Here is a 258,692-nt window from a genome sequence, read left to right on the forward strand (position 1 = left end):
TTTCTCTTGAGATTTCTTCTTTGACCCATGTGTTATTTAGAAGTATGGTGTTTAATCTCCACATGCTTTTAGATTTTTCAGCCATCTTTCTGTTATTGATTTTTCATTTAATTCCACTGAGGTCTGAAAGCAAACGTTGTATCATGTCTATTCTTTTAAATGTGCTAAAGTGTCATTTATTTATTTAATTGAGGTGCCTTCTTTAATTAATTTATTTTTTATTGTGGTAACATTGGTTTATAACATAAATTTCAGGTGGACATCATTATATTTCAATTTCTGTGTAGATTACATCATGTGTACCACCCAAACACTAATTACAATCCATCACCAAACACAAGTGTCTAATTACCTCTTTCGCTCTCCACACTTCCCCTCTGGTAACCACGAATCCAATCTCTGTCTCTATGTGATTGTTGTTATTTTTAACTTCTATTTATGAGCGAGATCAGATAGTATTTGACTTTCTCCTTCTAAATCCTTTCACTTAGCATAATACCCTCAAGGTCCATCCGTGTTTTCACAAGTGGCCAGATTTCATCATTTCTTATGGTTGAGTATTATTGCATTGTGTGTATATACCACATCTTCTTTATCCATTCGCCCCTTGATGGGTACCTAGGTTGCTTTCAAGCCTTGGCTATTGTGAATAATGCTGTGATGAACATAGGGGTGCATGTATCTTGATGCATTCATGTTTTCATGTTCTTTGGATAAATACCCATCAGTGGAATAACTGGATCATATGGTAGTTCTATTCTTAATTTTTTGAGGAATTTCCATACCATTTTCCATAGTGACTGTACCAGTTTGCACTCCCACCAGCAGTGTATGAGAGTTCCCTTCTCTCCACATCCTGTCCAACACTTGTTGTTCCCTGTCTTGTTAATTATAGCCATTCTGATGGGAGTGAGGTGATATCTCATTATAGTTTTGATTTGCATTTCCCTGATAGTTAATGATTTTGAACATCTTTTCATGTGCCAGTTGGCCATCTGTAATCTTCTTTGCAGAAATTTCTTTTCAGATATTTGGCCCATTTTTTAGTTGGGTTTTTCAGTTTTTTGTTGTTGAGATGTATGTGTTTTTTGTATATTTTGGATATTAACCCCTTATCAGATATACAGTTTGCAAATATCTTCTCCCAATTGTTAGACTGTCTTTTCGTTTTGTTGATAGTTTCCTTTGCTGCGCAAAAGCCTTTTAGCTTCATGTAGTCCCATTTGTTTATTTTTTCTACTGTATCCCTTGCCTGGTCAGACATGGTAATTGAAAGTATGCTGCTAAGACTGACGACAAAGAGCATACTGCCTAAGTTTTCTTCTAAAAATTTCACGCTTTCAGGTCTTACATTCAACTCTTTAATCCACTTTGAGTTAATTTTTGTGAATGGTGTAAGATAATGGTGTACTTTCATACTTTTGCATATGGCTGCCCAGTTTTCCCAATACCACTTATTGAAGAGATTTTCCTTTCTCCATTGTATGTTCTTGGTTCTCTTGTTGAAAATTAGCTGTTGATAGATGTATGGGTTTATTTCTGGGCTCTTGATTCTGTTCCATTGATCTGTGTTTCTGTTTTTGTGCCAGTACCATGCTGTTTTGGTTACTATAGCTTTGTAGTATAGTTTGAAATCAGGTAGTGTGATACCTCCAGCTTTGTCTTTTTCCTCAGGATTGCTTTGGCTATGTGGGGTCTTTTGATATTGTATATAGATTTTAGGATTCTTTGTTCTATTTATGTGAAAAATGTTGTTGGAACTTTGTTAGGGATTGCAATGAATCTGTAGATTCCTTTAGGAAGTATGGATATTTTAACTATGTTAATTCTTCTGATCAAAGAGCACAGAATATCTTTCCATTGCTTTGTGTCTTCTTCAATTTCTTTCAACAATGTTTTATACTTTTCAGTGTACACATGTTTCACCTCTTTGGTTAGGTTTATTCCTAGATATTTTATTTTTTTGGTTGCATTTGTAAAAGGGATTCTAATCTTAATTTCTCTTTCTGCTAATTTCTTGTTAGTGTATAGAAACACAACTGATTTTTGCATGTTAATTTTGTATCCTGCAACTTTACCGTATTCATTTATTATTTCTGAAAGTTTTTTAGTGGATTCTTTAGGGTTTTCTATACATAAAATCATGCCATCTGCAAATAGTGACAATTTCACTTCTTCCTTTCCAATTTGGATCCCTTTTATTTCTTTTTCTTGCCTGATTGCTCTGGCTAGGACTTCCAATACTATGTTAAATAAGAGTCGTGAACATGGGCATCCTTGTCTTGTTCCTGTTCTTAGAGGGATCGTTTTCAGTATTTCTCCATGGAGAAAAATATTAGCTGTGAGTTTGTCATATATGACCTTTATTATGTTGAGGTGCTTTCCTTCTGTACCCATTTTATTCAGAGTTTTTATCATAAATGGACGCTGTATCTTGTCCAATGCTTTCTCTGCATCTATTGAGATGATTGCGTGATTTTCATTCTTCATTTTGTTAATGTGGTGTATCACGTTGATTGATTTGTGGATGTTGAACCATCCCTGCATCCCTGGAATAAATCCCACTTGATCATGGTGTATGGTCTTTTTAATGTATTGTTGTATTCGACTCGCTGGTATTTTGTTGAGGATTTTTGCTTCAACGTTCATTAGTGATATTGGCCTGTAATTTTCTTTTTCTGTGTTGTCCTTGTCTGGTTTTGGTATCATGGTAATGTTGGCTTCATAGAATGAGTTAGGAAGCTTCCTTTTCTCTTCAATTTTTTAGAAGAGTTTGAGAAGGATAGGTATTAAGTCTTCTTTGAACGGTTGGGAGAATTCACCAGGGAAGCCATCTGGTCCTGGACTTTTATTTTTCTGAGGTTTTTGATTGCTGTTTTGATCACCTTACTGGTGATTGGTCTATTCAAATTCTCTATTCTTGATTCAGCTTTGGAATGTTGTATGATTCTAAGAATTTATACATTTCTACTAGATTATCCAATTTGTTGGTGTATAGCTTTTCTTAGTATTCTCTTATAATCTTTTATATTTCTGAGGTGTCTGCTGTAATTTCTCCTGTTTCATTTCTGATTTTATTTATTTGAGCCTTCTCTCTTTTTTTCTTGGTGAATCTAGCTAAAGGTTTGTCAATTTGGTTTATCTTTTCAAAGAACCAGCTCTTGGTTTCATTGATTTTTTCTATTTTTTAGCCTCTATTTCATTTATTTCTGCTTTTATTTTTATTATTTCCTTCCTTTTACAGATTTCAGGCTTTGTTTGTTCTTTTTCCAGGTCATTAGGTGCACTGTTAGATTGTTTATTTTATATTTTTCTTGTTTGTTGAGCTAGGCCTGTATTGCTATAAACTTCCCTCCTAGGACTGCTTTTGCTGTATCCCATTGATTTTGGCGTGTTGTATTTTCATTCTCATTTGTGTCCAGGTATTTTTCTACTTCTCTTTTGATTTCCTCATTGACCCAATTGTTGTTCATTAGAATTTTGTTTAATCTCCACATATTTGTGTCTTTTCTGATTTTCTTCCTGTAGTTGATTTCTAGTTTCATAACTTTGTGGTCAGAAAATATAATTGGTATTATTTCAACCTTCTTAAATTTATTGAGACCTGTTTTGTGGCCTAATATGTGATTAATTCAGGAGAATTTTCCATGTGCATTTGAAAAGAATATGTATTCTGTGGTTTTTGGATAGAACGTTCTGCATGTATCTACTAAGTCCATCTGGTCCAATGTGTCATTTAAGGCCAATGTTTCCTTATTGACCTTCTGTTTGAATCATCTATCCATTGGTGTACATGGAGTGTCAAAGTCCCCTACTATTATTGTGTTGCTGTTTATTTCTCCTTTTATGTCTGTTAATAATTGCTTTATATATTTAGGTGCTCCTCTGTTGGGTGCATAGATATTTACAAGTGTTATCTCCTCTTGCTGGATTGTTCCCTTTATCATTATGTAGTATCCTTCTTTGTCTCTTGTTACAGTTTTTGTTTTAAAGTCTATTTTGTCTGATAAAAGTAATGCTATCTCAGCTTTCTTTTCTTTGACATTTGCATGGAATATCTTTTTCCATCCCTTCACTTTCAGTTTGTGAGTGCCTTTAGGTCTGATGTGGGTCTCTTGTATGTAGCATATTTATGGGTCTTTTATTATCCAATCAGCCACCCTATGCCTTTTGATTGGAGCATTTAGTCCATTGACATTTAAAGTACATTTTGGTAAGTACGTACTTTTTGCCATTTGGTTACTTTTTTTCTGGGTGTTTTAGCAGTTCTTCTCTCTTCCTTTTTTCTTTTATTGCTCTCTTCCTTCATGGTTTGATGGCTTTAGTATTATGCTTGCCTTCCTTTCTCTTAATTATTTGTGTATTTATTATAGGTTTCTGGTTTATGATTACCATGTAGTTTATATATTATAACCTATGTATACAACAATCTATATTGAGTTGATGGTCTCTTTCACTTGCCTCTTTCTAAAAGCTGTACTCTTTTACTCCCCTCCTCCCAAATTTTATGTTTTTGATATAATATCTAACCTCTCTTTGTGTGTGTGTGTGTGTATCCACTACCCTCTTTTGGAAATGGGTAATTTTAGTACTTTTGTGTTTTGACCTTCATATTATCTTCATAGGTGGTTGATCTGCTGTCTTTACTGTATTTTTGCCTTTACCAGTGATTTTATTGGAGTGTTTTTTGGATACTTCTGTTATTCCTATTTGTGGTCTTCTCTTTCCCACTTAAATAAGTCCCTTTAGTATTTCTTGTAGAACTGGTTTCTTGGTGATAAACTCCTTTAGTTTTTGCTTATCTGGGAAATTCTTTATCTCTCCTTTCATTCTGAATGATAACCTTGTAGCTGTGTAGAATATTCTTGGCTGTAGGTTTTTCCCTTTCAACACTTTAAATATATCATGCCACTCCCTTCTAGACTCTAAGGTTTCTGCTGAGAAGTCAGCTGAGAGCCATATGGGGTTTCCTTTGTATATAACTTGTTGCTTTTCTCTTGTAGCTCTTAGGATTCTTTATCTTTAATTCTTGACATTTTAATCATAATCTATCTTGGTATGGGCTTTTTTGCGTTTTCTTGTTTGGCGCTCTCTGTGCTTCCTGTACGTGGAGGTCTGTTTCCTTCCTTAGATTATGAATGTTTTCAGCTATTATTTCTTCAAATAGATTCTCTGCCCCTTTGTCTCTCCCTTCTTCTTCTGGGACACCTACAATACAATTGTTAGTGTGCTTAATGTTGTCCCAGAGTTCCCTTTAGACTGTTCTTGTTATTTTTGATTCTTTTTACTTTCATCTGTTCAGCTTGGGTAATTTCCTCTAGTCTTTTGCTGATCCATTCTTCTGTATCATCTACTCTGCTACTGAATCCCTCTAGTGAATTTTTTATTTCCAGTATTGTATTCTTCATTTCTGATTGGTTCTTTTTTATATTCTCCAATTCTTTGTTGAAGTTCTCACTGAGTTCATCCATTCTTCTCCCATGACGAGTGAGCATCATTATGACTTTTTCTTTGAAATCCAGTAGATTGTTTATTTCTGTTTCATTTAGTTATTTTTTCTGGTGTTTTGTCTTGTTCCCTTTCTTGGAACATATTTCTTTGCCTCCTCATTTTGCCTTTCTCTGTGCTTATATTTATGTATTAGGTGGGTCAGCTACATCTCCTGATCATGGAGAGATGACGTTATGCAAGAGATCCTTTATGGGGCCCAGGAGTGTACTTCCCTCTCATCACCAGTTCCAAATGTTCCAGGGCTGTCCTCGGTATGGGCTATGTGTGTCTTTCTGTTGTGGCAAGGTTGCTCTTGCTCTAGGTGTTCAGGGAGGCTAGTCTATCCCCCTGGCTGGCTGGTTGTAATGCTCAGCTGCATGTAGCTGCTATGGACCCTTCAGTCACCTTTTTGGGCATGGGGAGCCCCAGCACAGTTGGCTGCAAGGTTTAATAGCACATTCCTGTTGCAGTTTTTCTGTTAAGTGAATAGGTCCCCAGTGTGGCTGGCTGCTAGGCTCAGGGGGTTACAATTGCCATAGACCTCTAGCCTGCAAGGCTGTTTTTAGCTGTCCTAGGATTGCAGCTGAGTGGGGCTGGCCCCAGGCATGGGATCACTCAATTGTTTCAGGTTTTGGAAGGTGGGGCCGATCCCCTATCTGGCTGTTTGAGAAACACAAGTCTTCTGCCACTGACTAGCCCCACCACTCACAAGGCCATGCACACGATCAACACCATCCTGCTATATGTTTGTGCTGCAACCCCCTGAAGTGGACCAAGTCACCCACTGCAGAGGCCCCACACACTCCACTAATGCTCCACACACTCCACCTGCTCCTCATGAATGCTCTGCCCAGTTAAGGGCAACCCACTGGCCTGGCTGCAGAGGATCCAGGAAGCCAGCCTATGCTGGTCCACAAGTCTCAAAGGGCCTGCTATTCCTTGGGCCAGTCCCTAGCGCAAGCTGCCTGCCCTGACTGAACTGGATTAAATTGGTGTTCCAGTGGGTTGTGTAGACCCTGTGCTAACAGGCCAGGGGAAGAACTCCAATGGTGTCTGCCAGCGTCTGTGTCAGCACACCTGTATTAGGTCACAATAATGGTTGCTGCAAATGTCTCAGTCCCTGGAGAGGTCTCACCTCTCACTGAGATGCACCCAGAGCCTATCAGGTGAGTCTCTTTTCAAGAAAGGACTGTGCACCTTTCTTCCTGCTGATTTTAGGTTGCTTTAAAAAACTGGTGAATTTGTGTGTGGGCCCTTCAAGAGCCATCTTTTTTCCACTTATGCCCCATAGCTTTTCTATGGGTATTCCCTGCAGTAGTTACTAGCCAGCAAAGCTGGATATATTATGACACTTGTCTCAGCAGTACTGAGTCCAAAGGATGCTTATAGCAGCAATGCTCCCCTACTCAGGTCCCCCATTCCTCCAGGGAAGGCTGCATACCTTAGGATTACTCTTGGCCAGCCACGAAGCTCCTTGGCTTGTGAAGGTGGCTTTTTTTCTCTCCAGAAAGAGACCTCTGTCTCTTCCACTTCAGTCAAGACTGTCCCCTGTTGTGGGGGTTCTTTTTATCCAGTTTTCAGTTCCCTCTCAGGGATAATTGTTCCAAGAATCGTTGTACATTGGTTGTACCCATGGGAGGAGGTAAGTTTAGAGTCCACCTACACCACTATCTTGACACCAACACTGAGGTGTCTTTTAAGGCCTCAAATTTGTTCTATCTTGGTGAATGTTCCATGTGAGCCTGATAACAATGTGTATTCTGTTGTTATGGGATGAAGTATTCTATAGATGTCCATTAGATCCATTTGACTGATAATGCCCTTGAGTTCAACTACATCCATACTGTTTTCTGCCTGGTGGATCTGTGCATTATTGTAGAGGGATGTTAATGTCTCCTGCCATAACAATGGATTCATTTATTTTTTTCTTACAGTTCTCTCAGTTTTTACCTATCATATTTTGATGCTCTGTTGGTAGGTGCATACACATTAACCATTGCTATGCCTTCCTAGAGAAGTGACCTCTTTATCATTATATAATACCCCTTTATCCCTGATAAGTTTTCCTTGATGTAAAGTGTGCTGTCTCTGAAATTAATATAGTTACTCCTGCTTTCTTTTGCTTAATATTAGCATGGTATGTCTTTCTTCATCCATTTGCTTTTAATCTATATGTGTCTTTATACTTAAAGTGGGTTTCCTGTAGACAATATATAATTGGGTCTTGTTTTTTGATCCACTCTGACAATCTCTGTCTTTTAATTGGTATATTTTCACCATTGATGTTTAAAGTGATTATTGATATATTTGAATTAATATTTATCATAATTGTTACTGTTTTCTATTTGCCTCTCTTGTTCTTTGTTCCCATTATTGTCTTCCAGTCTTTTTCTGCATTTTTTTCATTTTTAATTGAGCATTTTATATGAACCTACTTTTTATCCTTTCTTAGCATATCAGTTATACTATTTTTTTTTTTTTGCCATTTTTAGTGCTTGCCCTACAGTTTGCAATATACATTTACAACTAATCTAAGTCCCCTTTCAAATAACACTATACTGCTTCATGGGTAGGTTGAGTCCATTATAATAACAAAATAATCCTAATTATTCCCTCTCATCCCATATATCATTGCTGCCATTCATTTCACTTATGTGTAAGCATACATATATATACATAATATATGGTATACATTCCATCATACAGAATACTTTTTTGCTATTATTATTTTCAACAAACTGCTATCTGTTAAACTGATTAAGAATAAGAAAAAATAAAAGTTTTTATTTTACCTTCACTTATTCCTTCTTGATACTCTTCCTTTTCTCAAATTAGAAGAAAAGAGGCAACTGTAAAACAAAATGAGAGCATTTATTTGGGGTCTTAGAATTGAAATTTGGGGAAGACAGGTTCTTGCAGCAGCCAGAATAGTGTCCCCTTGATGAGTAAAAGTCAGGAATTTTTATTAGCAAAAAGGAGATCCCAGACATATTACCTCAATTGTTTGTTGAGATTTATGATTAGAGGGTAAATTTTTGTTACAGTTCATTGGCGTACTCAAGGACATCTTCTTACCAGAAAAAGTATATTTTTGCACAGTCCTTCAGAAAGTTCTTTCTTTGCAAATAACTCCCTTTTGGAAACTCAGCCAGGTAAGCACAGTTTCATATTTTTAACAAGATGGAGTCCAGAGTACAAAATGTAGTCACTGCTGACAACTTGTTTCACACTTTTTTTATGCAGATCTGAATTTCTGACCTATATTATTTTCCTTCTTTCTGAAGAATTTAACATTTTTTTTGCATGGCAGGTCTACTGGCAACAAAGTCCCTCAATTTTGTTTGTTTAAGAAAGTCTTTATTTCTCCTTCACTTTTGAAGGATAATTTCACTGGGTAAAGAATTCTAGATTGGTGGGTTTTTTCTCTCAACACTACTTATTTCACTCCACTCTTCTTGCTTCCATGGTTTCTGAGGAGAAATCAAATGTAATTCTTATCTTTGCTACTCTATAAGTGAGGTGTCTTTTTCCTCTGGCATCATTCAAGATTTTTTTCTTCATATTTGGTTTTCTGCAATTTTAATAAGATATGTCTAGGAGTAATTCTTTTGGCATTTATCCTGCTTGGAGTTCTCTGATCTTCCTAGGTCTGTGGTTTGGTGTCTGATGATAATTTGGGGGAATTCTCAATCAATATGGTTTTAAACCATTCTTCTATTCCTTTCTCTCTTTCTTCTCCTTCTGGTATTCCCATAATGTGCATGTTACACTTTTTGTAGTTGTCCCACAGTTCTTGGATATTCTGTTATCTTTTCCGTACTTTTTTCCAAAGGTCATATTTGTTTATTTTCTTGTATACATTGAAAGTTTATTTTTAGTAGAATAAGAAACCCTCATACACTGCTTGTGGGAATGCAAACTGGTGCAGCCACTATAGAAAACAGTATGGAGATCTCTCCAAAAATTAAAAATAGAAATACCATATGATCCAGCTATTCCACTTTGGGGAATTAATCAAAGAATATGAAAACACTAATTCAAAAAGATATATGAACCCCTATGTTCAGTGCAGCAATATTCATAATAGCCAAGATTTTTCAGTAGTTTTTACTCTTTGCTTTTCAGTTTTGGAAATTTCTTTTAACATATCCTCAAGCTCAGAGATTCTTTCCTCAGCCATATTCAGGCTACTAATAAGCCCATCAAAGGCATTCTTCATTTCTGTTACAGTGTTTTTGATTTCTATCATTTCTTTTTGGTTGTTTCTTAGAATTTCCATTTCTCTGCTTCCATTGTCCATGTTCTTGCATGCTGTCTACTTCATTCATTAGAGCCTTAGCACATTAATCACAGTTGTTTTAAATTTCTAGTCTGGTAATTCCAACATCTCTACCATATTTAAGTCTGGTTCTGACACTTGCTCTGTTTCCCCAAAATATTTTTGCCTTTTAGTATGCCTTGTAATTTTTTCTTGATAGCCAGGCATGATGTAGTGTGTAAAAGAAACTGCTATAAATAGGCCTTTAGTAATGTGGTGTGTGATGTGAGGGGAGGGGAAGCATCTATAGTCCTATGATTAGGTCTCAGTCTTTTAGTGAGCCTGTGCCTCTAGACTGTGAACTTCACAAGTGCTTCTCAGTTCTTCTCCCCTTAGGTGGGACAGGATGGCTAAAGTGGGCTGGAGTTGTGTATTTCTCTTCTTACACATAGAAGGGTAGAGAGGGCTAAAGTTGGGTATTTACTCTCCCTCAGCTCAGTTAGTCTCTGAAAAACTCTTAATAGTTTAGAATCTGGTCAAACACTTTTATTGAAGGCAGACCTTGCTAAGAAAAACAGAATGCTCTGGCATACTTCAAAATAGTTACTTTTTCCCTCCCCCTGCTGGAAGTATGAAGGGATTTTTCTCCAATATTTACTTTGAGGACCTAATATGGCTCTTCGAGGTAAAATTCACAAAAGTGTGGGGACTTCCCCAAGACTGGGTCTCCCTGGAGCTTTCAACTTTCAGACTTGTCCACATGGAGCCTCTAGCAACTCAATAATTACAGTTTAGGTTTTCCTAGCCCAGTACTGTTTCTTGCATAGGTTTCTGCTCTGGTAAGCTGTAATTCTTTGTATTCACCTGTCTGTCTCTCCAATTTGGGAGGCAGTGGTTTGCCTTGTGACTTCACTTCTCTAATCATCTAAGAAGAGCTGTTTGCTCAGCTTTTTACTTGTTGTTAGGATGGAGTGACTACTTCCAAGTTCCTTACGTGCTGGACTGGAAATTGTTAGTCTCCATTTGCTTTGTAATTCTGTCTCTTTGTATTTTAAGTGTTTCTCTAAGTATTATAATACCTAAATTTTCATAGACAAATTAGTTAATATTTAACAACTTCTAGTAAAATGCAGAACACCTGAAACCATATAAGTTTTGACATCTACCTATCACTGACCTTTTTTTTTATAGCTGTCATAAAAAATCCCATATAGTGATGTTATAAGTTTGGCTTTCAACATTCATACAAATTTTTAAAAATATTAAAAGGAAAAGATAATGCTTTTTACTCAGATTTTTCCTTGATGCCTTAAGAACCAAATCCCTTTGATATCATATTCCTTTAACCTGAATATCTTCTATTAGCATTGTTTGTTTTTTTTTACCAGATCTGCTATCAATGATTTCTCTTAGTTATTCCTCCTCTGACAATGTCTTTATTTTACTTTCATTCTGAAGAATATTTTCCCTGGATATAGAATTCTGTATTAACAGTTCTTTTCTTAGAGCACTTTAAAAATGTTGTTCCACTGTCTTGTGGTCTCTATGGTTTTAATGAAAAGCCCAGTTACTCAAATCATTTTCCACTGCAACTGCTCTGTCCTTTTTTTACTAGTTGCTTTCTCGATTTTTTTTTAATATGTGGTTTTCACCAGTTTTATTATGACTTGGACATGTTTTTCTCTGAGTTTATCCTCGTTTGGGGTTTTCTGAGTTCTCTGCTTGCTTACTCCTCACCTCACAGACCCACAGACATGAATATTAGAACTTTTTATGTTGTCTTAAAGATCCCTCTTTTCTTCTAAATTTTCCTCTTTTCTTCAAATTGAATAATTTCTTTTGCTCTAACTTCAAGTTCATTGTCTCTTTTCTCTGTTATTTCCATTATGCTAATGAGTCTATCTAGTGAGTTTTTCAGATATTATATTTTTCAGTTCTATAATTTACATTTGGTTATTACTTTACAGTTTCCATGTCTCTGGTGAACTTCTATCTTTCCATTCACTGAAAGTATTTTTACCTTTATCTCATGGAGTATAGTTAAAATATCTGCTTTAAAGCTTTTGATAATTCCAACGTTTTGATCATCTTAGGATTGGCATTATTGCATTATTTTTTATGTTGAACATTTGTCATGTTTTCCTGGTTCTTTTCGTGTTGCATAATTTTGGATTATATCTTGAATTTTTAATGTTATGTTGTGTAGACTCTGTATTTTGCTTTAATCCTCTGGCGATTGTTATTTTTCTTGCTGTTTTTTTTAAATAGACAATCAATCCAGTTATGTTCAAACCACAAGTTCTGTCTTGCATTCTGTGAGCAGGGATCTAATCTCAGTTCAATTTTTAAGACCATTCTTAAATTACTTTTGTTCTGTCTCATGCATGTATCACTCATGGCTTAGTCTGAGACTTGGATCATGGTTTAAAACTATTCCATTTTTAAGGCTTTTGTTAAGCTGCTTTGAGTCTGTCCCAATTACGTGCAGTTCAGCAGTAAGCCCAAGATTTTATAGGTTTGTATACAGAATTAAAGGATCCTCTTCTCTTGTTTTTCACTTCTCTTAACCCCCCTCCAACTCTTCCTGGGCCACAAGGTCTCTTTTCTCATTTTCTGTGACCCAAAATATGGGCTTTTAATTGGGATTTCAGCCGTCTATGTCACTGCTCTGATGTGCATCTCCTTGACTTTTGTTTACTTTTGTTTTCTTCTCAGAGTCCTTGGGGGTAGTTGGTTTCTGCATTCATACAGAATTTTTAGTTGTAATCAAGTAGAGAAATAGGCTTCAGGTTCTAGCCTGCCATGCTAGATGAAGAAGTCTTGAATGGCCTTTTAAGTCACTTAACTCCTCTTAGACTTGGTTTCTTTATCTGTAGAATGTGAGTAATAATCCTTGTCCTATTAATTTCAAAATTGTTGGAATGGTAAAGTGAGATAATGTATATGAAGGGATTAGTATATATTAACATTTCTCTTGCTGACACAGTTCACACTCAGTATGACTGCTAAGTAATGGAAAAATCTTCTAAAAAAATTAGTAATTTTTAACTTTTTATTTGGAAATAATTTTAGACTTCTAGAAAAGTTGGAAAAATAGTACAGAGAGCTGATATATATCCTTCACCTGGCCCCCCTAATGTTAATAACTTACATAACCAGAACACAGTTATCAAAACCAGGAAGTTAACAGTTAATTTGATGCTATTAACTGAATTACAGATGTTATTTCAATTTCACCAATTTTTCTTTGAATGTCCTTTTTCTGTTCTAGTGTCCAATTCAAGAACCCACATTGGATTTAGTTGCTGATACTTCTTAGTTTACTACAATCTGCAGTGGTTCCTCAATCTTTTGTCTTTCATGATCTTGACATTTTTGATGAGTACTCATCAAATGTTTTATAGAATGTCTCTCAATTTGAGAACATCTGATATTTTCTCTTGATTAGATCAAAGTTATAGATTTTTGGCAAGAACATCACAGAAGTGATGTTGTGCATCACATCCACATGAAGTTGGCACATTTTATTATTGGGAATGTTAAATGTTAACCTTGATCTCTTGGTAAAAAATGTATCTCCAGGGTTTCTTCATTAAAAATTTATGAATTTTTATTGTAGACATAAATATAGGTGTGTGTATATTGTATATATACCTTGAGACTATGCAAATATTCTATTTCTCCTCAACCTTTCACCTGCTGATTTTAGCATGCATCAATGGATCTTGTCTACAGTTACTACTGTGATGTTTGCCTAATTGTGATTTTCTATTTCTCTCATTTCTTCTACATTTATTAATTGGAATTCTTCTGTAAGGAAGAGCTCTCCCTTTCTCCTATTTATTTATCAGTATGGACTTATACATATTTACTTTATTCCATGGATTAGTAACCATACTATCTTTATTTATTTTCTTGCTCAAATTGTTCTGGCTCTGGCCATAAGAACTCCTGCAGGTTGGCTCCTTGTCCTTTCAATATGCCTCCATTCTATTTCAAACATGTCCTTATTTTCTGGTACACAAAGTGTGCTAGGCTTATCTTGTATTCTTCCTGTCTCAGTCCTGGAATCAGCCACTTTTCTAAGGAACCTGGTTCTTTCTTAGTATAATAGTATTTAGAAACCAAGATTTTGGCTCTAAGTGTGCTTGTTGATAATGGAATTCCATTGCTCCTAGGCCCTCTCAGTGGACAGAGCTAGAAAATATATGTATGTATACTAATACACACATCTATATTTCTACATTTAGCTGTCTACTGTCTATCTATCTATCCATCCATCATCTTTAAAACATGAATTCATACTAAGTTCATAAAACATGAGTTCATAACAAATTTACAAAGTAAGTTGTGCCTCATTTGTGTATTTGTGTATAATTCCTTTTATCTTTAGCCTTATAGTATTCAGTGAAAATACTGTTTTCCACAGTTACTTATGTTATTAGTTTCTGAGGGCTGCTGTAACAAAGTACGAAATACTGGGCGGCTTAAAGTAACAGAAGCTTAATGTCTCACAGTTCTGGAAGCTATAAGTCCAAAATCAAGGTGGCAGCAGAGTTGGTTCCTTCTGAGGGCTGTGAAGTAGAATCTATTCCATATCTCTCTCCTAGTTTCTGATGGTTTGCTAGAAATCTTTGTCTTTTGGATGCACCACTCCCATGTCTGCCTTCATCTTCACATGGTGTTCTTCCTCTGTCTCTGTCTCTTCACATCATCTTCCCCCTGTGCATATCTGTCTGTGTCCAAATTTCCCCTTTTTATAATGACACCAGTCGTATTGGATTAGAGCCCAACCTAATGACCTCATGTTAACTTTATTACCTGTGTAAAAACCCTATTTCCAAATACAGTCACATTCTAAAATACTGGGGGTTAGTACTTCAACGTATCTTTTTGGAAAGACATAATTCAACCCATAATATTTGTATTGGTTCTTTTCTTCCCCACCTGCTTCAGTTATATTGTGATCGTGTATCTTTAATTTAGTCGTGTACATTTGTTATTGTTTTTATTCCATGTACTTATTTACTTATGTTGGAGGTATGTGAAACATTACTATGGTACTAAGAGTCAAAGTTATACAAAAAGGCATACTCAGACAAGGGGCACTCCTCCCTCATCCTTACTACCTTGTTACCATTTTCCCATTCTTTCTAACAGACTCTCTATATTGAGTCTCTCCCTTGCTGGCTTTAATGAAGGAAACCACCATATGGACATGTCCATGTGACAAGGAACTGTGGGAAACCTCTAGTTGCTGAGGACGGATTCCAGCTGATAGCTAGCAAATAGCTGAAGCTCTCAGTCTAACAATCCACAAGGAACTGAATTCTGCCAATCACCATATGAGCTTGGAAGTGAATCCTTCCACAGTTGAGCCTCAAATAAGTCCCAGAACTGGCCAACACCATGACTGCATCTTATAAGAGGCTCTGAAGCATAAGACCCAGCTAAGACATGACAGATTGCTGACCCAGAGGAACTTTGAAATAATAAATATGTTTCTTAAGCCACTAAGTTTGTGGTAATTTATTACACAGAAATATATAACTAATACAGTACTTCATTGTTTAGATATAACATAGCTTATTTGACCACTCTCCTATGTGTGAGCATTTAGCTTCTTTACCAATATTTTGCAATTGCAAAAAATGTTGCAATGAACAACCTTGTGCATATGCATTTTCATGTTGTTAAAGTCATAACTTCAGAGTAGATTCCTAAAAGTAGGGTTGCTGAGTCAAAATAAAAGTGCATGTGTGGTTTTGTTAGATATTGTCAGATTTCATTCCAGAAGAGTTGTACCAATTTGAATTCCCACCAGTAATTACTCACAACCTAAAACAGAATGTGTTGTCATACTTTTTAATTTCTGTCAGTCTGAAAGATGAGAAATTATATCTCAGTGTTGTTTTAATTTGACTTTATCTAATTATGAGTGATTTTAATATCTTCCCCTTAGGTTTGAGAGCCATCTTAATTTTTCTTTGGGGATGGATTAATGGCATTTTGGGAACTCAAAGAATGAATCTATTCAATATATCATGATCTCCAGAGCTCAGTTCAGGAATCATATTCAAGGTACCAAGGATTTTGAATAAATCTCATTGAATGAAAGCTCTATGCGAATGCACTAGTTATTTCTTTATTTCTAAAATTTTTACTGAGGACCCTGGCTTTTGTCCACACTGAAATGGTGTGAAAAGAATGTCTTCAGAAAGAATTCTAGCTGGAAGTAGCATAGTAGTGGAGGGATCAAGGGTTTTGGAGTTAATAACATCTGAGTTTGAGTCCTGCATCTGTCCCTTACTAGGAAAATGACTTGGGGAATTTACTGGACCTCTCTGAGGCTTCATCTGTAAAAAATGGAAATAATAATGCCCATTTCTGGTGGTGGTTGTGAAGGTTTAAGTATGATAGTGTATGTATAGATCCTAGCATATAGAAGTTATATTTCTCCTTTCCTTTTCCCTTATTCTTCTCACTAATCAAGGAGGAAAATACCAAAAATGAAAATCACAAAAATAAGTAATAAAACAATGACCCACTTTTTGATCCTTTGGAAACCATCTCAAGAATTTACCCCAAAACTCAAAGTTAAACACAGAAGTGATATTCTTGGTTGGAATACCTTCCTCTTTCCCTCTGCTTCTTCAAATCTTCTTCTATCTGAATTTTTTTTAGCACTTATAACCTATGCCACAAACTCAAGCACCCAATGATTCTTTAACCAATGTGGTCAATAAGAATTTATTGAGCACCTCCTACTTTGCAGTTTCATTACCATTGTTACACCCTATACAATGTGACAGCACGAAAGGACTTTAGATAGGACCTGGACCAAACTCATCCTTTTACAGACTTTGCAGGCTGGCTCCTCTAACCTTGTGTGCTGCCTACACTTGTTTTTCTCATCTCTTATTTTTTTAAGTTCATGCTTAATTACTGTGGGAAAGAATAACTGTAAACAGCTTTAATTAAATCATACTTATAAAAAATTTCTTATACTCCACTTTATACTTTTGGTATTGTTGATCTTTAAAAATTAAATGGTCTTTGATAATGGGTCTATTCTGTATTGCCTTATTAAGACCAATCACTTCTTGTCATCCCATTTTTTATCCTCTTCTTTTATGGAATTATTATCTTTATTTAGAACTGTTTTAAACATTGAAAAAAGATTAAAAATTAGATTATAGATTTTAAAAATGAAAAATATTTTTAAAAAATTATAGATTAGAGGGACTAAGCCCAGTGGAAGGAAGTCACTTACCCAATATTTCATAGCATGTTAGTAGCAGAATCTAGGTTTCCTGACACTCGAGTCAATGTTAATCCCATAATTTGTGGTGGTTTTTCTAATTCTTTTTATACAGTCCATAAGTTAACCCAAGAACCTTTGTGAGAAGAGTGAAACAACCTAAAATTAGTAAGTAGCTAGCAGCAGGCTGGCTGCCCAGGGCAACGTACTGCTGATGGATGGTGAGATTTCGACAGATGGGTTTCTCAATTCCTTTCCAAACTCCAGCTAGTTGATAAATGAATTGTGCCTTTCTCACTACTCTGACAGAATTGCTGCTGTTTTCTCTGGGCTACTCGTGCTCAGGCTAGGCTCATGAGTGGAAAAGAGAAAGAACACTTGGAGATTTGGGCCTGGGACTTGGCTTCTTAATTTGTTTCCAGGTCAGAGGCAAACAGAACACATTCTGGTTAAGAATAGCTCTCTAATATACAGGTTTGCTTATAACCAAACTATATCCTGAGGCCTGAAGTTGTTGTGAGAAGAGGCAAGGAAGGACGAACCCTGGTCAGTCACAGGTCATGGAATTCAATTTAATTCAATTCAAAACAGTATCTTCAATGTTCCAGGCACTGTAATACTTCCAGGGACCCAGCAATCACTACAACGCTGCTTCTGTCTTTGAGGAGCTAACAGTCTAGTAACGTTCGCTGTCATAAACAAAAATTATTATGAGGCAAAGAAGTCTAAAACAGATGCTATAACAGAAACCCAAGTAGTGTTCTATGAGAGTAGAAATGGAGGAACAGTTATTTTCCAATGAGGCACATAGGATAAGCTTCATGAAAAGGGTGATACTTGAGTTAGGCTCTGAAGGTTAGGATTTTAGTGACTAGAGAAGAAGTACAATGGCAGAGGACAAACGTCAGGATGTGTGAAATGTACTGACCAGAACCAGACAGGAATTGTAGGAGTTTAGGATGAACGGAAGGATCTTATAGAAGATGACTCTGACAAGGCCAGATTGTGGAAAACTTGAAAAGCCATGTGAAGTGTTTGGACTTAAATATGTAGGCAGATTTTTGACAAGAAGAATGATGTGATTCAAACTGTTTCATTCTTCTTCTTTTTTTTTTTTTTTTTTTGAGGAAGATTAGCCCTGAGCTAACTGCTGCCAATCCTCCTCTTTTTGCTGAGGAAGACTGGCCCTGAGCTAACATCCGTGCCCATCTTCCTCTACTTTATATGTGGGACACTTACCACAGCATGGCGTGCCAAATGGTGCCATGTCCACACCCGGGATCCGAACCAGCGAACCCCGGGCCATCAAAGTGGAATGTGTGCACTTAACCGCTGTGCCACTGGGCTGGCCCTCAAACTGTTTCAAAAGAATAATTCTGGCAGCAATGTGGAGCTTATAGAAAAATGAAACAATACTAGAAGCAGGAAGAAGTTATTGCAATAGTTCAGTGAGAGATGATGATGGTCGCAGCTAGGACAACGGCAGTGGAGATGGAAGAAAGAAGCTAGATCAAAAAGTTACTCTGGAAACAGAATGGATGGAATAGGCAAATCACTTCAGTGTTGCTGGCGAGGAACCAGAAGGAGCCAAGGAATTTCATCTGTATGACAAGTTGAACCAGGATGATTTAAAGTGGGGAATAAGGAATAGAAACAGGTTTTTGGAGGTGGAGAAATGACAGAAATTTTGAATTTGAGAGGCCTATGGTACATGCAGGTGAAAGTTGTGTGGTTAGCTGATGCATATAGACATGTGGAGCTCAGGAAACAAAACCAGACTGGAAGTCAAGATTTGAGAGTCATTAAAACATGGTAGTTGAAGTCATTGTATGACATCAGCCACAAAGAGAGAATGAACTGAGAAAAGGAAGCCAAGAGTGCAATCTTCAATAATCTCCTAATTTTCCAAAACTGGGATCTGGACTCATCTTTCTATTATATGCAGGAATGTACATAAATTAATGGGGGTGAAAATTGGATTTTTGAATTTTTATTTTTTCCTTTCCACAATTCTTTACTCCCTAAATTTTTGTCACAAGTATTACTCTTGAAAAGGAAAAACAAAAATCAAAGAAAAAAGCATTACTTTAAAGGAATACATTATACAATTTTTGAAAAGAAAAAAATACTTACATCTCCACCAATATAACAAAGCTATATTTTTATTTCTCCATGTTTCTTTCCAGTATCTATTCATATATTTATAAGAATGTGCCTACATTGCTATAATTGGAGCTCATGTACTATTTTTGTCCGTTATTAAAATTTAGTTTTCCATTTTAATTCAGTTTCCATATATATTTTTTTCATGCTGTGTGGAATTTCATCAGGTTCATGTACTGTAAATTACTTAGTTATTTCCCTATTGTGCCAAATACCATTTCAAAAATCATCAATGAGAAGAGCTTGACTGATACTTTCCTTCATTCTCTCGTAAGGATGGTGGTGAGAATGAGGGAGAATGCAGTTCTGAATGACTTAGGTCTACCAGTCTGAAAATCATTTAACAGCAGAAAAATCAAAATAGTCATGATTCTCAAAGAAAACTGTTTCCATTTGATCACTGCCTATACGTTAAAATTCTTCCTTCTGCAAGTTTCCCAGTTCAAGTATGAGACCATGCCTTGAAATTTCTGTAATTTCACAGTTTATTCAGGGCTCATAAACAGCCTCCTACTTATCTCCCTCAGTTTGTTCTGAGACAGGACTTCAGATGAGCCCTTGGTCTATATTACCCTGTCTTAAACCAACTCTGCCTAATTGCCCGTTAGCTTCTGGGGACTGTGCCCCATAAATCTTAGCTCGTCACCTATTTACTCCTTTGGCTTTCAACCCACAGCTCATCCTTCCATTTATGGTTTATCTCTTCACTTCTCTCCCCCTCCCTGTTCGCTCCTGGCTTAGTGTTTCTCAGATTCCCCAGTTTGGAACCTCTGTTTTGGCCACAGTACCTTCAGAAGCAGCAGGCAGCATCAAATTGTTTTTTTACTGCATACTTACTCACTCTAAGGCAAATTAAAACAATCAGCTCCAATTTACCATTAAGTACAAGGCTTCAATCATGCACGCTGTTCTGGACAGTATCTCTGTAATAATCATTGCCTTGTAATTCTGTGTGCATTAAAGCAAACACAAAATTAGGAAGATATGACAGGCAAGATTTACTCTGCTGACATAAGAGTTGTAGTGGGCTTCTGTGTATAAGGCTGAAGGCAGAAGTTGGGCCTCTGGGATTTTTGCCTTCATCAGTGCCTGGTTACAGACAGAATAAAAAGCATATGGTCTCACAACCGAAATGCATGAACTGACCACATAAATCGATCAGTTAAGTACTTATTAAACACCTTATATGTGTTCAGTCTTGTGGTAGGCTCTGTCGGAGATGCAGAAAAAAATGAAATATAATTCCTGTCATAAAATTTTTACATTATTGGACATACAAGTCACATGCATGAAATCAGAGCAAATAACATAAGGTAAAGGATTAAGCTGTGTGATATGGATTATATTGAGCAATACCAGTCCAAAGAACAGCGAGATTGATGAAGTCTTGAACTGGACTGGATAATATCTTAAAGCTAGGTAGAGAATGGAGAACATTCCAGGCAAGGAAAATAGAAATGGGTGGATATAAGAAGGTAAGAATGGATTAATGGGATCGACAGATGCAAAAAGACTGAAAATTAAGTCAAATAGATAATGTAGGGCAAGTGGTTCTTAAAGACTGGTCCCCAGACCAGCAGTGTCAGCATCACCTGGGAACTTGTTATAAATGCATATATTAAGCCCTACTCAGATTTACTGAATCAGAAACTCCAGTGGTGGGGCCCAGAAATCTGTGTATTAACAAGCCCTCGCAAAGATTTTGACGCATCCTCAAATTTGAGAACCACTGATGTAGAGGAATGGAGGGAGAATCATTGATGGAGAGAAATGGAGAGAAATAAGGTTGTAAGGTAGGATGGGCGCCTTGAATCCAGGCAGAGGGTGTTTCACCTGATGTAGTGGGAAATGAGTCACTGGGGGTTCTGAAAAAAAGGAAGCGAGGATGATTATTGAGGCAATGATGCCCCAAAGAGGTGAAAGTCGGAAGGAGGCTGTTGCAGTAATTCAGACAAGATGATTGCAGTCTAGCCTTAGTTAGAGGCATCAGAAATGGAGAGAAATAACAGGAATAATGAAAATAATAACCTTTACTGAGAACGTATGTGCCATGAATTATGCTGAGCCTTTTTATATGTGTTAACTTATTTAAGCCACACAGAAATCTTACGAGATTAGCAATATTATTATTCCTATTTTACACATAAGGAGGCTAGCAAACAGATTCTGGGTCTGAGGGTAAAAAGGCAGTGATTACGTTCTAAGATAAGCCTTGAGGTTTGAGCCTGGGAACTTTTCTGATCTAGTTTTTGTCGTAAACTCTACCACATCCTCCTTTTTTTTTTTTTTTTTTTTGAGGAAGATTAGCCCTGAGCTAACTGCTGCCAATCCTCCTCTTTTTGCTGAGGAAGGCTGGCCCTGAGCTAACATCTGTGCCCATCTTTCTCTACTTTATATGTGGGATGCCTACCACAGCATGGCTTGCCAAGCGGTGCCATGTCCGCCCCCGGGATCCGAACTGGGGAACCCCGGGCGGCCAAAGCGGAACGTGCGAACTTAACCACTGCACCACCGGGCCGGCCCCCCTCCTGTTTTCTTAAATGCACATAACTCTTCTCACCACTACCACCCCAATTTCTGGGCTCTGGGGAAATATAGATGGCTAATAAACATAAGATATTCAACCTTTTTAGGTTATTAACCACAGGTTAATAGATATTCAACCTCTTTAGGTTATTAACCACAGGAATTAACCACAGGTAGGGGAATTTAAAACAAAATATTTTGGAAAGCTCTTAAAAACAGGAGAAATATGACTGAACACTTTCTAATTCAGTTTACTTTTGTTTTATTCAAAATATTAATACAGCATATAATTACCTCTCTGGATACATCTCAACAGTAAATGATTCGGAATTCATATATTTTTAAAATACTAACAAAAACACCAGGGTTTCAAAATATAAAAATAGTATAATGTATGGGGGGGGGTCTGCAAAACCACCCTCAGGTTCAAGTGATTAGCTAGAAGGCCTCAGGACTCAAAATACAGGCATTCTCACAGCTTAGATTTATTACAGCAAAATTATACAAAGCAAAATCAACAAAGGGAAAAAGTATATGGGGTGAAATCTGGAGAAAAATCAGGTACAAGTTTCCAAGAGTCCTCTCCAGGTGGAGTCACACAGGATGTGCTTGATTCCTCCAGCACTGAATTGTGACAACACTTGTGAGGTGTCTAATGGAAGCTCATTAAAGATTCACTTTAAAGATTTAAGTGCCAAAAGTTTCTACTGGGGGCTGGTCATGTAGGCACCCACTGTCCAGCATATCGCAAGATTTCAGACCTCCTGAAGAGAAGCAGGTGTTCAGCCCATTGTTTGTACAATTTAGGCACAGTAAGCCACCCTGCCACCCTTATCAGTTAGGGATTGGTGGGATCCCTCCCAAAATCCAAGTTCCCAGACACAAGCCAAGGCCCAACCTTGCAATTAGGCTTTGCTAAAGATAGCAATCTTATACCTACTACGTTAACTCTTTCCTGCACAGATGGCATGCTGGAATCCCAGAACACCAAAAACTAGTATTGCAATTACTATTTCATATCCAGTTTGTTTGATTCTAAAACCTCATAGACCTGGTTGACTCCAAGGATTTGGTGGATAAGAGAGAATAAGAAGTCAGTGATAACTCCCTGGTGCCATGCAAGTAACTTCATAATTGCCTTCTATTCTGCTTAACAATGTGTCTAGAAACATGCGTTCTTTGATTATGGTCATTCTCTTTCTTTCTGATATTATAAAGAGACTGACTTGCCTGAAATAATTATCCAGATTTGTCCACGTATGATGCCTTGTTAGATTTACAAAACACCATTCCTTTGTAAATTTGATTATGGAATGTGCAATGAAGTTTGGAGGCAAAGGAAAATAATCATTTTAAAGTAACTATTTTAAATTAAATAACACTTTTGTCCCAGTGTGTATGTATTATAGTGACGGATGCTATTGAGGTCTGATAGGTGATACAGGTGTACAAAGTCATCTGTAATAAGTTCCTTTCTGCCTAGCTCACGATATCAATCTTTGTGAGACGTAAATAGTGATAAGATTGCCAGCACTGCCTGCTGTCACCAAAGCCATCTAAGAAAACTCTAAATGCACACTAACATCCATGTTATCTGGTGATTCAAATCAGCATTGTAGCTCATGTTATAGCACATTATCTGACAATATTCATTTAGCGCACCCCCAGTCTATAGCAATCAAAATGAGGCTGTTTACCTGAGGTGTCCTGGACACATTTCCGTTCTTCCGGGCCACTGATTCCAAAGTACAATGCAAACACCGTGGAAACAGAAAAAAGATGTCATGGTAAGTTATAGATTTTTAGGGCTGGAAAATACTTTCAGATCATCTTCTTGGTTTATATATGAGGCAATTGTGCCTCAGAAAAGTGAAGCACTTGGTCCAAGGTTACACAGAACTGAGACTTAAACCCAATTGAGTTTCCTAGTCGGGCATGCAGTCTACTATGCTATGCTGCCATTCACATTAGGCATGTTAAAGGAATTGAGGAGGAAGATACTTGCCAAGAAACAATTTATCATTACTAAATTGGAAAAAGCATCACTTGTTTAATCATCAACATTATCACCTGATGCTTCTTTGATCATTTCTGCTTATATTCTGGGTATGTTATATGTGATGGATTTTGGGTCAGACATCCAAATACATCTATCTCACCTGAAATCACAATATCATATCCTCTCAGTATCAGGGCATGAAAGTTCCTTGTGGACATAAGAATACATTACTGTGAAAACCCTCCTTGTATTAAAACAGTACCAAACACCCCAAAGACACTTTAAAAAATATTTGCAGATAAAATCAAATGACAATTATTCTTACCAAATGATCTAACATGGAGTTTGGTATCTGCGGCAGGAATGAAATAGTGACCAAATAAGTATGTGACTTTTGGCATTTTCCACCTATGGACATTTGGTATGAAACACCTCTATTTCAAACAATTTATTTAAAGCAAAAACGGAAACCCTACTACTTAATATAATTTTTAAACAGAAATAACCATAACATTACTTATTTTTCAAGCTGGTAAATATTTTTTAACTGCACTTATGTTATATACACTTACATTGGTGGCTTAAGCTATTTGACTAAAGCCTCTCAATAAATTATCATTATCAGTTTATTTTTCATATTTACATTTTATTGCTTGCCTGACACACTGCTATTCTTTAAGGTGTCAGACTCTAACTTGCTTGGAATAACCAAAGGTGTCTTAGTAGGCAAAGAGAGATCATTTAAGACTTTGTGGGGTGTGCATCTGCCAATGCAACTGTAAAGGAAGTACATTTTGTGCATCTAAAGAAAGGAAACAATCATGATTGCTAACTCTTATCGAAATTCTGTGACCAGAAATTGTCATACATACTTTAGACAAAGTTGTTTATTTGCTTTTTCATTTGTTAAAAAATTCCATGATTCAATTTTCTTTCAAAGGACCTTTCTATACTTTTACAACACTATAGCTAAAACTAATTAACAGGATTATTTCATTAGACTCTTCTAATTATCTGAAGCATAGAATGAAAGGATGAAAAATTCATTTCAGGACCACTCCATAGGAAAATACTTTCTCCATTTTTGTGCCTGAATTGAACAAGTTTTGAGCACTCAGCAGACAATGCACACAATACTCATGATTCTCTCGTTTTCATTGTAAAGCATGATGTTACAGGTTGGTGCGTTTTCATGATCTTGTTATTTTATGTGTAAAGCTCTGGATTTCAGATTCACATATATTTCAAGTACTTCTCTGCCTCTCCACAAATCTCCTGTGAGCACACAGCTGATGAATTTTTACAAATACGATTTTATTCTATTTATGCTGCTAAGCCATTTCACGTATCTGTTAGCAGAACTGTCTAAAGCATGAGCGTCTCAGTGAGGGCCATGTTGGTAACCTCAGGAAATACAGAGAACTTAGAAATTTAAGAAGGAATGGAAAAGATTTTCTTTATCCTCCAGAAATGTAGTTTTTATTTCCCTTTATTCTAGGATTGAAATACTTAAAAGCAAACCTTAGATAGTGATGAAAAGGTATTTTTCTTTGACCTTTCTTAGGTGGAGTTGTAGAAAATGCACAAAAAGAATGAAAAACATCTTGTGAAATTTTTAATCTCTTACATTCTAGGCAAAAAAGAAACTTTACCAGAAAAATTGTCAGATGTGTTAACAAATTGGAACTCGAGTTTTAAAACTTGTTTGCATTACACATTGAACAGTTACATAAGGGGTTTTAAAATTAAATATATGTAAGCTATAAAGAATCACATACCCCTTAAACACCCTCATTTCCTCTACCCAGTTTAAAATTCATGAGTCCCTGTCAGATTTCATTGCCTCCCCTCCCTCCTCAGAGATGAACAATAGCCTGAATTTTGTGCTTACCATTTCCTTGCTTTTCTTTATGGTTTTTTCCACATATATAATATCTTTAAATCATATATTGTTTGTTTGTGCATGTTTACAAACCTTATATAAACAGAATCATGCTGTAGATATTTTTGCGGACCTGCTTTTTTTGCTCAATATCATGGTCCTAAGATTCGTTTGTATTGTTTCGTGTAACTGTATTCCATTCATTTTCACTGCTGAAAAATATTCCATTCCATGATGATAACAGATTTTTATACTCAGTCCTCTAGTGGACATCTGAGTTTCTTAAAGTTTTAGCTATTACAAATAGTGATGCTCCCGTTCTCTTGATACATAGGTGCAAGAGTCTCTCTAGTCTGACGGTGTGGTGGACAGATTCTAGGGTAGCCCCTGCCCGTGGTCTCCACCTGCTGATTTTCAGACCTTTGTGTAGTCTTCTCCACTTGAGTGTGGGTGGGATCTATGACTTGCTTTTAATCAATAGAATACAGCAAAGGTCATGGGATGTATGCCGTTACCTTCGTAAAAGCATAACACTTATCTTGCTGGAGTCTCTCCTTTATTGGCTTTGAGGAAGCAAGTGGTTATGTTGGTGAATCCCACACAGCAAGGAACTGAGGGTGACCTCTAGGAGCTGAGAGTGGTCTCTGGACTACAGTCAGCAAGAGAAAGAAGCCATTTGTCCTTCAGCAGCAAGAAACTGAATTCTGACTACAACCTGAGTGAGCTTGAAAGCAGATCCTACCCCATGAGACCACAGGCCTAACCAATGCCTTGAGTGCAGCCTTTTGTGATCCTAAGCATTGGACCTAGGTAAGCTATGCCTGGACTTCTGATCCACAGAAACTATAAAGTAATAAATATGTGTTGTTTTAAGACACTAATTTTGTGGTATTTTTTAATATAGGAATAGAAAACTAATACAGACTGCAACTCACAATAGGAAATACGTTTTACATTGTGACCAAATACAAATACACACACATGCATGCATGCACACACAAATATATATATAACTGAATCAAAAGTTTCACTAAACCATATTAATATTGTCTACCTGTGATGCACTCTATTTTTTTCTATACTATTCGCATTCATTTTTAAATGCTGCTTGTGACCCACAAAATTTATTTTGTCAATCATTAATCGTTTGTGATGCAAGATGTGAAAACACTCCTGTATAATTTTATCAAAAGATAAAGTTGCCAGGTAATAGCCTTTGCACATTTTCAACTTTATTGGATAATGTCCAGTTGTTTTCTGAAATGACTGTGCCAATTCACACCCTCTTCAGCAGTGCAAAAGTGTTCCAGTTGTTATACATCCTTATTCCCAACACTTGATATTGTAAGACTTCCTCATCTTTGCCAACCTAGCAACTGTAACATGGTATCCTATTGTATTTTAACTTGAATTTTCCTGATTATTAATGAGGTTGAGCATCTTTTCATACGTTTTTTGGTAGTTCATATTCAGATCTTTTACCAGTTTTTTTACTCAGTTTTTAACGTTGTTCATGTATGTTGGAGACCTTCCTCGTCAGTTCTATGTGTTGCATATATCTTTCTCCAGCTCATAGCTTTTGTTTTTTCTCTTTATGTTTTCTTTTTAACATCTTCATTTTAATGTAACCACATTTTTCATTCTTTTCAATTATGTTTTGTACTTTTGGTGCTCGGTTGACAGATCCTTCCCTACTCCAAGGTCATAAAATTTTTCTCCTATATTATCTTCTAAAACTGTTATAATTTTGCCTTTCATGATTAGGCTTTAAAATGATCTAAATTTAATTTTTGTTTGTGGTATGAGGTAGATCGTCTAATTTCATTTTATTTCATATGGATAACCAGTAGTCTTAGCATCATTTATTGAGAAGTCCATCTTTCACTGACCTACAGTGACAGCTCTATCATAAATTAAGCTTTCATATATATATATGTCTGTTTCTTGACCCACTATTTTGTTTCATGGATAACTTTATGTCTACCCTGGTCAATACTACAATGTATGAATTAATATAGCTTTATAATTCTTAAGATCTGGTAAGAAATGACTCTCCACCTTCTTCTTTACAAGTGTCTTAGCTACTCCTGGTCCTTTGCACTTTCATATAAATTTTAGAAGCAGATTATCACTTTCCGTAAAATGAACCCACCAGGATTTTCATTGAGATTTTAGTGACACTATAGATCAATTTTTGGATAATTGACATCTTTATAATATTGAGTCTTCCAATCCCTGAATAGGACATATCTCATCATTTATTTATATATATTTTAGGGTCTCTCTATAAGATTTTGTAATTTTCTCCATAAAAGTCTTGCACTTCTGCTAAATTTATTCCTGGGTACTTGATGTGTTTTGCTACTATTTGAATATTCCAAACATTTTTCACGGTTTTTTTGCTGGTAAATATGAAACATTATCGATTTTATTGTATATTAGCCTTGTATTTAGCAACATTGCTATATCCTCTAATTAATCACAAATTTTTTTTCTGAAGATAATTTCGTATTTTCTATGTAGTCAATCATATCATTTCAAAATAATGGCAGTTTTGTTTCTTCCTTTCCAGTCTCTATATTTCTTTTCATTATTCTGCCTTATTGCACTAATTAAATCCTCTAGAGCAATGTAGAATAGAAGTGATAGTGAGCACCTTTGTCTATTCCTATATTAAGTGGGATGTTTTTGGTGTTTCACCATTAAGTACAACGCCTATTATAAACTTTTTAGTAGTTACCCTTTGTCAGGTTATGTATTTTCTACTCTACTTTGGTAAGAGTTTTTATCACAATGAAGGTTGAATTTAATCAAACATTTTCTGCATATATTAAGATGAAATGTTTTTTTCCTTTGATTTGTATGTGCAGTGAATTTTACCAGCTGATTTTCTAATATTAAATCAACTTTCCATTACTGGGATAAACACAACTTGGACATGATGTATTACTGTTTAATACATTGCAAGATTCAATTTGCTAATCTTTTTATTTAGAATTTTTGCATCTATGATCATGAGTAAAAGTGACCTATAATTTTCCATTTTTATCCTGTTCTTTTTGGAGTTTAGGTTATTGCTAGCCCTAAGAAAAGAACTGGGGAGTGTTCCTTTTTCTTTTTAAAGATTCCTTATTTTTCTATAGAATAATTAATAGAAGAGTAGAATTAATTGTTCTTTGAATGTTTGGTAGAGCTCATGAGACAAATCATATGGGCCTAAAGTTTTTTCTTCTGTGATTGTTTTAACTATCATTTTAATTTTTATAACGAATTTAGGACTATTTAAATTTTGTCATTTGATCTTGAGTCAGATTTATTAAGTAATATTTCTCTAGGAATTTGTCCATTTTATGTTTTCAAAGTTCTTATATAGAGTTATTCATAATACCCTCTTGTTTTCTTTTTAACGTTTTTAATCCTCTATAGTTATTTGTATTTTCTCTATTTTTATTGACAAGTATCATCAGAAAATTTTCAATGTTATAAGTCTTTTACAAAATAAACTTTTCGCTTTGTTGATCTTCTTAGTTGTTTGTATATTTTCTGTACATTAGCTCCGTTTCTTTTCTTTCTTTATTATTTCCCCCATTCTTCTTTCTGCGGGTTTACTCTGTTGTTATTTATCCACTCACCTACTAAAGGACATCTTCGCTGATTCCAAGTTTTGGCAATTAGGAATAAAGCTGCAATGAACATCCATGTGTAGGTTTCTGTGTTGACATAAGTTTTCAACTCCTTTGGGCAAATACCAAGAAGCCTGATTCTTGCATCCTATGGTAAGAGTATGTTTAGTTTGGTAAGCAACTACCAAACTGCCTTCCAAAGTGACTGTACCATTTTGCATTCACACTAGCAATAAATGAGAGTTCCTGTTGCTCCACATTGTCGTCAGCATTTGGTATTGTCAGTGTTCTGGATTTTGGCATTCTAATTTGTGTGTAGTGGTTTGTCATTGCTTTAGTTTGCATTTCCCTAATGACACATGATATGGAGTATCTTTTCATATGCTTATTTGCCACCCATATATCTTCTTTGGTGAGGTGTCTGTTAAGGCCTTTGGCTCATTTTTTTCATCAGGTTGTTTGTTTTCTTATTTTGAGTTTTAAAAATTCTTTGTATATTTTGGATAACAGTCCTTTATCAGATAGATCTTTTGCAAATATTTCCTCCCACACTGTAGCTTATCTTTTCATTTTCTTAACAGTGTCTTCCACAAAGCCGAAATATTTAATTTTATTGAAGTTCAGCTTATTAATTCTTTCTTTCATGGATCATGCCTTTGGTGTGGTAACTAAAGAGTCATTGCCAAATGCAAAATCATTTGGATTTTCTCCTATGTTTTCTTCTAGGAGTTTTATAGTTCTGCATTTTACATTTGGGTCTATGATCCATTTTGAGTTAATTTTTGTCAAGTACGTAAGATCTGTGTCCAGATTTTTGTTGCATGTGGATGTGCAGTTTTTCCAGCACCATTTATTGAAAGACTATCTTTTCTACATTGTATTGCCTATGCTCCTTTGTCAAAGATCAGTTGACTATATTTCCGTGGGTCTATTTTTGAGCTCTCTATCTCTATTCTGTTTCATTAATCTGTCTACTTGTTCACCACCACCACATTGTCTTGAATACTGCAGCTTTATAGTAAGTCTTGAAGTTGAGTAGTGTCAGTCCTCCAACTTTGTTCTTCTCCAACAAGTGTTGGCTATTCTGAGTCTTTTGCCTCTCCGTATAAACTTTGGAATTACCTTGTCAATATCCACAAAACAATACACTGGAATTTTTATTATGATTGCATTGAATCTATAGATCAAGTTGGGAAGAACTGACATCTTGACAATATTAGGTCTTCCTATCCATGAACATGGACTATTACTCCATTCATTTATTTTGCTTTTATTTCTTTCATCAGAGTTTTGTAGTTTTCCTCATATAGATCTTGAACATATTTTGTTAGATTTATGCCTAAGAAATTCATTTTATGGGTGCTAATGTAAATGAGATTGTGTTTTTAATTTCAAATTCCATTTGTTTATTGCTGGTACATAGGAAAGCTATTGATTTTTGTATATTGACCTTATATCCTGCAAACTTGCTACAATGGCTTACTAGATCCAGGAATTTTTTGTTGGGTCTTTCAGATTTTCTCTAAGGAGGATCATGTCATCTGCAAACAAAAACAGTTTTATATCTTCCTACCCAATCTTTAAATCATTTCTTTCCTTTTCTTGTTTTAATGCATTATCCAGTACATCCAGTATGATGTTGAAAAGCTGTGGTGAGAGCAGACATCTTTGCCTTGTTCCTGATCTTAGTGGAAAAACTTTGAGTTTCTGTAGGTTTTTTTGTAGATATTGCTTATCAAGTTAAGGAAGTTACCCTCTATTCTTAGTTTTCTGAGAGTTTTGATCACAACTTGAAGTTTCATTTTACTAAATGCTTTATCTGCCTCTATTGATATGTTTATGTGATTATTCTTCTTTAGCCTTTTGATGTGATGGATTACATTAATTGAGTTTCACATGTTGAACTAGCCTTGTACATATGGAATAAATCCCACTTGGTCATGGTGCTTAATTCCTTTTATACATTGTTGGATTCAACGTGCTAACAATTTGCTGAGGAATTTTGCATCTATATTCATTGCAGATATTGACCAGAAGTTTTTTTTTCTTGTAAAGTCTTTGTCTGGGTTTGGTATTAGAGTAATGCTGGTTTCTAGAATGAGTTAGCAAGTATTCCCTCTTCTTCAATCATCTGGAAGAGATTATAGAGAATTGGTATAATTTCTTCCTTAAATGTTTTGTAGAAATCACTGGTGAACCCACCCAGGCCTGATGATTTCTGATTTGGAATATCATTAATTATTAATTCAATATCTTTAATAGATATAGGTCTATTCAGATTGTCTATTTCTTCTTGTGTGTTTTTGGCAGATGGTGTCTTTTAAGGAATTGGTCTATTTCATTTAGGTTACCAAATTTGTGGGTGTAGAGTTGTTTGTAGTATTCCTTGATTATCTTTTTAACATTCATGGGATCTGTAATGATGTCCCCTCTTTCATTTTTGATATTAGCAGTTTGTGTCTTCTCTTTCTCTTTCCCTCCCTTCTTTCTCTCCTCCCTCCCTCCTTCCGTACTTCCTTCCTTTTCTTTCTTCCTTTCTTCCTGGCTAGAGGCTTATCAATTTTATGGATAATTTCAAATAACTAGCTTTTGGTATTGTGGATTTCTTGTTTTCAAATAATTGATTTCTGCTCTAATTTTTATTATTTCTTTTCTTCTGCTCATTTCAGATTTAATTTGCTCCTTTTTTCTAGTATCCTAATGTGGAAGCTTAGATAACTGATTTTAGATCTTTCTTTTCTAATGTATGCATTCAATACTGTAAGTTTCCCTCTAAACATTGCTTTTGCTGCATCCCACAAATTTTGATAAATGTATCCTCATTTTTAATTAAAAATATTTTTTTAAGATTTCTTCTTTGACCTATGTGTTATTTAAAAATATGTTGTTTAATCTTGAAGTATTTTGAGATTTTCCAGCTGTCTTTATCTTATTTGATTTCTCATTTAATTCCATTGTGGTCCAAGAGCAGATATTGTATAATTTCTATTCTTTTAAATTTGTTACGGTGTGTTTTATGGTCCAGAATATGGTCTATTGCTGTTGTTGGATGAAGTAGTCTATAGATGTCCATTATCCAATTGATAGATGGTGTTGTTGAGCTCAACTATGTCCTTACTGATTTTCTGCCTAGTGGATCTGTCCATTACTGATAGAAGGGTGGTGAAATCTCCAACTGTAATAGCAGATTCATCTATTTCTTCTTGCAGTCCTCTCAGTTTTTCTTTAAGTAGTTTGAGGCTCTGTTGGTAGGTGCATATACATGAAGACTTTTATGTCTTTTGGGAGAATAACTGACTCTTTTATCATTATGTAATTCCTCCCTTTATTTCTGATAACTTTCCTTGCTCTGAACTCTGCTCTGTCTGAAATCAATATAGCTACTCCTGTTTTCTTTTGATTAGTGTTATCATGCTATATCTTTCTCCATCCATTTACTTTTAATCTCTACATGTCTTTATATTTAAAGTGGGTTTCTTATAGACAACATATAGTTGGGTCTTGTTTTTTAATACACTCTGACAATCTCTGTCTTTTAATTGGTGTATTTACATCAATGATGTTTAAAGTGATTATTGATATAGTTGAATTAATACCTACCATATTTGTTACTGCTTTCATTTGTTTCCCTCGTTCTTTGATATATGATAAAAATCATGTATGATACATATATATATATATATATATATATATATATACAGTCATGCATCACTTAACAATGGGGATACGTTCTGAGAAATGTGTCATTAGACAATCTTTTCACTGTGCAAAATCATAGAGTGTACTTACACAAACCTAGATGATATAGCCTACTACACACCTAGGCTGTACGGCACAAATCTTATGGGACCACTGTCATACATGTGGTCTGTTGTTGACCAAAATGTCATCACGCAGCACATGATTGTACACTCTGTGTTTCTATGAGTTCAACTTTATACACACACACACACACACAAAGATATCTGACATATAAGTGACAGCATACAGTATTTCTCTTTCTCTATCTGATTTATTTCACTTAGATAATGCCCTCCAGATTCATCCATGTTGTCAAAAATGGCAGGATTTCCTTCTTTTTAATGACTGAATAACATTCCATTATATAAATAATTATATATATATATGATGTTTTCTTTATCCATTCAACTACCAATTGACACACGTTATTTTCATATAACATTTGGCATAAATTCATCTTTAAATGTTTTTTGATAGGTGGACATGACGTTCTGAATAAAAGGAACCACTATAAATAGACCTTTAGCAATGTGGTAGTGATATGTATGGGTAAGGAACACATTCTATAGTCCTAGGATTAGGTCTCAGTCTTTCAGTGAGCCTGTGCCCCCAGGCCATGAACTTCACAAATGCTTCTCATTTCCCTGCTCTCCTTAGGTAGGACAGTATGATAGAGTGGCCTGGTATTGAGTATTTCCTTTCCCCCATGTGGAAGGCTAGAGTGAGCTTGTTTGGGGTATTTTCCTTCCCTTAGATCAGTTAGGCTCTGATACAACTCCAGCAGGTCAGGATCTAGTTAAAACGTTCAGACCTTGTTAAGAAGAACAGAATGCTCTGGCATAGTTCAAAATCGTTCCTTTTCCTCTCCCCGTGCTGGAAACAAGAAAGGATTTTTCTCCTATATTCACTGTGAGAACCTGGTAGAGCTCCAGGAGATAAAACTCACAAAAGTAAGAGGGGCCCCTGATGACTGACCTCCCCTGGAGTTTTTAGTTTCTCAAACTTGTCATACCAAGCTTCCAGCAATTCTTCAATTACAATTCAGGTTTCCCTACTCTGGCACTGGTTCTTGCAGAGATTTCTGTTCATGCATGGGTTTCTGCTCTGGTAAGTTGTGATTTGCTGTATTGGTCTGTCAGTCTCTCCAGTTTTGCAGGCCAAAGTTTGCCCTCTGACCTCAGTTCTCCTACAGATCTAAGAAGAGTTGTTGAATTTTCAGTTTGTTCAAGTTTTTACTTGCTAGGATGCAGTGGCAACTTCCAAACTTCTTACATGCTGGACTGTGAAAACTAGAAGTTCTTATATATGCTTTTGAAATATATTTTTTAATTTTAGTATTCTGCTGTCCCACTATTTTATTCACTATTTTATGCCTGGATGTGGATTTCTATCGCCTTCTTTCTTTTCTTGCTTGGGATTCATTTGGATTCTTATCTTTCATCAGGTATGGAAAATTGTCAGCCATTATTTCTGCATATATCACCCCTGCATCATTATTTCTATCATATCTTTCTGGAACTCCAATTGAAAGTATGTGGCATGTTCTCACTCTATACTTTGTTTCTTTTGACATCCTTTTTATTTTTCCATTTGTTATCTCTGTTTTCTGTACTCTCAATCATTTCTTCCAATGTATCTTCTGGTTTACCAACTATTTTGTTCTTTTTTTTTCATTTATTTGTTTATTTTCGGATGTACATCATAATATATTTAGAATTCTGTGTAGATTATATCATGCTCACCACCCAAAAACTAATTATAGTCCAGCCCCTCACATGTAAGCCTAATCATCCCTTTTGCCCTCCCTCCTCCCCCCCTTCCCCTATGGTAACCACCAATCCAATCTCCAATGCTACATGTTTGTCATTGTTTTTATCTTCTACTTATGAGTGAGATCATATGGTATTTGATTTTCTCCCTCTGACTTATTTCACTCAGCATAATACCCTCCAGGTCCATCCATGTTGTCACAAATGGCCGGATTTCATAATTTCTTATGGCTGAGTAGTAGTCCATCGTGTATAAATACCACATCTTCTTTATCCATTCATCCCTTGATGGGCACCTAGGTTGCTTCCAAGTCTTGGCTATTGTGTATAATGCTGCAATGAACATAAGTGTGCAAGTATCTTTATGCCTTTGAGTTTTCAAGTTCTTTGGATAAATACCCAGCAGTAGTTTACCAACTTTTATATCAAAACTGCTGTTACATCAGTTCCAGTGAATTTTTAAAGCTTTTTATTATTGAAAATTTCAAAAGTATACAAAGTAAACAGAATAGTAAAATGGATGTCCATATACCCATCACCTAGTTTCAGTAACTATGAAACTTATGCCATTCTTGTTTTATCTATATCTGCCTGATTCCTTGCTCCACCTCCAACTTTATTATTATTTTTATAGGCATTTTTAAGGTATAATTTACACATATCAAAATGCACTAATCTTAACTGTACAGTATTAGCAAATGGATACACCATGTAACTTGTACCTCTATCAAGCTATTGAACATTTCCATCATCCCAGAAAGCTTCTTCATGCCACTTTCCAGTCTCCCACTGCCAGAGACGACTGTTCTAATTTTTCTTTAATATAGATCAGTTTTGCCTATTCTAGAACTTCATATAAAATGGAATTACACAGTATGTACACTTTTATTTCCACTTTTCTTTTCTTAGCATAATATTTGGGAAATACATTCATATTGTTTCAAGTATCAGTAATGCATCCCCCTTTATAGCTAAGTAGTATTTTATTGTGTGGATATACCACAATTTGTTTATGCATTCTCCCATCGATGGACATTTGACACATTCCCAGTTCTGGCTATTATGAATGAAGCTGCTATAAACAGTCTTCTAAAACTTTTAATTTTTTTCTTTTCTTTTTCTTTATTTTAGTTTGTTACCTGAGCTAACATCTGTTGCCATCTGTTGTTTTTTTTTCTTCTTCTCCCCAAAGCACTCCCAGTATGTAGTTGTATATTCTAGTTGTAGGTACTTCTGGTTCTGCTACGTAGGACGCCACCTCAGCATGGCTTGATGAGTGGTGCCATGTCCACACCCAAGATCTGAACTGGCAAAACCCTGGGCTGCTGAAGCAGAGTGCACAAATTTAACCACTGGGCCATGGGGCCGGCCCCTCTTCTAAAACTTTTAGTGGACAAGTATTTTTGTTTCTCTTGGGTAAATACCTAGAAGTAGAATTGTTGGATTAAAGGTGGATGTATGCTTACCATTGTAAGAAACTGCTAAAACTTGTTCCAAAATTGTTGAACCATTTTACATTCCCGTCAGAAATATATGAGAGTTCTGGTGGTCCTAATCCTTTCCAATATTTGGACTTTTTAGTCATTTACAAGTTTTACCCAGTCTAGTGGATGTGTACTGGTATCTCATTGTGGTTTTTATTTGCTTTTCCCTGAAGACTAATGCTTATTGGGCTTTTATAAAATGATAAGTTTCTTGCCCATTTGTTATTTGGCTTTGGGGTCCATTTATTATTTCGTTTTAGGAGTTTTTATATATCCTGAATACAAGTCCTATGTCAGATAGATGCATTGCACAATCATTTTCTTAATGGTTCACTGGATTTTTTATTTTAATTTCAATTATTACAGTTTTTATTTCTAAAAGTTTTTTTGATTCATTTTCTTATTTTTTATTGCAGTAACATTGGTTTATAACATTATATAAATTTCAGGTGTACTCATTGTATTTCGATTTCTCTATGGGTTACATCAAGTTCACCACCCAAAGACTAATTACAATCCATCACCACACACATGTGTTTAATCACCCCTTTCACTCTACTCCCTCCTCCTTCCCCTCTGGTAACCACCAATTGAATCTCCATCTCTATGTGATTGTTTGTTGTTGGTTTTTTCTTCTACTTATGAGTGAGATTATACAGTATTTGACTTTCTCCCTCTGATGTATTTCACTTAGCATAATACTCTCAAGGTCCATCCGTGTTGTCAAAAATGAACTGATTTCATGGTTTGTTATGGCTGAGTAGCATTCCATTGTGTATTTATACCACATCTTCTTTATCCATTTGTCCCTTGATGAACACCTAGGTTGCTTTGAAGTCGTGGCTATTGTGAATAATTCTGCAATGAACATAGGGGTGCATATATCTTTAGGCATCGTGTTTTCGTGTTCTTTGGATAAATACCAAGCAGTAGAATATCTGGATCATATAGTAGCTCTATCCTTAATGTTTTGAGGAATCTCCATACTGTTTTCCATAGTGGCTGCACCAGTTTGCACTCCCACCAGCAGTGTATAAGAGTTCCCTTCTCCCCCCATCCTCTCCAACACTTGTTTCCTGTCTTGTTAATTAAAGCCATTCTGATGAGAGTGAGGTGATCTCTCACTGTACTTTTGATTTGCATTTTCCTGATAGTTAATGATGTAAAACATCTTTTTATGTGCCTGTTGGCCATCTGTATATCTTCTTTGGAGGAATGTCTGTTTGGAACTTTTGCTCATTTTTTAACTAGGTTGTTAGTTTTTTTGTTGTGTTCTTTGTATATTTTGGATATTAACACCGTGTCAGATATATGGTTTGTAATTCTCCCAATTGTCAGGTTGTCTTTTCATTTTGTTGATGGTTTCCTTTGCTGTGCAAAAGCTTTTTAGTTTTATGTAGTCCCATTTGTTTATTTTTCTACTGTTTCCTTTGCCCAGTCAGACATGGTACTTGAAAATATGCTGCTAAGAACAATGTTGAAGAACATACTGCCCATGTTTTCTTCTAGAAGTTTCATGGTTTCAGTTCTTACTTTCAAGGCTTTACTCCATTTTAAGTTAATTTTTGTATATGGTGTAAGATAATGGTGTACTGTCATTCTTTTGCATGTGGCTGTCCAGTTTTCCCAATACCATTTATTGAAGAGACTTTCCTTTCTCCATTGTATGTTCTTGGCTCCCTTGTCGAAAAGTAGCTGTCCATAGATGTGTGGATTTATTTCTGGGCTCTCAATTCTGTTCCATTGATCTATGTGTCTGTTTTTGTCCCAGAACCATGCTGTTCTGGTTACTATAGCTTTGTAGTATACTTTGAAATCAGGGAGTGTGATACCTCCAGCTTTGTCCTTTTTCCTCAGGATTCTTTTGGCTCTTGTGGGCTATGTATGTCCTATTGTGGCAGGGTTGCTCTTCCTGCAAGTGTCCAGGAGGCTAGGGTGTTCCCCTGGATGGCTAGTTGTAATGCTCAACTGTGTGTGGCTACTATGAACCCTTCAGTCAGTTTATCAGATGTGAGGAGCCCCAACACAGTGGCTGCCAAGTCTAATAGTACATTCCTGTTGCAGTTTTTGTGTTAAGTGAGCAGGCTCCCAGCATGGCTGGTTGCTAGTCTCAGGGGCTTACAATTGCTGTAGGCTGCTGGCCTGCAAGGCTCTTGTCAGCTATCTCAGGGTGCAGCTGAGTGTGGCTGGCCCCAGGCATGGGAGCACCCAATTGTTTCAGGCTTTGGAAGGTGGAGTGGATCCCCTATGTGGCTCTTTGAGAAGCACAGGTCTTCTGCCACTGACAAGCCCTACCACCCACACAGCCACACACACCATCAACACCATCTTGCCACATGTGTGAGCCATGACCCCCTGAAGTAGACTGCATCGTCCCACTGCAGAGGCCCCACACACTCCACCAGTGCTCCACATACTCCACCTTCTCATCGTGCATGCCCTGCCCTGCTGAGGGGTACCCACCTGCCTGGCTGCAGAGGATCTAGGCACCCAGCCTATGCAGTGCCACAAGTCCCTGAAAGCTTGCTATTGCTTGGGGCCAGTCCCTAGGGAAGGCTGCGTGCCCTGGCTGAGCTGTATTAAATTGGCGCTCTAGTCAGTGGGGCATACCCTGGGCTAACAGGCCAAGGGAAGAACTCCAATGGCATCTGCCAGCGTCTGTGTCAGCACGCCTGTACTGGGTCACAATAATGGCTGCCACCAATGTCTCAGTCCCTGGAGACGTCTCACCTCTCACCAAGATATACCCAGAGCCTATCAGCTGTGTCTCTTTTTACCAAAGGATTGTGCACCTCTCTTTCTGGTGATTTTAGGTTGAAACACGTGAATTTGTGGCTTTTTTCCCCTTATATCCAAAAGCTTTTCTGGGGCTATTCCCCGTTGTTCATAGTCAGCAAAGCCAGAGATTATGACACTTCTTTTGGTTGTGCTGAGTCCAAAGGATGCTTATAGCAGTAATGCTTCCCTGCCCAGATCCCCCACTCCTCTAGGGTAGGCTGTCTACCTTAGGATTGCTCTTGGCCGGCCATGAAGTGCCATGGCTTGTGAAGGTGGCTTTTTTCCCTCCAGAAAGGAATTTCTGCCTCTTCCACCTCAGTCAGGACTGTCCTTTGTTCGGGGCTGTTTTGATCGAGTTTTCAGTTCTCTCTCAGGGGTAATTGTCCCAAGAATAGTTGTAAATTTGTTGTCTCCATGGCAGGAGGTGAGTTCAGAGTCTGCCTATGCTGCCATCTTGACTCCAACCTCTGTATTATTTTTCAAAGCAGCTTGAATATTTTTTCTAGTCTCTAGCTCTTGTATTTTGATTTTTTATTTCTTTAAATATTGTAATTAATATTTTATGTCCTGTGTCTGGTAATTCCCATATCCGAATCCCTCATGGCTCTGATTCTGCTGACTATATTTTCTGCTACTTCTCATTCATGTTGCCTTGTGTCTTTAAACGTTTTGTAAGTTTTCTCCCTGAGTTTATTTTTCTTCAAACATTGTCTTGATTCTTTGAGTCATGGGATGAAAGTGAGTTTTTCCAGAGAAATATGTATTTTCTACTGCACACGAAATTTTCTAATTCACTAAGTGGTGTAAATGTGAATCTAGTTACTCGCTTTTGCTTAAGAAGTCTCAGGGAGGATCTTTTTCCTCTCATTCTGTGCTAACATTTGAAATAGGCAAGTTCTCCAGTCCAGTGAGCTTGGAGGGAGACAGGTTTATTTCTAAATCACTGTTCCTTGAAGCTATAGCCGGTGGTATCTCAACTTTACAATGGGTCTTCTTTTCTTTTTCATTTGAGACAAGCTCTTGGCTTTTTCTCTTCTCTCCCCACATCCCACCAGATTGTGAAAACTGAAACTTAATTTAACTGGGGCATGTCCTCATTGTGAAAACTGCATTCAATGTTTCACTTTCCTTTCTTGGTTTTCTACATCACTTTACATCTATCCAATATTTTTAGTTTTCAAAAGGACAGTTGGTCAAGATGCCTAGTCTGCTAAACTACAATACTACTAGAACCAGGGATCCAGCACTTGATCTTTGAATCAGTAATTCCCCTCTGACTTCTCATTGGCAAGCACCAGATAATTAAACTTATGTATTAGAAACCTACCATGCATTGAAAAAATTAAAATTAAATTATATCTAAATTAATTAAAAGACACTCTGTTCATGTATTGGAAGTCTTAATATTATTAAGATGGCAATGATCCACAGATTGATCTACAGACTCAGTGCGATCCTTATCAAAATTCTAACCGCCGTTTTTCAGAAATGGAAAAGCTGATCCTAAAATTCATATGCAATTGCAAGGAACCCAGAATAGTAAAAACAATCCTGAAAAAGGAACAAAAGTTGGAAGACTTATACATCTCAATTTCAAAACTTAATATAAGGCTGTAGTAATAAAGACAGTGAGGTACTGGCATAAGGATAGACATATAGGCAATGGAATAGAGTTGAGAGACCAGAAATAAACCCATTTATGGTTAGTTAATTTTTAACAAGAGTGTCAAAACCATTCAATGGGGAAAAATAGTCTTTTCAACAAATGGTGCTGGAAAACCAGATATCCAGATGAAAAAGAATAAATTTGGACCCTTACCTCATGCCATATGCAGAAATTAACTCAAAATGTATCAAAGATCTAAATGTAACAGCTAAAAGTACAAAACTCTCAAAAGGAAACATAGGTGAAAATCTGCATAAACTTGGATTAGGCAACAGTTTTTAGATATAACATCAAAAACACAAACAATCAAAGAAAAAATAGATAAATTGGTCTTCATCAAAATTAAAAAGTTTTGTGTTTTAAGTAAGACTGTGAAGTAAGTGAAAAGACAACCCACAGAATGGGAGAAAATATTTGCGAATCATACATTTGATAAGGGTCTACTATGCAGAATATATAAAGAATTCCTACAACTCAACAACAAAAAGACAAATAACCCAATTAAAAATGGCCAAAGAATTTGAATAGACACTTCTCCAAAGAAGACATACAAATGGACAGTAAACACATGAATAGATGCTCAACATCAGTAGTCATGAGGGAAATGCAAATCAAAACCACAATTAGATACGAATTCTCACCCACTAAGATGGTATAATAAAAATAGTGGAGTATAACAAGTGTTGGCTAGGATGTGGAGAAATTGGAACCTTCATCTGTTCCTGATGGGAATGTAAAATGGTTCAGCCACTGTTGAAAACAGTTTCTCAAAGAAGTTAAACATAGAATTATCATATAATCAGTAATTCCACTCCTAGGTATATACCCAAGATAAATGAAAACATATATCCACACAAATACTTGTACACAAATATTTATATCAGCATTATTCATAATAGCCAAAAAGTGGAAACAAACCAAATGTCTATCAGTTGATGAAGGTATAAACAAAATGTGGTATCCTACAATGGAATATTATTCAGCAATGAATGAAATGAAGTACTATTACATGCTGCAACATGGATGAACCCTGAAAAGATTATGCTAATGGAAATAAGCCAGACACAAAAAGCCAAAAATTATATGATTCCACTTATATGAAATGTCTAGTTCAGGCAACTACATAGAGACAGGAAGTGGATTAGTGGTTGCCAGAGGATAGGGAGCAGGGGTGTTCGGACTAACTACTAATAGGTGTGGAGTTTCTTCTTGAGATGATGGAAACATTCTGGAATTAGGCAGTGGTGATGGCTGAACAACATAGTAAATATACTAAAAACCACTGCAGTGCATACTTTAAAATGATGAATTCTGTGTTACATGATGTACATCTCAATAAAAAAAAAGTTATAAGAAAAGAAAAACCTAGTACGTGCAAGACTAAGATTTCTTCCCTAGTAGGAGGATTAATTCATAGTGTATAAAGACTTTATTAATTTACTTAGGAAATCTGTTTTATTATATTTTTTCTAGATTCTTTCATTTTTTTCTTGATTATTAAAATTCTCCACAGACTTAATCCACCTATCTCGGTAACAGTAACTTCATTTTCTCAAATTTGTTGTATGTTATTTTATTTAGGTGGTCTGACTTTATGTTTTATTGCAGTAAATACAGACATCTTCAATAGCTATATTTAAGTTTCCTGGACAAGGCATTGCAGTAAAGATTGTGGGGGAAACTTCCTCAAGTGATATTTTGCTATCATAATTATTGAATCTGTTTAAAGAAGAAAAGCTTCTGGAAGAATCCTTGGAAATATTAAAATCCAAACTTATCATTATCAATATCACTGCCAACATTTGAGAAGCTGTATCAGGCACTAGGAATTTTACTGTGAGTTATGTGACACTGAATTAAACCACTTGGACACAACTTGCAACTAATGAATGTTGGGCCCTTTAGACAGTGGCAGTTATGACATAGTAGCTCTTCATGATTTAAAATGTCAAGTAAAATGAATGAGCTGTTACCCTGATTTAAATGGAGAAGGTTATGACTGAAACTCTGCAATCTCATGTATTTGTGGTTAAAGAGTTTTAAAATAGTTGCTTTACTTCAGATGCCAATTTCTGCGTGCTCTTCCAGCACCTCAAATGCAAAATGTTCCAGATCATACGCATTACCTTCCTCCATCCTACTCTTCACCATGTACCCCAAGCCCTATAACTCTGTATTCCCTCTCTTATTTAAATTGACTACCATCTTACCAGTCATCGTGATTAGAAATCCTCTTGCTTTGTTTTACAGTTCCTATCTAAGCAGTCACCAAATGCTGTCCAATCTAATCCTACAATATTAAATCTGTTCCTTCCTACTCATTTCCTCTGCCACTACCTATTTCAGTTCCTCATCATCTTTCAACTAAACTGTTGCTAACTAGTTTCTTTATCTCTAGTCTCTCTCCCTTCCAATCTATCCTGGCCACTGTTGCCAGTTAGCTTCCGAACACAAATTGAATCACATTAACTCCCCTCCTCAAATGGCTTCCCACTGCTTACAAAATAAATTCCAAAATCTTTAAGTTGTAGAGCCTATTGGTTAAAAGCACAGGCTTGTGAATCGAGTAAATTTGGTTTGAATCTTTGCAGACCATTTCCTTGTTGTTAGACCTGAGGCTGTTTACTTAACCTCTCTGAACTTCAGTTTCCTCATCCATGAAATGGGACTAAGAATAGTACCTGTCCCACAGAGTTGATGTGATGGCTGATGAGATCATGCTGTGTGCTTAGTATAACATAGGAGCTCAGTAAATGTTAGCTATTATTAATATTATTATTAGATCTCCATAATCTTACCTGTCCTACTTCTATAGCCTCATCTGCCACTACATTCCTCTGACAATATTGTGATACATAGTATATTCTCTCATTTGTGTTGGTTCATTAATGTGGAATGCTCTCCCCACACTTTTCCTTCTATTGGAATTCTATCCTTCAAACTTCAGTTCAAATGCTTTTTATTATGTGGCATTTTCTCCGGTTCATGGCCTTTCTCCCCAGTCAGAATTATAATTTTCCCTTTCTCACCAATATTATTTTGTTCATCCTTCTATTTGGTAATCCTTTTATTCTGCTTTGCATTAGTTATTTATTTACATTTCTATGTACTTTGCTAGAGTACATAGAGCTCCTTATGAGCTCCTTAAACTAAAGTACAGAGATCCATTATTGTGGCATTTGATTTTTGCACGTATTACAGTGCTTTTATAATGTCACAGTGCTTTGCTATACAAACGTTGAGTGAATTAAAGAAAATATAACGTGCATTAACGAAAAAATAAGTATTTTAGATTTACCTCGTTTTCTCCCTATTTTGAGGTGTGTGGTATCTCTTGTAATATCAGAAAGTTTGAGAACCACACTTCAACAACATCATCAGCCAACCTCCAAGAGGCATGTGTGGCATAATTACTAAACATCCAAGTTACACACAAATAAAAGAGTCTGGTATGGAATTTCAAGGGGAAAAATAAACAAAGAATAATAAGGCAAACTTTGTTGCTGTGTTTGTAAATAGGGAGGAATTAGGGAGAAAATGTATAAAATATAGAGAAGGGAGTTGAAAGACAGAGTTTCTAAAAATCACATTAATTTTAACTATTAATAATTTAACTATTGTACTCATATCATGAGTACAAAAGAGGGAAAAAAAGATAAGAAGCTCATTCTGGACAAAATAATTGTAAGGCTAAACTAGAGTGACCAGCCATCCCACTTGGCCCAGGGATGTCCTGGTTTTAGTACTGAAAGTCTTAAAACTAGGAAACTATTAGTTTTGTTCAACCAGTAGGTTGCTTACCTTAGAACTTCTCTCAATTTAATATCATAGTTACTATATAGATGAACCCTTTATTGATTTGTTAGCTTTATGTAGCTGTTGATGGAAATAACATTTTATTTCAGCTATGGTTTATGTGTTGTTTCTTCTTATTCTTTTAGATAAAGACCCAATCTTTCCAGACTCAGAACCTGAAGGCTTAGACAATTCCTCTTTCAAAGATTGTGGAAATAAAATATTGCATAGCAATGTTTGAAAACTATCTTTGAAATTATAAAATTAAATGTATATGCAAAGTTGAACATAGAATTTAAAAACTATACAGAAATAAATTTGCCATATTCTTCAATTATTTAATTAAAATATTACTCTAACCCCTATTAAGGGTAGAATATGATACTTACTTGCCTAAAGATGATAGATATATATGGTCTAGGCCCATGAGTCAATTAAAGAGCAATACTAAAGTTGTATACTGAAAGCTGTACATACAATTTTAGGAGATTCAGTGTGGGAGATCTTTGTAACACATATAACCAAAAAAACTTAGACTATATAAACATGGTTACAAATTTTTTAAAAAAACATAAAAATGAACAGGAGGCTTGAACAAGCATTTCACAAAACGGGATATCCCAATTGCTGATAAATATAAAAATGTGCTCAACTTCGTTAGTCATAGGGAAAGTGCAAATTAAAAGAAAATCACATAAAGAAAACTACAAATCAAAAGTATAGTGATACCACTGCACATCAACAGAATGTCTAAAATGAAAAACAGGTATTGGTGAGGATGTATGACCAAGCCATTCTGCTCCTCAGTATATTCACAACAGAAATACAAGCAAATGTACAGCAAAGGACATACATAAGAATCTTCATAGCAGCATTATTCATAATGATGACAAACTGGAAATAATCTAAATGTTCATCAACAAGAAAGTATATAAACACATTGTGGCATATTCATACACTAGAATCTTGCACCCTAATAAAAAATAAATTATACAGCCACATGAAATAACATGGATGTATCTCACAAGCAGAATGCAGAATAAAAATACCAGATGCAGGAAATCACTATATGATTCCATTAAACAAAATTGAAAACAAGGCAAGGTTAACTCAAGTAAGGATTTCGTTAGTTTTGTTTTGAGGGAAAGGGAAGGTTTGTGATTGGGGGATTCTAGGAATTTGGGAATGTTCTATTTCTTCATCTGAGTGGTAGCTACTTCAGTATGTTCACTTTTGAAAGAATTCATAGAACTGTTCATTTACTTTTGTACATTTTTATTTAAATTACTGTATTTCACAATAAATATAGAAAAAAGTAGGATTGGAAAGAAGTCTATTTGGTAAGTAGAGAATCTAAGCAGAGGAATTTTAATGGTCTTAGGCATCAAGATATCATAGTCTTCCCAAATAAACAACCTAGCTCTATGCCTTAAGTAACTAGAAAAAGAAGAACAAACTGAGCCCAACGTTAGCAGAAGGAAGGAAATAATAAAGATTACAGAAGAAATAAATGAAGAACAGAAAAACAATAGAAAAGATTAACCAAAGTAAAAGTTGATTCTTTGAAAAGAGAAACAAAATTGGCAAACCCTTAGCTAGACTAACCAAGGAAAAAAGAAAGAGGACCCAAATCAACAAAATTATAAATAAAAAAGGAGACATTAGAACTGATACCACAGAAATAGCCAGCCTTGGTGGTCGAGTGGTTAAGATTTGGTGCTCTCACCACATGGCCCTGGGTTCATTTCCCAGTCTGGGAACTACACCATTCATTCATCTGTTGGTTGTCATATTGTGTTGGCTACATGTTGCTATGATGCTGAAAGCTATGCCACCAGTATTTCATATACCAGCAGGATCACCCATGGTGGACAAGTTTCAGTGGAGCTTCCAGTCTAAGACACACTAGAAAGAAGGACCTGGCCTCTCACTTTTGAAAAAATCAGCTATGAAAACTCTATGAATACCGGCAGAGCATTGTCTAATATTGTGCTGGAAGATGAAAGGATGGCGCAAAAGGACCAGGCAGAGTTCCACTCTGCTATACTTGGGTTCACTAGGAATCAGAATCAACTCAACAGCACTAACAACAACAAACTACAGAAATTCAAAGAATCATAAGAGCCTACTCTGAACAACTATATGCTAAGAAACTGGACAACTTAGAAGAATGAAAAAATTCTTAGAAACATAGAACCTAGCAAGACTGAATCAGGAAGAAATAGAAAATCTGAATAGACTGATTACTAGTAAGGAGATTGAATCAGTAATAAAAAATCTCCCAATGAAGAAAAGCCAAAGACCACTGGTGAATTTTACCAATCATTTACGGAGGGATTAACACCAATCCTCAAACTCTTCCAAAAAATCAAAGAGGAGGGAACACTTTCAAGCTCATTTTCCCAGGCCAGCATTATCCTGATACCAAAGCCAGAGAAGGACACTACTAGAAAAGAAAACTGCAGGCCAATATCTCTGATGAATATAGATGTAAAAATCCCCAGCAAAATACTAACAAACCAAATTCAGCTGCACATTAATAGGATCATTCCCCATGATTAAGTGGGATCCATCCCCGGGATGCAAAGATGGTTCAACATATGCAAATCAATCAATGTGATACATCACATTAATAGAATGAAAGAAAGAATCATATGATCCTCTCAATAGAGGCAGAAAAAGCATTTGACAAAATTCATCATCTGTTCATGAATAAAAACACTTAACAAATTAGGCAGAAAGGGAACATATCTCAACATAGTAAAGGCAATATATGACAAGCCGACAACGAACATCATACTTAACAGTAAAAGATTGAAAGCTTTTCCTCTGAGATCAGGAACAAGTCAAGGGTGCCCACCCTCACCACTCCTATTCAACATAGTACTGGAAGTCCTAGCTAGAGCAATCAGGCAAGAAAAAGAAATAAAAGGCTTCCAAATTGGCAAAGAAGAAGTAAAATGTCTCTGTTTTCAGATGATGTAATTTTATATATAGAAAATCCTAAAGACTCAACTGTTAGATCTAATTAACAAATTCAGTCAGTTGCAGGATACAAAATTAACATACAAAAATTGGTAGCATTTCTATACACTAACAACAAATTTTCTGAAAAAAAATAAAGAAATTGATCCTATTTATAATAGCATCAAAAACAATGAAATACTTAGGAATAAATGTAATCAAGGAGGTGAAAGATCTTTACTCTGAAAACTACAAGAAATAGATGAAACAAATCAAGGAAAACACAAATAAATGGAAATGTATCCCCGTTTATGGATTGGAACAATTAGTATTGTTAAAATGTTAATACTATGAAAAGCCATCTATAGATTCAATGCAATCCCTATCAAGGTTCTGAAGGCAGGTACCTGAGGGTTACTGTAAACATTCAATAAGCACATGATTCCTGCTGACCTTGTTCCCAGCACAGACACAGATGAAAAGAAGTTAATCTTGTTAATTTTCTGTTTTCTTGTTTAACATGAGGGGTGACTCAATTTCACAAGGATTTATGAACTTGTTTTGCAGAAGAAAAACAATGTCTTTAAGGAAGTTATGACCACCAGATAATCAGCCCCCAGCTGTTGTTGACAGCAGAAGTCTGATTCCCCAAGGGCTTATCTGGAGTGAAAGAAACACAGATTTCCCCTTTGTTTCTCTGAAACTTCTCCTCCTAAGCCCCTTAGCTTTATAAAGACCCCCTGCTTTCTTCTTTCTTAAGGTAGACTTGAAAGAACCTACTCTCCTGTCTTCTCATTTTGGCCAATTCAAATAAACCTTTCTCCATCTCCAATCACTAGTGTCTCAGTGATTGGCTTATTGTGCATCAGACACATAAACTTGAGATTAAGAGATTCAGTATCAATTCCAATGGCACTTTTTTATAGAAATAGAAAAAACATTCTTAAAATTTGTATGGAACCACAAAAGACTCTGAATAGCCAAAGAAATCCTGAGAATAAAGAACAAAGCAGGAGGAATCACACTTCCTAATTTAAGCTATACTATAAAGCTATGGTAATTAAAACAGTATGATACTGGCATAAAAACAGATACATAGACCAATGGAACAGAATGAAGAGCCCCCAAATAAACCCAAGCACATATAGTCAAGGAATATTTAACAATGGAGCCAAGAATATTCAATGGAGAAAATACAGTCTCTTCAATAAATGGTGCTGGCAAAATTGGATATTCTCATGTAAAAGAATGAAACGACACCTATTGTACACTACTCACAAAAATTAACTTGAAATGGATTAAAGACTTAAATGTAAGACATGAAGCCATGAAACTCCTACAAGACAACACAGGAAAAAAGCTCCTTAGCATGGGTCTCAGTAACAATTTTTTGGAAATCCCGCCTAAAGCACAAGCAACAAAATAAAAAATAAACAAGTCGAATTACATCAAACTAAAAAGCATCTGCACAGCAAAAGAAACCATCAACAAAGTGAAAAGACAACCTATGGAATGGGAAAAAATACTTGCAAACCATAGATCTGATAATAGGTTAATATCTAAAATATATACATAACTCATACAACTCAATAGCAAAAACAAACAATCCAATTTAAAAATGGGCAAAGGACCTGAATAGACATTTTTCTGAAGAAAATATGTGAATGGCCAACAGGCATGTAACAAGTTGTCAAAATCATTAGTCATTAAGGAAATGCAAATCAAAACCACAATGAGATATCACCTCACATTTGCTAGAATGGCCATCATCAAAAAGGTGAGAGATAACATATGCTGGCATGGATGTGAAGAAAAGGAAACACTTGTGCACTGTCATTGGGATTGTAAATTGGTACAGCCACTATGGAAAACAGTATGTAGGTTCCTCAAAAAATTAAAAATACAACCACCATAGGATCTAGTAATTCCACTTCTGGGAATATATTCAAAGGAAATGAAAATACTAACTCGAAAAGATAGCTGCACCTCCATGTTCATAGCAGCATTATTCACAATAGTCGAGAGATGGAAACAACCTAAATGTCCATCAATGGATGAATGGATAAAAAGTTGTGGTATGTATATCTAACGGAATATTATTCAGCCACAAAAAAACGAGGAAATCCTACCATTTGCAACAACATGGATGGAGCTTGAAGGCATTATGCTGAGTGAAATAAGTCAGACAGGGAAAGACAAATACTGTTTGATCTGACTTATAGGTGGAATCTTAAAAAAAAGACAAATTCATTAAAATAGAGATCATATTTGTGGTTACCAGAGGCAGGGGGTGAAAGGAGGAGGAATTGGAGGAAGGTAGTCAAAAGGTATAAACTTCTAGTTATAAGGTAAATAAGTACCAGGGATGGAATGTACAAAATTATGACAATAGTTAACACTGCTACATGATATATAGGAAAGTTAAGAGAGTAGATCCTAAGATTTATCATCACAGGGAGAATTTCTTTTCTTTTCTTTTTATTGTATCTATTTGAGATGGTGAATGTTAACTAAACTTATTGTGGTGTTCACTTCACAATATATGTAAATTAAACAATCATGCCATACACCTTAAACTTATACAGTAATGTATGTCAATTATTTCTCAATAAAACTGGGGAAAAAAGATATCCTAGTCTTGTGCACCCACCTCCATTATGGAGTTAGTCTCATGGAGCAGACTGTCATACTCTGTCAGGGCTTCCTCTTTTCTAGAAAGTGTTAGACATCCTGCCAAATTCTAGCTCTCCAGCTCTACTCCTACTGAGTGGAAACTGTGACATTTCTATTTTTGTCTGTTATTGCAATGTAATTCTTCTCAAATGCAATTTCTTTTCACAATAGGTTGGTAATTGGTAAATAGGGAAGAGGTAGGGGGAAAATGTCTAAAATATAGAGAAAGGAGTTGAAAGATAAAAGGTTTAAAAAATCACATTAATTTTGATTATTATACATCATGAGTACAAAAGAGAAAAAAATGATAAAAAGTTCATTCTGGACAAAATTATTGTAAGGCTAAACTAGGGTGACAAACCATTCCATCTTGCCAAGGGCTGTTCTAGTTTAATATTGAAAGTCTTGCATATCATGTTTAAATCCTAAATTTAAGATGTCTTTAATTGATTATGTGCTAGGTTGATGATTTTTTTACCTTGATCTTACTAATTATCTGTCTCCAGAATCACACTATAGAATGAAACTCCACGATATGTGGATACTTCATCATTTTGTATATTTATGTTTTATGTATATGTATATGTTATTTATGTTTTTGTATATGTATGTTTTAAAAACAGAAAACAATATTAGAAAACGATTAAACTTTAAAAAATTGACCAATCAGCTGTTTTCACTTTTCAATTTTTCTCCACGTGAAAATACTGTATCTATTTTTTTAATTTAGTCTTTCCCTTTACTATTATATTGCAAGCATTTCAACATGGCATTGACATGCCTGTCAATCTTTTCCTTTGTGATTTCATCTGCTCCTCCAAGCCTTAGAGAATTACAAGCTCTGAAGATTCTTGAATCAAATAAAATGTCTCTTCCAGTCCCGGATTTCTTATCCTTTCCTTGACCTTTGCTTTAAACATTGCTTGTTGTGGATAGACCTCAAGGCAGATCTTACTTTTAACATTGCAGCCCTTGTGTATCTCCTACATATAAAAGGATCAGATGAGGGGTAGCGATATTTTAATTTATGAGGATTTATGAATAAAGATTATAGAAACTTGGCTTGTTTAGCTTTGGAACTGAATTAGCTTATTGGTGTGGGTGAGAAGATTGAGGAATTTTAAGTAAAAGATTTTACATAGATGAAAGGATAGCTAGAGTTGAGCAACTGTTCCCCACTTCTGTTGAGAGTAAAAGGAAATGTACCTACTAGGGCAAGAAGGATATAGGTTTGGAAATATAGAATTGATACTTAGCTATCAGAATTAATATACTGAGTGCTATTATAAAGAGAGACAAAATAATTAAGTTGATCTTGCCTTGATTGCAAAGTTACAGACTACAAAATAATAATTTAAAAAATTTGTATAGCATTTTGCAGTTTACAAAACAATTCTCCATAATTATTTCATTTGACCTTCACAGCAACCTTGTGAAGTAGGTATTATATTCATTTAAGGATGAGGAAACTGAGTCTGAATTACTGAATTTCGAAGAAGTTAGCGAGCAGTACAACTTCATCTTTTATTAACAGCTTTATTGAGATATAACTCACATACCATACAATTCACCTATTTAAGCTGCACACTTCGATGGCTTTTAGTTTATTCACAGAGCTGTACAACTGTCATGATAATCAATTTTAGAAGATTTTATCAACCCAGAAAGAATACCCCATACCCATTAGCAGCCACTCCACAATTTATCCTTAAATCCCCCAGTCTTAAGCAACCACTAATCTACATTTGGTCTTTTGTATGGCCAAATATTTCATTGTTTGGATATACCACATTTTGTTTATTCAGTCACCAGTTGATGGACATTTAGGTTGTTTCCACTTTTTGGCTATTACGAATAATGCTATGAACATTCATGTACACGTTTTTGTGTGAACACATAGTTTCATTTACAAGTTGAACTTGAACCCCAGTTTTCTTATCATAGGCAAAATTCTAAGATGGCCGCCAAGATTCCTGCCCCGCAATGTACATGCCCTGTATAATCGCTTCCCATTAAAGTGTAGGCAGAATTTGTGAATATGATGGGATATCACTCTCCTGATTTGCTTATGTTATGCAGCAAAGGTGAAGGAATTTGCAGATGTAATTAAGTTTCCCAATCAGTTGACTTCAAGTTAATCAAAAGGGAGATTATGCAGAGTGTGCCTCCCATAGTCAGGCAAGCCCTTTAAAAGAGGGTCCAGGCTTTTCCTGAAAGAAATATTCAAAGTAAAAGAGTGGTCAAAGGGTACAAACTTCCAGTTATAAGAAAAATAAATTCTGGGAATGTAATGTACAGCATGGTGAGTGTAGTTAACAATACTGTGTTGTATATTTGAAAGTTACTAAGAGAGTAGATCTTAAAAGTTCTCATCACAAGAAAAAAATTTGTAATTATGTGTGGTAATGGATGTTAACTAAACTTATTGTGTAATCATTTCACAATATATACATATATCGAATCATTATGTTGTATGCCTAAAATAAATACAATGTCATATATCAATTATATCTCAATTAAAAAAAAGTAAAAGAAGTTTTCTTGCTGGCATTGAAGAAGCAACCAACTAAGTTAATTGCCTGTGAAGGGGTCATGTGGCAAGGACATGAGGATGCTTCTGGAAGCTGGGAGCAGTCCCCAGCCAACATCCAGCAAGAAAACAACTATTTCAATCCTACGACTGTAAGGACATGAGTTTTGCCAGCAACCAGTGAGCTGGAAAGAGGGATCTCAAGTCTCAGATGAGATTGTAGCCCTGTCTGACACCTTGATTTTATCTTGGTAAGACCCTGAGCAGAGAGAGGATGAAGCCAATTTGTACCCAGATTCCTTTCCCACAAAAATTGTGAGATAATACATGTATGTTGTTTTAAGCTGCCAAGTTTGTGCTACTTTGTTATGTAACAACAGAAAACGAATATAATGTCCTACTGATCCTTTTTCCATTGCACCATCCTGTACTACCTCCATGTACCTGTGTTCCTTTCCTTCTCCATGATTATTAATAGTGTGTCATAATTATTGCAGTTGTCTGGGTAATAATAGATCTTTTAAAAAAATCTGATTTTGCCAGAAAGCCTCACTCAAATAGAAAGAAAACAATGATTCTGATTAGCAAGAAATCACAGAATCATGGGTTTTTATAGCCAGAGTGATCTTTGAGATGTTACATCAATAGTCTGCCATGAATCTTCATCAGGCTCAGCCTAAAGATTGATGTCATACTCAAGTCTATCAACTTCTTTGTAACCTGCCTCATTAAAATCATTTCACAGATAACCCTCCCTGATTTTTCTGTTCTCATTCTTATTCTCTCATTCCACTTTGCTGGCCTTTAGATCATCTTCTTGAAATCACCACTCTCTTTTATGGGAGAGTTTAAGATGGACACTGACGTGAGCTCTGACAGATTAAAAACATCGTGCTGCATACAGCTTCATCATGGACCTACATGCCACACACATAATAAAACATGCTTTCACAGTTCACTGGCTCCTTCACACCAGAGTAAAACCATGGAGCTATGAAACAGCAAGCTAATTAGATCTCCAAGAAACTTGAAATTAGAGTACACTTAGCAACATTTCTAATGGATCCACTTGATTACTTTCTGGCAAACGGCATGCATAGAGCTCAGAAAGAGAATTATTCCTATTGTGCCATCTGCATTGAGTCCCACAGTCCCATGAAAATTCCCACAAGATCATTGTTTGCCAAGAAAAAGCTTCGTTGGTGCTTTACAATACAAGGGATTGCCCACACTATTAGGGAGTGAAAACAGCTTTGGCATTCTCCCTAAACTCTATGGGCCACGTTGACAAATACATGAGGAGGCAGCACAGTTTAGGCTGACAGCACAGACTTTGGGGTCAGTCTTAGGCTTGAGTTCTGGCTCTTCTGCTTACTAGGTAAGTAATCTTGGGCAAGTTCCTTAACCTCTTCAAGTCTCAGTTTTCCTCAGCAGAAAAAAAGGTGATTATTATATTACCTACCTCATACAACATTTGAGAGGATTATATGAGATCATGTATATAAAGCATCTAGCAAGTCCTTATTACAGATTAAGCACTCAATAATTAATAGGTGTTATTATTATACATGAGAAGGATTAAGAAATGATTATTTTGTATAACGTGCAAATGAACTAGGTCATTTATAAATTTGCAAAAGATTTTTCTCCTGCAGACAAAGCAATAAAATTGACTAAAATGTCTAAACTTTTATTAGGTAAAATTAAAATTTTGCATGGGTTTTTAAGATTTTTTATACAAACAACTATGATTAAAACACCCTATGGCATAGTGATAAGGAGCAGGGGCTTTGGAGTCAGACCCTCTGGATTTGGATATCAGCTCTACCACTTCCAAGCTATGTGTCCTTAGGCAACCCCTAAGCTTCCTTTCTCTCATTCTGAAAGTAGGAGTTATAATAGAACATATTCTATATGGGCTTTTACAAGTTAAAGCGCCCAGTGTGGTACTAGGGACAGAATAAATGTTCAATAAATATTCCCCACAAAAAAGGGGGAAAAATGATAAACATAACTTTAAAACATCAACTATTTATTTTATACTGTGTTCTTTTGAAATCCTAATAGTAATAAATAAAAAATAGTAATAAATGTGGATATGTGTGCACGTGTATATACATACATACATACATGTGTATATATGTGTCTGTGTACACATATGTGTGTATGTATATATATATCTTTGTGTTCTGCTTTACTCAACATCATTTCATATATACTCTTCTGTATACCAACACAAGTCCATATGCTTTTCATGTAATTGTTGGAGAATTTCTTTTCATTTAACTGCTTTTGGAAGATTTGGGATTGTTTTCAAAAGTTGCTATTATGAATAGCACTGATATAAACATCTTTATGCAATTTACCTTATTTTATCTTTTGTGTTAATTTTTGGGTTGTATTTCTTTAAAGTATAAATACTGATTTAAGAGGTATACAATAGAATCAACAGGGTTCACTGACAAGATATGAAAAACACTCCCCTACGTACTCCAAACACATAGACAAGTTGGATCAAAATTACAACAATTCCCCCACCCCCAGTTTTAAAGAATGCATAATTGAGTTTGAAAGCAAACAAAGAAACTCTCTAGGTGTCAGAAACGGAGAGGAAACTCAAAGCCAGAAGAGTAAACAGAATTGAAGCCTCACAGAGGAGTCAAATACAGATGTAAGACAAAGTCTGGAAGTTTTTCTTTTCTTTTTAAAATTAAGGTATAAAGTAAAATCACTCTTTTGGTGTACAGTTCTGCAAGTTTTAACGTATGCATATAGTAACGTAACAACCACTTTCAATCAAGATATGCAAGAGTTCTATCATGCCCCCAAATTCTTCCATGCTCCTTTGTAGTCAAACCCTTCCTCCACCCCCATGTGGCTGGGATTTTAATGCCTGCTGAAATGTGTGGGAAGCCATAGACCCAGTGTGTAGGTAGTGAGCTGAAATTGGGCTTCCTGCAATAAGGGGTACTACTAAAGCGCTGACCCTTGGCTTACAAATGCGGGCTTGTAAGCAGGAAATCCATTCTCAGCTGTGGGCTGTCCATGAAAGATCTGCACTGTGTGTGGGTGTGGGGTCCATATGCATACTACATATATGGTGTGGAAAACAAAAACTAAAAAAATGGAGTAAAAATTGGTCCCAAACTGGTAAATTCTATACAGACATTGCAGAAGCAAACACAAAACTGTCCCATGGTGACACCTCTACAAATCAGTGCATACACAGAACTCTTAGGGAAGACACAGAACTCTTAGGGAAGATCTCTCTAAATCATAACAAAAAATTACAACACATACAAGGAATATTACCACCAAAAAAGAAAACTAGACTATGTAATAATAAGAAAATTTAGACCCAAGAAAATCCAATCAAGTAATCTATCAACTTAAAACTGGATAATCGGTTGAGCTATTATACAAAAGTGAGGATGAAATAACAATACTTTCAGGCACCCAAAGACTCACGTTTACTACATACAGAACTTCAGTAAAAGAACTAACAAAGGATACCTTCTAGCAAAACTGAAATTGAAACCAGAAGAAAGGAGTTTGATGTTAATTGGGCATTGTTGAGCAAAGAAATCAGTAAATTATGTTGAAAAATCCAAATAGGCATTGACTGTAAAATAAATCATGATACTAATTAATTTGAAGAGGTTTATAGAATTAAAATCTAAACTATGACATGGAAGACAGAAGGGGAAAGGTGAGAGTTCTAAGATTCTTGTCTTTTTTGGGAGAAGGCTAGAAATGTTAAGTTTAGACTCTGCTAGAAAAATGTGCAGTAACATATGATCTTTAAAATCATAAGTGTAATCACTGAAAGAAGTAAATGACAAGCATAACTTTTAAACCAGTAGGGGGAAAAACTCAATCAATTCATCCGAAGGCAGAAAAGGGGGGAAAAAGAAGTAAACAAAAAACTATGGCAAAAATAAAGTACAAAATAATATGATAAAAACAAGCCCAAATATGTTTATAATTAATACATAAATGTAAATTAATCATAGGTATCTATTAAAAGACTGAAATTGGCTATAAAAACAAAATCCAGGGGTAACATCAGCATGATGGTGGAGTGAGTTGTTCCCTTTGTCTCTCCCCTCTAAGTTACAACCAGTGGGACATCTACTGACCAACAAAGGATCCCCTGCACAGCACACCAGAACACCTGAGAGATTCACGCATCTATACATCTGGAGGTGGGTGGACTGGACCTCCAGAAGGCAGTGGAACTAGGGGAGTAGCCCCCTCTCCTCTCCTCCCCCTACAACAGCAGCGATCAAAAGAGATGCTCCCAGAAGTGACGGTGCTGCCCGGACCTGAGGTTTCAAAAAGCACACCAGTGTGCACCAGTGACCAGAGGCTGCAGGAGCAGCAATGACACTCACAGCTTAGCCCCTGTACCCCCCAGCGGTGGCAGGTGATGTCCATGACCTGAGGCTCCAGAAACACAGGGGAGTGGATGAACCAGCCCCCTCTCTCTCCGCAGGCAGTGCTGACTCCCTCCAACCCCAGTCTTTCCAGCAGCAAGAGCTACATCCAAAATGTGGATGACAGCAGCAGGGGTGGTGGTGCCCTGACCTGCAGTTGCAAAAAGCACATGGCACATTAGTAACCAAAGTCTGCAAGAGCAGCAATGGCATTTGTGACTTAGTCCGTGCCCTCCTCCAGCAGCGGCATTTGGCACCTGTGACCTGAGGCTTCAGGAGCCAAAACAGAACCTGTGGCCCAGCCCCCAGTGGCAGCACCTCCAACACTAGCTCTACCAGCAGCAGGGGCTGCAAACAAGATCCTGGGCCCCTGGAAGTGACAGTGATACCCGTGGCAGCCAGCACCCCCAGACAACCAGAGAACAGCAGTGGAGGTGGTGCATGGGGAGCAGCCCTGAGCCCATGGAGAGCCAGCGGGGGAACACAAGATCCCAGGTGACTCCATAAGCAGCACAAGTTTTTGTGGCCTGGTGACCTTGGAGGCAACACCTAAGACTGCAGTGACACTGTAAGCAGCAAGGCACTAGCAACCTTGGAGGCACAAGCAGCACAAGGAGGGCACTGACCATGCCCTGGGCAGAGGCAGAGGAGGCTCGAAAGTGCAGGCTCTCAAATACAACCAGAAGCAACTCAGAATCAAAATAACCAAAGCCTTACCCAAATAAGAAAGGCGTTTACTACCAAAAAATGTGCCAGCAGAGGATCATCTCAACAAGCACCATAAAGAACTATAGTAATATGGTAGCAAAGAAAGAAAATGAAGAGAGAATTAGCAAACTCAAAGATAAAAATCTAGAAATGATTCAAGTGGAAGAGGAGAGAGAACTAAGATTTTTTTTAATGAAGAAGTTCTATGAGAAATATCTGACTCAATTATGGAAAGCAACATAAGGATAATGGGTATGCCAGAAGGAGAAGACAGGGAGAAAGGATCAGACAGCTTATTTAAAGAAATAATAGCTGAGAACTTCCCAAACCTGGGGAAGGAACTAGAGATACAAATCCATGAAGCTAATAGAACACTCAATTATCTCAATGTAAAATGACCTTCTTCAAAATGCATGATAACAAAACTGTCAAAAGTCAATGACAAAGAAAGAACATTAACAGTGGCCACAGAGAAGAAAATAACGTACAAAGGAACTACCATCAGGCTATAATGAGCAGAAACTCTCCAGGCTAGGAGAGAGTGGAATGATATATTCAAAATATTGAAAGACAAAAACTATCACCCAAGAATATTCTATCCAGCAAAGTTATCCCTCAGATATGAAGGAGAAATAAAGGTTTTCCTAGACAGACAAAAGCTGAGGGAGTTCATAACCACTAGAACCGCTTGGCAAGAACTACCTGAAACAAAAAGGCAAAGTTTTATGAAGCTTTGAGCAAGGTGATAAACAGACAGAATCAGAAAGTTGCAACTCCATATCAGAATAGGTTAGCAAGCACTTAATTATAACATAAAGGCTAAATGGAAAGAAAGCATAAAAAATAACTATAACCACTTCAATTTGGTCACAAACTTACAGTACAAAAAAGGATAATTTGCGACAACAAAAACATAGCAGGGAAAGAGAAAAATGATGGAACCTGCATAGGCAAATAAAGATAAGAGGCGATCAGCAGAAAAAGGACTATCTCATCTATTTTATACAAAGCTCATGGTAACCACAAAACGAAAATTCAGAGCAGAGTCACAAAATAGAAACAAAGAGGAAATTGAGAAACATATGAAAGAAAACCACCAAAATGAAATGGCACACAGAAATACAAAGAAAAAGAAACAATGGAAATACAGAACAACCAGAAAACAAAAGATAAAATGGCAGTATTAAGCCCTCATATATCCATAATCATCCTAAATGTAAATGGATTGAATTCGCCAATAAAAAGACACGGAGTGGCTGGATGGATTAAAAAAGAAGCCCCAACAATACCGCCTCCAGGAGACCCATCTCAGCTCTAAAGATGAGCATAGGCTCTGAGTGAGGGGATGGTGGATGATATTCTAAACAAATGGCAACCAAAAGAAAGCAGAGTTTGCCATATTTATATCAGACAAAATAGACTTCAAGCCAAAAAAGATAATGAGACAGTTGGATATTATATAATGATAAAAGGGACATTCTACTAAGAAGACATGACCTTTATTAATATATATGCACCTAACGTAGGAGAATCAAAGTATATAAAGCGACTGTTAACAGACCTCAACAAAGAAATTGACAGCAACACAATAATAGTAGAGGACATTAGCACACCACTTACATCAATGGATAGATCATCCAGACAGAAAGGCAACAAGGAACTATTGGCCTTAAATTAAACACTAGACCAGATGAACTTAATACATATTGAACATTCCATCCAAGAACAATAGAATACACATTCTTCTCAAGTGCACATGGAACATCCCCAAAGATAGATCATATGTTGGGAAACAAAACAAGCCTCAACAAATTTAAGAAGATGTAAATCATATCAAGCATTTTTTCTCCCCATGATGAAATGAAACTAGAAATCAACTACAAGAAGAAAGCTGAAATGGTCACAAATATGTGGAGACTAAACAACAAGACCAATTATCAGATCAGTGAAGGAATTGAAAATACCTGGAGACAAACGAAAATGAAAGCACAGCATACCAAAACTTATGGGATTCAGGAAAACTGGTACTAAAAGAGAAGGACATAGCAATACAGGCTTACCTTAAGAAATGAGAAAAATCTCAAATAAACAACCTAACAATACACCTAAAAGAATTAGAAAAAAGCACAAAGCCCAAAGTCAGTAGAAGGAAGAAAATAATAAAAATCAGAACAGAAATAAATGAAATAGAGACTAAAATGACAATAGAAAGGATCAATAAAACTAAGCTGGTTCTTTGAAAAGATAAACAAAATTGACAAACCTTTAGCTAAACTCACTAAGAAAAAAGAGCATGCTTAAATGACTAAAATCAGAAAAGAAAGAGGAGAAATTACAATGGATACCACAGAAATACAAAGGATTATACGAGAATACTATGAAAAGCCATATGCCAGCAAATTGGATAATCTAGAAGAAATCAATAAATTCTTAGAATCATACAGCCTCCCAAAACTTAATCAAGAAGAAATAGAGAATATAAACAGACCAATCACAAATAAAGAGATTGAAACATTAATTAAAAACCTCCCAGGGCCAGCTCCATGGCTGAGTGGTTAAGTTCATACACTCTGCTTCAGTGGCGTGGGGTTTCGCTGGTTTGAATCCTGGGCGTGGACATGGCACCACTCATCAAGCCATGCTGAGGCGGCATCCTACATGCCACAACTAGAAGGACCCACAACTAAAAATACATAACTATGTACTGGGGGTCTTTGGGAGAAAAAGGAAAAATAAAATCTTAAAAAAAAAAAAAAAACCAAAAACAAAAGTCCAGGACCAGATGGCTTCTCTGGTGAATTCTACCACACATTCAAAGAAGATTTAATACCTATCCTTCTCAACCTCTTCCAAAAGATTGGAGAGGATGGGATACTTCTTAACTCATTTTATGAGATCAACATTACCCTGATACCAAAACTGGACAAGAACATCACAGAGAAGAAAAATTACCGGCCAATATTCCTGATAATTCTCAACAAAATATTAGCAAATCAAATACAAAAATACATTAAAAGGATCATACACAATGATCAAGTGGGATTTATTCCCAGATGCAGGGATGGTACAACATCTGCAAATCAATCAATGTGAGACACTACATTAACAAAACAGAAGAATAAAAATCACATGATCGTCTCAATAGACGCAGAGAAAGCATTTGACAAGATTCAATATTCATTTATGATAAAAAACTCTCAACAAAATGAGTATTAGAAGGAAAGTGCCTCAACATAGTAAAGGACATAATACGACAAATGCACAGCCAACATCCTACTCAATAGTGAAAAACTGAAAGCTATTCCTCTAAGAACAGGAACAAGACAAGGATGCACACTCTCACCACTCTTATTTAACATAATATTGGAAGGTCTAGCCACAGCAATTAGGCAAGAAATAGAAATAAAGGGGATACAAATTGGAAATGAAGAAGTAAAACTGTCACTATTTGCAGATGACATGATTCTATATATAAAAACCCCTAAATAGTATATAAAAAACTATTAGAAATAATTAACGAATACAATAAAATTGCAGGTTACAAAATCAACATACAAAAATCAGTTGCATTTCTATATGCAACAATGAACTAGCAGAAAGAGAAATCAAGAATACAATCCCATTTACAATAACAACAAAAAGAATAAAATATCTAGGAATAAATTTAACCAAGGAGGTGCAAGATCTGTACAATGAATACTATAAGACACTTTTGAAAAAAACTGAAGAAGACATAAAGACATGGAAAGATATTCCATGCTCGTGGATGGGAAGAGGTAACATAGTTAAAATGTCCATATTACCTAAAGCAATCTATAGATTCAACACAATCCAAATCAGAATCCCAATGGCATTTTTCACAGAAATAGAACAAAGAATCCTAAAATTTATATGGAACCACAAAAGACCCCAAATGGCCAAAGCAATCTAGAGAAAAAAGAACAAAGCTGGAGGTATCACAATTCAAAATATACTTCAAAGCTACCGTAATCAAAACAGCATGGTACTGGCAGAAAAACGGACACACAGATCAATAGAACAGAATTGAGAGCCAGAAATAAAACCACACATCTATGGACAGCTAATTTTTGATGAAGAAGCCAAGAACATACAATGGAGAAAGGAAAGTCTCTTAAATAAATTGTGCTGGGAAAACTGGACAGTCACATGCAAAAGAATGAAATTAGACCGTTATCTTACATCATACTCAAAAATTAACTCAAAATGGATTAAAAACTTGAATGTAAGACCTGATACTATAAAAGTCCTTGAATAAAACATAGGTGGTACGGTCTTTGACATGGGTCTTAGCAGTATCTTTTTGAATATCATATCTCCTCAGGCAAGGGAACCAAAGGAAAAAATAAATAAATGGGACTACATCAAACTAAAAAGTTTCTGCATGGCAAAGGAAACCATGAACAAAATGAAAAGACAACTCACCAACTGGAAGAAAATATTTGCAAATCATATATCTGATAAGGGCTTAATATCCAAAATATAAAGAACTCATACAACTCAACAACAAAAAACTGACAACCCGATCAAAAAATGGGCAGAGGACTTTTCCAAAGAAGATATACAGATGGCCAACAGGCACATGTGAAGATGTTCAACATCACTAATTATTAGGGAAATGCAAATCAAAACTACAATGAGATATCACCTCACACCCATCAGGATGGCTGTTATTAAAAAGAAAAGAAATAAGTGTTGGAGAGGATGTGAAGAAAAGAGACCCTCATACACTGCTGGTGGGAATGCAAACTGGTGCAGCCACTATGGAAAACAGTATGGAGATTTCCCAAAAATTAAAAACAGAGCTACCATATGATCCAGCTATTCTACTTCTTGGTATTTATCCAAAGAACACAAAACCACTAATTCAAAAAGATATATGCACCCCTATGTTCATTGCAGCATTATTCAGAATAGCCAAGACTTGGAAGCAACCTAACTGTCCATCAACGGATGAATGGATAAAGAAGTTGTGGTATATATACACAATGGAACAGTATTCGGCCATAAAAAGATGAAATTGTGTCATTTGTGACAACATAGATGGACCTTGATGGTGTTATGCTAAGCAAAATATGTCAGACAGAGAAAGACAATCACCATATGATTTCACTCATATGTGGAAGGTGAAAAAACACACATAGATATGGAGAACAGATTGGTGGTTCCCAGAGCGGAAGGGCATGGTGGAAGGGTGAAAGGGATAAAGGAGCCACATATCTATGGTGACAGATGAGAACTAGACTTTTGGTGTTGAACACGATGCAGTCTATACAGAAGATGAAATATAATGATTACCTGAAATTCACATAGTGTTACAAACCAATGTGACCTCAATAAAATGAAAAATAAACAAATTAATAATAAAAATAAAAAGAGAACCCCCCCCCAAAATCCAAGTGTATGTTGCTTAAAAAAGACACACCTAAAACATAATCACACAAAATACTAACAATAAAGGGGTAGGTAATGATATGGCAATATTAGTATCAGACAAAAGAGAATTCATGATGAAAATTATTAATATTAAAAAAGGGAAATGACTTAATAATCTTTTAGCAGCCACCAAGAAGATACAACAATCATGAACCTGTATACACCTCATAATATCATCTTAATATATAAAACAATAGTTGACTTAATTACAAGAAGCAACTGACAAACCCACATTCACAGTGGGACATTTTAACACTGATAGAACAAAGCACACGAATAAGCAGGAAAGGTGTAGAAAATTTGGACAAGTTAAAAAATGTTTATGTCCTCTAAAGGATACTGATTATTTGGGTTGACATTTTACTTAGCAACCTTGTATAACTCTATTATTGTTTTTTTTATTAGTTTCTATCTGTAGATTATCTTTTTTATCTGGAAAATGATATAATCTACAGATTACTACTATTTTCTCTCTTTCAATCCTTATACCTTTTGTTTCTATTTATCTTATTGCATTGACCTCTACTTCCATCCAATACAATGTCAAATAGTAATTGGGTAAGTGGGTATCCTTGCATATTCCCATCCTTAAGGAGAACACTACTAAGGTGTCATCAGTAAGTAAAATGCTTGAAATAGATTTTTTTAATGGTAGGAGGAGAGATACCCTTATCAGTTTAGAGAATATCCTTTCTATTCCTAGTTAACTGAGAGTTTTAAAATATTGAATGAGTGTTGTTTTATTAAATGTCTTTTCTGAATTATAGGTTTTTTTCTATATATCTATTCTTTAAAATTTGTCTATTATACGGACAATTAACAACCTTGATGTAAGGGACATATAGATAAACTACTCCCAACAGCTATAGAATACACGTTAATATATATTCAGCCATCTTTGCATTTTTGGGAAAGACCCTCGTTGGTCTTGATGTATTTTTTTAATACAATGCTGGATTGAGTTCATTATTTTATTTTTCTAGTTTTCATTTGTGTTCATAAGATTGACATATAATTTTCTTGTGCAAGCTTTGTCCATGTTTGGTATTGAGTTTATACTAGCCTCATAAAATATGTAGGACATCCAAATAATCATAGTGGATTAATCAATTTGTCTCCTCTTCTTTTCAAACTCCACCAAAATAACATAAAGGAATGAAATAGGAATAACCTACTAGGACAAAGAGACTAGGATTAGAGAAGGGTAACACAGGGGTCTTCACTAAACTATTCTTTTTAAGAACTAAAGCAAATATAGTAAAATCTTAAAATATGTTAAATAAGTTAAATGTTAAAATATGTTAAATGTTAAATGTTAAAATATGACTAAGCTGGGTTGCAGGTACATGGGTGTCCATTATCTTTTCCTTCATAACTTTCAGTTATGATGAACTACTTCCTAATGTTAAAAATGCACAAAAAATAAAGCTACTTTCAGAAAGTGATAGGTGCTCTAAAAGTGTTTCTCAAATTTGAATGTGCATATGAATAACCTTTGGAATTCTTATTAAAATGCAAATTCTGAATCAATAGGTCCTGAGTGGGGCCTTAGATTCCGCATTTCTTATTAGCTCCCAGGTGATGCCAATGCTGGTGGTCCATGGACCATACTTTGAGTAGCAAGGTTTTAAGGGAAATACAACAAGACAATGTGATAGAGAGTAGCAGGGACAGAGGATGGCTTCTTTAGGTAAGATGCTCTTGAAAAGCTTCTCTAAGCAGGTGATATCTGAGTCGTTAAAAAGTCTCCAGGAAGGAAGGATGTTCCAGGTAGAGGGGAAAGCAAGTGCAAAGGCATTAAGCTGAGAATAAGTTCTGGCATTTTCTAGAAACAGAAAAGACCACTGTGGCCCTCTTGAAGTACTCAAGTGTTTCTTCCACATTTCAGGTACAATTATGTGAAAAGAACACTGTGTTTATGTATTTATGTATAATTATGTGAAAAGAGCACAGAGGGTTGGTCTTCATCCCACAAGCTCTGTGATATCTGTCGTCACAACTTGTCTCAGCCTGTTTCTTCATAAATATGGGAATATTAATAAATAATACCTATTCTCCAGGGTTGATGTGAGGATTAAATAAGGTATGAGAAACGCATTTTTTAAACTGCAAAATACTATACACATATAAATATTGCATAAAGTGCTGTCATGTGATTTGTGTCTGCAACAGCTATTTATAGTAGCTTTTATTGTGCAATCCTCTGTCTCTTTAACTTATTTCAGACACTTATGTGTCAAGTTGCTGCAGGCCAAGTCGGCCTGTCTGTTGTTGCAGTTCTCTAGCAGTGCACAACTCTCACTATGCTTCATGTTCTATTTCTGGGTGCACTGGAAATTTTCTTTGGCTTATTTGGCTCATGTTTGACCCACTTTAGCTTCTCGTAGAGTAACTACTTGGTATTCCAATGTTATTCACATTTCTCAATCAGAGGAGTTGGCTTACAATGAGCACTACTTTAGTAAAAATATGCTGACTCCATTTAAAGACCTCACAACTGTTGTTCCATGCCAATAATGCCTGTAGGTGATTCTCTAACGAAATTTCTCAAAAATCCTGAGAAATCATTTGTACGGTCAGGAGTTTTAGAATTCTGAGGTCTTGCCTAATTTAAAACCTTATGATTCTATATGGCCTCTAGAGAGTTTCAATTAAACCTTGTGTTTGAGTGCAGGCAACATCTTTAGTGTAAAGAACACTGGACTGGTGCCAGAATACCATGATTCTAGTTCTGACTCTATCCCCACGTGGCCCTTGTCTTCTTTATCTACTAGGAAGGAGGAGTACCTCCCAAATCGGTTATTAAAATCCAGTAAGATAATAATATGTACGTTTCTGAAAGTATAAAAATTTAAGATTTTATTTTGTCACATTATATCTGACAATCTCTCACTAAATATATATTGCATAGGTTCCTACATTTTTAAAAAATTAGAGCATTACTGGACAATGCCTTACCTGGATAGAAAGATTCAGTGGCACTATACTGATAGAAATCATGGGTGGAGTGTAGGGTTTCTTTAGTGTAGAATGCTGCTCTCTAACACAGAATAGATGCTGAATAAATATTTACTGCTGATGATATAGGCATTAATAAAAGAGGCCATTACTGATCTGTCAACAAGACAATAAGGCAAAAACATCCAATTAGTCACTAAGTCCTGTCAATTCTTTCTCCATAACATCTCTGTAATTGATTTATTGCCACTGATACTGCTAGGTTCAGGTCTTTATTTTATGACTGAACTATTACATTAACTTCATGACTCCAATTTGAACTCCTTCCAGTCCAACCTTCCCACTTAAGCCAGAGTGGTTTAATGGACATACAAATCTAATCATGTTACTCTCCTGATCAAAACCCTTCACTGGCTACATGATCAAGCATTAGCTTCTTAGAATGAAATACAAGGCCCTTCACCATCAGGCCCCTGCTCACCCAGGCTCATCTCCTATTACTCTGCCACACACTCCCCAGACTCCTGAGCCTGGAAATATTTTCTTATGTCTTCCTGCTTTTAAACATTCTATTTCCTTTACATGGAATTTTCTTCAACCTCTTCAATTGGAAACTTTATTCTTCTTTAAATAACTCAGCTCAAGCATCCTCTTCCTTAGAAACCTGGAGTGTAATATGAATACCAAAACAAAGTAAAGCTAACTGCATGGGCCATGCATATTCTTTGTCTACATCAGACTCATCATTAGTCCGCAGTGCCTCTACATAAGGAGTTCATAATCACCTGCCTGTTTTGTGTGAAAGGTTTGAGAACGCAGCAATAAATATAAAATTGTAACTGCATTGCCGTCTCCAGGGTTTCAGGCAACATTTATACTTGGAAATGCAATCTCTCAGGTAACTGTAAACATATTTCAACATAATTTTGTTTGATGATAGTGTTATTGCACAAAATTGGGGCTCTCTTGCCCAATGCACATGAATAGCCAATTAATGACGGCATTAGCCTTTGGGAAACGAGATGAGCTTTAGTCTGTGAGACTGATCTGCAGGGAGAACAGAGGTGTGTGCCCCCAAATCCATCTCCCCGATTCAGGATTTGGGGTGCAATTTAAGAGGTGAGGGAGAACAGGCTGGCACACACAAATGCTGGTGGGACAGGTTTTGATTCTTGGGCTTCGAACTTTTATGATAAGGTTTTAAACATTTATGACAGGGTTCTCAACATTTTTAATGAGGTGGGGAAGGAATTTTAACACCAGATCTTCCTGAATGAGGGACCCCCTCGCTTCTAACAGTCTTACTTTCAAGTTCTGGCCTGTCCTGGTCCGTGGGAAGGAGGATCCTTGGTTCCCCGATCACTTCAGTTCAAGATTTCTTCTTTTGCGCGTGCTGTGGCTATACGACTTTGCAGATTTTCTGAAAGATAATTCTTAATCACTCTGTTGATAAGAGATGGGGTTAGTTGAACGGGCCCTGGAGGGTCCTGGGTTACAGGAGGTGACAAAAGAATACAAACTTGTCTTTAAACACGGACTTCTCTACATACATTTTCACTGTACCATCCCTCAGCCAATCTAGCTGTTTTGTAATAATTAGGGACTTCGCAGAAACCAAAGGGAAGAGCTGTAAAGAGAAGCAAATTAGTAAAGATGTGTGCGTGTAAAACTGTTCCAAGAGCAACAAACCTAGAAACTGCCCTAAGGTTTGCGCGAAAGAAAACTAGCAGCCAAGTAAAAGCGCTTACAAGAGGAACAGGCAGTGAATCTCACGGACGAAACCTCGTCCCCAGGGAAATTAATATCTGTAGCTTAATCTACCCTAAGCGCTGGTGCACAGGGGAGTGAAGATAAGAATACGCAGAGGGAAAACGGAGAGAGTGGAGCGTGGTACTGAGTTCGAGGTGGTAAGAGAATAGTGGGATGTCGGACCAAACAAGGTTGCCAGATTTAGCAAATGCAATATTTAGGAAATACCTATACTAAAAAGTGATTCCTTGTTTATCTGAAATTCAAATTTAACTGACCATCCCATATATTACCTGGCAAGTCTAGGGAAACAGAGAAAGACAATGTTACTCCGATATTCCCGGTTGTGTAAAAAGAAAAACACGCAAACGCCGGCCCACAAAGAAGAAAAGCGGTCGCGCCAAGGCATCTGACTCTTTAGAGACAAGCTATTTCCGGTCCGGGGCCCTGGGAAAACGAGGGGGAGGGGAGAGAGGATTAAGGTCCGCCAGCGTCCCACAATCCTCTGCTCTCGGTTCCTCTTTCCTCGCTCAAGATGGCGCTGCTCGCGATACATTCTTGGCGGTGGGTCGCCGCGGCGGCTGCTTTCGAAAAGCGCCGGCGCGCCGCGATTCTGATTCGGCCTCTAGTCACTGTCCGCGGTCCAGGTCCACAATGGAGGTCTCGTCAGCTCGGCGCCTCGGGAACCGCTCGAACCTCCCAGGTGAGATGCCGTTCGCATGGAAGAGTAGTAGGGTGAAGGACGAGTGGACCTATAGGGAAAAGGTTGTCCTCGGGTCAGAGACGGCGCCAAGAAGAAAGGCTGTCAGGGCTAACTCGGAGCAACAGTAAGTGAAGGAGGTTAGGGTTAGTAATTTGAGGACGGGGTGAAAAAAACCTTTGGGGTACAGTAAATGGAAACAGGACGGGAGGTTCCGGGCAGAGTGCACCTGGAGCGCTGGTGACTCGCAGGATTTACAGTTTTTTCCTGAGTTTAGGAGATGAGGTAGACACCATTCCCAAACTGCTTACTTTTCTAAATGCAAGGAAAACTGGGCTACTTTCCAAAGTTAGTAATGGAATTTGGGACCAGTTTGCCTGTGGTTCAGATTTTACTCAGTCGGAAGTAGCAATTTGTTAGGATGACAGCAAGCTACCTATGAACAAGTGGCAAATTGAGTTGGCACCAGTTAACTCCCTTGCTGACAGACAGTGCTCCTTGATAGGCCAGAACCATAATTATCTTTCTCTCCAAAACATAGACCGCCCTAAATTCATATGTAAACACGTTTGTCCTTTGATCTGAATATAGTGTTCTTCTGTGTACACAGGTCACTTTGGACGCCATAAGGCTACTTATCTTTAACTAATGAATGTAACTATGGTTATAGTGCTCCTTAATATTTGCATCCATTATTACCTCTCTCTCAGGAACAGTTTTTTTTAAATTATTGATGCTTGCTGTACTTCAGTATATCTTTTTATTTCCTATATAGTGAGAAAAAGTTTAATTGCCACCACTTGTTCATCACTCACTAAAGTATTGTCAGCTTTGTATGAGAAACAACCTCTTAAATTTTGATTCTCTGTCAACAGATATTTAATGTGTAGTAGGTACATAGCACTATGCTGGATAATAGGTTACCAAGAGAAATATACAGTAATGCCTTCAAGATCAGTCGATTTAGTTAAGGAGATTGGAACTGTGCATTACAAGAGTAACTAAAAAGCAAGGTAGTAGGTTAAATATTAGATGAACAGTAAGGGCTGTAGGCATCCGAAAGAAATGGTGATAATTAAGGACCAGACTATAGAGAGGATCTTGTGCTGGTGATAGAACTAGAGAGAACATTCCAAGAAGGGAGACTAGGAAATGACACTAGAAATGTGGGATGCAGGAAGAATTATATACATTTGTTCCTTCAGTAATTATTGAACACCTTTACAGCAGTGAACAGAACAAAATATAGGCCCTGTCCTTAAAGAGTTTAAAATCTAGTAGGGGAAATAGATAACTAAACAGGCAGTTATAATACAGTAGTGCAATGATGGGGAAGGTATAAAGTACTGGAAGAGTACACATGAGGGGCATCAAGTCTAATCTTGAGGTGGGGAAGTTTCCTTGAGTAACTGATATCTAAGCCAAGGCCTGAAAAATTAGAAATTAGCTAGTTAAAGAATGACTAGCATGTGCAAAGGCCCACAGGTAAGAGAGAGCATGGACCTTTTGTAGAACTGCATATAGTTTAGACTAGCAAGGAGTTCAAGGTAGGAAGTGGCAGATGAGGCTAGAGAAGTAAATCCAGGTCATTTTATTAAGGTTTTTAAAGCACTTCGTAGTCGACATTTGTAACGTGATCTCTTGGGAACTATTCTTGTTCTGTGGTCCTGTAATAAGCCAGATGAAGTTAAGATAAATTTTTAGGACTTTATCAAGCTGGGAGAATGAGGTGGTAGGAGAAGTTATTAGGACTTTCAGAGGAGGTGGTGACAATAAAAAATTAGCTTTCTTTTCACGAACCTCATCCCCACAACTTCCTTCCTTCCTCCACTCTCTTCTCTGCATCCTCCCATTTCCTTTGGTTACCATTTCTGAAGTCTGAAAAACAAGGGAAAGATGTTACCTTTGTTTTCTACTTCTTCAAAGTAGAACTCTTGCCATCTTTTTTAAAAATGTGGATTTAGGGGCTGGCCCCGTGGTCGAGTGGTTAAGTTCACGCGCTCTGCTGCAGGCGGCCCAGTGTTTCGTTGGTTCGAATCCTGGGCGCGGACATGGCACTGCTCATCAAACCATGCTGAGGCAGCGTCCCACATGCCACAACTAGAAGGACCCACAGCGAAGAATATACAACTATGTATCGGGGGGCTTTGGGGAGAAAAAGGAAAAAATAAAATCTTTAAACAAACAAACAAAAAAATGTGGATTTAACAGGGAGACGAAAGAATGATTATAAGGCTTTTAAAGTAGAACCTGATATAATCTGAGACACCTTCAAATTAGTGACTTGTGATTAAGATCACAAAATAAGTGTTGAATGCATACTTTTAGGACAATCATTAGTATATAGCATAATATTTTAGAGCTGAAAGGAACCTTAGTGCAGTCATATGAAATCATATTAGTGGATTGGATCAGTGCTTTTTTTAGATGAAATTCAGTAGAATACGAAAGAAAACATCAGTGCTTTATACATATTAAGGGAGGTATTATTTTATGTACTTTTGTTTTTTTATATACACACACACACACACACACACACAGCCACACACATATATGTACACACTCCCACATGTATGGCATTACTGGGATGCATTATAAAATGTGTTTTTCACACAGGATTATGCCCTAGATCTATGCTGTGTGATCTGGTAGTCACTAGCTTCATGTGGCTAATAAAATTAAAATTTAAATAAAAAATTTAATTCCTCATTTGAATTAGCTGCATTTCAAGGGCTGAAAAACCATGCAGATATGGAACATTTCTATCACTGCAGAGAGTTCTACTGAACAGTGCTGATTTTAAGAAAATCATATCCAGCCTTTCTTATTTTGCAGATGAGGAAACTAAGTCCTAGTATAGATAAATGACAGTTTTTAAGGCTATTCATTCATTTATTGCCTTTTGTGTATCAGGTATGTATGTGAGGGTAAATAAGACTCTGGTAGACACTAAGCACACAATAAATATTTGTTGACATTTCTCACTGCCTCCAGGCATTTACCCTTCCAATTCATCCCACACAATACATCCAGATTATTCTTCCTAAAGCACAACTCTGATAAGTGTCACTTCCCTGCTTGTGGACTTCAGTCGTCTCAATATCTTGGCCCTAAAGGATTTCCACCTAACCTGCTTGCTAGCCATATTGTTAACTATTTCTCTGTAAATACTCTCCCCCTCAAACCACCTGGATTGCTGCTCCTTGGACCTTGTGCTGTTTTGTTTTTGTTCCTTCATTTATGCCATACCCTCTGTCTGAAATGCCCTCTCTTTGACTCCTCCCTGTTTTTCAAATATTAGCTCAAGGTCCAGCTTATTCCATAGAACCATTTCTTATAAACTTATAAGACACTGAATTCTTTCTCCTCTGAACTCCTGTAACACGTTTTTCTACAAGTAGTTACCATGTGTGTCTTGTAGAGGAGATAAGATTTTATTCACCTAAAAGGCAGATACATTCCAATCGTCTTTTTTATCTTCCACAGAGCCAGGCATGGTATCTTACATGTAGTAAGCACTTAGAAAATATTTGTGAAATGGATGATTAAGCCCTATAACCAAATTAAAACAAAGTCCAACATAAGAATAAATACTATTTGCTTTGGTGCTGTACATTTGGAATCAAAGGTTCATTTTCTTCATAAAATGTGTATTTCAGCAAAATCATAATCTAATTGTGGAGTTATTTAGCTTGCGGATAACTTCTTAAGTTTGTTCATTGCATTTCTGTCATTAGGTGGTACTGTGGTCAGGTAGCATCACTGAATGTCAGTTTTTAGTTCCATAACTAAAGTACACATGCTTTTTAATCCTAAAATTTTCAAGTTATTTTATTAGTATCTTTTGCTAAGAAAAAAATGACTTACAAGATGTAATTCTTTGAGGACTAAGATGTATAAAATTGTACTCTTTGTAGAAATTTTAACTGCAGGCTGTATTTTGGCTTTGTTCGTTAGTTCTCCAGTTAAGTTTTCTTTACTGCATCCAGAGGGGAAGGGGACATTAGAGTGGAGAAACTGTATCCTAAGAGTGTAGTTTCTCAGAAACTGATGTTTTAGGAAAGTAGGCTTTTAAACTATTTACTTATCATGCTTTTCAAAGCAAACTGGAAAAGAGAAGTTGAGGCTTCTATTTTGATTTACTTATTTAATTATTTTCATTGATCTCAAGTAATTTGTATTATGACTTGTAATATATTTGTATTTTTAAGTGCATGAATATTTGGCCAGGTATGAACTCTTTCTTCAACTACTCTTAATTATGGTGCCTTAACGTGTGTGTGTGTACGTGTGTGTGTATGTATTAGTTTGCTAGGGCTGCCATAACAAAGTACCACAGACTCCGTAGCTTAAAAAGAAATTTATTTTCTCACAGTTCTGGAAGCTAGAAGTCTGAGATTAAGGTGTCAGCAGGGTTGATTTCTTCTGAGACATCCCTCCTTGGCTTGCAGATGGCTCGTTTTTCCTCTGTCCTCACAAGGTCATTCTCTGTGCATGTCAGTGTCCTAATCTCTTCTTGTATGTACACCAGTCATATTAGGTTAGAGCCCATCCTAATGACCTCATTTAACCTTGATTACCTCTTTAAGGGCCCTATCTCCACATACAGACGCATTTGAGGTACTGGGCGTTAGGACTTCAACATGAATTTGAGGGAGACACAGTTTAGTCCATAACTCTGTGTGTGTGTGTGTATGCAAATACATAGAAAACTGAGGGAATATACTCCAAACATATCTCTCGAGAGGGGGTGGGTTGGGAGGCTAGAGGACAGTAAAAAGGAACTTTCACTTGTTATTATAGATACTTTGGCATTGTTTGATATAATTGTTTTTATAATGAGAACAGTCATATTTAAGCTTTTCAATTGGTGATCTGACCTTTTTGAATAGGTTGCATGAATGTGTTCATGTATTGAACTCTAGTTTGTTTTGTCTACAATTAATGCATTTTGACATACTTGTATATGACTTAATGATTATTTTGTGTAATGTAAAAAGATCTTTAACATGTTTAACAAGCTTTCCAGGAAGTAATCTTCAGCTTTTAGAATTAGCCAATTTTTGGTTATCACTTTACAAGAGAATTGGGGGATTCTTTGAAGATTGAGTCCCAGTATTTCCTCTTCATTTCAGTGGTTTTTTCAATTTCTGTATAACATAGGTGTTCTACATATTTGATGCTACCTAATAAAGAGCTATTCTCATGTTTCTTTTTTCAAAATCAAGTTCCTATATTTAAAAAAAAATTACCAAAACAGTACATACCAACTACTGAGAGATTAGAAAATAAAGAAAAGCAAAAAAGAATAGAAGAAAGAAAGAAAAAGGCAACTATAAATACTTGGGTATAATCTATACTTAAAATAATTTTATAGTGTTTATAGTTTACAAAATGCTTTAACATTTCACTTTTCCTGTTCCTATTTATTTATTCATTGGTTTTCACGAGAATCAGAGACAAATAAAGGGTCCCTGTTGCTTAGAGCTACAATGTCCGATACAGTAGACATTAGCCACATGTGGTTTTTTTAAACTTCAATTAAAATTAAGTAAAATTAACTGAAATTAAGAACTTAGTAGCTTAGTCACACTAGACATGTTCCAAGTACTCAATAGCCACGTGTAGCCAAGTGGCTGTTGTGTTTGACCTTACAGATATAGAACATTTTCATCGTCACAGAAAGTTCTACTGGACATGGCTGGTCTAGAATCTAGTTTTAAGTAGGAGATAATACTATCAAATTTATTTTAGGAGTATGATTCTGGCTACAGTTTAAAGGATAGATTGGAGATAGGCCGGGATTGGAGATAGAGATATCAGTTAGGAGGATATTGAAGTAATGTAGAATTGATAAGGGCCTACACTACCTGTCATGATGAAGAATTGTCAGGATTTATCACCAAGCATTCTTGTATCATGAAAAGACTTTGAAAGGTTTTGAAGCAGGAGAGTATTACTTTGTCTTATCTACTTTATCTCATCTCAGTGTTTTTACTCTGTAAAATGGGCATTTTAACAAGACCTTTCTCCCACAGTTCTGGGGAGGATCAAGTGAAATGATTTTTGTGAAAGTAGTTTGTGAATGGTAAGGTGCTTTAAACTTTGCCATTGCAATTTTGGCTTATGGCTCTATAATAAAAGACCATCTTTGGTAATGGATTTTGTGGGGACTGTTATATAGCTCTTGTGGTTAGGCTACCATCGTTGTTTCTGTTTTGAATGCTTCTCAAGCAGTCCAGTTACGTTGTACAGAACTGACACTACAACCCAGGTCTTTTCACTCATCTCTTTCCCCTTCAGCATGCTAGCTCTACTTTTCACAACTCAAACTGATGAATATTACTTCTTATTTAGGACCCTTTGTGCAGCTATAATCTATTGCTTTGATGAATATCCAGAGTAAATATATTTAAATAAACCTATTGTAAAACTATCTTTTAAATGAATTATTATATACTATTAGTTTAGAATATCGTCATATGTACAAAAGTAGCAAAATCATACTATACTCATGTTTCTAGAGTTTACCACCTCCGAACACAGCTCTACATTTACAAAAAGAACTTGCCACCACCATCTTCAGCCAGTCTTTTAACAAACATTTATTGTGTACCTGTTTGGCAGACATGGTACTAGACACTGGGGCTACAACCATGAACAAGGAATAGCCTTTTCCCTCCAGGAATTCACGATTTATAGGAGAACACAGGTAACCAACTATTCAAATAAGGTGTGGTACATGCTTTCATAGAGATATATGCAGGATTTTATGGGAGCCCAGAGGTGGAGAACCACCCTCAGTCTAGAGAGGTCAGGGAAGACTTTCCAAACAAAGAATTTATAGATGAGTATTGAAGGACTTGTAGGTAGATGTTGGCCTGGTGGATGAATGAGGAAAGGGTATTTTAGGGCAAAAGATATTAAATAACATGTCTTCTTTGGAAAAGCTATAGTTTGGAGGCTGGATTGGAAGTGGACAGGATTGGAGGTTGAGAGACTTTTGGTTTGGATGGAATATTAGAGAGTTTAATGGTAATATTGGAAGGAAGGGTTGATGACCTCAAATAAGGCTGTGACAGAGATATTTAGGAGGTAAAGTTGACAGGAGTTAGTGAGTGGTTTGATACAGAGGGTAAAGAAGAAATAAAGAGTAGAGAATAATTCACAGGTGTCTGGCTTAAGCAGCTGGGTGGTTAGTGATGCTATTAACTAAGATGGGGAGGAGCCAATTTGAGGGGTTGGAGAAGATGGAGAAAATGGTGAGTTCAGCTTGGGAAATATGGAGTTTAAGCTAGCTGTGAGATATCATGATGAAAATGTTTAACAAAAAGTTGTATATATGTAGGTACTCACTCAAGAAAGAGATCTGGGTTTGAGGTAGTTTAAGAATCTTCCTGGAGGTAATTTTTTCTTTATAGTCGCCTTGGATAACTTCTAGAGACTATATAGAATGAGAAAAAAATAGAGGGCTAAGGAAGAGACTCCTGCGATCTCCAATATTTAAATGAAAGAGTAATCCAAGAAGGAGAGTACACAGTGGCCAGGGAGGTTAAAGGAATGGAGGTAGATTGGTATTCTATAAGCCAAGGGAGGAAAGAGTTTCGGAAAGGAAGGAATGGTCAATAGTTTTATGCAATGGAGAGGGTACGTAAGATGAATATGCAAAATATTATTTAGCAATTAATAGCTCAATTAGTATTCCTGATAAAAACAGTTTCAGTGGTGATTTGGGGGTAGAACCCATATTATAGTGTCTTAAGCAGTAAGGCATTATGTTGTGTCCTTCTCAGTGTATCATATCCGGGGGTACATGGTGTTGATATGTCTTGTTACTGGTGATGTTAACCTCCATTGCTTGGTTAAGGTGGTGTCTATCGGGTTTCTCCAATGAAAAGTACTATTTTCTCCTTTGTAATTAAAAAACACCTTGAGGAAGATTCTTTGAGAGTAGGCAAATACCATGTTTCTCCCTGAACTTTCACCAGCTAATATTAGCATGGATCAGTGGATCTTGTCTACAATAATTATTACTTTGGTGTTTGCCTAATTATGTTTTTCTGTTTTCCTCATTCCTTCTACGTTTATTAATTGGAATTCTTCTGTAAGGAAGAGCTGTCCCCTTTCCCTCATTTAATTGTTTACTTATTTATATCAGGATGAACTCATAGATTTTAATAAACTATATTCTATGAGTTATAATCCAATACTCTCATTTTTTTTGTTGTTGCTCTAGTTGTCCTAGCTCTGGGCCATTGGAAGCTCCTTTAGATTGGCTCCGCTGTCCTTTGGACATGGCCCCATCCTTTTTCAAGCACTTCCTTACTTTCTGGCACCCCACAATGTTCCAGGTTCATCTTAGATTTTTCTCTGCCCTGGCCCTGAAATCAGCCCTTTCTACAAGGAACCTTGTACCTTTTATTGGAAAACAGTATTTAGAAACCAAGATCTGGATGCTGCAAGACTATACAGTTTTAAAACATGATCAGTTCTTACATTCTGGGGACTGTGAATATCCACAGATAAAACTGGCCTAACACAATTTAATAAACTTTCCATTAGAAATGTTAACAACCAATTTCACATAAGACCTGTGAGACCATTTAATCTAAAGGGCGATGAGAGCATTACCTTTTAAAATAGTCTTCTTGGAAAAAAATTGTGATTATTATTTTATTTGATAAACGCTTTATCTTCAGAAATGTGTCTAACTCTTCATTTGTTACTTCTGATTAAATACCCTTGATATAATTCCGTCATAGATTACTTTTTGCAAAATACTAGTTGACATTTACATAATATAAAATTAACCATTTTTAAGTGAACGATTCAGTGACATGTAGTATATTCAGAGTGTAGTGCAACTACCACCTCTGTCTAATTCCAAAGCATTTATTTCCATCACTCCAAAGTAAAAGCCCTTACCCATTAAAACCTCTTTCTCATTCCTCCCTCCCACCAGCATCCCAGCAACCATCAGTCTGCATCCTATGTCTATGGATTTATCTGTTCTAGATACTTCATATGAATGGGATCATACAATATGTGACCTTTTGTGTCTGGCTTCTTTCACTTAGCATAATCTTTCAGAGGTTCATCCACATTGTAGCATGTATCAATACTTCATCCCGTTTTATGGCTGGATAATATTTCTTTGTGTGTGTATTTGTATACTGCATGTTTTTAATCCATTCATCGGTTGAGGACATTTGGGCTATTTCTACCTATTGGCTATTATTAATAGTGCTGTTATAAATAAGCATGTACATGTACTTGTTTGAGTACCTGTTTTCAATTTTTTTTCGCTTTTTTTCCCCAGTTTTATTGAGATATTCTTGACATATAACATTGTTTAGGTTTAAGGTGTACAACATAATTATTTGATATATGTATATATTGTGAGATGATTACCACAATAAGTTTAGTTAACATCCATCACTTCACAGTTAGTTTTTTTTCTTGTGATGAGAACTTTTAAGATCTACACTATTAGCAACTTTCAAATAGACAATACAGTATTGTTAACTATAGTCATCATGTTGTATTTTCTGTTCCTGATCAGTCTTAGTAGGTTGTATGTTTCTAGGAATTTATCCATTTACTCTAGGTTGTCCACAATTTGTTACTGTATAGTTGTTCGTAGTATCTCTTATGATGCCTTATACTTCTGTGGTATCAGTTGTAATGTCTCCTCTTTCATTTCTGATTTTATTTATTTGAGTCCTATCTCTTTTTCTTGGTTAGTCTAGCTAAAAGTTTGTCAATTTTCTTTATCTTTTCAGAGAACCAACTCTTAGTTTTGTTAATCTTTTCTATTGTCTTCCTGTTCTCTGTTTCATTTATTTCTGCTCTAATCTGTATTATTTCCTTCCTTCTGCTAACTTTGGGCTTAGTTTGTTTTAGTTCCCTGAGGTGTAAAGTTTATTTCAGATCTTTCTTTTTTCTCGATGTATGCATGTATTGCTATAAACGTCACTCTTAGAACTACTTTTGCTGCAGCCCATAAGTTTTAGTATGTGTGTTTCCAGTTTTGTTTGTCTCAAGAGATGTTTTAATTTCCCTTTTGATTTTTTTTGATCCATTGGTTGTTCAGGAATGTCTTGTTTTCTTTCCATGTATTTGGAAATTTTCCTGCTTTCCGTCTGTTATTGATTTTTAGTTTCATACCATTGTGGTTAGAAAAGATACTTGGTATGATTTCAATCTTCTTAAATTTACGAAGAATAGTTTTGTGGTCTAACATATGAACTATCCTAGAAAATGTTCTGTGTGCACTTGAGAAGAATGCTGTTGGATGGAATATTCTGTATATGTCCATTAGGTCCATTTGGTCTATAGTGTTCAAAACTGCTGATTCCTTATTGATTCTCTGTCAGTATTGCTATTTCTGTTTTCAATTCTGTTAGTATTTGTTCTATATATGTAGGTGCTCCTCTTTTCAGTTCTTTTGATTATATACCTAGGAATGGAATTAAGTGGTCATGTGGTAATTTTGTGTTTAACTTTTTGAGGAACTGCAAAACTATTTTCCACAGCAGCTGAACCATTTTGTGTTTTTACCAGCAATGTCCGAAGGTTCCAATTTCTTTTTTTTTTTTTTGGCACCTGAGCTACCATCTGTTCCCAATCTTTTTTTCTTCTTGTTCTTCTCTCCAAAGCCCCCCTCAGTACATAGTTGTTTATTCTAGTTGCAGGTCCTTCTAGTTTTGCTATGTGGGATGCCACCTCAGCATGGCTTGATGAACAGTGCTAGGTCTGCAACCAGGATGTGCATCGGTGAAACCCTGGGCTGCTGAAGCAGAGTGTGTGAACCCAACCACTTGGCCATGGGACCAGCCTCGAGATTGTTTTCTTAATTTCCTATTCAGATCATTGTTTGTGTATAGAAACACAACTGATTTTTGTGTATTGATTTTGTGTCTTGTGACTTTACTGAATTTGTTTATTAGTTCTAACAGTCTTTTTGTTGAATCTTTAGGGTTTTCTACATATGTGATCATGTCATCTGCAGAGATAATTTTATTTCTTCTTTTCTGGCTTGGATGACTAATATTATTTCTTTTTCTTGTCTAATAGCTCTGGCTAGAACTTTCAGTACTATGTTGAGAACAGGTGGCCAGAGTGGGCATTATTCTCTTGTATCAGATCCTAAAGGGGCACTTATAGTTTTTCCCATTGAGTATGATGTTAGCTGTGAGCTTTTCATATATGACCTTTATTTTGTTGAGATAAATTTCTTCTATACTTATTTTGCTGATAAGTTTTAACTGTGAATATGTGTTGAACTTTGTTAAGTACTTTTTCAGCATCTACTGAGATGATCATGTTTTTTTCATTTTGTTATTGTGATGTATCACATTGGTTGAAATGCGTATGCTGAGCCATCCTTGTATCCCAGGGATAAATCCCACTTGGTTATGGTGTATGATCCTTTAATGTGCTGTTGAATTTGGTTTCCTAGGATTTTATTGAGCATTTTTGCATCTATGTTCTTCAGGAGTATTGGCCTGTACTTTTCTTGTAGTGTCTTTGTCTGGTTTTGGTATCAGGGTGATGCTATCCTCATAAAATGGTTTGGAAGTGTTCCTGCATCTAATTTTTGGGAGAGTTTAATGATTGATATGAATTCTTTGAATGTTTGGTAGAATTTACCCTTGTAGCCATCAGGTCCTGGGCTTTTCTTTGTCGAGAGGTTTTTGACTACTGATTCAATCTCCTTATTTGTCACTGGTCTGTTCAGTCTTTCTGTTTCTTTTTGACTCAGCTTTGGTGTTTTGTATGTTTCTAGGAATTTATCCATTCTTCCTAGGTTATCTAGATTCTTGGCGTATAGTTCACTGTAGTCCCTTATGATCCTTTATATTTCTGAGGCGTCTGTTATATTGTCTGTTCTTTCATTTCTCATTTTATTTATTTGGATCTTGCTTTTTTCTCAGTCTTGTAAAAACCTTGTCAATTTTGTTTATTTGTTTAAAAAATCAACTCCTGGTTCATTGATTTTTTTGTATTGTTTTTTAATTTTCTGTTTGATTTATTTCTGCTCTACTCTTTATTATTTCCTTCTTTCCACTATCTTTGGGTTTCTTTGTTCTTCTTTATCTACCTTGAGGTGAAAAATTTGGTTTTTTATTTGAGATTATCTTAGTTCAGACTGCTCTAATAAAATGCCATACACTGGTGGCTTATAAACAGCAGAAATTTATTTTTCACACTTCTGAAAGCTGGGAAGTCCAAGATCAAGGCGCCAGGAGATTCAGTGTCTGGTGAGGGCCCACTTGCTTGTTCGTAGATGGCTGTCTTTTCATCGTATCCTTACATGGTGGAATGGCTGAGACATCTCTCTGGGGTCTCTTTCATAAGGCGCTAATTCCATTAATGAGGCTGTACCTTCACGACCTGGTCACTTTTCAAAGGCACCACCTCCAAATACCCTTGCATTGTGGATTAGGTTTTAATGTGTGAATTTTGGAGGGATGCAAAAATTCAGTCTATTGCAGAGATTTTTCTTCTTTTTTAATGTAGATATGTATCACTATAAACTTCCCTGTCATTACTACTTTTGCTGCATTCCATAAATTTTGGTATGTTATGTTTTTCTGCTTGTCTCGAGATACCTTTTAAATTCCCTTTTTATTTCCATTTGACACAATGGTTGGTCAAGATTTTGTTGTTTAGTTTCCAAGTATTTGTAAATTTTCTTGTTTTGTGGCTATTAATGATTTCTAGTTTCGTTCCATTGTGGTTGGAAAACATACTTGGAATGATTTCCAGCTTCTTAAATTTGTTGACGTGTTTTGTGACCTAACGTATAATCTATCCTGGAGAATGTTCTGTGTGAGCTTGAGAAGAATGTGTATTCTTTTGCCATTGTGTGGAAAATTCTGTATGTCTTTTAGGTCCATTTGGTCTATAGTGTTGTTTGAGTCAGCTGTTTCTTAATTGATTTTCTGTCTTGGTGTGCTATTCCTTATTATACTGCCTTTAGGTCTGTCAATATTTGCTTTGTATATTTAGGTGCTCTGATGTTGGGTGTGTATGTATTTATACTATTATACCTTCCTGCTGAATTAACACTTTTATCATTATATAATGACATTTTTTGTCTCTAGAGACAGTTTTAGACTTAAAATCTGTTTTGTCTGATGTAAATATAACCATCCTTGCTCTCCTTCGGTTACCAATTGCATGAAATATCTTTTTCCATTCCTTCACTTTCAGGTTATGTTTGTCTTTATTTATTTATATTTTTATATTTTGCAGAGTAATCGGTCCTTGGGGACAGGGACCACAGGGCCTGGCACATGCTGAATCCTAGTAGACAGTCTGACTACAACAGCTGGGTGATAAGTGAATGGCTTGAAGCACATGTGTGGGCCCAGGCTCTCTTACTTAAATCTCTCCATAAAGGCCTCTGTCCAAAAACACAAATTGATGACTGCCCCTGAGGCAGCAATGGGTCTGGGGGTTTGAGGAACAGAAAGAAGCTGGTGTGGCTGCAGGAGCCCAGCAAGCAGTGAGCTGAGGCCAGAGACATGGGTGAAGGTGGGTCAACCAAGGCATTGAAAGACATGGTAAGGCATTTGGATTTTGTCCTGAGAGATGAGAAGCCACTGAAGCTTTGACGTAGAGAGTTCCACGTTCCTGGAGCTCCTGTGTCACCATGCTGTGCTGTCTGTCTCCTGCACTGCTAGACTGACAAGAGCCCCATACGTTCTTGGGGTAACTCCTTGGCTCTGGATGACATGCAGAGGCATTTAATTAATTTGTTTTTTTTTAATTAATATTTGCTACTTCGCATCAGTCAATGAAAGAATGAAAGGCAACCCAGAGTGAAAGTAGGACTAAAATTTTACAAATGTCTGTTTTTGCCCCAGTAAACACATTTATCCATGTCTCACTGTCTGGGAATTTATGGCAAATCTAGGTGAGAGCAGGACTGAGGATTACCTTTGTACGATAAAAAAAACTTTTGCTGAGTAAATTACCAGTGCAAACGAGACTGGAGAAAAATACTTAAATGACACGTGCAAACTGCTTAAAATTTTTTAGTAAGGTCAATTTAAATACAAACAAGTGATACTTGAATTGCCTACCATTTGTTTAACATTATTTCTAATTCAGGAAGCTTCCCACCTATACTCACAAAAAATGTTAGTTTGAATTAATAATATTTAAATAGGATGGTTCAAGTTAAATTATCCCACTACTCAGTTTATCAGTTCATAACATTGGTGATTATTATGATTCACCCCAAATAAACCACTGACCCTACACATGCACACTCACACAGAAACATGTCAAAACTTAGCCTGGTTTTTAGTTGACTTGATCTTACATGGCTATATACCTGAGTCTACTTTTGTTTTTGTTTTTATTTTTCAAGTTTTATTGAGATATAATTGACATATAATGTGTTAGTTTAAGGTATACAATAATGATTTTTGATATGTAAATATTGTGAAATGATTACCACAGTAAGTTTAATTAACATCTGTCACCTCGCATGGTTACAGTTTTTTTTCTTATGATGAGATCTTTTGAGATTTGCTCTTAGTAACTTTGAAATATGTAATACAGTATTGTTAACTATGTCACCCTGCCATATATGACATTCCCAGAAGTTATTTATCTTATAACAGGAAGTTTGCACCTTTTGATCACCTTTACCCATTTTCCCCACTTCGCACCACCTGCCTCTGACAACCATCAATGTGTTCTGTTTTTATGAGTTGGGTTTTTTAGATTCTACATATATGTGATAGCAAATAGCATTTGTCTTTCTCTATGTGTGTTATTTCACTTAGCATAGTGTCCTCAAGTTCCATGTTGTTGCAAATGGCAGGATTTCCTTCTTTTTTATGGCTGAATAATATTCTGTTGTATATACATACTGTAACTTCTTTATACACTCACTCATCAGTGGACACTTAGGTTGTTTATATGTCATGGCTGTTGTAAATAATTCTGCAGTGATGTGGTGGTGCAGATGTCTCTTCAAGATAGTGATTTCATTTCCTTCAGATAAATACCCAGAAGTGGAATTGCTGGATCATGTGATAGTTCTATTTTTAATTTTTTGAGGAGCCTCCATTCTGTTTTCCATAGTGGCTGCACCAATTTACATTCCCACCAGCAGTACACAAGGGTTCCCTTTTCTTCACATCCTCGTCAACACTTGTTATCTCCTGTCTTTTTGATGACAACCATTCTAACAGATATGAAGTGATACCTCATTGTGGTTTTGATTTGCATTTCTCTGATGATTAATGATGTTGAGTACCTTTTCATGTACCTGTTGGTTATTTGTATGTCTTCTCTGGAGAAATGACTATTCAGTTCCTCTGGCCGTTTTTAAATTGGATTTTTTTTCTACTGAGTTGTATGAGTTGTGTATATATATTTTAGATATTGACCCCTTATCAGATATATGGTTTGCAAGTATTTTCTCCCATTCCATAAGTTGCATTTTCGCTCTGTTGATTGTTTCCTTTGATGTGCAGAAGTTGTAAAATTTGATATACTCCCATTTGTGTATTTTTGCTTTTGTTGCCTGTGCTTTTGATATTGTTATTCAAGAAAATATTGCCAAATCCAATGTCATGATGTTTTCCTGTTTTCTTTTTGAAGTTTTATAGTTTTTTACTTATGTTTAGATCTTTAATCCAGGGGCTGGCCCAGTGGCACAGCAGTTAAGTGCACACGTTCTGCTTCAGTGGCCCAGGGTTCACCGGTTCGGATCCTGGGTGTGGACACAACACAGCTTGGCAAGCCATGCTGTGGTAGGCGTCCTGCATAAAGTAGAGGAAGAAGGGCACGGATGTTAGCTCAGGGCCAGTCTTCCTCAGCAAAAAGAGGAGGATTGGCAGCAGTTAGCACAGGGCTAATCTTCCTCAAAATAAATAAATAAATAAATAAATAGATCTTTAATCCACTTTGAATTTTGTGTATGGTGTAAGGTAAGAGTCTAGCTTCATTCTTTTGCGTGTGAATATCCAATTTACCCTTACCATTTGTCTAAGAGACTCTCATTGTGTGGTCTTGGCACTCGTGTTGAAGATCATTTTGCCATGTGGGCAGGATTATATTTCCTGGCTCTGTATTATGTTCTGTTGATCTATATGTCTGTTGTTATGCCAGTCCCATACTGTTTTGATTGCTGTTGCTTTGTGATATGTTTTGAAATCAGGAAGTGTGAGGCCTCCAACTTTCCGTTTTCTTTTTCAAGATTGTTGTGGCTTTTCTGGGACCCTTGGGTTTCCATATGAATTTTAGGATGTTTTTTCTATTTGTGCAAGAAGTGCCATCGGGATTTTGATTGGGATTGCATTGAATCTGTAGATAGCTATGGATAGTATGGATTTTTTTAAACAATGTTGTCTTCCAATCCATGAATACGAGATGTCTTTCCATTTATTCCTGTCTTTTTTTTTCTGCAACATTTTGTAGTTTTCAGAGTAGAAGTTTTTTGCCTCCTTGGTTAAGTTTATTTCTAATTACTTTATTATTTTTGATACTATTGTAAATGGGATTCTTTTTGTAATGTTCACTTTTAGTTTATAGAAACAATTGTTTTTTCATGTTGATTTTTCATCCTGCAACATTGCTAAATTCTTTTATTAGTTCTAGCAATTTATTTTAAGAATCTTTAGGGTTTTCTTCATTTAAAATTACGTCATGTGCAGAGCAAATTTTACTTCTTCCTTGTCCATTTTGGATACCGTTTATTTCTTTTTTGTTTGATGTTTGTCTAATTACTGTGACTAGGGTGTCCAGTACTATGTTGAATAGTAATGGTGAAAGTGGATGCCTTGCCTTGTTCCTGATCTTAGAAAAAATCTTTCAGTCTTTTCCTTGTTGTGTATGATGTTAGCTGTAGTCTTTTCATGTATGAACTTTATTATGTTGAGGTAGTTATCCTATTTTCCTAGATTTTTCAATGTCTTTATCCTGAAAGATTACTGAATATTATCAGATGCTTTTTCTGTATCAATTTATATGGTCATGTGGTTTTTATCCTTCATTCCATTAATGTGGTGTATTACACTGGTTTTCATATGTTGAACCTTCCTGGCATGCTAAGAATGATTCCTTACTTAGTCATGTTGTATACTCATTTTAATGTGTTGTTTAGAATTAGATTTTCTAGTATTTTGTTGAGAATTTTTGCATCAGTATTCATCAGGGATATTCATCTGTAGTTTCCTTTTCTTCTAGTATCTTTGTCTGATTTTGTTATCAGGGTCATGGTGGCCTCATAGGATAAGTTTCAAAGTATTCCCTCCTCTGCAATATTTTGGAAGAGTTTGAGGAGGATTAGTATCAATTCTTCTTTAAATATTTGGTAGAGTTCTCCCATGAAGTCATCTTATCCTGGGCTTTTCTTTTTTTGGAGATTTTTGATTACTGATTCAGTCTTCTTAGTAAGTGATAGGTCTGTTCATATTTTTTATTTCTTTAGGATTCAGTCTTGGTAGTTTTTACACTTGTAAGAATTTGTCTGTTTCCTATAGATTGTTCAATCTGTTTGCATATTATTCTTCATAATATTCTCCTGTAATCTTTTTTATTTTTGTACCATCAATTGCAATGTTCCCTCCTTTGTTTCTCATTTTATTTATTTGAATCTTCTTTCTTTTTTTCTTACCTAGTCTGAGGGTTTTTTAGTTTTGTTCATATTTTCAAAAAACTAACTCAGTTTAATTTATTTTTTTCCTGTTGTTTTTCTTTTCTCGATTTTTAAATCTCTGCTCTAATCTTTATTGTTTTTTTCCTTTCATTAGCTTTGGGTGTAGTTTGTTCTTCTCTTTCTGGTTCCTTGAGATACAAAGTTGAGTGGTTGATTTGAGTTCTTTTTTAATGTTAGCATTTACAGCTATAAATTTCCTTCTTAGTATTGATTTTGCTGCATCTCTTAAGTTTTGGTATGTTGTGGTTTTGTTTTTATTTTTATTTGTCTCAAGATATGTTCTAATTTCCCTTTTGATTTCTTCTTTGAATTGTTGGTTGTTTAACACTGTGTTATGTGATTTCCTCATGTCTGGATTTTCCAATTTTCCTTTTCCTGTTGATTTCTAGTTTCATTTGATTTTGGTGGTAAAAGATAATTAATATGAGTTTCGTCTTCTTAAGTTTTTTAAGTCTTGTTTTGACTGAACTTGTGGCCTATCCTGGAGAATGTTCCATTTGTGTTTTGGAAGAGTATGTTTTCTGCTTTTGTTGGGTGGAGTGTTCTGATTATTGGCCTGTAGTGTTGTTTAAATCCTTTGTTTCCTTATTGATTTTCTGTCTGGTTGTTTTGGATTGACCATTTTCTCAATATGTAATATTCTTCTTTGTCCCTTGTAACAGCTTTTTCCTTAAAGTCTATTTTGTCTGTTACTAGTTTTGCCACTCTGGGTCTCTTTTGGTGCTTACTTGCATCACCAAATATCTTTTCTGTCCTTTCCCTGTCATCCCTTTTTTATTTTCTCTCTTGGAGATAGTATATAGTTGATTTGTTTTTTTAATCCATTCAGCCAATCCTTGCCTTTTGATTGGAGTGTTTAATTCATTTACTTTTACAATTATTTCTAAGTAGGAATAATTTCTGCCTGTATTCTATTTGTTTTCACTACATTACTTAGTATTTTTGTCCCTCATACCTTGCCTTTTTCAGATATGGTTGATTATTTAGGTGTACCATTTTGATTGCCTTCTCTTTTCATTTTGTGTTTATTTTTTAGAAATCAGTGTTTACTATAGGCGTTACAATCAACATCATAAATTTATAACAGTCTAGTTTGAATTAATACCAATTTAGCTTCAATAGCATACAAAAATGCTGCTATCATGTAGGTGCATTCTCTCCCCTTTATGTTGTTGTTAAGATATATTATATCTTTATACATTGTGTGCTCCTTAATAGATTTATAAATATTTTTCCACATTTGTCTTTTAAGTCAGGTGGGAAATAAAACGTGGAGTTACAATCCAAAAATACAATACTACTAACTTTCGTTTTTACCTATGTAGTTACTTTTACTGGAAATCTTCATTTCTTTGTAGTCTTTGAGGTACTGTCTGGAATTCTTTCACTTGAATTTCCTTTAGCATTTCTTGTAAGACAAGTCTACTGGCTACAGACTCCCTCTGATAAAGTTGGTTCTGATGATTTCTGATTGTTTTTTACTTTCTGTGGCGAGATGGGTGTTTTGAGCTGTCTACTCTGCCATTTTCCCATTGTCACCTCATTAGCCAAGATTCTTGGAGTTAAAACTGAAGTTAATTATTCTATTTACTCTTCTGTGAAACTACTTAGTTAAATTTTTGATATTTAAACTCACATGTATCTGAGCCATCACCGTATCAATGTTTATTAATTCCTTCACATTAACTTTCATACTTTAATAATTTAGGTTGGCACATATGATAGAAAAACTCTCTGAATAGTGATAACATCTTTTTTAGAGCTAGTGTGGTTTTCAAGTGATTAGTCATAAGACACTATCTTAATATATTTAATTTCATTACATGGGCTGAAAACATACAGTTATGTAATGTAGTTGTCTTTTAATAAGCTTACTTTCAATTTTGATTTATTAGTGTTTGAAATTGCATAAGAACTTCATGTAAGATTTTTACTTTATAAAATTTCAGTGAATAGAAGACAAGTTTCAGTGATAGTCATATGGGAAGGCCAAATATTGTATTCTACCCAAATTTCATTTAAGTAAACTTTGTTTACTTTTCAGAGACATTTCAAATGACTCTTAGTTAACGTTTTAACTGCCAGCAAAGGCAGTTGCTTTTCTTTTTTCACTTCTCACTTTTTTTAATTTTTATTGAGATTATGATAGTTTACAACCTTGTGAAATTTCAGTTGTACATTATTGTTTGTCAGTCGTGCTGTAGGTGCACCACTTCACCCTTTGTGCCCACTTCCCACCCCCCTTTCCCCTGGTAGCCACTAATCTGTTCTCTTTGTCTGCATGTTTAACTTCCACATATGAGTGGAGTCATACAGAGATTGTCTTTCTCTATCTGGCTTATTTCACTTAACATAATACCCTCAAGATCCGTCCATGTTGTTGTGAATGGGATGATTTTGTCTTTTTTTATGGCTGAGTAGTATTCTATTGTATGTATATGTGTGTGTGTGTATATATACACACACACACATACCATATCTTCTTTATCCAGTCATCAGTTGATGGGCACTTAGGTTGCTTCCACGTCTTGGTTATTGTAAATAATTCTGCAATGAAGATAGGAGTACATAGGACTTTTGGAATTGCTGATTTCAAGTTCTTTGGATAGATACCCAGTAGTGGTATGTGTGGGTCGTATGATATTTCTATTTTTAATTTTTTGAGAAATCTCCATACTGTTTTCCATAGTGGCTGCACCAGTTTGCATTCCCACCAACAGTGTATGATGGTTCCTTTTTCTCCACAACCTCTCCAACATTTGTTACTTTTTGTTTTGGTTATTTTTGCCATTCTGATGGGTGTAAGATGATATCTTAGTGTAGTTTTGATTTGCATTTCCCGGATGATCAGTGATGATGAGCATCTTTTCATGTGCCTATTGACCATCTTTGGAGAAATGTCTGTTCTTGTCCCCTGCCCATTTTTTGATCGAGTTGTTTGATTTTTTGTTGTTGAGTTGTGTGAGTTCTTTATATATTATGGATATTAAGCCTTTGTCAGATATATGACTTGCAAATATTTTTTCCCAATTGGTGGGTTGTTTTTTTGTTTCAATCCTGTTTTCCCTTGAAAGGCAGTTGCTTTTTAAGTACATGAAGTAATTACACATGGGTCATAGATTCATTGGATATTAGCATTCAAATAGACTTTAGGGGTAATCTACTTCATTATGCTAATCTTACAAATGAGAAACTGAAGAATCACATGCCTGATAGCATAAAGAGATAATGATCTCCTAAATTCTAGTAGACTGTTGCACTGTATCATTTTAGGATTTTCTTATTCAATTCACTTCAGCATACTTTTATTATGTATATTAACCCTTGCTCAACTCTTCTTGGGATTCACGTATAAGGACTATTTAGAGAGGAAAATTCAGAAATTCAGGAATATATGAAACTGTCATTCTTTTTTTTTTCCTGGGCTGCTTATGTCTCAGGACGTTCAAAACCAATGGAAAGGCTGAGCCAATTTTGAACGAGAGTTGTTAGTAACAAAAATATCAAATTACCTCAGATTTGCTGTTTATTATTTTAACTGTTTATTTGGCAGTTACTCATAGAAAGAGTATATTGAGTGCCAGGAAGTGTGGTAGACTCTGGGTCACGGGGGAAACAGACTTGGTCCTTCCATTCATGGGGCAAATGGACGGGGAGATAGGGATACAGACATTAAATGATGACAGAAAATTAAAATGCAAAATTGGAAATGTGACAAGTGCTATACTGAGAGATGGGTGCTGCCATGATACTCTCTAGTATGGAGATTTGACCTTATCAGGGAAGTTAGGGAAGGCTTTGGTGCAGTAATTACCTCTAAGCTGAGATCTGAAGGATGCCTAGGAGTTAACTAGGCAAAGAAGAAAAGGAAGAGGGTTTCATGCTGAGGGAAGCCATGTGGTGATAAGGGAGTAGAGGAGCACATGGTAAGATGCTACAAGATAAAGCTGGAGAGGTAAGTGGGAGCATAAGTATACAAGACCTTGTTGGTTGTGTTCAGAAGACAATAATCTTAATAATCATAGAAAGTTATTCTTAGATACTTATGAGGTAGGCAAATGTTTCAAAAAGGAAGGTTGGCTTGTGGTAGGAGTCGGGGAAGAATGTATTCTTTAAAAACTCCTTAAGTGATTCTGATAGATAATATCTGCACAAATATCTACATATAAGCTTTTAATCTGTAAGTACATGATTGTACAGACTGGTACACCAGTTCTACATACTTTCATGCATTGTGAAGATGCCCTAGATATATAGAAAGTATAATGGGCTGGTGATACAGCTGTCCCCAGTGGCCTGCCCTGCAGAGGACCTCAGCAGACTTTACCTCTGAGGACCTCAACAGCCCTACAACAGCCATGACCTCCCTGCAGCTTTCACAGCTGAGGCTCGTGTAGTGTTTTTCCATGCAGACCCTAGTGGCCTCCTCTGCTGAAGACACTGGGGCAGCTTTTGCCACTGAGGTAACCAACAGCCATCACCACCATGGACCTCCCCCTCCCAGAGAGTGAGACACTGCTGCCCCCTCCCTTACAAGAAGGAGCCGCTATTGTGCACGCATGCCCCAGACCTCACAATATCACCAGTACATACACACATTAGGAATAAATTTATACAGACTGTTTAAGACCCTTATGACCAAAGCTAACAATTGTTACCAAGGATAGTAAAAGACAATTTGAATAGATGGGTAAATATACTAGAATATTCAATATTACACTGATGTTGATTCTCCCCAAATTAATTAATAGCTTTAATGGAGTTCCAATCAAAATCGTCACAAGAATTTTTGAGGAGACTTTCACAAAATTATTTTCATAGTTTTTCCGGAAGAATAAACTGGTGAGAAAAGCCAAGAAGATTTTGGAGAAAGAGTACTGCATGCATTTTTGAAGGGAGAAACTTATTCTGCTAGATATTAGACTGTATATAAATTAAAGCGTATGGTACTAGCATATGAGTAGACAGAGATTAATGAGACCAAATAACAAATGTTGAAACAGACCTAAATATAAATTTAGTGTTTGACAAATTCCTTAAATTTTAAATCAGGGGAAAAAAAGACCTAAATCTTTACTTAATATCATATACAAAAATAAACTGAATGGATTAATGATTAAATATTATAAAATCGAACCTTAAATCAATGAAAAGAAATGAAATGATCATTTATCTACTCCCAGGGTAAGAATGAGCTCTCTAAGTATAAGAGCAAAAGAATAAACAAATGAAACGGGTAAATTTAATATGTAAAAATACATATTTCTTTCTCAAGGATGACATAAAAAAGATCAATTTTTGTAACATAAGCCAATAAAGAGTTGATAGCTATAACATATAAAGAACTCATACAAATGAATTTTATCTTAAAGGCCAAAAGCCCAATTGAAAGATAGATAAAGAGGTGAACAGGCCATTCATAGAAAAAGAGATATTAGATGAATAGTCAATAAGTATATGAAAAGATGCTCAAATTCAGAAAAAAAAGAAATATGAGTTATTAACAACAACCAAATATTTTACATTCTGTTCAGTTGACAATAGTAAATACATACATATACACACCAGTGTTCCTGCAGTGAAATGATTCTTATGCAGTGCTTTTGCGAATGTAAGTTGGCACAGCATTTCTGGAGGGCAGTTTGCCAAATGGATCAAAACCTTAAAAAAGGTTCACACCCAGGGAGATGTCAGGAAAATGATGGAGTAGGTGATACCAGCTTTCTGACCCCCATAAAAAGTAGCAATTGGACACCTACCTATGAAGAAAAAAAGCTCTGGGGAGGGCTCCAGAGTCCAATTGAAAACTATAGCAAGTATATAGCAAACTATAGCAACACAGAAGAGAAAAAAAGAAACAAAACACACAGAATAGCTGCACAGAAGGGATTGCTGGGGAGATAGGCATAGTTGAGACGTCTGGAGAGGCTTTAGAACAAAGAAGGATGGGGCTATTGGTGTCAACCACATGGCCGGTGATACCGCCATCCCCAGTGGCCTGCCCTGCAGAGGACCCCAGCAGACTTTACCTCTGAGGACCTCAACAGCCCTGCAACAGCCGTGACCTCCCTGCAGCTTTCACAGCTGAGGCTCTTGTAGTATTTCCCATGCAGACCCTAGTGGCCTCCTCTGCTGAAGACACTTGGAGCAGCTTTTGCCACTGAAGTAACCAATAGCTATCACCACCATGGATCCCCCTCCCAGAGAGTGAGACACTGCTGCCCCCTCCCTCACAAGAAGGAGCCACTGTGGTGTATGCATGCCCCAGACCTCAGAACTGTGACCATTTTGCACACGCTCGTGCTCCAGACCCTGGCTCTTTGGCTGCAAATTAATGAAAGTGGTACACCACATCAACAGAATGAAGGATAAGAATCATATGATCATGTCCAATGATGCAGAAAAAGCATTAGGCAAAATTCAGCATCCTTTCATGATAAGAAAAAGACTTTGAAAAAATTAGGTATAGAAGGAATATACCTCAACATAGTAAAGGCCTACAGTATGACAAGCCCACAGTTAACATCATATTCAACAATGAAAAGCAGAAAGCTTTTCCTTTAAGATCAGGAACAAGACAAGGTGCCCACCCTCACCACTTTTATTCAGCATAATACTGGAAGTCCTAGCCAGAGCATTTTGTTAAAATAATGAAGTAAGAGGCATCCTAAATTGGAAAGGAAGAAGTAAAATTGTCTCTGTGTGCAGATGACATGATCTTATATATAGAAAACCCTAGACGTCACCAAAAAACTGTTAAAACTAATAAATGAATTTAGTAAAGTTGAAGGATGCAAAATGTACATAGACAACTCAGTTGTGTTTTTGTACATTAACAATGAACTGTCTGAAAAAGCAATTAAGAAAACAATCCTTTTTATAATAGCATCAAACTGAATAAAATACTTAAGAAAACAATTAACAAAGGATGTGAAAGATCTGTACACCAAAAACTACTAGACATTAATGAAGGAAATTGAAGAAGGCACAAGTAAGTGGAAAGATATCTCATGTCTATATATTGGAAGAATTAATATTGTTAAAATATCCGTACTGCCTAAAGCAATCAACAGATTCAATGCAATATCTATTAACATTCCAAGGCATTTTTCACAGAAGTAGAAAAAACAATCTAAAATTCATATGGAACCACAGAGGACCCTGAATAGCGAAAGCAATCTTGAGCAAGAACTAAGCTGCAGTCATCACACACTTCCTGATTTAAAATTATTTTTATTGAGTTAATGATAGGTTACAATCTTGTGAAATTTCACTTGTACATTAATGTTTGTCAGTCATGTTGTAGGTGCACCACTTCACCCTTTGTGCCCACCCCCCACCCCACCTTTCCCCTGGTATCCACTAAACTGTTCTTAGTCCATAATTTTAAATTCCTCGTATGAGTGGAGTCATACACAGATTATCCTTCTCTCGCTGACTTATTTCACTTAACGTAATTCCCTCAAGGTCCATCCATGTTATTGCAAATGGGATGATTTTGTTCTGTTTTGCAGCTGAGTAGTATTCCATTGTATGTATGTACCACATCTTCTTTATCCATTCGTCTGTTGCTGGGCACTTAGGTTGCTTCCATGTCTTGGCTATTGTAAATAATGCTGCAATAAACATTGGGGTGCATAGGACTTTTGGGATTGCTGACTTTAAGCTCTTTGGATAAATACCCAGTAGTGGGATGGCTGGATCGTATGGTAGTTCTATTTTTAATTTTTTGAGGAATCTCCATACTGTTTTCCATAGTGGCTGCACCAGTTTGCATTCCTACCAGCAGTGTGTGAGGGTTCCTTTTTCTCCGCAACCTCTCCAACATTTGTTACTATTAGTTTTAGATAGTTTTGTCATTCTAACGGGTGTAAGGTGATATCTTAGTGTAGTTTTGATTTGCATTTCCCTGATCAACGATGATGAGCATCTTTTCATGTGCCTATTGGCCATCAGTGTGTCTTTGGAGAAATGTCTGTTCATGTCTCCAGCCCACTTTTTGATTGGGTTGTTTGATGTTTTGTTGTTGAGTTTGAGAGTTCTTTATATATTATGGATATTAAGCCTTTGTCAGATATATGACTTGCAAATATTTTTTCCCAGTTAGTGGGTTGTTTTTTTGTTTCAATCCTGTTTTCATTTGCCTTGAAGAAGCTCTTTAGTCTGATGAAGTCCCATTTGTTTATTCTTTCTGTTGTTTCCCTTCTCTGAGAAGGCATGGTGTCCAAAAAAGTCCTCTTAATACTGATGTCAAAGAGTGTACTGCCTACGTTTTCTTCCGGAAGCCTTATGGTTTCAGGTCTCACCTTTAGGTCTTTTATCCATTTTGAGTTTATTTTGGTGAATGGTGAGAAAGAATGGTCAATTTCCATTCTTTTACATGTGGCTTTCCAGTTTTCCCAGCACCATTTGTTGAAAAGACTTTCTTTTCTCCATTGTATGCCCTCAGCTCGTTTGTCGAAGATAAGCTGTCTATAGATGTATGCTTTTATTTCTGGGCTTTCAATTCTGTTCCATTGATCTGTGCACCTGTTTTTGTACCAGTACCATGCTGTTTTGATTACTGTAGCTTTGTAGTATGTTTTGAAGTCAGGGATTGTGATGCCTCCCGTTTTGTTCTTTTTGCTCAGGATTGCTTTAGAAATTCGGGGTCTTTTGTTGCCCCATATGAATTGTAGGATTCTTTGTTCTAATTCTGTAAAGAATGTCATTGGGATTCTGATTGGGATGGCATTGAATCTGTAGATTGCTTTAGGTAGAACGGACATTTTAACTATGTTTATTCTTCCAATCCATGTACATGGAATGTCTTTCCATCTCCTTATGTCATCGTCCAATTCTCTCAGAAAGGCCTTGTAATTTTCATTATATAGGTCCTTCACTTCCTTAGTTAAATTTACCCCAAGGTATTTTATTCTTCTTGTTGCGATTGTGAGTGGTATTGTGTTCTTGAGTTCTTTTTCTGTTGGTTCATTACTGGAGTATAGAAATGCTACTGATTTATGCAAATTGATTTTATACCCTGCAACTTTGCTGTAGTTGTTGATTACTTCTAACAGTTTTCCAATGGATTCTTTGGGGTTTTCTCTATATAAGATCATGTCGTCTGCAAACGGCGAGAGTTTCACTTCTTCCCTCCCTATTTGGATTCCTTTTATTCCTTTTTCTTGCCTGATTGCTCTGGCCAGGACCTCCAGTACTATGTTAAATAAGAGTGGTGATAGAGGGCATCCTTGTCTCGTTCCTGCTTTCAGGGGGATGGGGTTCAGTTTTTGCCCATTGAGTATGATGTTGGCTATGGGTTTGTCATATATGGCCTTTATTATGTTGAGGTAGTTTCCTTCTATGCCCATTTTGTTCAGAGTTTTTATCATAAATGGCTGTTGGATCTTGTCAAATGCCTTCTCTGCATCTATTGAGATGATCATGTGGTTTTTATTCCTCAGTTTGTTGATGTGGTGTATCACGTTGATTGATTTGCGGATGTTGAACCATCCCTGTGTCCCTGGTATGAATCCCACCTGATCCTGATGTATGATCCTTTTGATGAATTGCTGAATTCTGGTTGCCAAAATTTTGTTTAGAATTTTTGCATCTATGTTCATCAGTGATATTGGCTTGTAGTTCTCTTTTTTCGTGGAGTCCTTGTCAGGTTTTGGTATCAGCGTGATGTTGGCCTCATAGAATGTGTTAGGAAGTGTTCCATCTTCCCTAATTTTTTGGAATAGCTTGAAAAGGATAGGTATTAAATCCTCTCTGAAAGTTTGGTAGAATTCCCCAGGAAAGCCATCTGGTCCTGGGGTTTTATTCTTTGGGATGCTTTTGATTGCTGTTTCAATCTCTTTCCTTGTGATTGGTCTGTTCCAATTGTCTGCCTCTTCTTGAGTGAGCTTTGGGAGATTGTAGGAGTCCAAGAATTTATCCATTTCCTCTAGGTTATCCATTCTGTTGGCATATAGTTTTTTGTAATATTCTCTTATAATCTGTTGTATTTCTGCAGAGTCTGCTGTTATTTCTCCTCGCTCATTTCTGATTTTGTTTATTTCAGCTTTCTCCCTTGTTTTCTTTGTAAGTCTGGCTAGTGGTTTGTCAATTTTATTTATCTTCTCAAAAAACCAGCTCTTTGTCTCATTGATCCTTTCTACTGTCTTTTTCGTTTCAATAGTATTTATTTCTGCTCTGATTTTTATTATTTCTCTCCTTCTGCTGATTTTGGGCTTCATTTGTTCTTTTTTCTCTAGTTTAGTTAGGTGTGCTTTAAGGTTGCTTATTTGGGATTTTTCTTGTTTGTTAAGATGTGCCTGTATTGCGATAAATTTTCCTCTTAATACAGCTTTTGCTGTATCCCATATGAGTTGGTATGGCATGCTATCATTTTCATTTGTTTCCAGGTATTTTTTGATTTCTTCTTTAATTTCTTCAATGATCCATTGCTTGTTCAGTAGTGTGTTGTTTAGTCTCCACATCTTTGTGCCTTTCTCAGCTTTTATCTTGTAATTAATTTCTAGCCTTATAGCACTATGATTGGAGAAGATGCTTGTTATTGTTTCAATTTTTTTAAATTTGTAGAGGCTTGCCTTGTTTCCCAACATATGGTCTATCCTTGAGAATGTTCCATGTGTCCTTGAGAAGAATGTGTATTCAGCTCTTTCAGGGTGAAGTGATCTATAAAGTCCAATTGTTTTAGTTTTTTATTTAGCTCCACTATTTCCTTGTTGATTTTCTGTCTGGATGATCTGTCCATTGATGTGAGTGGGGTGTTGAGGTCTCCTACTATTATTGTTTTGTTTTTAACATCTTCCTTTAGGCCTGTTAATAGTTGCTTTACGAATCTTGGTGCTCCTGTGTTGGGTGCATAGATATTTATAAGCGTTATTTCTTCTTGATGAAGTGTCCCTTTGATCATCATATATTGTCCCTCTGTGTCTCTGTTTACCTGTCTTATTTTGAAATCCACTTGGTCTGATATAAGAATTGCAACACCTGCCTTCTTTTCCTTTCTATTTGCTTGAAGTATTGTCCTCCACCCCTTCACCCTGAGTCTGTGTTTGTCCTTGGGGCTGAGGTGTATTTCCTGGAGGCAACAAATTGTTGGATCATGTTCTTTAATCCATTTTGCCACTCTGTGTCTTTTTATTGGAGAGTTCAATCCATTTACATTGAGAGTGATTATTGATGCATGTGGACTTAATGCTGTTAATCTGTCACTCATTATCTTGCTTTCCTGCATTTCTTTCCCTGTTTGCTTTAAGCTACCCATTTAATACTGCAATTTCTTATGCTAGGTTTCTTAGATTTTTCCTTATTTATGATTTGTGACTCTGTTCTGTATTTTAGTTTAGTGTCTACCCTGAAGTTTGTATTTAGAATCTCATGTATAATATAGTCTATTCTCCGGTGGTCTCTTACTTACTTGACCAATACTGATTTAGACCCTTTGCTCTTCCCCTCCTAAATAATTATTTTCATTTTTTATTCCAACTCGTCTTATTAATTTGTAGTTAGAGTGATAACATCGTCCTTGCTTTCGTAGTTTCCTTACCTTTACCCTAATGCTATAATTGAATAATTGCTATCCTGTTCTGGTTCTATCCATCGGTCTCTCTAGTCTGTGGATTGTGTCCCCTTTCTCCCTTTTTTCTTTTTTCAGGTATGAGAGCCTTCTTGAGGATTTCTTGTAATGGAGGGCTTTTGGTTACAAATCCCCTTAACTTTTGTTTGTCTGGAAAAGATTTAATTTCTCCCTCATATCTGAAGGAAATTCTTGCTGGATAGAGTATTCTTGGCTGAAGATTTTTATCCTTTAAAGCTTTGATTATGTCACTCCATTCTCTCCTAGCTTGTAGGGTTTCTGTAGAGAAATCCGCTGACAGTCTGATAGGGGCTCCTTTATAGGTTATTCTCTTTTTTTTTCTTACTTCCCTGAGTATTTTTTCCTTATCTTTCCTTTTTGCCAATTTTACTACTATGTGCCTTGGCGTAGCTCTTTTTACATTGACAAATCCAGGAGATCTAAAACCCTCCTCTACACACATTTCTCCGTTGATCCCTAGATTTGGGAAGTTCTCTTCAATAATTTCGTTAAGCACAGTTTCTGCTCCATTTTCCTTTTCCATACTCTTGGGAATTCCTATGATCCTTATGTTCTTACTCCTCATTGAATCCATTATCTCTCGGAGATTTTCCTCATTTTTTTAAATTCTTAGTTCTCTTTCTTCCTCTGTCTGGAGCCATTCAGCCTGTCTATCTTCAATTATGTTAATTTGCTCTTCTATAGTCTCTACACGGGCATTCAGGGAATCTGTATTCTGTTTTATCTGGTCCATTGTGTTTTTCATCTCAAGTAATTCTGTTTGATTCTTCTTTATGCTTTCAAACTCTCTTGTGAAGTAACTCCAGAACTCGGCTTGTTTCTCTATCTCTCTCTCTACCTCATTGAGTTTTTTGATTATAGCTGCTCTGAACTCATTATCACTTAGTTTACCTAATTCCAAGTCCTCAGGACTTAATTCTATGTTTTTCTTGTTTTCCTTCTGGTCTGGGGCTTTTATAAATTGCTGGATGGTAGAGGAGTGGTTTTTTTGCATGGTGGTAGAATCTGGTTGCAGTTACAGGCTGTCGCCACTAGATGGGGGTTGAGAGCCACGTGTTATGAGCTCTCCACCTTAGGGCAAGATTGCTGCGCCCACTGGCTTTGCGGGGGGGTGGGGGGCGGCCTTTAGTCACACACGCCAGTCTGGGTTCAGATCAGTTCTGTTCTCTGGTCTCCCAAGGCCCTTGGTTTATGGGGTCCTCACGGCTGGAAGCTTTCCCCCCATCAGCAGGTTTCCACTGTACCAGGGCAGGAGTCCTGGATGATCCCCCGGTCGCGCGGCCCCTCCCCCGCTCCTTCCCAACCGGCGCCGCAGCGATCGCAGACTCTAGGGGAGGGAGCGATGTTCTCTCCTACCGTTCCAGCGCCTCCGAGGCTGTAAGTAGGGTTTATGATGTCCGCCTTCTTGGTATTGTAGGTCTCTAACGAGCTGGCATTATGTTTATTCTCTGAAATTCGGTTCTTCCAATCCTTTGTTGTATTTTGGAGGGGAGAGAATCCCGGGTCAGCTCACCCTGCCATTTTGCTCCGCCCCTTCTCTTGATTGTTTTAAAATTTTATTACAAAGCTATAGTAGTCAAAACATTGTGGTACTGGCATAAAACCAGGCGTATAGAACAATGGAACAGGATTGAGAGCCTAGAAATAGGCATATATGGTCAACTACCCTTAACAAAGGTGCCAAAGATACACAATGGGGAAAAGATAATCTCTTCAATAAGTGGTGTTGGGGCCAGCCCCGGTGGCCTAATAGTTAAGTTCAGCATGCTTTGCTTTGGCGGCCCAGGTTCTGTTCCTGGGTGTAGTCCTATACCACTCATCTGTCAGTGGCCATGCTGTGGTGGTGGCTCACATACAAAAAGAGGAAGATTGGCAACCAATGTTAGCTCAGGAGAATCTTCCTCAGCAAAAAAAATAAAGTCGTCTTTAAAAAAAAAAGTAAATAGTGTTGGGAAAACTGGGTATCCACATGCAAAAGGATGAAATAGGACCCTTCTCTTACACCGTACACAAAAGTCAACTCAAAACGGCTTAAAGACTTAAGACCTGACACCATAAAATTCTTAGATGAAAACATGAGAGAAAGTTCCTTGACCTTGGTCTTGGTGAAGATTTTTTGGATGTGATACCAAAAGCACAGGCAACAAAAGCAAAAATAAAAACTTCTCTGTATGTTTTCTTCTAAGTTTTCTATGTTTCTATGTTTCTTTTGTTTTCCTTGTAATTCATATTCTTATAATTTGGTAATCAATCCATTGTGAGGTTGGTTTTTTTTGAGGAAGATTAGCCTTGAGCTAACTACTGCCAATCCTCTTCATTTGCTGAGGAAGACTGGCCCCGAGCCAACATCCATGCCCATCTTCCTCCCCTTTATACGTGGGACGCCTGCCACAGCGTGGCTTTTTGCCAAGTGGTGCCCTATCCAAACCTGGGATCTGAGCCGGTGAACCCCGGGCTGCCGAGAAGCAGAACGTGCGAACTTAACTGCTGCAGCACCAGGCCAGCCCCTGATTCATTCTTTTACATGTGGATATCCAGTTGCTCCAAGACCATTTGTGAGAGGGTAGACTTTCTTCTATTTTTTTTTCTTGACACCCTTGTCAAAAGTCAATTGACAGTAAATGTATTGGTTCATTTCTGGACTCTTAATTTTGTTCCATTGATCTATATTTCTGTCTTTATGCTAGTATCCCCTTGTCTTAATTACTTTAGTTTTGTATTAAGTTTTGAAACTGGGAAATGCACTTTAATTTTCTTCTTGAGGACAATCTGTTATTCATATGCTGTATCTTCTTTTCCTGTCTTCAATTATATCACTTTCTCTTGAATCCTTTTTTGTCTCATTCATTTATTTCATTTTATTTTTTTCGCACCTGAAGTAACATCTGTTGCCAATCTTCTTCTACCCAAAGCCCCCAGTACATAGTTGTATATGCTAGTTGTGAGTGCCTATGGTTGTGCTATGTGGGACGCCACCTCAGCATGACTTGATGAGTGGTGTCATGTCCGCGCCCGGGATCCAAACCAGTGAAACCCTGGGCCGCCGAAGTGGAGCATGCGAACTTAACCACTCAGCCATGGAGCCGGCCCCTCGTTTATTTTGGTTATTAGCATTTTCTACCTTCTCACCTTCTGCTTTTCTTAAGACATTGTTTGTTGAGCTTATTTGCCCTTGTGTGTTTGTTCTTGTAATTTGGGCTTTATTTCTAAAATATGTTTCCTTTTATTTCTAATTCTTTCTTGAGTTCTCTCATCTTATTTCTGAGTTTACCCTATTTTCATTTATATTCTTTTATATATTGTGTCTTTTTCTTAATTTCTAGCTTATTTTGAGATAATTTATACTTTTGATCTGTTTATAAGCATGTCTTTTTGTTGTGCTTTTCTTGTCTATAGCACTATCATTCTGTTCATTATTTTGTGTTTCTTATGCTAACTTTGTACAGAGTTTAATCTTGATAGTTTTCTGTTGCTTATTTTTATGTGAAATGACTTTACCTGATCTTTTAGATGGAGGGTGACTTACGCTAGCTTTTCTAACGTCATAGAGCTCCCTTTTGTGCTGTTTTCAGTGATATTCTGTCTCTCTTCCCCTTCCTTACTTTTATCTAGGCCTTCTTTTCTTTTGTTTCTATTGTCCTTGCCCTGCCCAATTTTAATTCCACTTCCAGCAGTTTCTCCTCATTGTGTCCTGAAAGGGAGCCTTTGTTGGTCAATTTTGAGAGTTCTTTAGATTAGACTGCTCCAGCTCCTTCAGAACTTATTATCCCAGATCCCTTGCATTCATCCACTATTGGAATGGACAAAAGCCTTTCCATTTTCACCTACTGTTCCTAATTTGGCCACTGTGTTTTCCAGTGAGTACTATATGGGTTTTCTCCTAGTCTCAAGTATGACTATGGCCTCTGCTTATTACCACACAAATTCTGATACCATGCAGATCATGTGGCAGTTGGTGGTTTCTCTCCTTGTGCTTATATTTTGAGGTTCAAGGGGATTTCTTATGTCCTAATTTTGTTGTAAATATTGTTCATAAGTTCTGTTCTTGGTTTTGTGTAGTTATTCTGTTTGGAATGTGAAAATTCAAGAAGATGAAAATATTATGCTTTCACTGCTCTGTCATCTTCTTCATGAAATGAATTTTAACTTTTTTTCCTTATTTTGGTAAAAAACAGCTTGAGATCTGCCGTCTTAACAAGTTTCTAAGTGTGCAGTACAAGATTGTTAACTTTAAGCACAATGTTTTACAGGAAATCTCTAGGACTTTTGCACTTTGCATAACTGAATCTTTTATACCTATTGAACAGCAATTTCCCATTTCCTCCTCCCCCCAACCCCTGGCAACCAACATTCTACTTTCTGCCTCTATGAGTTTGACTACTTTAGATACATATTCTAATTGGAACCATGCAGTATTTATCCTTCTGTGAGTGGATTATTCCACTTAGCATGATATCCCCCAGGTTCATCCATGTTGCCACACATGACAGGATAAAAAATATTCCATTGTATGTATTTACTACATTTTCTTTATCCACACATTGATGGACATTTAGGTTGTTTCCACATTTTTGCTGTTGTGAATAATGCTGCAGTGAATATGGGAGTGCAAACCAAATTCTGTGCCCAGAATGCCATCATATTTGAAAGACAGTTTAGTTGTATACAAAACTCTAGGTGTGGCATTCTTTTCCTTCAATGCTCTGAAAATCCTACTCCATTGTCTTTTTGCATTCAGTCTAATTTGTTGAAAAGTCTGATGCTAATCTGTTTTTTTTTTACTTTTGTTATTCTTTCAGGATTCTTTTAGAATATATTCTTTCACTTTGATATTCCAAAATTCTGTTGTGAATATGTCTAGATTTTTTTTGTTATTTTTCTCTTGGCACTCTATATGCTCTTCCGATATGAGATCTTTCATCTTTAATTTGAACAAGGCCCATATCTCTTCCTCTGGTACCATCAAGTCATACCAGGAATGAGAGATACCATCCATCCCCATGGCTGCCGCTGATCTGGGGAATGGAGGATGGTAGGTGAGGATGCACAAATGCATAACACACTCTACTGAAATTTAGCAACTTCTTTCTTCATTACGTTCTCCCTCGTTATTATAGGTTGTTTTTATTGGATGACAAAGTTCTAATGAAGTTGTTTCTGTCAGTTTTTGACAGCGTAATCATTGCCTTAGTAGAGGTACACATTTTTGGCATTCCGTACTCTGCCGCTTTTGGTGATGTCACACTATTTTTAACATCACAATTGCATTGACGCTTTTACCAAAAACAAACAATGTTACCTGTGCCTTGTTAACAATAGAAACCTAGCTGTTTCAAGGTTATTGATCAGGAAGGTGACAGTAAATTCCACTATGTCTACAGATACTGTTGTTGTTGTTAGTATCAATAAGGTTAGGAATGTGCATCTCCATTCCACCACTTACTAGCTATGGGAACTCAAGCAAAGCAGCCTTTCTGAGCCTTAGTATCTAGTCTGTAAAATGAGAATAATAATAATAGATACCTTGGGTTGTAGTGAAAATGAAATAAGATAATGTAGTGTTCGGTAGAAGATGAGTCAAATAGTAAGTGCTTAGTGAATGGTAGGTGCTATAGTTCTTACTAAAAATGATAGTAGTATAGGTGTTTCTAATCCACATTGCTGTATAATGCAGAAAACCTTAGCAAACCAAGATCAAAATGAAAATATGAAAATTGGATAAAATACTAACTACCCTGACCATCAGTGAATCTGCTATTCTGTTCTGGGCTAAGCATCTCCAGGTATGAACTAAAATTGAAGGCGTTTTGGGGACTGGATGATAGTGAGAAGGTAGTCAAGTTATCTCTTAACATTGCATTTGTCTTGCTGTGATATTTGTGCCTGCATCTGTCAGTTTTAGATTATAAACTCCTAAAGTGTAAGGATCATGTATTTAAATTTTTTGTTTTGTACAGTTTGTAAGATAAAAACCTTTTTGTGTTACAATGGTGAATCCAATTTAAGAAGGTTGATATGACAATTTAGAACAAGGTTTGTTTACTCTTGAAACATTTGAGCGTGACTTTAAGGCTCTAGGTGCTTCTCTTCAAGGCATTTAGGAAAAAACACAGCTCTTAAAATGCTTCTAAGAGAGCTGTCAGTTTTCTTCCTGGCATTACGTGAAATTAAGTGTTCTAACCATTTCATGAATTATGGTTACCTTATGAAATTTTGAAAGTGCAGTTGAAAAGAAGAGTGGATATTTTTAGGAAAAACTCTGACAGATTTTCAGGGCCCAAATAGATAAATGAGATAAATCAGAGGCAGCAAAATTGAGACATTTTTGTGTATGTATGTTTCAGGGAGTACAATATCTTTTGAAAGGTCCATTTTTTCATTTGAGAAGCTAATTCAACTGTTTTGGGCAATATTGTGTTACCAGAAATACATAGTTGCATTCTGTATGATGTCTTTGTTCAATTAGACCATGAAGAGATAATAGAATAGAGGTTGGCAGCCTTCTCAGGTTTGAGTACCATTAGCAGTACTAAGCTAACAATTAGAAAATAGACATATAGAAGAGAATGAGAAATCTACAAACACATAAAAAGAGAGAGAATAGTAAGGAAATAAAGAGGAGAGACCCATGTTGAGGGGAGTGGCAGATAGCTATCAGCCCCAAATGCCCATGTTTACCTACTTCTGTAGTAGAAATTAACTTTTAGCATGCTAGAAAGAGACTATATAAGGATAAGGCAAAAGGAATTTAAAATCAACAAAACCAAATACCTTCTTTAAATTACCTTTTCCATCTAGTGCTCAGCAGGAACTCATTAGGTATCATTTATAAGCACTGGAGTTCAGTTTGTGTTTACATCAATATTCTCTTAGTCTGCACCTGTGTTAGAAGCAAAGAATATGTCACATATTTCCTACCAAAGGACTGACTGTGATCAGACTTTGTTGAAATGCTTATAAAGAAAACCAGGATATTTGGGATATGACTTGCATAGTGAGCCTTGCAGAATGACCCAAGTAAATGAAAATCCTATCTTGTATGAGGTTAGGGTAATTTTCTAGGTAATTTACTTGTCAGTGGCAATCTGACACATCCATAAAAAGCAAAAAACATAAATGAGCATTTATAGAAAAATGTAACTGAACAAAGTAGAAGGTCTGCTACTGGTTCGGATCGTCTAGCTATGGAACCTAGAGTTAAGAAATGTGCTTGAGAGTTCTCTCCCCAGTCCATATTAGTAAACATAAAGACTGAAAGTTGAAACTATGAAGTAGCAGAAAAGAGGTCCAATTCCACTTTCTCGGCTTCTTTCACATTATCTCAGCATTCTAGCTGCAGTGTGAAATGTGTGGTAATGTTTCCATTCTGTGCACAAACACAGTAGGGCTAGGAATCTTAGAAGTACTGACAGATTCATTCCAATTTTTTAAAGTTCCTGGGTTCTAATAAACTAGCCCAATGAAATAATTCACTATTAAATGTGTCTAAAATGCGCTGTTAGTGAATTATTCTTAATGTGATAAAGAAAGTTCTCTTTATGCATTTGTCCCCTAGTTTCATGATTTAAAAGGGATTGGGTCATCATCATGGTGGCAGAGATGCTTCCTTGGTCTTTCCCCTTCACTCTACAGTGAGTAAAGCATCCATAACTCAACAAAGGCTACATTTCCCAACACAGGATGCCAGAGAGACCTACACATCAGTACATACGAAGGTGGGTGGATTGGAACACATACAGGAGGCAAACTGGGGGAACAGTGAATGTGGTGCCCAGGATCCTAGCCCCCTGGCTGTGGAGGCCAAGCCAGCCGTGCTCAGCCACAGAGAACTTGGTGGGCAGCAGCTGAGGTGCATGTGAGACTCTGGCTTCTTAGCTGCAGCAGCATCTGTGGCCATGGGGAGCAGAGCAGCAATGGAGGTGGAACCCTGCAATCCCAGGCCCCTGCAGCTCAGAGCCAAGTAGAGCAGCAAGGTGCGCACACAACTCTGACCTCTCAACTGCAGTGGCACCTGTGGCCACAAGGAAACAGCAACAATGGAGCGAGTGCTCTGCAAACCCAGCTCCATCTCCACCCTTCCCATAGCCCTGCCATAGTGGGGATGCTTCTGACCCAGGTGATCCCAGATACGGTAGAGGCATCACCATCCCTGTACCCTGGTGGAAAATGCAGTGACTGCAGCAACACCAGCAATAGCAAGGCATCAGTGACCCCAGAGGTACTGGTGGTGATGAGGAGGGTGCCAGCAACACCCCTAATAGAAGGGATGGAGAGTGGAAAGTGCCAAACTTCAAATATGCCAGAGGCAGCTCAGGTAACAGAAACCAAAAATTGGCACTATAGCGCCACCTACTGAAAAAAGAAAGGCCTCTAATATACAGCCAATTGAATAGTTAGAATCAAAACAAACATAGCTAAACCTAAATAAGAAAAGCATTTGCTATGACAAATGCACCAGCAGAGGAATGATTCATCAAGCACTATGAAAAGCCACCGTAACAGCATCACAGAAAGAAAATAACAGTTCCTCAGAAACCAAAGTCATGTAAGATTGTATCTGATAAAGAATTAAAAACAACTGTCATGAAGAAACTCAACAAGCTACAAGAAAGCTCAGAAATGGTGTCAGGAATAAAATTAATGCACAAAAGGAATATTTTACTAAAGAGATCGAAACTCTGAAAAAGAACCAAATAAATTCTGGAGCTGAGGATCTCAATAAATGAGATGAAGAATGCATTAGAAAGCTTTGGAAATGGAGCAGACCATATGGAAGACAGACTTAGGAACCTCAAAGATAGAAACCTAGAAATGATGCAGGTAGAAGAGGAGAGAGAATTAAGATTTTTTTAAAATGTAGAAATTCAATGAGAATTCTCTGACTCCATTAGAAAGGGCAACATAAAGATAGTGGGTATTCCAGAAGGAGAAGAGAACTTATTTAAAGAACTAATAACTGAGAACTTCCTACACCTGGAAAAGGAACTGGATATACAAATACATGAAGCTAATAGAACACCCAATTACCTCAATTCAAAAAGATCTTCTGCAAGACAATAATGAAACTGTCAAAAGTCAATGGCAAAGGAAGAATATTAAAGGCAGCCAGGGAAGAAAAAACCAGTAACCTACGAGGGAACCCACATTAGTCCATCAGCAGATTTCTCAGCAGAAACTCTACAGGCCAGGAGAGAGTGGAGTGGTATATTCAAAAGATTGAAAAATAAAAACTATCAGTCAAGAATACTCTACCCAGCAAAGTTATCATCAGATATGAAGGAGAAATAAATGCTTTCCTAGAGAAACAAAAGCTGAGGGAATTCATCAACAGTAGAACTGCCTTACAAGAAATGTTGAAAGGATCTTTCCTACCTAAAGTGAAAAGGCAAAGGTACACAAAACATTGAGCAAGTGATAAATAGCCAAACAGAATCTGTATCTTGCAACTCTGTATCAGAATAGGTTGGTGAGCTCTTATTATAACATAAAGATTAAAGGGAAAGTCATTAAAAGCAACTGTAACCACTTTAATTTGATATTGAATTCACACCATAAAAAGGGATGATATGCAAGAGCAAAATCATAGAAGGGGAAGAGGAAAAGGATACAACCTATATAGGCAAATGAAGGTAAGATACTGTCAGCAGAAAAAGAACTGTTTTATCCATGAGACCTTTTATACAAACCTCATGGTATCCAAAAACAAAAGTTCAGAGCAGAGGCACAAAACACAAAGAAAGAGGAAACTGAGAAACATCACATAAAAACACCAAACTGAAATGGCAGACAAATACAAAGAAAAAGAAACAATGAAAATATAGAACAACCAGAAAACAAAAGGTAAAATGGTAGGATTGTCATCATATTATCAGTAATCATCCTAGATATAAATGGATTGAATTTGCCAGTCAAAAGATACAGAGTGGCTGGATGGATTAGAAAACAAGACCCAACAATATGCTGCCTCCAGGAGACGCATCTCAGCTCTAAAGACAAACATAAGCTCAAAGTAAAGGGATGGAAGACAATACTCCAAGCAAATGGCAACTAAAAGAAAACAGGATATAAGCCATACTTATATCAGACAAAATAGACCTCAAGCCAAAAAAGATAACAAAAGACAAAGATGGACATTATGTAATGGTAAAGGGGACAATCCATGAAGAAGATGCAACATTTATTAATATATGTGCATCTAATATAGGAGCACTAAAATATATAAAACAATTATTAACAGATCTAAAGGGATAAATTGACAGCACCACAATAATAGTAGGGGACTTTAATACCCCATTACATCAATGGATAGATCATCCAGACAGAAAGTCAGCAAGGAAGCATTGGCCTTAAATGAAACATTAGACCAGATGGACTTAATAGATATATATAAAACATTCCATCCCAAAGCAGCAGAATACACATTTTTCTCAAGTGAACATGGGACGTTTTCAAGGATAGACCATATATTGGGAAACAGAACATCTCCGAATAAATTTAAGGTTGAAATTATATCAAGCATATTTTCTGACAACAGTATAAAAGTAGAAATAAACTACAAGAAGAAAGCTGGAAAAGTCATAAATATGTAGAGAATAAACAACATGCTACAGAACAATTATTGGATTAGTGAAGCAACCAAAAATTACCTGGAGACAAATAAAAATGAAAACTACAACATATCAAAATTTGTGGGATATAGTAAAAGTGGTTCTAAGAGGGAAGTTTATAGCAATACAGGCCTACCTCAAAAAACAAGAAAAATCTCAAACAATCTAACAGTACACTTAAGGGAACTAGAAAAAGAAGAACAAAGAAAGCTCAAAGTTTATAGAAGGGAGGCAATAATAAAAATCAGAGCAGGAATAAAGGAAATAGAGGCTAAAAAGACAATAGAAAACATTCATGAAACTAAGCTGGTTCTGAACTTGAAAAGATAAAATTCACAAACCTTTAGCTAGATCACTAAGAAAAAAAGGGAAGGCTCAAAAAAATGAAATCAGAAACAAAAGAAGAGAAATTACAATAGGTGCACCAGAACTGCAAAGGATCAATATAGGCTACTGTCAAAGGCTATATGTCATCAAAGTGGATAATCTAGAAGAAATGGATAACTTTTAGAATCATACAACCTTCCCAAAATGAATCAAGAAGAAATAGAGAATCTGAATAGACTAATCACTAGTAAGGAGATTGAAAGAGTAATCAAAACCTCTGAAAAAACAAAAGTCCAGGACCAGATGACTTCTCTGGTGAATTCTATTAAACATTCAAAGAAGGTTTAATGCCTGTCTTTCTCAAACTCTAACAAAAAATTGAAGCAGAGGGCACATTTCCTCACTCATTTTAGCAGGCCAATATTACCCTGATACAAGAAAACAGACAAGGACAATGGAAAAAAGAAAAGTACAGGCCAGTATCACTGGTGAGCATAGATGCAAAAATCCTCAACAAAATATTAGCAAACCAAATATAACAATACATTAAAAGAATCATACACCATGATCAAGTGGGATTTATTCCAGGGATGCAAGGATGATTCAACCTCTGCAAATCAATCGATGTGGTACATCAGATTAACAAAATAAAGAATAAAAATCATATGATCATCTCAATAGATACAGAGAAAGCATTTTACAAGATTCAGCATCCATTTCTGATAAAAACTCTCAATAAAATGGGTATAGAAGGAAAATACAACATAACAAAGGGCATATATGACAAACCCACACCTAATATCATAGTCAATGGTGAAAAACTGAAAGCTGTCCGTTATAGAAGAAGAGCAAGACAAGGATGCCCGCTCTTGCCTCTTATTCAACATGGTATTGGAAGTCTTAGCCACGGCAGTTAGGCAAGAGAAAGAAATAAAAGGCTACTGAATTGGAAAGGAAGAATAAAAGTGTCACTATTCATGTATGACATAATTTTGTATATAGAAAACCTTAAAGAATCCACCAAAAATCTATTAGAAATAATAAATGAATACTTTAAAGTTGCAGGGTACAAAATCAAAATGCAAAAATCAGTTGCATTTCTTATATGCTTGCAATGAACTAGCAGAAAGAGAAATAAAGTAAGCAATCTCATTTACAATCACAACAAAGAGAGTAAAATACCTAGGAATAAATTTAACCAATGAAGTGAAAGACCTGTACATGGAAAACTATAAGACATTGTTGAAAGAAATCGAAGACGACAAAGAAATGGAAAGATAGTCCATGCTCTTGGATTGGAAGAATTAACATAGTTACAATGTCCATATTACCTAAAGCAGTCTACAGATTCAGTGCAATCCCTATCAGAATCCCAGTGATATTTTTCACAGAAATAGAACAAAGAAACCTAAAATTTATATGAAACAACGGAAGACCCTGGATAACCAAAGCCATCCCAATTAAAAAACAAACTAAGCTGTGGAGGCATCACACTCCCAGATTTCAAAGTATGTTAGATAGCTATAGTAAACAAAACAGCATGGTAATGTCAGACAAATGGACACACAGATCAGTGGAACAGAATTGAGAGTCCATAAATAAACCCACACATCTGTGGACAGCTAATTTTCAACAAAGGAGCTGAGAATGTACAGTGGAGAAAGGAAATTCTCTTCAATAAATGGTTTGGAAAAACTGGACATCCACATGCAAAAGAATGAAACTAGACCACTATTTTACACCATACAAAGAAATTTACTTAAAATAGATTAAAGACTTGAATGTAAGACCTGACACCATAAAACTCTTTGAAGAAAACATAGACAGTACAGTCTGACATCAGTCTTAGCAGTATCTTTTTGAATATATCTCCTCAGGCAAGGAAACTAGAGCAGAAATAAACGAATGAGACTACATCAAACTCAAAAGCTTCTGCACACAAAGGAAACCATCAACAAAACAAAAAGGCAGCCTGCTGGTTGGGGGAAGATTTTTGCAAATCATACATCCAATAAGAACTTACTATCCAAAATATGTAAAGTACTCATACAACTCAACAACAACAAAAATAAGCAGCCCAATTAAAAAATGGGCAGAGGATCTGAACAGAAGATTTTTTCCAAAGAAGATATACAGATGGCCAACCAGCACATGAGAAGATGTTCAACATCACTAATCATTAGGGAAATGAGAATCAAAACCACAGTGAGATACCACTTCATGTCTGTCAGAATGGCTGTTATTAAAAAGATAAGAAATAACAAGTGTTGGAGAGGATGTGGAGAAAGGAGAACCCTCATACACTGCTGATGGGCATGTAAATTGGTCCAGCTATTATTGAAAACAGTATGGAGATTCTTCAAAAAAATAAGAATAGAACTACCATACAATCCAGCTATTCCACCTCTGGCTATTTATCCAAAGAATATGAAACACTCATTTGAAAAGGTATATGCACCCCATGTTCATTGCAGCATTATTTACAATAGCCAAGACATGGAAACAACTAACGTGCCCATCGATGGATGAACAGATAAAGAAGATGTGGTATATTTGTACAATGGAATGCTACTTAGTCATAAAAACAATGAAATTTTGCCATTTGCAACAACGTGGATGAACCTTGAGGGTATTATGCTAAGTGAAGTAAGTCAGACAAAGACAAAACTGTCTGATTTCACTGACATGTGGAAGATAAAAAAAAAAAAAAGAAAAGAAACACATAGATACAGAGAACACATTGCTGGTTACCAGAGAGGAGGAGGAGTAGGATAGGGCAAAAGGGGTAAAGGGAGATATTTGTCCAGTGACAGAATGGAAGTATACTTTTGGTGGTGAACACAATGTAGTGTATACTGTAGTCGAATTATAATGATGTACACCTGAAATCTATATAATGTTATAAACCAGTGTTACCTCAGTAAAAAAAAGATGAATTGGTTCTGAAGTCTTTTCTTACCTTTTAATATTCAGTCATTGGTTTTTATTGCTATGAATTTGGCAAACGCCTTGTAGTTCTTTGTTGCTGTATTAGCAAACAGCATGGCATCTCACACCACTTAGCTGAAACATATGAAGCAATGACCAAGTTTTGTGATGACAAAAAAGTCATGATAAATGAGTTTCTTATCTGAATGGGAGCCATTTCTAATCTTTCTTCACAGAAGTTGCCTAAACAAACATAAATATTCTCTGAAGAGTTTTTGTACCTCTGCTAAATGGGCCTTGCTGCTGATGTTGTTCCCCCAGAGATGTGAAAATTTTGTAGGTAAAAGGAAAACTGGTTGAGGAAGAGGGGAATTCTGTGGATATTTTTTGTTCATAAGTTGGTTTTTTGTGATGGTGGTGGTGACTAATTTTTGGTGGAGGTGCTTTGTTTTGTTATGGTATTCTCAGAGTCCTTAGAGGCAGCAGAGATTTTAGAAATTATGTAGAAATTATTTAAGAATTTATCTAGGCGTCAGCACTCTGTGGCCCTTGGGCCAAATCCAATATGCCACTTATTTTTGCAAGACCTCTATGCTAAGAGGTTAACATATGTTGATGGTTGGGAAAAGAATTAAAAGAATAATTTTTCAGTGACAATTATATGAAATTCAAATTTCAGTGTCTCTAAATAAAGTTTTATTTGAACACAGCCACATTCATTCTTTTATGTATTATCCATGGCTGCTTTTGTGCTACAGTGTCAGAGTTGAGTAGTTGTGACAGAGATTATATGCCTGCAAACCCTGCAATATTTACTATCTGGCCCTTTAGAGAAAAAAAGTTTGCCAACCCCTATTCTAGAGTCATCAAATTTTATAGCAATGGAATTCAACCTGATGATTTTGTGGCTTAATGAATGAAGACTCAAGTGACGTGAGCTGTCCAAAATCCTTATGCTGTGCTGCCATTTATTCGTTCATTCTACAAGCGTTTATTGAATGTGTAACACAGAGAAGGAAATCCTTTATCCTTCAACTTTCAGCTGAGGAACATAGTTACAAAATCTAAGTCATCAGTCTACCATTTTATCCTCCTCTCCCCTCTCTTCCCTTCTACCCCCTCTCACCCCTCCCCCACTCCCCTCCCCCTTCTCTTCCCCCCGTTTTCCTCCCCTACCCCTTTCCCCTTCTCTCCCTCTCAGCTAGTTTCTAGGCAGTTGGGAAGAAAACCTGGTTTAAATAACATTCATCTCAAACTTTTATGCTTTTAAAGTAAGTTAAATGTAATTTTGAATTATAACAGTTTGTCTTTAGAAATGTATTCAGAGCTTAATTTTAAATGTTTTAGGTTTTGGAATGATCAGATGATAACAATATTTACACACGACTACTTGATACTGTTAAGCTTTACATACATCGTGGATGGCTAGTGGTAAACTTAGTTTTGCTTCCAAGGCTTCAGAAATGCAGAATATATAATTGACTCCAAAATTCCTGATTGGTTGATGATTTATAAGTTGTTCTTTAATCTCTTTTTATTATTAGGTAATTCTTCAAGTGTCATAAACACTGAACATGAATTATGAAAGTTAACTATTATAAAAAAGGATGCAATCATATCTGGTAATTAAAGAAGTTATTTAATAGGATTATTTTTAGTAAAAATTAAATTTTTACTTTAAAGGGAGAATGCAGTCATAATGGAATTGCTTTAAATTTTATTAGCCACCTCGTTTTGGTCTTGGCCTCATATATGTTGAGGTAGTTCTGTCTGCTAGATTGATGGTTTTAGTGTTGATATTCTTTTTATAAATATTTATTGAGTGTCTACATGGAGCAAGATACTGTGCCTATACAACTGTCTGTCAAAGATTAATATTTCTAATGATTAGTAGATGAATAGTGCTGATCTAAATGATTAGTATTACACTCAGCAGCCACAGAATCCTTCCTTAACTTTTAGGTTCTTCCAGAATTTCTTCCTTTTTAGATAAAATAAACGTGACTCTCCAGTGTAAACATTTTAACTTATCTGCCTCTTCATATGGACTGGGAGGTTGTCATTATTAGTATACTGCATTTATTTGCTATCTGTGCATATCGATCATGTCTGTTATCTTCAGCAGTATATGGGTTATTGCTTTGTGTGTCTTTGGAGGGATGGTGTTATAAATAAGTTCAGATGCTAGATTTATTGTAGAAATAGATTATAATCTACTCAGTTAAGATTTTTTAAATCCAGTTAATAACAGCAGACTTTTCGTTTAATTCCATAAAAATCATAGAATTTGAGAGTTGAAAGGGACCTTAGAGGGCATCTAATCCAACCCTCTAATGTTCAAATCAAGTTTCACAGAATTAAGCATCTTGTTTTCTCTTGTTGCCCACCTCCATTTTTAAGCGAAAGGTTTTTTTTGCTGTAAACTCTTCTTCTTTCAGGGTTTTAAAAATAGAAATAGTCCCTAAGTTACAAATGCATCATGTTTCAGAGGTGTCTGTAAGTTTGTTGTTTAAAACTCAGAACATTTTTCCATAGGAATGATATTTTAAATAGTGGTGGGAATAGCCGTCAAAAGGAGTTAACCCATTATGAGGCTTATTTTTCATTTTGCAATGAAAGATGTTTTAAATAATTAATGCTAATACTCTCTGGGGAACCAGGAGGAGATGGCATTGTAGAGGTGCCTGTTGGGGCTTTGTTTTCATTTGTTATTTCTTAGGCTTGTGTAGTGAGTACACTTTTGTTCATTATATTGTTTTCTAGGTTTTCACATGCCTCAAATAGTTTGTAATTTTAACAATGCTATTTCGGTACTAGAAGTTCAGTTTGAATATGAACATTTAAAAATTACTTACCTTGAATCCTGATGCTTAAGGGAAAAATAGTTTGATTATAGAAGGATAAAGAGAGAGCTAGAATTTCTGAAGTGGATTTATGAGTACTTTCAAGGGCCTAGACTTTATGGTACATTGTCTCTATTTTGACCAATATCACTTCAGAATGTATGTTTTTGCTGTTAATTTGAGTGTATCACTGACATTCATCTTTTACCTGTTGGCCGTATATAGGTATGGTTTTGAGAAAAAGGAGAGAAGAAGGTAGATAGTATTTTACTTGAGATAACTGGAAAAATTTTGGACGGCAAAGAAGATTAAATTGAATATGCATGTGCAAACATGCATGATCATGCTTGATGTGCAGTTACTTGAAGTGGGGGCTTATGAAAAACAGGAAAGTGAAGGGGTAAAGCTTGTATGAGGTCTTAGTATGGAGAAAGGCAGTGAGGAAAGCAATTGAGTTAAGCACCAGAAAGGCATAATTGACGGTGGATGGCTTGTGGAGGTTTGAGGGTACATGGAGTGGTGTAGGAAATTGGATTTGGCAAGACAGTATGCAAACAGCCATTAGTACTTTTGAAATTTTTGTAATTCAGGGACTGCCTTATATATTTACAAATATACATAAGCAGAAATCAACTACTGTTCAGTTACATTTTAGAAAAAAACTGAGTTAATTTTCTCAGTAAGTTGGTTAGTTTTTTTGTATATGGAGGTTGTTTTTTGGTTGATTTCACTTTTGCTCTTTTGAAGCATACAGTGTTAGCTTTTATATTCAGACATTAATCTATTTGTATAACTCATTTATAGCTTAAGGAAAGCCTAAGTATTATCTGCCTTTTGGGAGAGACTTGACCCAAGAAGCCAGTTTTTCCTCACTAAATTGATGGTACATTTCAGAAGATTGTGTGTCCATTTTACAGATGTCTATCTGATACTATCTTGGAGAGGTTCTTTATTCTGCCTTCCTTCAACTCTGGTTTTGGAACATTATCAAGACAAAAAATTGGCTGAAGGAATCTTTCATTGGAGTCCAACAGTTAGGTACATAAAAGTATTTGGCAAAACTGATCTTGTGATCAATATCTAAATTTAGCATTCAGATTAAGACTAAAGAGGGAACAGACACAAGGTAGGGCATAATAGAATACAGTAAAGGGAATTAGTAAAGGGAGGAGTGTTTGAAAAGGGCATAAAAGCCATTTAAGAAAGAAATGGGGTTGAAGACTGGCAGCTTTAAGAAACAAAGACAGAGAAACCTAGAGAAAGAGGGCAAAAAGAAAATAGTTTGACACTTTTAATGAATAATATGTGACCTTATACGTGAACCACACATTTTATTTTTAATCTTTTTAGGCATGTATTAAAAGTGTAACCATCTCTCTAACACTCACTATGGTTTTAATTTTATGTATATTTATATGCAACAAAGGAAATCTTTGAATATTGACTGTCCACTCTGAAACTTCTTCCCCCTTTTTTTCTCTTCTGCAGATCCTGGAGTCATTAAGACGTACCACATGGCAGGGACTGGGGAAAGGCAATTCAAGACAGTTATTAGATGCCACAAGGGTAAGATTTAGCAGACACTTCTTCCATGTATAACTAGGAAAAATGTGCAAGCCCTTGAAGCATTTTCCAATTTACAGTACATATTTTATATTTCCCAAATAGTTTCCCTTTTCATGTTTTTCTAAATACTAGCAAGATGAATAACAAGGTATGTTTCTGCTACTGGAAATGAAGATAGCATTCTGCTACTGAAAATGGAGAAAGAAATCTTGATATTTTTCTACCCCTGGAGAAATCTGTCTAAATCTCTCGAGATCAGTGCCAATGAGAGTAACACTTTCAGAAAGCTTTTATAAACGTAATGGCAGTTTGTTGACGCTTAAATTTATCCTGGTAATTTGTATCTGATGTATGGAATGCTGTAAGTTTTTCAAGTGAACAAAGTTTCTTTACCTTGTAAAACGTTCAAATAGCAGAATGTCAAGGGACTCTAAGCTTTTTAGAGCCCCTGGGGTAAGTGATGCTGGGTTTACATGTTGATGAGGGTTATTTTTCATTACTAATGTAAGTGAAAGACATTTTTAAAAATTATCAGTGCTTTAAAATGAGACAAGTAAATCTCCAAGACAGAAAAAGACTAGAAAATTAGAAGATGGTCTAAATCCTGAGTACTTCTTTTATTTTTTCTTTCTGATTAATAATTATTTGCCATTAAGGTACAAGGCATTGTTCTAATTTATACAGAGGCCATAGAAATGAATTAGATTTTCCATTATTAAATTAAAGTTTTGAGTTACGGGAGAATGTTCAATCTTCTCATTGTTCATGACACCACTAAGTTTGTTTATACTTTAATCTTTTGTTTTGTTGAAGACCTCGTTATCTTGTGTGGTATTCACCAGATCCCTTGATATAACTTGTTGTTCAGTCTTTCAGAAGAAAAAAATGTCACAAAAAGACATCGTCACACTAAAAATTACCTTTTGAGTTTTTCCCTTTAAAAATGCTTTAAGATTGTTGTTCTAAAGATCAATAACCCATTTATGGCAGTTACTTCTTGTGTCTCAACTGGTGAGAACAAGAAGGCACTTTTGCTTTTTATAATTCCATTTTCATAGCTTGGCCCAGAGCTGATACTGGTATGATTCGGTATTGATACACATTTGTGTTTGTAAAAAACTGTACCCTCATTCATTAATTATTGATTATTGTGGCTGCTGAAGAAGTATTATTATATCCATGTACTTCATTAAGTATTTTTTAATTGAGGAAATACTTTAAATATTAGCAAGCGTAAATTTTAAGCCTAATCTTTACTATCTTGTTAACTGTTATATTTTATCAAATGATTTATTCCTTTTTCTCTAACCTGAGCAATGATCTTAAGGCTTTTAAAAAAAATGTAATAGACAAGATGTTTGTATATTTTCAAGGCTCGTTGGCAGATAGCTCTATTTTATAAACTAATCCAACAAACATTGAAATCTAACCTGCTCATGTTCAAGACACTGTGGTATGTGCCCTGGGAGATACAAGCATAAGAGAGACTGTCCCTAATCTTAAGAAATTACCATGTAATAGAAAAGACAAAACGTGTATGCAAATTACTATAGCATAAGATAAGACTGTGAAGTATTAAAAAATACTTTGTCTCTAAGTATACATGAGTCAGAATAATAAGAAAAAGAGTCAGTTATGTAAAATCAACTGCATTAAATTGTAAAGCAAAAATGTATACACGTGGAAAGCAAATGGGATATAATTAATTAACTGTATAATATACTTTGCTTGCCAATGATAGAGTAACAGATTACACAGTACTATAGTAGCTAATGACGGTAAGAAAGCCAGTATTAGTCAAATAGAAGCATAATACAAGTTTAATATTTTAAACATTAATTTCAGAAGCTATTTAGAGAAAGTAACTTCTGTATGAGTATTTGTTATATCTCAATATTCTTTGTATAAATGTATCTGTAAGCTAATAGGAAGATGTTTTGCTTTGCTATGCTAGGCTAAAAGCTATGCCTCTGAATTTGTTTGGGGGAAATTCATTAAATTATACAGTCTAAATCAGATTTTTAAAGATCTGAAATTTTGTAGTAGCTAATGGACCGCTTGGTATCATCTTCAACTAGGCTCTCCAGGCATGGCCGCTGATAGAAAGAAGGACATGTTGGCATGGTCATGCAGGAGGAGGACTCAACACCGACCCGAAAGAAGGGGTAAGAGCCAATAAAAAGTAACTGGAAATTCTTATAGATGAATTGTGCTTATGTAGAAGATGTATATATTCAAGATTATTATGTTCCAGAATATTTGGTTGACTCATGTAACTGCAGATTTTCCAATACAAAACCATATGAATTGACCATGGTTATGTAGATGAGATTTTTCTCAGGCTCATACAAAAAAATTCATGATTGGCCAAAAAAAGAAGTTAGTTATCAACCTAAACATTTTAGTTCTTTATTTAAAATAGCATAGGTTGAGGTTATTTGTTATAATGTAATCTAGCCTTATTAATAAATAGGTAAATTAGATTTAGCACTTACAAGTAATTTGTGTGTGTGTTTAAGGTTACTGTTTTCCTTCTATACACTTAGTTTAGAAAGATCTCAGAATGTCCTCTAGCTTCATGGTAAACCCTCCATGATCCTTTTATTTAATTATCCATATTCTTTATCATCATCATCATCTTTTTTTTTTTTTAAAGATTGGCACTTGAGCTAAATCTGTTGCCAGTCTTTTTCTTTTTTTCTTCTTCTCCCCAAAGCCCCCCTGTACATAGTTGTATATTCTAGTTGTGAGCATCTCTGGTTGTGCTATGGGGGACGCCACCTCAGCATAGCCTGATGAGCAGTGCCATGTCCATACTCAGGATCTGAACTAGCAAAACCCCAGGCCACCGAAGCAGAGCCCATGAACTTAACCCCTCAGCCATGGGGCCAGCCCCTGTCATCATCATTATTATCAACATACAGGCAAGCTAATATAGGGCCACTGAAATCAAAAGATTTGATTGGACTATACTTTTTTAGGAGAATGAAAATGTCATTGGAATACTGTTATACAATTCTCCATCTGATCTTCTTTCTCTGGGTTTGCCTTAGTTTTCTTCCTCTGCCTTGACTCAACCAATCTATGTGTGGTATCTCTAGGTAGAAATGATATTTTAAGGTTATTGGCAAGTGAACAAATTTTATGTAAAAATGCTCTGTAAATTGTAGAGAGATAAATGAATATTAGTTGTTTTATTGGTGGGAGATGATTGGTAGGAAAAGCTTTCCAGTGCTTTTCACCGTTTCTTTAATCTCCAAGTAACTTCTTTCTTTCATGCAAGTCAAAACACATTGCATTCATGTTTCTATCCCATTTTTGTATATTACTATTCTTCATGGCTATCTTTAGAAAAAGCCAATTGTAAAATAGAATTTTGGAAAGTTAATACAAATATTGAGATTTGTTTATCCATTTATTAGTCTTTGGCATGATATTTGCCAGCTTTTGGGATTGTCCGTCATCAAGGCCTCTTAAGGTTAGTTGCAAATAATGTTCTAAACACACCAAAAATATGTTGACTAATAAAGGAAAAGCAGACACTTCTCTTAGACTCAAGCAATATAAACTTCAAGATACTTTCTTTATTCTCCAATAAAATAAAACAAAGTAAAAACCATTGTAATACTTTATGTTTGGTCTCTTCTTTGTCCTCTGTTCCCTGTTAGCTTTGTGTTACATTAGCCTTGTTAGCTAAAAGGTATCATTGAGTAATAGAGCTTGAAGTCCACACCAGAAAAGAGGCAGTATGGACTTGTAGTTAAGAGCCTGAGCTCTGGAGCCAGACTGCCTTGATTTAAATCTTGGCTACATCACTTGCTAGTGGAATGACCTTGGGCAGGTTACTTAATCTCTTTGTGTATCAGTTTCTTCATCTGTAAAATGGGGGTGATAATCATACCAAAGAGGATTTAAATAAGTTAACTCTTCAGACCATGTAAAGCTCTTAAATAGTGCCTGGCACATAGTACGTGTTCAATAAATATTAGCTGCTGTTACTATAAAGTGAGATTTTAAGTCCTGTCCCCTACCATTATCTATTCATTTAAAAAGTATGTATTGAATACCTGCTTTGTGCATAACTCTGTTAAGTACTGGAGATAAAATAATGAACAAGCCACACTCCCTGCTGTCCAGAAACTTACCAGTTTAAATGGCAGAACATCTAAACTACCATGTAGAAATTTTATCACTCTGACAAATCATAGATTTTACCTTATAACCAAATGAAATCTCTACTGCTTTTCTTTTTATACATTTCCACTTGTATGGAGCTTAACAACTATTAATAAGCATTAATAATTCTCAGAAAGTATTTAAATCATCTGTTAATCCAGTGTGGCTATAGTAAAGGGATTGTGAAAAAAAAGTAGCAATTTCAATATTTGGAAGCTCATATTTTTAAAATAAATGAATTAACTTGTTTTATAATGGAATCAGATTTTTAAAGGATTTTAGAGCTTTATTCCTGCATTTAAACTTTTTATATGTGCCTCTTTTGAAGAAGCATCTGTTAGTAAATTTAGTTAATCCTGTGCTCACAATAAGAACATGAATAAGAAGAAGACATTGCTTGACATACTTTTTTTATGTTAGAAACATATCTTCATTCATTGGATATAGTCAGAAGCTAGCAGTATTAAAAGAGAGATTAGCACTGACTGGAGCAATCAGAGAGCTGTGGTATAATCTTGATATAATCAGAAGAAGTGAAACAGCAACTTGGAATATTAAAAGTTGGAGGATTGGGGAGATAATGGAATAAGGAATCTCCAGGCTTGTTAAAATGAGTAGACACAGACCAGTGGAGAAGAGTACCTGAATGACATGAAGAGACTGTTTCCTAGCTCTGATTTCATCCATCATTATGCAGCCCTATGATCTTTATTAATTTATCATCTAACTTCCCTTTGGGATAGAGAATTCACTGACTGGCCAATGCGAATATCAGTCAGCTTGGTAGTTATTTTCTATTATAAATTATTAAATTGACTATTGAATACAAATCCATCTCATATGGAGCATAAGCCATTTTTTCTTAGGGCCTTTTCACTGCTAGATAAGCTCTTTGTTGTGGTTTCAGACCAACAGCTTGGAAAATAAACCTTGAGGTATATTTCAATGTTTTGAAATTTATAGAGGCTTGCCTTGTTTCCCAACATATGGTCTATCCTTGAGTGATCCATGCGCACTTGAGAAGAATGTGTATTCTGCTGTTTTGGGATGGAGTGTTCTATATATGTCTATTAAGTCCAACTGTTCTAGCTTTTCATTAATTCCACTGTTTCCTTGTTGATTTTCTGTCTGGATGGTCTGTCCAATGATGTGAGTGGGGTGTTGCACTCTCCTACTATTATTGTGTTATTTTTCATATGTTCTTTTAGGTTTGTTAATAGTTGCTTTATGAACTTTAGTGCTCCTGTGTTGGTTGCATAGATATTTATAAGCATTATTTCTTCTTGATGGAGTGTCCCTTTGATCATTATATACTGCCCCTCTTTGTCTCTCTTTACCTGTCTTATCTTGAAGTCTACTTTGTCTTATATAAGTATGGTGACACCTGTTTTCTTTTGTTTGCCATTAGCTTGGAGTATCATCTTCCGCCCCTTCACTCTGAGTTTGTATTTGTCATTGGAGCTTTGATGTGTTTCCTGGAGGCAACATATTGTTAGATCTTGTTCTTTAATACATTTTGCCACTCTGTGTCTTTTTATTGGAGAGTTCAGTCCGTTTACATTGAGGGTGATTATTGATGTATGAGGGCTTAATGCTGTCATTCTGTCACTCCTTTTCTGGTTTTCCTGCATTTCCTTTGTTTCTCTTCCTGTGTGTTTTGGTCTACCCATTGAATTATACAATTTTTAATGCTGTGTTTGTTTGTTTTTTCCTTATTTATTTTTTGTGACTCTGGTCTGCTTTTTAGTTTAGTGGCTACCCTAAAGTTTGTATTCAGAATCTCGTGCATAACATAGTCCATTTTCTGATGGCCTTTTATTTCCATAGTCTAAACTGATTCTGTCCCTTTCCTCCTCCCCTCCTAAGTTATTATTCTCATATCTTATTCCAACTTGTGTTGTGAGTTTGTGGTTAAAGTGACAAGATTGTCTTTGCTTTTGCTGTTTTCCTTCCCTTTATTCTAATGCTATAGTTGAATATTTGCTATCCTTTTATGATTCTATCTGTCTCCTCACTCTGTGTTTTGTGACCCCTTTCTACCTTTTTTATTTTTTCAGGTATGAGGGCCTTCTTGGAGATGTCTTGTATGGGAGGTCTCGTGGCTACGAAGTCCCTTAGCTTTTGTTTGTCTGGGAAAGATTTAATTTCTCCCTCATATCTGAAGGATATTTTTGCTGGATAGAGTATTCTTGGCTGAAGATTTTTATCTTTTAAAGCTTTGTATATGTCATTCCATTCTTTCCTAGCTTGTAAGGTTTCTGCAGAGAAATCTGCTGAGAGCCTGATAGGAGTTCCTTTGTAGGTTATTTTCTTCTGCCTTGAGTATTCTTTCTTTGTCATTCATCTGTGCCAGTTTTACTACTATATGCTTTGCAGTAGGTCTTTTTACATTGACAAATCTAGGAGATCTGGAAGCTTCCTCCACACACATTTCCCTCTCATTCCCTAGATTTGGGAAGTTCTCTGCTATTATTTCTTTGAGAATGCTTTCTGCTCTATTCTCCTTCTCTTCACCTTCTTGGATACCTATAATTCTTATGTTGCATTTCCTCACTGAGTTGGATATTTCTCGGAGACTTTCTTCATTTCTTTTTAGTCTCTGTTCTCTCTCCTCCTCTGTCTGGAGCATTTCAATATTTCTATCGTCGATTATGCTGATTTGCTCCTCTATGATGTCCACACGAGCATTCAGGGAATCCGTATTTTGTTTTATCTCTTCCATTGTGTCTTTCATCTTTAATATTTCTGATTGATTCTTCTTTATAGTTTCAATCTCTTTTGTGAAGTAGCTCCTGAACTCGTTGAATTGTTTCTCTATATTCTCTTTTACCTCATTGAGTTTTTTGACAATAGCTATTTTGAATTCATGGTCATTTAGTTTACTTATTTCTGCATCCCGAGGACTTTATTCTGGGTGCTTCTCGTTTTCTCTCTCATCTGGAGAATTGATGAATGGCCTGATACTGGAAGGATCGGTATTTCCCATTGTGATACTATTCAGTTGCCGTTACAGCCTATCACCACTTGATGGGGGTCGAGAGTCATGTATTCTGAGCCCTTTGCCTTCAGCTGAGATGGCATGGTGCGGGTTGGGGGAGGGACGCTTTCTTCTGTGTGCAGTCCTGCATTTCCTGATCAGCTCTGTCTGGTCTCCTGGGGTCTTGGCTTGGTGAGGTCACCCCACCCGAAAGCTTTCAGCCTGGTAGAGGGCTTCCCTCTAGGCTGCAAGGGCGCTAGGGAGTCCTGGGTGATCCTGTGGACGCGTGACCCCTCCCCCACACCTTCCCTCATGGAGCCTCCCATGGCAGCCACTGCAGTCTTTAGGGGAGGGAGCAATGATCTCTCTTCCCCGTTCCAGCTCCTCAGAGAGGTGCTCCAGCCTTTCTGCCCTTGGTCGTGTGGTTCCCGTGACTCTGAGGATTTTTGTGCTTTTAGGGTGTTTTCTGTTGGAATATGGTTGCTCCTTTTTGTTGTGTGTTGGAGGGAAGAGAGTCCCAGGCAAGCTCACTCCGCCATGATGCTGATGTCATTCAAACAAACCTCGAGGTATAGAGAAAGGAACAATAATTGCAAAGCTTTTCCTGACAATTAATATACTCTTTCTTCTCCCCTTCATAAACTCACTATACTTATGTTCCAAATAATGTGGGAAAAGTTTTCCAGTTACCCTCTGAACTTTTCCATTAGATATCTGCTTAACTTACTTTTTGACCTGGCTTTTATCAAGCCACTATTTTTCATAACAGTATTGTAGTACTGGTTAAAATTATTCCTTTAATTGCAGTTAGTTACCTTTAGCTTGGATTGAAGAGTTAGTTCTCTTCTCTGGACAGTTTGCTTATACCCAAAGTTGTGGGTACTTCCAAATTCTCTGCTAAATTAATTCTTTAGGGAGAAAACATTCAGCCTATAGACCACATTTATACAAAACAAATAACTTCCAAATTTTTTGGGTATACTTTTTCTTTCTCACCACAGATTTTGCCCCCAATTAATTTTCTAAGCCAATCCCTTGCTTGTGTGCGCTAGAAGGAATGTCTCTAAAACTGGAATTCTTAGATACATTCCTCATCATCTAAAGAAAAAGTGATTCTCCTCCCTTTATTAAAAGATCATTTTGTTTTTTCTTACTCTTTCATTTTCCTGTCAAAGCCCAATGGGCTTCGTTCTGTTGAAAGAAATGAGCTCTTGGTGGAAAAACTTGCTCTTGCTTCAGTGCTTCACAACCTTTTTTGGTGAGAGAGATGAAGTTACCAATATGAGAAGCAAAACGTATTCAGTTTGTTAATATACACTTATCTTTAATATCTGAAGATTCTACCAAGTACCTGCTCCAGATGTGTTTTGATTTTTTTTTATTGTCTTTTTTTTGCCTTGTCCACATGGGTATTAGCTATCAGTAGTCACATACAGTACTTATGGGTGTGAGCTACTGCATCTCTCCCTCAGGTCATGCTGTTGAATTGAACACTGCTTCATAGAAGCAGTACAAGTTGTGGCTTTCCAGTTATACCCTTTTGAGTCAAGTGCTTCCAGTTTATGTCTTTTTTTGGTCCACTGAGCTGTGAGTCTGTTGTTTCAGCTCCCTGTGTGCAGGTAGATACTCCTTTCATTATTTCTTCTTGTCTGCCCAGCCTCATATGGCTTATGAAGCTATATTAATAGCAAATAAGTAAATATTTAAAAATCTGTCAAAAGTTGTGATAACTTAATAACGTATTTGGTGTACCTCCTGTTTATTAATAAGAATTTGTCCTCATGTGTTTAAGAAAAGATAAATTAATTCATTAATTGAACAAATATTGAGCCTTGTTTCTGGTATCAATCAAGTTTCTTTCTCTGGCACCTGCTTTTTTCTTTTGGTCCTCCTTATTTTCAGCTACTTTCATCTCATCTTTGACAGCTCTCTGATGTTTCCAAATGTTTTCTTCTGAAGACATTTCCGGGGGTGTGGGGAGCAATACAGTTTTGTAACCATGCAAAGATCTTAGTGAGCCAATTTGAATTCCTTCTTACCCTTGTGTTTTCTTTCTGAATCTAATTGCTTTCCTTTATTATGCCTAGTTAATTCCAGTATATAGTTGAGACCTTTCTGAAAACTTATTCCTCATACTAGCAGTACTAGTTTTACATTGTAATGGGGCTTAAAATATCAATTCCATGTTTTAAATTTGAGGCTATTTAGTTACAGCAAGAATGCCACGTTGTATATATTGTTAGCAGAGGAGGAAAGTATATTTACTCCTACTTTTATAGGCCTTTTAATGATATTTCTATAGTGTTCAATTTTAGAGAGCTTTTCTTGTCATGAGATAGTCATCACAGTTATGTTTTTCAAATAACTTCAAAATTCTATTTATTGTGAAAATGATAAACAGAAAATTTAAAGAACTTCATATCCTTTAAATTCTATAAATGGGGCTTAAAGAAAAAATATGATATCAACCATTGGTTACTTCAGAAATTTTGACCCTTGAAAAAGAACATCCCTTCCTTAAATCTTTCAGGGGTTTTTTCCCTGTACTATAATTACTCTTTACACAGTGGGTTTTCAAATAATCCAATTTATTGTTATCCTCCTTGACCATTTCCTACATTTCCCACTCTTTCTTTAAGAATGCGATCTTGGGGCCGGCCCAGTGGCACAGTGGTTAAGTGTGCACATTCTGCTTCTCGGTGGCCCAGGGTTCACCGGTTCAGATCCCATGTGTGGACATGGCACCTCTTGGCAAAAAGTCATGCTGTGGCAGGCGTCCCATGTATAAAGTAGAGGAAGATGGGCATGGATGTTAGCTTAGGGCCAGTCTTCCTCAGCAAAAAGAGGAGTATTGGCAGCAGTTAGCTGAGGGCTAATCTTCCTCAAAAAAAAAAAGAATGCGATCTTACAATGGTGTATGTGCTATTTGTGTTGCTTAGTCTGAAATGAAAGGATTAGTTGATGTGAAGATGATGTCTAATTGACTCTCAAGCTTGTGGCTGGACTCTTTTCAGCTTTAAAGAACTCTTCGCCTTTCAGGATTACCATTGGGTGTCCAGTATGAATTAACTGTGGTGATACTGAAAGGTCGTATATTGTCTTTCAGGATCTGTATTGAAGCTTCCAATTTTATTTTACTCTTGTACAGCAGGAATAAGTTGTTTTAAAATTTTTTAAAAATATGCCTCAGCCTTTGAAATGCCTCTTTGATTTGGCCTCCACTTTAAAAAAAAAGATTATTTTTCAAACTTTATAGTTTATCCAAACTATAACTGAAGTCATGTACTTTACAGCTTAATGGACTCGTAATGCATGATTATACAACTTGAGAACCCATTTCATTAAATGAAGTGGTGACATTTTATGCATTATTAAGCCAACTAGAATGATTTTCTTGCTCTTAGCCATAACTTCCCTGTGTCCTTATTGAAAAAATTTTGGGGTGTGTTGTAGAAGGTTTTGATGGGAGAGAGTGTTTCTAAATATATAACGAAACAGGACCTTTTTGCCATTATTCCATCAAGAAAAATAAGACACAAAGCTTGTGAAATGGGAAAGTGATTGAAATACTCCAGTTTGTGTTATAATGCATTAAATTATATATATTTAGTAATACTTCCATTGAAAAAGTGAATTTTAAACTTAGTGTTATTCCCTTTTTAAAAATACCTTACCAATTATGAGACCATGTGTGAGTATATATGTGTATAAAATAAAACATTAAGAACTATACTTCCAAAGGGGAGACAGAACTAAGATTTTTTTAAAAATATAGAAATACTATGAGGATTAACTGACTCCACTAGAAAGGGCAACATAAGGATAATGGATATCCCAGAAGGAGGAGAAAGGGAGAAGCAAGCAAAGAGCTTATTTAAAGAGATAATAGCTGAGAACTTCCCAAACCTGGGGAAGGCACTGGATATTCAGATCTGTGAAGTTAATAGAACACCCATTTATCTCAACACAGAAGGACCTTCTCAAAGGCACATGATAAAACTGTCAAAAGTCAAAGAGAAAGAAAGAATAATAAGGCAACCAGGGAAGGGAAAAACAGTAATATACAAGGGAACCCCCATTAGGCTATCAGCAGATTTCTCAGCAGTAACTCTGCAGGCTAGAAGAGAGTGGGATGATATATTCAAATTATTGAAAGATAAAAACTATCAACCAAGAATACTCTATCCAGCAAAGTTATCCTTCAGATATGAAGGAGAAATAAAGGCTTTCCCAGACAAACAAAAGCTGAGGGAATTCACTGTCACTAGACCTACCTTACAAGAAATGTTGAAAGGAGCTCTCCTACCTGAAACAAAAAGTCAAAGGTACACAAAACATTGAGCAAGGTGATAGATAAACAGACAGAATCAGAAAATTTCAACTCTATCTCGGAATAAGTTGGTAAACCTTAATTATATTGTAGAGGTTAAAGGGAAAGAAAGCATTAAAAATAACTATAGTCACTTTAATTTGATAATGAACTCACAACATAAAAAGGGATAATTTGCAACAACAAAAGCATAGAGGAGGAAGAGGAAAAGAATGGAACCTGTATAGGCAAATGAAAAGAAGATGCTATAAGCAGAAAAAGGACTATCTTAACCATGAGACCTTTTATACAAACCTCATGGTATCCAAAAACAAAAATTCAGAGCAGAGACCTGAAACAAAAAAAGGAAACTGAGAAACCCATTACATAAAACTACCAAATTGAAATGGCAGACAGAAATTCAAGGAAAAAGACACAGTGGAAATATAGATAGAACAACCAGAAAACAAAAGATAAAATGGCAGTATTAAGACCTCATATTAATCGCCCTACATGTAAATAGATTGAATCCACCAATCAAAAGACACACAGCAGTTGAATGGATTAAAAAATAAGACCCAACAATATGCTGCCTCCAGGAGACCCAACTCAGCTCTAAAGACAATCATAGGCTCAAAGTGAAGGGATGGAAGATGATATACTCCAAGCCAATGGCAACCAAAAGAAAGCAGGCATAGCCAAACTTATATCATAGAAAATAGGCCTCAAGTCAAAAAAGATAACAACAGACAGTGATGGACATTATATAATGATAAAGGGGACAATCCATCAAGAAGACATAACATTTATTAATATATGTACACCTAACATAGGATCACCAAAATATATAAAGCAATTATTAACAGACTTAAAGGGGAAAATTGGCAGCACCACAATAATAGTAGGAGACATTAATACCTCATTCCATCAATGGATAGATCATCTAGACAGAAAGTCACCAAGGAAAAATTGGCCTTAAATGAAACATTAAACCAGACAAACTTAATAGATGTACATAGAACATTCCCTCCAAAAGCAGAAGAATACACAATTTTCTCAAGTGCACATAGACCATTCTCAAGAGTAGACCATATATTTGGAAATAAAACAAGTCTCAATAAACTTAAGAAGATTGAAATCATATCAAGTATCTTTTCTGACCACACAGTATGAAACTAGAAATGAACTAGAAGAAGAAAACTGGAAAAGCCGTAAATATGTGGAGAATAAACCACATGCTTCTGAACAATTATTGGATTAATGAAGAAATCAAAGGAGAAGTAAAAAATTTCCTGGAGATAAATGAAAATATGACATACCAAAATCTTTGGGATGCAGAAAAAGTGATACTAAGAGGGAAATTTATGGCAATACATGCCTACCTCAAAAAAGAAGAAAAGTATCAAATAAACAATTTAGCAGTACACCTGAAAGAACTAGAAAAAGAACAAATGAAAAAGTCATTAGAAGGAAGGAAATAATAAATATCAGAGCAGAAATACATGAAATAGAGGCCAAAATGACAACAGAAAAGATTAGTGAAACTAAGAGCTGGTTCTTTGAAAAGGTAAACAAAATTGATAAGCTTTTAGCTAGACTCACTAAGAAAAACGAAGGCTCAAATAAGTAAAATCAGAAGCAAAAGAGGAGAAATTACAACGGATGCCACAGAAACACAGAAGATTATAAGAGAATATGAAAAACTGTACCACAATAAATTGGATAATGTAGAAGAAATGGATAAATTCTTAGAATCATACAACTTTCAAAAACTGAATCAATAAGAAATAGAGAATCTGAAAAGACCAATCACTAGCAAGGAGATTGAAACAATAGTCAGAAACCTCCCCTAAAAACAAATGTGCGAGACCATATACCTTCTCCGATGAATTCTACCAAAGATTCAAAGAATGCTTAATACCTATTCTTCTCAAACTGTAACAAAAAATTGACTAGGATGGGACATTTCTGAAGTCATTTTATGAGGCCAGCCTTACCCTGATACCAAAACCAAAAAAGCACAACACACAAAAGAATTACAGGCCAATGTTGCTGATGAGCGTAGATGCAAAAATTCTCAATGAATATTAGCAAATCGAATACAACAATACATTAAAAGGATCATACACCATGATCAAGTGGGATTTATTCCAGGTATTCACGGAGGGTTCAACATCTGCAAATCAATCAGCGTGACACCCCACATTAATAAAATGAAGAATAAAACTCACATGATCGTCTCATTAGATGCAGAGAAAGCATTTGACAAAATTGTAACATCCATTTCTGATAAAAACTCTCAATAAAATGGGCATAGAAGGGGGCCAGCCCAGTGGTGCAGTGGTTAAGTTTGCACGTTCTGATTTGGCGGCCCGAGGTTCACCAGTTTGGATCCCGTGTGTGAACCTACACTCTGCTTGTCAAGCCATGCTGTGGCAGGCATCGCACATAAAATAGTGGAAGCTGGGCATGGATGTTAGCTCAGGGCCAGTCTTCCTCAGCAAAAAGAGCAGGATTCACGGCAAATGTTAGCTCAGGGCTAATCTTCCTCAAAAAAAAGGGCATAGAAGGAAAATACCTCAACATAATAAAGGCCGTATATGACAAAGCCACAGCCAACATCATACTTAATGGTGAAAAACTGAAAGCCATGCCTCTGAGAACAGGAACAAGACAAGGTTGCCCACTCTCACCACTGCTATTCAACCTAGTAATTGGAGGTTTTGCCCAGACCAGTTAGGCAAGAAAAGGAAGTAAAAGGTATCCAAATTGGAAAGGAAGTAGTAAAACTCTCGCTGTTTGCTGATGACATGATTCTATATATAGAAAACCTAAAGAAGCCACCAGAACACTGTTGGAATTAATGAACAAATACAGTTGCAGGGTCCAAAATCAACATACAAAAATCAGTTGCATTTCTATACACTAACCTGAAAGAGAAATCAAGAAAACAATCTCATTTACAATCACAACAAAAAGAATGAAATACATATAATAAACTCAACCAAGGAGGTGAAAGACCTGTACGTGGGAAACTATAAGGCATTGTTGAAAGAAATTGAAGAAGACACAAAGAAATGGATAGATTTTCTGCTCATGGATTTGAAGAATTAACATAGTTAAATGTCCATACTTCCTAAAGAAATCTACAGGTTCCATGCAATCCCTATGAAAATTCCAGTAACGTTTCTCTTAGAAATAGAACAAAGAATCCTAAAATTTATATGAAACAACAGAAGACCCTCGGATAGCCAAAGCAGTCCTGATTAAAAAGAACAAAGCTGGAGGCATCATAATCCCTGATCTCAAAGTATACTACAAAGCTATAATAACCAAAACAGCATTGTACTGTCAGACAAACATACACACAGATCAGTGGAACAGAATTTAGAGCCCAGAAATAAACCCACACATTTATGGACAGCTGATTTTGACAAAGGAGCCAAGAACATATAATGGAAAAAGGAAAATGACTTCAATAGATGGTGTTGGGAATACTGGACAGCCACATGCAAAAGAATGAAAGTAGACCATTATCTTACACCGTACACAAAAATTGGCTCAATATGGATTAAAGACTTTGGTTTTAAGACCTGACACCATAAAACTCCTCCGAGAAAACATAGGCAGTATGGTCTTTGACAGCGGTCTTAGTAGTATCTCTTCAAATATGTCTCCTCAGGCAAGGGAAACAAAGGAAAAAATAAACAAATAGGACTACATCAAACTAAAAAGCTTCTGCACAGCAAAGGAAACCATCAACGAAACAAAAAGACATCTTACCATTTGGGAGAAGATATTTGCAAGTCATACATCCAATGAGAGCTAATAAACAAAATATATAAAGTACTCATACAACTCAACAACAAAAAAATAAATAACCCAATCAAAAAATGGGCAGAGGATCTGAATAGACATCTTTCCAGTGAAGACATACAGATGGTGAACAAACACGTGAAGAGATGTTCAACATCTCTAATTGTTAGGGAGATGCAAATCAAAACTACAATGAGATATCACCTCACATCCATCAGGATGGCTTTTACAAAGACAAGAAATAACAAGTATTGGAGAAAATGTCAAGAAAAGGGAACCCTTGTGCACTGCTGGTGGGGAATGTAAATTGGCTCAGCCACTATGGAAAACAGTATGTAGTAGTATTAAGAATAGAACTGCCATACAATCAAGCTATTCCACTTCTGGGTATTTATCCAAAGAATATGAAAGCACTGATTTGAAAGATATATGTTCCCCTCTGTTCATTGCAGCATTATTTACAATAACCAAGAGATGGAAATAACTTAAGTGCCCACAAACAGATGAGTGGATAAAGAAGATAACATAAGAAAGATGAAATCTTGCTATTTGCAACAACATGGATAGATCTTGAGGTCAGGCAGAGAAAGACAAACATTGTATGATTTCACCCATGTGGAAGAATGAAAAAAAAAATGACAACCAAACAAATACATAGATACGGAAAACAGATGGGTGGTTACCAGAGGGAAGGGAGGTGGGGGGAGGGGGAAATGAGTAAAAGGAGTCTTTTGTACTGTGGCAGATGGAAAGTAGAATTTTGGTTGTGAACACAATTTAGTGTATACAGAAGCCGAATTATAATGATGTACGCCTGAAATCTATATCGTGTTATAAACCAGTGTTACCTCAATAAAAAAAGCAACTATACTTTTCAGCATTTCATGTTTTTGTCATCTTATGTATTTAAAGCAATTCAGGAAGATAGTCCTGTTTTCAGTACAATATGAACAGTTTTATTTCTGTTGCTCTTTAGTGAATAAAATGACTAAAAGAGACTAGAAAAATAGTTTGCTGAACCTTAGGAAGAATAAGCGTAATATAAAACGACCTTGTGTAATCTGTGTTGGCCTGGGTTTCTTATATGTTGACAGTTTCTCCCCGATTCATTGCTGTGCAAATCTAATTGAAGTTATGTAACTTTTCCTCCTCAAAATGAATTAAATTTTTTTCTTATTATGTGTGAACTACCGAAAATACAAGCAAGCAAAAGGAAAAATGTAAAAAATCGTCAATGATTCCATCTACTCACAGCTATTGATATTAACACTTTGGGGGGTATTGCTTTCCTGATCTGTTTGTGTACATGTGTAAACTTATACACATATCACATTTTTTTTCATGAAAACTAGGTTTTGTACTTTGTTTTTTTAACCTAATGTGTTTCTTTGTCACTACATATATTTCTGTATGGCTGTATTTTGTTGAATGCAGTCACTGTAATTTGTTTACATGGTTCTTCTCTCTTGATTATTTAGGCTGTTTCCAGTTTTTTCCCTATTATTACAGCAAGGGAATAAACATCTTTACAGCTAAATTTTTCATTCCCTTGCTCAATAAATATTTGTTGAGTAGCTACTGTATGTCAACCACTGTATTTGGTATTGGGTTACAACAGTGACCACAAAACAAAGTTACTACTCATATGAAATTTAAATTCTAGTAAGAGAACAGATGGTAATCAGATAATCACACTGTTCTATATGTAGTTTATAACTGAAATGGATACTCTGAAAGAAAGGAATACTGTTCTGTGAGAGGATACAGCTGAGGATCCTGACTGGGGATAGAGAAGACCTCATTAAGGAAATACTGGTTGAGCTGGCAGTTAACTAGTTGGAAGAGATTGCAGAGAGAGATTATTCCAGACAGAGTGAATGGTATTGTGCAAGGGCCCTGAGGCAGGAGGGATTATGGCATTTTTGAGGAACCGAAATAGAGCCACTGTGGCATGAATACTTAAAGCTGTGGTATAAGAGATTGCTAGAAAGGTAGTCAGGGACTAGGCCAAGCAGAGCCACGTAAGTCATGTTATGCACTTTGTTCTTTATCCTAAGAGTGGTAGGATCCACTGAAGGGATTTAAGCTGGGAGTTATGTCTGATGCAAGGTGAACTAATGGACAGGGAGCAGAGTGGGGGCAGGGAGATCAGTTAGGAAGTTGTTGCAGTGCTTTAGGTGAGAAGTGATGATAGCTTGGTTTAGTTGGTGGTGAAAGTACAAAGAAGTACACAGATTGAAGAGACTTGTAGGAAGTAAGATTGATTCAACTTGGAGCATACTCTTAAGTATTTTTTTAAAGTGAAATTCTTGAGACAAAGGGCAGAATTATTTTAAAAGTTTATGGTAGATATCAAATTGCTTTCCAAAAAGATTGTTTTGGTGTACTCTCCCATTAACAGTGTATTAGAGTACTCATTTCTATACACCTTCACCAACGAGTGTTAACTTTTTTTGTTTTCTTTTCAATACCTTTTCCAGAAATGGATACTTCAGTTTTTGAAATGGGGATTATTTTACCAACTATAATAATATGGTAGTTTTGGAATATATATGTATTTATCTTCTTTCTTTGGCTTTAGGAAGTATGATTTTGATTTTGAATGTTCTGCCAATAAAAGCTGAAACTGAAACAAACAGATTCAATGAGAATGTTTCCTTGGGAAAAAGAAAAATGTAAGCTAGATTTAGGTCAGATTAAGCATGACTGGAAAATTACATTTTTGTTGAAACTTTTAATAACTCAATCCCTGTTATATATAGTCAACGCTAAGACTCCTACTTTCCTAAACACTGTATTGTAACTCTGCTCTATCATGAGTAGGTCTCCAGACTATTTTAAATAACCATACTGAAAGAGCCCAGAAGTATGTAAAGATTTTGACCACAAAGATGGAAATAGGGAAATGTTTCTTAAATTTTATGTAATGTTTTGATAGCTTAATAGATAAGAAATAAATGTATAGTACATGTCCCCTTGCCCTCACTGAATAACTTTTTGGCAGTATGAGGATGGCTATAGTTGGAAGTGAGAAATAAGTAGCTTTTTAAAAGCAATTGAAATAGTTTTTTTCTCCAAAATAGTTTGAGATTGAAAGATAATTGACCTTAGATTAAGAATAAAAGTTCTGTTTGTAATGTTTTCATATTTTTATCAAATATTTGCTTGATTCTGCATTATTGAAATATAGTTATATTTGAAATGTCATGTTACTTACTGCTTTGTTTTCTTTCTTTCAACAGTTAAAAGATGTTGATAGTCGGAAAATCATAAAAGCAATGCTTTCTTATGTGTGGCCCAAGGACAGGCCAGATCTACGAGCTAGGGTTGCCATTTCTCTGGGATTTTTAGGTGGCGCAAAGGTAAGAATGGGAGAAATTATGCGTTGTTGCTATAACTAAGAAATACTATGACATTTTGTAGTAATGAAACTGGGCTGGTATAAACTACTTTTGGGCGATCATTGTTAACTTTTAGGACCCTCATTTACATAGCTTTTTTTATGCACTTAGCAGAAATTATGTGGTAATGCCCAATTTATCTGTGGATCTGACTTCTAACAGACTCAACTTAATGGAGTTCACTCCTGAAACTAGTGTAAGATACAGGATTGTTGGTTGTAACAAAGCATGAGGAACTTTTCAAAGGAAGCTCCTGAGAATGCTGCTGGCTCTTATTTAATACATATTTCTGATAACCTTGGTTCTCAGTTGCCAGTAAATTGAAAAGAGGATGAAGACATTTTAGACACATTGATAGCTATAAGTGGTAAACAACAGTGTGACATGAAGGGAAAAAAGCAGGAAAACCTAAATAAATAAATAAATAAATAAATAAAACAGCCACAGAAGCTGGACATTTTGGTACCATTCAGTATAGGGGCCTTCTACATCTTAGCAGCCGCCTCTGTTTATCACTGTACTTTAACACATTTTAATAAAGCAAAGATATAATAATGACTTTTAGCTTTCAAGAAAAAAAATCTTGTTTTCAATTTATTCAAATTTTAAAGTCAGTGAATTATATATCTGTAGGTACAGTATATAGTCGTGGTACATATATAGTTTGGAGTCAGACATCCTGGTCTCTGCCACTTACTAAATTTACAACCTTGGGCAAATTGCTTAGTCTCTGTGACTCAGTTTCTCAATTTGTAAAAGAGAGTTGTTATAAGGATTAAATAATATATAAAAGGTTTAGAACAATGCTGGTACATAGTAAAACATAATATATATGTTAAAAATAAGTAAATTTAGATTTCCATCAGAAATATGGTTTAAAAAAAGTGCTCAAAAGTGTAAATGAGGGTTGGCTATAATTTGGTTATCACTCTTACGTATAAGGGTAAATACTGTATATTGTTTTAGAACCCACGTCTTATCACTTACTTCTTCTCTATATCACTTATGTTCCCTTTTATTTACTCATTCTTTTCCCTACCCTGAAAATGTTTATTGAGAACTTGTCATACAAAGTACTGTTTTTGGCCCTGCAGGGTATTTAAATATAAATAAAGCACATTTCTTCTCTCAAATCATGCAGGATAGGACAAGTTTTATTTTATTGCCATAATACAAAGTAAGGCATAAATGATTTAAAAGAAGTACAAGTCAAGTGTCCAGAGGTTTCAAAGGAAAGAACCACCAAAATAAGGAGTCAGGAAATGTTTCACAGAGGAGGTGCTGTCTGAGTTAGGCCTGGATTGATTAAGGAGGATTCTTAGAGGTATAGGAGTAACGTGAACAAGATGAGAGAAAACGGATAGTATGTGTGGAGAAGTGAGTAGTCCATCCTTGTTCCAGCGAGGGGATAATGTTTCAGAGGAATTAGTAGTAGTCTTAGAAAGATAGATAGAGCTCCTAATGTGAAATACCTTAACTGTAAAATAAAAATTTAATTATGTTGGAAGTAGGAACCTCTGTTCTGAGTAAAAGAGTAATAATGTTAGAGCTGTACTTTAGGAAATTTATCTGACCCTGTAGTGTAAGATGGATTAGGGTAGTGAGAGACCTGAACTAGGGACACCTTTTATTTTTGTTTCATGCATTCAATTTAGCAAATATTTATTGACCAGTTATGAGGCTAATATAATAGTCTAGATGAGAAGTAATAGCAGTTTGTACTGGAGTGGTGGTAGAGATGGTAATATGGAGGGAAAAAATGCCAGAGATATTGTGAGGTAAGGGAGGTAGAGTCAGTAAGACTTAGCCACGGATCATATATTAGAAGTAAAAGAGAAATAGGATTCAAAGATGATGCCGAGAATGATAATGCCTTTAACAGAAGTAGGTGGTAAGACAGGAGGTCTTGTTTGGGAAGGTGAAAATTTTGGTTTTGGGTATGTTAAGTTTGAGGTGCTAGTGGAACATCGAGACAGCTGGTAATACAAAATGCAAGACAGGCTCAGGAAGGAGCCCAGGGCTAGAGAGATTAGGAGGTGATAGTTGAAATAATGCAGATTAGTGGATTCACCAAGGAAAAGAACAGATATAGAAGACGACTACAGACAGAATCTGTGATAAATGTGTTCCTGTAGATAAACCTGTTATAAATGTAGGGAAGTAAAGTAAACAGTAGTGGAAACAGGGAATAAGTGATTGGAGAGTAAAACCAAAACAATGCAGTCAGACTTCGTCCATTTTCTTTTCTCCTTTTTCATCTGTGGGCCCTGTTGAGTACTTTCCCAGTGAACCAGATTCCTTCTCTGGGAGAGGACTTAAATCAAGATATCGAGCAACAGACCAAGAATTCATACTTTATTCCACGTGTTTAAGCCGAACAATTAGAACAATATTACAAATCTAATTTTGGTAGCTAATGTTGAAATTTTTTAAATGTTTATGTTCATATTTAGCATAGTTCTTGTTGCTGAATTGTCTTTTACCTACAAATTGCTTAAAGATAAAGGTTATTCGAAGCTCTTGTGCAAAGCACAATTAGCAAATTGGCTTTTATTCCTTAATTAGCTGAATGTAAGTACCTTACTGACAAGTTAAAGGCAGATTGTTTCCTGGACTTTCTTTTGAATTGAAGAGAACAGGTTAGAACATGACTAATTAAACTAGTCAAAGGGAGGAGTCTTAAATGATGACGTCTGTATTAGACTTTATTTTTAGAGTGAATTCCAATCCTTGAAAATACAGATTTCTCTTGCTTGGTGACAGGTCAATATCAGGGTGTGAAATCTAGATCAAGCTAACTTCCTTAATGACTGAAATATTTTTAGAAGGCTAATATTTGATTCTTCTGTCAACAAATACTGAGCACCCATAGAATGGAAAGTATAACCTCATATGAACTAATTACAAGTAAACAGAAATGACTATAGAAAAATCAATCCTCAAAAAGTATGTTTCATTCCTTTTGAATCAAGAAGAGGAGGAAATTGTCAGATGTTATAATGAGTGCCTGCTTGTACTTCCAGAGGATATAGGAAAACAGTTTTCTTTTTACAGACTTTAGGAATAACTAAGGAATGTAGAGCATAGTATTAGCATTTAACCATTCCTAACACCGTTTTTCCAGGTTCTATACTGTCAGTTTAAAAATGATCACTCCCAAATTTTTAAAACCTGGTCATTGTTTATTTTTGAGTAGTATTGCAGGTATGATTTATAATTGGTGTGCAAAGATGGATTATTATCCTTTCTATTCCTTGGCTTCCTATTTTTTCTTCCACCTGATTACATGCTTTGACATATAAGCACTTTGGACCGATCTACGCCCCTTTATACTCTGGTCTCCTCTACCTCCTCCACATACTTCTGGGACCTTTAGGGCAGGGTTGAGGAACCTTCTCAGCTCTAAATGAATGCCACCCAGTCATCTGAGCAGTCTGTGGTGGTTTCATAATGAGGCCTGAGTCATCCATGAGGAAGAAGGAAGACAAAAAGAGAAAAATGTCAAGTGAGAAGAAGACAAAGGAAGGAGGATTTCACGCTTAACATATGGGACGACAGCACACCGTCTGCTTGCTTATTTGCCTTTTACTGCTCTTTTGATTCTCAGGGTCTTAAGGCTATCATTGTCTCCAGCAAAGATTTTTAAGATAAACTATATTGTGTAGAGATGCCTTGTGACCCAGAGGAGGTCAAGAGAATGGGTTGGTATTTCTTCTATCCGAGTTGCAGAAATTTTAATATGTTGGAGTTGTGTATAAGATATATTTTAGGGGTTCTGCCACCGAGAGAGACCAAGAGAACACTATTTGCCTTCATTCCTTAAATCTCTCCAAATTGTATTCAGTGCCTTTTCTTACCATCCACACATATATCATAGGAGTATCACATCATCATTAATGTTCATTAATCTGGTAATCTGGGGATTTTGAGATCTTCTAAGGATTTTTTTTTCCTTTCTTTTTTTGTTTTGTTTTGTTTTGTTTTGTTTTTGAGGAAGATTAGCCCTGAGCTAACTACTGCCAATCCTCCTCTTTTTGCTGAGGAAGACTGGCCCTGAATTAACATCCATGCCCATCTTCCTCTACTTTATATGTGGGACGCCTACCACAGCATGGCTTTTGCCAGGCGGTGTCATGTCCTCACCTGGGATCCGAACCAGCGAACCCCAGGCAGCCAAGAAGCAGAACATGCGCACTTAACTGCTGCGCCACTGTGCTGGCCCCTCCTTTCTTTTTTTCTTGAGGAAGATTGGCCCTGAGCTAACATCTGTTGCCAGTCTTCCTTTTTTTTTTTTTTCTTAACTCCCCATAGCCCCTGTACACAGTTGTATATCCTAGTTGTAAGTCATTCCAGTCTTTCTTTGTGGGATGCCACCATAGCATGGCTTGATGAGCAGTGTGTAGGTCCGTGCCCAGGATCTGAACCAGGGAACCCTGGGTTGCCGAAGTGAGGTGCACTAACCCAACTACTCAGCTGCAGGGCTGGCGCCTCTTAGTATTTTTTTTTAATTCAACATTTCTATTAGTATATTATATAACCATGCTAAGACTTAAGGAAAATCTAAAACATATTTACTGAAATCATCTGATTTCATAAAACAAATGTTTATTTTAATATTATAAAAATGTTTACTCATATTCTCTAACCACTACCATCTTGGGAACCACTTAGTTGAGAGATAAATTGGGGGCACAGAAAATTAAAGTATTGTCAAGTACAAAAAGATATTCTCAATCAATAAGCTATCAGAAATGAAAATTAAACTGTATTTAAAATTATAAAATAATTTCAAGGGAGAGTATGATTTATAAAAATATAATTAATACCCCTTTTCTTCAAGAATGCATCTGTTATGTAAAGTAAGGGATAAGATATGTGTCAGTCCATTTGGACTACTGTAACAAAATACCATAAACTAGTGGTTCACAGATGTTGTGACCTCACATGATGTAAGGGGTAAGAAGAATCTCTGGGGACTCTTTTAGAAGGGCACTAATCACACTCATGAGGGCTTTGCCCTCATGACCTAATCACCTCCTAAAGACCCCAACTCCAAATACCATTACCCTGGAGGTTAGAATTCAATGTATGAATTTGGGGGTGGTGGGGCACAAACATTCAGACCGCAGTAATATGTATTGAGCAAACATTCGTTGAATGACGATTAGGTAAAAGGTACTGTGCTAGGCAGCTGGGAATACAAAAATGAATAAAACTTGGGCCTTGCCCTCTTGGAGTTGCAGTGTATTGAGAGAAAAAAATATAATGATAAAATATATATTAACATAATATCAACAACCAAAGAGAGTCATAAATGAAGCTATATAGTAGTTCCAAAATTAGGTATTTAGGGAAGGTTTTGTGGAGGAGCTAGAGTTTTCCAGTAAATACCATCTCGATATTTGTAACTTCAAAAGATTCATGGGGGCCGGCCTGGTGGCATAGTGGTTAAGTGCACACACTCCGCTTGAGAGGCCTGGGGTTTGCAGGTTTGGATCCTGGGCACAGAACTATACACTACTTCATCCAAGCCGTGCTGTGGCAGCATCCCACATACAAAAATCGACGAGGATTGGCACAGATGTCAGCTCAGGGCCAGTCTTCCTCACCAAAAGTAAAAGATTCATGTACTTTTTGCTTAACTTTGATTCTTTAAAACTTTTTTGAAAAGCACGTTTTAAAATGAAACAATGTTATATAAAGCCTTTAATTAAGTTGAGAAGTATGGTTTGTATCCTGGAGTATTGTTTTAATTAAAAGACTGTATTTTAGAGGAGTTTTAGGCTTATAGAAAAATTGAGCAGTAACTACTGAGTGTTCCTGTATATCCTTTACCCCCACCTCCAAAAACCAGTCAGTTTCTTCTGTTACTAACATCTTGCATTAGTGTAGTTACATTAGTTACAATTGATGAACCAATTACAAAAAAATACGTTATTCTTATTAACTAAGTTCATAGTTTACATTAGGATTCACACTTTGTGTTGTACAGTTGTATGAGTTTGGGGAAATGCATATTGTCATGTATCCACCATTAAAGTATTGTACAGAATCGTATCACTGACCTAAAAAATACCATGTGTTCCACCTATTCATCTCTCCCTTCGTTCTCCCAAACCCCTGACAACCACTGATCATTTTGTCTCTGTAATTTTACCTTTTCTAGAATGTCATAGACTTGGAATCATGTAGTTTGTAACCCATTTAGACTGACTTCTTTCACTTAGTAATGTGCGTTTCACAGTCACCCATATCTTTCTGTGACTTGATAGTTCATTTCTTTTTATTGCTGAAAAATAATCCATTGTATGGATATACGATAGTGTGTTTATCCATTCTCTGTTGAAAGACATCTTAGTTGCTTCCAGATGTTGGCAATTATAAATAAAGCTGCAATAAACATTTGTGTGCTGGATTTTGTGTGACATAAATTTTCAACTCCTTTGGGTAATTACCAGTGAGTAAAATTGCTAGATTATATGGTAAGACTATGTTTAGTTTTATGAGAAACTGTCAAAATGTCTTCCAAAGTGGCTGTACCATTCTACATTCCAACCAGCAATGAATGAGAGTTTTTGTCACCATTTGGTGTTGTCAGTGTTCTGGATTTTAAGCATTCTAATAGATGTGTAGTAGTAGTTCATTTCTGTTCTAATTTGAATTTGCCTAATGATATATGATATTGAGCATCTTTTCATATGCTTATTGGCCATCTGTATATCTTTCTTGGTGAAATGTCTGTCAGGTCTTTTGGCCCTTTTTTAATTGACTTGTTCATCTTTTTATTGTTGAATTTTAAGAGTTCTTTGTATATTTTGGATATCAGTCCTTTATCAGATAGATGTTTTGCAAATATTTTCACTCAATCTGTGACTTGTATTTTCCTTCTCTTAACAGTATCTTTCACAGAACGAAAGTTTTAAATTTTAATGAAGTCCAGCTTATCAATATTTCATGAATTGTGCCTTTAGTGTTGTAGCTAAAGTCATTGCCAAACCAAGGTCACCTAGATTGTCTTTTGTGTTATCTTCTAGAAGTTTTATAGCTTTGTGCTTTACATTTAAGTCTATGATCCATTTGGAGTTAATTTTTGTGGAAGGTGTGAAGTTGTTATCTAGATTCTTTTTTCTTTTGCACATTTAGTTGTTTCAGCACCATTTTTTGAAAAGACTATCCTTTCAACACTGGGTTGCCTTTGCTCCTTTGTCAAAGATCAGTTGACTATATTTGTGTATATTTGTCTATTTCTGGACACTCTGTTCTGTTCCATTAGTCTATTTGTCTATTCTTTTGCCAGTACTCCACTGTCTTGATTACTGTAGCTTTATGGTAAGTCTTGAAGTCAAGTAATGTGAGACCTCCAACATTGATTTCTTCTTCCACATTGAGTTGGATATTCTGTATCTTTTGCTTTTCTGTTTAAAAATTAGAATCATTTTGTCCTTATCTACCAAATTACTTGCTTGGATTTTGGTTGGGATTATGTTGAATATGTAGATCGAGTTTAGGAAGAACTGACATCATGACAATATTGAGTCATTCTACTCATGAACATGAAATATCTCTCCATTCATTTAGTTCTTTGATTTCTTTCATCAGAATTTTGTAGTTTTCCTCATATAGATCTTGTACATGTTTTGTTAGATTTATACCTCATTATTTCTCTTTTTGGTACTAATATCAATGGTGTTATATTTTTAGTTTCAAGTTCCATATTGTTTATTGGAGGTATATAAGAAAGTGATTGACTTCTGTGTATTAACCTTATATAATAGTCCCCCCTTATCTGTGAGGAATTCATTCCAAGGCCCGCAATGGATGCCTGAAACCATGGATAGTACTGAACCCTATACATACTGTTTTTTCCTATACATACAAACCTATGGTAAAGTTTACTTTATAAATTAGGCAAGGTAAGAGATTAACAACAAATAATAATAAAATAGAACAATTATAACTATAATGAAAGTTATGTGAATGTGGTCTCTCTCTCTCAAAATATCTTATTGTACTGTTCTCACTTTTACCCTTGTGATTATGTGAGATGATACAATGCCTACATGATGAGATGAAATGAGGTGAATGACATAGGCATTGTGACATGGCATCCCAGGCAGGACAGTGTGGGATGGCATGAGATTTCATCATTCTACTCAGAATGACATGCAATTTAAAACTTATGAATTGTTTATTTCTGGAATTTTCCATTTAATATTTTCAGACTGCCGTTGACCATGGGTAACTGAAATTGCAGAAAACAAAATTGTGAATAAGGGGGGGACTACTGTATCCTGCAACCTTACTAGAGTTGCTTATTAGTTTCAGGAATGTTTTTGTTAATTCTTTTGGGTTTTCTGCCTACATAATCATATCTACAAAGGCAGTTTTATTTCCTCCTTCCTAATATGTATACTTTTTATTTTATTTTCTGGTCTTATTGCATTAGCTAGGACTTCTAGTACCAGGTTAAACAAGAGTGGTAAGCGAGGACATCCTTGCCTTGTTCCTGATCTTAGGGACATCTAATTTCTCATTATTAATTATATTTTTAGCTGTAGGCTTTTTTGTAGATGCTCCTAATTAAGTTGAGGAAGTTCCCCTCTATTCCTAGTTTGCTTAGAGTTTATATCATGAATAGGTGTTGGATTTTGTCTAGTGCTTTTTTTTGCATATATTGATATCAAATGATATTTTTTCTTTAGACTACTGATATGATGGATTACATTAATTGATTTTCAAATGTTGAACCAGCCGTGCATACCTGGAATAAATTCCTCTTAGTCGTGTATAACTATTTTTATACGTTATTGGATTTGATGTCCTAGTATTTTGGTGAGAATTTTCTATGTTCATGAGAGACAGTGGTCTGTAGTTTTCCTCTCTTGCAATATCTTTGTCTGGTTTTGGTATTAGGGTAATGCTTGTTTCATAGAATGAGTTAGGAACTATTCCCTCTATCTCTGTTTTCTGAAAGAGGTGATCTACAAATTGTTTAAGTACTTTGTCCAGTTTTCTTTTCTCCTTGTTTTACCTTGCTTATCTAATCTCCCTTTAGTGCTCTTGTTCTTTATTTTCTTTCTTTCTTTCTGATCCTTTTGGGACTAGAGAGGTAATTAAAGAATGAAATTCTCTTTTACTTGTTCACATATATTGGGTCCTTGTTGGCAGCACTAGTTATAGAGCCCTTAATTGTCAGAGGCTGCTGTGGAAGAGATTAATTATTGAGGAAGTTAGGTATTAAAAGGTCTGGAAGAATTAGGTTTCTCAGATGACATAGACAGTACTTTGATGACTAAGAAGGGATAAATCATTTTAAAATCTGGAATTTGAGACCCTCAGCAAACTGACCGTATTGACCGGTAATTTTGGCATCATATAGATACAGCATACCTTTGGCTGTCCTTTATGGTGATTTTACTTTTTCTTTAATTCTGTTCTTCAATTAGTGTCCCAAATTGTATGTTTTCATGTTAAAGTTAAGTGAATTCAATTTCCTAATGATATACCAGTCTCTGTGAAAACTCAGGAGTTTCACAGATTATTGATGTGATTTAAATTTTTGATCTAGCAAAGAAAAAAGTAGTGTGAGAATAAATCCCTTTATTTCTCTTGTATTTAATGGGTACATTGTATTTACAGATGAAATATACCTTTTGTCACATGATTATGTTCTAGTAAAAATAACCAGTTTCTCCATTTTCAGAAAGCAACGGGGGAATGAAACTTCATAGTGAGTCAGTTTTGATTGAAATACACTATCATCTAGCCTTATTTTTAGACATCTCCAGCCTCTAGGGAGCCAGGTCTGGTATGAACTGAGACACTGTCTTTATTTTTTAAAATTTGTTTTTAACATAAGCAGTAAAATGCACTCCTTTTGGTACATAGTACTATGATTTTCAACACCTATTTATGTTCATGTAATTACTGCCATAGCCAGGATACAGAAAAGTGCTATCACCCCAAAAATCTCCTTTGTGTAACCCTCTCCAGACCCCTAACTGCTGGGCACCACTGATTTGTCCTCTATCACTATGGTTTTTGTATTTTGAGAATACCATACAAATGGAATCATATAGTATATAATCTTTGGACCAGGCTTCTCTCACTGAGCATAATGCTTTTGTCATTTGTCCAAGATACTGAGTATATCAGAAGTTCATTTGTTTTATTGCTGAGTAGTATTCCATGGTATGGATTTACTAGTTTGTTTATCCATTCACCCACTGATGGACGTTTGGTTTCTTTCCACCCTTTGGCAATTATAACTAGAGTTCCTGTAACATTCAGGTACAGGTTTTTGTGTGGACCTGAGTTTTTATTTCTCTAGGAATAGAATTGCTGGGTCGTGGTAAGTGTGTTTTTAACTCTATAAGAAACTACCAAACTGTTTTCCAGAATGGCTGTTTTTGTCTTCCCACCAGTAATGTATGAGAGTTCCGGTTGCTTCACTTCTTTCCCACCACCTGGCATTGTCAGGCATATCGTGGTGTCTTGTAGTTTCAATATACATTTCCCTAATGGCTAATGGTGTTGAATATCTTTGCCTGTGCTTAGTTGCCATCTGTATATCCACTTTGGTGAAGTGTCTGTTCAGGTGTTTTGTCTATTTTTTAGTTGGGCTGTCTTTTTTTTTACTGTTGAATTTAGTGAGTTATTTATATATTCTGGATATGAGACCTTTCACAGATAGATGATTTGCAACCATGTTGTCCCAATCTGTAGCTTATTTTTTAATTGCCTTAGTCTGTCTTATATAGAACAAAAGTTTTTAATTTTGATAGGTTCTAGTTTATCATTCTTTTCCTTTATGGGTTAGGGTTTGCTTGTTATGTCTAAGAACTCTTCACCTCCTCAGGCTCATTAAGATTTTCTCCCATGTTTTCTTCTAAAAGTTGTATTTTTACCTTTTTCATTTAGATCTATGCTCCATTTTGAGTTAATTGTTGTATCCAGTTTAAGAGAAGGTTCCTTGTTTTGTCCAATTGTTTCTACATGAAGGCTATGCTCTCCCCATTGAATTTCCTTTGTGTCCTATTGCTGCTATAACAACTTATCACAAACTTTGTAGCTTAAAACAGCACAAATTTATTATCTTATATTTATGAAGGTCAGAAGTCCAAAATTAGGTTTCACTAAATGAAAATAAAGGCATTTGGCAGGGCTATCCTGCCTCCAGAGGCTCCTGGGGGATGATCTGTTATTTGGCCTTTTCCAGCTTCTACAGGTCACCTGCGTTCTTTGGCTCATTGCTCTGTCCTCCATCTTAAAAGCAGCAGCATCTTCAATCTTTCTGACTCTCACTCTTGACTTCTATAGTGATATCTTTTCTCTTGATTTTGACCCTCCTGCTTCCCTCTTATAAAGACCCTTTTGGTTGTATTTGGCCCACCAAGGTAATCCAGGATACTCTCCCCAGCTCATGTTCTTCAGTTTAATCGGATCTGCAAAGTCCATTTTGCCATGTAAGGTATCATCTTCACAGGTTCCGGAGATTAGTACATAGAGATTTTAGAGAGCCATTATTCTCTCCACCGTAGTTTTATTTACACACACACACACATACATACATATATGCCATCTTTTCCTGGACTCTGTTGTTTCATTGATCTGTGTGTCTCTGCATTAGTCAACACAACAGTCTTCATTATTGTAGCTTGATAGTAAGTCTTAAAGACAGGAAGTCTGGTTCTTCCAACTTTCTTGATTTTCAGAATTATTCTGGCTATTCTACTTTCTTTTCCTCTCCATATAATTTTAGAATAATCTTGTCTATAGCTGGAAGCCAGATGGGTGGTTTTTGTTTTTTTGGTGAGGAAGATGGGCCCTGAGCTAACATCTGTTGCCAATCTTCCTCTTTTGGCTTGTGGAAGACTGTCCCTGAGCTAATATGCATACTGATCTTCCTCTGTTTTGTATGTGGGATGCCACCACAACATGGCTTGATTCGTGGTGTGTAGATCTGTGCCCGGGATCTGAACCCACAATCCCGAGGCTGCCAAAGCAGAGCATACAAACTTAACCACTACGCCACTGGGCCAGCCCCTAGATGGGAGCTTTTAATGGATTCTTATTAAATCTCTAGACTAATTTGTGGAAAATTGACGTCCCTACTACACTGAGTCTTCCAGTTGATGGACATAGTATAGCTCTCCATTTACTTAGATATTCTTGGATTTATTTCATCTGCATTTATAGCTTTCAGCATGCAGACACTGCATATTCTTTGTTAGACCAGTGGTTCCCAGCCAGGGGTGATTTTGCCCCTGAGGGGATATTTGGCAGTAGTATCTGTACAGAGTTTGGTTGGTCACAGCTGGATGGGGGATGCTACTAGCGTTTAGTGGGTAGAGGTCAGGGACACTGCTAAACATCCTAAAGTGCACAGAATAACCGCTCCTTTAAGAAAGAATAACCTGAGAGTGACGTCAGCCTCATGGTGGAATGAGCTCTTCCCTTAGACTCTCCCCCCTAAGATACAATGAAAAGGACATTCATATACCGACAGAGGACATCCACACAACACAGAAGATGTCTGAGAGAGCCACACAGCCAAACGTCTGAAGGTGGAGATGCTGGACCCCCCAGAGGAACTGGAAGGAAATAAGGGGACCTCTTCTCCCTCCCCCAACAGCAGCGACCCAGGGCACAGGAGCACACGTGGCTCTGTGAGGAGAGGGCAAGGGGCCACCCTCTGTGGGAACACCTTTGCTCTCCAAGTTCCCTCATAGACCATGGGAACACCCCACATAGAGTTGGCTAAGCTGTCACAGGGTGGCTTTATCAAGCCAGCACCCGAGAAGAGCAGATAACGAGGGCAGAGCGAGAATGCCCCTGGTATGGTGCAGGTGAAAGAAGTCACCCTTCAGCCGACCTAGTGCTCCAGCTCAACCGGTTGGCCAGAGTGCCTGTGCGTACATTAGGAAAGCAACAGCTGTGAGCGAGCAAGCCAGGCTCATGGCATGCTCAGAATACACAACTCTTGACCCTCACCCAGTGGCAGCAGGTGGAAGCTGTAACCAAATACTACCACTTTGTGGAGGCACAAATCCATGCCATCAAACAATATGAAAAAATATTTTAATACTCCAGATCAGAAGTACAATAACGAGCACCCAGAAATCAACCCTGAAGCACAGAAATTTATAATCTAAATGACAGAGAATTCAATAAAGCTATCATGAAATACTCAACAAGTTACAAGGAAATGCAGATGGACAGTTCAATGACTTCAAGAACTTCTTCACAAAAGAGATTGAAACTATAAAGAAAAACAAATCAGAAGTGTTGCACATGAAAAACACAATGCATGAGACCAAGAAAAATCTGGATGCCCTAAACAACAGAGGTGATATTATGGAGGATAGAATCAGCACTCTAGAGGATAGAAATATAGAAATGTATCAGATGGAGGAGGAGAGAGAACTAAGACTAAAGAGAAATGAAGCAATTCTCCGAGAAATGTCTGACAATTAGGAAATGCAACATGTGGATTATAGATATTCAAGAAGGAAAAGACAAAGAGAATGGAGTGGAAAGCTTGTTCAAAGAAATAATAGCTGAGAACTTCCCAAACTTGGATAAGGAGCTGGAAATACAAGTGAAAGAAGCTAATAGATCTCCTAATTTCATCAACATAAAAACACCTTCTCCAAGCCTATAGGAGTAAAACTGGTAAAAGTCAATGACAAGAAATGTTAAGGGCAGCAAGGCAGAAGAAAATAACTTACAAGGGAACTCCTATCAGGCATTCAGCGGATTTTTCAGCAGAAACCTCACAGGCTAGGAGAGAGTGGAATGATATATTCAAAATTCTGAAAGATAAAACTTTCAACCAAGAATACTCTATCCAGTGAAAATATCCTTCAGATATGATGATGGAGAAATAAAAACTTTCCCAGATAAACAAAAGCTAAGGGAGTTCATCACCACAAGACCCCACCCCATGCAAGAAATGCTCAAGAAGGCCCTCATACCTGAAAAGGAAGAAAAGGTTTACAAAGTCTTGAGCAAGGAGATAAATAGGTAGACAAAAGAGAAAATTTCAGCTCCCTATCAGAACAGATTAGCAATTATAAAATTAAGGATGAAAGGAAGGAAAACCAAAAATAAATATCATCTCGTCATTTTAACCACAAACTCACATACAAGATGGAACAAGTTGTGACAATAATAACTTCGAAAGAGAAGAGGAAAGAGATGGAATCAGCCAATAAGGAAATAAGAGGCTATCAGAAAATGGACTATATCATCTACGAGATTTTTTTTTTTAAAGATTGGCACCTGAGCTAACAACTGTGGCCAATCTTTTTTTTTTTTTTCTGCTGTATCTCCCCAAATCCCCCCTGGTACATAGTTGTATATCCTAGTTGCAGGTCCTTCTAGTTGTGGCATATGGGATGCCAGCTCAACGTGGCCTGACGAGCGGTGCTATGTCTGTGCCCAGGATCCGAACCCTGGGCCACCGCAGTAGAGTGTGCGAACTTAACCACTTGGCCATGGGGCCGACCCCTACGAGATTTTTTATACAAACCTCATGGTAACCACTAAACAAATAATCAGAACAGAGACACAAATGATAAATAAAGAAAAAACTAGGAAGCCCATCATAAAGAACTACCAAACTGAATTGGTGGTACGAGAAATATGGGAAATGCAGAACTGGAAAATGAGCGATAAAATGGCAGCATTAAGACCTCGTGTGTCAGTAATCACTCTAAATGTAACTAGATGGAATTCTTCAATCAAAAAACAGTGGTGGGATGGATTCAAAAACAAGATCCAACGGGCTGGCCTGGTGATGCAGCGGTCAAATGCACACGTTACACTTTGGCAGCCCAGGGTTTGCTGGTTCGGATCCCAGGTGCAGACATGGCACCAGTTGGCATGCCATGCTGTGGTAGACATCCCACATATAAAGTAGAGGAAGATGGGCATGGATGTTAGCTTAGGGCCAGTCTTCCTCAGCAAAAAGAGGAGGATTGGCAGCAGTTAGCTCAGGGCTAATCTTCCTCAAGAAAAAAAATAAGACCCAACAGTATGCTGCCTCCAGGAAACACATCTCGGCTCTAAAGATAAACACAGGCTCAGAGTGAAGGGATGGAAAACGATACTCCAAGCTAATGGCATAGAAAAGTAAGCAGCTGTTACCATACTTGTATCAGACAATGTAGACTTCAAGACAGAACAGTAATGAGAGACAAACAGGGGCAGTATATAATGATAAAAGGGATACTCTACCAAGAAGATAGAGCACTTATAAATATCTATGCACCCAACACAGGAGCACCAAAGTACATAAAGCAAGTACTAACAAACCAAAAAGGAGATGTTAGCAACACAATAATAGTAGGGGACCTAAACACCTGTCTTAGGTCAATGGATAGATCATCCACACAGAAAGTCAACAGGGAAATCGTGGATTTAAATGAAAAACTAGACCAGATGGACTTAATAGATATATATAGAACACTCCATCCAAAAACAACAGAACAGACATTCTTCTAAAGTGCGCATGGAACATTCTCAAGGACAGACCTTATGTTGGGAAAGAAGGCAAGCCTCAATAAATTTAAGATTGAAATCATATCGAATACCTTTTCTGACCATAATGCTATGACACTAGAAATCAACTACAAGAAAAAAGCTAGGAAATTGACAAATGTGTGGAGACTAAACACCATGCTTCTGAACAACCAATGGGTCATTGAAGAAATGAAAGGAGAAATCAAAAAATTGGAGACAAATGAGAATCAAAATGCACCATAGCAACTCATATGGGATGCAACAAAAGCAGTCATAACAGGGAAATTCATAGCAATACAGGCCCACCTTAAGAAACAAGAAAAGTCTCAAATAAGCAATGTTAAACTACACCTAACAGAACTAGAAAAGAAAGAACCAACAAAGCCCAAAATCAGCAGAAGGAGGAAAATAATAAAAATTAGAGCAGAAGTAAAAGAAATTAAAACCAAAAAAAAAAACAGTAGAAGGATCAATGAAACAAAGAGCTGGTTCTTTGCAAAGGTAAACAAAATGGACAAACTCCTAGCCAGACTCACTAAGAAAAAAAGAGAGAAGTCTCAAATAAATAAAATTAGAAATGAAAGAAGAAAAATTACAATGGACACCACAAAAATACAAAGCATTATAAGAGAATACTATGAAAAACTACATGCCAGCAAAGTGGACAATCAGAAGAAGTGGATAACTTCTTAGACTCATATAAGTTCCCAAAAGTGATCCATGAAGGAAGAGAAAATCTGCATAGATCAATCACAAGTAAAGAGATTGAAACAGTAATCAAAAACCTGCCAAAAATAAAAGTCCATGACCAAATGGCTTCTTTGGAGAATTCTACCAAACAGTCAAAGAAGATTGAATACCTATCCTCAAGCTATTTCAAAACATTGAGGTAGCCGGAACACTTCCTAATACATTCTACAAGGCCAACATCACCCTAATACCAAAGTCAGACAAGGACAGCACCAAAAGGAAAATTTCAGGCAAATATCATGATGAACATAGATGCAGAAATCCTCAACAAAATATTGGCAAACTGAATACAGCAATACATTAAAAAGTTCATACACTATGATCGAGTGGGATTTATACCAGGGACACACGGATGGTTCAACATCCACAAATCAATCAATGTTATACACCACATTAACAAAATGAGGAACAAAAGCCACATGATCATCTCAGTAGACACATAGAAAGCATTTGACAGGATCCAACATCCATTTGTGATAAAAACTCTTAGTAAAATTGGTATAGAATGAGTGCACCTCACCATAATAAAGGCCATATATGACAAACCCAGAGCCGACATTGTACTCAATGGGGAAAAACTGAAAGCTGTCCCTCTGAGAACAGGAACAAGACAGGGGTGCCCACTCTCACCACTCTTATTCAACGTAGTACTGGCAGTTTTTGCCAGAGTAATTAAGCAAGAAAAAGAAAGAAAAGGAGTGCAAATAGGCAGTGAAGAAGTGAAACTCTCACTGTTTGCAGACGACATGATTTTATATATAGGAAAGCCTAAGGAATCCATCAGAAAACTATTAGAAATAATCAACAACTACAGCAAAGTTGCAGGGTACGAAATCAACTTGCAAAAATCAGTTGCATTTCTATACTCTATTAACGAACTAACAGAAAGAGAACTCAAGAATACAATCCCATTCACAATCACAGCAAAAAGAGTAAAATATCTAGGAATAAATTTAACCAAGGAGGTGAAAGATATATATAATGAAAACTAAAGAAGTTATTGAAAGAAATCAATAATGACATAAAGAAACAGAAAGATATTGAATGCACATGGATTGCAAGAATAAATATAGTTAAAATGTCCATGCTACTAGAGCAATCTACAGATTCAGTGCAATCCCAATCAGAATCCCAATAATATTCATCATGGAAATAGAACAAAGAATCCTAAGGTTCATATGTAACAAGAGACCCCAAATAGCCAAAGCAATCCTGAGGAAAATAAACAAAGCTGGAGGCATCACAATCCCTGACTTCAAAATATACTACAAAGCTATAGTAATCAAAACAGCATGGTACTGGTACTAAAACAGACACACAGAGCAATGGGACAGAGTTGAAATACCAAGAATAAAACCATACATCCACATAGAGCTAGTCTTCAACGAATGAGGTGAGAACATACAATGGAGCAAGGAAGGTCTCTTCAAAATATGCTGCTGAGAAAACTGGACAGCCACATGCAAAAGAATGAAAGTAGACCATTCTCTTTTGCCATACACAAAAATTAACCCCAAATCGATAAAAGACTTGAATGTAAGACCTGAAACCATACAACTCCTAGAATAAAGTATAAGCAGTACACTCAGTGACATCAGTCTTAGCAGCATCTTTTCGAATACCGTGTCTATTCAGGCAAGGAAAACAAAAGAAAAAAACAAATGGGACTCTATCAGAGTAAAAAGCTTCTTCAAGTCCAAGGAACCAGGAACAAAAGGAAAAGACAACCCACGAAATGGGAGAAAATATTTGCAAGCCATATATCCAACAAGGGGTTAATCTCCAAAATATATAAGGAACTCACACAACTGAAGAACAAAAAAACAACCCGATCAAAAAATGGGGAAAGGATATGAACAGACATTTTTCCAAAGAAGATTTAGAGATGGCCAGCAGACACATTAAAAGATATTTGACATCACTGATTTTTAGGGAAATGTATATCAAAACTACAATGAGATCACCTCACACCCTTCAGAATGGCTATAATTAACAAGACAGAAATACCAAGTTTTGTAGAGGATGTGGAGAAAAGGGAACCCTCAGACACTTCTGGTGGGAATGCAAACTAGTGCAGCCGCTATGGAAAACCATATGGAGATTTCTCAAAAAATTGAAAATAGAAATACCATATGACCCAGCTATCCATCACTGCTGGGTATTTATCCAAAGAACTTGTAATGAACAATTCAGAGAGACTTATGTACCCCTATGTTCATTGCAGCCTTATTCACTATAGCCTAGATGTGGAAGCAACCCAAGTGCCCATTGACTGATGAGTGGATAAAGACGACGTGGAATATATATACAGTGGAATACTATTCAGCCATAAAGACAAAATTGTCCCATATGCAACCACATGAATGGACATTGAGGGTATTATGTTAAGCGAAATAAGCCAGACAGAGAAAGACAAATACCATATGATTTCACTCATGTGGAAGGTAAACTAACACGCGGACAAAGAGAACAGCTTAGTGGTTACCAGAGCAGAAAGGGCTTAGGGGGTGAGCAAAAGGGATGAAGGGGCACATTCTTATGGTGACTGACAAATGAGAATGTACAAGTGAAATTTCACAATGTTATAAACTCTTATGACCTTAATTAAAAAAAGTGAAAGTACATTCACAGTTTTCCCTTTGAGTACAATTGCATTTTATTTTTTAATCATTAGATGATTATTGTCACTAGAATAAAATTTCGTAAAAATGAACTTATTTAGAGATTTTGCTGAAATGAAGGCAAAAAAATTTATGAAATAAACATAAAAGAATTAAAAAAAAATAATAACCGCAAATGTCAGTAGTGTTCAAGGTTAGGAACCCTGGGTTAGGTTTATACTTAAGGATTTCTTTTTTGGGGAGGAGTGTTGTAAGTTTTTTATTATTTTGGTTTCCAATTGTTCATTGCTAGTATATTTGTGCATTATAATAATCATTCATTTATGTTGATCATTATGTGTTTATAGTTGTACTGATAATTATTGATGTATTTGGAGTTTGGTCTACCATTTTATTATTTGTTTTGTAATTTCTTGTTTATTTTGTTACTCTCTTTCACCTTTCCTGCCATCTTTTGTGTTATTTGAACAGGTTTTACAATCTTGTTTTAATTTATCTGTTGTGCCTTTTAGTCTATCTCTTTGTATAATTTTTTAGTAGCTGCTCTAGGAATTACAGCATTCATATTCAACTTTTCAAAGTCTACTTAGAATCAATATTTAATGACTTCAAGTGGAATGTAAAAACTTTACTATTCTATAAATCCTTTTACCTTCCCTCTTTATGTTTACAAGTCGTCTTATGTATTACATCTATATACATTGAAAACCCCATAAGTCAATGATTTAATTTTTGCTTTTAACCATCAAATATATTTTAAAGTACTTAAGAGAATAGGCTACTATATTTGTACAACTATTTACCATTTCTGTTGCTTTTCCTGATGTTCAAGGTTTCCTTCTGCTTCTATTTCCCATGTGTCTGAAGAATTTCCAATAGCAATTCTTCTAGAGCAGGTCTGCTGGTGACTACTTCTTAGTTTTCCTTAATCTGAGAATGTCTTGATATCCCCTTCATTCCTAAAGACTAATTTTGCTGGTTATAGGATTTTAGGTTGAAAGTTCTTTTCTTTCACAGCTTGAAAAATATTGTGCCACTTCCTGCTGGCCTCCCTGGAAATCTGCTGTCTTTAAATTGTTTTTCCCTTATACATGATATATTTTTTCTACCTAGCTGCTTTTAAGATTTTTTCTTTATCTTTAGTTTTCAGAAGTTCAATTATGATATGTCTTGATATAAATTTCTTTGAGTGTATTGCTATTTGGGGTTGCTCACCTTCTTGAATCTGTAGGTTTATGTCTTTTGCGATATTTGGGGAATTTTTAGCCAATATTTCTTTGAATATTTTTTGTAGCCTCATACTTTTTCTCCTATTCTTCTGGGACACTGAAGAAGAATGATAGATCTTTAGTTTATAGTCCCATAGGTCCCTGAATCTTGTTCACATTTTTTTTAGTCTGTTTTCTCTCTGTTGTTCATATTCAGTAATTTCTATTGTCCTGTCTTCAAGTTTACTGATTCTTTCCTTTGTCCTCTCCATTCTGCCGTGGAGCCCATCCATTTAGTACTTTTTTACTTCAGTTATTATATTTTTCACTTACAGATTTTTCATTTGGTTCTTTTTTATGTCCTCTATTTATTTGCTGAAACATCTTATTTTTTTGTTGTCAAGCATGTTCATAAATTCTCCTTGAAGCACTTTAATGATGGCTACTCTGAAATCTTTGTTAGATAGTTCTAACATTTGTGTCTGTTGATTGTATTTTCTTCTTGGAGTTGATGTCTTAGTAGTTCTTGGTATGATGAGTGATTTTTTATTGAGACCTGGACGTATTTATTGAGACTCTGAATCTTGTGTAAATCTTCTGTTTAGCAGACCTCCTGCTCCACTGGGGATGGACTGTCTCATTACTGCAGGAGAGAATGAAAGTCCAGGTTCTCACCTTGCCCTCCATTGACTCTTAGGGGAAGGGATTCTTCATGACTACTAGGTGGGATAGGAGTTCAGACTCCTCAGTAGGATGAAAGACAAGCTATAGACTGGGAGAAAATATTTGTAAATCACATATCCAGCAAAGGCCTATATCTAGAATGTATATAAAGAACTCTTTAAACTCAAAAGCAAAAGAACAATCCAGTTATAAAATGTGCAGAAAACATGAACAGATATTTCACCAAAGAGGATATATGAATGACAAGCACATGACAAAATGGTCAACATCATTGCTGTTAGGGAAACATAAAATAAAACCACAATGAGGTATCACTATTCACCTGTTAAAATAGTTTCAAAATAAAAAAATAGTGATGATTCCAAATGTTGGTGAGGATACGGAGGAACTGGATCACTCACACTTCACCGGTGGGAATTTAAAATGGTACAGCCACTCTGAAAGAGTATGGCAGTTTCATAAAAAGTTCAGTGTAGACTTACCATACAACTTAGCAGTTGCATTCTTGGGCATTTATCCCAGAGGAGTGAATACTTATGACCACCTGTATGAAAATGTTCATAACATTTTTGTTTGTAATAGTCCAAAACTAGAATATCTAAGTTGTCCTTCAGGGGCGAATGATTGAATAAATTCTGGTACATCCGTGGAATAGTACTCAGCAGTAAAAGAAGATGAGCTATTGGTACATGCATCATCCTTGATGAACCTCAAGGGCATTATGCTGAGTGAAAAAAAGACCATCTCAAAAGGTTACATACTGTATGATTCCATATATAATATTCTCAAAATGGTGAAATTATGGAGATCAAGAACAGATTAGTGGTTGCTAGAAGACAGGGACTGAGGTGGGGCAAGGTGAGATGAGAGTAAATATAAAGAGGTACCACAAGGGAGTTCTTTTGTGGTGATGGGATAGTTCTGTGTCTTGATTGTCGTGATGGTTGCATGGATCCAAACATGGGATAAAAATGTGTAGAACCATATAGACTACACACACACATCTTTAAACGAATACACGTTTTAAAATGGTGAAAACTGAATGAGTTCTGTAGTTTAGTTAATAGTAATGTGCCAATGTACATCTTTGGTTTTGACATTGAACTATGGCTCTATACAATGTCATCATTAAGAGATGCTGGGTGAAGGGTTATGAGTCTCTTACTACTTTTGCAACTTCCTGTGAATCTGTAATTATTTCAAAATAAAAAGCTTTTTAAAATTTCACTTTTTTCTGAGATGGTTTAAGTCTAGTTCTGCTGAAGGCAGAGTTATTAGGGAAAACCAGTATTTGTACCCACCATCCCCAAAATATCACAAGGCCAATGGAACCCACACATTTGTACTAATAAAAACATCTACATATAATATAATCCTTTCCATTTCTTTGGTGTTTTTTTTTCCTTTCCTTTTTAAAATTACTTTTATGGGAAAACTGACAGTAATCAACAGTTATTGTTAGAAGTAGTGCTGTAATCTTAGCATTGGGTTAACTGCCCTTTTTCTGCCGATAAAAACACAAGACAGATGACATTCATATTCTTTATGCACTTACAAGGAATACTCCCAAATTTTACCAAACCCAAACACATTTCAAGAAAGTGAAATTGCACAACTTTCTTGATGATACGTTAGTTTTCAGTCACCGCTCACTCTGGCTACAGCAAAGATATAATGGGCTGTGAGTTGTGAGAATTGTGTGCTAGCTGTAACTTACTTCTTCTCCTACTCAGGAAAGTGTATTGGAATGCAAGTGAGGGGATATGGCCGCCTTATATGGAAAACCGGAATGTGCTCAAATTTATTTAAATTACTTGTGCCATACTTTACAACTATAGCTGGTTTAAACAGTGCATTTGAGAGCATCCCTTTTGGAGTTCAAAAGTAGTAAAATAATATGGTCCCTGCCTTATAAGGTGCTGATATGGTATACTAGAAAAAATTCCAAATTTCAAGTCAGACGGATTTTAATCCTGACTCTGCTGCTTACCAGACAAGTCATTAAACCCCATGGAACCCGAGTTTCCTCAGTTATAGAGATAAAATCCATTTCATAGAATTGTTATTTCATTCAGCTCTCACCTTTGTAAAAGGTGCATAGCACCATACCCAACTCATATAGCTGTTGTTCACAAAATGTTTGTTTTGCCACAAAAAGTCTCCACTGAGGTTGAGAAAGCAGCATATCCATGCACATGTACCTACAGACAAAGTGAATGATAAATATATAATAAAAATGACAAATACTGAGGTATAAACTGTAAAAAAAGGAGGAGTTGGAAAATGGAAAGTTCCAAATAGGCTGCAGGTTTCAGAGAAGGCATTGGGATGGAAATGGGTTTGAAAGTGGGTTTTGAAGAATGGAGAGGTGAATTGAGTGGGGAGATGATTTCAAACAGAAGCAAGAGCCTGAGGTTATATGGTTACATGGGAATCAGAATTGAGAAATTTATACTGCTTGAAACCTGCTATTCTATTTGATTATATTTTGGAAGTTAGAAATCTTAAAGTTTTAAGCAATTTATCCTATAGTATTACATTCTTTAAAGTGTCCCAGCATCTGCTGTGTATTTTGATGATACTGCTGAATATTAGAGCACTGGCTTATTTGCAAAGGCACTTTGTATACCTGACTTTGAAATCTTGATTGTTAAGATTTACATACCTCCTGTCAGTTGTAGCTTAACTTAGGCTTGTTGACAATAAATTCTTTACGTTTAACAGAGATGAATGACAAAATAATGGAACATTTACAAGAGCTGGGATTTCAGTGTTTTTATTAAAACTTATTGAATTGTTTTCATGTGTTATTAATATATATGAATTTAATTTCTTCAAAGAAAACTTTGGCAGTCTAACCAACTTCTTGTTCCTAAATGATAGTTGGTGTTTTTGATACTATAGCTTTGGAGAAAATGTGAAATGTGAGTGATTGAATATTTGCCTTGAATATATGAAAGCATGATATCCCTAATTTTCATATTTTTTGGTGTAGTATGGAGATATGGGTTGGTTTTTGAAAGCTTAGTTTGGCAATAGGTGGGTTTGGTTTTGTATGATTTTGCAGCAAAGGAATCTTTCTGTGGGGCAAATAAATCTATCAGTGTTTTTTACCCCCAATGGTGCATCAGCCACAGATACTCATAATTTATCTGCTTTTGAGATCCTTTTTGCTATATAATTTAAGTTTTACCATTATTTCAATGAACAAATAATTTTACATGTATTTATTGAATCCCTACTATACACAAACCATTGTACTTAACATGGGTGGGACAAAAAGAGGAATGTGATACAAGCCCTCAAGGATCTAGTAGGAAAGAAAAGTATATACACAAATAACTACAATATAAGGCAGTTTTCCTTAGGTGCCATGAGCTCTGTAGGATTTCAGATAACGGGGAAAGCATTTTTGAGTGGATGATCAAGGATGATTTCATGGAGGCAGGAGCATTTGACTAATGCATATAGCTTATAAATGAATATTAACATGGCAGTCAGTGTGAGGTAGGAATCCTGAAATGACAGCTCTCCCAATGCCAAAGATTTTTATCTTATAAACTGGGAAAATCATTCCAATGCTATTAAATGGTTAATATCTAAACATTTCCATAAATACTAATGTAAGGTAAATATTTGTACTTTTTTATAAATAAATATATTGCGTATGGTGGGTAATTGCTGTTTTTATGTTTTTTAGGCCATGAATATTGTGGTTCCCTTCATGTTTAAATATGCTGTAGACAGCCTCAACCAGATGTCGGGAAACATGCTGAACCTGAGTGATGCACCAAATACAGTTGCAACCATGGCAACGGCAGTTCTGATTGGCTGTATGTGTGATTCTTTAATCTCTCTACAGGTGTTGACTTTCTTCAAGAGGGTTTCATCATATTTGAGCAGATGACCTTTTCACCACAAACACAACTTAGCATTTTGGATGTTTGTCGTTTTATGTGAGATTTTTCTTTTTGATATGTGGTTTTAAAAAATTCTTTATATGATATACTTTCCAAAAATTCTTTGATAATAGTCTCATTTTCCAAGTCCTAGAAAACAATAACATGAAATAAAACATTAAATTCATGACAACCACTTTTTTTTTTTTTTTGAGGAAGATTAGCCCTAAGCTAACTACTGCCAATCCTCCTCTTTTTGCTGAGGAATACTGGCCCTGAGCTAACATCCATGCATGCCCATCTTCCTCTACTTTATATGTGGGATGCCTACCACAGCATGGCTTTTTGCCAAGCGGTGCCATGTCTGCACCCGGGATCCGAACCGGCAAACCCCGGGCCGCTGAGAAGCGGAACGTGCGAACTTAACCGCTGCGTCACTGGGCTGGCCCATGACAACCACTTCTAATAGTTAGGCTCCTTATAAAATACCTTTTCAGTAAGGTTAGTTATTTTCTTGGTCTTGTTGTTAGCTGTTAAATAGGAAATAGCTAAATAATGATATACATGCATTAATGCTTTATTAAATTATATTCAATAGCCATGAAACAAATCTACAATTGGTAGAGAACAGAATATGATGTTTGTGTCCCCATGCATTAGAAAGGACACTTTATGAAACTAAGGAGACTTGAGTCGGGGTATGCTTTAGTCAAGGAATTTGATTTTTCAAGATCTCAATTTTATTATTTGGGGGAATTTAATTAGATCGAAAAACCTCTACAGGTACTGTACATTTATCCACAATAAGGCCATATGGACTGCTGTTTATTAAAAGTATCGAGTAGGAAAAAATCTTTCAACATTTGGAAGCTATGGGGGAAAATAACACTGAAAGGGATCCATGGTAGAAAGATTGGTCATCACTAGGCTAGATGCTTTCTAGGTTTCTTTTAGTGTAAGTATTCTGGGTTATGTTCATTCATTATACAAACATTTTCTGAGCCCTCACCATTTTTACACTCCTATGATTCTAATGTTTTTACACCCTATTTTTTCTTTCGAATGTATTGTTAGATGGTGTGTCAAGAGCCGGAGCTGCCTTTTTTAATGAAGTTCGAAATGCAGTATTTGGCAAGGTTGCCCAAAATTCAATCCGAAGAATAGCAAAAAATGTCTTTCTGCATCTTCATAACCTGGATCTGGCTTTCCACCTGAGCAGACAGACAGGAGCTTTATCAAAAGCTATTGACAGAGGGACGAGGGGTATTAGTTTTGTCCTGAGTGCTTTAGTATTTAATCTTCTTCCCATCATGTTTGAGGTGACTCTTGTCAGTGGTGTTTTGGTAAGTAAAACATTTTTCATAACAAGCTTTTATCTTACGTTCTCATTAGCTGCTACGTAGTATTTCAAGCTGTTGTGCTATTGCATGTCCATGGTTTGAGAGCAAAAATTCCATGGTGCCAGAAGGATTATGCCATTCTTTTAATTATTTTACCACAAGCTTCAAGGGACCGTCCAAAGTCTTTCTCATGTTATTGTAAAGAGCTATTCAGTTCTACACATAGATCAGCCATTTAGTTTGCATTTTTTTTGTTAGAGATTTTAGTGTATGACTTTGGACTGGTGTGTTCAGATTATCTAGATTTCTATTCACCATTCATAACATTTTAGGCAATTTCATATTTTATAATTAAAAGTGTATATATATTTTTTATTCCTCTTAAGGCTTATTGCACTATTTTTATTATCAACATTTAACAGTGTTATCAGTGTGGCAAGTGCAGTTTGGCTTTTTTCCCTTGTTACTTAAAGTAGATTTTCTAAGGTATTTGATTTCTCACCCAGTTATTTGTTTATACAACTTCCATCAACATGTTTCTTATTAAAATATTTTGACTGAGATTTGCTGTTGTATATTATAAACTATTGGCAAGAACAATGACTGTTTCTCATTTCTTCTTTTGCCTTCTCCAGTATTACAGATGTGGTGCCCAGTTTGCATTGGTGACCCTTGGGACACTTGGTGCGTACACAGCATTCACAGTTGCTGTCACACGGTGGAGGTAGGTATTCCCCAGAGGCCAGTCAAGGTTCAGAGATTAGTTATGCTTTTATAGCAAACATTTCATGCCTATGCAAATCTTTATCTTACAGAACTAGATTTAGAATAGAAATGAACAAAGCGGATAATGATGCAGGTAATGCTGCCATAGACTCGCTGCTGAATTATGAAACTGTGAAGGTAATATGTTTGTTAATTATACTTTCCTCTGCCTTTCACACTGCACTAAGATTTGTTCTGCCATTTAATTTAATAGGTGCTGTAAATTAGAGCTTCAGATTGTGATAGGATCTCTAGGTGTGATGGAATAATAGTACTTTATTTTTCTTTCATTTAGAAATTGCCTTTTCTTTCCACCTCAGGTTTTGTGTGGCAGCATCAGAATTTTACCTTCTAAATTAATTTATAAATGATAAGAGTACAGTTAGTATCTTGATTCAGAAGGTGAACACTAAGCTAATTAAAATGGCATGTAAGTTCTTAATTCTCCCTCAGAGTGCCTAGCATAGTGTTTTTCATTAATTCTTTTATTTGTTCGTTTTTTTCATTTAACAAATATTACTGAATGCCTCCTGTGTGCAAAGCACTATGCTAAGTCCTGTGGTAGGGGAGGGTGGTAAAAAAAATGACTAATATTTAATCCTTGCCTTCCCAGAGTTGGCTAATCTACTGGGAGAGTTAAAGTAAGTATGCAGATGACTATACAAGAAGGCATAATGTGGTGGGGGCAATGAGAACTGTCACTTCAGAGTCTCAGGGGATCAGAGGATGGCTTTGTGAAGGAAGTGGCATTGATGGGTTTTTCAGATCTAGGTTTAAACTAACTAGGCATTAAGTAAATGTTTGTGGGATGAATTTTATGAGCTTTTCAAATACAGTCCATTATAGAAAAATGCAGGAGTACCATAATCGAATATATTGAAAGTCAGTTTTTAAAATGGAGTATGCAGTACAAAATTGTATCCCTACTTGAAGTCTAATGAAAAGGATACTAATCACTGAAGAGAACAAATTCCAATTATACTTGTATGTAGTTACTGTTTTTGTTTATTTTGTAGTATTTTAATAATGAAAACTATGAAGCACAAAGATATGATGGATTTTTGAAGACATATGAGACTGCCTCATTGAAAAGTACCTCTACTCTGGCTATGCTGAACTTTGGTCAAAGTGCTATTTTCAGTGTTGGTTTAACAGCTATAATGGTGCTTGCCAGTCAGGGAATTGTGGCAGGTAATGGATCTGCGGTTTTCACATTTATAGATGTTTTTATTTAACCTTTAAATAAAGATTAATGAAAGGAATATGTATATTAGTCTTAATTATAAAGCACATTCAATAAGGTGCTTTAACATCCTTGGAGTACTTTCTTTTTTATATCAGAATGTGTTTTCTTGATTGTATGATAATGTTTTTTTACTTCCTTTTATTTAACACTGCAAGTTTAGCACTAGCTCTCTCATTGATTGGGATTACTGTTTATACATTTTTATGGGGCTACAACTTGATTCTTTTAGGAGTAACTTTTTTTTAGCATCTCATATTTCTAATTTTTCTTGTAGACCTTGAAAACAGTATACTTAATTTAGTGTTTAGTCCAAAGGACTAAAATACAAGCAATCTTTTTTTAGAATTAGTAGTAATCTTTTAATCTTTCTATTAGTTTTTCATTTGCAAAACATTTCAAAAGTAAACAATGTTTGTGCCTCTTTTCTGTAACCTGTCTGCTCAGTTAAGATTCATTCATTCACTGTGACCTTAATACATGGTTTATCATTCCTAATCATGATATGCATTTGCTTCTATTTTTTGATATATACTCTTTTTTAAAATTTCTATTTTACATTACAAAGAAACTTGCTAGTGTCTTAGGAAGAAAGGAGAGATTTTTAGCCTTCCATTTCTATTCTCACTTAAACCATTCTTTTCTTTTTGTATATAATGTATAGTGTATGGGTGAGCTTTTCCTATACCACTTAGCATATATCAAGTTCCCTATATTCCTAAATCATGGATTAAAATGCTTTGAAATTTGACTAGCCCTAAGAGTTGCTGATTATATTTATTTTGAACTGTATTCCCAAGTAATAGACTATAAACTTCTCTATCTTAAACTGGAAAAGTTCATAACATCTAAAATATCCCTTTTTTTTTTTTTTCTTCTGACAACTGCGTATTAAGGTACCCTTACCGTTGGAGATCTAGTAATGGTGAATGGACTGCTCTTTCAGCTTTCATTACCCCTTAACTTTCTGGGAACTGTATATAGAGAAACTAGACAAGCACTCATAGATATGAACACCTTGTTTACTCTGCTCAAGGTAGACACACGAATTAAAGTAAGTAATCTATTTAGTACCTTTTTAGAAGCATGTGAGCATCATCCTTCTAGGGGATTTTTCTTTTTAATGAGGAAGATTGGCCCTAAGCTAACATCTGTTGCCAATCCTCCTCTTTTGCTTGAGGAAGATTGTCCCTGAGCTAAAATCAGTGCCAATCTTCCTCTACTTTGTATGTGGGATGCTGCGGCAGCATGGCTTGATGAGCAGTGTGTAGGTCTGCGCCTGGGATCCAGACTCACAAACCCTGGGCCATCAAAGCAGAGCACGTAAACTTAACCACTATGCCACCTGGCTGGCCCCTCTAGGGGAATATTTTTACATGACTGTGTTAGCAAACCAATTTTTTTTTGCAGGAGTTGCAACTGTCATGTGTATTAAGAGGTTGTTATAGCTTTTACTTCTATGTTTAGACCCTTAAAATGTTAGCAAAGAATATTATAGCCAGAAGCTAAATTTTGCTAACTTGAGTTATTTGTACTTGCGCTTGATTTACTTTTGCTAATTATGATATCAAACGTGTGATTCCCTCTCCTCACATCCTTGACCTCCTTACTCCCCTGCCCACCATCCCTCTACCCCTCAAAAAAATTTCGCAGAAATCAAAGCATTCAGGATTTTTTACCTTAGTAATTTGAAGTGAAAAAAATAAAGCCTTAAAAGCATTCTTGAAAGTGGTCTAACTCCACTTATAAACTTCCTCCTTTCCCATTATTTTCCTTTTTCTCTCTGTGAATTAGAAAATTGTCTGCATAGCTGTACTCTAGGCGGTATGTGACATGGCTTTTTTTTTTTTCCTCTTCTCTACTAGGACAAAGCGATGGTGTCTCCCCTTCGGATCACACCACAGACAGCTACGGTGGCCTTTGATAATGTGCATTTTGAATACATTGAAGGGCAGAAAGTCCTTAATGGAATATCTTTTGAAGTCCCTGCAGGAAAGAAAGTAGCCATTGTAGGAGGTAGTGGGTCAGGGTGGGTAATTTAGTTATTTATAAAATTCTGCATCATCACTTGATGATTCCCAATGTTATATTTTTTTTCTTTACCATAATGATTACTGTGGTTTGAAACAGTTCCCTAATCCCAGTAGGAGCTAAATAACCTTTCCTTGTCTCCAATTTCAGGAAAAGCACAATAGTGAGGCTGTTGTTTCGGTTCTATGAGCCTCAAAAGGGTAACATTTACCTTGCTGGTCAAAATATACAAGATGTGAGTCTGGAAAGCCTTCGGAGGGCAGTGGGAGTGGTACCTCAGGTATTTAAACCTATTTGGGGGAAAATTTATTGGGTTGCTGGATTTTTTTACTAGAATAACTTGACTCTAAGGAATCAATATATGCTAATTAAGTAGAAAGTGTTAGGCCCTACAGGGCAAATTCTATTACCAAAAAGACTTACAAAACATGAATGGAAAATATGCATGATGGAAAGATTTTTTAAACCTTAGACAGATAGCATAATATAGGGAAAAGAGCCCAGATTGGATTCAAACAGAACTGAATTCTTACCCCAGCTCTAACCCTTAAAAGTTCTGTGGTCTTGGTCCTCAGTTTCCTCATCTGTAAAATAAGGATACCATTTCTTTTATGGGATAGCATTATTATGGATTAGAGAGAATATATGTAAAGCACCAGTTACAATGTCCATCACGTAACTGTTGAGTAAATGAAAGTTATTATTGCAATTTTGAATAGTTTTTGACATAGTAAAATTACAAAGCAGTTTGACTGCTGACTTCAAGTTTGTATGCCCTGTTCACCACTAATCGCTCAGTACCAAGCACAGTGCCTGACCCATAGTAAGCATTTAACAGGTATTTGCTGAATGACTTTAGGGGGAAAAATGAATTCCAATAAGATCTGAGAAGACAAGAAGATAGCCTTATAGGATGTGAGTTTTTCTTATGCTGAAAGCCAATAGAGACACCTGAGAATTAATTACAGCCTAGAATCAGAATCAAATCCCTAAGAAGACTGTAAGAAAAGAATCAGACAGGGATATGAATCTTGTAAAAGGTCCCCAAGTGATCTGACACATGCCACTCTGTCCTGTCCTCCCTTTCACTGAGAATCCCAGATGTTAGTGTGCGCGAGTCACCTAGGGAGATTATTGAAATTCCAACTCTCTTTTACACCCCTTAGTTCTGGTTTAGGAGGGCAGTATGGAGCCCAGAAACCTCCATTTTTAAATGTGCCTCCTAGGGGATTCTGATATAGATGATTCGTAGATTATATGTTGAGAAAAACTGACCTAAACTGTATATCAAGTGAACTGAATTCTGAGCTGTGCCTGCTTAGGGCTCAGTGTCCTCATCCTTGTAACTAGATTCCTGCCATTCTCTTGGGCTATGTAACAATTACCATTGTCCTTTTGAAAAATAAAATATTTTATTTACTAAGGGAAAATATGCATGGGCAATAAACTAAAGAAAAGGTACTCATCCTCATTGGAGGTCTGAGCAATATAAATTAAATCAACAGTGGGGTACCATTTTTCGCCTGTCAGATTGGCAAGGATTTTAAAATTCATAATATCCAGTTTGGGCAAAACTGTAAAATGGACAGTCTGTTGTTTTGACGATGGAAGTGTACAGCTTCCCTGACGAGTAAATTGGCGCTCTGTATCAAGAGCCTGAAAAATATTCATACCCTTTATTCCAATAATTTTGCCTTTAGGAAGTTTTAGTAAGGAAATAAACAGATTTTTTACATGCAAAGATGTTCGTTAAAGCATTATTTATAAGAGCAGAATTTGGAAACAATATAAATATCCAACAATAAATAGATGGTTAAATTATCATCATAGGATCAGATGCCATACAGCCATTTATAAATATTATATTTGTAAAGAATATTGAGTATCATTGAAAAATACTCAGATACAAAGTTTTTGAAAAAGAAGATACCAAACAAAATGTAATATCTTAATATTAGAGTGTTAAATGAATATATGTAAGTAGAGAAAAAAGATAGGAGAAAATACACCAAAATGTTAATAATAGGTTATTCCTAGATGGTGGGAGTATGAATTACTTACTTAATTTTTATTTTGCCTTTTTTTGTATTTTTGAAGTTTCCAGTTAGCATTTGTTTGTTAACTTTTTTCTGAATATAAAATACGTAAAAAATAAGTTTTTTCTCTTTATAGAACTTTAAGCTCATTGGGTTTAAGTACCATCCCAATCCAAGAAAATTTTATATTAATAATAGGTATATAAATGATTATTATTTGAAATAATATCTGAAACTATAGGGCTGATTGTGATATTGAAGAAGATCTTAATTGAGTATCCTGGTTAGTGTTAACTAATGGAGTCATTTTTCTTTCATCTTACTGTTACCTTTCAGCCATTTGGAGACTAAAAGAAAAGTGGGAGATGGATACTCACTTTAAGTAAATTAGCGTTAGTGTGCCATGTCAGAGTGAATTGAAATATCAAGTGAATGCTTGCAGTGAGCTTTCTCCAAAAAAGAAATCTATGATGCATAAATTCTTTAAGTCCAATTTAAAAGCTCCTGAGAAACATGAAAACATTTTCAACCTTATTATTAATTAGGGCAATGCTAATTTAAACAGCACAGTTTACCCCTAAAAGTAGCAATAAGTAAACCTTATTAATATCTAGGGTTGCTGAGGATGGGGACCTGGCACCCACATACACTACTGATTGGCATGTATACTGTTGCAGTGTTTTTGAGAGACAGTGGGCAATACTATCAAAGGATAAACATATGCTTACCTTTTAACTCATCAGTCCACTTCTAGGAATCCTTCATAGAAGTATACAGGTGCACAAAATCATATATACAATGATATTTTATTCCAGCATTGATTGTAGTAGCAAAAATTGGGAAACTACATTAATGTACATCAGTAGAGGAATGGATAAATAAATTATGATATATCCTTAGTATCATGCAACTGTTAAAAAATAAGGCAGGCTTCTCTTACTGACATGAACAATCTCCAGAATATGTTAAGTGAAAAAAGCAATTTGCAAAATAATGTACATGGTATGGCCCCACTTGTGTTGAAAAAGAAAATGTATGTTTAGGCATATAAATGTATCAAAAAAAAGTCTAAAATGATACATAAATTGTTCATGGTGATTAGCTCTGGAAGGGGAAATGGGATTTCAAGGCTGAGGGGGGTGATAAAGGGAGCTATCGTGTCTTACTCTTTATGCCTTTATGTCTTTCCTCTTGTTGGAATTTTTTCTAATGAACATATATATATGTATAAATAAATCTACTCCAGGATGCTGTCCTCTTCCATAATACCATTTACTACAACCTCTTATATGGAAATATCAATGCTTCACCTGAGGAGGTGTATACAGTGGCAAAATTAGCTGGACTCCATGATGCAATTCTTCGAATGCCACATGGATATGATACCCAAGTAGGAGAACGAGGACTCAAGCTTTCAGGTAATCAAAGATTTTAGACCTGCCCCCAACTTGGATACTCCCTTCAAACTTTAATTTGTCAAAGCCATTTTCTAGAAAATGTAACGATGCAGTACAAACATAGTCCTCATCCAGTCACTTTAGACAAGGTCTCCAGTCTCCTATCCATCACTGTAAACAGTTCAACATACTAGAAGTAACTGTTCTCAAGTGACACGTCTTTTTTTCACTTTCAGCTGCAAATACTGTAAGTGCTTGATAGAAGTTACTGATATATGCTTAGATCGTTGTTAACTTATTATCCACAATCCTAATATTAAAGGAAAGCCAATATCATCATTCACCTGGGAAAGTAGTAAGGGTAAGGAGAAGAAATTTCATAGTAAATAGTGTATCTCGTAATTTCCTAGACCATTATGGGATGTTTTCAATACTTTAGACCTCCTTATACTTGATATACTTAACTGCTATATTTTCCTTACAGCCAATTTTATTTTTATGTCATTGTTGATTCAGTGGTCAAGTAAAGTTTGGGGCTTGTACGTTTCTATTTAAGTGTTTAATTATGAGATTGCTGGGTTTAATAATGAATTATCCTAAAATGACTGAGTTTTTTGGAGGATTCATAAAAATGTTTCTTTGCCTCAAATTATTTGAATTCCAAAAGTATAACGATATCTAATGCCTGAAAGTATTAATGTAACTCATATAAACATACTACATCCTTTACATTTATTCTTCATTATAGTTTAGTTTGGGGAGGAAATGTGCTCTTGATGGAGGTAAGGCAAAAGAGAATGAAGGATACTCTGCATGAATTTTAATGGTTCCCCATTCCTCTTCATTACAAACTGGCTTCATTTATCCCTAACATTGATTAGGCACATACTGTGTATGAGCTAATATGCTAAATGATTTGAGATTTAAAAAGATGAAGCATAAATGGCCTGCTCTCAAAGAATTTGCAGTCTCTTAGAAAGTTTTGATCTAGGTTTAGAAAATGTTAAGCAAAGATTATTTTCAAGTTAAGTTGGTTTGTAGGAGTTATTTGGTCATTACCTGGTAGTATAAGGATGCCTACATCATTCCAGTCTGCCTTTATGCTTTACTATTGCTCTTAATAGGAGTAGTTTCCAAATAACTAGCTCACCCCCAGATTATTTGTCCATTTGGATAATTCTAGAGATCCCCAGTTTGTCACATAATATAGACTAGCCCCCTCAACACATGACCTTGCCTCAGATGGCTATACTGCATTCCAGTTTCCATTTTTTTCCTCTGTCTATGCCTTTGAGGGTAGGAATGGCTAAAGAAATTTTATTCTTACCCAATACTCATCGCCTTACAACCAGACCTCTCAAAACGAGCAGTTATTATTTAACATCTATGCTACTAATTATGATAAAGAACAAACAAGTGTTTCTTCTCCAAGTTCCAAAATTCTATCAAATAGAATTAAAACTGGGTTGGTTTCCACTTGAAATTTGGGAGGCATGTCAAAACTAGTCCTCTGAGTATCTACTTCTTTGAGGAGCTTTCTGCTGCTGAATTGCTGGGTAGGTGAGCAGATAGTTCTGGCTTGGTGCCTGCTTTGATAGGAGAATTTTGATCTTATGAAATGGGGGGCAGTGTGGATAGCATGAACATAAACTTATTCACTAATGGACATAAGGAAGCCCCATAGGTTGAAGATAATCATTGCAGAACAAATAAAAATGAAATACTTGGTGTAATCAACAAGCTTGTTTCCTGACGAGGTTACTGAAGCTGAAAAATACAAGTTTATTCAGACTTTGATAAACTAATGGATAATGGACAAGAAAAGAAGCCAAAAAGGGCATATTCAACAAAGCACCATCTTCTTTTTTTTTTAACTTTCCAGATATTTTTTTTAAGATTTTATTTTTCCTTTTTCTCCCCAAAGCCCCCGAGTACATAGTTGTATATTTTTAGCTGTGGGTCCTTCTAGTTGTGGCATATGGGATACTGCCTCAGTGTGGACTGATGAGCGGTGCCATGTCCACACCCAGGATTTGAACCAGCGAAACCCTGGGCCGCCGAAGCGGAGCGCATGAACTTAACCACTCGGCCATGGGGCCGGCCCCATCCAGATTTTTTTTTTTTTTTAAGATTGGCACCTAAGCTAACAACTGTTGCCAATCTTCTTTTTTTTTTTTTTCTTTTTTAAAATGTTTTCTTATTTTTTTCTTCTTCTCCCCAAAGACCCCGAGTACATAGTTGTATATTCTAGTTGTTAGTGCCTCTGGTTGTGCTATGGGGGACGCTGCCTCAGCATGGTTTGATGAGCGGTGCCATGTCCGCTCCCAGGATCCAAACCGGCGAAACCCTGGGCTGCCGAAGCGGAGCATATGAACTTAACCACTCAGCCACAGAGTCGGCCCCCAAGCACCATCTTCTATACTTCCAACCAGAGTTCATTGTGAGATTGATGACCTTAGACGTACAAGAGTCCTAGCAAAAACACATTGCTTTATTTTCACTAGAAGATATTTGGGAATAAATATAGACTTGCACATTGTGAAGGAAGAGCTTTGGACTGGGAGTCTGTCAGGTCTAGTCGAGATTCCACTGGAACTTGCTCTGTGACCTAGAGCAAATCACTTAACCTTTCTGGGCCTCTGTTTCCTTTCTGTTTTAAAATTCTTCTATGCTAGAGATCCATAGCAAATAACTAAGTTGAAGTAAGGAATATCTAGAATATATCCTTAACTTTGAAGAGGAATATGAAAATAATAGCTTTCTGTTAAAAAAATAAAATCCTTGAGAATACTGGCTGAATGGTACTTTTTTATGTTGAGATAAATTTAGATATTTATAGTTTCGTGTCTTTAAGTTTTCAGGTTTCAGATAATTGAATTTGGTTTTGGCTTTGTTGATTCTCTAATATTGAAGTTTTTCTGAATTGCTATGCATTGGGAAGTAATATAAAGTACATATAAAGTAACATATATAATGAGCATATTTCTGGTGAGAAGAATAATTGTGAAATCAAAGTTGTTACCTCCCCTCCTCATTCTTTTTGCCTGCCATGAAATGAGAAGCCAGAATTACATTTATGTTCCAGGGGATCTAGTTTGTCTAAGGATATTATCTATGAACTTAGACTCTTATGACTGAGTAAAATGAATAGCAATAAGGAGTAGAGATAAATGTTGAAGATATTACTTGGTGTTATAATCAATGGAAATACTAGAAACATAAAATATGCCTTTATGTGTGTTCTCTTAAACTAAAATTTTTCTTTACCAGGAGGAGAAAAGCAAAGAGTAGCAATTGCAAGAGCCATTTTGAAGGACCCCCCAGTCATTCTCTATGATGAAGCCACTTCATCATTAGATTCAATTACTGAAGAGGTAAATGATGAGGAGGATACAAAGCTCTTCAATTCTCAATGCTTAACTTTTCTCCCTGGAAGTTTCAGTAAAATGGTTACATTCTTCTGTATTTTGAATGAACTTCAATTGGGGTTACTATAGAGCAAAATACCTAACCCTATTTTCCCCATCTAGCAAGTGGTAATAGTAAGAATACCAGGTTGCCTTGAACTATCACATTAAGTCCATTTGCAAACATGTGTCCTTTTGGAACTGTGTGACATCTTAGCTCTTGTATTACCCTTGCATTTTACAAAGCTGTAGGAATTGCCTAATCTGTTGACAAAGGAAGAACGTTTTAGTCTTTTTGCTATTGCCACTTAACAGTCATTAAAACAGGTCATGTAAATGATTGTGACACAGTACAAACAAGAAAGCCTTTCACTTATCATGGAGTAACTTATTGAGGTGCAAGTCAGGCACACGTAGCCTGCAGTGCTGCTGTCAATTTATATTCATTTCACAACGTATTGTGAAACACCAAAATGTTGTGACACTGATGTCATGGTACTACACAGCAACTACATTAGGCTTCATAACAACATCTTTGCATTAAATACAAAAGTCTTAACAGCAGTGATAACTTCATGCACAAATCCCCTTAATCTAGAACTGAAAATAGATGTTGTCAGTTGCCTCCATTCACCTACGTTTTACTTGACTATAAGTAAAAATCTAGTGTTGAAGGATAGGCCTAATTTTGGCTTTACACCATGTATGACATAATATTTGCATATGGAGTTAAATTTCAGGGCATATTATTTGATCTGCCATATGTTTAAAACAGTTTAATTTCTAAGTGAATTGTTTACCATGAAGACTTGTTATATTTAAAGGGAACCTTATGCAGGACTGGGCCTCATTTATAGACAGAGTAGGAATTTGGTTACAAGAACTTTATACCTAAAAATATGTCATCCTCATTTCCCACAAACTGAAAGTCCTAACAGTCGTTATTTGAATTACATTGAAATATATTCTGTTATCTCATAGAGCATTAAGAGCTGGCAGAGAACCCCCGCGAGGGAATGAGTTACCAGAAGATTTGGTATATTTTAGTAGACCTTTTTAAAAAGTCCAGGACACTCAGTCGGATGTCAGAGTTTAAGTTCTTGAGAGTAAGGAAGAAGAGTCCCCACAAATATCACAAGTTTTCTCAGAATTGGCCCTGCACTTGATTTTCAGTCTGCCCTAGTAAAATTTAAGGTCTTCTTTTCCTGGGTAACCATCTATTCTTGACAGTTTTATTCCTTTGCTAAACACAGTGTTTAGAAATATCTGTAGAAAGCCGTTGGATATATCCCCATTCCCCCACACTGCTCTTTCCATCCTAGCTAGCTGTTACTTAAACCCAGGTTTCCAAGTATAGCTGAATATGTAGACAGCTTTCTTGTACTTTACAGGCAGTAAACAAAAATGTATTTTCCAGAATGCCTTAAGAAGTCAGAATGCTTTTGAAAAAGAAGTTTCCTCAAGTTAAACATACAGATGTCTTTGTCATCCTTTCTGTCCTCTGAGTTTGAACTAAGGAAAAGCAAATGCTATACCTTTTGAGTCTCCTATCTCTTGATTTTTTTAAATTTCTCTGCATCCTATCATTTGAATACCTTTTCATTTTATCTTTGCTCTCATTGGCCCATAAACGTCATATCTGGCTATGCTCCTGATTTTGCGGGATTCATCGTTGTGATTTGTTTGTTTGTCTTTAAGTATAGAAAATATCTACCTTTTCCCAGACTTTGTAATTTAAAGAAATGTTACCTATCTTAAAGGTATTTTGCGTGATAATGTGGTCGTATTTTCCTTCCCTTTTTGATTGAATTAGATTAGGTCCAATATTTGTTAGTAGTGTAAAGTCTATATAATACAAAATTAATTGGCGTTTTATATGTTCCTTTAATAAATGTATGGTAATTTTAATTTATATTTACCTAATAGATAAATCTTTTTTTCCCCTCCTACTCTCCTTGTTGTCAAACTTGCAGACTATTCTTGCTGCCATGAGGGATGCAGTCAAGCACAGAACTTCTATTTTCATTGCACACAGATTGTCAACAGTGGTTGATGCAGATGAAATCATTGTCTTGGACCAGGTAAGGGATTTAAGTTTAGTATTTGAAGAATATTGGAAATTGTTACAAACACAAGCAACTTAAATATTGTTTCTAAAGAAATATACAGAATTTGTGTTCTTTGAATGAGATTGAATCCTGATAGGATTCTGTTTTTACCTCCTTTTGATAGGAAATAATGCGTGCCACTTCCAAGAAGGAATAAATTCACTCTTTATTAAAGTGTTCAAAGCAAAGTTAGATCAGGAAAGCGTTAAATCCTCATATGATAGAAGCTGGTTTTAAAGGGTGTATGTATAAAATAATTTGTCTGCGTTCATTTTTGCTCTGTACAGAATCTTTGCTCACTGTGTTTACTGTATTTTATATTTTCTTTTTTCTAATATCTGAACATACCCTTGATATCTAAAAGAAAATTAGCATAAAATAAAGTGCTCATCTTCGAACATGGCCATTTTTATTATATCTTTTTCCTCATGGAGAAAGTAAGAAAAAGGACAGCCTGCTTTATCTCTTCTGAGAGAATTACTATAAGAGTGTACTATCTAAATGTTCTGAACAAATCAGAGTACCAGTATTGTGATTGGTAGATTTGAAAATTGTAATGATTTACCTTTTCTCCTCTCTGTAAGGGCATCTTTTCCCCACCCCCTACTACTTGATTATTTCTAACATTGTTCGGTTTTTCACTTCCCATTCAACCTGTTCTATGATTGTTTTTCCTTTCTAATAAATAAACCTTAAATTCTTTATCGTTTTGAAAGCCTGAGTACTGGGTGTTAAAGAGAGAAGAAGCATTCTCATGTACTTTCTTTATTGAGTTATTGAGAGAGAGTTGTTCACACCACTAAAATTTCTTATAGGGTGTTTAGTTCTGTGGTGTATGTATTATTTCCTTTATAAGTTACCTGTGCACTTGAAACCCTAGGTCTTTTTGTTGGCTTGTTCATAAATGCTTATATTCATTAGGAAATAAATTTATTTTTTCAGTATGATTGTACCAGAATATCTTAAATGGGCAATTTTGTAAATATACTTTATTATGTCATTGATATTCAAGACTCTGAAATAAAATCTGTTTTATGCTTTAAACTAAACTTTCTAATTGTATGTAGTCATGCACATAGAGCCTTTTCTTATAAATATACAATGTTAAAAGTACTTTAGCAGGCATGTGCTTACCTGCCTCATGTCATGAGGCTAACAGTAGCTATTCAGTTATATCACAACATTGCCACTTAGGGTTTGGATTACAATTGAAACTTATTAATGATCATAGTACCTTTATCTAAAATCTCTTTATGTTTATAATTTGATGATTCTGTAATTACTAGATTATGAAGATTAGAGATTTTCCTTTTCTGGTGAAACTAGTGTGATCTCATCTGTTCTGTCAGCAGTTTCTTGTAGTGTTAATGTTAAGTCTAGATAAGAGATAAGAGTTCCCAAGGCCCTTCCTCACCCCCTGCGGCCTGGTGATTACCCCTTCCCAGCCTTGGCAAGAGGCTGGAGGTTTACTTGTCAGGAAATTGTGTCAGAGAGGCTCTGGACATGAGAAGACTACCAAGCACATTAACAAAGAGGGGCAAGATCAACTGGAAATCAAATCATACAGAAGAATAAGACCAGAGACCCTCTTATGCCACTGGCTCCAAGAACCTTGACAACCAGTTGTTTATTTCTAACACCACTCCTTCCCTCATCAGCAGATAATTGGAAGATTCTTCTCTGGAGAAACAAAAGTAGCTCCAGAAAAAAATATATTCATATTTGAGGACCCCAACAAAATGACCAGGTACCCATGTGATCATCCCACAGTGAAACCCAACAGTTGAAAAGCCCACTGCCGTGCACACACAGCTTCCAGTCTGCTTTTTAATGCTCCATTCTTAAGTGTCAGTGGATAATAAAGGAAGACCTCCAAAACAAGCAGGAAAAAAGGAACTCAGTAGAAAATGTAGACAATGCAGAGAACATAAGAAAACTTAAAAAATGTAATTAGGGCCAGCCCAGTGGCGCAGCGGTTAAGTGCACACGTTCTGCTTCGGCAGCCCAGGGTTCACCAGTTCGGATCCCAGGTGCGGACATGGCACCGCTTCACACACTATGCTGTGGTAGGCATCCCACATATAAAGTAGAGGAAGTTGGGCACGGGTGTTAGCTCAGGGCCAGTCTTCCTCAGCGAAAAGAAGAGGATTGGCAGCAGTTAGCTCAGGGCTAATCTTCCTCAAAAAAAAAATGTAATTAGTATCATCAAAAGTCATGAAAAATATAGCATTTGTAAAATAAGAACAAGTACTCTTAAGAAAAAAAGTAAAAGGAGACTTAGATGGCATGAGTTCCAGGATAGGTTGTTAAATGAAGGAAATAAAGATGCAAACAAGTATATAGTATGCTACCTTTTGCAAGGAGGATGGGTAAAAAAGAACATATGTATATTTACTTAATTTGAAAAAAGAAACTCAGGGAGAATAAACTAGAAACTAAAGAAATTGACTACCTGCAGAGTTGGGATAGAAAAGCGGTAGAAGAGCTAGGGGAAGGAACAAGACTTTCTTGATTATACTTTTTATATTATTTTTACTTTTGAACTATGCTAATGTTTTTGTATATTCAAAAGTTTAAAAATCCACAAGAATGGGGAAAAACAGAAATTGAATGCAAACAAAACGAAGTGAAGCTAGAGCCAGCCCTGGTGGCCTGGTGGTTAAGTTCGGCATGCTCCTCTTTGGCAGCTTGGGTTTGGTTCCCAGGCATGGACCTATACTGCTCTGTTAGCAGACATGCTATGCTGGCAGCCCACATACTAAAAAAATAGAGGAAGATTGGCACGGATGTTAGCTGAAGATAAATCTTCTTCAGCAAAAAAGAAAGAGGAGGGCTGGCCCAGTGGCACAGTGGTTAAGTTCGCACTCCGCTTCAGCAGCCTGGGGTTCACTATTTCAGATCCTGGATGCGGATCTACACACCCCTCATCAAGCCATGCTATGGTAGTGTCCCACATAGAAGAAGTAGAAGGTCTTACAACTAGGATACACAGCTATGTACTAGGGCTTTAGGGAGAGAAAAACCTAAAGAGGAAGATTGGCAAGAGATAATAGCTCAGGGCCAATCTTCCTCATGAAAAAGGAAAAGAAGAAGAAGTGAAGCTAACTGTATAACAAATTGATAACAACCATGCAGAAGAAAAATAGAATTAATTCAAGTAACTTTTGAATACATTACTCTGATTATTTACCCTCAGTGGAATATATTATAAGGACAAAAATAACTCAAAGAAAATTTGAACTTTGTTGTTAGTATGGGAGTAACCGTTTTGAAACTATTTTGTATATATTGTAAGATTGAGCATATGAGTAAATATATTGATGTTGTTGGGAAACAGGTCTTACTTGGGAGAAGAATAGGAGGAACTGTATGATGTTTTATTGGAACAGAATTATCAATATGAATTCATGATGGAAAAAAAAAAATCCCTAACTCTGTTCACTGGAAAGGCTCAGAAGCCACGAAATCCTAGTAGCAATGAGTTTAACTAGTACCTACATCTTGGGTATTAAATACTTTCCCTCACTAAAAGGAACCAAGACTTCTTGGAGCAATGACTAATTTCAGTATCTGGGGCTGGGAAACTAAGGAAAAACATCACAAGGACACAGGAACTATTTTGAATGGGTTCCCACTGGCCAAATATGGGATAATTTGAACATCAAAAAGAATAATGATACTGATGAATTACATAATTCCATAATGATACTTTAAAAAAAAGTTATCATGCGGAAAGGGAAAGCTCTTTTTAAGAAGAATGCCAACTAACATGTAGAAGGAACGATAAATTTAGAAAATTACATTTTACAAGCACCATTCTAATAGTTGATTCAGGTAAGGATCATTATTGGTCACTAAAACCGTATGGTAAAAAATTGTTGGGGAATACATTATTCACACAGTTTGAAAGTATAACCCCATAGATTATTTATTAATTACAAAGAGAAAAAGTACCTTTAAAATAGAGAAATCTGGTAGACACTACCTTAACCAAGTGATCAAACTTAGTATTAATTGTGGAGCAAATGGATATCATGTACCTCCTAATGTGATGCACTGAAGAAACATCAACACATATGTTGTATTCCTACCAAAAATGTTTAACCTGGATCTAATAATCAGGAACCACTAGACAAATACATCTTTTTTTTGTTTGTTTTTTTAAGATTTTATTTTTTCCCTTTTTCTCCCCAAAGCCCCCCAGTACATAGTTGTATATTCTTTGTTGTGGGTCCTTCTAGTTGTGGCATGTGGGACGCTGCCTCAGCATGGTCTGATGAGCAGTGCCATGTCCGCGCCCAGGATTCGAACCAACGAAACACTGGGCCGCCTGCAGCGGAGCGCGCGAACTTAACCACTCGGCCACGGGGCCAGCCCCTAGACAAATACATCTTGAAGGGCATTCTATGAAAAACAAGCCTGGACATTTTAGAAGCATCAATGTCACTCACACCCACACAGACTAGGAAATATCAGTTCAATGTGTTGACCCTGATTGGATCCTGGATTGAAAAAATATATATAAAGCACACTATTGGGACAATTTATGAAATATGAATATGGACTAAAAGATAAATTTCTTGGGTATGATAAGTTGTATTTCAGTTATGTAGGAGAATGTCTTTGTTTTTAGGAGATACATGCTAATGAAATATTTGGGGGTAGAACGTAATGATGTCCACAACTCATTCTCAAGTGATTTAGCAGAAAAGAGTGAAAAATTAGACAAGTGAGAGAAAGGAAATGTGGAAAAATTAACAGCTGCTGAACTAGGAGAAGCATATTTATGGTGTTCATTGTTATTAATCTTGCGATTTCAAAATTAAAAATGGGAGTGGTAAATAAATAAAGGAACAACCAGAGAAGAAGAGATTATGGAAATGAAAAACGTCATTGCTGAAATAAAGTCAAGGAAATCTCTAAAGAGTAGAACAAAAAGAGAAAGTAGACAAAAGATAAGAAAATGAGAGAATTAGTCTAAGAAGTTCAACATCTGACTAGTTCTGGAAAGAGAGACTAGGAAAAGGGGGGAGAAAATTATCAGAGAAATAATACCCCAAAATTGTCTAGAACTTCAGATCATTGCGTTTCCAGATTGAAAGGGCCTACCAAGTACCCACCACAATGAATGGAAAGGAAAAAGAAAAAAACACACCAAGTCATATTATCATAAAATTTCAGAAATGAGGATAAAGAAAAGAACCTAAAAGCTGTGAGAGGAATATCTCTGGGAGGGAGAGGGAAGTGAACTAATAGACTACTTAATGTAGTTTAATTATGAGAAAAATAGTGTTCAGATAGGTTTTATAATTCTGGAATGAAGTTTAGAGAGGATTACCAATAGTGACATAGAAAACTAAGCACATGAAAAAATAAGGCAGTTACTAAGTCCAGGAAGAATAAAAAATTATATGAGAAAATATCTATAAAATCCTAGTATCTACTTGGCTCAACAGGTAATACTTACGTAGTCATAATAAGGTAAACACTGAATATTAACCTAAACATTTGTGATATAACCAATGTTATTAGGAGAGTGAAGAATGAGACAGTGGGAATGTGGGATAGTGTAAGAGTGCTGAATCTCATGTATATACACACGTGTATATGTGTGTGTGTGTGTGTGTGTGTGTGTGTGTATGTAAACACCAGAAGTAGCAGCTACAAATTTGGGGAGAGTAAGGAGATATTCAAGGGTGCAGAAGGAGGAGGCAAAAGACTGTTCTTTTTCTTATAAGCTTTGTAATATTACTTGACTTTTTAAGCTATATATATTTGTGCTTTAATACAAATAATTTAAAATATACTTTATACATTTTTATTAAGGGATAAATTATGTGTGGTTTCATTGGTGTTTCCATAAAAGTAATGTCAATTTTTTAATAGTTTTTGATGAAGTTTTCACTGAGGATTTTATTTTGTTTGTTTTTGACAGTGGTAAATAGAAAAGTATAAAATATATAATCCATGGGGGCTTTGGTGCCTATGATGTGCTCTATACATACCAAGATTGAGGGCTAGATTCTTCAAGATCCAGAGGAATTCAAATAGCTGAGCAAAATAGTTGTTTCTTAGACTATCCAGCCAGCAATCAAGGAAGAGCCTTCAATTAACCACTCAGATGTGGGCACAGACAAATTTCAGTTATTTTGCTTAAGAGTATATCTGTAAAGATTCTATCACCAGGAGTACCAGTAAAAGTGACAAAATTCCTTTTGGCTCCCAGCATGTTTAGCAGTAGCTGTCAAGAGACAAATTAATTGTGGATGAGAGTTTGGAATCTATACCAAATCTATGCAATGTCAAGTTTAATAGCCATTCTTAACAAAATAGTTACAGCAAGAAGTAAACTTTGCATGGAGAAATCTTTTTTATTTCAAAGTATACATAAGGATTTCAAGATATTATTTTTAAATCATTTAAATCTTTGTATAAATAACAGTTTTTGACTTAAATATTTACTGGTTACAGAAAATATTACCTTTAAAAAATTCTCACCTTCCTTTTCTGTCCCTCAAAATGAAAAATAAAACATAAAAATTTTATTTCTTTTATGTGAAATGGTTTATGGTATATGGAATTTCATAGCGTTTTGTTTGTTCACTGGGCTGATAGCTCTACAGTGAAGAAAACATTCTTGCCTCAATTCTTCCCACTTATACTGTGGATGAGGAATTAGGAGAGGTATTTTAATGAGTCCAAATCCTTCAAAATCCTTCGTTAGAAAGTATTATGTATTTTCCATTATTATGCTAGTTGTCTGATCTTATTCTATGTTTCTCTTGTTTTCGCTTTTTAGGGTAAGATAGCTGAACGCGGTACCCACCATGCTTTGCTTGCTAACACTGGCAGTATCTATTCTGAAATGTGGCATACGCAGAGCAACCGTGTACAGAACCATGATAATCCCAAGTGGGATGCAAGGAAAGAAAATGTGTCCAAAGAGGAGGAAAGGAAGAAACTACAAGAAGAAATTGTCAACAGTGTGAAAGGCTGTGGAAACTGTTCCTGCTAAGTCACATAAGACATTTTTTTCCTTTCTTTTTTTTTTTTTGACTATCCATTTGCACTGAAGCAGAATTGTTTTATTAAAAGAAAATCATACATTCCCATTTTCTACAATCCTTCTTTTAGATAAGATTTATTTGAAAGGGGGTTTGAGTTTTACATCTTTCATAATCTCTCTAATGTGGTATCTATATTTATCCCCAGATTATTTTCTTGTTACTTCCTTAGTTGTACTCAAAGCATAATTTTGGTTACTATTTTGACTTTACCCCATTTCCATTTTTGAAGTCTCAGCCATTTGATATCCATAACCAAATGAATCAGATTGGTTTCCAAATTTTTGTAGTTTTTAAAACTTCCTTTATGCTGATGATTTAATGGAAAGTATCTGTTTCTTGAAATTTAAAAAAAAAAAGAAAAGAGGACAGTATGCGTTCATTGTTTCTCTCCCACCCCCCACTGAAATACTTCAATGATAGATACATAAGCTTACATTTTTTAAAGTTGCCACCGTATCCCCTTTGGAGGAAAAACCTTAACTCTCATGTTGGTATGTAGAATTTTCTTCATCATTAACCAGCATTATAACTATTATCTAGTGGTGGGAATTTTACCTTTCCACCAAAATGACGTATTGCTTTTGTTTTGGACCAAAATTTATATATTTCTCTTTAAAGACTTAGAAGCCCTGATATAATTTGAGAGTTGCCGTACTGGGAGTGATCTAAAAAGCTTAGGAAGTTAATTGGCTTTTCTATTTCCATCTTAAATGCACTGCTTTTGCTATCTGAAGTTATACAAAGAAACAACTAAATGGGATGTGTTCATGCACATGCTCACACATGTGTGTAAGGCAACATCCACTTAAAAATTATTAGTGACCTTTAGGTAAATAGTAGAGGATTACATATATATACTCTTTAGATGATTAGGACTCTAATCTGTGTTGACACTTCAGAATTACTTTATTACAAGTTCTCTTCTTTCTTCCAGTGATTTAATGAGTTCCTTTAAGCCTAACATAATAAGGAAGAGCCCAAACAAAATAATCAAGTTTTACCAGGTAGAAATAATTAATAAAATGTTGGTGTGTGTTCACTTAGAATGCTCCTCTCTTTTCCAATTTGAATTTGCTTTAATTTGTTTGGTAGTAATCATTCAGTTTGAGAAACTTGTGTGTCTCATGAATGACCACATAACTGTATATAATGAGGTTTTATTTCTCAGAAAAGGTTTTAAAGTATTTATTGGTTTATGGTTTTAATGTGTTTTAAAAGATAATTTGGTATGGGTGAGACTAATGTTTTTTTCTGTTTTGTATTGTTGTCATTGATAGGTGGATATCTAAACTTACCTAACTCGGGTGTCCAGTTTTGTTATTTAAAGCCAATTTGATAAATAGCTTGAAGCCAGTATTTCACAGTCTTTGACACCAGAGTAAGTGATGCAGGATCTTGCTTTTGAAGTTGGAGTTAACCCTAAGATGCATAATCAACTGCAAAATGTTTTTTTTGGGGGGGGACATTTCTTACTGTGAAGCCGTAGATATTATTGCTCCTCTGAGGGAAAAAAGCACTTTGAATAAATCAGCTGCATCTAGAAATGTGGTTGGTCTAGATAGAAATTTGCTTCTGAATTCTTTCTGTACATTCCCAATGATGCTAATGGAAAAGATTTCATTTAGTTGCATAATCAAGTAAGTAAGATTGAAGTAACCACTAGTAATACTCATTTTGATTGTGAATAGCAGTATTCAAAGTGATTCTGTGATATGGGAAACATTTAGTCAAAGAAGGTTAATAATGTTTTTAGGGTGGGATGATTTCCCCACTAAAAGAGTTGAAACTATTTTCTTTTCATCTGATTGGTGGTGGTCTGTAGGCCATTGGGTCATTGTAGTCATTAACCAGTATTTTGAGCTAATAAAAACTTAAGTTACCTAAAAAACACAGTTATTATAGGGGCCATAACTTAGTCTTAAATATTTTTCTCTTAACTCCATCATATTAAGGTGCTTCTATACTGTGAAATAATGGACAAATTAACATGAAAGGAAAGCTTCCTAGCATGATTCACTCAGAGGAAATGCCAAGAGAAAGGGTATTTATTATGATGTACTAATTTTACATTACAATATTAGATACTCACACAAAAGGATAATCAAGTATATAAATTTCTAAATCACTGTTGCAACATAATTTTTTAATAGGATGAATAAGCTATAGTTTTGAAATATGGGTTCTGAAAATGGAGGAAGATGATATCCTTTTATTTTAAAGGTTGAAAATTTTACTTTCTTCCTAAGGGAATCCCAGTTTACAAAAATTAAATTGAAACCAAGATAATTTGAGATCATAAAAACTGGACCAGATGCCTTCCTGAAGGTCTTTAACATAGAAATATCTTGATGAGCAGATGGGCTCATTTGGAAATTTTTGAACAGCTCAAGTCTGAGGGTCAACTGTAAGAATCAGAAAGAGGCCTTAACATTTGGACAAACTGAAAATATGCATTTCCTTTTCCTCTACAGGTATTTGTACCTTTTATATACTTTAAGGTAAATATTCTGCCTTTTCCCTTGATGTTGACAAAGCTCATTTTGTGAAGATGGCTAGTTTAAAAATATGTTTTGCTTTAAAGGCAAGATGTTTAAAGATCATATGATTCCTTGTTTCTGGATCACTTTGCCCAAACTGCCTTCTTCTTCCTATCCTTCCTAGTTGCTATATGTGTCAGTGAGTAGCAACTTTTGCCAATGTATATTCATAATTCTCTTACCTTGTAGCTTTATCATAGGGTATTCTGTTGTGGGTTAGTAGTTGAAAGCATTTAAGTACATTTTCAGTGGCAACTTTCTTAAATTATAGAAAGGTCCCTTCTCTACCTGCTCTGAGTATATAGATTCTGAGTGTAAACAGTATAGTAAATGACAATATGAAGTCAAATAAGCTGGTTAAAACTGATTAGTTAAGACAAAATGACTCAGCAAGGGAGGCCCTTTACCACAATTTTATTGTTATAGCAATCTGTGCAGATAATCATTACTAAATAAACAATATGTCTTTGTGAATAGAAGTGGATGCCCAATTGAAGCAACTGTTTTCTGCAGTGCATAGGGAGAACTGATATTTTGTCTTTCACACACTCAGAATAACTACAAGTAATTAATAGACGATTTGGGAGTATGGCCTTACAGCCTTATGCAGAAGTGAAAACTTGGAATTGTCTCAGAGAGAAAGTATTTGTTTGCAGAGCTCATAATATGGGTAAAATAGTAGCAAATTGTAGTGCTTTCACTTAGCATTAAACTCTTATTTTTTATGACCAATCAGTGAAAGGCAACTTTCTGTGGCCCCCAGTTTCTCACTTCTAATGATTAGGAGAGAAAGCTTTGAGATGTAGAAAAGTCTTGACTGCAGACCATGTTTTAAACTATCATTTTGATTAGCTAGGTAGAGTTGGAAATGAAGTGCATGCTCTAAGAACAAGTTGGAATATTTTTGATGAAAAAAAGGCAGTGGATTGTTTCCATATTTCCTATTCTCACACAGCTACAGTAGAATGTTTTTCACTGATGACTTTCTATTCCATTTCTATTTCATAAAATCATAGGATTTTAGAGTTGGAAGGAACTTGGAAGTCCTTTAATACAATTTCCTTATTCTACAAATGAGGAAATTGAACTTCAGGAGAAGTCACTGAGCTTGCTAGAGGCCAAGTTTTAAGGAAAACTCTGGCTCCTGACACTCAGTCCTTTTCTCTTTTTGCTGGACCACATTTCTGCTCAGAAGTTATGTTCAAAAATATATTGAAGGGCAAGCTTTCCAGAATGGTGAAGTAAGGAGCTCAATAGACCTTCTCTCCAGCAAAACAGCAACTTAACTAGTAAAAATTGTTTTCTAAAAAAGAGTCACTTAAAACCTCTAGAAATTTTCCAAAGGGCGTATAGCAATTGGAAAAAATTCATTCAAGAAAACTATTAAATCTCAGTAAGAACACAAAAGTCTGTGGCATTTGAGGAATTACCTGCATACCCCCCACCCCACCAGGTCTGTGTTATAGAAGCTCTACCCTTGGTGTTCTATTCTGGGCAGATATGGTGAAGATGTTGGGGGAGGTAGGGCTCCTCCTTCCACCTGCTCCCACCCTGAGGCTACAGTTACACCCTGGCAGAGGTAACTGCCTGCATTTCTCATGCCCCCAACCCTGTGTTGTAGAAACTATTCCAGGCAGGCACAGCCAAGAGGACTGGAGATCCCTTCTTCCACCAGCCAGCCTCTACTCTTAGAGTAGAAACACTGCTCCATGTACAAGCTGACAATACTGGGGCCCTGACTTTTTCCACCCCAGCTTACTCAAAGGTTGGAAGTTTTACTCAAATGGAGGAAAATTGACAATACCAGGGACTGCCACCATGCTCCAGTGCCCCCTCATAGAGTGGCGGTTTCACTCTGGGCCCCTTGCCCCCAGCTCCAGTTCAGTGATACAGAGGTTCTTTCCAAAGAAGAAGGCATATGATGAGGACAAAGCTTTGCATAAGGGAGCTGACTTCATTTGAAACAGAGCATGGAGAACTCCATCCCTAAGGGCATTTGTCAAAAACATTGGGGATCTTGTTGGAGAGCAATTAGGAGGAGCTGGTGCAGGAAAGCAGCAGAGCAGCCAGAAGTTTAATAGGGAAAAGCCAAGAGGGAGACAAGCAGAGCACTCCTGGGAGCACTGTCAACTCTGAGGATTGAAAAGTCTCTGTGTATGTGGTGATCTATACCCACTCAGGACAATCAAAACAGAAATTGGGACAGACTTTAAAGCATTTCCTAATACATGCAGACCCGTAACAGGGCAAAAGCTTCACTGGTACAAGGAACTTGACCAAACACTGACTGAACAATAAGTTACTGTGACCCAGAAGTGACTCCTAGGAACACGGGCTTAAAAATAAAGTCACACTCGTCCCTTGCAATCTGTAAGACTATGTGTATGTTCAAGGCTGTGCCCTCTCAGAACAGAGAAGGAATATCCAAGCTAGTCCTTGGTAGAACATGGGTCAAAAGTAAACTCCCTGAACTGTGATATTAGCCTCCAAGCACTCACATATCCAATGGTAAAGGATAAAAATCCTACTGACCAATAAGTGCCTTATGCCGACCCAGGTGCAACCCTTAGGTAACTGGACTAACAGAGATAACATCAGGCTGCATGCAGCAGGGGAAATAACCAAGCAAATAACAATCCTCCAGAGGAGGAGGAGGATCATTGTCCAGAGTTGCTATACTATATAAAATGTCCAGTTTATAACAAAAAATTATAAGGCATGCAAAGAAACAGGGAAGTGTCACCCGTACACAAGGGGGAAAAAGGGCAAAAAACACTGTCTTCAAAAGGGCCCAATGGTGGGTATAGCAGACAAAACTTTATCAGTGATGAAATAGAAATTATTTTTTAAAAAAATGGAAATTCTGGAGTTCAGAAGTACAATAACTGAAATGAGAAATTCACTAGAAGAGCTCAATGATATATTTGAGCTGGCTAAAGAAAGAATCAGCGAACTTGAAGACAAAGCAATCTGAAGAACAGCGAGAAAATAAGAAAAATAACCTCAGAGAAATGTGGGACACTGTTAAGCATACCAACATATGCGTAATGGGAGTACAGAGTAAAGGAAAGGAGCAGAAAGAAAATATTCAAAGAGATGGATGGAAACATCTAAATGTGATGAAAAAATTAATCTACACGTCAAAGAAACTCAACAAACACCAACTAGGATAAACACAGAGATCCACACCCAGACACTTGATGGTCAGATGTTCAAAGCTAGAGATAAGGGGGAAGTCATGAAAACCATAAGAGAAAATTACTCATCACATACAAGGAAACCACAATATGATTAACAGGTGAAGTTTCTTCAGGACCAGTGAAAACCAGAAGACAGAAGCATGACTTATTCAAATTGCTGAAATTTAAAAAACTATCAAGCAAGAATATTATATCCAAAACTATCATTCAAAAATGAAGGTGAAATAAAGATGTTATCAGACAAATAAACAGAAAATCTATTGCTAGTAGACCTGTATTACAAGAAATACAAAGGAAATTCTTTAGGTAAAAAGCAAGTGACACTAGACAGTAATTCAAATCCACACAAAAAAGACAAAGAGCACCAGTAAAGGCACTCATATAGGTATTTATAAAAGACAGTATAAGTATAATTACATCTTTCTTTCTTCTCTTAAAAGACTTAAACACTTTTCTTTTTTTTTAAATATTCAGCATCAGCCTTTAAATTTTTTTTATTTTATTTGTTGGCACCTGGGCTAACGACTGTTGCTAATCTTCTTTTATTTTTTTTTTAAGGATTGGCACCTGGGCTAACAACTGTTTCCAATCTTTTTTTTTTTTTTTTCTGCTTTATCTCCCTAAACCCCCCCTGTACACAGTTGTATATCTTAGTTGCAGGTCCTTCTAGTTGTGGGATGTGGGATGCCGCCTCAACGTGGCCTGATGAGCGGTGCCATGTCCGCGCCCAGGATCCGAACCCTGGGCCGCCACAGCGGAGCGCGCGAACTTAACCACTCGGCCACGGAGCCGGCCCCAACACTTTTCTTAAGTTGACTTAGAAAACAATATGTGTATTATTCTTTTGTTGGGGGTGGAAACAAAGCTATCTTGGAGTAAGGAAATGATACCAGATGTTATCTAGAATACACAAGAACAGATAAAGAGAGCCAGAAACAGTATATAAGATGGTTAATATAACTCTGAATATATACCTGCTCTCCTGTCAGCTGTTTTAAAAGATATAAGATCATATAAAGTAATAATTATGGCTATGTATTGTTGAGTTTGTAACATATAGATGTAATATGTATAACAATAATAGTACAAAAAGGCAGGATGGAAAGGAGCTCTTAGGAGTAAAGTTTTTATATTTCACTGGAACTAATCAGTGTAAATATGAAGTAAATTCTGATAAATTAGCATGTATATTGTTAAGCCCTCGAACAACCACTAAGAAAATAACTCTTAAAAGATATACTTAAAACATTAAATGGATCAAAGTGTTACACTGGAACATATCCAATTAATACAAAAGAAGGCAATAAAAAAAAGGAATAGAAAAAGAAGAAATGAGGCATGGAAAAAAATAAAATGGAAGATGTATACTCAGCCATATCAGTAACAACATTAGATATGAATTAATTAATCAAATCAAAAGGTAAAGATTGTCAGATTGAATTAAAAGACCAAGATCCAGCTTGATCCAACAGATATGCTGTCTATAGGAGAAGCACTTCTTATTCAAAGATACAAATAGGTTGAAAGTAAAAGGATGGAAAAAATATATGTATATACCATGCAAGCACCAACCGTAAAAGAATTGGAGTGTCTATACTAATATCAGACAAAGTAAACTTTAAAACAAATCAGTGTTACTAAAGATCAAAAGGGACTTTTTGTGATGTCTAAAGATTCAATCTGTCAGGAAGTTATAACAATTTTAAGCACATATGCACCTAAGAACCTATCAAAATAGATGAGACAAAAACTGACAGAATTGAAGGGAGAAATAGACAATTCAACAATGATAGAGATTTCAAGGCCCCACTTTCAATAATGGATAGAACAACTAGGCAGAAGATCAACAAGGAAATAGAAGGCTTGAACAGCAGAATACGCATTCAGCTCAGTGCACATGGAACATTCTTCAGGATAGACTATATGCTAAGCAATAAAACAAGCTTAAATAAATTTAAAAAGATTGAAATCATACAAAGAATGTTCTCTGACCACAATAAAAATGATATTAGGAGTCAGTAATAGAGGAGGAAAACTTGAGGACTTCAGAAGGAAATTAAATAGCACACCTAAATATGGGTCAAAGAAGAAATCACAATGGAAACTAGAAAATACTGAGATGAACGAAAGTGAAAACAACAAAAACGTATGGGATGCAACTAAAGTTGTCATTAGAGAGGAGTTTATAGTTGTAAATGCCTTTATTTTAAAAGAAGGAACATCTCAAATCAATAACCTAACCTTTTGCCCTAAGATACTAGAAAAAGAAGAGCAAACTGAACCCAGAGTGAGCAGAAGGAAAGAACAAATACAGCGTAAATTAGTGAAATAGATTAGAATCTAATAAATTAGATCATAAATTAGTGAGATAGAGAATATAAAACAATAGAGAAAATTAACAAAACCACAAATTGGTTCTTTAGAAAGATCAACAAAATTGTTACATCTTTTAACTAGACTGATCAGTAACAAAATAGTGAAGACTCAAATTAGTAAAATAAAGAATGAGGGGCTGGCCCTGTGGCCGAGTGGTTAGGTTCGTGCGCTCCGCTGCAGGCGGCCCAGTGTTTCATTGGTTCGAATCCTGGGCGCAGACGTGGCACTGCTCATCAAACCACGCTGAGGCAGCATCCCACATGCCACAACTAGAAGGACCCACAACGAAGAATATACAACTATGTACAAGGGGGCTTTGGGGAGAAAAAGGAAAAAAATAAAATCTTAAAATAAAATAAAGAATGAAGGGGAAGATATCACTACCAGTCTTACAGAAGTAAAAAAGACTTGTAAAAGCCTGTGAACAACATATGCCACAAATTGATAACTTAGATGAAATGGACAAATTATTAGAAAGATAGAAACTACTGAAACCAACCTAAGAAGAAATAGCTGAGCTGATTAGATGTATAACAAGAGGTTAAATTACTAATCCAAAAACTACCCACAAAGAAAAGCCCAGGCCTAGATGGCTTCACTACTGAATTCTCAGACATTTAAAGAAGAATTAATACCAGTACCTCACACACTTTTCCAAAACGAAGAGGGAATTCATCCCAGCTCATTCTATGAGACCAGTATTATCCTCATACCCAAACCATAGACATCACAAGAAAACTACAGAGCAGTATCCCTTATGTATATAGATACAGAAATCCTCAACAAATACTAGCAAACTGAATCCAGCAACATTTTGGAAGGACTGTACAACATAGCCAAGTGAGATTTATTCCAGGAATGCAAAATTAATGTAACATCCAAAAATCAATGTAATACACTATAGTAATAGAATAAAGGACAAAAACCATATGATCATTTCAGTAGATGCAGAAAAAGCATTTGACAAAATCCAACACCCTTTCACGATAAAAATGCTTAATAAACTAGGTGTGCATAGAAACTCCCTCAACCTGATAAAGGCCATCTATGGAAAACTCACAGTTAATGAGTTTTCACTTAATGGTGAAAGACTGATTGCTGTCCTCTTAACATCAGGAATGAGACAAGAATATTTGTTCTTACTGCTTCTATTTGCTATTGTACTGGAGATTCTAGCCAGGGCAAATAGGCAATAAAAACGAAGTTGGAGGACTCTAACTTCCCAACTGCAGAACTTACCCCAAAGATACAGTAATCAAGATATGTATGATAGTGGCATAAGGATAGAAATATAAATCAGTGAAATAGAATTGAGAGTCCAGAAATAAACCATTATATTTATGGCCAGTTGATTTCTGACAAAGGGTACTAAGATGATTCAATGGGGAAAGGACATTGTCTTCAACAAATGGTGCCGAGACAGCTGGATATCCACATGCAAAAAGGTGAAGATAAACTCCTTCACATTGTATATAAGAATTGACTCAAAGCAGATCATAAACCTAAATGTAAGAGCTAAAACTATAAAATGCTTAGAAGAAAACATAATAAATCTTCATGACCTTGGGTTGGGCAATGGTTTCTTAGATGTGACATCGATAGCACAAGTACCACAAGAGAAAGTAGATAAATTGAACATCACCAAAATTAACTTTTGTTCTTCAAATGATACTGTTAAGAAAGTAAAACCCTTAGAATGGAAGAATATATTTGCAAATCATGTATCTGGTAAGAGACTGTATCCAGAATATATAAATATAATCACAACTCAATAATAAAAAATCTAATAATACAAAAATGTGCAGGAGATGTGAATAGAAATTTTCCAAGGAAGGTGTACAAATGACCAATAAACACATGAAAAGATGCTCAACATCATTAGCCATTAGGGAAATGCAAATCAAAACCACAGAGAGATACTACTTCACACTCACTAGGATGCCTATAATCAAAAAGATAGAAAATAAGAATGTTGGCAAGGATATGGAGAAATTGGAACCCTCATACATTGCTGGTAGGAATGTAAAATGGTGCAGCTGCTTTGGAAAACAGTCTGACAGTTCCTCAAAAAGTTAAACGTAGAGTTGTCATATGATCCATAAGTTCCACTCCTTGATATAATACCCAAGAGAATTGAAAATGTATGTCCACGCAAAAACACATGAGCATTCATAGTAACATCACTCATAGTAGCGAAAAAGCATAAATAACTCAAATGTCCATTAACTGATGAATAAATAAGTAAAATCTTTTCTATCCATACCATGGAATATTATTTGACGATAAAAAAGAATAAAATACTAATCCGTGTTACATATGGATGCTTCCCATGTATTGTATGCTTCCATTCTAGAATATGCAAATCTTACAGAGATAGAAGGTAGATTAGTGGTAGCCTAGGGATAGGAGTTTGTCATAGGTAAATGCGGAGTTACTGCTAATGGGTATGGGGTAAGTATATTGACTATAGCCTCTGTTGTCATGTGGTTCACAATGCAAAATGTGTTTTGTACATGTGTTGACACTGTAGTATGTTGCTGGCATTTTACTTCTGTATTCCACAAAATCAGGCCATTGAAGTAAGAAATCAGAATCCTCGAGCAGGTTTTCTTCTGGTTTTAATTATAGGAGTCTCCAACTTCTATTTCCAAAGGTTCATTTACCACACTTAAAACATTATTGATGATGATGATTCAAAAAAAAAAAAAAACCCTCTACAGATCTCTACAGATGCTGCCCTTAACTGTAGTCATGAAACATGAAGAACAAACCCTTCTTCAATTAGTAATATTGATGCCAGTTTGTCTATAAAGAAAAGCCATTGTGGGGCTGGCCCCGTGGCCGAGTGGTTAAGTTCGCGCGCTCCGCTGCAGGCGGCCCAGTGTTTCGTTGGTTCGAATCCTGGGCGCGGACATGGCACTGCTCATCAGACCACGCTGAGGCAGCGTCCCACATGCCACAACTAGAAGAAACCACAACGAAGAATACACAACTATGTACCGGGGGGGCTTTGGGGGAGAAAAAGGAAAAAAAAATAAATAAAATCTTTAAAAAAAAAAAGCCATTGCATAATTTAGAAGCTGCAAGTTTATACATAGGATGACATTGTAAATTAATGATTTCTTTATTAAATTAATAATTTCATAGTTGTGTAGTATATCAGAATTCGAATACATGAAATCTATAAATAAGTCCCATTTCACCTTCTTATTCACCAACAAGATTCACTAACATGGAAATTGGTTACTTACTCTTTCTTTTATCTCGCTTTAACCCACTGGCATGGAGGGGAGCAGCAAAATGAACAGAGGTCTAAAATCCAAAGGAAGAAGAAGGTTTAGTTATTGGGGATCAAATTTTCAGCTATGGAATAATTAAGAATTGATTAAGTGAACTCTTGGTTAAGGCACTTAACCAGTTGTTCTCCCAGCTGACTTCCCATCATGATAAAACTCTGGTGGTAAGGGTTTCTTAAGCAGAGCAGTCAAAAGAGAATGAAAACAGCTTTCTAGATTTGGTGTTGAATGTCCTTTTCAAAACTGATGTTTCATTGCAGGATTTTGGTTTCCCTACACTCCTGCTATTTCTCATGATCTGTCTGTGTTTAGGGAAAAAAAATGAAAAGTGTAATAATATAATCTAGTGAAGCCTTCATATTAATTTCAAATGGTCAGACCCTCTCTAAGGTCTCAGAGGTATTAACACTACTCTTCATGTTTTAAGATCACATGAAATACATCAATGTATCATTTAACCTCTAGCTCAGAATAAACTTATTTGGGTGGTCTCTGCATCCATTTGTGTAGCCATTCTAATTTAATCTTTGAAAGTATAGTTAATGTTCTAAGAAAGTGATGATTAACATGACCAGCTGTAACACAGATATGGTAGAGATTTCCAGTGAACTCTTTCTGGTTAACAGTGAAACTGGGGTTTGTGTGAGAGATTTCATAGTAGTATCACCCACTCAATAAATGCTATGAGGGAAAAAATGTGAGGATAGACACAGGGAGAACACAACCATGTGATGACAGAGGCAAAGACTGGGGTGATGGCATCCACAGCCAAGGAATGCTTGCGGCTACCAGAAGCTGAAAGAGCAGAAAGAATCCTCCCCCAGGGTTTTGGAAGGCCCATGGCCCTGCTAACACCTTGATTTTGGACCTGTAGCCTCTGGAACTCTGATGAAATAGAGGTCCAGAGTGGTTGAGCAACAAGCCTAGTCAGCCAGCTGACCCCAAGCAGAACTAGGATCTGCTCCACATCTCAGCTAACCAATGGATCTTCAGTTTTGTTGGAGCCAAGGAGTAGTTTTCAACTCCTTCAACCCTGGCTACATATCTGAAGAACCCAGGCTTAATGGGTGAGAATGTCCAAGAACGTGGTCAGGCTATGAGCAGAAACCACCGGAGAATTCTGTTTTCAGTCCATTCAGACAGCATCATGCTGCAAAGCTAATTAGGGTGCATAATGACTAGGGTAAGAGACCATCAATTGAAATGGGCAATCTAATGTCTTCTCTTGGGTCTTATTACATTTAATATTTTAGTCCAATTACTAGTCTATACAGTTTAACTGTCCTAAGATGATAAAGCTGAAAATAAAACAAAAACCCAGGATTTCCAGATATTACTTTAAGTATGTTTTCATAACTTCACTTGCTGACGTGATGTGGGAACTACTTCATATCTGGCCTTGTAGGGTTTTAATGCCAGGTCCAAGAATTACAAGAATTTCTCACACTGTGTATTTGTGGAAGAGAAACAATTTATAATAACATTTATATTTTGTCAATTAGCCTAATTAATCCTAATTGGCCTCTTCTATGTTCAGGTTTGAATATAGCTTTGCTAACCAAGCCTATGAGATTTGTTTCTATGAATCAGGGAGAGACTTCCAAGCAATTATTTGCAAATCAGGAGCTAAAGGAACAAAATTAAATTATGAAAAAAATTGAAAGTACAATATATTTGCTTTCATCAATTTCCTGAGTCAAGAATAACTGATATACCTATGCAATCCTTTCATTTAATAATTGTTTTAACACTACATAAATTACATCTTAAAGTATAAAAGTATAAAAGGTGATACGAGACAGATCCTCAAAGAATGTTGATTCCCATTCTTTCCTTTTCGTCTCTGCCTTTCTGTCTGTGCAGCAATGTATTAACTTTTAAGAGGATGTTATCCTTTGGAAAAACGAGGCACGGCTCCCCACTGATTAGAATCAATTAACTTATTTTTATTAAAAAGCAATTAGGCTAGTGCAAGAAACCTGAAGAAGAACAATGCCGATCCCAATATATCAACAACGTATAACATATTAATCAAAGGAAGTGACAATAATGCTCACAAAGCCATAATGTGCTTGTAAAAAACTTACTGACCATATACTTCCTTATTTATAGAAGAGAAACCATACTCATAAAGGTCAACTTGTGACAGTGTAATTATGTCCAAATATCAGTGAATGGTAAACGCAAAAGCATTAAGATGAGTTCCATTAAAAAAAAATAAGAAAAAAGCAGGAAATAAAATCAATACTCAGAATTAGTTTCTTGCCAACGATGTCATTCAATTAATCACACGAGATTTCTTTATTTCTCATGTTTAATGGAAGTTTTTACTCATATAAACAAGTAGTGAGACTAAACTCTAGAAGAATGTTTGGAAAAACGTGGTAGAATCACTGTCCCTAGATATTTTAAAGAATCTGTCTCACCTAAATTAGGTACTTTAGGCAATTTAACTCTAACAGCCGAGAATTTTGTGAGTTGACTTCTTGAATTTATTTTAAATATTAAAAATTTAAACTTGAAAATATGTGTTAAAGTCCGTTAAAGCTTAACAGTTTTGTAAAATGTTAGAGAAGATCTATTCTTGAAAGAGGAAATATTGCTTCTTCTGAAGGCAAATCTCTCCTTAGGATCTTAGAAGTACATTATCTGTCATCAGAAAGAACTTTGTTTTTTATAAGTGACACAAAAAACCAGCTTGTGACAAAAGACATTCTGATAACTCACTCACATGAATGTCTGTGTGTAGGAATGCTTGAATTCCAGGTTTTCTTTTTTCTTCTTGCCAGAAGAAAGGTTCTTTGAGTTTTTAGAAAGACTGCGTTTACTAGTGTTTGCATACTAGATATTGCTTTTATAAGTTATAATGCCCTGCTGTTAGAAATTGTTTTGTAATGATAATTTTAAGAAATTTTTATGCATTTATGGTATACAACATGATGTTTTGATATACATAGTGAAATGATTACTATAGTCAAGCTAATTAACCTATCCATCTCCTCACACAGTCACTTTTTGTGTGTGTTGTGAGAGCAACTGAAATTGACTGTCTTAGCAAATTTCCAGTATACAATACGGTACTATTACCTACAGTCACCATCCTCTATGTTAGATCTCTAGAATGTATTCATCCTACGTAGCTACATAATTGCAACTTTGTACCCTTTAACCAACATCTCCAAATTTTCCTTAGTTCCTTACCCCTAGTAACCACTGTTCTACTCTCTGCTTCTATGAATTCAACTTTTTTACGTTCCACATATAAGTGAGATCATGCAGTATTTGTCTTTCTGTGTCTGGCTTATTTCACTTAGCATAACGTCCTCCAGGCTCATCCATGTTGTCACAAATGGAAGGATGTTCTTAAGACTGAATAATACTCTATTGTGTGTGTGTGTGTGTGTGTGTTTATACATACCACAATTTCTTTATCCATTCATCCATTGACGGACACTTAGGTTGTTTCCATATTTTGTCTGTTGTAAATAATGCTGCAGGGAACAAGGGAATAGAGATATCTCTTTAAGGTACTGATTTCGTTTCCTTTGGATATATACCCAGAAGGGGGATTGCTGGATCATATGATATACTTCTATTTTTAATTTTATGATGTCACCATTTTCCATAGCAGCTGCACCCTTACATTCCTACCAACAGTGTACAAGGGTTCCCTTTTCTCCACATCCTCACCAACACGTGTTATCATTTGTCTTTTTGATAATAGTCACCCTAAAAGTTGTGAGGTGATATCTCATTGTGATTTTGATTTGTATTTACCTGATGATTAGTGATGTGCACCTATTCATACACCTATTGGCCATTTGTAAGTCTTTGGAATTGTGACTCTGCAGGTCCTTTCCCCTTTTTTAAATCAAGTTCTTTGTAATTTTTATGATTGAGTTGTATGAGTTCCTTATATATTTTGGATTTCAACTCCTTATCAGATATGAGACTTGCAAATATTTTTTTCCCAGTCTACACGTTGCCATTTCATTTTGTGGATTGTTTCCTTTGCTGTGCAGAAGCTTTTTAGTTTGATGTAGTCTTACTTGTTTATTTTTGCTTTTGTTGCCTGAGCTTTTGGTGTCCTATCAAAAAAGAAACATTGCCAAGACCAATATCAAGGAGATTTTTTTCCTTATGTTTTCTTCTAAGGATTTTATGATTTCAGGTCTTAAATTTAAGTCTTCAATCCATTTTGAATTGATTATTGTGTATGGTATAAGATAGAGATCCAATTTCATTCTTTTGCATGTGGATATCCGGTTTTCCCAGCACCATTTATTGAAGATACTATCTTTTCCCCATTGTGTATTCTTAGCACCCTTGTTGAAATTAGTTGACCGTATATGCTTGGGTTTATTTCTGGGCTCTATTCTGTTCCATTAGTCTATGTGTCTGTTTTTATGCCAGTACCCTTCTATTTTGATTATTATAGATTTGTAATATAATTTGAAATCAGGAAATAAGATGCTTCCAACTTGATTCTTTCTCAAGATTGCTTTGGCTATTTAGAGGATCTTTTGTGGTTCCATCCAAATTTTAGAATTATTTATTCTATTTCCGTGAAAAATGCCATTGGAGTTTTGTTAGGGATTGGATTGAATCTGTAGGTCACTGTGGGTAATATGGACATTTTAACAATATTAATTCTTCCAGTGCATGAACGTGGAATATCTTTACATTTATTTGTACCTTCTTCAGTTTGTTTTATCAGTGTTTTGGTTTTCAGTGTACAGATCTTTCACTTCCGTGATTAAATTTATTCCTAAGTATTTTATTCTTTTTGATACTATTGTAAATGGGATTGTTTTCTTGATTTCTTTTTCAGATAGATTCACTGTTGGTGTAAAGAAATGCAACTGATTTTCATATGTTGACTTTGTGTCTTTACTGAATTTGTTTATTCTAAGAGTTTTAATGGAGTCTTTAGGGTTTTCTACATATAGAATCATGTCATCTACAAACAGGTAATTTTACTTCTTCCTTACTGATTTGGATATCTTTTATTTTTTCTTTTTCTTTCTCTTTTCTTTTTTTTTCTTTTTTCTTTTCTTTTTTCTTTCTTTCTTTTTTTTTGCTGAGGAAGATTCACTCTGAGCTAACATTCATTGCCACTCTTCCTCGTTCTTTTCTTTTTTTACATGGGCCATCACCACAGCTTGGATGCTAACAGATGAGTGGTGTAGGTCTACACCCAGGATCTGAACCCAGGCCACTGAAGCAGAGTGTGTCAAACTTAAGCACTAGACCATTGGGGCTGGCCCCTATTTATTTTTCTTGTCTGATTACTTATGCTAGTACTTCCAGTTCTAAGTTGAATACAAGAGGTGAGAGTCGACATTCTTGCCTTGTATCAGATCTTTGAGGGAAAGCTTTCTGTTTTTCCCCATTGATTATGATGTTAGCTGTGGGGTTTTCATAAACAGCCTTTATTACATTGAAGTGAGTTCCTTCTATTCCTATTTTTTTTAGAGTTTTTATCATGAATGGATGTTGAACTTTATCAAATGCTTTTTCTGTATCTATTGAGATGGTCATGTAGTTTTTATCTTTGTTCTGTTAATGTGGTGTATCACATTGATTGATTTGCATATGTTAAACCAACCTTGTATCTCAGGGTTAAATCCCACTTGGTCATGACATATAACAACATATCTTTTTGAGTGTTGTTAGTTTGGTTTGCTAGTGTTTTACTGAGGAGTGTTACACCTGTGTTCATCAGAGATATTGACCTGTATTTTTCTTGTGGTGTCTTTTTCTGGCTTTGGTATCAGGGTGATGCTGGCCTCATACAATGAGTTTGGAAGTATTCCATTTACTATATTTTGGAAGAGGTTGAGAAGGATTGCTATTCTTTGAATGTTTGTTAGAATTCAGCTGTGAAGCCATCTGGTCCTGGGTTTTTCTTTGTTGGGAGATTTTTGATTACTACTTCAGTCTCCTAATTTGTTATGGGTCTGTTCAGGCTTTCTCTTTCTTCTTGATTCAGTCTTGGTAACTTGTATGTTTCTAGAAATTTATCCATTTCTTCTAGGCTATTCAATTTGTGGACATATAATTATTCATAATAGTCACTTATGATCCTTTTTATTCCTGAGGTATCCATTGTAATCTTTCCTCTTTCATCTGATTTTATTTATTCGAATCTTCTCTGTTTCTTTCTTAGTATGCCTAGCTAAGAGTTTGTTGATTTTGTTTATTTAAAAAAATAACTCTTAGTTTTGTTCATTTTTTTCTAGTGTTTTTCCATCCTCTATTTGATTTATTCTACTCTGATCTTTATTATTTCCTTCCTTCTTCACTTTGGGCTTAGTTTGTTCTTATTTTTCTAGTGACTTGAGCAGTAAAGTTAGGTTGTTTATTTGATATCTTTTTTCTTTTTTAATCTAGGCATTTATTACTATAAAATTCCCTCTTAGTACTGATTTTGCTGCATCCCCTACACTTTGGTATGCTGTGTTTTCAATTTTGTTTGTCTCAAAATATTTTTTAAATTTCCTTTTGATTTCTTATTTGAACCAGTGGTTGTTGAAGACTATGTTGAATACTATGTTACTTTGTTTCCACATATTTGTAAATTTTCCAATTTTCTTACTATTGTTGATTTCTACTTTCTTTTTTTTTTTTGTGAGAAACGCCTTTTTCTTATTCAGGTGACATTAGTTTCTAATATTATATAAATTTCAGGTGTACATAATTTTATTTCGATTTCTCTGTTGATGGCATCGTGTTCTCTGCCCAAAGAGTAATTACCGTCCATCACCATACACATGTGTCTAATTACCCATTTCATCCCCTTCCCTCCCCGCTTCCCCTCTGGGAACCACCAACCAAATCTCTGTCTCAATGTGTTGGTTTTTTAATCTTCTATTTATGAGTGAGATCATACACTATTTGACTTTCTCCCTTTGCCTTATTTTGCTTTGCATAATACCCTCAAGGTCTATCCATGTTGTTGCAAAAGGCACGATTTCATCATAATTTATGGATGAGTGGTATTCCACTGTGTATATATATCACATCTTCTTTATCCATTCATCCTTTGATGGGCACCTAGGTTGCTTCCAAGTCTTGGGTATTGTGAATAATGATTCACTGAACACGGTGGTGCATATATCTTTACACATTGGTGTTTTCCTGTACTTTGGATAAATACCCAGCAGAATAGCTGGATCATATGGTAGTTCTATTCTGAACTTTTTGAGGAATCTCCACACTGTTTTCCATAGTGGCTGCACCAGTTTCCACTCCCACCAGCAGTGTATGAGAGTTCCCTTTTCTCCTCATCCTCTCCAATGTTTGTTATGTTTTGTCTTGTTAATTGTACCCGTTCTGATGGGCATGAGGTGATATCTCATTGTAGTTTTGATTTGCATTTTCCTAATAATTAGTGATGTTAAACATCTTTTCATGTGCCTATTGGCCATCTGTATATCTTCTTTGGAAAAATGTCTGTTCAGATCTTCTGCCCATTTTGTAATTGAGTTGTTATTTTTGTTGTTGTTGAGATGTATGAGTTCTTTATATATTTTGGATATTAACCCCTTATCAGATAGATGATGTGCAAATATTTTCTTTCAGTTGTTAGGTTGTCTTTTCATTTTGTTTATGGTTTCTTTTGCTGTGCAGAGCTTTTTAGTTTGATGTAGTGCTATTTGTTTATTTTTTCTACCTAGTTGGACATGGTACTTGAAAATATGCTGCTGCGACTGATGTCAAAGAGGGTACTCCCTACATTTTCTTCTAGAATTGTTATGCTTTCAGGTCTTACATTCAAGTCTTTAATCCATTTTGAGTTAATTTTATGTATGTTGTAAGATAATGGCTACTTTCATTCTTTTGGATGTAGCTGTCCACTTTTCTCAACACCATTTATTGAGGAGACTCTCCTTTCTCCATTGTATGCTCTTGACTTCCGTGTCAAACATTAGCTGACCATAGATGTATGGGTTTATTTCTGGGCTCTCAATTCTGTTCCATTGATCTGTGTGTGTGTTTTTGTGCTAGTACCATGCTGTTTTGATTCCTATAGCTTTGTAGAATATTTTGAAATCAGGGAGTGTAATACCTCCAGCTTTGTTCTTTTTTCTCAGGATGCCTTTGACTATTTGGGGTCTTGGGCTGTTCCATATAAATTTTAGAATTCTTTGTTCTATTTCCATGAAAAATATTTTTGGAACTTTGATAGGGATTGCATTGAATCTGTAGATTGCTTTAGGAACTATGGACATTTTAACTATATTAATTCTTCTAGTCCAAGAGCACAGAATAGATTTCCATTTCTTTGTGTCTTCTGTTTCTTTCAAAAGTGTTTTATACTTTTCAGTGTACAGGTCTTTCACCTCTTTCGGTTAAGTTTATTCCTAGGTATTTTATTCTTTTGGTTGCAACTGTAAATGGGATTGTATTCTTAATTTCTCTTTTTGCTGCTTTGTTGTTAGTATATAGAAACACAACTGATTTCTGTATGTTGATTTTGTAACCTGCAACTTTACTGTATTCAGTTATTATTTCTAAAAGTTTTTTGGTGAGTTCTTTAGGGTTTTCTATATATAAAATCATGTCATCTGCAAATAATGACAATTTCACTTCTTCATTTCCAGTTTGGATCTCCTTTATTTCTTTTCCTTGCCTGACTGCTCTGACTAGGACTTCCAATACTATATAAAATAAGAGTGGGAAAAGTGGGCATCCTTGTCTTTTTCCTGTTCTTAGAGGGATAGCTTTCAGTTTTTCTCCATTGATTATGATATTAGCTGTGGGTTTGTCATATATGGCCTGTATTATGTTGAGATACTTTCCTTCTATACTCATTTTATTGAGTGTTTTTATCACACATGGGTGCTGTATCTTGTCAAATGCTTTCTCTGTATCTATTGAGATGATCATATGATTTTTATTCTTCATTTTGTTAATGTAGTGTATCTCGTTGATTGATTTGCAGATGTTGAACCATCCCTGCATCCCTGGAATAAATCCCACTTGATCATGGTGTATGGTCTTTTTTAATGTATTGTTGCATTCAATTTGCTAGTATTTTGTTGAGGATTTTTGCATTGATATTCATCACTGATACTTACCTGTAATTTTCTTTTTGTTATCCTTGTCTGGTTTTGGTCTCAGGGTAATGTTGGCTTCATTGAATGAGTTAGGAAGCTTCCTTTTCTCTTCAATTTTTTAGAAGAGTTTGAGAAGGATAGGTATTAAGTCTTCTTTGAATGTTTGATGGAATTTACCAGGGAATCCATCTGATCCTGGACTTTTGTTTTTTGGGAGGTTTTGATTACTGTTTTGTTTTTTTTTTTAAGATTTTATTTTTTCCTTTTTCTCCCCAAAGCCCCCTGGTACATAGTTGTATATTCTTCGTTGTGGGTCCTTCTAGTTGTGGCATGTGGGACGCTCCCTCAGCGTGGTTTGATGAGCAGTGCCATGTCCGCGCCCAGGATTCGAACCAAGGAAACACTGGGCCGCCTGCAGCGGAGCGCGTGAACTTAACCACTCGGCCACGGGGCCAGCCCCTTGATTACTGTTTTGATCTCCTTACTGGTGATTGATCTATTCAGATTCTCTGTTTCTTCTTGATTCAGTTTTGGAAGGTTGTATGATTCTAAGAATTTATCCATTTCTTCTAGATTATCCAATTTGTTGGCATATAGCTTTTTATAGTAGTCTCTTATAATCTTTTGTATTTCTGAGGTCTCTGTTGTAATTTCTCTTTCATTTCTGATTTTATTTATTTGAGCCTTCTCTCTTTTCCTCAGTGAGGCTAGCTAAAGGTTCATCAATTTGTTTTATCTTTTCAAAGAACCAGCTCTTGGTTTCATTGATTTTTTTCTATTGTTTTTTATCCTCTACTTCATTACTTTTCTGCTTTGATTTTTATTATTTCCTTCCTTCTACTGATTTTGGGCTTTGTTTATTCTTCTTTTTCCAATTCCTTTAGGTGCACTGTTAGATTGTTTATTTGAGATTTTTCTTGTTTGTTGAGCTAGGCCTACATTGCTATCAACTTCCCTCTTACAGCTGCTTTTGCTGTATCCCATAAATTTTGGCATGTCGTATTTTCATTTTCATCTATCTCCAGGTATTTTTTTTATTTATCCTTTTATTTCTTCATTGACTCAACTGTTGTTCAGTAGCATTTTTGTTTAATCTCCACGTATTTGTGGCTTTTCTGATTTTTTTCCTGTACTTGATTTCTAGTTTCATACCGTTGTGGTCACAAAACATGCTTGCTATTATTTCAGTCTTCTTAAATTTATTGGGACTTGTATTGTGGCCTAACATGTGATCTATCCTGGAGAATGTTCCATTCAAAAAGAATGTGTATTCTGCACTTGTTGAATGGAATATTCTGTATATATCTACTAAGTCCATCTGGTCTAATGTATCATTTAAGACTAATGTTTCCTTATTGATCTTCTGTTTGGATGATCTATCCATTGGTGTAAGTGGAGTGTTAAAGTCCCCTACTGTTATTGTGTTGCTGTCTATTTCTCATTTTATGTCTGTTAATAATTGCATTATATATTTAGGTGCTCCTCTGTTGGGTGCATAGATATTTATAAGTGTTATATCCTCTTGTTGGATTGTTCGCTTTATCATTATGTACTACCCTTCTTTGTCTCTTGTTACAGTTTTTGTTTTAAAGTCTATTTTGTCTCATATAAGTATTGCTATCCCATATTTCTTTTCAGTGCCATTTACATGGAGTATATTTCTCCATCCCTTCACTTTCAGTCTGTGAGTGTCTTTAGTTCTGATGTGTGTTTATTTTATGCAGCATATATATGGGGCTTGTTTTTTTATCCATTCAGCCACCCCATGCCTTTTGGTTTTAGCATTTAGTCCATTGATATTTAAAGTAGCTATTAATAAGAATGTACTTATTGCCATTTTTCTGAGTGTTTTTATAGCTCTTCTCTGTTCCTTTCTTCTCTCGCTCTCTTCCTTTCTGGTTTGATGGCTTTCTTTAGTATTATGTTGGGTTCCTTTCTCAATTTTTTGTGTATTTATGGTAGGTTTCTGGTTTGTGATTATCATGAGGTGCATATATCTTAACCTACATATTTAACAATCTGTATTAAGTTAATGGACTCTTTTTTTTTTTTTTTTGAGGAAGATTAGCCCTGAGCTAACTACTGCCAATCCTCCTCTTTTTTTGCTGAGGAAGACTGGCCCTGAGCTAACATCCATGCCCATCTTCCTCTACTTTATACGTAGGACGCCTACCACAGCATGACTTTTGCCAAGCGGTGCCATGTCTGCACCCGGGATCCGAACCGGCAAACCCCGGGCTGCCAAGAAGCAGAACGTGCGAACTTAACCTCTGTGCCACCAGGCCGGCCCCTAAGTTACTGGACTTTTAAGCTTGACCTCTTGCTAAAAGCTTTACTCTTTTAGTCCCCTCCTTGCACATTTTCTGTTTTGTCATGTCGTATCTAACCTCGTTTTCTGCGTGTTTGTCCATTAGCCTCTTATCATGGAAATAGATAATTTTAGTACTTTTGACCTTCCTATTAGCTTAATAGGTGGCTGATCTGCTACCTTTACTGTATATTTGCCTTTACCAGTGATTTTATTACTTTTTCTTTTTTTGATAATTTTCTTATTCCTTTTTGTGGCCCTTTCTTTTCCACTTAAATTAAGTCCCTTTACTCTTTCTTATAAGGCTGGTTTCTTGGTGATAAACTCCTTTAGTTTTTGCTTATCTGGAAAACTCTTTATCTCTCCTTCCATTCTGAATGATAACCTTGCTGGCTAGAGTATTCTTGTCTGTAGGGTTTTCCTTTCTGCACTTTAAATATATCATGCCACCCCCCTCTAGTCTGCAAAGTTTCTGCTGACAAAGTCAGCTGATAGCCCTATGGAGTTTCCTTTGTATGTAACTTGTTGCCTTTCTCTAGTAGCTTTTAGGATTCTCTCTTTACCTTTAATTCTTGACATTTTAATCATAATGTATCTTGGTATGTGCCTCTCGGTTTATGTTGTTTAGTGCTCTCTGTGCTTTCTGTACCTGGATGTGTATTTCCTTCCTTAGGTTAGGAAATTTTTCAGCTATTATTTCTTCAAATAGATTCTCTGCCCTTTTGTCTCTCTCTTCTCCTTCAGGGACACCTATAATATGGATGTTAGTGTGCCTGATGTTGTCCCAGAGGTCCCTTAGACTGTCCTTGTTCTTTTTTTTAATTCTTTTTTCTTTTATCTGTTCACTGTGGGTGATTTCCTGTAGTCTTTCATCAAGCTCACTGATCTGTTCTTCTGTATCTTCTACTCTGCTGTTGAGTCCCTCTAGTGAATTTTTTATTTCCATTATTTTATTCTTCATTTCTGATTGGTTCTTTTTTATATTTTCTAATTCTTTGTTGGTGTTCTTACTCTGTTCATCCATTCTTCTCCCAAGATCAGTGAGTATCCTTATGACTTTTTTTTTTTTTTTTTGCTTGAACACTTTGTCAGGTAGATGACTTTTCTATTTCGTTTAGTTCTTTTTCTGGTGTTTCGTCCTGTTCTCTTACTTGGAACGGATTTCTTTGCCTCCTCATTTTGCCTCTTTCTCTGTGCTTATATCTGTGTATTAGGTAGGTCAGCTATGTCTCCTGATCTTGGAGAGACTGCCTTTTCTATAAGAGATGGCTTATGTGGCCCAGTGGTGTGCTTCCCTCTTGTCACCAGTTCCAAATGACCCAGTAGTGTCCCCTGTGTGGGCTACATGTGTCCTTCTTTTCTGGCAGAGTTGCTTTGCTGCAGGTGCATGGGGAAGCTAGGCTGTCCCCCTGGACAGCTGGTTGTAATGCTCAGGTGCCTGTGGCTGCTATGATCACTTCAGTCACTTTGTTGGGCATGGGGAGCCCCAGTAGAGTTGGCTACAAGGTCTAATAGCACATTCCTGCTTAAGTTTTTCTTTAAGTGTGTAGGCCCCCAGTGTGGCTGGTTGCTAGGCTCAGGGGTTTACAATTGCTGTAGGCCTCCAGCCTGCAAGGCTTTTGTCAGCTCTCACAGGAGTGCAGCTCAGTGGGGCCAGCCCCAGTCATGGTGGCACAATTTTTGCAAGCATTGAAAGATGAGTCTGATCCCCTGTGTGGCTGTTTGAGCAGCACAAGTCTGCTGCAGCTGACAAGCCCCACTGCCTGCAGGCCCATGCAGTCTGTCAACAAAATCCTGCCCCATGTGCATGCCTTGACACCTGAAGCAGAGGCACTCACCCCATTGCAGAGGCTCCGCACACTCCACCAGTGCAGGTCCACCCTTCACACATGCCCTGCCCTACAGAGGCGGACCCACTCACACCCTGAAGAGGTCCTGCATACCCCACCTATGCAGGCCCACAAGTTGCCCAAGGGCTTGCTATTGGGTGGGGCCAGTCCCTAGGGTGGGCTGCCTGCTCTGACTGAGCTGGATTAAATCAGTACTCTAGTGGGTGAGGCAGACCCCTGCACTAACGGGCCAGGGGAAACTCCAATGGCATCTGCCAGCATCTGCATCAGCACACCTGTACTAGGTCTCAGTAATGGCTGCCACCAATGTCTCAGTCTCTGGGGGTGTGGTCCCAGCCTGGGGAGGTCTCACCTCTCACCGAGATGCACCCAGAGCCTACCAAGTGAGTCTCTTTTCACCAAAGGGCTGTGCAGCTTTCTTTCTGGTGGTTTTAGGTTGCTTTCCAAAATGGGTGAATTTGTCTGTGGGCTCTTTAAGAGCAAGCTTTTCTTTCTCATGTCCAGTAGCTTTTCTGAGGGTATTCCCGTTTTTGTTAATAACCAGCAAAGCCAGATATTATGACACTTGTCTTGCTTGTGCTAAGTCCAAAAGCTGCTTATTGTGGGAAAGCTCTCCCTCTCAGATCCCCCACTCCTCCAGGAAAAGCTTCTTACCTTAAGATTGTTCCCTGCTGTGAGGCGCTGTAGCTGAAACGAGCCTTTTTCCTCTCCAGAAAGGAATTTCTGCCTCTTCCACCTCAGTCAGCACTGTCACTTGTTGTGGGGGTTCTTTTTATCGAGTTTTCAGTTCTCTCTCAGGGGTAGTTGTTCCAAGGGTAGTTGTAAATCTGTTGTGTCTGTGGGAGGAGGTGAGTTCAGAGTCCTCCTACACTGCCATCTTGACACCGGATAAGAGATTTCTAGTTTCATTACATTGTGTTTGGAAAAGACACTTCGTATGACTTCAGTCTTCTTAAATTTATTAAGACTTGTTTTGTCACATAACACACGATCTATCCTCGAGATGTTCTGTGTGCACTTGAGAAGAATGTGTATTCTTCTGTTATTGGGTAGAAAGTTCTGTATATGTCTGTTAGGTCCATTTGGTCTATAGTGTTGTTCTAGTCAGCTGTGTTTTTATCAATTTTCTGTCTAGATAGTCTATCCATTATTGAAAGTGGGATATTGAAATCTACTATTATTACATTTCTGTCAGCTTCTCCTTTCAGATCTGTCAACGTTTGCGTTATATACCTATGTGCTCTGATGTTGAGTGTGTATATATTTACCTTTGTTATATCTACCTGTTGAATTGACCCTTTTATCATTATGTATTGACCTTTGTCTTTAGAGACAATTTTTGACTTAACGTCTACTTTGATGTAGGTATAGCTACTCCTGCTCTCTTTTGGTTATCATTTGCATGAGACATCTTTTTCCTTCCCTTCACTTTCAGCCTATTTGTGTCCTTGTATCTAAAGTGAATTTCATGTAGACAGCACACAGTCAGATCTTGGTTTTTTATCCATTCAATCACTCTCTGTGGATTTTAGTCCATTTACATTTAAAGTAATTATTGATAGGGAAGGATTTACTATTGCCATTTTGTTAACTGTTTTCTGTTTTTCTTGTAGTTCTTTTGTCCCTCTTTTTCTCTCTTGCTGTCTTTCTTTGTGTTTTTGTATATGTGTATATTGATAGTTTTGTGGGTTTTTTGGTGAGGAGGATTGAACCTGAGCTAACATCTGTTGCCAATCTTCCTCTTTTTTCTTGAGGAAGATTGTCCCTGAGCTAACAGCTGTGCCAGTCTTCCTCTATTTTGTATGTGGGATGCTACCACAGCATGGCTTGATTAGCAGTGTGTAGGTCCATGCCTGGGGTCTGAACCTGCAAACCCTGGGCTGCCAAAACAGGGCATGTGAACTTAACCACTACACCATTGGGCCAGCCCTATGTATTGATAGATTTTGATTCCTTTCTCTTTTTCTTTATGTAACTTCTATAGGTATTTTGTTTGTGGTTACCAAGGGGCAGTAATAGGAATTTTAATTGATCTTGACACATAGGGACATTTTTCTGTAGATTATTTTTCTGTTCCATAAACTGGTTTGGCAAGTGAAAAGGGGGGAAGGATTGGGAACTCTGTATGTTGCTCTTCAGGAGAATATGTACAGGCTAGCTTTTCTGACTGCTCTGTTCTCAGTATTTTACTTTTAACTTGGGATGTCACATCACCAAATTTCAACTGAATCATAAGCAAGATCTAATGGAAAATAAGAGTAAACCTGGAGAGGCTGGTGTATAAAATAATTATACACTTTCCTGTCTGAGGTTTCTAAGCACTTTTCAGAAGGCCACCGAGTCTAATTTTCCTTCATCTTGCCAGTAAGAAAGCGTGTAGAAATTAATTAATTGAGTGGCTCCACATCATATTTGGGAAGCGAGAAGTCTAGATCAGAGATTCTCCGAGTGTGGTCTGCGAGTTCCTGAGGTTCTTTCAGAGTCTGAGGTCAAAACAGTTTTCATAATTATACTAAGACATTATTTGCTTTTTTTCATTCTTATTCTCTCACAATAGTGTTTTCCAGAAGCTATATGATATATGATGACATCATTGTTCTGACAGTTGTGTTTGTTCTTGTGTTTTCTAGAATTTTCTAAGGTAGTAGGTTTAGGGTATAAATATGGGTTTGTTCATATATAAATACAAATAACTCAGTTTGTTCTCATTACTTCTAGTGTTTTCTTACTGACAACCTATGGTTATACCTTCAATAATCTCTGTAACAACTGTACTATCCACCAAATTGCTATTTTAAAATTCTAGAATTTCCCTAGTGCCTATGTGGAGATACAAGAAGTAAGTATACTTTATTTTTCTCCTTTTGCAGTTATAATTTTTTAAACTTTTCAAAAGCTTCTTAGTTTTTACATTTAATCTAAAGCTTATTTTAAAATTTAATATTTTATACTAACATAATGTATTATTTATAATATATTTTTCTTATACTTAGAGGTGGAAAAATTGGCTTACCAAAAGGAGACTAGAAGAATTACTTTCTCAACCCATAGCTGCTTCAACCATTTCTAAAGATGCTGAAAATCATTTTCATCTTGAAACTGACATCACAATAGAGCACTTTGACTCAAGGAAGGGAGGCCTATACCATAGTCCCTCCCCATTGGCAGTTTCACTTTCTGCAGTTTCAGTTTCCCTCAGTCATCTCTGGTCCAAAAATATTAAATGGAAAATTCCACAAATAAACAACTCATAAGTTTCAAATCATGAGCCACTCTAAGTAGCATGATGAAATCTTGTGCCATCCTGCTCTGTCCCACCCAGGACATGAATCACACCTTTATCCAGCATGTCCACACTATACCCTACCTGCCCATTAGTCACTTAGTAACTGTCTCAGTTATCAGAGTGAATGTTGTGGTATTGCAGTGCTTGTGTTCAAGTAACCCTTATTTTACTTAATAACGGACCCAAAGTGCAAGAGTAGTGATGCTGGAAATTCAGATATGCTGAAGAGAATCCATAAAGTGCTTCCTTTAAGTGAAAAGATGAAAGTTCTTGACTTAATAAGAAAAGATAAAAAATCATATGCTGAGGTTACCAAGATCTACAATAACTTTTGTTACAGTATATTATTATAATTGTTCTATTTTACTATTGGTTATTGTTGTTAATCTCCTACTGTGCCTCACTTACAAATTAAACTTTATCATAGGTATGTATATATAGTAAAAGACAGTATGTAAAGGACTTGGTATTATTCATGGTTTCAGGCATCCACTGGCGTTTTTGGAAAATATCCCCTGGGGGTGGCACTACTGTATTCCAAAGAAAGTGGACAAAACTGTAAATTAAAATATGATGAAAACTATTTCTCTCAGCTTTATAGATGTTAATAATTTATCCTATTATGTCTCATGTAACAGAACCTTTTCAGATAGTATTATGGTACCTGTTAAATAGCAGCATCATTTTGAGTTAAGTCACTCAGTAATTATAGAAAAAGAATTCAATATATTAAACATAGATGGGATAAACTCTTTAAATCCAAGAATTGTTTTTTATAGCTTTACAAACTAGAAATAAAGCAATGAAAGCAATTTATGGATAAATTGGCCGGAGAAGCACACATGGTAGCTAAGAGACTAATTAAGCCTTGTACAGTTGGCATTGCTTAATGAATGCCCACTGAATGAAAAGTCAGTAAAAGAAATCCTGGGACTGCCACTTTCCAATGACACAGTAACTCATCTAATTAAATATTTAGCTACAAATACGAAGGATGACATTATCTCACCCTCAGAATTATACTTTAGCCTTACAGATGGATGAATCTACACATATGGCTGAAGTTACTATGAATGCATGGAAACACACACACAAGTGCTGCTGTAATATGCCAACTGCTGAATAACTTTTTTGAATCCCATGGTTTATCCTGGGACGACTTTGTTGACATTTGCACTAAATGTACAAAAGCAGTAGTAGGTAAAACTGCCAGTCCCTTAGCATGAATCAAGACAGTGGCACCAAACTATACTACTAATCATATTCTTCACTATCATGTACTTACAATAAATAAATTTGCTAGTTTCATTTAAGAATAACCTTGATAAAGCAGTAAAAGTTATTTTATTAAATCTCAACCCATGAACAATTTTTTTTAATATTCTGTAGGATGAAATGGCAAGTATACATAAAGCACTTTCACTGTATGCTGAAGCATAATGGTTGTCTCAAGGAAAAGCACTTGTACATTTGTTTGAGTTGAGAGCTGAACTAGCCACTTTTTTCATGGAATACCACTTTCACTTGAAAGAAGGACTAATAGAAGAACTGTGGCTATTCAGATTTGAGTATTTGACAGACGTTTTCTCAAAAGTTAATGAAGTAAGCAAGGAAAGCAATGGACAGTATTTGTTACCAATGATAAAATTTGAGTTCTCAGGAAAAAATTAGAATTTTAAAAAACTTGTGTCCACCACTGTAAGCCTGACAGCTTCTCAATATTTAGTAACTTTTCTGAAGAGATCAGTGGTGATATTAACAAATTGTTATTTTGGCTATTTTATAATAGATGCATAAATATTTGGAATACCTGTATAATTCAGTGAACTAGTATTTTCCATAGGAGTGACATTACATAATCATGCATGGGTAAAAGATCCATTCAAAATGTATGATAGACCAATGGATTTCAGTGTAACAGGGTCTGAAAAACTCATTGATATAGTTTCAGATTCCACACTGAAAATTTTAAGAAACTACCACTTGTCAAGTTTTGTTGTAGAATCAAAAAGAATATCCACAATTATCTGAAAAAGCTATTAAGATAAAGATACTTCCCTCTTTTCCAGCTATATGTCCATGTAAAGCCAAATTTTCTTCAACCAAAACAACATATCACAATAGACTGAATACAAAAGGAGATATGAGAATCCAGCTATCTTCTGCTAAGCCAGACATTAAAGAGATTTTCAAAACTGTAAAACAGTGCCACCCTTCTCACTAATTTGTTTTACAATATATTTTTCATTAAAATGGTATATTTTTCTATGTAATACATTTATAATTTTTAAATAAGTTAATAAACAGATATTTTAATTTTTTCCTCAGGTTTAATTTCCAATACAATAAATATTGATAGATGTAACCCATGTGAACAAAAGCTATTTGTGTCCTTAAAACTTTTAAGAGTTATAAAGGGGTCCTGACACCAAAATGTTCGAGAAGTGTTCTGCATATACTATTTGGATTCCTGACTCGAAGCTCCAAGCATTATTAGAAATGTGGCCTCCTGTCAAACCAGGAAATTGGTTTCTAGATAGAGAAGGAGTCGTGGTCTGGGGCTGGGTGTGAGCTATATGAACTCTGTGCAAATTAAGTAAGTTAACCCTTGAAAATCAGTATGGGAAAACAAATTGTGTTATGTGCTATCTTTGGACAGCCTAACATTATACTCTTACATTTTTACAGTGTTTTTCTATTAGCAAAGCATTTTCACACCCATTATCTCTTTTCTTCAAGATTAAAAGTGTTTTCCAAGATTAAGTCCCAGACTTTCATTTTTATAGATAAAAAAATGTAGGTCCAAGAAGAGAAATGATTTACCTAAAGTCACATAGTAATGTTCACTGTTGTATCCCCAGTAACTAGCACAATGTAGGCAATCAATATGTATTTGCTGTATGAATATCTAAATGAGTGAATGAATGAATGACAGAGCTTAGAGACGCCGGGACTCCTCATCCTGAGTCCTGCTTTTTCTTACTTTTGCATGGCCTCCTCATAGTGTTATGCAGAACAAGAGTAAATGTGCTTCTATTACAGCAGGAAAGATTTAGATTATTCATAGTAAAGACTTTTTTTGGTAGTTTAAGGCTCATCCTAGTCTTTTATCTGAATCAAGATATGGAGTATACCCCCACCACTTTTAAGAACAGAAGAATTTATGCTTTATTCTCCTAGTAACCCTGTTGGTCTTTCTTACTTGGAATTATTGATTTTCAAGTAGAGCCACTTTGTTGAGTTCAGTCTTCTTCCCACCGGTGTTATAGCCATAAAACCCCTTTTATCAGAATAACATTCCCAGTATACTTATATATGAATGTATATATGCATATATATGTATGTGCGTATCTATACATATATGTGTATAATGTGTGTATAGGTAAATATATGTATACATACACAAGAAAGTTGTAACTATCCACATACCACATTCAAGAACTTACAGCCAAAAGAAAGGGGCAATGTTTGGTAACCCAGATCTAAATTCCCAATTCCTCTTTGTTTATAGATATCCTGGCCCAGTTATTATAAGAAAGGGTGAAATTCTAATTTATGTCATGTATAGCACATGGTAGGAACTCAATTTGTTGTTTGACAAATCTTGTAGGAACATGATTAACAAAGGCATCTGGGTAGTGGTTAACTCACCATGTCAAAATGGGCTCCAATTTTTAAGGGAAAGCAGTTGCCAAGGTCAGTTTTTGCCCTGCCCTTTGGTGAATTCACGCAAAATATCACACACCTCAGACTTCTGAAAGTACCTGTTAATGGTGGAGTTCATTGGGAATTTGGTCTACAGACCTTTCCAAGTCTTCCTAGACTTAAGAACCCATTTTCAATAAATTCCAATGCAATGGCTTTAAAATATTTCCAGAGACTAAGATTTGGAATGAGAAAAAATGTCAGAAACAAATTATAGTTGACAGTACCTAATGGACAGGATTTAACCTAACATTTTTTAAGTATCATCATGGAAATAAGTGGAGTTTAAACTAGGGAAGATTAGAGTGGGAATTAGGAAACCTGTATTCCAGACGTGGCTCTGCTATGTTTTGTTGATGGCCCTTGGAGAGATGACTTCACTGCATACTCTGAATAATGTCTGTCTTCCTATACCTCACAGGAATGGTATAAGAGAGTGAGAATATATGTGAAAACATATTAAACTCCTTAATATAAAAAGTTGAATGAGACAGGTAGACTTAAGAATAAAGTTATCTTTTCTTTTCCAATCCAAAATGCCCCATTTCCACTCCACACATTTTGAGAGCTGTTAAAATAAAGTTTAATGTTTTAGACGTGTTACAAGCCATGGACGCTGACAAAAAAAATCAGGTGATCCAATATAAGAACAAATATGGTTTTTATCTTACCTCTACTAAGGCACCAGCCACTCTTCCAGTTAGTTACTCAGGATTGTACTCATGATTTTTTTCTTATCCGTGCCGCACTAGACTATAAGCTCCTGGAGAGCAGAGACCGTTTTGTCCACCCTTATAACTCCCACAGCATCTAATAAGGTCCTTGCTTATGGCTCAGTAAATGTGTGTTGAATGAAATAGATTCTCAGTGTAACACTGGTTGTAGAGCTTCTCAACTTTTAATTCTTGTAATAGCCTTTTAAGTGGCCTCCCTACCTCCAGTGAACTAATAAGGCTCTGAATTATTTTTTCATTCCTATAATTCTCTTCCCACCTTGTTCTCCCTATTACTCTGCAAAGTTAAGAGGTCATCAGACTTTTATTATCATAAATTGAACTCAGAAGCTGGTCTAAAATGATCTTTGGCCTTTGTAGGAAAAAAAAAATTTCTTTGTGCAAATGTAAGATGAAAGGTTCAAGGGAAACCTAAGAAGTGCCTGACTTACACTAGTGTGAAGCTTGTGTTATTTTAAACTCTAGCATCTGCTTTTCCTCCATTGATTGCCCAAAGACCTGCTCAGAATCTATCTGGAACTCCCAAAGCAACATTTAGTATCAGATACATGAATGAGTCACAAAACAACTCCTTCCTTTATTTTGTTTAAAGTCAGACGTGTCATCCTAGTCTCCTACTGATGTCTTCAGAATCCCTCAAAAAACAGTATTTTGCCAAATTCCATTAGTTTACTCTTGCTCATTCATTCAAACAACAGACATTTTCTCCTAGAGTATCTCCAGTTTGTCTGTCTTTGTTCTCATTGCACCTCCCTAATTTAGGATATTACCTCAAACACCCACCCCCATTCATTACTTTCAAATGTAAGTTGTAACATCCTAAGTGGTCTATACCTCTACTTTCATCTTTCGTCCAGTCCATTCCTCCTCCATCCCCCAAGGCTATCAGAATTATCTTCCTAAAATACATGTATAAACTTGGGCTCACATCTCAATAAAATCCTAATTCCTCAGCTTGGCATTCAAGACACTCCACATTTTTTACTTTTACCTCATGGCCCTTGTTTAAGTTACTACTTCATAGAGTGCTCTAGTCCCTTGCTTCTTGAGGGTTTATTCATTTTTCAAAGAAGGCCCAGCTAAAATTAGGCATCCTTTAAAAAACTTATGTTTCTATCCCATGTTGAAATTCGTTTCTCCTGACCCCATACTCTCTTCACACTTTGGACTTGTAGACTTAAGTATTTGTGTCATTCTCTACTGTAAGCTTCTTAGGAAATTTACTCATTTATGATTCCTCCACAGCACCACCCAGCACAATACTTTGCACCTAATGTAGACGGTATCATTCAGTAAATGTCGAATAAAATTTGGATAAAAAATAAAATTTGGACTACCTGAGTAGCAGTTCTTGCTCATCAGTACTGGGTTTTTATTGGTGAAAATGATTCTATGCCAGGCAAATGGATAATGCTTGCTGCTTGCCTCAAGTTATTTTGAGAAGGTGAAAGGTCATAAAATACACATTCTGAGAGAGTACTATTAAAGTCATTGGCATATATGAGTATCTAAAGAGGCAGTGTTTTGTTTGTTATTATTAAGGTATAGAATTTTCAACAATGTTTCCTCAGTGTTCCTAGCAGATGTGTTGGTAGGACCTAACTGTTGTGATGTGCTGAGTTGTGTTTTATCCCTATCTCCAGTTTTTCTCACAGATAGGAAGTAGGCTTGCTTATGGACTTTTATGGTTTATTTCTTACCACCTTATCACTCTGAATTCTAATTTCCTCCTTAATAGGAAGGTGTCCAGTTCCCACCTATCTCACCCGAGTTATTATTATTCTAAAGGTTTACACTCATAGATTCCTTTGCCCTCTCTTTCCTTCTGGAATCAAGCAGCCCATCAGCAGACACCCATGACTGGATAGCACTGCAAGTTTAGAAACATATACATTAAACAAATATCAATTAAGCACTTATGAAATGTCCATCCCTATTGTAGGTGATTGGAAATTACAATGCTGGACAAGATAGATATGATTCCTGCCCTCAAAGAATTCACATCCAATAGGAAAATATACACAAAGATATGGGAAATGTCAATATTGTGAAATCAGGGTAGGCACAGTTCAGGAGTGAGGGGTAATGGGCATTGGTCAGAGAAAAGATATCTCTTTTCTAGAAAAGACTGTTACCTGAACCATGAGTAAGAATTGCTCGTGAAGGAGGAAACATTACATACAAACAAAGCCAGAAAAATGGAAATGAGAATGTGGAAAGTAGCAAGCAGTTGATTTTGTGGTTGGAGTATAGAGTGGTGAATATGGAGTAGAGGCAAATCTTTGACAAGTCCTATAAGCCATGGTACAGTATTTGGATTTCATTCTAAGCATCAGAAAGCCACTTGAAGGAGGCTTTTTAGAGAAGGCTATTTTAGAATGATTGGTCAGATTTGGGGAAATGGTTTGTAGGGGAACAAACCTACAAACAGTGAGATCACTTTGGAGGCTAATATGGTACTTTAGGGAGAGATGATGGGGAACTGAACTAGGGAAGTGCCTGTGGGGTTGGAGAGAAGTGGGAAAACAAGAGATTCAGGAGGTAGAACAACTAGGACTTAATGGCGCTTTGGATGTGGGAAGTGAAAGAGAGAAGAGCACCAAAGATCCTGACCTTGGGCAGGTGGATGGTGCAGTCATTCATCGAGATGGATAACCCAGGAGGAAGAGCTAGTTTAGGGTGGTAAGGGGGAAAAGATTAATTCCCTTTCAAAAATTGTTGTAATTGTTTATGGAAGACATCCAAGGAGGCAAGTGCAGCATGCCGTGGAATGAAAAGGCAAGCATTCCTCTAGTCCCATTTACTTGCTTGTACAAAGCACTAATTTTAAACCATCACACGTATATAATTGTCTAATCTTCAACCTAAAAAGGTTGTAAACTTTATAAGTTTTCTTGTGTCTTCCAGTGTTTCACTGTCCATAGAATCAGGAAGCTGCTTTTCATATCTTACCCCAAATTTCTCTGGTGTATTTTAAACCTATTCTCTACCTACTGTTGCTGGAAACCAAGAACATATACTCATCAACCTCGTTACAGTCTCTCTTCACATTTGCAAAGAACTCCAAATACATGCACACGTGAAATCCTATTCATCCCCCTGCGAAACCTTCCCTGATCATTCTGTTAGGAAATTATTTCTTCACCTATGAATTTCCATAGCCATTTGTACCGTTAATATAGCACTAAACCAGTTTCTTTTATGTTTCTGTATATCTTCTTTTGTATATGTATTATCTCCCCTACTAAACCGTAAGCTCTTTGAAGACAGAAGTATAGCATCTGCCACATTTGTGAAAGTGCATCGATCTGTACAAACATAAGATAGTATAGCACAATGCTTTGCACATAATAGGTGCTCAGTAAATACTTGTCAAGTGACTGACACCCCAACTACAACATTGATTTGGTGAAATCAGCATTATAATACCTATTTCCTAAATGGCATGTTCTCATTGTTCTCCTTATTGTGATTAAGTGCATTGTGATGTGGTCATATAGGTCCCAGCTACTAAACTTTACCCTTTTGTCAGCAGACATTTAAGCACTCTTGGTAACATTTTTTAAAATTCAAGAATCGTATGTAAATGTGTTGTATAATTGAAATTTGCTAAGAGAATAGAGCTTAAATGTTCTCACCAAAAAACACCACCACAAATATGTAAGCTGATGGATGTGATAATTGACTACTTGAGAGTAGTCCTTTCACAATGTATATGTATATCAAATCATCACAATGTACATTTTAAGTAGCTTGCAATTTTATTTTCCAATTATACCTCATTAAGCTGAAAAAAGAAAGGTATGTAAGATAATTGCATAAAGCATAATGCCTTTTCCCAATCAAAACACCTTTCTGGCCCCCCGTTTCATCATCCAAGCAGAACTCAGGAGCATTTACAAAGTTCTGAGCATTGTGAACTGACTGCCTACCAAACCACTGAGTTGTGGATACTTCAGCCTCCAAATTCACCCTTTTCTTTATCCTCTACAACCACCCACCCATCAGCTAACGAGTCAAAGCTACAAGCTCTAGCACTCAATTCTCTTACTTCCTTGTGCTGACTGAGAAATCATAGTTCAGTTAATCACCCACACCATCGTTTCTCTGCTTTTCTGACTCTGCCCAGAAGTCTCTGTTGATACCTACTGAAAGATTTGGCCTAGGTCTTAAAGAGGAGGAGGAGGAAGTGGTAAAGGAGGTATGTGTGTACCTTGGCCATGGCCCTTTCTCCCTGAGAAAAAGCAGTCTGGGTTTCCACAGAGTCTTCACAATGTCCAGTCTGCATTAAACCAGAACCTAACCAGTTTTATTTCCTCTACAGTGGACCAGCCTTATTTAAACCAGTAAGGCCTTCAAATGAGAGGATCAAAGGTTGAGCTCTGCATATTGTCAGTCCTTTTGGCATAGTAAAATGGTCACTTGACAGAGAATCAAGAAAATCATATTCTAGTCTTAGTTTTGAGACCTTTCGCAAGTAGCTCCTTCTGACTGGACCTAAGTCTCTTAATATTTAAAGTGAAATAAGTTGAACTAGACCATTCCTCAGGTTCCTTATGTCTCTGACATTCTGTAATAATAATAATAATAATAACAATAATAACTTAGCCTTTCTCATGAACTTATGTGCTAAGAGTGAATCAATAAATTTCCATGAGTCTGGGACAGTAAAAGGAGAGCATATGTTCAAGACAGTCAATCTGCTGTTCTTTGGCAAGCAAGACTTCAAAAGCTACCTGAAAATTATTACAACCCAATCTAGCTTTTTACTTGCAGCTTTATTGAAGAGTAATTCATATACTATAAAATTCATCTATGGTGAATGCACAAGCCAATGATTGTTTTTTAAAAATTGGCCCTGAGCTAACATCTGTTGCCAATCTTCCTCTGTTTTTTCCTTCTCCCCAAAGCCCCCCAGTACATGGTTGTATATCCTAGTTGTAGGTCCTTCTAGTTCTGCTATGGGGGACGCCACCTCAGCCTGGCTCAATGAGTGGTGCTAGGTCCACGCCTGGGATTCAAATCGGTGAAACCCTGGGCCACTGAAGCAGAGCACGTGAACTTAACCACTCAGCCACGGAGCTGACCCCTCCAATGATTTTTAATAAATGTATAGAGTTCTACAAACATCACCCCCATCCAGTATTAGAACATTTCCATCAACACAAAAAGTTCCCTCAAGAATATCTGCAGTTAATCTCCACTCCTGCCTCCAGCTATAGGCAACCACTGATCTGCTTTTTATCTATAAATTTGTCTTCACTGGAGATTTCATATAATGAGAATCATATAATATCTAATCTTTTGTTTCTAGCTTCATTCATGTGGCATAATGTTTTGAAGGTCATCTATGTTGTATCTTGCATCAATTATTTATTCCTTTATATTACTGAATTGTATTCTGTCATATGGATATACCCACATTTTCTTTATCCATGCACAAGTTGATAAGACATTTTGATTGTTTGCACTTTTGAGCTATTATGAATAATGTTGCTCTGAATATTTCCTGGTATAAATCCTACTTGATCCTCTGAATATGCTGCTGGATTCAGTTTTCTAGTACTTTGTTGGGGATTTTTACATTCACAAGGGAACTGGTGTATAGTTTTATTTTCTTGTGATATCTTTATCTGGCTTTGGTACCAGGGTAACTCTAGCCTCACAGAATGAGTTAGGAAGTATTCTATCCTGTTCTATTTTTTGGAAGATATTGAGAATAATTGATGTTAATCAATTTCTTTAAATGTTTGGTAGAATTAACCAGTGAAGCCATGTGCTCCTGGGCTTTTCTTTGTTAGGAAATCTTTACTACTGATTTAGTCTCTTGGCTTGTATATATGTCTGTTCAGATTTTTTGTTTCTTCTTGAGTCTATTTTGATAGTTTATGTATTTCTAGGAATTTGTCCATTTCATCTAGGTTATCTTAATTTGTTGTCATACAATTGTTCATAGTATTCTCATAATCTATTTTTATTTCAGTAAGATCAGTAGCAATATCCCCCTTTCATTCCTGATTATAGTAATCTGAGTCTTCTCTCTTTTCTTCTTAGTCTACCTAAAGTTTTGTCAATATTTTGGATCCTTTCAAATAACCAACTTTTGGTTTTGTTGATTTTTTCTATTTTTTTTATATTTTCTATTTCAGTGATCTCTACTCTAATCTTTATTATTGCCTTCTTTCTGGTAGCTTTGGGTTTAATTTGCTCTTCTTTTTCTAGTTCCTTAAGATGTAAAGTTACATTATTGCTTTGAGATCTTTTTTTTTAATGTACGCATTTACAGCAATAAACTTCCATCTGAGCACTGCTTTTGCTGCATCCCATACATTTGGATATGTTGTGTTTTTGTTTTCATTCATCAAAAAATATTTTCCAATTTCCCTTGTAATTTCTTTTTTAACCTATTGACTAATAATGTGCTGTTTTATTTCCACATATCTGTGAATTTTCCAGTTTTCTGTTATTGATTTCTAGTTTTATTCCATTTTGGTTGGAGAACATACTTTGTATGATTTCAGTCTTCTCAAATTTATTCAGACTTGTTTTGTAAATATGGTCTATCAAGGAGAATTTCCATATACACTTGAAAAGAATGTGTATTCTGCTGTTGTATGGAGTGTTGTGTATGTGTCTCTGTCTGTTAGGTCTTACTGGTTTATAATGTTGCTTAAGTCCTCTATTATTATCTTATGTCTAGTTGTTCTATCCATTATTGAAAGTGGAGTATTGAAGTCTTCAACTCCTATTGTAGAAATGTCTATTTATCCCTTCAGTGTTGTCCATTTTTGTTTCATGTATTTGAGGCTTCTGTTGTTAGATGTGCATTTGTTTATAATTGTTGTATCTTCTTGATTTATTGCTTGATCCTTTCATCAACATATAATGTCCTTCTTTGTCTCTTGTAACAATTTTTTACTTGAAGTCTATTTTATCTTATATCAGTGTGGCCACCCAGCTCTCTTTTTGTTACTATTTGCATAAGATATCTTTTTCCATTTTTTCACTTTCAACCTATTTGTATCTTTGGATCTAAAGTGAGTTTCTTGTAGGCAGCATATAGTTGGTGCATGTTTCTTCATCCAATCTACCAATCTCTCTGCCTTTTAACTGCAAAGTTTAATTTATCTACATTTAAAGTAGTTACCGATAATGAAAGACTTACTTCATTTTGCTATTTGTTTTCTGTGTGTCTTAGACCTTTTTTTATTTCTTAATTTCAACATTACTGACTTTTGTGTTTAATTGATTTTTTTGTATTGTAATATTGTGATTTCCTTCTCTTTTCCTTTTCTGTATTTTTAAAGTTATTTTCTTAATGGTTACCCTGATGATTACAATCAATATCTTAAATTTATAGTCTAGTTTGAATTAACACCAACTTTGCTTCAGTCCTATGCAAAACTCTCCTTCTACACAGCTTCTTCCCTTCCCATTTATGTTGTTATTATCACAAATTACATTTTTATACATTGCATGTACCCATTAACATAGATTTATAATTATTGTTTATGCATTTTTATTTTCAATCATACAGAGGAAAAAATTCAGTTTAACTGAAGTATAATGCCCATCCCACACACAAATCTTGGTAACATGTCTATATTCTAAATAGCACCTTGCACATTCAAGGCACTGTTAAGTATCACAGTGTCCTTGTCTAGAATAGAGAATCGTCAGATCTAAGTTCTTAACACATTTCATATTGGTCTGAATAGCTTGTTTAGATTTTCCAAAAGTACTGTAGTTATGTTCCTGACCTTTTCATGTCAAGCACACATCAAAAAGTCTAATATTTGCGTGGTTTCTTGGGATATGTGACCAGGGCAGCTCACAGCTTGAGTCCTCTGAGTTTACAGGCTCATGTCACCCCACAATCTGATTCATCTTCCCCAAAGTTGAAGGAATCAATATCTGGTCTTACTTCTTACTTGTTCATGGCACATCAGTTGAGAAGTTATGCTATACTTCATTTAGACTTCATTATGGATGGAGAATCAACCACTCAAGGGAGATTAAAAAGAAAAAGCAACGTGTCCTATTGTAGGTAGGATTATAAAATGTTCCCCAAGATTTTCCTGTCCCTGGTGTGCATGCCCTGCATAGTTCTCAGGACTGTGAAGATGATGTATTATATGCCTGTTATTAGGGTATGTCCTATGACACAGGTGACCTTAAGATAGGGAGATTATGTTGTGGGCCTGTCCTAATCACACGAACACTTTAATAGTAGAGAGTTTTCTCCAAAGAGGAAGTCAGAGAGATGAGCTCCAGCTGGCCTGGAATAAAGCAAACACCCATGTTGTGAACTGCCAATGGAGAGGGGAGGCCTTTAGTAGTTAAGAGCATTCCTCAGCCAACAGCTAGCAGGAAAACAGAGACTTCTGTTCTACAGCTGCAAGGAAATGAATTCTCCAACAGCCTGAATGAACTTGGAAGAAAATTCTTCTCTAGAGTCTCCAGAAAGGAATGGAGCCCAGCCAACAGCATAATTTCAGCTTTGTGAGACCCTGAGCAGAGAATACTGCTACACCATGCCTGGACTTCTATAGAACTGTGAGGTAATAAATCGATGTTGTTTTAAGCAGCTAAATTTGCGGTAATTTGTCACACAGCCATAGAAAACTCATATAGTCCTTTTCCCTGATGAGTTCAGATCTATAAAGAAGACTCTCTTAGAGACAAATGTATGAGAACATTCCCTGTAACTCTGAGCAATGCTGTGGTAACTTTCTGGGAGTCTGTAACAAGAGAACTTAAAGCTTTATGCTACTACTATATTACTGCTGTCAAGGTCTCATCTGAAGGATGAAAATATGAGTTGTATCAGTCACCAATTAGTTGTGGATAAAATGTTAGATGGGAAACTTACCGAGTGGACGCCCATATAGGGTTGGAAAGGAGGTATGGGTACTTGGTGGAAGAAAGGAAAGGAAGGAAGAGTCATCCCATAAATAGCAGGAAATATATTAATACCTGTCACATGGAGACCTGGAGGGTAAGTAAACAGCCCCGGTGTCTGGGAAGTTGTATTAGCCAGTACCTAGGGGCTGAAGCACAAGTATCTAAGGAGACAGAAAAAGGCGTGGGATATGGCTTAAGATCCTTATAAGCAAGTTAACTAGCGTGGAATTGGAAACAAGTTCTTTGGAAGCCTGATTTGTGTGTGTGTGTCTTGTGCTTCTTTATTTTCCTTGTATTCTTCCTTCATATTTTTTCAAGACTTTTAAAAAATTTTAGCTTTTTACAGCTGTGCTAAGAGAAGCCAAGCAATGAAGAAGTTGTTCACACTGTGCCAGAGATTTAATGAGAAAATAATGTTCCTCTGGAGGCCAGCATGGCGGTTTGAGCTGGAAGAGAGATTTCAGGAGAGTGTTTCCTGACAGAGGCTGCTTTAGAGAGGTCAAAACTTAGTTAAAATTGAACACTGCTGGTGTGACTGACTATAAGAGGGTAGTACAAGGGAGCTTCTTTCTGGTGATGGAACAGTTTCGTATCCTGATGATGGTGGTAGTTACACGTAATAAGATTCCATTAAAAAATATCCAAAGAAATGAATGTGTGTAAAACTTGATAAAATCTGAATAAGGTCTATAGTTTAGTTAATAGTATTGTGCCAATGTTAATTTCCTGGTTTTGATAATATACTATGGTTATATAAGATGTTATCATTGGAGAAAGCTGGGTGAAGAGTACACGGGAACTCTCTATTATCTTTGCAATTTCTTATGAGTCTTAATTTATTTCAAAATTAAAAATTTTTAATTGAAAAAAAGAACTGAACACCCCTAGATTTCTGGCACCATCCAAGAAATTGCTTCCTGAAATTGCTAGTCTGATCCAGACTATGAATTAAGTGAAAAGTGTTTTTACAAACTTGTAACAATGAGACACCCACTAAACCCCAGCCCTATGACAGAACCACAGAATACCTCTGATATGAGAGGCTCTGCCTCAGGCTGTTTTGTCAATATTAGGCCTGCTAACTCATTCTGAAGAAATCCTAACCACGTCTCTCAATCCTCTAACTTGTACCCTTCACCTTCCATCCCTAAGCCAGCCAACTCTCCGACAGGAATTAATACCCAGAAGTGAGGAGCAGAGGGTGTTAAGGAAAGGTCAACAATGTCATTATTGAGCTGATTGCAAGCAAAGCCCTCAGGCCTCTGATTTACTGGCCTGCTGGTACATGTCATACACCACATGCCTTTGCTTGTTGTCATCTCTCTTCTAATCATCTATGTGACTTGATACTATGATGCACTGTCCCAAAGGCTAGTGCTTGACATAGAAACAGTGAGAGACCCAAGTAGCAGAAGGCTCTGTCTGCACTAAGCGTCTGTTCATCAGGGCTACCTCCCTCCACTGAGAGAATGCAGGCACCTAATACATTAGCTTCTGTTTTACCATACAAGCACACCAGTTTTTGCAGATGTCTGCATTTTCTTCTTCCTATCTCCCTTTGTGTCTTTTAAAAAAATCCATCTTTGCTCCTCTTCAAAATCCAGACTCAAAGAGCCCCAACAGCCATGTCATTTACCTCTGATTTAAAGCAAAGGGAAATGAAAATGCTTTTTAAAGGAGGACAGGGGTGATATAATATATAAGAACCTTTTGCCTAGACTAGTACTGGTGTAAGGTAGTTAAAAAAAAAAAACAGCTTGAGTTCTAAACTTAACCAGATGGAAATATGCCTGCTGAGAGTTGGACCTAATTCAGAAAAGATTGTTAGCCAATAGATGAGCCAATTTAGACCAGCATATGCCAAAAATGGTCAATCAAGTTGTCCCAAGTGTGACTCCCCCATAGCAGATGTCACTGTCTCTCTGAAGGCTTTTGAGTGTCATCCTTTAGCATGGAGGTGGGTTTTATATGTGCACACATAGACATAAATAAAACCTTGGCCTATAGCCACCTTTCGTTTTATTGCACTATGGCCCTATCACTCTATTAGCAAAGAGCACAAGCCCTCGCTTAGGGCTTTTAAATGAATGTAGATTTTACAAATCAAACAAAAGCTATGAACACATATACAATGAATTCCAAGCAACTGTCTTCACTTTTCTCATCTTTTCATGTTCCTCTATTGTAAAAACAATAGAAATCCGAGACCATAATTGTCCACACTCTTATTACCTAATAAAAGTCAATATTTTTATTTGCCCATGTTACCTTCTATTCCTTTCCCTTCTGCTTACTCAATTTTGACATTTTCAATTTTCTTAAATACAGATCAGAAATGGAAATTTGCTCTCCTAAATATAGGCACACTCTGGAAGGGCTCTGCTTTCCCAAACCTGGATAATAAAGACATACCCAAAATGGAATGATGACCTTTATAGTACTTAAAGGTTCAAAGGGCCCTTTCATATCCATTGCCTCATTACATCCTTATGACAAGCTTGCAAGGCAGGCAGGACTCTGGGAAGCTGACAAAAAGTAGAGATTCTCTTGTCATCCCTTCTCCTTGGCTAAACCAGAATACAAGCCTTTCCTGGGCAGAAGACCAGTGCAAAGAACTTCAGAGGCACAGAGGAGGTTGAGGTTACTTCTAAGTGAAGTGAATGGTGTCTGAATGGGGTATTGAAGGATGGGTAACATTTGGACCTGTAAACGTGCCAAGGGAGGGCATAGAAGGTAACACAGCCAGAGCAACAAGTTAGGAAAGCATGTAACATATTCAGCAAACTGTTTGCTGGAGTGCAAGATACATGAAGATGAATCATAAGAAACAAGGCTGGAGAAATAGGCTGAGGCCAGATTGTGGAAGGTCCCAAATGCCATATTTAAAAGTTTAGACTTTTTTCAATAGACAGTATGGCTTTTTGAAGGCAAAATATGCCAAAGATTACTCAAATTATTTGGGTTCTGTTACTCTCTAATCATTGAACCTTGGGCAAGTTAGTCTCTCTGTGCTTTAGTTTCCGCATCTGTAAAATGAGTATACTAACAATTCCTATTCTAGAGTATTATTGTAAGGATTAAGTGAGATAATGCATGTAAAGCACCTAGGACAGTGCCTGGCACAGAGTAACAATCTGTAAATGCTATTTTTATTATCATAACAATTCATCGCCATCATCACACTCTGTTTCCTCAACTGTAAAATAAGGAAGTTGGACTACTTAATTTCTAAAACCCTTGACATTTTCAACACTATTTATCATCATCATTTTCTTGCTCCCTCCTGTTCTATGCTATCCAAAAACCCCACCTCTGAGATGGTGGGAATTTTGGCTTTTTATAAAGAGAGAGAGGTTAGAAGAAGTGATGACTAGGCCCTTAAATATTTCATCCAGATGAGTAAACTGCAAGCTTCCTTTAGGATAATCACAACCCCACTGTGATAAAGAATATAATCAGTTTGGATGAGAAATCCCAATAGTTGTTAGGTGGCCTGGGCTGGAGAAGACCAGCTTGCTCTCAAAAACAAAACAGCTCCCCAACCCGCATGCATGCAATTGTGCAGATTATGAGGCACTTTCACATTTGAGCCTCACACCAACTCTGTGAGATTAATATTACTATCCCCATTTTTATGGATGAGGAAATAAAGGCATAGAGAGGGGAATGACTCTCCCAAGGTCACACAGCTGGTTAGTGGTAGAGGCAGTATTCAAACCCAGGTATCTAGTATTGTACTTGTCCTTACCACCACAGATCACCGTCTTCACTACATCAGTCAGAGATCTAGCAACCTGTTAATTTGCCCAGTTTGATTCAAAGAGGCAGACTGAGCCTGCCAGAGAAATGGCAGCCCATTTGACTCTCTGTAGAAATACCAGTAACAATATGTAACAACAGAACTTGGTGAGAAAGCAGCTGAAACCATTATAAAAAAGTGAGATCTTTTGCTTATGTGAGAACTTTCTGCCCTTCCCCATTTGCATGGAAAACTGAAGGTGGGTGGACCTAACCTCTGTTTTCTTGAGAACAAGTAGATGGTAGCAAGATTCTGGATCTTCAGTTAAGATACATGTATTAATGTTTTAAATGAATAAAGAATCTTTGCTATGTCAAGAGATAATGTTTCAAGATATTAGGAGAAATTGACCACATCTTGCACTAATCTATTTGCACTCAGTACATTGGGCCTTGCATTAAAGTTGTGTTTTCTTATCTCACCCACTGAACTGTAAGCTCCTCAAGAGCAAAGAGCTCCTCATCTGGGTCCCCTCTAGTGGGAATGTGCCTTGGACTTTGCACATTACAGACCCTAGGTAAATAATTACTTGTTCAGTTAATCAGTCAGCTCTTTTATTGGTTATAACTTAACTCAATGATTCTCATCCTGTTTCCTATTTTTGTGAAGTGAAATGGGAAGGCCATCTTGTACCCTCCCATAGTGAAAAATCATAAAGTGAAATTAATTTTGTAAATCTAAGTGAACAGCTAAAATCTCTAGTAGCCCTCACTGGCTGACACTTGTAATCTTTAAAAGTTCCTGCCCTTCCCTAATAGTTAGGGATGTTGAACATGTTTTCACGTGCCTGTTGGCCATCTGTATATCTTCTTTGGAAAAATGTCTGTTCATATCCTCTGCCCATTTTTTGATCGAGTTGTTCATTTTGTTATTGTTGACTTGTATTGAGTTCTTTATATATTTTGGAAATTAGCCCCTGGTGGAACATACGATTTGCAAGTATTTTTTCTCAGTTGGTGGGTTGTCTTTTCATTTTGTTGATGGTTTCCTGTGTTGTGCAGGAACTTTTTAATACATAGTGATAAACTCAAGCAGCTCCAATGCTAATGATCATTTGTAGGCTGCACCTTAATAATAGCGACCATTATTGATCACTTATTACTAGAAGAAAGTTATCGCACTTAATCCTTATTACAACTCATTTTATATCTGGTGAAACTGAGCTTCAGTTACTTTAAGGGGCTTGCCTAAGGTCACAAGGGATCTCAACTCCCAAGACTGACTGATACCAGAACTAGTGACCTTGACTATGTTGTATTCCTCTCAAAGCTTTGCTTGAGGTTTTCTGTATCTGAGGAAAAGCCATCATGTCAGAAACTTGGCCCTCAAAGAAATCATGAGATAAAGAATGATTTTCAGAGAAAAATGTATCTTGATTGTATTAAGGGAGATTGTAACTTTAAATTATAAGCAGTTCAAAAATTATTAATTAAATAAAAAGATACCAGTAGTTTGTTATTTTAAAAGGGTGTTTACTAGGGAGAGTTTCTGATCTTATGCTTATTTTTCCAATACAGGGTACTATTTGTACTTTTTGTATTGAGAATTGTTAGTACTATTTTATCAGAAAGTGACCCTTTTGTCCCCCCTTTAACTGTCATTTTCAAAGAGTTCTTGCATTCTTGAAAGTGTGCTTTTAAATTTATCATTTGGTCCCAATTTTTCCTATTATGAAAGCCCATCTCTGGTTTGTAATGAAAGGCATTGAAAATGTGATTTGATTAACAAATGTACTTTGTGGTAAGGCAGATTTTATTTAAAGTAAATATATTTAAATCACAGGTCAGGAAGACTTGATTTCATATAACCATAACATATTGGCATTGGAAGGGAAATTAGAGGTCATTGAGACCAACCCTCTATCTGACTCATGAATCAGATTATTAACTACAACGTCCCTGACATTTTTCTTGGAAAAGTGCTTTCTTGTTGTTTGCTATAGCCTTAATGCAGCTTTTTCAACTCAGCAGTAGATGTAGGCTTCATTTTAGAAGGTACACACTAACACACTTTAAAGTAAGGACTCATTTTTTTTTTACTCTTTTCAGATTAATTTTGCATCTACATAAGGGAACTAAATAATGAATTATTTTATTTGCCAAAGCTAATTGAAGTTGATACTTGTGAAGTCATTGGGAGGCAACTCATTTACTATTCAGTGGGTTAATCATGAATTTTGGTGAGTTATTTTTTGCCAAACTATATTAAAAAAGAGAATTAAGGTGTTTTATTTTAACAAGAACAACCAACTTATTCTGGAATTTTTTCTTTTGCTAAAACACATAATTATTTTAATAAGACATGAATATGAACTCTCAAATTGTTTACTTAGGGATGTGTGTGTGCAGTTAATCATAATTTTAAATAAAAATCAAGTTCCTTTCCATCCAAAAGCCCAAAAATATTTTATGTAAAAAACTCAGGGTTTTTTTAAGATTTTTAAAAATTTTTCCTTTGTCTCCCAAAGCCTCCCAGTACATAGTTGTGTATTTTTAGTTGTGGGTCCTTCTAGTTGTGGCATGTGGGATGCTGACTCAGCATGGCCTGATGAGCGATACCATGTGCACACCCAGGATTCGAACTGGTGAAACCCTAGGCCACCGAAGCAGAGTGCGCAAACTTAACCACTCAGCCGTGGGGCTGGCCCCCAAAAATCCAGTTTTTATCTTCAACTTCCTATTTGTTTGTACACTTGAAAGACTAATGTTCTTTTTTTATATTTTTCAAAATTCTTCTAAAAAATAAATGTGTCTAATGGGGGAAATAATTCTTTATCTGTATAAGAAGCTTTCTGGTATTAAATCCTAAATCCATCACTGCTGGCATCTGAATCTATGCGTTTATGAAGTTTCTATCCATTTGCCAGAGTGACTTTGCTGAAAGCCTCAATAGCAAGACGATATTGTTGAAGGATTGATCATTGACAAATATTTTCTTTTTTTTGTGAGGAGAATTGGCCCTGAGCTAACATCTGTCGCCAAACATCTGTTGCCAATCTTCCTCTTTTTGCTTGAGGAAGATTGTCACTGAGCTAACATCTGTGCCAGTCTTCCTCTATTTTATATGTGGGATGCCACCACAGCATGGCTTGATGAGCGGTGTGTTAGGTCTGCACCCAGGATCCAAATCCATGAACCCCAAGCCCCCAAGGCGGAGCATGGAAACTTAACCACTATGCCACAGGGCCGGCCCTGAGAAATATTTTCTGAGTGCCTGCTTTGTACCCAGTGCTGTGCTAGAGGCTAGGGATGTAAAGATGATTCCAACCTAGACCCAGTCGCTACCATTGAGGTTAGTAGGGGAGCCAGAGATGTTAAGAAAGCAATCGTAATGCAGTGTACTACAACAAAGGATTGTACACAACAGAGAACAAATTGACTACTTCTGCCTTGGGGAGTCAGGGAAGTCTTCACAAAGGAACTGACTTATGAATTGGATTGATGGATAATAGGAGTTCACCAGGCAGATAAAGTGGGAAGGGCATTCCAAGCAGAGGGAATAAGATATACAAAGGCATGGGGGTGTGAATAAGTATGGAATATTAGGAAAATTGTAGGAAGATTAGTATGACTGGAGGATACACAGGAATTAAGTGGTAGGAGATGAGGCTGAAAGGATGGATCAGATATAGCTTGTGAAGAGCCTTGTATGCTAAATTTGTAAGGATGCTTTTCCTGTCAGCGTTGAAATGACATTAGTGGTTTTCAAGAAGGGAATGATTAGGTTGAGCTTTTTATTTTTTAAAAAGATCGCACCAGCTGTGATCTGGAAGATTAACTAGGGTTAATAAGACTTAATGTAACGAAACTGGTGAGGTTTCTACAATAGTCCAGAATGAGGGTTTGACCTAGAGCAGTGGCAGTAGAAGCAAAAGGGAGGGAGGCACATTCAAAAGAGATTTATGAGCTAGAATAGATTTGGATGAGGGAGAAAAGGGAGACAAGGATGACTCTGAAATTTCTAGGGGACAGGGTGGAATTGTAGGGAAGGTGACACATTCAGTTTGAAGTGCCTATAGAAGAGCTAGGTAAAGAGGGCATATTGGCATATTTATTTAGTTCAGAAATATGTTCCAGATGGTGTTATGGCAGGATTTTTGCTAGAAATTTATGTCAGATTCTGTCTTTCAGTTGGTAGGACCAACTATTGAAACTTCTCTCAGAGAGAGACAGAGCCACATGCTCTAGTGTGAAGGTACTTTGTAAACCTTTGAGACCTGTTGATTTGCTGAGAAAACTTTTTAAAGTGCTTTGCTCTAGGTAATTAGAAACTATCATTTCTGTTCCACATGAGTTTCATAATACACATACGTCAATTCCCCAGTGCCAGTTAGATAAGTGCCTATTTCTAGGCCAGGCCCTGTGCTAGATGCTGGTATACCAGGATGAGTAAGATTTAGTCCCAGCCCCCAAAATGCTCAGGGCCAAATAAGAAGTATGTATAGGCCTTTCTGGGATTCCCTCAAACATTGAAGACATGTCCCTGTTTTCTTGGAGTTTAACTCAGATTTAAGAAGAAGGTGGGTAAGTTTTAAAAAGAAAAGATCATTTTCTTCCTACCTTAAGGTCATGCCAAAATGAAATTCTCACAGAGAGAGAATTCAGCTTCATCAGCCATTGCTTTACAATTTTAACACAAGAAGTGGGCTATTGGTTTGGACTTAGAAATGTTTGTGTCATATAGATTTTGCCTTCATTTTGGGAGAGCAGAATTCTACTTATAAGGGCTAAAACATCAAGGTCAGAGGACTTGGGCTCAAAATGTTGGTGTAGGAAGATCCTGGGCTTGCCTCCTCCCACAGACACACCAAAACTACAACTACATATAGAGCAGCTATCTCTGAGAATGACTTGAAGACTAGCAGAAGAGATTTTCCTCAACTAAGGATATAAAGAAAAGACACATTGAGATGGGTAGGAGGGATAGAGATGTGGTCTGGTGAAGACCCACACCCTTGGTGTAAGGACGCACGGGCAGGAGGGATATCACAGCTTTGAAGATCCTACCTGAGGAGCGAGGGGTCTAAACCCCACCTTGGGCTCCCCAGCTTCGGGGACCTGCACCAGGAAGATAAGCCTCCATAACATCTGGCTTTGAAAACCAGCAGGGCTTACATCCAGGAGAGCTGGAAGGCTATAGAAAACTGAGATTCCCCTCTTAAAGGATATGCACAAAAACTCACTCGCTTCAAGTCCCAACACAGAGGCAGCAGTTTGCAAAGCACCTGGGTCATAGTGAAAGAGATTCATTGACTAATTTTAGGGCATGTGCTGACAGGCCCAAATCTGTTGGAACTTTCTCCTGGGACAGAGGTGCTGGGAGACACCATTTTTTTGCTCACCTTCTACCTCTCTGGCCTGGTGCTGGTGGGTGCCACTTCTGACTCACTCCATCTACCTTACTAGCTTGGTTTGCCCAAGTCTGGCATTACCCTGGACCACCCTCACCACTGCTCCTCCAAAGTGACCCCCCCACTCTGCCACACCCAGTACATGGTCCCCACTGGCACCAGGGCCCCTCCAAAGCAGTCCCCAACCCAGTCACACAAGGCATGTGGACCTAGCCAGCTCAAGCCCCTCCAAAACAACCCCGACCCTGCCACACCTGGTGGGCAGCCCCAAATGACACCAGAGCCCCTCCAAATTGCCCCCCTGCCACACCCAGCAGGTGGCTTAAGCCTGGACAGGCATCCCCCCAAAGTGGCTCCCATCCTAGGGGGGCTGGCCCCACACACCAAAGTGCCTACAGCAGTCACAGCTGGGCCTTGCAGCCATCTGCGCTGGAGGCCTGTCCCACCCACTAGTGTGCCCAAAGCTGTCAAGGCCAGGTCTTGCAGCAGGCAGCACCAAGAGCCAGCCATGCACACCAGTGTGTCTGTGGCAGTTGTGTCCTGGCCACAACAGGAGGGTGCATGCAGTTCACACAGGGGACACTCTTGGAACACCTGGCTCTGGTGACCAGGGGGGACCATACTTCTAGGCCCCACAGGATACCTTTTACATAAGCCCACTCCTTCAAGATCAGGAAACATAGCTCATCTATCTAATAGATGGAAACAAAAACAGAGTTAGGCAAAATGAGGAGGCAAAGCAATATGTTCCTAACAAAAGAACAAGACAAAAATCTCAGAAAAAGAACTAAACAAAATGGAGATAAGTGATCTATCAGATAAAGACTTCAAAGTAATAGTCATAAAGATGCTCACCAAACTCAGGAGAAGAATGGATGAACACAGAACTTCAACAAAGAGATAGAAAATATAAAAAAGAAACAACCAGAGCTGAAGAATACAATAACTGAAATGATAAATACACTAGAGGGAATCAACAGTAGAGTAGACGACACAGAAAAATGGATCAGCAATCTGGAAGATAGGGAGTAGAAATCACCCAATTGGAACAGCAAAAATAATGTTAAAAAATGAGGATAGTTTAAGGGACTTCTGGGACAACATCAAGTATACTAACATCTACATTATAGGGGTCCCAGAAGGAGAAGAGAAAGAAAGGGACAGAAAACCTAATTGAAGAAATAATGGCTGAAAACTTTCCTAACCTGCTGAAGGAAACAGACATCCAAGTTCAGGAAGCACAGAGAGTCCCAAACAAGATGAACTCAAGAAGTCCCACACCAAAAGATATTATAATTAAAATTTCAAAAGTTAAAGAGAGAATCTTAAAAGCAGCAAGAGAAAAACAGCTAGTTATGTACAAGAAAGCCCCCATAAGACTATGAGTTGACTTTTCAGAAGAAACTTTACAGGCCAGAAGGGAGTGACACAACATATTCAAAGTGCTGAAAGGAAAATACTTACAACCAAGAATACTCTATCTGACAAGGTTATCGCTCAGAACTGAAGGAAAGACAAAAGAGTTTCCCAGACAAGCAAAAGCTAAAGGAGTTCATTACCACTAAACTGACCTTACAAGAAATGTTAGAGGGACTTCTTTAAATGAAAAAGAAAAGGCCATAAGTAGAAATACAAAAGTTATGAAAGAAAAAGTCTCACTGGTAAAGGCAAACACATCATAAAGGTAATAGATCAACCACCAATATAGCAAGTATGAAGGTTAAAGAACAAAAGTAAAATCATCTACATCTACAGTAAGTAGTTAAGGGATACACAAAATAAAAAGATGTGAAATATGACATCAAAAACATAAAACATGGGGGAGGAGTAAAAATGTAGTGCTTTTAGAACACACCCACATGTAAGCAACCATCAACTTAAAATAGACTGCTATAATATAGATTGTTATATAAGAACCTCATGGTAATCACAAACCAAAAACCAATAATAGATCCAGAAAGAAATACAAACATAATTCTAAAGGAAGTCATCAAATCACAAGGGAAGAAAGCAAGAGAAGAAGAAAGAAACAGAAGCATAATCAAAAAAAGAAAACAACAAAATGGCAATAAGTACCTACCTATCAATAATTACTTTAAATGTAAGTGGACTAAATGCTTTAATCCAAAAGACATAGGATGGCTGAATGGATAAAAAAATAAAAAACAAGGTGCGTATATATTCTGCCTACAAGAGACTCGCTTCCAATCTAAAGACACACACAGACCGGAAGTGAGGGAATGGAAAATGATATTCCATGCAAATGGAAATGAAAATAAAACTGCGGCAGCAATACTTATATCAGGCAAAATAGACTTTAAAACAGAGACTGTAACAAGAGACAAAGAAGGATATTGCATAACGATAAAAGAATCAATCCAACAAGAGGATATACTTGTAAATATCTATGCATCCAACATAGAGGCACTTGAATACATAAAGCAAATATTAACAGACATAAAGGGAGAAATTGACAGTAATACAATAATAGCAGGAGACATTAACACCCCACTTACATCAATAGATAGATCATCTAGACAGAAAATCAACAAGGAAACATTGGCCTTACATAACACATTGGATGAGATGGACTTCATAGATGTATACAGAACATTCCATCCAAAAACAGCAGAATACACATTCTTTTCAAGTGCACAGGGAACATTCTCCAGGATAGGTGATGTATTAGATCACAAAACAAGTCTCAATAAATTTAAGAAGATTGAAATCATATCAAGCATCTTTTCTGACCACACTGGTATGAGACTAGAAATCAACTACAAGAAGAAAACTGGGAAAAAACACAAACACATGGAGTCTAAAGAACATGCTACTAAACAACCAATGGGTCATTGAAGAAATCAAAGAGGAAACCAAAAAATATCTTGAGATAAATGAAAATAGAAACACAACATTCCAAAATCTATGGGCTGCAGCAAAAGCAGTTCTAAGAGGAAATTTATAGTGATACAGGCCTACCTCAGGAAACAAGAAAAGTCCCAAACAATCTAACCTTATGTCTAAAGGAACTAGAAAAAGAAGGCCAAAACCCAAAGTTAGTAGAAGGAAGCAAATAATAAAGATCAAAGTGGAAATAAATTAAATAGAGACTTAAAAAAATAAAGTCAAAGGAAATGAGATGGTTCTTTGAAAAGAGAAACAAAATTGATAAACCTTTAGCCAGACTCATCATGAAGAAAAGAGGGCCCATATGAATAAAATCAGAAATGAAAGAGGAGAAATTACAACTGCCACCACAGAAATGTTAAGGATCATAAGAGATTATTACAATTATATGCCAATAAATTGGGCAACCTAAAAGAAATGGGTAAATTCCTAGAAACAGCCTCCCAAGACTAAATCAGGAAGAAAGAGAAAATCTGAACAGACTGATTACTAGTAATGAAATTGAATCAGTAATCAAAAAGCTCCCAAGAAACAAAAGTCCAGGACCAGATGGCTTCACAGGTAAATTCTACCAAAGATTTAAAGAAGAGTTAATACCTATCATTCTCAAACTATTTCAAAAACTGAAGAGAAAGGAACGCTTCAAACTAATTCTACAAGGTCAGCATTACCCTGATACTGAAGCCAGACAAAGACACTACAAAAAAAGAAAATTATAGACCAATATCCCTGATGAATATAGAAGCAAAAATCCTCAACAAAATATTAGCAAACCAAATTCAATAATACATAAAAGGATCATACACCATGATCAAACGGAACTTATCCCAAGGAGGCAAGAATGGTTCAATATCCACAAATCAATCGTGATACACCACAGTAACGATTATGAAGAATAAAAATCATATCATCATTTTGATAGGTGCAGAAAAAGCCTTTGACAAAATTCAAAACCCATTTATGATAAAAAAAAAAAACTCTCAACAAAGTGGGTATAGAGAGAACATACCTCGACATAATAAAGGTCATATGTGACAAACCCATGGTTAGCATCATACTCAACAGTGAAAAGCTAAAAGCATTTCCTTTAAGATTTGGAACAACACAAGGATGCCACTATGGAAAACAGTATGGCGGTTCCTCAAAAAATTAAAAGTAGAACTACCATACTATCCAGCTACTCCACTTCTGAGTATTTACCCAAAGAACACAAAAACACTAATTCAAAAAGATGTATGCACCACTATGTTCATTGCAGCATTATTTACAATAGCCAAGATATGGAAGCAACCTAAGCATGCATTGATAGATGATTGGATAAAGAAGATGTGGTATGTACATACAATGGAGTATTACTTAGTCATAAAAATGAATGAAATTTCCCCATTTGTGACAACATGGATGGACTTAGAGGGTATTATGCTAAAAAATAAGTCAGACAGAGAAAGACAAATACCATATGATTTCACTTATATGTGGAATCTAAAAAACAAAACATGAACAAACAAAACAGAAACAGATTCATAGATACAGAAAACAAACTGGTGATTGCCAGAGGAGAGGTGGTTGCTCTAGGTTTCACCTATTAGGTGAAATAGGTAAAGGGGATTAAGAGGTACAAACTTCCAGATATAAAAAAATGTCAGGGGGATGTCATATACAGCATAGCAAATATAGTTAATAATATTGTAATAACTTTGTGTATTGACAGTTACTAGACTTATCATGCTGATCATTTCATTGTATAAATGTTGAATCACTGTGTTGTACACCTGAAAGTAACACAATATTGTGTGTCAACTAAACTTCAACGTTAAAAAAACACCAAGGTCATTAAGGCACTTAATTTTCACTATACTGATTATAGTTTTTTCCTTACATGTGTACTTCCTTTATTTTTTCTTTCTGTGTGAGTAATGGAATACCTCAAAATGGAGGTCTTCAAGAATGTACCTGCTGAAACAGTAACTTAAGTTGTTGTGCTTGCTCTTATACCAAGTAGTGTCTCTTTTTTGTTCCTTTCTTAAAAATAATGTTTATTTTCTCATATTTCTTTTCTTTTCTTGGATTTTTTTGTTTCATCTCATTTGATGCAGGAAAAGCATTTGACAAAATCTAATATCCTTTCATGATTGAAAAAACCCTCAATAAACTAGGAATAGGAGGGAACTTCCTCAATATGATAAAAACTACATATGAAAAACCCTCAGGTGACATCACACACAATGGTGAAAGACTGAAAGCGGAACCTAAGATCAGGAACAAGACAAGGATGCCCACTTCTATTCAACTTTGTAATGGAAATTCTAGCCAGAGCAAGTAGACAAGAAAAAGAAATTAAAAGCATCCAAATTGGAAAGGAAGAAATAGCACTATTCCTATTCATAAATGACATGATATTTATCTCAGGAACCCTCAAAAATCCACCATAAACTATTAGAGCTAATAAACAAATTCAGCAAAGTTATAGGATACAAAATCAATGCACAAAAATCACCAGTATTTCTATACAGTAACAATGAACAATCCAAAAATGAAATTAGGAAAACAATTCCATTTGTAATAGCATCAAAAATAATAAAATCCTAGGAATAGATTTAACAAAAGAAAACATATTCTGAAAACTACAAAATATTGTTGTAAGAAATTGAAGAAGACCTAAATAAATGAAAAGACATTCCATGTTCATAGATTGAGAAATTTAATATTACTAAGATGGCAATACTCCCCAAATTGATCTACAGGTCCCTATGAAAATCCCAGCTGGATTCTTTACAGAATTCTTGACAAGCTGATCATAAAATTCATTTGGAAATTCAATGGACCAAGAATAGCCAAAACATTCTTGAAAAAGAACAAAGTTGGAGGATTCACATTTCCAAATTTTAAAACTTACTACAAAGTTACAGTAATCAAGACAGTATGATACTGGCTTAAGGAGAGAAATATAGATCAATGGAATACAATTGAGAGTCCAGGGAAAAAAGACGTATGTTTATGTTCAGTTGCTTTTCAACAAGGGTGCTAAGACAATTCAATAGGGGAAAAAACAGTGTTTTGAATGTGTGGTATTGGGATAACTGGATATCCATCAGCAAAAGAATGAGGTTGGACACCTATCTCACACCATATAAAAACATTAACTCAAAATTGATCAGAGACCTAAAAGTAATTGCTCAAACTATAAAACTCTTAGAAGAAAACATGAGTAAACCTTTGTGACCTTGCACTAGACAATGGCTTCTGAGACATGAAAAGCACAAATGATGAAAGCAAAAGTAGATAAACTGGACTTCATCAAATTTAAAAAACCTTTGTGTTTCAAAGTACATCGTCAAGAAAATGAAATGACAACCCAAAGAATGGGAGAAAATATTTGCAAACCACATTTTTGCCAAAGGACTTTTACATAGAGTATGTGGAGAATTCTTACAACTCAATAGAAGAAAGACATATAACCCAATTAAAAATGGGAAAAGGGGGCCGGCCCCATGGCCAAGTGCTTAAGTTCACGTGCCCCGCTTCGGAGGCCCGGGGTTCACTGGTTCAGATCCTGGGCACGGACCTATGCACTGCTCATCAAGCCATGCTGTGGTGGCATCCCACATAGAAGAACTAGAATGACTTGTGACTAGGATACACAACTATGTACTGGGACTTTGGGGAGAAAAAGAAAGAAAAAAAAAAGAGGAAGATCGGCAACAGATGTTAGCTCAAGACCAATCTTCCTCACCAAAAAAAGCATACCTTAAAAAAAAATGGGGAAAAGATCTGAATAAACTTTTTTCCAAAATGTATATACAAATTGCCAATAAGTACATTAAAAGATACTCAACATCATTAGCCATTAGGGAAATGCAAATGAAAACCACAGTGATATATCATTTCCCACCCCCTAGGATGGCTATAATCAAAAAACATAATAACAAGTGTTGATGAGGATGTCGAGAAAGTGTAACCCTTTTACATTGCTGGTGAGAATGTAAAATGGTACAGCTTCTTTGGAAAACAGTCTGGCAGTCGCTCCAAAGGTGAAACATACAGTTTCCATATAACCCAGAAATTCTACTCCCAGGTATATATACACAAGAAAAATGAAAACAAAAATTTGTACATGAATGTTTATAGAAATTATTCATAGTAGCCAAAAAATGGAAACAACTCAAATGCCCATCAATTAATGAATGGATAAATAAAAAATGGTATATCTATACAATGGAATATTATTCATCAATAAAAAGGAATGAAGTTCTGATACATAGTATAACATGGATGAACCTTGAAAGCATACTAGGTGAAAGAAGGTGATCACAGTACTGTATGACCTATTTCATTATGTGAAATGTTCAGAATAGGCAAATCTGTAGAGAGAGATAATAGATTAGTGGTTGCCTAGGCTTGGAGCGTGGGGTTGGGGGAAAATGGAATTACTGCTAATGGGTACAGGGTTTCTTGTTTCTTTTGGGGGCAGTGACAGTGTTCTAAAATTGATTGCACAACTCTGAATATACTAAAACCATTGAATTGTAGACTTTGAAATTGTGAATTGGTTGGCACGTGAATTATATCTCAATAAAGCTGTCTTTTTATTTTTTAAATAAAACATAACCAGTTGAAAGCATGGGGGGAGAGCGATGTGAATGTTGCTGAAACTTGCTGGAGTGACTGAGGCAGCTGAGGCTAGGTGGTCCCTGAGTGATTACAAAAGGAGAGAGACTATCCTAGAGTTGGCAAAGTAAATTCTACAAAGTAAACTATTGGTCAGGGATTATAATATTTTACCTAATTATATCCAAGCGTTGCCAGGAAAGGTGCTCACAAGCACAGTTCTCTCAGCCAAAGCTTGTCTTCCACCATTTTCTTCTTCCTTGTGGTGCTTAGCTGCAGGCCTCTTATATTCCAGAGCTTCCACAGCCACAGCTGCCACCACTACCACCACTGGCAATGTACACCAAAGATGGTGCTGCCAGTGAGAACTGATGTTAAGGGCATTATTTTCTGCATCATGGGTCTTCTTTGGGCCGGGATATGCCTCCATTTTTAGGCTAAAATTAACAAGAAAGCTCCCAAAACAAGGTTGTTTCATGTTTCTTATATCTGCTCTGTTTTTGGCAAAAGAGCCATCACCGTTTTTCCTCCTGTCACACTCTTTTTAAAACTAAGGCTTGAGTGTCCTCAGATTTGGGCCAAAGAACAAGCTTGGTGGTAGACATTGCCCTCAGTGCTCTATTCAGTTTTACTTTTCTCATGCTATTCAGCCAACCTTGTAGGCCTCCATTCTTTTTTTTTAGGCTAAATTCTTTCCGAGAATACTTCTCAATCCCTCATTTACATAGATCCCTAAAGAGACTACCCTATCAGTCCTCTAGACATATCTGAATCCTATACTAAACAGTATGCACTTAAGCTGAGACCCCCTGCTCCATCCCATAACTGGCACAATTTTCATTCAATCATTCATACTTTATTTACTAAGCACCTATTATGTGTCAGACCCTATTCTAGACACTGAGGATATAGAGGTGAACACAGTGCAATCCCTGCCCTCATGAATTTTCTGTCTTGAGGGGGACAGACAACAAACAAGACATTATATAATTTATTTAATTGCAATTGTGCTCTGTAGGAAAATTATAGGCTGCTGTGACAAGATTTGATAGGAGCATCCAACAAACGCTCAGGCGGCAGGAAAGCTTCCTTGAAGGAGTGATATTTCTGCTGCATTCCAGAGGCTGTGGAGGGCTTAATCAGATGAAAAGGGTTGAGGCGGAGAGATGAGCTTTTCAGAGGAGGGAGCAACATTCATCTTTCATTCATTCGTTCATTCCTGCACTCACTTAAATATTTATTGAACATCTACCATTTATCAGGCATTGTTCGACGTGCTGAGGAAACAGTAGTGAAAAAGCAAGCAAAATCCATGTTCTCACATTGCTTACATTCTAATGGGGAAAGGGCCGATAATAAACAATATAAATATGTAAAATAATTGGTATGTTAGATGGTAAGTGTTATGGAGATCAAAAAACAACAAAGCATGATAGGGAGTGCTGATAATAGGTATTGGGGAGGAGGGTGGAGTGCAGTTTGCAAAGATCTAAGGTAGGGAAGCTCCTACTACTTTCCAGAAAGTGAAAGTAGGCAACCATGGCTTTGGGACCAAGAGTGGATGCTTGTCCTGCTATTACTACTAGCACTATCTTCTATTTATATAGCACTTTGTTTTTATGTATATTGTTTCACACGCTGCCCAGTCTTGCCCAATTCTTGCCAACACAGCATAGTTGACCCTTCTTCACCAAAAGCTTTTGATTCAGCATGTTGTAGGGGCAGTTTCCATGGAAACATGCCTTCAACTTTAATGAAAGTTAATACAGAATTAGAGAATTAGGATTCTCTTTACAGAAATGTGTCTTAGCTAACTTTGCTGGGTTGCAAACATGTTTGTGGAAATGAATATTTTAGAGCTTTAAATTCTTCCTGATAAGACAAGACAAAGGTGAAAGAATGTTGGCAGAATGACCAAATGTGCAAAGGAAGAGAATGCTGATTTCCAGGGGAAGGCAATGCTCAATAACTTCTGCAAAGCAGGGAAGTGGTGGATCTGGAGGTGGTATGTAGCTGAATGTTCAGAAGTCGTGTCTCCTCTAACAAGTAGGCAAGTCAAAGTCCATCAGCATGTTTGTAGAGAATGAGTCTATATTGCATTGTTCCTGACACACTGCACAGCATTCAAAGAAAAGCACTGGGAAATAGTGAAGGTAGTGGGGTTTAAAGTGGAGGAAAGGATGGAGACACTATAGCTATTGAGCAGACCTCTTTTAGTCTGGGCTCTGTCACTTACTACCTATATGAATTTGAAGGAGTCTGAGCCTCAATTTCCTTACCTTTAAAGTGAGGATGGGAATACGCCTTTCACAGGATATTGTGAGAAATAAATGTGATAATGAATGTATAAAGTATTTTAGGCTAACAATAGCTCATTTTTATTGAGATCTTAGTATTTTCCAGAAACAGTTTTAAGGATTTGACATCAATTAATTCATTTAATCCACAACAACTCTAGGAAATTGGTGCTATTATTATTCCTCCCACTTTACAGATGAGGAAACTGGGGCTTGGGAATGTTAGGTAATTTACTCAAGGTTACAAAGTGAACCAGGATTGAAAACTCCAGAGGCCATGCTCCTAAGTGTCATACTACACTGCCTAGGTAGCAATCCAAAGGACAACAGAGTTAACTTCTCAAAGGAGGACGTAAAATCTAGCTAGTAAATAGCAGAAATAGGATTCAAACCTTGGTCTGTCTGCAAAGTCCACGCTTTTTCCATTGTTCAGTCTCCTAACAGCACATAATAATGGTAGCTATCATTTGTTGACTGCCTACTTACCAAGCACTTTATGTATGGTACTACAATCTTCATAAGGTAGATAACCCTACAAGGTAGACATTATCCTCAGCTGACAGATGAGGAAAATGAGCCTCAGAGTTTTCCTTGCCTAAAGTCACACAGCTCAGGGTTTGAATCCACATGTGCCTCACACCAGAGCCTATGTCAACTGTACCTTGCTACCGTTCTTGCAAAGTGTAAAGGGCACAGGTGTTCATTTGTAGAGTCAGAGTGCATGACAAGAAGCATCAGCTGTGTGCTTTTGGAAACTCAATTGATATTATTTTACATGAGGATGGTGCCAATTAGCTAATTCCTACAGCATCCATCATCTGATTTAAGGTGGTACGTCTGCTTATTTCTGGTATCCCTTCCCTTCTAGCTCTTTCTCTCCACACCATCCCCCCATCTCTCCCTCCTTGTCTCCTTTCTCTTTCCTTCCCTACTCTCCTTTTTTATCTTCCTGTTTCCTCTCCCAGCCTCCTTGCCATCTCTAGGGCCACGTGAGTTCAGGCAGGGAGACATGAGGGCATCTTCTGTGGGATGAGTTGTCTTCAGGGTCACACCAACCCTGGAACTGAGCCTCTTGTAAAGATAGCGGTCCCAGTCAGGGTGACCTCATATTGAATGAGGAGCTTGGCAATTGGCTCAGCCTCCTCAGGTTTTATATAAGCATGTTAACTGAGCCAGGCTCAAGAGAGAAACAACTGTATTTGGAGACATGGATTAGGAGCACTCATCTGTGGGACCATGGCTGGTGTAAAAGTATGCATGAAATATTCAGCTCATTCACTTATCTAGACATTTTATTCTTCAAATATAAGTGCCTACCACTGTCTGAATGGAGGGACAAAGAGAAGGAAGCAAGTTCCCTGCCCTCAAGGAGATAGGAACTCTCAGTTCAATGTGGGTGCAGACACATGCCCAAATACTTGTAATACACAGAGATAAGTGCTTTAATAGAGATTTATACTATACTAGGTGCCATACGTTCCAGAGGAACTAGCCACTTATTCTTTGGGAGAGGGTATGAAGAGTCAGAGAGGGCTTCAGTGAGGAGGTGGCATTCAAGCTAGGCCTTGACACACGAGCAACAGATCACTAGTGAAGGAAGGACATGCAAGGCAGAACAAAGAATTTGTGCAAAGGCATAGAGGCCTGAAAGCAGCTTCTGGGAATAGCAAGTGGTTCAGTATTTCTGGTAAAGGTTCAACTCCATTCCTACCAACTATGTGACTGGGCCAAGTCACTTGCCCCTCTTGACCTGCTTCTTTCTCTGGCAAATGGTAAGTATAATAATAATGATCATTTTATCCACACTATATCTCGCTAAGAGTGTATGAGAAGCAAATGAAGTGGTTAACACGGAATTCTGGCATCACGTAGAGAAGTGAATTCAGCCATCCTTTTCAACCTTTAAAGGCTATGTGATAGTAGATATGAGATAACTGTATAAACTGTAAAGCACATACATGTATGTGTTGGTAATATTGTAAATCTCATGGGCCAAAACCACAGTGCCACAGGAAAGCTCAAGCCTTTAGTTTTTAATCACAGTGTTCAGTCACCTGGCTCCAATCCCTCTCCAACTTAAGGACTCTCCGCTCCATCCCCTCACCCCCATGACTACTTTTCATTAGTTTGTGTGGGGGGATATGTGAGCAAGACTATTTCCCTGTACCCAATCCCTATCCTCTTCTTACCTTCTTATCTTTTTGTCCCTGGGCCCCAAACGGGGACATACATCCTTCAACTCTCCCCTCTTTAGTCCACTCTCCCCTACTTCATTCTAGGAGTTTTGCAGCCTGTAACTCTCTTGCTTTACTCAAGTATCTGGGACACAGATTATCAAATTTTTTGGACACAGTTCCAAAGTCCTATTCACAGTGTCTCCCAGGGTAGGGTGTGGTATGTGTCTAGGGGACATCAAGCAAATAGACCTCCTAGTGGTCTGTCTTAACCCCCTAGGGCTTTAATATAAAATGAAGAATGGGGTTACTCTTGTATTTAAAGGGTTAGTGGTTAGATAGAACTTGGTAATCAGGCATGTTATATTCTGATCCATGAAATGGGAAGGGTATATGTGCCCTGGGTAATTAGTATTGTATCACAGGAAGCCCAAAAAGAATGGATGTTTCCAAAAAAAAAAAAATGGCAGGCTTTCCTGGCTGAGTCCACAGTTCTAAGTTCTATTGAGCCAATGGACTCTCTAACTTATCCTTGGCAGTAGTCCATCAGTCACATCCACCTGTAGATGATTATATCTGGCCCCGTATATGTCATATGTATGTGTGTCTTCCCTTTCTGGATAGACTCTAAACTCATAAAGGGCAATACCTATGTCCTGTGGATTTATGTATCTCCATACCATGCCTAGCCTAGCATTTGACACATAGGGGCTCAGTTAATTGAGTGAATGAATGAGTGAATGATAACTACTTGAGTAAATCAGTAAATGCTAAAAGATAGGCTAAGGGAGACAGGATAGCTTGACTTTGGAATTCTTAAGAAATCCTTCCTGTTTGGACTTAATACTATAGGCAGTTACATTTGCCTCCTGGTGATAGGGCAACCAATACTTTCCCAGAGGCTGGCACTTATTCAATCATAACTCTGATGGCTAGGTAGTACATTGTTGCCTCAGCCTGCTTTCCACAGCTGCTTCCCTCTATCCTGGAAGTGGAAGGTAAATCAATCATTTAAAAATTTCCACAATAATTAATTGAACACCTACTATATGTCAGGCACTTGGACAAGTAATGAGTTACACAGAGATGAATAAGACATAGTCCTTGAAGAGTTTGCCCTCTGATCAGAGAGACAGATATGTATTCACACACCTATAATATAGAAGGAGGAATGTACTGTGTAAGGTCAAAAGAAGGGGTATTAATTCAGTCTGGGAGGATATAGTGGGTTGAATGGTGACCCCCAAAAAGATATATCCAAGTCCTAACCCCTGATATCTGTGAATCTGAACTTGTGTGAAAAAGAGTTTTTGCAGATGTAATTAAGTGATAGATCTCAAGATGAAATCTTTATGGATTAACCTGGTAGGACCTAAATCCAATGACAAGTGTCCATATAAGAAGATGAGCAATACAGAGATACAAACAAGAAGGTCATGCAAAGATGGAGATCGAGATTGTAGTTATGCTGCCACAGGCCAAGGAACACCAGGAGACACCAGAAGTTGGAGGAGGCAAAGAAAGATCCTCCCTTAGAGCCATTCGAGGGATTATAGCCCTGCCAACACCTTGATTTCAGATTTCTGGCCTCCAGAACTGTGAAAGAATAAATTTCTGTTATTTTAAGCCACCAAGTTTGTGGTAATTTGTGGCAACTTCCTAGCAGCACTAGGAAACTAATACAGGGGGATTAAAGAAAGACCTTAGAAAGGATATGACACTTCAACTAGATCTTAAAGGAAGAGAAGGATTTTAATGTGCGGAGGAGCAGAAATGGCATTCCATGCTGAGGGAACAGCATGAACAAAGACATGGAGATATGAAATGGAGAATGTCTACGTGGTTGGAGCACCAGCTATGTAGAACTGGAAAGATATTGGGACTGTTTCATGATTATTACCCTAGGGATTTCAACATTTTGTTATTCAGATTTTAGGGAGCCATTGAAGATTTTGAAGGTTTGAAGTAACAGAGAGCATCCTGTTATTTAACAAAGCTGAGGACACTCACTGACTGCTCTGAACAAATAGCGATACTGAGTGTATGTTGACTCCACATTTCCTAGATGCCAATGGATTGGTTTGTATGTAGCCAAACAGGGTGCCCAGGCAGAATTTGTGTTAGATTAATGGGAACATCTCTTTTCTTGCTTTGTTCTGCACTTGCTCTTTCGAAACACATCCTCCATTCTGGGCAGGATCTACTTAGGATACATTTTGCTGCATAATCCCCAGTGCAAGGTCCTTGAGGATTTGGTGTGATTGCCTATGTGGATGGAGCTGGAGAGGCTAGTTCAGGGAAGGTCAGGCCTCGAACCCAGCCAGAGCCTCTCTTTCCTTCCTAAAGTAATCTCTCACTCTCCTTTTACCTATATTATTTGCTCCATGGTCTGAACCAGTCATTATTCTCCACATTGTACTATCACCATCACCATCATCACCACCATTATCAACATCAGCAGCAGGAGCCGTAGCTATTAACAGGGTAAAAGGAGGATATCATAGGAACTGCTAGTGTAGATAGGAGAAAACTCACGACTTCTTCATCAATGACTTAGGAAATCCTTCCTGCAGAAAGGGAGATTTCAGGAACTTCTGGAATGCATGCACAAACAGACACATTTATTATATGGCCCTATATGCCAAGCCTTTTGCCAGGTGTTTTCATGCATCTTAACTTATGAACTTCTCACGGGTTCTCTGTGAGGTAGAGATTATTGTCGTTAGGCCCTTTTTACAGATGAAGAGATTGTGGCTTTGAGAAGACTCAGTAAAATGCTCAGGTTCACATTAGTAAGGGACAGAACCCAGGGCCATTTTATTCCAAGTCCATTTCTTCTCTACTACAACACAGCTCACCCTGCTTTCCTCTACCTGGGTTGGTAGAGTGGGGGAATGAGGTACACTCTGAGGTATTGGATTTTATGTGAAAAGGAGTCCTTTATGGTCTTTTCCTTAAAGGAGAAGAGGTAACTATGTCCAAGAAGCCCTGGGCCAGATGTTTCTAGGGCTAGTTGAGCTCAGTCTGGCTAGTTCTCCTCACTCTGGGACTACTGTTAAAACCATGTGTCCTCCTTGCAGTTTCCAACAATGTACATTTGGCCCTACTACTACCTGCCACACTGAATAAGGCCTGTGAGTCTGTGCTTGAGAGAGAGCTCACACTGTGCAGGGTGTTCTGGCCATGCCCAACCCAGGGAAGCCCAGAACCCACATCACACATTCCACACATTGTCCACAGAACTGCAGCGTCACCCAGGTGCACAGCCCCATGATGGAGACCTGCATTTCTCCGTGGGGTCCGTTAAAGAAGCCTGCTGATCTCTGTCCATGGTCCTGTCCTGAGTCTGGACACACTTCCTCACCACCCACAACTCCACTCCCACTTTGCTCAGGCCCTCCTCAGTGCTGCCAGACCACAAACATTTGGCCTGTGGCTTCATCTGGGCTTCGCCAATGGCCCTTGGCAACTGAAGATGGAAGTGGTTTCCTCCAGACCTCAGTTCCCTAACTTTGACTTACTCAGCCTGTCCCAGCATGTTTCAAAGGCTCACCCTGAGAAAGTGCTTAGTGGCAGAAGCTGTCCCTACCTGGGCTGGCTTTGAACACAGCAACCAAGACACCTGAGCATGAAGGGCAAATGGGGGCAGGACATCCCAGACACTTTTGATAGGAACCAGCACTTTGTTCATCTGGCCTTGATTTGTGGGCCCAGCGGTTGCAACTCAGCTCTACTTCCATAAGACAATGAGCTCAACAAACAGGTTTTGTTTGTTTATTTGTTTGTTTTAAGGCTTCAAGGAAGCAGGCTTCAAGGACAGTCATTGTTTTTTAATAGATTGTCATGAACAAATGACATGATGTATGTGAAAGTCCATCATAAATCATAAATGTTCATCATTGCTAGCAATCTGAACCATAAGGTTCAGTGCCTCATCTAGCTATCTATCTAGTATGTGGCCATGACCTTTATTTTCCACATTTATAACGCAGAGACTAAGAATTCAAGGGTAAAATATCCTAGAGTTCCGAAGCCTCCCCAGTCTGGTCCCATTCAACCTGTCCAAATTTGGCTTGCTCCCCAGAGTGACGTGTTACTGATTCTTAAATACATTGTTCACCATCCTGCCTCGGCACTTCCTTAACTCATACTCTTCCTCATGCTCAATGTGCTGTTCTCCTCACTGCCTAGCACAGTCCTACTTCTCCTCCAGGGCCACCACACCTGGTGCTATGTCCAAGGACCCACAAACTCCTTTGGTCTCTTGACCAAAGAAGCCCTGACTTATTCGCACCTCTCACTCAGCCCTCATTCTGCACAGCCTGAGAGTATTGCTTTCCTGTGTTTCCATCCCTAGGCTAATAGACTATAGGCTCCTTTGAGGTAAAGATGATGCCATTAATTGTCTCTGTTTTCTCCTCCTGAGATCTAACACTGGGCCCCAACCAAACAATAGCTGAATAACTCAGAGAATGAGGATCCCTTTGCCCCTCCTAGGGCTGCTAAAAGGAAAACAATGAAACATCTGTCTCATGTCAGGAGGGAGAGAGCTATAGTTTTCTAATGCTATCTAGGACAAAGGAGAGGAGTATTGAGGCAGCTTGTCAGTTCCATTATATTTAATGGGAGCCCACAATGTGCTAGGTGCTTCCCCTCAAAGACGAGGAACGGCCAATGCTGATTTCAATTCACTGGCCTCTCAAATCTTGACCCCCTGAGTTCCTTTGGGCCATTCTTTGGAGTTCACAGGGGAAGATGACATAAAGTCCCAGACAGAGGCCATTATTATGATTGTTATATAGTTTTTGGGCACAATAGTGGTACATTATATGAAAAATAATATGATAGTTTCCTCCCTTACATATGCATATGATACTATGATAATGTCATTCTGTCGTTCACCCTCTTTTATCCCTCTGGGCTAGGGTAGAACATAAATTTGAGCTGAAAAACCTCCCGTGTCTGTCTTCAACATAATGGAAAGAAACTTTCTGGGTCCAGCTCCAGGATGGCAGCACCTCTGATGCCCCCCAAATTTTCAGACACTATAGCTCCCTTCACTAGGAACAGGCTGAGTTGTGGGACTGTTAGGGAGTATGGCAGGCTGAAAACCACAACACCCTTGGCACTTGTTGGCATCGGAAAGGCTGTGGCCATTTTGGAATACCAGTTCTAGAGGCTAAGAATCATCCAGGCATGTAACATGGAAGTAATGGAGGAGTTAAATGTTTTTCCCAAAGAGAAACTCCAGTAAACTCTCTTTAATATTTGTTATCAAGCTTTATTAGTCAGTGAATAAAGAGACTATGTTCTCCGTTTTTTCTGTGGATAAACAAAGGGTCAGAGAGGTTCAGTGATTTGCTGCACATCACAGTTTGTCGATGGAAGAATTAAGGTCAAACCCAAGATTCTAGGTCCTAGTCTCATACTCCTTCAGTACTCCACTTTGCCCCAATAGACATGACACAATTGACTGTTAAATATCAGGAGCCAGTTGTTTCCAAATGGCACCTTCTTGCGTTGAAGTCTTATAGTGGTTCTCTCCTTTAGATCTACCTTACAGAGAGAATGACTATGTAAGAGATCCTTTGTTACTTTTTTAGTCAATAAAACCCCAAGGAAAGGGATGATGTGGGCTAAGACAGCTGCCTTGACCTAACTTCCATCCTAGACAGAGCAAAGAGTGTAGTGAAAATCTGATCAATGCCTTTATATTGGGTGCCTATGTTGTGCTAGGCACTGTGCTCTGACTTGGGCATCAAAGTTAAAAGTACCTGCTCTCAAGTGAAATCAGTGTCTTGCACTCCCATGTTCATTGCAGCATTATTCACAATAGTCAAGATATGGAAAGAACATAAGGGTCTATCAATGGATGACTGGATAAAAAATACACACGCGCGCGCACACACACACATGTTTATATACACCAAATGGAATATTATTCAGACTTAAAAAGGAAGGAAATTCTCCCATTTGTGACAACATGGATGAACCTGGAGGACATTATGCTAAGTGAAATAAGCCAGACACAGAAAGACAGATACTGCATGATCTCACTTATATGTGGAATCTAAAAAAGTTGAACTCATAAAAACACAGAATAGAATGGTGGTTGCTAGGGGCTTGGGGTAGGGGAAATGGGGAGGTGTTGTTCAAAGGGCATAAAGTTTCAGTTATGCAGGATGATTAAGTTCTGGAGATCTAATGTACAGCATGGTAACTATAATTAATGACTGTATTTTATACCTGAAATTTGACAAGAGAGTTGATCTTAAGTATTCTCACCACATGAAAAAAATCACAACCATGTGAGGTGATGGATATGTTAATTAGCTTGATTGTGGTAATCATTTTAAAATGTATACATATTTTTAAAACATACATATTTCAAAACATTACATTGTACACCCTAAATATATATAATTTTTGTTTGTAAATGAAAAAAGTACCTGCTCTCCTCTCTATAAGTGAACAGTCTAGAAGAGGAAGAAGATACATAAACAGACAATATCAGTATCGTATGCTGAGTATAGTGATTCAGGTAAACACAGGTGCTATAAGAGTGCAGAGGAAGAAGCCCAGGCTAGCCAACAAGTAGAGATAGGGCCTCAGAAGTTTTTTGGAGTAACTACGGCTAACAATAGTGCCTGGCCCATTGAAAGCTCTGAATGAAAGTTAGCTATTATTACTATGGCAGTAGACATTATCCCTGTCATCAAGGAGCTCACAGTCTAGCAAGGGAGAAAGCACCAATACATAACTATAATAATATGTAATTCATGCCAAATGGTCTGTTGGAGAAGACAGAAATGGATTATAGCCCACATTCAATGAATGCTGCCTATGTGCCAAGCACTATCCTAAGGACAGTATACATATTCCTTCATTTAGTTCCCACAACGATCGTATGTTTAATTCCATTTCCCTCAATTACAGACGAGGAAACTGAGGCACAGAGAAGCAAAGTAACTTGCCTAAGGCCAAGTTGGTTACAACTAATGAATGGTGTTAAGTAGTCATGAGAAAGAAAAACTAAAGCAGCCCCTGACATCTGAAAGCTGGCCTGGCACTCACAGGTAGGCCATATTGTTCTCCTGTTGGATATAAACAATCTCGCAAAATACCAACATTAGAGAGCATTACTCTGAGAACATGATAAAGTGAAGCAAAACAAGGCTGCTTCATAATTTAGTCTAAGCACAGACAAAAACAAGGTCACTATGCCACCCACAAAAACTTTACTCCCACTTTATTTATTTTTTAAATTTATTTGTTGTAGTGGTAACATTGGTTTATAACATTGTATAAATTTCAGGTGTACATCTTTCTATTTCCATTTCTGTGTAGATTACATCATGTTCACCACCAAAGACTACAATCCATCACCACACACATGTACCTAATCACCCCTTTCACCCGCCTCCCTTACTCTCTGGTAACCACCAGTCCAAGCTCTGCCTCTATGTGATTGTTTGTTGTTTTTATCTTCTACTTATGAGTGAGATCATATGGTATTTGACTTTCTCCCTCTGACTTATTTCACTTAGCAGAATACCCTCAAGGTCCATCCACGTTGTCACAAATGACCACTTTCATCGTTTCTTATGGCTGAGTAGTATTCCATTGTGTATATATACCAGATCTTCTTTATTCATTCATCCCTTGATGGGCACCTAGGTTGCTTCCAAGTTTTGGCTATTGTGAATAATGCCACAATGAACATAGGGGTGCATGTATCTTTACGCATTTGTGTTTTCATGTTCTTTGGATAAATACCCAGCAGTGGAATACCTGGGTCATATGGTAGTTCTATTCTTAATTTTTTGAGGAATCTCCACACTGTTTTCCATAGTGGCTGCACCAGTTTGCACCCCCACCAGCAGGGTATGAGAGTTCCCTTCTCTCCACATCCTCTCCAACACTTGTTGTTTCCTGTCTTGTAAATTATAGCCATTCTGACAGACGTAAGGTGATTTATCATTGTAGTTTTGATTTGCATTTCCCTGATAGTTAATGATGCTTAAGATCTATTCATGTGCCTGTTGACCATGTGTATACCTTCTTTGGAGAAATCGCTGTTCAGATCCTTTGCCCATTTTTAAATTGGGTTGTTAGGTTTTTTGTTGTTGAGACGTAAGAGTTCTTTATATATTTTGGATATTAACCCCTTATGAGATATATGTTTTGCAAATATCTTCTCCCAATTGTTAGGTTGTCTTCCCATTTTGTTGATGGTTCCCTTTGTTGTGCAGAAGCTTTTAAGTTTGATGTAGTCCCATTTGTTTATTTTTTCTATCATTTCCCTTGCCCGATCAGACGTGGTACTTGAAAATATGCTGCTAAGACCAATGTCAAAGAGCGTACCACCTAAGTTTTCTTCTAAAAGTTTCACTCTTTCAGGTCTTACATTCAATTCTTCAATCCATTTTGAGCTGATTTTTGTGCATGGTGTAAGATATTGGTCTACTTTGATTCTTTTCCATGTGGCTGTCCAGTTTTCCCAACGCTATTTATTGAAGAGACTTTCCTTTCTGCATTGCATGTTCTTGGCTCCCTTGTCAAAAATTAGCTGTCCATAGATGTGTGGGTTTATTTCTGGGCTCTTGATTCTGTTCCATTGATCTGTGTGTCTGTTTTTGTGCCAGTACCATGCTGTTTTGGTTACTATAGCTTTATAGTGTATTCTGAAATCAGGAAGTGTGATACCTCCAGTTTTGTCCTTTTTCTTCAGGATTCCTTTGGCTCTTCGGGGTCTTTTGTTGTTCCATATAAATTTTAGGACTTGTTATATATTTCCATGAAAATGTTGTTGGAACTTTGATAGGGATTGCATTGAATCTGTAGATTGTTTTAGGAAGTATGGACGTTTTAACAATGTTAATTCTTCCAAGCCAAGAGCACAGACTATCTTTCCATTTCTTTGTGTCTTCTTCAATTTCTTTCAACAATGTTTTATACTTTTCAGTGTACAGATCTTTCACCTCTTTGTTAAATTTATTCCTGAGTATTTTATTCTTTTGGTTGCAATTGTAAATAGGATTGTATTCTTAATTTCTCTTTCTGCTGCTTCGTTGTCAGTGTATAGAAATGCAACTGATTTTTGTATGTTGGTTTTCTATCCTGAAACTTTACTGTATTCATTTACTATTTCTAAAAGTTTTTTGGCGGATTCTTTGGGGTTTTCTATATATAAAATCATGTCGTCTGCAAATTGTGACAGTTACACTTCTTTCTTTCCAATTTGAATCACTTCTCTTTCTTTTTCTTGCCTGATTGCTCTGGCTAAGACTTCCAATACTATGTTAAATAAGAGTGGTGAAAATGGGCATCCTTGTCTGGTTCCTGTTCTTAGAGGGATAGCTTACAGTTTTTCTCCGTTGAGAATGATATTAGCTGTGGGTTTGTCATATATGGCCTGTATTATGTTGAGGTACTTTCCTTCTTTATCCATTTTATTCAGAGTTTTTATCATAAATGGATGCTGTATCTTGTCAAATGCTTTCTCTGCATCTATTGAGATGATCATGTGAGTTTTAGTCTTCATTTTGTTAATGTGGTGTATCACATTGATTGATTTTCAGATGTTGAACCATCCCTGCATCCCTGAATAAATCCCACTTGACCATGGTGTATGATCTTTTTAATGTATTGTTGCATTTGATTTGCTAGTATTTTGTTGAGGATTTTTGCATCAATGTTCACCAGTGATATTGGGCTGTAATTTTCTTCTTTTGTGTTGTCCTTGTCTGGTTTTGGTAATTAGGGTAATGTTGGCTTCATAGAATGAGTTAGGAAGCTTCCCCTCCTCTTCAATTTTTTGGAAGAGTTTGAGAAAGATAGGTATTAAGTCTTCTTAGAATATTTGGTGGAGTTCACCAGGGAAGCTGTCTGGTCCTGGATTATTTTTTTATTTTTTGGTGAGGAAGATTGGCCCTGAGTTAACATCTGTTGCCAATCTTCCCCTTTTTTTTGCTTGAGGAAGATTGACCCTGAGCTAGCATCTGTGCCAATCTTCCTCTATTTTGTATATGGGACCCTTCCACAGCATCACTTGATGAGTGGTGCCTAGGTCCAGGCCTGGGATCTGAACCAGCGAACCCCAGGCTGTTGAAGTGGAGCATGCAAACTTAACCACTACGCCACTGGGCTGGCCCCTAGACTTTTATTTTTTGTGATGTTTTTGATTACTGTTTCAATCTCAATACTGGGGTTGGTCTATTCAAATTCTCTATTTCTTCTTAATTCTGTTTTGGAAGGTTGTATGACTCTAAGAATTTATCCATTTCTTCTAGATTATCCAATTTCTTGGTGTATAACTTTTCATAGTATTCTCTTATAATCTTTTGTATTTCTGAGATGTCCATTGTAATGTCTCCTATTTCATTTCTGATTTTATTTATTTGAGCCGTCTCTCTTTTTTTCTTGGTGAGTCTAGCTAAAGGTTTGTCAATTTGGTTTATCTTTTCGAAGAACCAGCTCTTGGTTTCATTGATTTTTTTCTGGTTTTTTTCGTCGCTATTTCATTTATTTCTGCTCTGATTTTTATTATTTCCTTCTTTCTACTAATTTTGGGCTTTGTTTGTTCTTCTTTTTCAATTTCCTTTAGGTGCACTGTTAGATTGTTTATTTTATATTTTTCTTGTTTGTTGAGCTAGGCCTGTATTGCTATAAACTTCCCTCTTACAGCCACTTTTGCTGTATCCCATAAATTTTGGCATGTCGTATTTTTATTTTAATCTGTCTCCAGGTAATTTTTTATTTCTTCTTTGATTTCTTCATTGACCCAATCATTGTTCAATAGCATTTTGTTTAATTTCCACATATTTGTGGCTTTTCTGATTTTCTTCCTATAGTTGATTTCTAGTTTCATACCATTGTGGTAAGAAAAGATGCTTGGTATTATTTCAATCTTCTTAAATTTATTCAGTCTTGTTTTGTGGCCTAATATGTGATCAGTCCTGGAGAATGTTTCATGTGCATTTGAAAAGAATGTGTATTCTACAGTTTTTGGATAGAATGGTCTGTATATATCTACTAAGTCCATCTGACCAAAATATCATTTAAAGCCAATATTTCTTTATTGACCTTTGTTTGGATGATCTATCCATTGGTTTAAGTGGAGAGATAAAGTCCCCTACTATTATTGTGTTGCTGTCTATTTCTCCTTTTATGCTTGTTAATAATTGCTTTATATATTTAGGTGCTCCTATGTTGGGTGCATAGATATTTACAAGTGTCATATCCTCTTGTTGGATTGTTCCCTTTATCATTATGTAGTGCCTTTCTTTGTCTTTTGTTACAGTTTTTGTTTTTAAGTCTATTTTATCTGATATAAGTATTTCAACCCCAGCTTTCTTTTCACTGCCGTCTGCATGGAGTACCTTTTCTCTGTCCCTTCACTTTCAGTTTGTGAGTGTCTTTAGGTCTGAAGTGTGTCTCTTGTATGCAGCATATATATGGGTCTTGGTGTTTATCCAGTCGGCCACCCTATGCCTTTTGATTGGAGCATTTAGTCCATTGACATTTAAAGTAGCTGTTGATAAGAATGTACTTATTGCCACGTTGTTACTTTTTTTCTGGATGTTTCAGTAGTTCTCTGTTCTGTTCTTCTTCTCTTGCTCTCTTCCCATGTGGTTTGATGGCTTTCTTTAGTATTATGTTGGGGTTCCTTTCTCAATTTTTTGTCTGTTTATTATAGGTTTCTGGTTTGTGATTACCATGAGGTTCATATATAATAATCTACATATATAGTAATGTACATGAAGTTGATGGTCTCTTTAGTTTGACCTCTTTCTAAAAGCTCTACTCTGTTACTCCCCTCCTCCCACATTTTATGTTTTTGATATCATATCTGACCTCTTTTTGTGTGTGTGTACCCATTACCCTCTTATCATGGAAATAGGTAATTTTAGTACTTTTGTCTTTTGAACTTCATATTATCTTCATAGGTGGTTGATCTGCTAATTTTGCTATATTTTTGCATAACCAGTGATTTTATTGGTTTTTGTAAAAATAATTTTCGTGTTCCTGTTTGTGGTCCTCTCTTTCCCAGTTAAATAAGTCACTTTAGTATTTCTTGTAAGGCTTGTTTCTTGGTGATAAACTCCTTTAGTTTTTGTTTGTCTGGGAAACTCTTCATCTCACCTTCCATTCTGAATGAGAACCTTGCCAGGTAGAGTATTCTTGGCTGTAGGTTTTTTCCTTTCAGCACTTTAAATGTATCATGCCACTCCCTTATAACCTGTAAGATTTCTGCTGAGAAGTAAGCTGATAGCCTTATGGGGTTTCCTTTGTATGTAACTTGTTGCCTTTCTCTAGTAGCTTTTAGGATTCTCTCTTTATCTTTAATTCTTTTTTTTTCCAAGGAAGATTAGCCCTGAGGTAACATCTGCCAATCCTCCTCTTTTTTCTGAGGAAGACTGGCCCTGAGCTAACATCCATGCCCATCTTTCTCTACTGTATATGTGGGACGCCTACCACAGCATGGCTTGCCACACAGTGCCATGTCCGCACCCGGGATCCAAACTGGAGAATGCCGGGCCCGCTGAAGCAGAATGTGTGCACTTAACCACTGTGCCACAAGGCCAGCCCCTATCTTTAATTCTTGACATTTTAATCATAATGTATCTTGGTATGGGCCTCTTTGGGTTTATCTTGTTTGGTGTTCTCTGTGCTTTTTATACCTGGATGTGAATTTTCTTCCTTAAGTTAGGAAGGTTTTCAGCTATTATTTCTTCAAATAGATTCTCTGCCCCTTTGTCTCTCTCTTCTCCTTCTGGGACACCTACAATATGAATGTTAGTGTGCTTGATGTTGTCCCAGAGTTCCCTTTAGACTGTTCTTGTTCTTTTTGATTCTTTTTTCTTTCATCTGTTCAGCTTGAGTCATTTTCTCTAGTCTTTCATCTAGCTCACTGATCCATTCTTCTGTATCACCTACTCTGCTATTGAGTCCCGCTAGTGAATTTTTCATTTCTAGTATTGTATTCTTCATTCCTAATTGGTTTATATTTCCCACTTCTTTGTTGAAGTTCTCACTGAGTTCATCCATTCTTCTCCCAAGATCAGTAAGCATCCTTATGACTTTTTGTTTGAACTCTTTTTCAGGTAGATTGTTTCTTTTGTTTCATTTAGTTCTTTTTCTGGGGTTTTGTTCTGTACCCTTATTTGGAACATAGTCCTTTGCCTCCTCATTTTGCCTCTTTCTCTGTGCTTATAACTATGTATTAGGTAGGTCAGCTATATCCCTTGATCTTGGAGAGTTAGCCTTATGTAAGAGATGCCTTATGAGGCCCAGCAGTGTACTTCCCTCTCGTCACCCTTTCCAAATGTTCCAGGGGTGTCCCCTGTGTGGGTTATGTGTGTCCTTCTTTTGTGGCAGGTTTGCTCTGCTGTAGGTGCCCAGGGAGGCTAGGCTGTCCCCCTGGCCAGCTGGTTGTAATGCTCAGCTGCTTGTGGCTGCTATGGACCCTTCAGTCACTTTTTTGGGCATGGGGAGCCTCAGTATGGTTGGCTGCAAAGTCTAATAGCACATTCCTGTTACAGTTTTTCTGTTAAGTGAGTAGGCCCCCAGCATGGCTGGTTGCTAGGCTCAGGGGTTTACAATTGCTGTAGGCCTCCTGCCTGCAAGGCTCTTGTCAGCTCTCTCAGGATTGCAGCTGAATTGGGCTGCAATTCAACTGTTTCAGACTTTGGAAGCTGGGACCAATCCCCTATGTGACTGTTTGAGAAGCACAAGTCTTCTGCAGCTGACAAGCCCCACCACCCGTAGAGCCACACACACTGTCAACACAGTCCTGCCTCATGCATGCCACCTGACCCCCTGAAGTGGCCCCAGTTGCCCCACTGCAGAGGCCCCACAAACTCCACCAATGCCCCACACACTCCACCTGCTCCTCGTGCATGCCCTGCCCCTCAGAGGTGAGGCCAGGACCCACTCGTCTGGCTGCAGAAGTTCCAGGCGCCCAGCCTATGCAGGCCCACAAGTTGCCTGAGAGCTTGCTATTTGGTGTGGGCAGTCCCTAGGGCAGGCTGCCTGCCCTAGCTGAGCTGAAATAAATCAGCACTCCAGTGAGTGGGGCAGACCTTCTGCTAACAGACCAGTGGAAGAACTCCAATGGTGTCTGCCTTGATCTGTGTCAGCACGCCTGTAATAGGTCACAATAATGGCTGCAGCCAATGTTTCAGTCACTGGACAGGTCTCACCTCTCACCAATATGCACGCAGAGCCTATCAGCTGAGTCTCTTTTAACCAAAGGACTGTGCTCCTTTCTTTCTTTCCAAAAGAAGGTTGCTTTCTGAAATGGGTGAATTTGTGCATGGGCCCTTTAAGAGCTGGCTTTTTTGCCCTTATGTCCAATAGCTTGTCTAGGGGTATTCCCCCTTGTTGTTAGTAGCCAGCAAAGCCGGATATTATGACCCTTGTTTTGGTTGTGCTGAGTCCAAAGGATGCTTATAGCAGTAACACTCCCCTTCTCAGGTCCCCCACTCCTGCACAGAAGGCTGCATACCTTAGGATTGCTCTGGGCTGGCGGTGAAGTGCCTGGCTTGCAAAGGTGGCTTTTTTTTCCTCCAGAAAGGAATTTCTGCCTCTTCCACCTCAGTCAGGACTGTCCCTTGTTGCAGGGGTTCTTTTTATACAGTTTCCAGTTCTCTCTCAGTAGTAATTGTTTCAAGAGTAGCTGTAAATTTGTTGTGTCTGTGGGAGGAGGTGAGTTCAGAGTCTGCCTACACCATCTTGACACCAACCTCCTTACCCCCATTTTAGTTTGCCCTCCCTATAGTGAAGATTTATTAAGATGCCCAATCATAGAATTTCCCTTGCTTTCTGACAGCATTCAATACAGAATGAACCCTCACTTTCTTAGACTGTCCCTCAAATTACCCAACCAAACTGCAAATTCTGTAATAAGTCCTTTCTACTACCCTTTTACTAAGACACCCCATGGCTCCCAATTGTGTTAGTCTCCTGGGGCCGCCATAACAAAATACCACAGACTGAGTGGCTTCAACAACAGCAATTTATCTTCTCACCATTCTGGATGCTACTAGTCCAAGATCAAGGTGTCAGCACATTCGGTTTCTCCTGAGACTTCTCTCGTTGGCTTGCAGATGGCTGTGTTCTCGCTATATACTCAAATGGTCTTTTCTCTGTACGCATGTGCCCCTCATGTCTTTTTGTGTGTCCAAATTTTCTCCTTTTGAAAGGACACTAGTCAGATTGGATTTGGGCTCACCCTAATCGGCTCATTTTAACTCAATCACCTCTTTAAAGGCCCTATCTCCAAATATAGTCACATTCTGAGATATTGGGGGTTAGAGCTTCAACATATTGAAGTGGGGAGGCGACACAGTTCAGCCCATAATATCTATTGTGTGCATTC

At 36.6% G+C, this 258,692-nt stretch overlaps 1 protein-coding gene and 1 long non-coding RNA gene across 3 annotated transcripts; one reads left to right on the top strand and one right to left on the bottom strand.

The window, feature by feature from the left end:
- Positions 1 to 8,287: 8,287 nt before the first annotated feature.
- LOC124245945 (uncharacterized) lies at positions 8,288 to 68,312 on the bottom strand. Of its 2 annotated transcripts, XR_006890361.1 has the most exons (4): positions 68,201 to 68,312; positions 67,464 to 67,578; positions 23,396 to 23,433; positions 8,288 to 8,339 (listed from the first exon to the last, which is right to left on the bottom strand). It is a non-coding gene; the product is annotated as an uncharacterized LOC124245945 (long non-coding RNA). The 2 variants fall into 2 exon arrangements; XR_006890362.1 differs by lacking the exons at positions 8,288 to 8,339; positions 23,396 to 23,433 and adding an exon at positions 66,219 to 66,314.
- ABCB7 (ATP binding cassette subfamily B member 7) lies at positions 68,058 to 182,706 on the top strand. The gene is made up of 17 exons (XM_046673774.1): positions 68,058 to 68,065; positions 68,443 to 68,610; positions 116,080 to 116,157; positions 118,236 to 118,322; positions 134,678 to 134,797; positions 159,325 to 159,457; positions 160,598 to 160,866; positions 161,499 to 161,587; positions 161,679 to 161,766; positions 162,645 to 162,819; positions 163,768 to 163,925; positions 164,737 to 164,900; positions 165,053 to 165,182; positions 168,185 to 168,356; positions 171,606 to 171,709; positions 173,716 to 173,823; positions 180,650 to 182,706. The coding sequence occupies exons 2-17, from the start codon at positions 68,443 to 68,445 to the stop codon at positions 180,863 to 180,865; spliced, it is 2,259 nt and encodes a 752-aa protein (XP_046529730.1). The 5' UTR covers positions 68,058 to 68,065; the 3' UTR covers positions 180,866 to 182,706.
- The last annotated feature ends 75,986 nt before the right edge of the window (positions 182,707 to 258,692 follow it).

The sequence above is a fragment of the Equus quagga genome, chromosome 10 (assembly GCF_021613505.1).
Source record: "Equus quagga isolate Etosha38 chromosome 10, UCLA_HA_Equagga_1.0, whole genome shotgun sequence".
NCBI lineage: Eukaryota > Metazoa > Chordata > Mammalia > Perissodactyla > Equidae > Equus > Equus quagga.

Bases quoted from the DNA above. Each gene is read 5' to 3' on its own strand.
- ABCB7 (XM_046673774.1), top strand. From the start codon at position 68,443: ATGGCGCTGCTCGCGATACATTCTTGGCGGTGGGTCGCCGCGGCGGCT. The intron at 162,820-163,767 runs GTAATGGATCTG...CTGCGTATTAAG, and splicing joins CAGTCAGGGAATTGTGGCAG to GTACCCTTACCGTTGGAGAT. The intron at 164,901-165,052 runs GTGGGTAATTTA...CTCCAATTTCAG, and splicing joins GTAGGAGGTAGTGGGTCAGG to GAAAAGCACAATAGTGAGGC.